This window comes from Podarcis erhardii (assembly GCF_964252035.2).
Source record: "Podarcis erhardii genome assembly, chromosome: 13".
NCBI classification, from domain to species: Eukaryota; Metazoa; Chordata; class Lepidosauria; order Squamata; family Lacertidae; genus Podarcis; species Podarcis erhardii.
In genome coordinates, this window is record NC_138502.1 from 14,112,080 (window position 1) to 14,341,129 (window position 229,050).

A 229,050-nucleotide genomic window follows, 5' to 3' on the forward strand; every position below is an offset into this window, starting at 1 on the left:
TTGCTCAGGATCTGAAGCCGGGAGGAGCACCCCACCCACAGAAAAGGAACCTGTGATTTTGTTCAGGGTGCTGGGATTTGTAGATCTCTCAGAGGTGAACTGTGGTTCCCAGGATTCTTCCTGGGCGTGGGCTTGAAATGCGTGCCTTCTGGCACTTGTGCTGCGCTCCCGGAGGCTAGTTTCTTTTGAGGAGGACTCAGCGCTCCCTTCCAACAAATGCAAAATACCCACCCCGCATGTCAGCCAAGTCATGCCCCACCTTGTAAGGGCTGCTGCTGAGGAGACTGGCACAGAAAAACCAAAGAGCCCACCGGAACATTTTCCAGACACACACACACACACACACACACAGCGTGGCAATCGAACGCACTGGAATAGAACAAAATTAGGCAGTGAATTATATTTTAACTGCATGAAGCGTAATCCTGCCACAGAAACTTTCATTTACTTGCAGCGTGGCAGCCAAGATATTAAACCTGGTGGGTGGGGGTCAGGAGTACCAACTTGAGAAACACATGGGGGGGCGGAGAAGCCCAGCCCTGCGATGCATACACTGTCAGTCAGCATTTCTTAGTGCAGAGAGTATTGATATGATGTGTAGAGATCCTTCCTATTCTACTGAATTCAAGAGTCATGGATTGAATGTCAATGACTGTCAACATTTTTGGGGGGCACTCATATTTTGTGGGGGAGGGCAAAGGGTCCTTGGCCACTGGGAGTTGGCTCCTATGACCTCCAATGAGGGAGCTCCCCACCCCAGGAATTGGCTCCATGAAACCATATGAGAAATTTCCAAATAAAACTCTTCCAGCAGTTTCATGCAAATGCTAAGCTGCATCAGAGACCAGATGGATCTCTGCAGGAGCCCACAAGCCCAGTGCTTATATATGGATTCATCCATGCCTGATCTTTTTCCACTTTGCTGCCTACAAGGAAGAGATCACTGGCCCAGCCTTTGTTTACAGTAACCTGCCTGAAATCCTCATGCTACCAGGAAACTTTATTAGCTGGGTTGGTAGGCATAAAACTAAAGTTCAAAGTACAATGTAGGGCAGGTGTGAATCATAGAAATATAGAGTCCTTGTGCCCTGGGAAGATGTTTGCAGAAACACTTTGGAGGTTCATACTCAAGATCTACTGATGCTGAGGAATCACCATGCTATTGTGGGATGTAAACACAGGAGCAGTCAATGACAACATTCCTAGAGTGTACATGTTAGAACATGGGGAGGGATGTCTGTCCAGCAAGCAGGTAAACTTCCTGGGGACGGACTTCCTCCGCATGTGACCAGAGGTGGGTGTGGCCTCACCTGTGCAGGTAATGATAAAAGCACAGGGCAGGCAGCCACTTTCCCTCTTGCCTCTTGTCTCTTGCCTCTTGCCTCTTGCCTCTCTCTCTGCCATCTTCCTTCGATGAGGAAACATCTAAGGATGCCCTCTTGGCTCTCAGCCAAGAGAGGACAGTACTATCTTGCTACAAGATAGATTCTAAGTGCATGTAACCTTTTTAAGCCTGCCTACCTTCTGGGATCATATTGTGAACAGAACGTGAGTAAACTCTTTTATACTTTTATAAAGACTGTGTCGTGTCTTGTATTTTAAGAGGGAACAAAGGGGAAATTACCAGAGTAATTATTATAGAGGTTCTAGCGAACCTGTGCAAGCGTTACCGTTGCGAACTTAAAGGGGAATGTCTATAAACTCTGCTGATATTTTGGGAACTTGTTAGCACAAGTTGGATAAGGATATAATTAGTCAATATATCCTCTCCTGCACCCCAGAACATTCCCACAAAGGGTTATTGGTCCCAGTATTGCATATTTCTGCGTATTTTTGAAGGATTGCATTGGATTGTGATTTTGAGTTGAGTAGTATTTTTCTGAGTTAACTTCCTGGTAAGCACATGGTCCTTTGTTCCATTGTGCAGTGGGGATTAAGCAACCCCCCCCTTCCCTCAGAGTTCACAGTGACCCAAGGCAGTGAAGAATTGTTTTGCATTTTTAGATTTTTGAGATTTTGATTTTAAAATTTTGAGAAATTTTGAAATTTTGAAGAATTTTCAAATTTTTGGATTTTAAGATGGCTAGAGCAGCTTTTGATAGTGATGCAAAGCTAGGAATGCCTGTGCTGAATGAACACAATTTCATACACTGGAAGCAGCGCTTGATAGCATGTTTAGATTATAAGCACATTTTGGAAGCTTTAAACCCTCAACCTACGGGATCGTCTGAGGAAGCTTTAGCCAAGATAAGTGCTTGGAAACGCATGAACAGCGAAGCTAGACACATAATTTTGAGTGGACTTCGTGATGAGCAGCTATCATTAATAAATAGTACAGATGATGCATCTCAAATCTTAAGAGATATTGAGCGCGTGTATGGAGAATCTAGCATAAACTGCTTCAGAAACTTGGTTTGTAAATTAACCAGAGTGAGGATGAATTCAAAAGAGGAATTCACAGAGCACATCAACAAGTTCACTGAGATTATTCAAAGAATTGATTTGACTCCCAAAGCTTTTGATGAAGATACAAAGATAGCATTTTTGTTGTCATCACTTGGACCACGCTTTAGCACATTTGTAAGTTTGATGGATCATAGACAAGGTCTGACTTTTAAAGACTTGATTGGTTATTTAAAAGAAGAATGCAGAGATAGAGCTGAATCTCCAGTGAGAAATGCTAGAAGCAAAGACAGTAGTTATGCATCTAGGCAATTTACAAAGTCCAAAGAGATGCCTAAGAAAGTGATTTGTTTCAATTGTAACAAAGAAGGACACATTGCAAAGAATTGCAGGGCTCCTAAAGCCAAGAAACCCCACCCCTTTGAGCCAAAAGGAGAAAAGAAGGGGAAATGTGAATGCACATGGCTACTGCAAGAAAGGAATTTAACTGTCCAGAATCGTGAGAATAGACGTAATAAATGGATAATTGATTCAGGTGCCAGCTCACATTTTTCGTATAAAAAGGACTATTTTAATGAGATAAATGATGAAGAAGGATCTGAAATTGAAATTGCAGATGGGAACATTGTTAAAGCAAAAGGTGCAGGTTCCATGAGTCTGAAATGCAATATAAACAATGAATGCATTGAGAACACAATCTCTAGAGTTTTGTATGTACCAGAGCTGAGCTGCAATTTAATCAGCGTGTCCACACTGGACAAGAAAGGTTTCCAGATCACATTTGGAAATGGAGAATGCAAGGTGACTAGAAATGGCAAAGTGTTTGCTCAAGCAGAGCTAATCAATGGTGTATATGAGCTTGATCTTTCAGAGAATCAGTCTGCAAAAGTGGCACATTCCAGCCAGAAGGATGAAGCAGATCTGGACCTGTGGCACAGAAGGCTTGGACATAGAGACACCAACGTCATTCTGGATCTACAGAAAAGAGATCTTGTAAGAGGTTTGCAGGTAAAGCAGAGCAACAAAGCTCCAGCAAAGTGCATAAGCTGTATTACTGAGAAGGCTGTAAAACCTTCATTTCCACGTTGTGCAGAACAAAGAAGCAACAAAGTGCTTGACATAGTGCACACTGACATATGTGGACCCATGAATGTTCCCTCACTGGGAAAGAATAGATACATTTTAATATTTCTGGATGACTTTTCAAGATTTTGTGTTGTGTATTTCCTCAAAGAGAAGAGTGAGACAGTGGACAAGCTCCAGGAATACATTGCCATGGTCAAGAATAAATTCCAGAGAGCTCCAGCTGTGCTAATGAGCGACAATGGAGGTGAGTACTGCTCAAATGAAATGCAGGCTCTCCTGGCCAAGGAAGGAATTGCACATGTAACCACAATTCCTTACACACCACAGCAGAATGCCATAGCTGAGAGAAAGTTTAGGTCCATTATGGACATGACAAGGTGCATGCTAAAGGATGCATGTTTGCCACAGAAGCTGTGGGCCGAAGGAGTGTACACATCGGTCTATTTGCAGAATAGACTGCCAACTAAAGGTGCAGAGCGCACACCATTTGAACTTTGGCATGGGAAAGCTCCCAATCTGTCGCACATACGTGTGTTTGGAAGTCCGTGTTACTTCCACGTGCCCAAGGAACACAGACACAAGCTTGACTCCAGGGCAAAAGCAGGTATCCTGGTGGGATACGCCTCTGGAGGCAAAGGATATAGAATTATGGACTTACAAACTGGTAAGACAAATGCATACCATGCGGTTTATGTTGATGAATATGGAAAGGTAGACACTAAGAACACTGTTGTGGATTCTTCAAATGAGTCAGAAAGGACTCAAGAGTTTGTATATTTCCCTTTTGAGACCCCACAAAGTACTAATCTGCCTTCGAGTGTTACAGCGCCCCCTACAGGCGACGCACCAGAAGACGCAGAGGACCAGAACCCTGGCGGCACCAGAGACGAAGATGAGGACTCAGATGGGGACATGCCTGCGTTGGAGGAGGATGAGGAAGCTGATGCGGTCGCAGAACCAGAGTTCAGGCGCTCGTCCAGAACCAACAAAGGTGTCCCACCATTACGGTTGTCCTACTTTGCAGGGTCGGCGTTTCCACAGGAACCTTCCACTTGGGAAGAGATACAGGAGATGCCAGCTGCAGAAGCCAGTCTCTGGAGGAAGGCCGCGCAGGAGGAGATGGATGCACTGCATCAGAACAAGACCTGGACACTCACTGAGCTGCCTCCCGGTAAGAAGGCCATTGGCAGTAAATGGGTTTTCAAGGTTAAGAAGGGGTCAGAAGGAGAAGTGCAGCGCTACAAAGCTAGACTTGTAGCACAGGGATTTTCACAGCGTTTTGGTGAAGACTATGATGAAGTTTTTGCACCAACCGTGAGGTACAGCAGCGTAAGAATGCTTTTAAGCATTGCAGCCTCCAAGAAAATGAGAGTGAAACACATAGACATTGCAACCGCTTTTCTACATGGGCAGATTTCTGAGGAAATTTATATGAAACAGCCTAAAGGTTTTGTGAAACCACATGAGGCACATTTAGTGTGCAAACTGCAGAAAGGACTTTATGGACTTAAACAGGCTGCTAGAGCCTGGAACCAGAAGTTGCATAAAATGCTGACGCAACTTGGGTACAAGCAAGGCGACGCTGACAAGTGCTTGTACAGTAAATCAAATAATGGACAATTCTCATATATCTTAGCATTTGTTGATGACCTGATTATTGCCACAGCAAGTGAGAAAGACTATACACAGATAGTAAAACACCTTAGCAAAGAGGTGGAGGTCAAGGAGCTAGGAGATGTCCAGTACTACCTCGGGATCCAGGTGGAAAGAGAAGAGGACGGCTCATTTCTTCTCAGCCAAAGACAGAAGATCCACGAGCTAATTGAGCACATGCAGATGCAAGACGCACATCCAGTCGCTACACCGATGGCTACTGACTTCCTGAAGAATCAGCAGGATTCGAAGCAGTTGCCAGACAACAATGACTACAGGTCGGCGATTGGGAAACTTTTGTATTTAGTTACCACATGTAGACCTGACTTAGCTAATGCTGTGGGGATTCTTAGCAGAAAAGTGAATTCTCCCACTGAGCATGATTGGGCAGGTGTAAAGAGGGTGGTGCGATATTTGAAGGGTACCATGAATTGTAAATTAAGGTTACCAGCCGTCAGAGATCCTAAGTTGGTTGGGTATACTGATGCGGATTGGGCTGGGGATAATGCTGATTATAAATCAACAAGTGGTCATGTTTTCATGTTTGGTGATGGACCTGTTTCATGGGGCAGTTATAAACAGAGCTGTGTAGCATTATCTTCCACAGAATCAGAATACGTTGCAGCAACAGAAGCCTGCAGAGAGATCGCCTGGCTTGATCAACTCATAAAGGACTTTGGGTTGGTGAGAAAAGGGCCTGTCAGCTTGCTAGAGGACAATCAAAGTTGCCTGAAGCTGACGCAGAGTGAGAAGTTCCTGGCCAGAACAAAACACATTGGGGTTAAATACCACTACATACGCCAGATGATCCAGGATGGACTTGTGGAACTATCCTACTGCAGCACCCAAGAGATGACTGCTGACATCCTGACGAAACCCCTACCAAGAGAGAGTTTCCAGAATCTACGTGTGAAGCTGGGACTCTGGGTGGTTGAATAAAGTTGTTTATGTTTTGTGTATGTTGTATTGCCTGAGAAGGGGTATGTGGGATGTAAACACAGGAGCAGTCAATGACAACATTCCTAGAGTGTACATGTTAGAACATGGGGAGGGATGTCTGTCCAGCAAGCAGGTAAACTTCCTGGGGACGGACTTCCTCCGCATGTGACCAGAGGTGGGTGTGGCCTCACCTGTGCAGGTAATGATAAAAGCACAGGGCAGGCAGCCACTCTCTTCTCTTGCCTCTTGCCTCTTGCCTCTCTGCCATCTTCATCTTCTGAAGGAGCAACATGCCCTCTTGGCTCCCAGCCAAGAGAGGACAGTACTATCTTGCTACAAGATAGATTCTAACTGCATGTAACCTTTTTAAGCCTGCCTACCTTCTGGGATCATATTGTGAACAGAACGTGAGTAAACTCTTTTATACTTTTATAAAGACTGTGTCGTGTCTTGTATTTTAAGAGGGAACAAAGGGGAAATTACCAGAGTAATTATTATAGAGGTTCTAGCGAACCTGTGCAAGCGTTACCGTTGCGAACTTAAAAGGGGAATGTCTATAAACTCTGCTGATATTTTGGGAACTTGTTAGCACAAGTTGGATAAGGATATAATTAGTCAATATATCCTCTCCTGCACCCCAGAACATTCCCACAGTTATGAGTTTGCTGAGTTAGACTCCCCTAAATCTCTGGATTCAGAAAAGGGTTAGCATTTAAGCAACCCCCTAAATCCCTGGATCTAGCAAGTGTTGGAAATAACACAAGACAGCTTATTCATGAGGCAGCCTGATAATGGTCAAGCAAACAAAGGCAGGGTGATGACAATCAAGAAAGCCACCAACCAGGCAAAGAATCTTCTGGATGCAGCCCACGCTGAGCCAGAGGGAGTTAGATGAACAAAGGCCATAGATTTGCCTGATGTGAACAGGAGGAAAAATCCTTTGGGTCTATTAGTGGTGACTAGCAAGAAGTGGAAGCAAAGAATCATGTGGGCTGACAGGCTGTAAACGGAGAGCAGATTTCTGTTTTGGATTCAAAGCTGCTGCACCTATGGGAGAGGCAAGGGACCCTCTTGGAATGTAATGCTTTGAACAGTAGGCTCAGGCTGTATATATGTGTAAATAAACCAAATATAAGAAAGACACCACAGTCTCCTCTGTGCCTCATGGTTTGAGCCCCGCTTTGGGTGAAAGCTTCCTGCATTGCAGGGAGTTGGACTAGAGGATCATCGTGGTCCCTTCCAACTCTACAAGTCTATGATTCTCTGACTCCTACCTGGAAAAGTCTAAAAGTGTCCATGGAACGCTGAGAGGTCATTTGATAAAACACTCAGAGAGAGGAGGTGGTACATTAATTGTCGTTTAATAAAGTGAGTGAACTTTGAGCAGCAGGGGGAAAATAGATTAGTATTGTAGGATGGTTATTGTAATGGGGGGAAAGGGCAAGTAGGAAAGCAGGGTGTGAAATGGAGTAGGAAAGCAGAGGGAGAAGAAAGAAAGCAGGAAAGCAAGGGGGACGAAATGGAGAAGGAAAATGGTGGGCAAGGAGGGAAAGCTTTCCTGCACTCCTGAAGAAACTGTCCCGGGGAGTAGGAAGCGACAGCGCCACAGGCAAGGTGGCAGAAAGTGGGCACAGCACCCAGATACAAATATACCACCCTTTCCAGAGTGGAGCTTGAGGCACCTGCCTCAGACAGACTGAGGATAGCGCCGGCCCAGAGAACTCACTCAAAATGCTCATAATTCCAAAAAGGCAAGTTAAAAATTGGTAAGTATGATCCAGGAAAGGTGAGGGGGAGAGCTTGTTGCTAGTTCCTGGAATGTGTAGAAATGACAAAGCAGGTTCAAATCAGGCCTGGCAATATATAGGTGTGGCATTTGCCTTCCTAGGTGTGTGACATCATACTGGGTTCATAGGGAAAGGGTTAACTAATTGTAAAATGACTAACCAAGGGGAACCCAAGGGGCAGAGTTAAGTGTATAAGGTTTAAGCACAGAGGGGTTTTTTTAGGAGTTAGAGTTGTTGAGAAGACAGTCTGGAGTTAGAAGAGACAGAGAAGATAAGTCTGTGGGTTGGGCTAGCCTGGTGTGAGAGAGTGAGAGAATTTGTTAAGAGAAGTCAGTCAAACAGTTGAGATAATCAGTCAGAAGGTATTAGGAAGGTATAGGCCGGTAAAGAAACTAAAGTTAACATACCAACAGGAATATTATCTGAGAAACCATAAACTTGTAAATGTTTGTAAAATAAACTTGTTTTGTTTTTGTTTTTTTGTTCACTTTTAATAACTGACTGGATTCAGTGTTTTACCAGAGTGTAACTGGTTGGTGGCAGCGGGGAAGCGAGCACAGTGGTGGCACAGGGATCATTAGACCGTTAAACGTCCCGGGACCCTGTGTGGTTGCCACAAGAGGTCATAGTTAGTTTGATTCAGGGTTCTGCTTTCTTTGTCCTTACAACAGTCAAGTGAGAAAAGAGATAATGGTTAATTTAGAGGTTTACAAAAGGACACAAAATAACATTAGAAGAGTTTGCTGGATCAGGCCAATGGCCCATATACTCCAGCATCCTGCTCTCACAGTGGCCGAACTGTTGCCTGTCAGGAACCAGCAAGCAGGATTTGAGCACAAGGGCCCACAACTCCCTCCTGTGGTTTCCTGCAACTGGTATTCAGAAGTATTGAGAGCCAGTGTGGTGTAGTGGTTAAGAGCGGTGGACTTGTAATCTGGGGAACCGGGTTCGCGTCTCCGCTCCTCCACATGCAGCTGCTGGGTGACCTTGGGCCAGTCACACTTCTCTGAAGTCTCTCAGCCTCACTCACCTCACAGATCCAGTTACAGATAGGTAGCCGTGTTGGTCTGCCATAGTCAAAACAAAACAAATTCCTTCCAGTAGCACCTTAAAGACCAACTAAGTCAGTTCTTGGTATGAGCTTTCGTGTGCATGCACACTTCTTCAGATACACACATATCTGAAGAAGTGTGTATCTGAAGAAGTGTGCATGCACACGAAAGCTCATACCAAGAACTGACTTAGTTGGTCTTTAAGGTGCTACTGGAAGGAATTTGTTTTGTTTCACCTCACAGAGTGTTTGTTGTGGGGGAGGAAGGGAAAGGAGATTGTTAGCCGCTTTGAGACTCCTTTGGGTAGTGATAAAGCGGGATATCAAATCCAAACTCTTCTTCTTCTATTTCTGCCTCCAACTGGAGACAGAGGGTGGCCATTGTGGCTAGCAGTCAACAACAGCTAACAGTCCACTAATTTGTCTAACCCTCTTTTAAAGGCATCCAGGTTGGTAGCCAGCACTGCCTCTTGTGGGAGCAAGTTCCATCGTTTAATTCTGCGTTGCATGGAGACGTAATTTCATTTTTCAGTCCTGAATCTTCCAACACTCAACTTCGTTGGATGCTACCAAATTCTCGTGATACGAGAGAGGGAGAAAAAAATTACTCCAACCACTGTCTCCATGCCGTATGAACTTCAGTCATGTCAGCTCTGACTCGCCCTTTCCCTGAACTAAAAAGTCCCAAATGTTGCAACCTGTCTTCTCAGCACAGTCACTCCATCCCCCTTGATCTTACATTGTAGGAGGATGTGAAGCTGCTCTTTGAACCTCAGTTTCATGCCTACCAATCCAGATCATAAAGTTTGCTGATAGCATGTTATTGTAAACAGAGCCAGACCCATTGCAAGATTAAGTATTGAAGAACTGCATGTTATGGGCAGTGATCTCTTCTTTGTAGGGTGGCACTGTGGTCTGAACCACTGAGTCTCTTGGGCTTGCGATCCAAGTGAGCTCCCATTGCCCTGTCCCAGCTTCTGTCAATTGAGCAGTTCGAAAGCACGCCAGTGCAAGTAGATAAATAGGTACCACTGTGATGGGAAGGTAGACAGCATTTCTGTGCGCTCTGTCTTCCATCACAGTGTTCCATTGCGCCAGAAGCGGTTTAGTCATCACCATCATCAAACCTTTTATTGGCATCACATACAACATCCAAAACAAATCAATACAGAATTACCACTTCCCCAGTGGCCACATGACCCGGAAAGCTGTCTGCGGACAAACACCAGCTCCCACAGCCTGAAGCAATATGAGTGCCACAACCCCATAGTCACCTTTGACTGAACTTAACCGTCCAAGGGTTAATTAACCTTTTATCTTCACCTGTTGGCAGGAAGGTGGAGAAAGAACTGATATGGATGAATCCATATATGACCTTTGGGTTTGTGGGTTCCTGCAGAGATCCATCTTGTCTCTGATGCAGCTTAACATTTGCATGAAACTGCTGGAAGAGTTCTGTCTGGAAATTTGTCATATGGAGTGCCTGGAGGCGGTTGGAGGATGGATGGTGGCTAATGGATTGAGGTTGAATCCTGACAAGACAGAAGTACTGTTTTGGGGGGACAGGGGGCGGGCAGGTGTGGAGGATTCCCTGGTCCTGAATGGGGTAACTGTGCCCCTGAAGGACCAGGTGCACAACCTGGGAGTCATTTTGGATTCACAGCTGTCCATGGAGGCACAGGTCAATTCTGTATCCAGGGCAGCTGTCTACCAACTCCACCTGGTATGGCCAGTTCCTGGGGTGAGGAGCTCCTTCATTTGGAGGTCTTCAGGCAGAGTCTTGACAGCCGCCTGCTGAACATGCTGTATGGCTAGATTTCCTGCATCAGGCCAGATGGCGTACAAAACTCCCTCCAGCTGTGTAGGATGCTGTGGATACGCCTCTCTCCCCTCCTCACATCATTTCAGAGAGGATGTGAAAGTCCTGCATTCTTGGCTGTCAGACAGGATGTGGGTGCAGAAATGGAATATGAATTACAGTGGTACCTCGGGTTACATACTTCAGGTTACATTTGCTTCAGGTTACAGGCTCCACTAACCCAGAAATAGTACCTCAGGTTAAGAACTTTGCTTCAGGATGAGAACAGAAATCGTGCTCCGGCGGCGCGGCGGCAGCAGGAGGCCCCATTAGCTAAAGTGGTGCTTCAGGTTAAGAACAGTTTCAGGTTAAGAACGGACCTCCGGAACGAATTAAGTACTTAACCCGAGGTACCACTGTACTGGCAAAAGTGGGTCCGTTACCTGTTGCAACCCTTTCGTATGCAAGATTTGGCTGGTGCATAGAGATTAGAGTTTACCTGTTGCAATCATACAGAAAGAGATGGTTCTGGGTAAGAAAATAATTGTTCATTGTAATACCTGGGTCCTGCAGGAACCCTTTCTGTGCTCCTCCTCGATGAGCAGCTGTTTGGCTGCTTCACACTCATCCAGCTCTCCCCCAAGCAACTTCAAGGATTGCTCTTTTTTGAGGGGGAGGGTTGTGTGTTTTTTAAATTCCCAAAGGAGGAGCAGGTTCTTCTCTCACGCTCACGCGTTTTCCTGCTCCAACTCCTTGCCGCTCCTCCCTCCTCAGAACCTGCTGGGAAAGAGAGCGAGAGCTCCCGGGAAAGACGCCTCTTGCGCTCGCCCCGCCCTCGAGTCTCCTGCCGCGGACGGAGGGAAGCATCTCAAAGGGTTTCCTCGCCAAAGGGAGCAGCAAGCGGCGGGTTTCCCGCTGCCCTCGGGCCAGGCATCTCTCCTCCGGGGCATCAGGCGCCGCGAGTTGGGCACCAGAGTCTGGCTCTCCTGCCTCTCGGCCTTGGCACAGTCTCCGGATCTGGGTCTTTCGCTGGCCGAGGATTTGGCTGGGCTGGGGCTGGCGGGGAAGGAGCGCGATGGCCAAGAAGACTCCCAGGGGACGCTTCGAGGAAGCCCAGGGAGAGGAGGAGTTCCGAAGGCTGGAGATGGGTAGCGAGGAGGACCACGACGGCAACCTGAGCGCGCGGCTGCCTCGTTGTGGCTTTGGCCTCGAGCAGTGCTCCCTGGTATGGTCACAGCGGTGCTGGAAATAGAAAAGAACGTCCCGTTTTCAGGTGGGAGAAGGATTCTGGCATCCTCATGCATGATTGTGGTTTTATTATAGGATCTTCCAGAAAGAATAAAAGCAGAGGTGTTTTGGGACTCAGAAAGTGGCCGTGAAGCTTACAGGTAAGTGATCTCTCTCCCCGATCTCTTGAAAATTTCTCCCTTCAGGGAATGGTTTCTACATTGAATTGTTCCTCGGAACGCATCTGGTTTCTGTGGGTCTCACAGTCATCAAATATGGTTGCTGTCTCCACCCATGTTCCTCTAAATACAATGAAGGAAATGCAATTTAAAACTTTTGTACTGTAGCGCATATAAGACCCGCTGGTGGACTTGACCACTGATCAGTTATAACATGCATTTTGTGTGTTTATTTGGAAAATAATCACTACAACTTTAACTCCATGTTACATTGGTAAGCATCGTTACAGAACTGAGGAATCATGTACAAATGGTTTTTCAGAACTGGATGAGGAGGTGGATTAGGCCCAGGATTAAAAACCTATGAGGAGGACCAGAGTTAAGCCTGTCATGTCAGTTCAATCTGCCCCAGGGATGGGGCCAGTGTCGCAGCCTGCCTGCCATTGACCAAATAGGCAGTCAAGCTGCGATCCACTTCCTGGGCCTGGGTGAAGCTAAAATGGATTCACCCAAACCCAGGAAAACCCTTCACCTCCAGCACAACCATAAGATCCAGGGGAGGCATTGTCACTCTCTCACAACAGTGCCCAGGTTGCAGTAAGCGTCATTACACAACATATGTTTTTTCAACGTTTTCTTCTTTTTTCTTCTTTATGCTTTCACCTCCCCCTTATTTTTATTCAATGCCCCCCAATTGCACCTGAAGCTCCTACTGCCCCCCTCAATCATTCCAGCACCCTGCAGGGGGTGGGATCACCCACTTTGAGAAACATTGGTTTAGAGCAAAATGGGTTCATGGCTTGTAGAACCCCTGGCCTGCTCAATGAATATGATAATTTCCCCTGAAGTTCTAGTATCATCAACACACCAGGAATCAGAAGATTAGTAGTTAATCCTACCACCTGGCTTTACTCTGCATGAACGCAGGCATTTTAAAGTCACCTTCTCAGTATCAGAAGAATACTTTTTTGGGCAGCCTCATAATAAACGTGCTTCTATGTGGCAAAATCCTGAGTGTGCAGAGTGGTGCCTGCCCAGGAATTTTCCTTCCATAATTTTTTTACCTCCTTACTCAGCGTGTGAAGCCCCTCCTGCAAAAATATCAATTAGACCAGCAGAGGAAGTTCTCCCAATTCATGTTCAACCTGATTCCCCTTTCATCTTCCCCTTTGTGCCATTCAGAGCGCGCTTCACAAAGGCTGGCTCCTTCCATTGCGGTGCTACTGGTCTCATATGGGAAGTGAGAGGAGCTGTGACCATAACATACCACTTTGATTCATGGCCTAAGCACCTGGAAGAACAAAACACCAAGGAGTGGCAGATCGCTGGCCCTCTGCTCAACATTAAAGTGGATGCAGTAGAAGCCATGGCAGCCATTTGCGTCCCTCACTCCTTGTCTCTTTCAGGTATCACATGGGGAAAACCTTACAGCATTATAACCATAATAGGAAGAATCTTAAACAGGAATAACTTCCATTGACATTTCCAGAATGTTTGGGGGGCAGTGGTGTGGGTTCTAGGGATCAGTAGTGCTGGCTAAATTGTCTTTTCTGATTTGTTTCAATTCTGCAAAATGTTCTGCTATTTTACTGTTTCTGTGATGCTTTGTATTTTGTTGTAAGACGTGTTGGAGCTGTTGTCTAAACCACAAAGCCTAGGGCTTGCCGATCAGAAGGTCGGTGGTTCGAATCCCCTCAATGGGGTGAGCTCCCGTTGCTCGGTCCCTGCTCCTGCCAACCTAGCAGTTCAAAAGCCCATCAAAGTGCAAGTAGATAAATAGGTACCGTTCTGGCGGGAAGGTAAATGGCATTTCTGTGTGCTGCTCTGGTTCGTCAGAAGCTGCTTAGTCATGCTGGCCACATGACCTGGAAGCTGTAAGCTGGCTCCCTCGGCCAGTAAAGTGAGATGAGCACTGCAACCCCAGAGTCGTCCACGACTGGACCTGACGGTCAGGGGTCCCTTTACCTTTACCATGAGAACATTCAGTACTGTGAAACAATGTTATAGACCTCTTAAATGATGATGAGAAAATAAATACCTGCATGATACAGAGAGGGTGAGGGTTAAGTGATGGTGATTTTTTTTCACTTTCCCACTTGTAACATGTTTGTCTATGTTTCCTTTGGGCTCCTTTTCAGGTAAAGATAGTTCCCATGTCTACGTGGCACATTTTGTCGAAGGGGGGATGAGGCTGGAGAAACCAGACAGAGTGGAGCCTCACCATGCTGTGTTGGAAAACCCCAAGTTCTCTTCTCTTGGAGTCATTTTCAAAAAGTGGTTTAAGCAAAAGATCAACACTGTTGTGCTGCTCTATCAGAGCCTTCGACTGGAAACACCAACGTTTCACCTGTACCTCCTACCCAATGACCTTTCGATAATAAAGGTAACCGGGAACCTCCAACTCTGGTATTCTGATTGCCTGGATCATTTACTTGATCATATTAATCCCAACTATGCACAATTGTTGGACTTGATCAGTTCTACCCAACATGCCAGTAGAGAGAAAATTAACAAGTTGCCCTCTGCTGGGTTACTTATCTTCTCACCAACACTGTTGCTTTAAAGTGATTTTTCCAAAATTGAAATACACCCTTTTCACTTCTTAAACAACCTGCTTGCTAAAGCCCAAATTCCCTGTCTGGTTCTCCAAACAACAGTGTTGTCACTGAATTGTGAAACAATTGTGAGTCCCAATGGATTTCTTCCGGAAGCATTCACTGAAATCAGGCTTCCTCCAGAATAAACGTATTTAGTGATGAGCAAATTCTGCTTAATTCATACAAGCTATCTAAATGAACTTTTGAGGAAGAACATCCTTCTTCATTTGCAGTGTTGGCACATGGGATTCATGGCTTCTGTGGTTTCCTGCATGGACTCATCAAGATGCAGGTGGACCCAGGATTGCTGTTACCTCTCGGCCACCATGATGACCAGTCCAAGAGCCCTGGCTTGAGTTCCCCATGAGGCCAAGGAATCTCCTCCTTACATTTTAGTTTCTGGTGCCATGTGCTTTAATTTTCTTCATATTGCAGATGGAGAATCTGTGTCTCTGCAGATGTTACTGGACTACAAAACCCATCAGCCCTGACTCTTGCTGACTGGAGGGCATCAGGTTCCCCATCCCTGCCTTAGCTGGTGTAACAATGCCAAGAAAGTTGTAGGGATCTAGTCTTGGCTTCCTCTCCCTGTATCTCAAATGTGACTTTATTTGTCTTTCCCAGGCGGTCAATGACAGTGAAGAAAATTCAAAGAGAATAGAGAAACCCCCTGTGACGCTGAGACCTCTGACAATTGGCTCTTGGGTCTCTTTGAAGTTTTCAAAGAATGTCACAGTCTGTCCTGAGGTGAGACAAATATGATGAAAGGTTTTGCAGAGAGCCCAGATGGTGAAGCCTGAGAATGGGAGAAATTCAACCAGAATCCCTCTTCACCCTTTTATTTGACTCCCTTGGAATGGTGGGTTGGGCTAAGCCAGATTCACACTTACAGAGGTTTCATTCTTTCCCACAGGAACTGGAGTTTCAATACCTGGATGCAGAGAAACTGCAGCAGTACGTAGAACTGTCTGCTGAGCAAATGCAAGAGAAGTTCTTCTTCTGCCTGATGAAGAAGGGCACACCTGAAATTGTCTGGAAGGCGCATTTGAAAAAAAGTGAGTTTTAATCAAGGGATGATCATGAGGTTGGGTCATATCTTAGGAGGCAGGACAGAAAAAGACCACCAGTCACGTTCCCTCTTTGACTGCCTCTTTCTTATTCTATTTCAGGAGAGTTCATTTCAGAGGAGATGGATTCTCCTATTCCACACCCAGCACAAGGTGAGCAGGTTTTAATTATTTCTCTGCATGTATTTGTATCCCACTTTCCTCCCAATAGGAGTACAGAGGGCTGATGAAACAGTAGCAGAACTGGTTTTGCTGACCTTGAACTCCTCACTCTAAGTTTTACAGTGTGAGCTTATCAGTTTTAAACTGAGTGTCAGTTCTTTTAAATATTAACTGTTACTTGCTTTTATTGTCATTTGTTATGAAGTGATACTGCAAGCATAATACATAAATCTGTGAGACAATGTTCCATAGGCTCGTCTTCTTCCAAGGACAGAGACCTTGTGGGCAAAGTTTTCATGGCTTTTGGATAGTGAGCAAAATGGTCTCTTCTCTCCCTGTGGGAGAAAGCTGGGTTCAGTAATTATAACAACAATAACAGAAGCATAGAATTTGGAGGGATTCCAAGTCTCATCTAGTCCAACCCACTACAATGAAGGAGCTATCAATTCCTGGGCTTTCAAGCAATAAAATATAAAGCTGAGTATAATACTATGTGAAATTAATTATCTGATAATGTGCTGTTGTTTCATGATACCCCAAATTATGATGCCACCTCACTCTCCCTAATGGTAGGGCTGGCCCCATCCCTGGCTCCCTTGCAACTGCTCTCACTTACTGTATTTCAGTTTTATACTTCCTCAACAGTTAAGGCTTTGCCTAAAGAATTCTGGGAACTGTAGGCAGATGAGCTACTAGTAATGCTCTGTTCACAATCCCTCCCCTCATGGAACTACAATTCCCAGGGCATGGGGGAGGAGGGAATGAGTTGGGCAACCAGTCTTAAGCCTGCACTGTGAACCTGTAGCAAGATTTCCGTTCTTTTTCTCTTTCCTGGCAGGGCCGCAGTTTCCAAATTCTTCCAACGTGCACTTCATCGAGCGGCACAGGGAGGCGCTAATCCAACGGACCACCCCAGTGGAACCGGTGCTGGATAGATTGTATGGCTCCGTCCTCAGTGAGGAGCAATATCAAAGAATCATTGCTCAGGAAACTAACCCAGACAAGATGCGAGAGCTCTACAGGCTTGTGCCAAGCTGGGACCTCCGGTGCAAGGATATGCTCTATGAGGCACTGAAGGCCAAAAATCCACATCTCGTGAAAGACCTGGAAGGGCAATTGAGGCCCCAAGGGAAGGCAGAAGGCGAGACCCCTTTCAAGGCATTTTATTTATAAAATAAAGTGCATATTAAAACACTTGTCAGCTTTAGCTCTCTGAGCAGGCCTGCCTCAACAAATAAGTTGTTTCACATTCTGAGGATATTTTCCCAGAGGCCAGAGAGATCCTGGTAGTGGGTGCTTCAATGACTGGCAACATGGACAGCTGGGTGTGAGCTGGGCACACAGACTGCTGGGTGAATTGCTTTCCTGGCTTCCTCACATTCAGAGTGTGCTCCACAGAGACTGACTCCTTACTTTGTGGCGATACTGATCTCCAATGTGAGATGAGAGGATCTGTGATCATAACATACCACTTTGATTCATGGTCTAAGCACCTACACCAGGCATAGGCAAACTTGGCCCTCCAGATGTTTGGGCACTACAGCTCTCATCATCCCTAGCCAACAGGACCAGTGGTCAGAGATGGTGGGAATTGTAGCCCCCAAACATCTGGAGGGCCAAGTTTGCCTATGCCTGCTCTACACGAATGGAAGACAATCCCTTGTTGCTGGTCCAAGGAGTTCCATACACTTTCCTCACTTCTTGTGTCTCTCATCTCCCAGTGGTTTTCAACCTTTTTGAGTCCATGGCTTCCTTGACTAGCCACTCATCTTTTCTGCAGCTCCCCTATGGGAGCCACTGACGCTGGGGTTCTGTTACAAGGCACGTTTACTAGGGAATCTCTCCATTCCATCCCACCCCTTTTCAGCGCTATTTTTTGTGGGATGTAAACACAGGAGCAGTCAATGACAACATTCCTAGAGTGTACATGTTAGAACATGGGGAGGGATGTCTGACCAGCAAGCAGGTAAACTTCCTGGGGACGGACTTCCTCCGCATGTGACCAGAGGTGGGTGTGGCCTCACCTGTGCAGGTAATGATAAAAGCACAGGGCAGGCAGCCACTCTCTCTCTTGCCTCTTGCCTCTTGCCTCTTGCCTCTCTGCCATCTTCATCTTCTGAAGGAGCAACATGCCCTCTTGGCTCCCAGCCAAGAGAGGACAGTACTATCTTGCTACAAGATAGATTCTAAGTGCATGTAACCTTTTTAAGCCTGCCTACCTTCTGGGATCATATTGTGAACAGAACGTGAGTAAACTCTTTTATACTTTTATAAAGACTGTGTCGTGTCTTGTATTTTAAGAGGGAACAAAGGGGAAATTACCAGAGTAATTATTATAGAGGTTCTAGCGAACCTGTGCAAGCGTTACCGTTGCGAACTTAAAGGGGAATGTCTATAAACTCTGCTGATATTTTGGGAACTTGTTAGTACAAGTTGGATAAGGATATAATTAGTCAATATATCCTCTCCTGCACCCCAGAACATTCCCACAAAGGGTTATTGGGCCCAGTATTGCATATTTCTGCGTATTTTTGAAGGATTGCGTTGGATTGTGATTTTGAGTTGAGTAGTATTTTTCTGAGTTAACTTCCTGGTAAGCACATGGTCCTTTGTTCCATTGTGCAGTGGGGATTAAGCACCCCCCCTTCCCTCAGAGTTCACAGTGACCCAAGGCAGTGAAGAATTGTTTTGAATTTTGAGATTTTTGAGATTTTGATTTTGAAATTTTGAGAAATTTTGAAATTTTGAAGAATTTTCAAATTTTTGGATTTTAAGATGGCTAGAGCAGCTTTTGATAGTGATGCAAAGCTAGGAATGCCTGTGCTGAATGAACACAATTTCATACACTGGAAGCAGCGCTTGATAGCATGTTTAGATTATAAGCACATTTTGGAAGCTTTAAACCCTCAACCTACGGGATCGTCTGAGGAAGCTTTAGCCAAGATAAGTGCTTGGAAACGCATGAACAGCGAAGCTAGACACATAATTTTGAGTGGACTTCGCGATGAGCAGCTATCATTAATAAATACTACAGATGATGCATCTCAAATCTTAAGAGATATTGAGCGCGTGTATGGAGAATCTAGCATAAACTGCTTCAGAAACTTGGTGTGTAAATTAACCAGAGTGAGGATGAATTCAAAAGAGGAATTCACAGAGCACATCAACAAGTTTACTGAGATTATTCAAAGAATTGATTTGACTCCCAAAGCTTTTGATGAAGATACAAAGATAGCATTTTTGTTATCATCACTTGGACCACGCTTTAGCGCATTTGTAAGTTTGATGGATCATAGACAAGGTCTGACTTTTAAAGACTTGATTGGTTATTTAAAAGAAGAATGCAGAGATAGAGCTGAATCTCCAGTGAGAAATGCTAGAAGCAAGGACAGCAGTTATGCATCTAGGCAATGTACAAAGTCCAAAGAGATGCCTAAGAAAGTGATTTGTTTCAATTGTAACAAAGAAGGACACATTGCAAAGAATTGCAAGGCTCCTAAAGCCAAGAAACCCCACCCCTTTCAGCCAAAAGGGGAAAAGAAGGGGAAATGTGAATGCACATGGCTACTGCAAGAAAGGAATTTAGCTGTCCAGAATCGTGAAAATAGACGTAATAAATGGATAATTGATTCAGGTGCCAGCTCACATTTTTCATATAAAAAGGACTATTTTAATGAGATAAATGATGAAGAAGGATCTGAAATTGAGATTGCAGATGGCAACATTGTTAAAGCAAAAGGTGCAGGTTCCATGAGTCTGAAATGCAATATAAACAATGAATGCATTGAGAACACAATCTCTAGAGTTTTGTATGTTCCAAAGCTGAGCTGCAATTTAATCAGCGTGTCCACTTTGGACAAGAAAGGTTTCCAGATCACATTTGGAAATGGAGAATGTAAAGTGACTAGAAATGGCAAAGTGTTTGCTCAAGCAAAGCTAATCAATGGTGTATATGAGCTTGATGTTTCAGAGAATCAGTCTGCAAAAGTGGCACATTCCAGCCAGAAGGATGAAGCAGATCTGGACCTATGGCACAGAAGGCTTGGACATAGAGACACCAACGTCATTCTGGATCTACAGAAAAGAGATCTTGTAAGAGGTTTGCAGGTAAAGCAGAGCGACAAAGCTCCAGCAAAGTGCATAAGCTGTATTACTGAGAAGGCTGTAAAACCTTCATTTCCACGTTGTGCAGAGCAAAGAAGCAACAAAGTGCTTGACATAGTGCACACTGACATATGTGGACCCATGAATGTTCCCTCACTGGGAAAGAATAGATATATTTTAATATTTCTGGATGACTTTTCAAGATTTTGTGTTGTATATTTCCTCAAAGAGAAGAGTGAGACAGTGGACAAGTTCCAAGAATACATTGCCATGGTCAAGAACAAATTCCAGAGAGCTCCAGCTGTGCTAATGAGCGACAATGGAGGTGAGTACTGCTCAAATGAAATGCAGGCTGTCCTGGCCAAGGAAGGAATTGCACACGTAACCACAATTCCTTACACACCACAGCAGAATGCCATTGCTGAGAGAAAGTTTAGGTCCATTATGGACATGGCAAGGTGCATGCTAAAGGATGCATGTTTGCCACAGAAGCTGTGGGCCGAAGGAGTATACACGTCGGTGTATTTGCAGAATAGACTGCCAACTAAAGGTGCAGAGCGCACACCATTTGAACTTTGGCATGGGAAAGCTCCCAATCTGTCGCACATACGTGTGTTTGGAAGTCCATGTTACTTCCACGTGCCCAAGGAACACAGACACAAGCTTGACTCCAGGGCAAAAGCAGGTATCCTGGTGGGATACGCCTCTGGAGGCAAAGGATACAGAATTATGGACTTACAAACTGGTAAGACAAATGCATACCATGCGGTTTATTTTGATGAATATGGAAAAGTAGACACTAAGAACACTGTTGTGGATTCTTCCGATGAGTCAGAAAGGACTCAAGAATTTGTATATTTCCCTTTTGAGACCCCACAAAGTAATAATCTGCCTTCAAGTGTTACAGCGCCCCCTACAGGCGACGCACCAGAAGACGCAGAGGACCAGAACCCTGGCGGCACCAGAGACGAAGATGAGGACTCAGATGGGGACATGCCTGCGTTGGAGGAGGATGAGGAAGCTGATGCGGTCGCAGAACCAGAGGTCAGGCGCTCGTCCAGAACCAACAAAGGTGTCCCACCATTACGGTTGTCCTACTTTGCAGGGTCGGCGTTTCCACAAGAACCTTCCACTTGGGAAGAGATACAGGAGATGCCAGCTGCAGAAGCCAGTCTCTGGAGGAAGGCCGCGCAGGAGGAGATGGATGCACTGCATCAGAACAAGACCTGGACACTCACTGAGCTGCCTCCCGGTAAGAAGGCCATTGGCAGTAAATGGGTTTTCAAGGTTAAGAAGGGGTCAGAAGGAGAAGTGCAGCGCTACAAAGCTAGACTTGTAGCACAGGGATTTTCACAGCATTTTGGTGAAGATTATGATGAAGTTTTTGCACCAACTGTGAGGTACAGCAGCGTAAGAATGCTTCTAAGCATTGCAGCCTCCAAGAAAATGAGAGTGAAACACATAGACATTGCTACCGCTTTTCTACATGGGCAGATTTCTGAAGAAATTTACATGAAGCAGCCTAAAGGTTTTGTGAAACCACATGAGGCACATTTAGTGTGCAAACTGCAGAAAGGACTTTATGGACTTAAACAGGCTGCTAGAGCCTGGAACCAGAAGTTGCATAAAATGCTGACGCAACTTGGGTACAAGCAAGGCGACGCTGACAAGTGCTTGTACAGTAAGTCAAATAATGGACAGTTCTCATATATCTTAGCATTTGTTGATGACCTGATTATTGCCACAGCAAGTGAGAAAGACTATACACAGATAGTAAAACACCTTAGCAAAGAGGTGGAGGTCAAGGAGCTAGGAGATGTCCAGTACTACCTCGGGATCCAGGTGGAAAGAGAAGAGGACGGCTCATTTCTTCTCAGCCAAAGACAGAAGATCCACGAGCTAATTGAGCACATGCAGATGCAAGACGCACATCCAGTTGCTACACCGATGGCTACTGACTTCCTGAAGAATCAGCAGGATTCGAAGCAGTTGCCAGACAACAATGACTACAGGTCGGCGATTGGTAAACTTTTGTATTTAGTTACCACATGTAGACCTGACTTAGCTAATGCTGTGGGGATTCTTAGCAGAAAAGTGAATTCTCCCACTGAGCATGATTGGGCAGGTGTAAAGAGGGTGGTGCGATATTTGAAGGGTACCATGAATTGTAAATTAAGGTTACCAGCCGTCAGAGACCCTAAGTTGGTTGGGTATACTGATGCGGATTGGGCTGGGGATAATGCTGATTATAAATCAACAAGTGGTCATGTTTTCATGTTTGGTGATGGACCTGTTTCATGGGGCAGTTATAAACAGAGCTGTGTAGCATTATCTTCCACAGAATCAGAATACGTTGCAGCAACAGAAGCCTGCAGAGAGATCGCCTGGCTTGATCAACTCATAAAGGACTTTGGGTTGGTGAGAAAAGGGCCTGTCAGCTTGCTAGAGGACAATCAAAGTTGCCTGAAGCTGACGCAGAGTGAGAAGTTCCTGGCCAGAACAAAACACATTGGGGTTAAATACCACTACATACGCCAGATGATCCAGGATGGACTTGTGGAACTATCCTACTGCAGCACCCAAGAGATGACTGCTGACATCCTGACGAAACCCCTACCAAGAGAGAGTTTCCAGAATCTACGTGTCAAGCTGGGACTCTGGGTGGTTGAATAAAGTTGTTTATGTTTTGTATAATGTTGTATTGCCTGAGAAGGGGTATGTGGGATGTAAACACAGGAGCAGTCAATGACAACATTCCTAGAGTGTACATGTTAGAACATGGGGAGGGATGTCTGTCCAGCAAGCAGGTAAACTTCCTGGGGACGGACTTCCTCCGCATGTGACCAGAGGTGGGTGTGGCCTCACCTGTGCAGGTAATGATAAAAGCACAGGGCAGGCAGCCACTCTCTCTCTTGCCTCTTGCCTCTTGCCTCTTGCCTCTCTGCCATCTTCATCTTCTGAAGGAGCAACATGCCCTCTTGGCTCCCAGCCAAGAGAGGACAGTACTATCTTGCTACAAGATAGATTCTAAGTGCATGTAACCTTTTTAAGCCTGCCTACCTTCTGGGATCATATTGTGAACAGAACGTGAGTAAACTCTTTTATACTTTTATAAAGACTGTGTCGTGTCTTGTATTTTAAGAGGGAACAAAGGGGAAATTACCAGAGTAATTATTATAGAGGTTCTAGCGAACCTGTGCAAGCGTTACCGTTGCGAACTTAAAGGGGAATGTCTATAAACTCTGCTGATATTTTGGGAACTTGTTAGTACAAGTTGGATAAGGATATAATTAGTCAATATATCCTCTCCTGCACCCCAGAACATTCCCACATTTTTGGCACACATGTAAGTGGGGAGGCATGTGTCGGTGGGAAGCCAAGAAACGTCACTGCGATGCAGGGCCAAATTGATGCACTCCACATGGCAGCCCAGCTTCCCTTTGGTTGGGTGGGGGCATGGAGAGGGCAAAACAATATTAGGATCAGAAGCAGAATTTTTTTTTTTTTTGGACTTCCGGTCGGCGCCAGCGTTTGATGGCGGTCCTAGCCTCGAGCTCCGAGGCAGGACTGCTCCGTAAGTTCGGGTCTTACCCGCTACGGCAAGCGGGGGACCCCTAAAATCACAGGCGCTGAAGCCTGTGAGCAAGGAGATTCGGTGGGCACCTTTGCGCCCCCCCGGCATCGTGAAAGAGCCTTTTTAAAGGCTCCGGAGCGGCATCGGGGTGAGCGCGGTGCTGAGGATCGCTACCCAGCTTACGGAGTGAAGCCGCGTCGCCATTAACGGAGAGCGCCGATTTCTTTCTGAAACTAACGATTGGCAACAACAATACCCGTGAGTAAGAACGCAAAATTAAAACGGGACTTAAAAATCCAGAAGATTTGGCTGAAAACGGGAAGGTAAAAATTAAGGAAGTCAGCCTCCCGGATCTGCATGATTAACGGAGCAATGAAAAGACCGAGCTGTGTTTAAATGGACCTTCTTTTTAACTTTTACTAGACCAGACATCGAAAGGATCTCCCCCCTGTAGTGCAGGGGAAGGGGGGGAGGAAACAGAATTAATTTAACCTGCAATAGAAAGGGATAAGGAATAAAAAACCTCTGCTGCCGACACTTCTGGTCAGGCTGCCGGAGCAGCGATCGCCTGAAAAAGGAACTGTCAAGTGAGCTGTCAAAGGACAGTGGTTATAAAATAAGACTTATTTGAAACATATTAACGGGACTTTGGTGGATTACAATTTTAACAGTAAAGTGCTACAAATTAAAGACTCTTAGTGGGACTTTTGCCTCTGGACTTTCTGTTTCTTTGTTGTGGGTGACTTTGGATGGTTACAATTTCCCCCTCTAGAGGGCTTTAGTTGCATTACGGTGTATCCAGCGGGACTTTCCACTTGCAACTTTCCTGTGTGAATGACCTTGAGTTATGAGCAACCCGCCAGAAGAGATTTCAACAAGAAGTAAAACAAAGCAGGCTCAAAAACAAGCTCAAAAAAGAGGCTCTTTATCAGGAGCAGCAGCTGCACAAGAAAAAATAACAGCAGCATCAATGGAGTCAATGACACAGGCTCTGCTCAAAATAAATCAGTCACTAGAAGTACTCACCAAGCAATCTGCAGAACTTACTAAACAGTCTACAGAGAACTCTAAGAAACTGACGGAGTTGACAACAAGATTAGACCTGAACACAACAACAATTTCATCTAACACAGATTCTATAAACCGTTTGGTTCAAGAGTCTACGGAAACAAGGAGAATAGCTGAGAGTGCTAGGTCTACTGCCGAAGAAACCAAAGGAAAGTTTGCGCCTATTGCAAAAAAAGTACATGAACATGATACAGCATTAGCCCTACTAGAACTGGAAAGGAAAAGCAAGAACCTGAAACTAAGACTGGTTCCAGAAGAGGAAGAGGACAAGCTTGGGGAATTCCTCACAGATAAATTTCAAGATTTTTGGAATGATGAGCTAGATGGAGAAGAAGATGAATTTGTGATAACCTCAGCCTTTCGGATTGGCAGGAAGCAAGGGAAGAAGCCAAGAGATTGTTTAATTACCCTGGGATCAAAGGAACAAAGAGACAAAATACTGAACCTACATTTCCAGAAGGCCTTGGTCATTAAAAATTCTCAGATCCAGATTTTCAAGGATATTCCTAAATATTTTTTGGAGGTTAGATCTCAATTTAAAGAATTAGTTGATCTACTTAAACAGAATAATATCCCATTCAGGTGGGAATTTCCACAAGGGCTGTCCTTTAACTTTAAAGGGAAGAAAATTAAAATAAAATCAAACCAGGATAAAGAACTCTTTTTGTAAAGAAATCAAGAGGATCTTCAGAAAGGAACTGTTAGTGAGGGGGAAGTACCGGACATTTCAAATCTATCATTTGGACTGAACCGAGCACCGACCGAGGAGGAACAACAACTTGGTGCAGTCGGTGGAAGAGCTACCCAATAACAAAAATGTCTCTGCAACTCTACAGCTGGAATTGTAATGGTTTGAACCACCCTCGAAAAAGGGGCCAAGTATTTCATCTATTAAAGAAAGAACATCTAGATGTAATCTGCCTACAAGAAACCCACATTGCCAGGATACATAGAAAACTTTTAATAAACAAGAGATTAGGACAAGAATTTATTTCATCAGATAGAGTTAAGAAAAGAGGAGTTGTGATTTATGTTAAGGAAAAATTTGAACCAAAACTGATTTTTAAGGATGACCAAGGAAGATACCTGGCAGTGGAAATTCAAATTTATGGAGAAAAGATGTTGATTGTTGGAGTTTATGCACCAAACGAGGGGAAGGCTGAATTTTTCAAGAAGTTGCACGAGATTTTAATGGACTTTTTGGATTTTAAAATCATAATGATGGGTGATATGAATGGAGTCGTCTCCACAAACATGGACAAGGCCCAAAGACAAACAATATCTAATGATGGAAGACTACCAAAGACTTTCTTTGAACTGACTGACACTATGGACCTGATTGACATTTGGAGAACTAGGAACCCTCTGGAAAGGGAGGGGACCTTTTTCTCTGAAGCAAAAATGACATGGACTAGAATTGATCAAATATGGACTTCTAGTAATCTGGCATCGAAGGTTAAAAAAATAGAAATCTGCCCAAAGACCTGTTCTGACCACAATGCTGTCAAGATGGAAATGAAACTGACAACAGCTGGAACCTTTAGATGGAGAATGAATGACACCCTCTTTGGAGATGAGGAAATTTGTAAAAAGGCCCAAAAAACACTTAAAGACTACTTCGAGATTAACATGAGATCAGACACCGAAAAAAGAGTTATTTGGGATGCAAGTAAAGCCGTGATGCGTGGCTTCCTAATACAACAGAATTCAATAAAGAGGAAAAAACAGAATGAGAAGAAAGAGAAAATTTGGAACCTAATAAAAGAAGGGGAGAAGAAATTGAGATCTAAGCCTAAATCTCATGAGATATTAAGAGAAATAAAATTCTATCAAACACAATATATGGAATTGATGAATCAGGAAATAGAATGGAAAATTAAACAAATGAGACAAAAGACTTTTGAGTCCGCAGATAAATGTGGGAAGCTACTGTCTTGGCAACTGAAAAAGAGGCAAAAATTGAATACAGTGACATCACTTGAAGTAGATGGGAAGTTTATTAATAAACCAAATGAGATAAGCAATTGTTTTCAAAGTTTCTTCAAGAAATTATACAAACAAGGGCCAAAAAACGAACAGGAGATAGAAGAATTTATCGGAAAATACGGCCTACCAAAAATCTCTGAAAATAATAGAAGGAGTTTGAATGAGAAAATTACAGATCAAGAAATAGAGAGCGCCATTCAGGATATGCAGCTGGGAAAATCACCAGGACCAGACGGACTAACCGCGAGATATTATAAAGTACTGAAGGATTGGTTAATACAACCATTGAAAGAAGTCTGCAATCAAATTTTGGAAGGGAAAAAGGCTCCCGAATCGTGGAAGGAAGCATTCATTTCACTTATACCGAAGACAGAAACTGAGAAACATCAAGTTAAGAATTATCGCCCTATATCACTTTTGAATGTGGATTATAAAATTTTTGCAGACATTTTAGCAAAAAGATTCAAAAAAGTGTTGTTAGAGGAGATTCACAGGGACCAAACAGGCTTTCTACCAGGCAGGCAATTGTCAGATAATGTGAGGAATATTATAGATATTCTAGAACTTCTGGAAACTGACATAAATAGAAAAGCTGTTTTGATTTTTGTGGATGCAGAGAAAGCCTTTGACAATATTTGTTGGAGCTTTATGAAGAGGAATCTCCAAGGGATGGGGGTAGGCAAGAACTTTGAAAATGGTATAAGTGCAATTTACTCTGAGCAAAAGGCCAAACTAATTGTAAATGGTATGGTTATGGACGAAATTCCAATAGAGAAAGGGACACGACAGGGATGCCCAATCTCTCCTCTATTGTTTATATCGGTACTGGAGGTTTTCCTAAATATGATTAGAAGAGACCAGCTGGTTAAAGGTATACAGGTCGGAACTAAACATTATAAGTTAAGAGCATTTGCAGATGATCTAGTTTTGACATTACAACAGCCAGAAACCAGTACAAAAAGAGTTTTGGAACTTATTGAAATATTTGGTCAGGTAGCAGGTTTTAAATTAAATAAACATAAGACAAAGGTGTTGGAAAAAAATCTTACGGTGGGGGAAAAAGACAGTTTTCAAAGAGAAACTGGTTTGGAAATTACTAAAAAGGTAAAATATCTGGGGGTGAATTTAACATCTAAGAATGTGAACCTATTTAAAGATAATTATGAGAAATGTTGGGCTGAAGTGAAGAAAGATTTTGATATATGGTCAAGATTGAGACTTTCCTTGTTAGGCCGAATTGCTGTTATCAAGATGAATGTATTGCCGAGATTGTTGTTTCTGTTCCAGACATTGCAAATCCTAGATAAGATGGACTGTTTCAAGAAGTGGCAGAAAGACATATCTAAATTTGTCTGGCAGGGCAAAAAACCCAGAATAAAATTTAAGATTCTAACTGATGCAAAGGATAGAGGGGGCTTTGCCCTGTCGGACTTAAAACTTTACTATGAAGCAGCTGCCTTCTGCTGGCTGAAACCATGGCTACTTCTTGAGAATACAGACATTCTAGACCTGGAAGGTTATGATAATAACTTTGGTTGGCATGCATATTTATGGTACGATAAGGTAAAGGTACATAGAAATTTTAAAAACCATATTGTTAGGAAAGCATTGTATAATGTATGGAATCGATATAAAGATTTGTTTGAAAGTAAAACCCCTAGGTGGTTGTCACCAATGGAAGCCAGGGCGGTAAAAAGACTGAACATGGATACAGATTGGCCAAAATATTGTGAAATTATAGAATATGATGGTGAAAAGTTGAAACTACAGAGTTTCGAGAAATTGAAACCTAAAGTCCGAGATTGGTTACATTATTTCCAGATCAATGAAACTTTTAAGCAGGACAGAAAACTAGGATTTCAGAAGGAGAGGTCAAAGTTAGAAACAGAATTGCTAGAACCCAATACTAAGAATTTGTCTAGAATGTATAATCTGCTGCTAAAATGGAATACACAGGATGAAACGGTTAAATCAGCTATGATTAAGTGGGCACAGGATATTGGTCATGATATTATGTTTGCTGACTGGGAGCAGTTATGGACCACAGGTATTAAATTTACGGCATGCAGTGCCCTGAAAGAGAACATAATGAAAATGATCTATAGGTGGTACATGACCCCAGTCAAGCTTGCAAAGATATATCATTTGCCCAATAACAATTGTTGGAAGTGTAATGAATGTGAAGGAACTTTTTATCACCTTTGGTGGACCTGCCCAAAGATTAAGGCCTACTGGGAAATGATCTATAACGAAATTAAGAAAATCCTTAAGTGGACATTTGTAAAGAAACCGGAGGCTTTTCTCCTGGGCATGGTCGGCCAATTGGTACCAAAGAAAGATAGGACCTTTTTTATGTATGCAACAACAGCAGCAAGAATCCTTTTGGCGAAGTATTGGAAGACTAAAGAATTACCTACTCTGGAAGAATGGCAGACCAAGGTGACTGAATTTATGGGACTGGCAGAGATGACCGGCAGAATCCGTGACCAGAGGAAAGAGACAGTGGAGGAGGACTGGAAAAAATTTAAAATCTATCTTAAAAATTGTTGTAAAATTTCGGAATGTTAAGATGTCAAGGGATTGGATACAAAGAATTACAGCTATAAATCGAAATTTATAAAATAGAATTTTTTTTTTTTTTTTAAAGAGAATTAAATATAAAAATGGGATGAAGAATTGCTAAAAATTTTAAAATATGGATGCAGTGAAGGGGAGGTTCGGGGAAGTCGTGTTATGTTTATTTGTTTTTTGTTTATGTTGTAAAATCAATAAAAATTATTTAAAAAAAAAAAAAACAGAAGCAGAATTTTTTTTGTTACCGTGGAGAAGGAAAACCAAGAAACACACAGCACTGGACACACATGCAGACACGATCCTTTCCTGCAACATTCTCCCTGTCCCCATAAAGCTGGCTGACTGTTAAGAAGGAGGGGGTTGCCTGGGGGGAGAGTGATGTTGAGGGTAGAAGGAGTGAGAAACACAAAACACTAACCCTAACCCTATCACCCATTCCCACCACCCTTCTGAGTAATACCCCTCCCCACCTTCTCACTATATAGAAGGGTCTGGTGACTTCTGTTTCAGTGTATCTGAAGAAGTGTGCATGCACACGAAAGCTCATACCTAGAACTAACTTAGTTGGTCTTTAAGGTGCTACTGAAAGGAATTTTTTTATTTTGTTTTGACAAAACACACTGCTCACTTTCAGGGTTACAGTGGTACCTCGGGTTACATACGCTTCAGGTTACAGACTCCACTAACCCAGAAATATTACCTCGGGTTAAGAACTTTGCTTCAGGATGAGAACATAAATCATGCAGCGGTGTATCAGCAGCAGCAGGAGGCCCCATTAACTAAAGTGGTGCTTCAGGTTAAGAACAGTTTCAGGATAAGAACAGACCTCCAGGATGGATTAAGTTCTTAACCTGAGGTACCACTGTATTTTTAAAACCCTCTTTATAGGGTGGACACCCACCCACCATCACCATCAAGCTACTTTGCTACCTTATTGTATTTCTCAAGCCCTCTATGTAGAGCTAATGAACTGTTAGTTACTGAAGCTGGGGAGGGTTTTTGTTTGGGGGAGGGAGATTTTCAGAATATAAACAGTCATGCAAAAGTGTTTCCCTCCTTTTTTGTCACTGTTTTATTTTTGGAAGATAATGTGTTGCAAGTTAAAGTTGCCAGCTCCCCTGAATGTTCCTCAGAATGAGAGAGAGAGAGAGAGAGAGAGAGAGAGAGAGAGAGAGAAAGAATATGCAGGAAGATCAGGGTTGCAAGTTAATGAAAGAAAGGCTCCCCTGAATGTTTCTCAGTGTGCCCTGGCACACTAGTTGGAAAACAATGTTATGACCATAACAACACGAATTCTAAGTTGAATTAAATATAATGTGGTGGAACACAGAAAGAGAAATAGGTGTGCTTGGTTTCTAAACCCAGGCTTGTATTTCCCCCTTTGTAGCATGTCTGTCCCTCTGAAATCAGCCTGACTGATTATAGCATGGTGATTCCTCAGCATCAGTAGATCTTGAGTATGAACCTCCAAAGTGTTTCTGCAAACATCTTCCCAGGGCACAAGGAGTCTATATTTCTATGATTTACACTTGCCCTACATTGTACTTTGAACTTTAGTTTTATGCCTACCAACCCAGCTAATAACGTTTCCTGGTAGCATGAGGATTTAAGGCAGGTTACTGTAAACAAAGGCTGGGCCAGTGATCTCTTCCTTGTAGGCAGCAAAGTGGAAAAAGATCAGGCATGGATGAATCCGTATATAAGCACTGGGCTTGTGGGCTCCTGCATAGATCCATCTGGTCTCTGATGCAGCTTAGCATTTGCATGAAACTGCTGGAAGAGTTTTGTCTGGCAATTTCTCATATGGATTCATGGAGCAAATTCCTGGGGTGGGGAGCTCCCTCACTGAAGGCCATAGGAGCCAACTCCTAGTGGCCAAGGACCCTTTGCCCCCTCATAAAATATGTGACCCCCCCCCAAGTTGACCGTCATTGACATTCAAAAGGTTTGTGTGTACCACATATTGTGATATATTCTTCTTCTTCTCTTATTCTATATGTTAAATCTGCAAGCTGTTCATATTTTTTCTAGTTGGCACCCCTGCTGGAGGTCTTCAGGCAGACTCTTGACAGCCACCTGTTGAAAATGCTGTAGGGCTGGATTTTCTGCATCAGGCCAGATGGCCTAGAAAATTTCCTCCAGCCCTAGAAGATGCTGATGATACTCCTCTCTTCCCTCCTCACATTATTTCAGGGAGAAGGTGGAGGTCCTGCATTCAGGTCTGAGACTTTGTCTGCAGACAAGTTGTGGGTGCAGAATCTGGATATTAATTACTGGGCCGGTTACCTGTTGCAACCCTTTTGTATGCAAAATCTGCAGCATTGGGTGGGTGAATCTGGTTAGAATCATAGAATCTTGGAGTTTAAGGGGCTCCAAGGGTAATCTAGTCCAACCCCCTGCAATGCAGGAATCTCAGCTGAAGTATCTCCTGACTAAAGATATTAGTTTAGTCACAGGAAACTGAGGTGATGCTCTAGAAACCTGCTAAAGGGCAAGAAACTGCAGGAAGCAAGCAGCTGCAGAGAACAACTCATGGTTTCATTTGTCTCTCCATAATGCACAAAGCATGGGACACAAACAAGATGAACTGGAGCTTTTTATCCAGGATCACAAATACGACCTGGTAGGTATTACTGAAACCAGGTGGGATGAGACTTATGACTGGACTGTAGGAATTGACCAGTCAGGAAGGGAGGAGGAGTAGCATTATATATGAAGGATGTGTAAATTTTTGGGGAAAAAACCATTACTTTAAGGATGAAAAGCAGATTGAGGGTTATGGGTAAAAATTGTAGGAGAAAGAAACAGCAGTGACCTTACCAATTTGAAGACTTGGATGAGCAGATAACCAAACGTTCAAAAAGGAGAGAAATAGTAATCATGGTGACTTCAACTTCTGCTTGTTTCTTTCACACAGAGAAGCTTCCAGAACCCTCTTGAATTAAGTAGAATAGGAAAGATCCCTACACATCATATCAATAGTCTCTGCACTAAGAAATGCAGACTGACAGTGTGTGCATCGCCTCATGTGATCGATTATGCAGGACTGGGCTTCTCCCGCTCCGCCCCCCCCCCAATATGTTTCTCAAGTTGGTACTCCTGACCCCCACCCACCAGGTTTAATATCTTGGCTGCCACGCTGCAAGTAAATGAAAGTTTCTGTGGCAGGATTATGCCTCATGCAGTTAAAAAATAATAGCATTCATTGCCTAGGTTTGTTATATTCCAGTGCGCTCGATTGCCACGCTGTCGTGGGGGGGGGGGGGAATGTTCCGGTGGGTTTTTCTGTGCCAGTCTCCTCAGCTGCGCCCTTAGAAACTAGCCTCCGAGAGCGCAGCACAAGTGCCAGAAGGCACGCATTTCAAGCCCACGCCCAGGAAGAATCCTGGGCTTCACCTCTGAGAGATCTACAAGTCCCAGCACCCTGAACAAAATCACAGATTCCTTTTCTGTGGGTGGGGTGCTCCTCCCGGCTTCAGATCCTGAGCAAAGGGAGAGCAAGAGCAGGTTCTCTTCACCCCCGTCTTGCAGCCCAAGCGCCCCTGCAAATCTTGCGAGGACTGCCTTCGGAGGTCTTCCCCCGAGAACCGCTCAGCCAAGTTCTTCCAACGCAGGGCTGGGCTGGGGAGCCCGAAAGGTGAGCTGCTGGAAAGACGCCCCTTCCGCCCTCCCCGCCCTCCAGTCTCCTGCTGCTGCCGGAGGGAAGGATCTCCAAGAGTTTCCTCGCCAAAGGGAAAAGAAGGCGACGCGAAGGGCAAGAGACGGGGCTCTCGGAGCGGGTTTCCTGCTGCCCACCCGCCAGGCCTCTCTCTTTCCCGGCGAGTTGGCCCGGGGATCGCGCCCACCTGCCTCTCTGCCTTGGCACAGTCTCCAGATCTTCTGAGTTTTTCTCTGGCCGAGGCTTTGGCTGGGCTGGTTCTGGTGGAGAATGAGCGCAATGGGGACTAAGTTCTTCTTTTCCACAAATCACATGCGTGGCCTCATTTTCTTAAATCCTGAGTACCCGAATCTGCAATCCGCCAGGTACCTCCTTCTGGACGTCTTGCAGGAGTTGAAGGAGGGGGAAGGGGAATGGGAGAAATTCCAGCGCGAACTGCTCAGATTCCCGGTCAAGGGAATAAGAATCTCCGAGGAGTTGCTCCAGGAAGCCATGCCTTTGCAGCTCGTAGAGCTGCTGTTCAGCTACTACGGTGAGGCTTATGCTGTGGAGGTGACGGCCCTGGTGCTGCAGGCAATGGACTACAATCCGCCGGTGGACGATCCCTCCGTTATCACCTGGCTAAGTAAGGGACTGGGAGCGGGGCGGGGGCTCGATCCGACTGATGGTGCTGACACCTCGCGGGTTCTCTCAGTACCGAGAGCTCAGCTCCTTCCCATGGTTGCCTTCGTCTTTGGGTGGGGAAACCTTTCGAGCAGGAGAGTCGCATATCCTCCTGGGCAACATTCCAAAGAATCATGGAATCTAAGAGTTGGAAGGGACCGCAATGGACACCTGCAATTTAGGGATTTCAGCTAAAGCATCCATGACAGACAGATAGCCATCCAACCTCTTCTTAAAAACCTCCAAGGAAGGAGAGTCTACCACCTCTCGTTCTGTTCTGTACCACCTCTCAGTCTGTTCCACTACTGAACGGCTCTTACTGTCAGAAGCTTTTTCCAAATGTTTAGCTGGAATCTCCTTTCTTGCAACTTGAAGCCATTGCCTCGAGTCCAGAGCAGGAGAAAAGTCCCAAATTCCGGGAGTGGGGTGGGGGGTGGAGGTCCAGGGTGAAAGTGAGTGGAATGATGGATATAAATCTTCCCTGTGTAAAGTGAGGTGGCGTCTTCCCTCTGCCCTCCATCTAAACCAGAATGAAGCCTTATTGGCACCAGGGCTGGCCCAGGACATGTTAGCACCTGAGGCCAAACACTTCACGGCATCTGCTCCCCACCGGGAAAGAAGGAACATCAGAAACAGGGTGTGGAATAATTGTAGAAGCCTCCAAAGTGTTAAGAAGAGGCCTGTAAGTTAAGAGAGTCTTCAAACCCTCCTGGATCAGTTTCTCTCTTCTGGGCCAGGCTGAGCTCCTTCAATCACCTGAGAGGCGAGAAGGATGGGGCCTTAGAACACATTGGGCCAGTGGGTCCATCTAGTTCGTTCCGGGATTTAGGCAGGAATCTTTCCAAGCCCTTTCTGGAGGATCCAGGGATTAAACCTGGGATCCTTTGCATGTATGTGATTTACTACAAATCCACAGCATTTCCCTACTTAGTGCAGTCTGAAAGTGTTCCAATAGGAAGAGAAGGGGGATGTAGGAATGCTGGATTTTTCTGTTCAATACTTCTACTAACATCAATAATCACCACAGTGCAGTTTACACAATTATGCCTGCTGGCCACACTGAATACATTGAAGGAGTCAGATCTGAAGAAGTTCAAGGTCAAACTCAGCAAGTTCCCCATCAAGGAAGGCTATGTCAGTATCCCCAGGGAGCTGCTGAAGAAGGCAAATGCTTGGGAGCTCACAGAACTGCTTCTTGCATACTGTGGTGAGGATTATGCTGTGGAAGTGGCTTCAGAGGTGCTGAAAGCCTTTGACCGTGAGCCCCTGCCAGAATGTCCCCCAAGTTTCACCAGGGAAGGTAAGGAACTTGGAAGGGAGAACGTTGGGTGAGTCTGATGGGACTGGCTGGAGAGGAGGCTTCTTGAACAGGGGTGTGTGTGTGTGAAACCTATGTGCCAATCTGAATATGTCTTTTTGACATTGTGGGAATGTTAAGGAAGGTTGGACATGATATATTGTTTTGATATTAACCCTCCTCACTCACGCTCGTGATAAATAGCAGAGCACATTCCCTTTGCAACTTATTGGAAGCAAGTTGATGATTCGTTAGAACCTCTGCTGATAAACCTCCAAGGAAGGAGAGTCTATAATGTCCCAAGGAAGTCAGTTGCACTGCTGAACAGCTCTTACTGTCAGAAAGTTCTTCCTGGTATTTAGCCATAATCTCCTTTCTTGTAACTTGAAGCCATTGGTTCGTGTCCTACCCTCAAGAGCAGGAGAAAACAAGCATGCTCCCTCCTGCATGTGACAGCCCATAAGATATTTGAAGATGGCTATCATATCTCCTCTCAGTCTCCTCTTTTCCAGGCTAAACACACCCAGCTACTTCAAGCGCTCCTCATAAGGCTTTGTTTCCAGACCCTTGATCATCTTGGTTGCCCCCCTCTGCACACGTTCCACCTTGTCAACATCCTTCTTAAGTTGTGGTGCCCAGAACAGGACACTGTATTCCAGACATAGTTTGACCAAGGCAAAATAAAGTCATACTATTATTTCCCTTGATCTGGACAATATAGTTCTGTTGATTCAGCCTAGAATAGCATTAGCTTTTTTATGCTGCTGTATCATACTGTTGACTTATGTCAAGCTTGTAGTCCACTAAGACCCCTAGATCCTTTTCACATATACTACGGGTTGTCAGGTCGATAGGCTCTCCCACACAAGACAAGCTCTCTGATTATTTTCTCCCCCCCCCCATTTTTTAAATTGTTTTTCCACATTTATGACAAAAAAGACATTACAAAACACACAACAAAGAAAAACACTTTACAATACAGTAAGCTAAACACACACAAAATATTTCTTCAGATATTTAATTCTCATAACATTATAACTGACTTCCTTGCATCCCCTCTAACTGAATTTCATTATATCACCTGTATGACAGTTCTCCAAATTCATATTTCTAATAATATTGACTCCTAACATTTACTAACCTCTTCTCCTTTATTAATATTCTAATCCTTAATATTTACTAACACATATTCTTATTCTACCCCTAAGCGTATTCGTTGCTTCCAAGAATTTTCTAGTTATCTTATATTACAATATTTAGCTAAATATTATTTAAATTTCTTCCAATCCTCTTGTGTCTCCTCTTCTTTCTGATCGCGGATTCTTCCAGTCAATAAATCCAACATCTTCATCTGCCAATCTTCTATTGTTGGTATTTTTTGCGATTTCCAATTTTTGGCTAATAAAAGTCTTGCCGCTGCAGTGGCATAAACAAACAGTCTAACATCTTTTTTGGGCAATTCCAATCCTATTATACCAAGTAGAAAGGCTTCTGGTTTCTTAATAAATGTATTTTTCAACATTTTTTTTCAACTCATTATAAATCTTTCCCCAGAAGTCTTTCACCTTAGGACACGTCCACCACATATGGTAAAAAGTACCTTCTTTTTCTTTACATTTCCAACAAAGATTTTCATTTGTATGGTAGATCTGTGCTAATTTTACTGGGGTTAAGTACCATCTATACATCATTTTCATAATATTTTATTTTAATACAGTACATGCAGTAAACTTAACCCCTTTCTTCCATAGCTTTTCCCAATCATCCAACATTATATTGTGTCCAACATCTCTTGCCCAATCAATCATCACAGATTTAACTTGTTCATCCTTTGTATGCCATTCCAACAGTAAATTATACATTTTAGAGAGATTTTTAACATTGGTATCTAACAATTCCGTTTCCAATTTGGATTTTTCTGTCGCAAAACCATTTTTCTTATCAAGTTTATACAATTCATTGATAACCATCCATCCAATTTATCTTTAATTTGGTCAAATGGTCTCAATTTAAATCCTTCATTATCTTCCAACAGTAAATCAGTGTATTTCAACCCTTTACTCTCCATATTTTACTTTTTGTGTGCCTTTGCTTCTATTGGTGAAATCCACCTGGGTGTTCTTCTTTCTAAGAGATCTTTATACCTTATCCAAACATGATACAATGATTTTCTAATTACATGATTTTGTAAAACCTTTATGAGCCGATATCTTATCATACCATAAATATGCATGCCATCCAAATACATTGTCAAATCCTTCCAAATCTAATACATCAGCATTGTCTAACTGAATCCAATCCTTGATCCAGCAGAAAGTCACAGCTTCAAAGTATATTTTCAAATCTAGCAGGGGAAATCCCCCTCTCACTTTTGTAACTCTTAGTATTTTATATTTAATTCTGGGTTTTTTCCCTTGCCAGGGAAAAAAACTTATTGACTCCTTCCCAGTCAAGGAGGAGTCAGTACATTCTGGAAATAATTTTGTTATTATTATTTAATAGTTCTTTTTCTAATTTTGAGGGCTCGTTATTAAATCCATTTTAAAAATCTTGTTTAAATGTCTCAAAGAGCTGATGGTATTCCAGCCATTCCGATAATTGATCATTTATTTCTTCGTACTTTTTCCATTCACAAGGTCATTCTAGACACAGCCAAATTTTTACATTAGAACCTTGTCTTTCTAAATAATCATTCAAGCACTTCCATTCCTTCTTGACTGTATTCATTGGCTTTAGTCTTATTATATCCAACAATTTGGCCAGTTCCAAATATTCACATAATTTACATAACCCATTCCTCTTTGGTCAGTACCTGGTTACCCTTCCAGTACTCAGCCACCAGGATTCTTGCCACAGATGTCGCATACAGGAAGAAGTTAGTATTTTCTTTAGAAATATCACTATTTAATACAGTGGTACCTCGGGTTACATACGCTTCAGGTTACAGACTCCGCTAACCCAGAAATAGTACCTCAGGTTAAGAACTTTGCTTCAGGATGAGAACAGAAGTTGTGCTCTGGCAGCGCAGTGGCAGCAGGCGGCCCCATTAGCTAAAGTGGTGGTTCAGGTTAAGAACAGTTTCAGGTTAAGAACGGACCTCCGGAACGAATTAAGTACTTAACCCGAGGTACCATTGTATATCCAAAATGTATGTTTCTGGTCTTTTGCCATGTGAAGTTTTTTTTTTTTTCCCCTTCATGGATCATGTCCCAGAACTTTCTGAACTCTGGACATGTCCACCACATATGGTAGAAGGTTCCAATCTGCTTTGTACATCTCCAGCACTTATTACTAAGCGATTTGTTCATTTTAGCCAATCTCTCCGGTGTTAAATACCACCTATGGTGCATTTTCAGGTATTCTTTTATTAAATAACATGCTGTAAAATTAATATTTTTTGTCCTGTCCACAGTTTTTTCCACTCTTTATATTCTATTACATAACCTAAGTCCTGCTCCCATCTTATTATGGCCTTTCCCTTTTCCTCTTTTTCTATTTGAGCATTCTTTAACAGCTTGTACTTTTTGGAGAGAGTCTTTTGGTTGTTCTGTAAAACCTCCTTCTCTATGATCGATGCTTTATTATCAAACCCTTTTAAAGTCTTATCTTTTTCAAAAGTCACCCTAAGCTGGTAATATTCTAGCCAATTTAGCCCTAGTTGCTTGAGTTCTTCAAACCTTTTCAGTTTGGGGCAATAATTTATCTCATTCACCAAGTCTCTGTAAGTTGGCCAGTTATTGTTCATGTTATTCTTATGAATGTCAGTTGACTCTATAGGTGATATCCACCAAGGGGTTTTTGTTATAACTTTGGATTTATTCCTCTCCCAAACCTCGAATAAGGCCTTCCTCATTAGGTGGTTCGTGAAGCCTTTATGTGCTTTTATGCCACCCGAAAACCTTGTCCCTGCCCTCTAAATCCAAGACTTCGGTATTCCTAAGCAACATCCAGTCTTTACACCAAGTCCACCATGCGGCCTCAAAGTACCTTCTGAGGTTCAGGACCGCGAACCCTCCTCTTTCTCTGGGTTCCGTCAACAATTTAAATTTCATTCTTGCTTTTTTGCCCTGCCAAATGAAATTGGCCAGGTCCCTCTGCCAATCTTTAAAACATTTTGTCCCAATAATTATTGGAATTGTCTGAAAGAGAAAGAGGATTTTTGGTAAGTATTGTCATTTTAATCACTGATATTCTGCCCCATAATGACAGCTTCAATTTACTCCAATTTTCTAAATTTCCTTTAATTTCCTTCTATTTTTTAATGTACAGTGGTGCCTCGGAAGACGAAATTAATCCGTTCCGTGAGGCTCTTCGTATAGCGGTTTTTTCGTCTTGCAAAGCAAGCCCATTGACATCTTAGCAGATTAGCGCTATTAGCGGTTTAGCGGCTTTTAGCGGATCAGCCGATAAGCAGCTTAGCGGCTTAGGAAAAGGGGGGAGGGGAAAAAACCCGCAGGAACTCGCAAGACATTTCGTCTTGTGAAGCAAGCCCATAGGGAAATTCGTTTTGCGAAGCGCCTCCAAAATGGAAAACCCTTTCGTCTAGCGGGTTTTCCGTCTTGCGAGGCGTTCATCTTGCAGGGCACCACTGTAATTGTCTTTAAATAAATTAGTGTTCTTATTTGTAATCCAGACCCCTAGATAGTTTACTTTATTTGTGGTCTTTAGACCCGTTATTCTTTCTAGGTCCTCTTGTTCCATCTCTTCCATATTTTTTGTTAATAATTTAGATTTATTTTTATTCAGTTTAAATCCCGAGACCTGGCCAAATTCATTCATTTTCACTAGTGCTTTTTGTATGCCTTCAATTGGGTTTTCAGAACAGTGGTACCTCTGGTTGCGAACAGGATGTCATTTTGCACTTGTGTGCATGCACGAGTGGCGAAACCCGGAGGTAACCCTTTACGGTACTTCCGGGTCACTGTGGGATGTAACCTGAAAGAATGTAACATAAAGCGGACGTAACATGAGGTATGACTATAGTAATAATCATATCATCAGCAAATGCCTTCACCTTGTAATATAGGCTACCTAAATTGATGCCACTTATTTCCTGGTCTTTCCTTATTGCTATTAAGAGAGTCTCCAACGTTGTGATAAATAAGAGTGGGGACAAGGGACAACTTTGTCTAGTCCCTCTTTCTATATTAAATTCTTCAGTGATTTCATTATAATTATTTTGGCTTTCTGGTTGTCATAAATTGCCTTAATTCCATTCATGATGTTGTTTCCTATTCTCAAGCTCTCAAAAGTTTTAATTAAGAAGTTCCACAATATGCTGTCGAAAGCCTTCTTCCAGTAGCATTGCTACCTTTTTGCTTGGTTTCATTTATGTATATTCCAGTAAGTCATTAATTATCCTTGTATTATTTCTTATTTGCCTCCCCGGTAAAAAGCCGGCTTGATCATTTCCTATTACCCTGTTTAAGAAATTTTTTAGCCTGTTAGCCAGGATACCTGTAAATATTTTATAATCCATGTTTAGTAGTGAAATTGGTCTATAATTCTTAATAAGTTTTCTTAGATGCCTCCCACTTTTCTTTCTTGTTGGTATTGTCTGCCTTTGTGTCTTCAGTATGTCACCCATGACATTAACAGCCAAAACTGTGTTGGAAAGAATTATGCATTCCACATTAAGCTTTAGGTCACCCAAAATGATACCTCCACATCACTGGCAGACTGACCTGTATGAGACGGGAGTGAATCCTTTCTATACCAATGCTGTCTTTCATGCAATACAATGCCAAATCTGTGTGTCAGTGCCAAATAATGGTTAAAAATGTGTAGAAAGGGGAAAGGACTCAGTAAAGCTGTTGACATGCACTCACTTTCTCAAAATCTAGCAGCAGAGCGACTTTGCAAAATGCATGTTTCAAGGCACCGGTCAGCTGAATTCTTGTCGTCAAAAATTAGTCAAGCTCTGGAGGAACTGGTTCCATCAGAAAAAGCCACCAAAGGGTAATTTCTGTACTTATATAATTGAAGGAAGCCACCATTTTAGCTACAATTATACCAATGTTTTCCCCTCTCAGCTAACCCTTCCAATCCAAAACAAACGTAAAATCCATTAATCTTAAAACAATACAAGCTTTCCTGCTTGAAACAAAAATGCTTTAGCACTAATTTAATAAATGTGTGTGTGCCCCTGCTTGGGAAAAAAATACTTTGAAAATTGCTATTTTGGACCTTTCCCACTTTCTGCGTCAACCATTGGGCAGGAAAACCAAAGTGTATATTTTCCACTGATGCTGGCAGGTTGCCAGATACTTTAAAGGCAGCTGGGGAGTGGAGGCAGGGCTCCACAGGCCTTGGAAGGCCCCAGGGAGCGCATCCGAGGTCTACCTGTGGTCCACTGGCTGCAGGTATCCTGCCTGTGTCATAGAATACCAGACCTGGAGGGAACTCGGTGGGCCATCTATTCTAGTCCAGCTGCTGCTTGAAGCAGAAAACCAAGAGCTAGAGCCTCCCCAGCAAATGACTCTTGGTATCTGAAAGACCTTTTGAACCCTCCAGCCCTGTATGTCACATTAAGCTGGTCTGAGGGCAGGGAACTTTCCAGTTGCTTGGGGGACAGTGGTCGTCAGCAAATGGCTCACAGTCAGGATAGCTTGGCTGGGATTATCATCTCACTCCCGCCCCGTGGAGGGACGAGTTGGGAGGGCACGGTAAGGACTGGAATTTGTTTTGGGGAAAATAACCCCTAGGGAGCAGGGAACCCAAAGATTGGGGGAAGGTTGAAGGAAAGGACCACAGCAAGGAGTGGTATGGTTCACATAAACTTGAGGCAACCCTCAAGTTTCAAACCAAGCCAATTTCAAACACTACAAAAGCAACTTCATAATAATATAACAAATGAGCATAGTTTCATCGTAACATGTTGATAATATGAATTTAGGTGGGCCAACAGTTTGATTCCGTGTGAGAGACAGTGGCGCCAACTTAAACAAAATATGGGTGGGGCAGGCCTGCCTACTTCCCCCGCCCCCGCCCCCTTGCTGCACTAAGTCTGGTGTCAGGCCAGTGTGCACCCAGGCAGCTGCATTGAGTGTAGGCAGTCGGTGTTGGTGTTTGCAGCACGGCCAGGGTGCTTGCTCTGCCTCCCTCTGTCCCTACGTCAGCTGCCTCCTCTCAGCCAGGCATCCGCCTTGCCCATGCCTGTCATCACCCACTGGCCAGGCATGCTCATCTTTGCTCAGGCTGCCACCATGGTAGGTTGGGTGGGGGCTGTCCCCACTGCAGGAGGGTGCCACACAGAGAGAGGAGCGAGGGAGCAATGGATGGAGGGATGGGAAGCCAGGTAGGAGACAGACACACACAAACCACACACTCACATCCACCACCCCCCGCCACTGCTGTTTCCCACTTTGCTCCTCCTGGAGGAAAGCCAGAAACAGAGAGTGATGCCTGGCTGGGGGGTAGACAGCAAACCAAGGGAGGGAGATGGGAAGGCAGGTGGGTGGGCAGTGGTGGGGAGAAAATATTGAGGGGTTGTGTCCCCAGAAGAAAATTATTAGGGGGTTGCCCTAAGGACCCTGGTTGGCATTTATGGTAAGGGAGCAGTCTGCACCCTAACTATGTTCTAATTCTCCTCTCCCCACCTTCTGTTGCCTAAATAAAATAAATGTTTCTGCCACAGGTCATTGGAAAGTTCCACAATCTCTAGTAATGAGATGATCTGCAATGGAAGAAAGCAATTAATGGAAATTCTTGAACAAGCTATTGAACATTTTGTTGACGTGCTATACTATTTCTATGTCATCACTCTGAAAGAATACAGAGACATTTGCGAAATGTTGAAAATTTTAAAAAGTGAAAAATTGCTGAGTATAATCCAGGAAAGAGGGGAGCAATCTTGTTGCAGGTTTCTGGAATGTGTAGAAATGGCACATCCAGGTACCATTCTGATTCTGCTATCTGCAATGCATGGTGAGTTTGACTTCGAGTTCTTAAACTTCAAGGGCAGTTCAACTAACTTCCTCCTTGCAACAGTCATCAGGCAAATAATTCTCTTCCTTTTACAGATTTGGATCAAACTCCACTCAAGGCAGGTGGCCCAATAGAGCCAGAGGTGGTTTGGGACTCAGAAAGGGGCAACGAAGCATACAGGTGAGTGACCTCTCCATCAGACATTTAAAAACCTTTTCCATTCAGGGAACGGTTTTTACATTTAATTGTTCCACAGAGCACATCTGGTTTCTGTGGGTCTCACAGTCATCATATATGGTGGTGCTCCCTAAAACATAAACAGAGTACATCTGCAGTATGTTCTGCACGTTGCAATGAACAGTTGGCCATTGTGGGCAAATTCTGTCTCAAGGAAGCTTACCCACCAATCCTGATCTCTTCACTGAGGAACTCCTGGGTCCCTCAAACACAGCTGGAAAATCATTACCTTGGAGCATTGTTGTTGCTTATTATTTCCAAGAGAGTGAAAAATATGGAACTCTGCATTTATTTATTTTTTGAGGAACTGTTGTTTCTCCTCCTTTATGTGGGATGTAAACACAGGAGCAGTCAATGACAACATTCCTAGAGTGTACATGTTAAAACATGGGGAGGGATGTCTGTCCAGCAAGCAGGTAAACTTCCTGGGGACGGTTTTCCTCCACATGTGACCAGAGGTGGGTGTGGGCTCACCTGTGCAGGTAAATGATAAAAGCACAGGGCAGGCAGCCATCTCTCTCTCTCATCTTCATCTTCTGAAGGAGCAACATGCCCTCTTGGCTCTCAGCCAAGAGAGGAGGATAGGACTATCTTGCTATAAGATAGATTCTGAATGTATGTAACCTTTTTAAGCCTGTCTGCCCTCTGGGATCATATTGTGAACAGAACGTGAGTAAACTCCTTTATACTTTTATAAAGACTGTGTTGTGTCTTGTATTTTAAGAGGGAACAAAAGGGGAAATTACCAGAGTAATTATTATAGAGGTTCTAGCGAACATGTGCAGACGTTACCGTTTCGAATTTAAAGGGGAATGTTATAAACTCTGCTGATATTTTGGGAACTTGTTAGCACAAATTGGATTAGGATATAATCTCACAATATACCATCTCCTGCACCCCTGAACATTCCCTCACTTAAAAAAAAATTATTGATATGATTTAAGTTATATCCCACCTTTCTCCCAAAGAGTTCAAGGTGGCCTGCATGGTTTCCCTCCCCATCACTTTAAAGCAGTGTGCTTTTTGGTCTGGTGTTTAGAGCTAAATGGGTACATGGGTTACAGAACTCTTGCTGTGGTTACCAAGTATGAGAAATTTCCCTGATGATCTCGTATCATCAACACACAGGTAAACAGAGGATGAGTAGTTCCTTTCACCAGCTTGCTTTGCTCTGCATGAAGGTACCATTTTAAAAACACCTTCTCTGTATAAGAAAAACCACCTTTTTTACTTTTTGGGTGGCCTCATAGCAGTTGTGCTTCAGTTGAGTGATGCTTGACCAGGAGATGTCCTTCTGTCAATATTTTACCTCCATAACTCAGTGTGCGAAGCATCTCCTGCAAAAGTATCAATTAGACCAGGTGTGGAAGTTCTTCCAATTCATGTTTGACATGTAGCGTAAATTAATAATGCAGAATCTTATTCAGTAAAAGAATAAAAGTTTTACTGAGTTAAAATAAATATCCTGCCTTTCACTCCCTTTAAGGAGTCTCAAAGTGGCTAACATTCTCCTTTCCCTTCCTCCCCCACAACAAACACCCTGTGGGGTGAGTGAGACTGAGAGACTTCAAAGTGTGACTAGCCCAAGGTCACCCAGAGAAGCGGGGACGCGAACCCGGTTCACCAGATTACGAGTCCATCGTTCTTACCACAACACCACACTCGCTCTCACAGCATAGTGAACAGAACATTAAGTTAGCTTTAGAGCATACAGAGTTACTGAGTCACACAGAGTCTTCAATGTGCACAGGCTTCACAAAGCTCAGATAGTCACTGCAGACAGAGACACCAGAGACACTGGGTCTGCCTGCAAACAGATACAATATTTATACAGAGAATGACTCATCCTCAGGATTCAGTGATTCTGCAGCTTTTCAGCATTTCACAACATTTCTAGACTCCTTCACTGCTTCTGCTCTCAAATACAATGTTCAACCTGATTCCCCCTTCATCTTTCCCTTTGTGCCATTCAGAGTGTGCACCACTGAGGCTGGCTCCTTCCGTTGTGGAGATACGGATCTCATATGTGACGCGAAAGAAGCTGTGACCATAACATACCACTTTGATTCATGGCCGAAGCACCTGGAAGAACAGACCGCTGAGGAGTGGCAGGCCGCTGGCCCTCTGCTCAACATTAAAGTAGATGCAGCAGAAGCTGTGGCCGCCATTCACGTCCCTCACTTCTTGTGTCTTGAAGGTATGGCAGGGGGAAAGTTCCCAGCATTATAACCATAATAGGAGGAATCCTAAACAGGAATAACTTCCATTGACGTTTCCAGAATGCTATGGGGCCTGCAGTGTGGAGTCTAGAAATCAGTAGTCCTGGCTTTCCAGTCTTTTGTAATTTTTCAAAATGTTCCAACTGTGCTGTTTTATTATTTTCTTTGATTTGCATTCTGTTGTAAGCTGCCATGTCAGCATATTGTCCTGTGGAACAACATTATAAACCTCTTAAAAGACAATAGGAAAATAAATGTTTGCGTGAAATAATAAGGTAAAGGACCCTTGACAATTAAGTCCAGTCGCAGACAACTCTGAGGTTGCAGCGCTCATCTCACTTTACTGGCTGAGGGAGCCGGCATTTGTCCACAGACAGTTTTTCTGGGTCATGTGGCCAACATGACTAAGCCGCTTCTGGAAAACCAGAGTAGCGCATGGAAGCGCTGTTTACCTTCCTGCTGGAGCAGTACCTATTTATCTACTTGACGTGTTTCGAACTGCTAGGTTGGCAGGAGCTGAAATGGGGGGGGGGGTTAAGTTTCACTTTCCCACTGCTAACATGCTTGTCTTTACAGGTGACGACAGTTCCCATGTCTTCATTGCACATTTTGTGGAAGGGGAGATGAGGCTGGAGAAGCCAGACAGAGTGGAGCCTCACCATGCTGTGTTGGAAAACCCCAAGTTCTCTTCCCTAGGAGTTGTTTTCAAAAAGTGGTTTAAGCAAAAGATCAACACTGTCGTACTGCTCTATCAGAGACTTCGACTGGAAACACCAACATTTCACCTGTACCTCCTGCCAAATGACCCTTCTATAGTAAAGGTAACTTGGAATCTCCAACTTTGATTGGTGTTGCAGATTACCTGGATCTTTTGCTTGATCACTCTAACCATGAGAGAATACCTATGCAAAATTATTCATTAGGGTGCATGAACTGTACTTATCTTTGTTGGACTTGATCTGTTTTAGCAAACTTCTAGCCAACATCAACATGCTACTAGAGAGAAGATTCACAGTTGCCCTCCACCGGGTGACTTAGCTTCTCACCAACACTCTTGTTTCAAAGTGAAGTTTGCAATATTGAAATACACATTTTTCCTTTGTTAGCCAGCCTGCTTGCTAGAGGCCAAATGTCCTGTCTGGTTCTGTAAACAAACGTTGTTGTCACTGACTTGTGAAAACAAAATTCTAAGCACATTTTCTTGGAAGCCTTCACTGAAATAAATAAGGCTTATTCCTTCAGATTTATTGATGAACAAATTCAGCTTGGTTTATTAAGGAATCAGCTTGATAATTATGAACTGTCTGTAAGAACTCTTGAGGAAAAACATTCTTCCTGATTTGCAGTGTTGGCACATGGGAGACAAAGCACATTATCATATTACCTTCTCAATCTGAACTTTTCTTAAAATTGCCTTCTGATGCTTCATTCAAATATTGAGGTTTTATTGCTTCTGTGGTTTCCTGCATGGTCTCATCAAGAGAAGATGAGATGGATGCAGGATTGCTGGTACCTCTCTGCCAACTTGCTCAGGCTTAGTTCAGGCTGCCCAGTTCAAGAGCTCTTGTAGTAGTGTAGTTTCTGGTGCCATAGTGGTTTAATTTTCTTCATACTGCAGATGTGGAATCTGAGTATCTGCCGATGCTCTTGGACTACAGCATCCATCATCCCTGACCCAAGCTGGTTGGGGTTGATTTGAGTCCAACAACATCTGGAGGCCATCAGGTTCCCCATTCCTGCCTTAGCTGGTGTTACGGTGTCAAGAAGGTCGTAGGGATCCGGTCTTCAAGAAGTTTGGTTCCCTCTTTGCATATCTAAAAAGTGAATTTATTTGCCATTCCCAGGCGGTCGAAAAGCGTGAAGTAAATTCAAAGAGAATAGAGAAACCCCCTGTGACCCTGAAACCGCTGATGATTGGTTCTCAGGTATCTTTGAAGGCTTCAGAGGACGTCACAGTCTATCCTGAGGTGAGACAAATATGATGGGGAAGAGTCAAACTGTGAAGTCTGAGAATGGGAGAAATTCAACCAGAATCCCTTTTCACCCTTTAATTTGTCTCCCTTGCAATGCCCGGTTGGGCTAAGCCAGATTCACACTTACAGAGGTTTCATTCTTTCCCACAGGAACTGAAGTTTCAATACCTGGATGCAGAGAAACTGCAGCAGTATGTAGAACTGTCTGCTGAGCAAATGCAAGACAAGTTCAACTTCTACCTGATGAAGAAGGGCACGACTGAAATTGTTTGGGAGGCACATCTGAAACGAAGTGAGTTTTAATCAAGGGAAGATCGTGAGGTTGGGTCATATCTTAGGAGGCAGGATGGAAAAGGACCACGGGTCAAGTTCCCTCTTTGACTGCCTCTTTCTTATTCTATTTCAGGAGAGTTAATTTCAGAGGAGATGGATTCTCCTATTCCACACCCAGCACAAGGTGAGCAGGTTTTAATTATTTCTTTGCATGTATGTGTATCCCACTTCCCTCCCAATAGGAGCACAGAGGGCTGATGAAACAGTAGCAGAACTGCTTTTGCTGACATTGAATTCCTCCCTTGAAGTTTTACAGTGTGAGCTTTTCCATTTTAAATTGAGTATCAGTTCTTAACATATCCAAGAGAAACTTGGATGTGATTTGGAAGTCTTGGGCTCATCTCCCACCATGCTCATTTTATTCGTTGTCCCTGCCTGCTTTGTATGTATTCCCTCCCTCTTCACCTTCCCAGGGGCTTGTGGCTGCACACCAACCAATGCATCTTTCAGCAGAACTAACCCTGGACATAATGTGGAAGGCAGGTAAGGCTTAACCCTTTCTCCCCCACTCCATTTCACCAAAAAAGACCCATCTTGCCATTAGGCACAGTGAAGCAGCTGCCTCAGGTGGGCAAGAGGTATTGGAGGATGGGAAGCAATGGGGAGGCTCTGAAAGTCGTTACTCAGAATTCAGATAAATTCTCGGGGAAACTGCATGTATGGTGAACACTTCTGAAGACAGATATGTGTGTTCCTGTAAAGAGAAAGAGAAAGAGAAAGAGAAAGAGAAAGAGAAAGAGAAAGAGAAAGAGAAAGAGAGATTCCAAATGGGGGGGGGGAGCACCAATTTCTTTATGGCTGGAGCTTTTATCTACCACTGCAGATTCACCTAACCCCAGCCAACATTTACCTGTACTCTGCTCTTTAACAATGCCTTGAACTGTATCCCACTAGTTATGGTAATTTTGATGTGGTACAAAGCCAGCCAGAAACTGTTTTAATGAAATAAATGTAACATTATATTCTTGATTTATTCTAATCTATAAAGGTATGATGGGATGAATGTGGGAATATTCAGGGATGCAGGAGAGGATATATTGTCTGATTATATCTTTATCTAACTTGTGTTAACAAGTTCCACAATTTCAGCAGAGTAACATTCCCCTTTATTTTAAGTTTGCAGCGGCTGCGTTTGCTCAGGCTCGCTAAAGCCTCTATAATAACTATTCTGGTAATTTCCCCTTATTCCCTCATAAAATAGAAGGGACGACACAGTCTTTTACAAAAGTATAAAAAGAGTTTACTCACATTCTGTTCACAATCAGATCCCAGAAGGCAGACTTAGGCTTAATGAAGTAATATACATTTGGAGTCTATCTCTTAAGAAGACAGTCCCTCTGTCCTCTCTTGGCTGGAAGCCAAGAGGGCATCTTTGGCTTAGTAGATAGATGCTGTTTCTTTGATGCATGTGGAGAAAGAGAGAGAGATGGCTGCCCTGCTCTGTGCTTTTGTCATTACCTGCACAGGTGAGGCCACACCCACCTCTAGTCACATGCAGAGGAAGTCTGTCCCAGCCCAGAAGGAAACAGGAAGTTTACCTGCTGGCTGGACAAACATCCCTCCCCATGTGTAAACATGTTCACTCTAGGAATGTTGTACTTGACTGCTCTTGTGTTTCACATCCCACAATGAATACTCTACTTTGTTTTGTTACTGTTTTTTAAGGCATACTTACATTTGCTTTCATAAATGTAGCTTACAATCCTTTATCACAGTATTTAAAGCAGGAGTCACCAACCTTTTTAGACGGGTGGTCCATTTTGAATCTTGAGAGCGTGTCTGTTTTTTCCTGCCTCTGGGGGGTGACAATGCAGATGGATGGAGAAGACCATCACAGACAGCCTGGTGTCCACCCTGGAGAACTTGCGAGAGAACGAACTCAAGAAGTTCAAGCTCAAGCTCCATGAGTTTCCTGTTAAGAAAGGCTGTGACAACATCCCCCGAGGGACATTGGAGAAGGCAGATGTGGTGGACCTGAGCCGGCTTCTGCTGAATTTCTATACAGGGGATTATGCCGTGCAGGTGACAGCTGATGTGCTCAGAACCATCAACTGCAGGGATGAGGCAGAGAGGCTCCTCGGGCATTGCAGGAAGTGGTAAGAAAAGAGGAATGCTGGCAGCCCACCCCCAACATGGACAGCAATTCAGATCATCCCTACTTGGAGGCTAAGGAGCCGGAAGGAGGAAAGTGATACATCAGGGATGGACAAACTATGGGAGATGGATTGAGGATTAAATCTGTAGATTTCGATCTAAACCTCCTCTTCTAAGTGTGTGGGAGAAATGCAAATGAAATCTAGCTGTGAAGCCTTTTTCGCAAGCACCTATGAGTTTTGCAGTTTATTCAAGTTTAGGAATTAAGCAAACCCACCATTCAATCCCTTACAATTGCAGTCTGCTTACCTTCCTCCTCTTCACCTCCATTGCAGAGAATGCACCACACATTTTAGTAAGATAATTGGAAAAGGCTTTCCTTACATTTCCATGCAAGCAGCATATACAGAAAAAGTAGTATAGTATGCAGAAAAATACTTCTAAGTTACAATAAAATTGCAGTAGTCTTAGCAAACATGACTGAAAGTAGAAGCCTCAGCCACACAGGTCTGCTCAGCTTGAAGGCGTGGTGGAAAGAGAGAGTCTTGTCACAGGCAGAAGGAAATGTAAATAATTGTCTACTTTTTTACAGAGTTCCTGCCCAGAGGAGCCAAAGGAAATGACCACACACACAGAGTCCTCTCTAGGAAGTTCAAGAACTCTGTGTATACTAGCCCTGTACTGTCTAGCAGAACATGTGTTCTTATGGCTGCAACCCCCACATGAATTAGTGCTCTTCAGCTGTAATTTTTTTAAAAATTGAATGTGTATACCACTTAGTTGTAAAAAAATCCCTTCACAATTTAATAAATATAACTTTATAAAAGTAAAGTGCATATTAAAACACTTGTCAGCTTTAGCTCTCTGAGCAGGCCTGCCTCAACAAAGAAGTTGTTTCACGTTCTGAGGATATTTTCCCAGAGGCCAGAGAGATCCTGGTAGTGGGTGCTTCAATGACTGGCAACATGCACAGCTGTGAGCTGGGCACACAAACAGCTGGGTGAATTGCTTTCCTGGCTTCCTCACTTTCAGCGTGTGCTCCACAGAGGCTGACTCCTTACTCTGTGGCGATACTGATCTCCTATGCGAGATGAGAGGATCTGTGATCATATCATACCACTTTGATTCATGGCCTAAGTATCTGCACGACTGGAAGACAATTCCTTGTTGCTGGTCCAAGCAGTTCCATACACTTTCCTCACTTCCTGTGTCTCACCTCGCCCAGTGGTTTTCAACCTTTTTGAGTCCATGGCTTCCTTGACTAGCCACTCATCCTTTCTGCAGCTCCCCTATGGGAGCCACTGACGCTGGGGTTCTGCTACAAGGCACACATTCTGGGGAATCCCTCCATTCCGTCCCACCCCTATTTTTGGCACGCATGTAAGTGGGAGTGTGTGTGTCAATGGGAAGCCAAGAAACGCCACTGCTCTGCAGGGCTAAGCTGATGCACTCCACATGGCAGCCCAGCTTCCCTTTGGTTGGGTGGGGGGCATGGAGAGGGCAAAACAAGATTAGGATCAGAAGCAGAATTTTTTTTGTTACCATGGGGAAGGAAAACCAAGAAACACACAGCACTTGACAAACATGCAGACACGATCCTTTCCTGCAACATTCTCCTGCACACCCCCCCCCCCATCAAGCTACTTTGTTAGTTTCTTGCATTTCTCAAGCCCTCTATGTAAAACTAAGGAACTGTTAGTTACTGAAGCTGGGGAGGATTTTTGTTTTGAGGAGAGAGATTTTCAGAATATAAACAGTCATGCAAAATTGTTTCCCTCTTTTTTTGTCACTGTTTTACTTTGGGAAGATAATGTGTTGCAAGTTAAAGCTGCCAGCTTCCCTGAATGTTCCTCAGAATGAGAGAGAGAGAGAGAGAGAGAGAGAGAGAGAGAGAGAGAGAGAGAGAATATGCAGGAAGATCAGGGTTGCAAGTTAATGAAAGGACGGCTCCCCTGAATGTTCCTCAAGTCACCCCAGGGTGCCATGACACACCATCTGAAAATACCCACAACAGCAGGAATTCTAAGCTGAATTAAATATAATGTGGTAGAACACAGAAAGAGAAATAGGGGTGCTTGGTTTCTAAACCCAGGCTTGTATGTCCCCCTTTGTAGCATGTCTGTCCCTCTGAAATCACCCTGACTGGTTATAGCTGTGGGAATGTTCTGGGGTGCAGGAGAGGATATATTGACTAATTATATCCTTATCCAACTTGTGCTAACAAGTTCCCAAAATATCAGCAGAGTTTATAGACATTCCCCTTTAAGTTCGCAACGGTAACGCTTGCACAGGTTCGCTAGAACCTCTATAATAATTACTCTGGTAATTTCCCCTTTGTTCCCTCTTAAAATACAAGACACGACACAGTCTTTATAAAAGTATAAAAGAGTTTACTCACGTTCTGTTCACAATATGATCCCAGAAGGTAGGCAGGCTTAAAAAGGTTACATGCAGTTAGAATCTATCTTGTAGCAAGATAGTACTGTCCTCTCTTGGCTGGGAGCCAAGAGGGCATGTTGCTCCTTCAGAAGATGAAGATGGCAAGAGGCAAGAGGCAAGAGGCAAGAGAAGAGAGTGGCTGCCTGCCCTGTGCTTTTATCATTACCTGCACAGGTGAGGCCACACCCACCTCTGGTCACATGCGGAGGAAGTCCGTCCCCAGGAAGTTTACCTGCTTGCTGGACAGACATCCCTCCCCATGTTCTAACATGTACACTCTAGGAATGTTGTCATTGACTGCTCCTGTGTTTACATCCCACATACCCCTTCTCAGGCAATACAACATACACAAAACATAAACAACTTTATTCAACCACCCAGAGTCCCAGCTTCACACGTAGATTCTGGAAACTCTCTCTTGGTAGGGGTTTCGTCAGGATGTCAGCAGTCATCTCTTGGGTGCTGCAGTAGGATAGTTCCACAAGTCCATCCTGGATCATCTGGCGTATGTAGTGGTATTTAACCCCAATGTGTTTTGTTCTGGCCAGGAACTTCTCACTCTGCGTCAGCTTCAGGCAACTTTGATTGTCCTCTAGCAAGCTGACAGGCCCTTTTCTCACCAACCCAAAGTCCTTTATGAGTTGATCAAGCCAGGCGATCTCTCTGCAGGCTTCTGTTGCTGCAACGTATTCTGATTCTGTGGAAGATAATGCTACACAGCTCTGTTTATAACTGCCCCATGAAACAGGTCCATCACCAAACATGAAAACATGACCACTTGTTGATTTATAATCAGCATTATCCCCAGCCCAATCCGCATCAGTATACCCAACCAACTTAGGATCTCTGACGGCTGGTAACCTTAATTTACAATTCATGGTACCCTTCAAATATCGCACCACCCTCTTTACACCTGCCCAATCATGCTCAGTGGGAGAATTCACTTTTCTGCTAAGAATCCCCACAGCATTAGCTAAGTCAGGTCTACATGTGGTAACTAAATACAAAAGTTTCCCAATCGCCGACCTGTAGTCATTGTTGTCTGGCAACTGCTTCGAATCCTGCTGATTCTTCAGGAAGTCAGTAGTCATCGGTGTAGCGACTGGATGTGCGTCTTGCATCTGCATGTGCTCAATCAGCTCGTGGATCTTCTGTCTTTGGCTGAGAAGAAATGAGCCGTCCTCTTCTCTTTCCACCTGGATCCCGAGGTAGTACTGGACATCTCCTAGCTCCTTGACCTCCACCTCTTTGCTAAGGTGTTTTACTATCTGTGTATAGTCTTTCTCACTTGCTGTGGCAATAATCAGGTCATCAACAAATGCTAAGATATATGAGAATTGTCCATTATTTGACTTACTGTACAAGCACTTGTCAGCGTCGCCTTGCTTGTACCCAAGTTGCGTCAGCATTTTATGCAACTTCTGGTTCCAGGCTCTAGCAGCCTGTTTAAGTCCATAAAGTCCTTTCTGCAGTTTGCACACTAAATGTGCCTCATGTGGTTTCACAAAACCTTTAGGCTGTTTCATATAAATTTCCTCAGAAATCTGCCCATGTAGAAAAGCGGTTGCAATGTCTATGTGTTTCACTCTCATTTTCTTGGAGGCTGCAATGCTTAAAAGCATTCTTACGCTGCTGTACCTCACGGTTGGTGCAAAAACTTCATCATAGTCTTCACCAAAACGCTGTGAAAATCCCTGTGCTACAAGTCTAGCTTTGTAGCGCTGCACTTCTCCTTCTGACCCCTTCTTAACCTTGAAAACCCATTTACTGCCAATGGCCTTCTTACCGGGAGGCAGCTCAGTGAGTGTCCAGGTCTTGTTCTGATGCAGTGCATCCATCTCCTCCTGCGCGGCCTTCCTCCAGAGACTGGCTTCTGCAGCTGGCATCTCCTGTATCTCTTCCCAAGTGGAAGGTTCCTGTGGAAACGCCGACCCTGCAAAGTAGGACAACCGTAATGGTGGGACACCTTTGTTGGTTCTGGACGAGCGCCTGAACTCTGGTTCTGCGACCGCATCAGCTTCCTCATCCTCCTCCAACGTAGGCATGTCCCCATCTGAGTCCTCATCTTCGTCTCTGGTGCCGCCAGGGTTCTGGTCCTCTGCGTCTTCTGGTGCGTCGCCTGTAGGGGGCGCTGTAACACTTGAAGGCAGATTATTACTTTGTGGGGTCTCAAAAGGGAAATATACAAATTCTTGAGTCCTTTCTGACTCATCTGAAGAATCCACAACAGTGTTCCTAGTGTCTACTTTTCCATATTCATCAAAATAAACCGCATGGTATGCATTTGTCTTACCAGTTTGTAAGTCCATAATTCTGTATCCTTTGCCTCCAGAGGCGTATCCCACAAGGATACCTGCTTTTGCCCTGGAGTCAAGCTTGTGTCTGTGTTCCTTGGGCACGTGGAAGTAACATGGACTTCCAAACACACGTATGTGCGACAGATTGGGAGCTTTCCCATGCCAAAGTTCAAATGGTGTGCGCTCTGCACCTTTAGTTGGCAGTCTATTCTGCAAATAGACCGACGTGTACACTCCTTCGGCCCACAGCTTCTGTGGCAAACATGCATCCTTTAGCATGCACCTTGTCATGTCCATAATGGACCTAAACTTTCTCTCAGCTATGGCATTCTGCTGTGGAGTGTAAGGAATTGTGGTTACGTGTGCAATTCCTTCCTTGGCCAGGAGAGCCTGCATTTCATTTGAGCAGTACTCACCTCCATTGTCGCTCATTAGCACAGCTGGAGCTCTTTGGAATTTATTCTTGACCATGGCAATGTATTCCTGGAGCTTGTCCACTGTCTCACTCTTCTCTTTGAGGAAATATACAACACAAAATCTTGAAAAGTCATCCAGAAATATTAAAATGTATCTATTCTTTCCCAGTGAGGGAACATTCATGGGTCCACATATGTCAGTGTGCACTATGTCAAGCACTTTGTTGCTTCTTTGTTCTGCACAACGTGGAAATGAAGGTTTTACAGCCTTCTCAGTAATACAGCTTATGCACTTTGCTGGAGCTTTGTTGCTCTGCTTTACCTGCAAACCTCTTACAAGATCTCTTTTCTGTAGATCCAGAATGACGTTGGTGTCTCTATGTCCAAGCCTTCTGTGCCATAGGTCCAGATCTGCTTCATCCTTCTGGCTGGAATGTGCCACTTTTGCAGACTGATTCTCTGAAAGATCAAGCTCATATACACCATTGATTAGCTCTGCTTGAGCAAACACTTTGCCATTTCTAGTCACCTTGCATTCTCCATTTCCAAATGTGATCTGGAAACCTTTCTTGTCCAGTGTGGACACGCTGATTAAATTGCAGCTCAGCTCTGGTACATACAAAACTCTAGAGATTGTGTTCTCAATGCATTCATTGTTTATATTGCATTTCAGACTCATGGAACCTGCACCTTTTGCTTTAACAATGTTGCCATCTGCAATTTCAATTTCAGATCCTTCTTCATCATTTATCTCATTAAAATAGTCCTTTTTATATGAAAAATGTGAGCTGGCACCTGAATCAATTATCCATTTATTACGTCTATTCTCACGATTCTGGACAGTTAAATTCCTTTCTTGCAGTAGCCATGTGCATTCGCATTTCCCCTTCTTTTCCCCTTTTGGCTGAAAGGGGTGGGGTTTCTTGGCTTTAGGAGCCTTGCAATTCTTTGCAATGTGTCCTTCTTTGTTACAATTGAAACAAATCACTTTCTTAGGCATCTCTTTGGACTTTGTACATTGCCTAGATGCATAACTGCTGTCCTTGCTTCTAGCATTTCTCACTGGAGATTCAGCTCTATCTCTGCATTCTTCTTTTAAATAACCAATCAAGTCTTTAAAAGTCAGACCTTGTCTATGATCCATCAAACTTACAAATGCGCTAAAGCGTGGTCCAAGTGATGATAACAAAAATGCTATCTTTGTATCTTCATCAAAAGCTTTGGGAGTCAAATCAATTCTTTGAATAATCTCAGTAAACTTGTTGATGTGCTCTGTGAATTCCTCTTTTGAATTCATCCTCACTCTGGTTAATTTACACACCAAGTTTCTGAAGCAGTTTATGCTAGATTCTCCATACACGCGCTCAATATCTCTTAAGATTTGAGATGCATCATCTGTACTATTTATTAATGATAGCTGCTCATCACGAAGTCCACTCAAAATTATGTGTCTAGCTTCGCTGTTCATGCGTTTCCAAGCACTTATCTTGGCTAAAGCTTCCTCAGACGATCCCGTAGGTTGAGGGTTTAAAGCTTCCAAAATGTGCTTATAATCTAAACATGCTATCAAGCGCTGCTTCCAGTGCATGAAATTGTGTTCATTCAGCACAGGCATTCCTAGCTTTGCATCACTATCAAAAGCTGCTCTAGCCATCTTAAAATCCAAAAATTTGAAAATTCTTCAAAATTTCAAAATTTCTCAAAAATTTTTTTTAAAATCAAAATCTCAAAAATCTCAAAATACAAAACAATTCTTCACTGCCTTGGGTCACTGTGAACTCTGAGGGAAGGGGGGGGGTTGCTTAATCCCCACTGCACAATGGAACAAAGGACCATGTGCTTACCAGGAAGTTAACTCAGAAAAATACTACTCAACTCAAAATCACAATCCAACGCAATCCTTCAAAAATACGCAGAAATATGCAATACTGGGCCCAATAACCCTTTGTGGGAATGTTCTGGGGTGCAGGAGAGGATATATTGACTAATTATATCCTTATCCAACTTGTGCTAACAAGTTCCCAAAATATCAGCAGAGTTTATAGACATTCCCCTTTTAAGTTCGCAACGGTAACGCTTGCACAGGTTCGCTAGAACCTCTATAATAATTACTCTGGTAATTTCCCCTTTGTTCCCTCTTAAAATACAAGACACGACACAGTCTTTATAAAAGTATAAAAGAGTTTACTCACGTTCTGTTCACAATATGATCCCAGAAGGTAGGCAGGCTTAAAAAGGTTACATGCAGTTAGAATCTATCTTGTAGCAAGATAGTACTGTCCTCTCTTGGCTGGGAGCCAAGAGGGCATGTTGCTCCTTCAGAAGATGAAGATGGCAGAGAGGCAAGAGGCAAGAGGCAAGAGAAGAGAGTGGCTGCCTGCCCTGTGCTTTTATCATTACCTGCACAGGTGAGGCCACACCCACCTCTGGTCACATGCGGAGGAAGTCCGTCCCCAGGAAGTTTACCTGCTTGCTGGACAGACATCCCTCCCCATGTTCTAACATGTACACTCTAGGAATGTTGTCATTGACTGCTCCTGTGTTTACATCCCACAATAACCATACATTGTGCTGCATTCATGGGCTTCCTTGAATGAGGGGCTTTGCTTACCATATACAAGAGAATTTTAGTGTGGAAGGCAGGCCTGGAAATCTACTGCAAAAGTCCTCTAGAAGAATGCTATACCAGGACTGCCAATTCTTATCTCTCTCTCTTATACACACACACACACACACACACACACACACAAACACACACACACAGCCTTTCTCTTTGTCTTACTGAGTCGTTTTTAGGAAGTACTTATATACTACTACTACTAATAATAATAATAAATTTATACCCCCCCCCCAATCTGGCTGGGTTTCCCAACAGAATTAAAAGCACAATAAAACATCAAACATTAAAAACCTCCCTAAACAGCGCTGCCTTCAGATATCTTCTAAAAGTCAGATAGTTGTTTATTTCCTTGACGGGAGGACGTTCCACAGGGCGGGTGCCACTACCAAGAAGGCCCTCTGCTTGGTTCCCTGCAACCTCACTTCTCATAGGGAGGGAACTACCAGAAGGCCCTCAGAGCTGGACCTCAGTGTTCGGGCTGAGCAATGGGGGTGGAGATGCTCCTTTAGGTATAACACATACTTAACACATAGAGTGAGTCCTTAAACTGTACAGCTTAGCACCAGCACATAGCCAAACAGGATCAGGTCCAAAAAGAGTGTGAGAATTTGCAGGGCTGATTTCTCTTTAGAAAAACAGCAAATTTTAAATGTGGTTAACAAAACAAACAAAAAACAAACTCTTGAGCTAACTTTCTGAAATTTGGCAGTTAATTCCCTCTGGAGGGACTACCATGTGTCCAAATTACAAATTATGGCCCTTTTGTTCCCCCATTCTGAGTGAATGAGAATACTGAAGATTCAAATATCTAGGTTTTGATTCAGATCCAGGGTCCTGATTGGTTCATATTGGGTCTCGGTTGCACCTGATCAGGACCAGGTCCCAAACTGATTGTACAATGCTTGCATCTGCATTTCCTGATAGTAAACACCACTCCCACCAATGCAGTCCATTGGACCAGCTGTTTCCAGTATCCCTTGATGAAAAGTGGCACTGATGCAACACGCTGGCTGGGGCTGATGGGAGTTGTAGTTTGGAACGTCTGGAGGGCAAGAGGCCAGCCAAAGCTGAAACTCTTCTATCAGTATGCATTTTCCTGGAGTGCTGGGAACTGTAGTTTCATTGGAAGCTTGGGCTGTTTTTGTTTCTGTTTGAGATAATTGTTAGCAGTTTGCTAGACTACAATTTCCAGGATTCTCTGAGGGAAGCCAATGCATTATAAAACGGGGAAAAGTTCATAGTACTGAAGTGTTGTAGAGGATTCTGGATGGCAGCCATGGCTGGGCTGAGACAAAACAATTTGACTTCCAGATATTTTTGGAGATTGGCAGGCTCAGGTAAGGCAGGAGAGGGGTCACCATTGTTCGCTGATAAAAAGCAGAGGTTTTAACAAAGAACTGCTAGTTCCTAGGAGAGAGAGGGAGAGAGAATGAATAAGTTTATATGGAAGTGCAGCAATTAAATACTGCCAGGAGAAGAAAGAGGGGAGACTTCACAGCCAAAACAAAGCCCCACTGAGCATTCGACCTCCTCAACCTCCTCTTTGGGCTCTGGGAAGGTTCTCCTCATGAGCCACGATGACTTTCCCGCTTCCCCCTCCATTCCCAGGTTTCTAGCACTACGCATACATGCAGCCGCACACCAATAGTTCACGTGCAAGAGGGGAGTTGCCTGTACATCATTTTATTTTATAAAGTGTATATCTTTAATGGCTGATGTTTTTTACATTTTGAATTTTTTAAACTCAACTCATCGTTAACTTCTGACCTTTATATATAAAAAACCAACATATAAACTGCTTAGAGGTCTTTACAGCTAAAATATATGCCAATCTGCAAAATACCACATTTTTCGCTCTATAAGACGCACCAGACCACAAGACGCACCTAGTTTTTGGAGGAGGAAAACAAGAAAAAAAATATTCTGAATCTCAGAAGCCAGAACAGCAAGAGGGATCGCTGCACAGTGAAAGCAGCAAATCCCTCTTGCTGTTCTGGCTTCTGGGATAGCTGTGCAGCCTGCATTCGCTCCATAAGATGCATACACATTTCCCCTTACTTTTCAGGGGGGAAAAAGTGAGTCTTATAGAGCAAAAAATACGGTAAGTAAAATAAACGAAGAGCTGATGGGCAGGCCGTGATATAAGACTTTCCTCCTTTCTCCCCCATGGAGACAGGATCAGAATCCATCACTCTCACCTCACAGTGGGTGGGGCGTCAGGGGCGACTGGCCCTCCATATGCCTTTCCTCCCAGCCAGTTTCATGAGCTGGCCCTCCTTCTTTCTTACCTCTCCCTGGTGAGGCTGAAGAGCCTCTGTGCCTCATCCCTGCAGTTGATAGCTCTGAGGACATCAGCCGTCACCTGCACAGCATAATTCTCCATGTAGAAACTCAGGAGGAGTTGGCTCAGGTCCATGACATCTGCCTTCTTCAGCAGCCCCAGGGGAATGTTGTCATGGCCTTCAATGACAGGGATCTCGTGGAGCTTGAGCTTGAATTTCTTGAGTTCATCTTCACCCAAGTTCTCTAGAGTAGACACCAGGCAGTCTCTGATGCTCCTCACTGTCGCTCTGCATTATCACCCCCAGACGCAGGGAAAAGCAGGCACAAAACAAGAGACACTCAGCAAAGGGACCTGGGAAGGAGCCACACCATCAGTAAGTGCTGCCAACTTCCATGCCTGGGATTGGCACAGAGGGAGCAGAAAGAAATGCAGGTTGCCGTGGTGCTTAAATTTATCCACAATAAGGGCCAAGCATCACAATGCTGAGATGGCAGCTAAACTCCTTCCTCCTGCTCTTTAAAGTTTAACAGGCAACATCTATCCACTTCAGGGTGTTTAGTCCTGTGTGCTGTGTGAGAGAGAGTGTTTCATTCCATTTCCATTTCAGTTAATGAATTGCTTCCTACGAAACCGCTGAATTTACTTACCAAAATACAAAACCATTCCAGATCCAATACTGCTGCTGACTGGGGGATAAAGATCTCCACCAGTTGAAAAAAACAAGGTCTTCAAAAGGAGCATGGAGACAGTGCTTAACTGATGCATAACAGGAGGCAGTTCTAAAGGGCAGCTGCTGCCAGAATAAAGACTCAATTTCAAAACGGACCTCCTGAAGAGATGGTTCCAGCAGGAGGTTTTGTCCTGAAAAGTGTGCAGTAATCCCTGGGGTATAATGGGATAAGTCTATCATTTTGGCATCCTGATCTCACACGGTGGAGTAGTAGTAGTAGTAGTAGTAGTAGTAGTAGTAGTAGTAGTATTATAATACTACTATAGTATTATATTATTATTATTATTATTATTATTATTATTATTATTATTATTATTATTAATTTTTTATCCCGCCCATCTAGCTGGGTTTCCCCAGCCACTCTAGCCAGCTCCCAACAGAACACTAGGAACAGAATAAAAATTCAATCATTAAAAATTTCCCTAAACAGGGCTGCTTTCAGATGTCTTCTAAAAGTCAGATAGTTCTTTATTTCCTTGACATCTGATGGGAGGGCATTCCACAGGGCGGGCGCCACTACCAAGAAGGCCTCTGCCTGCTTCCCTGTGAAACTCATTTCTCACAGGGAAGAAGCCGCCAGAAGGCCCTCGGCGCTGGACCTCAGTGTAGGGTTTTGTACGAGGAAGAGTTTGTGTGTATGTGTGAGGTGGAGATTTATGTGACATTGTGTGTCTGAGGTGTGTGCCTTATGCCTGGTGAGCCTGCATGCTCCATAGGTGTGCTTCTGTGCAATGCATGCGCAGTATTTGTATGCGTGATCTCTGTGTGTTGTGTGCACATACATTGGCCATGCCACCAGTGGCCTGTGACCCTCAAAGAGGTACCTGACCATCCTCAGGCCAAAAAGATTAGCTGCCCCTGTCCAAAAGAATTATGTCTCCCCCTCTTCTGCTGCCCCATTCCAAATTGTGCATGAAGCTAGGCTTATAATCTCTTGGCCATGGAATAAGAAAAAGCAGCCGTGTCTCTCTTCCCTGGAGGTAACCTTCTATGCAACTGATAGGTAGAGTGACCCAATTTAGCTTCTGTTAAATTTGCATGTTTGTATGTTTCTGCCCCTCCAGAGACTGCAGTGCAGCCAATGCATAAACAGCACCACCCCTTCAATATCTGCTGCCTGCCTGTGGCAGCTGCTTCATTGTCCCTAATAGCAGGACTGGCCTTTCATGAGGAACAGTTAAGCCCTACCTGCTTTCCACACTGTGTCCTGATGCAGCATGGGACATAGTGAAGCAATAAGCACCTGGAAAAATGAGAGAGAAGGTGTGTTTATGAAACATGCAGGGACTATGGGAAAATCATAATCACTGGAAGTGAACCCAGGATTTTCAAATCTCTCCAGCATTTTGCATCATGAACAACTGTGTTGATTGAGTTCACTACCAACAAGCAAATGGGAGCAGGGAAAGAAAGTCAGGAAACCAGAAGCATTCCCAGTTCAGTTTGCAAGGTTGCAGTCTTGACAATTGCTGGGCTGGACTGACTTATTTCTTTTTAAGAAAAAACAAAACCCAGAGAAAGTGTGTCTGGCACAGCAGGAAACCCTCTATTTCGAAAAATGTGATGGCTACTGTGTGGGTGATAGTGAGGGTGCTGGGGGTTGTTAGTAATAATAATAATAATAATTTATTATTTTTAATAATAATTAAATAGCCACTCTTGGTGGCTTCCAACAGAGATTAAAAATATATTAAAATGTCACACATTGAAAACATCCCTGAACAGGTGTCTTCTAAATGTCAGGTAGTTGTTTATCTCTTTGACATCTGATGGGAGGGCGTTCCACAGGGCGGGCCCCACTATTGAGAAGGCCCTCTGCCTGGTTCCCTGTAGCTTTGCTTCTCGCAGTGAGGGAACTGCCAGGCCATCTGTGCTAGACCTCAGTGTCTGGGCAGAATGATGGGGGTGGAGATGCTCCTTCAGGTATACTGGGCCGAGGCCGTTTAGGGCTTTAAAGGTCAACATCAACACTTTGAATTGTGCTTTAGGAGATGCTTAGCAAATTAAAGCTCCCAGGATTCCCCACCACTGCTGAAATGGTGTAAGAGGGCTTTTTAAAAAGTATGGTGTGGTGATACAAGCCAACTATGGTTTCCTGGCCCAAACTATGACTAATCAAATAAGACAGTCCTAATAGTCTAACAAATGTATTTCTTAAGGAACCAGTCACTCTCTGTCCCCAGTACTGGAATTACATGGCTGGAGAGGGGGAGGCGGCCTATAGGAAGGAAGTTGAGCAGTTGGGGGAGTGGTGCAGGAAAAACAACTTACTCCTTAACTTAAAGAAAACAAAAGAGATCATTGTGGACTTTAGGAAATGGAAATGGAATATTCAGCCACTAATTACTGAGGGGAAGTGTGTGGAACAGGACTCGGTGTTCTGATTTCTGGGAATGGAGTTGAGAGATGACCTAACCTGGGGAGAAAACAGTAAAACCTGATGAAGAGAGCACAGCAGAGGTTATATTTTCTGAGAATCCTCTGGAAAAATAATCTCTCAAAGGACCTGTTGATGGCATTTTACCATTGTGCTGTTGAGAGTGTATTAACTTATGGTCTGTGTGTGTGGTTTGCGAGCTGCATGGTCAGGGGAAAAACGATGGTGTCCAGGGTTGTAAAGACTGTGGAGAGAATAATTGGGTGCACTCTTCCCACCTTGGATCAAATCTATGCTGCCAGGTGTCATAAGAAAGCTGCAGAGATAGTGCTGGATAGTGCACACCCCGGAAATGATCTCTTTCAGCTTCTGCCTTCTGGAATAAGGTACAGGGTTATAAAGACTAGATCTAGCCACCTGAGAAACAGTTTCTATCCAAATGCAATTTTGGTTTTAAACACAGTGTAAGGTAGTCTCTATGGGAGTATATTGTATTTAATTATGGGGTATCAGAGTTTTTAGGGGGTGAACCAGGCTGGGATAGCTGGGATAGCAGGCTTGTTGGTTTTTGAATGTCTGATGTAGATTTTTTCAATTTCGTTGTTCTTTATGGGACAATGACAATAAAGATTATCGTATCGTATGAAAAATGATATTTTAACAACTGACATTCAGCTGAAAACTGGGAAGTCCAGGTGGTAAAACATACCAGGAGAAATTAAATGTCACCCTCTGTGACATTTCCTGCTTGCCAGACAGAGCTATCCCTCTCCAACAGCCAAGTACACACACTGCACCCTTTCCAGCTATTCTGAGGGTTCTCCTTGACCCTCCAAAGTGCATTTGAGGGAAGTGGCAGGTGAAGGGAGGAAAGCCCAATTGCAGTATCTTGAGCATTTGCACTGGATTCTGTTAGCACACCGGGTGTGCTGAATGAAAGCCAAAGCTGTTTCTACAAAATTTAGCTAAGTGGAAAGAACTTCATCTGGCACCAAAGGAGACTATAAAGCAATGGGCAACCTGCACCGGAAGGCGATTCCCTAACATTACAAAAGTGACTTTTCTATGATACTGTATCACCAGCCACTCTGTGCTGCCATTGGGAGGAAGGTGGGACTTAACTACGAGGAAATAAGCAATTAAAACCTGCAGACCTTGCTCTGAGCTTGAAGGAGAAGGCGTCATCTCAGGAGACTTTAACTCTTCTGAAACAGAACAGGAAAGAGGCAGTCGAAGAGGGAATGTGACTGTGATGTCCTTTATCATCCTGCCTCCCAAATTATGGTCCAACCTTCCCATTTTCTTCCAACTAAGCTCACCTTGTGTCACATGGGCTTCCCAGATGAGTTCATTTGTGCGCTTGTCCATCACACTGAAGTTGAACATGTCTTGCATTTGCTGAGCAAACAGTTCCACATACTGCTGCAGCTTGTCAGCATCCAAATATTGAAACTCCACTTCCTGTGGGGAAGCATGAAACCTCCTTATGTGCAAACAAGCTTTAGCCCAGTCGACCAGTCCAAGGGAGTCAAATTAAAGGGTGAGGGGGATCCTGGTGGAGTCCCTCTCGTTCTCATACTTCACAGCCATGGCTCTGCCCTAGCAAAGCCTTTCATCATCTTTGTGTCTCACCTTGGGACAGACTCTGACATCATTTGTCTCCACAAAGAAGTGGCAGCCAATCGTCAGAGGCCTCAGGGTCCAGGGGGGTTTGTCTATTCTTTGTGAAGGGCATTGTGCTTCGTGCTCATGAACCGCCTAGGAAAGGCAAAGGTCACTTTTGAGATATGCAAGAAAGGTAACAAACTTCTGGAAGACTGGATCCCTACGCCTTTCTTGGCTTTGTTGCAACATGCAAGGCAGGGATGGGGAAGCTGCAAGCTTCCAGATGTCATTGGATTCCTATCAGCCACAGCCAGTGTGGGTCAGGAATGATGGGTTTTGTAGTCCAAGAGCATCTGCAGAGACACAGATTCTCCATCTTCAATATAAAGAAAACTAAATCTCATCAGAAACCAAAATATGGACAGGCAATTTTCAGACTGCATGGGGAGCAGCTGACATTGCAAAGGCATTTATCTCTCATGTGCCAGCCTCGCACACCAGAAACAATGTTCTTGCAGAAAGCTTGTAACTACTCAATGAAGCAAGGAGAATTTGCTCATCACTAAATGCATTTACTTTGAAGGTAGCGCCACTGATTTCAGAGAAGGCTGAATGTACTTAGAACTATAGAGTAAACATATTTTGTTCGCATAATTGACTAACCATGCTGTCTATGGAACCAAGGAGGGCATTTGGAAAAGAGGTTGCCCAGCGAGTGAAAAATGCTTATTACAGTGTTGGAAAGATCACTTTTAAAAACCACTACTGGTGGCAACCAAAATAACTCAGTTGAAGAGCAACTGCAAATCTTCTCTCCAGCAGCAAGTTGATGTTGGCTAGCTGTTTGGTAAATTAGCTCAAGCCCAACAACGGGAGATACAGTTCATGAACCATGTCACACTCTGCTGCATAGTTTTGCATAGCTACTCTGTCAGGCTTACTATGGTCAGGCAAATGATCCAGGCTGTCTGGAATACCAATCAGAGTTGGAGAATCCCGATTACCTTTCTCAGAGAAGAGTCATTGGGTAGGAGATACAGGTGGAATTTTGGTGAGCTGAATTGAAGCATTTGATAGAGCAGTGCCACAGTGTGGACCTTTATCTTTCGCTTAAACAATGACCATGACGTTCTCAAAATGGCTCCACGGGGAGAGAGGTTTGGGTTTTCCAACACAACATGATACGGCCCCACTCTGTCTGGCTTCTCTAGACTCATCCCCCCTTCCACAAAATGTGCAACGTGGACTTGGGAATCACTTTTGCCTGGAAAGCAGCACAAAGGAAAAACAAACAAACGTGTCACAAGTGGGAAACTGTGGACCGTCTGTCACCCGGTGTCAGTGAAGTCAACTATTTATTCAAAGAAAGAAGGCAGGCCTAGTGAGCATAGCAACTCCTTCTGGTAGATCTAGTCCCCATGAGGCAGTTCCCTAAGGCTCCTTTCCCCCTGGGTCCTTTCCAAGCAATCTGAGACTCCGTTGCCATATCTGTATTTGCTCTGCTCTCTTCATACCTCTTTAGTGGCATGGGGTGACATTTTCTGTAGGTAACAGTCATGGTGTAGGCACCAGCTTGTGAAGGCAATTTGGGGGGTGGGGTGAAAACATTGTGATGTTGCATACATGAGTATAGCATCTCCCTCTCTAAGCCAGGCAGAAACTTCCTGGGCTTTGGGAAGGGGCACCAGGTCTCTGAAAGGATGCTGAAGCCCTGCTGCCTTCTTCCCAACGTCAGGCGGGCTTTGAGAAGGGGGCGGGAAGGCTCTTGCACCCATCAGAGTAATGTGCCTCTCTCCCTAAGGCAGGCAGGAGCTTCACAGGCTTTGAGAAGCAGGTGCCAGGAGAACACTTAGGAAACTAGCCTCTTCCCCCAAGTCCACTGACCACATGCCACTGTACCTCTTCTGGTTCTGGGAGACCAGTGGGGAAGGGAGCTTGTTGCAGAAGGAAGGAGAGACTCCCCAGGCTTCTTCAGCAGCCTGCCTCACATCTGTCTCCTGGCCCACCTCCTCTCCAGCCTCCACTTCTGCCTCCGATTCTGGACTGCTCTCGGCCACAGCCTCTCCCTGCTCAGTAAAGTACCGTATTTTTCGCTTCATAAGACGCACTTTTTTCCTCCTAAAAAGTAAGTGGAAATGTCTGTGCTTCTTATGGAGCGAATGCCTACGGATGGTGGGGCGATCCTGCTGCAGTCACGAGCTGAGCCGGGGAGGAGGGAGAGAAGGAGAGCCCGATCGCTTTAAAGGAGCAAAGTGGGAGAGGAAAGGAGCTGCTTACATGAGTGTAAGCGGCTCCTGTCCAGTTGGCTGCTTTAAAGCGAGCGTGCTCTCTTTCCCTCCTTCCTCCCCGGCTCACCTCACTGAAAAGCTCCTTCTCCACACACCCCACGCATGCTCCTTGTCCCTTCAGTGTTTTTCCTTCCCGCCCCACTTAAAACGTGGTTACAAAGCACGGATCCACATGGACCCTCAGGGTTTTTGCATTGGGTCACCCCAAATTCACCATCAGATCAGATCACATAGTATGTCCATGGCTACAGCCTGCACCAAAAAAAATCACACACTCACTGTTGCCAGGGGCACAAAAACGTGGTTACAAAGCACTGATCCACATGGATTCTCAGGATTTTTGCATTGGACTACCCCAAACTCACCGTCAAATCATATGTCTGCGGCCACAGCATGAAGCACAAAAATCATACATCCACTGTTTCATTCAGAATATTTTTTCTTCTTCTTTTCCTCCTCTAAAAACTAGGTGCGTCTTATGGTCCAGTGCATGTTATGGAGCGAAAAATACGGTGCCTCAGTTTTTGAACGTCCTTGTTGACAAACATTTTGGTTTTTGAACTGCATAAACCCAAAAGTAAATGCTTCGGTTTTCGAATACGCCTTCAAAGTCAAACAGGATACGCAGCTTCCACTGAGTGCAAGTTATTTGTTTCCCTATCTGCAAAGAGTACCTCAGTTTTTGAATGTTTCAGAACTCGAATGGTCTTCCGGAACAGATTACGTTCAAAAAGTGAGGTACTGTTGTATTTATTTTGTTGCAAGCTTTTTTACCTGCCATACCTGCGAGACACAAGAAGTGAGGGAAGTGAACAGCTGCCACAGCCTCTGCTGGATCTGCTTCAATGTTGATCAAAGGCCCAGTGACAACCCAGTCCTCCGTGTTCTGTTCGGCCAGGTGCTTAGACCACGAATCAAAGTGGTAGGTGATGGTCACAGCTCCTTTCACCTCAAATATGACATCAGTATAAAAGCAAAGGAAGGATCCGGCCTCCGTGAAGCATAGTCTGAATGGCACAAAGGGAAAAATGGAAAGGGAAGTGGATTGAACATGAGCCGAACACCCTCTGCATCTTCCTGATGGGAAGCAATCCCCACTCCAAACTTGCCCCCCTCCAAAAAAAACTTCCAGGGAGGAAGACGAGGAAGACAGTATGGGGGGGGGTCTTTGCTCTCCTACTTTTAAGGCTCGCTGGGTTCTGAAAGATGGAGGGTCTGGAATGCTTTCTAATGATAACGTGTTAGCTGTGCGTTGCTCTGGCTGTCCCATGATTTCCCAACTTTTCCTCTCATCTGACTCTGAGCTGTGACCTCCCTCAAACCGCTGTTCTAAATCTATACTGTCTTCCTCTTCTTTCTCCCTGGATGGTTCGGGGGGGCAGCGGTCTCCGCCACTCCTCCTCTGCCCAGTCCCTGACACAGATGTAGTTTGGGAACGTTTTAGGGAGCACCACCACATGTGATGATTGTGAGACCTTCATATACCAGATGTGTTCTGCGGAACACTTCTCTGAAACCTAAAAAGAAAATCAACTTTCCCTTAAAGGAGAAAGCTCTGTAATATCTGAGAGAGACATTGCTCACCTGTATCTTTCATGACTTGTTTCTGAGTCCAAAAACACCTCTGGTCTGATTGTTTCTGGAAGATCCTGTTACAAAATAATTTATCATTAATATGAGCGCCTGACCCCTTTTCCACCTGAAAGCAGGACATTCCTGTCTGTTTCTAACACCCAAACAACCACACCAAGGAGCACTTCTTGAGGTCAAGCCCACAAATCCAAATATAGCTACTTTGTTCTGCATTCATTTTGGCCATAGTAGTTCTCACTCAGGTCTTACAGTTTCTTATGAAAGGTTTTTTTCTTTCACCTCAGCAGTATTCCCCCTGTTCCTTACAGAGAACCCCTGCACAGGTTTCTCCCAATTTAGATTTAGGGATCTTTCTCTTTCTGTTTCATTTTTTTAAAAAAAAATTATGATTGAGTTTATTTACAACATACACACACATTTGTCAAACTGGGCATGAAAATAATAATACAGGTACAGAATCAAAAGAGAAACAAACAACAAATAGAAACAACAAAACAAAACAACACAAAACAAAAAAGTACAAATAAAACATGCTAACGTATGAAAACTTATAAAAAACAAATAGTCATACACACACACACCGTATTTCAGTTCTTTTTTTTCTTCCAATTGACTTCCTTCATCCTCAACACGGTTCTTTTATCGTTTTTGGTAAACTGTCTCCTTTTTAGTTCATTATTACCCCTTTTTCTTTCTGTTTTTAACTTAAGTACCATAAACTATTTTGCAGAAGTTAATCGAAACAAGTCAAAGTATTAATTTGAAGGCACTGCTTTTTAAGATATTCTCTGTATTTTACTCATTCTTTTTGGAATTTTTGCTTGGGTTGGTTTGACCCCTAATTGCCTCTGTCAATCTGGCCAATTCAATATAATCAAATAATTTGTCTTGCCATTCTTTTTTTGTTGGGATTATTTCTTTTTTCCAATTTTTGGCAATTAGTGTTCTTGCCACTCCCGTGGCATAAAAGAATATTTTATTATTTTCTCTGGCAATATCTGTGTCTAGTTTCCCCAATAAAAACACGTCTGTTTTCTTAACAAAGTTTTGTTTAAACCTTTTCTTTAACTCTTCATACGTGATATCTCAGAAGCCTTTGATTTTATCAAGCTCAACACATATGTATAACACATATGTATTTGTTACACCTCCAACACAGATTTGATTTTGTTTTATACATTTTACATATTTTAAAAAAGGCAAAGGACCTCTTACAGTTAAGTCCAGTTGCAAACTGGGGTTGCGGCGCTCATCTCACTTTACTGGCTGAGGGAACCGACATTTGTCCACAGACAGTTTTTCAGGCTCATGTGGCCAACATGACTAAGCCGCTTCTGGCGAAACTAGAGCAGCACATGGAAATGCCATTTACCTTCCCGCTGGAGCGGTACCTATTTATCTACTAGCACCTTGACATGCTTTCAAACTGCTGGGTTGGCAGGAGCTGGGACTAAGCAACGGGAGCTCACCCCGTCGTGGGGATTCGAACCGCCGACCTTCTGATCGGCGAGCCCTAGGCTCAGTGGTTTAGACCACAGCGCCACCCGTGTCCCTTTTACATATTTTGGTTGGTGTTAAATACTATCTGTAAAACATTTTTATTAAATTTTCCTTTATCGCTCCACAAGCCATAAATTTCCAACTCTCTTTCCATAATTTTCCCCATGATGATAATTCGATAGTTTTACCTATATCTATAGCCCATCTAATCATTACCTGTTCGTCCTTCTCCTCCCACTCCAGTAGCGTTTCATAAATTTTAGAAGTTACCTTGGTCTTATTTTGTAATAACTCTTTATCTAGTAGTGAGATTCCCTTTGTAAAGCCTTTTTTCTTGTCTGCGATGAACACTTCATTTAGTTGGTGATACTGAATCCACCCTGTTAGATCCACCTTATTTCCTTGTAACCTTTAATATCAGCTTATTCCCCCCCCCCCTTTTAATAAATCCTTATATGTAGCCCAATTTAGTTCCTTGTTTTTCTTTTTTACCGTTATCGCTTGTAAGGGTGAAATCCACCAGGGTGTCTTCGGTTTTAGTAGCTCTTTGTATTTTGCCCATACTCTGTATCTCGATTTTCTTATGATATGATTGGTAAATCCCCTGTGAACTTTCACCTTTTCGTATCCTAGATACAAATGCCACCCATAGCGGTTATTAAACCCTTCTAGATCCAATAAATCTCCATCCTGTAAGAATATCCACACACTATATATATATATATATATATATATATATGCTTTATTCTTCATACTTGCATCTGTACATCAAAGACATACCTTCCTTATTTTACATAAGTCAATTTTGTCAAAATGAAAATCCAACAAAAGAATATGTCCTCCTACAATACATTTAATACATAAGCTTGACGTCCCGTCCTTTCCCTGTTTTTCCACACTAATAAACCTATTGTCTCAATATATTACTCATGAAATAATAATTTTCATACATATTGTTCATACATATTGTTTCATACATGTTAGGATATTTCCAGTACTACCTCGGGAGGGTGGTGCGATATTTGAAGGGTACCATGAATTGTAAATTAAGGTTACCAGCCGTCAGAGACCCTAAGTTGGTTGGGTATACTGATGCGGATTGGGCTGGGGATAATGCTGATTATAAATCAACAAGTGGTCATGTTTTCATGTTTGGTGATGGACCTGTTTCATGGGGCAGTTATAAACAGAGCTGTGTAGCATTATCTTCCACAGAATCAGAATACGTTGCAGCAACAGAAGCCTGCAGAGAGATCGCCTGGCTTGATCAACTCATAAAGGACTTTGGGTTGGTGAGAAAAGGGCCTGTCAGCTTGCTAGAGGACAATCAAAGTTGCCTGAAGCTGACGCAGAGTGAGAAGTTCCTGGCCAGAACAAAACACATTGGGGTTAAATACCACTACATACGCCAGATGATCCAGGATGGACTTGTGGAACTATCCTACTGCAGCACCCAAGAGATGACTGCTGACATCCTGACGAAACCCCTACCAAGAGAGAGTTTCCAGAATCTACGTGTCAAGCTGGGACTCTGGGTGGTTGAATAAAGTTGTTTATGTTTTGTATAATGTTGTATTGCCTGAGAAGGGGTATGTGGGATGTAAACACAGGAGCAGTCAATGACAACATTCCTAGAGTGTACATGTTAGAACATGGGGAGGGATGTCTGTCCAGCAAGCAGGTAAACTTCCTGGGGACGGACTTCCTCCGCATGTGACCAGAGGTGGGTGTGGCCTCACCTGTGCAGGTAATGATAAAAGCACAGGGCAGGCAGCCACTCTCTCTCTTGCCTCTTGCCTCTTGCCATCTTCATCTTCTGAAGGAGCAACATGCCCTCTTGGCTCCCAGCCAAGAGAGGACAGTACTATCTTGCTACAAGATAGATTCTAACTGCATGTAACCTTTTTAAGCCTGCCTACCTTCTGGGATCATATTGTGAACAGAACGTGAGTAAACTCTTTTATACTTTTATAAAGACTGTGTCGTGTCTTGTATTTTAAGAGGGAACAAAGGGGAAATTACCAGAGTAATTATTATAGAGGTTCTAGCGAACCTGTGCAAGCGTTACCGTTGCGAACTTAAAGGGGAATGTCTATAAACTCTGCTGATATTTTGGGAACTTGTTAGCACAAGTTGGATAAGGATATAATTAGTCAATATATCCTCTCCTGCACCCCAGAACATTCCCACAAAGGGTTATGGGCCCCAGTATTGCATATTTCTGCGTATTTTTGAAGGATTGCGTTGGATTGTGATTTTGAGTTGAGTAGTATTTTTCTGAGTTAACTTCCTGGTAAGCACATGGTCCTTTGTTCCATTGTGCAGTGGGGATTAAGCACCCCCCCTTCCCTCAGAGTTCACAGTGACCCAAGGCAGTGAAGAATTGTTTTGAATTTTGAGATTTTTGAGATTTTGATTTTAAAATTTTGAGAAATTTTGAAATTTTGAAGAATTTTCAAATTTTTGGATTTTAAGATGGCTAGAGCAGCTTTTGATAGTGATGCAAAGCTAGGAATGCCTGTGCTGAATGAACACAATTTCATACACTGGAAGCAGCGCTTGATAGCATGTTTAGATTATAAGCACATTTTGGAAGCTTTAAACCCTCAACCTACGGGATCGTCTGAGGAAGCTTTAGCCAAGATAAGTGCTTGGAAACGCATGAACAGCGAAGCTAGACACATAATTTTGAGTGGACTTCGCGATGAGCAGCTATCATTAATAAATACTACAGATGATGCATCTCAAATCTTAAGAGATATTGAGCGCGTGTATGGAGAATCTAGCATAAACTGCTTCAGAAACTTGGTGTGTAAATTAACCAGAGTGAGGATGAATTCAAAAGAGGAATTCACAGAGCACATCAACAAGTTTACTGAGATTATTCAAAGAATTGATTTGACTCCCAAAGCTTTTGATGAAGATACAAAGATAGCATTTTTGTTATCATCACTTGGACCACGCTTTAGCGCATTTGTAAGTTTGATGGATCATAGACAAGGTCTGACTTTTAAAGACTTGATTGGTTATTTAAAAGAAGAATGCAGAGATAGAGCTGAATCTCCAGTGAGAAATGCTAGAAGCAAGGACAGCAGTTATGCATCTAGGCAATTTACAAAGTCCAAAGAGATGCCTAAGAAAGTGATTTGTTTCAATTGTAACAAAGAAGGACACATTGCAAAGAATTGCAGGGCTCCTAAAGCCAAGAAACCCCACCCCTTTCAGCCAAAAGGAGAAAAGAAGGGGAAATGTGAATGCACATGGCTACTGCAAGAAAGGAATTTAACTGTCCAGAATCGTGAAAATAGACGTAATAAATGGATTTTAGATTCAGGTGCCAGCTCACATTTTTCATATAAAAAGGACTATTTTAATGAGATAAATGATGAAGAAGGATCTGAAATTGAAATTGCAGATGGCAACATTGTTAAAGCAAAAGGTGCAGGTTCCATGAGTCTGAAATGCAATATAAACAATGAATGCATTGAGAACACAATCTCTAGAGTTTTGTATGTACCAGAGCTGAGCTGCAATTTAATCAGCGTGTCCACACTGGACAAGAAAGGTTTCCAGATCACATTTGGAAATGGAGAATGCAAGGTGACTAGAAATGGCAAAGTGTTTGCTCAAGCAGAGCTAATCAATGGTGTATATGAGCTTGATCTTTCAGAGAATCAGTCTGCAAAAGTGGCACATTCCAGCCAGAAGGATGAAGCAGATCTGGACCTGTGGCACAGAAGGCTTGGACATAGAGACACCAACGTCATTCTGGATCTACAGAAAAGAGATCTTGTAAGAGGTTTGCAGGTAAAGCAGAGCAACAAAGCTCCAGCAAAGTGCATAAGCTGTATTACTGAGAAGGCTGTAAAACCTTCATTTCCACGTTGTGCAGAACAAAGAAGCAACAAAGTGCTTGACATAGTGCACACTGACATATGTGGACCCATGAGTGTTCCCTCACTGGGAAAGAATAGATATATTTTAATATTTCTGGATGACTTTTCAAGATTTTGTGTTGTGTATTTCCTCAAAGAGAAGAGTGAGACAGTGGACAAGCTCCAGGAATACATTGCCATGGTCAAGAATAAATTCCAAAGAGCTCCAGCTGTGCTAATGAGCGACAATGGAGGTGAGTACTGCTCAAATGAAATGCAGGCTCTCCTGGCCAAGGAAGGAATTGCACACGTAACCACAATTCCTTACACACCACAGCAGAATGCCATAGCTGAGAGAAAGTTTAGGTCCATTATGGACATGACAAGGTGCATGCTAAAGGATGCATGTTTGCCACAGAAGCTGTGGGCCGAAGGAGTGTACACATCGGTCTATTTGCAGAATAGACTGCCAACTAAAGGTGCAGAGCGCACACCATTTGAACTTTGGCATGGGAAAGCTCCCAATCTGTCGCACATACGTGTGTTTGGAAGTCCGTGTTATTTCCACGTGCCCAAGGAACACAGACACAAGCTTGACTCCAGGGCAAAAGCAGGTATCCTGGTGGGATACGCCTCTGGAGGCAAAGGATATAGAATTATGGACTTACAAACTGGTAAGACAAATGCATACCATGCGGTTTATGTTGATGAATATGGAAAGGTAGACACTAAGAACACTGTTGTGGATTCTTCCGATAAGTCAGAAAGGACTCAAGAATTTGTATATTTCCCTTTTGAGACCCCACAAAGTACTAATCTGCCTTCGAGTGTTACAGCACCCCCTACAGGCGACACAGAGGACCAGAACCCTGGCAGCACCAGAGACGAAGATGAGGACTCAGATGGGGACATGCCTGCGTTGGAGGAGGATGAGGAAGCTGATGCGGTCGCAGAACCAGAGGTCAGGCGCTCGTCCAGAACCAACAAAGGTGTCCCACCATTACGGTTGTCCTACTTTGCAGGGTCGGCGTTTCCACAAGAACCTTCCACTTGGGAAGAGATACAGGAGATGCCAGCTGCAGAAGCCAGTCTCTGGAGGAAGGCCGCACAGGAGGAGATGGATGCACTGCATCAGAACAAGACGTGGACACTCACTGAGCTGCCTCCCGGTAAGAAGGCCATTGGCAGTAAATGGGTTTTCAAGGTTAAGAAGGGGTCAGAAGGAGAAGTGCAGCGCTACAAAGCTAGACTTGTAGCACAGGGATTTTCACAGCGTTTTGGTGAAGATTATGATGAAGTTTTTGCACCAACCGTGAGGTACAGCAGCGTAAGAATGCTTCTAAGCATTGCAGCCTCCAAGAAAATGAGAGTGAAACACATAGACATTGCTACCGCTTTTCTACATGGGCAGATTTCTGAAGAAATTTATATGAAACAGCCCAAAGGTTTTGTGAAACCACATGAGGCACATTTAGTGTGCAAACTGCAGAAAGGACTTTATGGACTTAAACAGGCTGCTAGAGCCTGGAACCAGAAGTTGCATAAAATGCTGACGCAACTTGGGTACAAGCAAGGCGACGCTGACAAGTGCTTGTACAGTAAGTCAAATAATGGACAATTCTCATATATCTTAGCTTTTGTCGATGACCTGATTATTGCCACAGCAAGTGAGAAAGACTATACACAGATAGTAAAACACCTTAGCAAAGAGGTGGAGGTCAAGGAGCTAGGAGATGTCCAGTACTACCTCGGGATCCAGGTGGAAAGAGAAGAGGACGGCTCATTTCTTCTCAGCCAAAGACAGAAGATCCACGAGCTGATTGAGCACATGCAGATGCAAGACGCACATCCAGTTGCTACACCGATGGCTACTGACTTCCTGAAGAATCAGCAGGATTCGAAGCAGTTGCCAGACAACAATGACTACAGGTCGGCGATTGGTAAACTTTTGTATTTAGTTACCACATGTAGACCTGACTTAGCAAATGCTGTGGGGATTCTTAGCAGAAAAGTGAATTCTCCCACTGAGCATGATTGGGCAGGTGTAAAGAGGGTGGTGCGATATTTGAAGGGTACCATGAATTGTAAATTAAGGTTACCAGCCGTCAGAGACCCTAAGTTGGTTGGGTATACTGATGCGGATTGGGCTGGGGATAATGCTGATTATAAATCAACAAGTGGTCATGTTTTCATGTTTGGTGATGGACCTGTTTCATGGGGCAGTTATAAACAGAGCTGTGTAGCATTATCTTCCACAGAATCAGAATACGTTGCAGCAACAGAAGCCTGCAGAGAGATCGCCTGGCTTGATCAACTCATAAAGGACTTTGGGTTGGTGAGAAAAGGGCCTGTCAGCTTGCTAGAGGACAATCAAAGTTGCCTGAAGCTGACGCAGAGTGAGAAGTTCCTGGCCAGAACAAAACACATTGGGGTTAAATACCACTACATACGCCAGATGATCCAGGATGGACTTGTGGAACTATCCTACTGCAGCACCCAAGAGATGACTGCTGACATCCTGACGAAACCCCTACCAAGAGAGAGTTTCCAGAATCTACGTGTCAAGCTGGGACTCTGGGTGGTTGAATAAAGTTGTTTATGTTTTGTATAATGTTGTATTGCCTGAGAAGGGGTATGTGGGATGTAAACACAGGAGCAGTCAATGACAACATTCCTAGAGTGTACATGTTAGAACATGGGGAGGGATGTCTGTCCAGCAAGCAGGTAAACTTCCTGGGGACGGACTTCCTCCGCATGTGACCAGAGGTGGGTGTGGCCTCACCTGTGCAGGTAATGATAAAAGCACAGGGCAGGCAGCCACTCTCTCTCTTGCCTCTTGCCTCTTGCCATCTTCATCTTCTGAAGGAGCAACATGCCCTCTTGGCTCCCAGCCAAGAGAGGACAGTACTATCTTGCTACAAGATAGATTCTAACTGCATGTAACCTTTTTAAGCCTGCCTACCTTCTGGGATCATATTGTGAACAGAACGTGAGTAAACTCTTTTATACTTTTATAAAGACTGTGTCGTGTCTTGTATTTTAAGAGGGAACAAAGGGGAAATTACCAGAGTAATTATTATAGAGGTTCTAGCGAACCTGTGCAAGCGTTACCGTTGCGAACTTAAAGGGGAATGTCTATAAACTCTGCTGATATTTTGGGAACTTGTTAGCACAAGTTGGATAAGGATATAATTAGTCAATATATCCTCTCCTGCACCCCAGAACATTCCCACAAAGGGTTATGGGCCCCAGTATTGCATATTTCTGCGTATTTTTGAAGGATTGCGTTGGATTGTGATTTTGAGTTGAGTAGTATTTTTCTGAGTTAACTTCCTGGTAAGCACATGGTCCTTTGTTCCATTGTGCAGTGGGGATTAAGCACCCCCCCTTCCCTCAGAGTTCACAGTGACCCAAGGCAGTGAAGAATTGTTTTGAATTTTGAGATTTTTGAGATTTTGATTTTAAAATTTTGAGAAATTTTGAAATTTTGAAGAATTTTCAAATTTTTGGATTTTAAGATGGCTAGAGCAGCTTTTGATAGTGATGCAAAGCTAGGAATGCCTGTGCTGAATGAACACAATTTCATACACTGGAAGCAGCGCTTGATAGCATGTTTAGATTATAAGCACATTTTGGAAGCTTTAAACCCTCAACCTACGGGATCGTCTGAGGAAGCTTTAGCCAAGATAAGTGCTTGGAAACGCATGAACAGCGAAGCTAGACACATAATTTTGAGTGGACTTCGCGATGAGCAGCTATCATTAATAAATACTACAGATGATGCATCTCAAATCTTAAGAGATATTGAGCGCGTGTATGGAGAATCTAGCATAAACTGCTTCAGAAACTTGGTGTGTAAATTAACCAGAGTGAGGATGAATTCAAAAGAGGAATTCACAGAGCACATCAACAAGTTTACTGAGATTATTCAAAGAATTGATTTGACTCCCAAAGCTTTTGATGAAGATACAAAGATAGCATTTTTGTTATCATCACTTGGACCACGCTTTAGCGCATTTGTAAGTTTGATGGATCATAGACAAGGTCTGACTTTTAAAGACTTGATTGGTTATTTAAAAGAAGAATGCAGAGATAGAGCTGAATCTCCAGTGAGAAATGCTAGAAGCAAGGACAGCAGTTATGCATCTAGGCAATTTACAAAGTCCAAAGAGATGCCTAAGAAAGTGATTTGTTTCAATTGTAACAAAGAAGGACACATTGCAAAGAATTGCAGGGCTCCTAAAGCCAAGAAACCCCACCCCTTTCAGCCAAAAGGAGAAAAGAAGGGGAAATGTGAATGCACATGGCTACTGCAAGAAAGGAATTTAACTGTCCAGAATCGTGAAAATAGACGTAATAAATGGATTTTAGATTCAGGTGCCAGCTCACATTTTTCATATAAAAAGGACTATTTTAATGAGATAAATGATGAAGAAGGATCTGAAATTGAAATTGCAGATGGCAACATTGTTAAAGCAAAAGGTGCAGGTTCCATGAGTCTGAAATGCAATATAAACAATGAATGCATTGAGAACACAATCTCTAGAGTTTTGTATGTACCAGAGCTGAGCTGCAATTTAATCAGCGTGTCCACACTGGACAAGAAAGGTTTCCAGATCACATTTGGAAATGGAGAATGCAAGGTGACTAGAAATGGCAAAGTGTTTGCTCAAGCAGAGCTAATCAATGGTGTATATGAGCTTGATCTTTCAGAGAATCAGTCTGCAAAAGTGGCACATTCCAGCCAGAAGGATGAAGCAGATCTGGACCTGTGGCACAGAAGGCTTGGACATAGAGACACCAACGTCATTCTGGATCTACAGAAAAGAGATCTTGTAAGAGGTTTGCAGGTAAAGCAGAGCAACAAAGCTCCAGCAAAGTGCATAAGCTGTATTACTGAGAAGGCTGTAAAACCTTCATTTCCACGTTGTGCAGAACAAAGAAGCAACAAAGTGCTTGACATAGTGCACACTGACATATGTGGACCCATGAGTGTTCCCTCACTGGGAAAGAATAGATATATTTTAATATTTCTGGATGACTTTTCAAGATTTTGTGTTGTGTATTTCCTCAAAGAGAAGAGTGAGACAGTGGACAAGCTCCAGGAATACATTGCCATGGTCAAGAATAAATTCCAAAGAGCTCCAGCTGTGCTAATGAGCGACAATGGAGGTGAGTACTGCTCAAATGAAATGCAGGCTCTCCTGGCCAAGGAAGGAATTGCACACGTAACCACAATTCCTTACACACCACAGCAGAATGCCATAGCTGAGAGAAAGTTTAGGTCCATTATGGACATGACAAGGTGCATGCTAAAGGATGCATGTTTGCCACAGAAGCTGTGGGCCGAAGGAGTGTACACATCGGTCTATTTGCAGAATAGACTGCCAACTAAAGGTGCAGAGCGCACACCATTTGAACTTTGGCATGGGAAAGCTCCCAATCTGTCGCACATACGTGTGTTTGGAAGTCCGTGTTATTTCCACGTGCCCAAGGAACACAGACACAAGCTTGACTCCAGGGCAAAAGCAGGTATCCTGGTGGGATACGCCTCTGGAGGCAAAGGATATAGAATTATGGACTTACAAACTGGTAAGACAAATGCATACCATGCGGTTTATGTTGATGAATATGGAAAGGTAGACACTAAGAACACTGTTGTGGATTCTTCCGATAAGTCAGAAAGGACTCAAGAATTTGTATATTTCCCTTTTGAGACCCCACAAAGTACTAATCTGCCTTCGAGTGTTACAGCACCCCCTACAGGCGACACAGAGGACCAGAACCCTGGCAGCACCAGAGACGAAGATGAGGACTCAGATGGGGACATGCCTGCGTTGGAGGAGGATGAGGAAGCTGATGCGGTCACAGAACCAGAGGTCAGGCGCTCGTCCAGAACCAACAAAGGTGTCCCACCATTACGGTTGTCCTACTTTGCAGGGTCGGCGTTTCCACAAGAACCTTCCACTTGGGAAGAGATACAGGAGATGCCAGCTGCAGAAGCCAGTCTCTGGAGGAAGGCCGCACAGGAGGAGATGGATGCACTGCATCAGAACAAGACGTGGACACTCACTGAGCTGCCTCCCGGTAAGAAGGCCATTGGCAGTAAATGGGTTTTCAAGGTTAAGAAGGGGTCAGAAGGAGAAGTGCAGCGCTACAAAGCTAGACTTGTAGCACAGGGATTTTCACAGCGTTTTGGTGAAGATTATGATGAAGTTTTTGCACCAACCGTGAGGTACAGCAGCGTAAGAATGCTTCTAAGCATTGCAGCCTCCAAGAAAATGAGAGTGAAACACATAGACATTGCTACCGCTTTTCTACATGGGCAGATTTCTGAAGAAATTTATATGAAACAGCCCAAAGGTTTTGTGAAACCACATGAGGCACATTTAGTGTGCAAACTGCAGAAAGGACTTTATGGACTTAAACAGGCTGCTAGAGCCTGGAACCAGAAGTTGCATAAAATGCTGACGCAACTTGGGTACAAGCAAGGCGACGCTGACAAGTGCTTGTACAGTAAGTCAAATAATGGACAATTCTCATATATCTTAGCTTTTGTCGATGACCTGATTATTGCCACAGCAAGTGAGAAAGACTATACACAGATAGTAAAACACCTTAGCAAAGAGGTGGAGGTCAAGGAGCTAGGAGATGTCCAGTACTACCTCGGGATCCAGGTGGAAAGAGAAGAGGACGGCTCATTTCTTCTCAGCCAAAGACAGAAGATCCACGAGCTGATTGAGCACATGCAGATGCAAGACGCACATCCAGTTGCTACACCGATGGCTACTGACTTCCTGAAGAATCAGCAGGATTCGAAGCAGTTGCCAGACAACAATGACTACAGGTCGGCGATTGGTAAACTTTTGTATTTAGTTACCACATGTAGACCTGACTTAGCAAATGCTGTGGGGATTCTTAGCAGAAAAGTGAATTCTCCCACTGAGCATGATTGGGCAGGTGTAAAGAGGGTGGTGCGATATTTGAAGGGTACCATGAATTGTAAATTAAGGTTACCAGCCGTCAGAGACCCTAAGTTGGTTGGGTATACTGATGCGGATTGGGCTGGGGATAATGCTGATTATAAATCAACAAGTGGTCATGTTTTCATGTTTGGTGATGGACCTGTTTCATGGGGCAGTTATAAACAGAGCTGTGTAGCATTATCTTCCACAGAATCAGAATACATTGCAGCAACAGAAGCCTGCAGAGAGATCGCCTGGCTTGATCAACTCATAAAGGACTTTGGGTTGGTGAGAAAAGGGCCTGTCAGCTTGCTAGAGGACAATCAAAGTTGCCTGAAGCTGACGCAGAGTGAGAAGTTCCTGGCCAGAACAAAACACATTGGGGTTAAATACCACTACATACGCCAGATGATCCAGGATGGACTTGTGGAACTATCCTACTGCAGCACCCAAGAGATGACTGCTGACATCCTGACGAAACCCCTACCAAGAGAGAGTTTCCAGAATCTACGTGTCAAGCTGGGACTCTGGGTGGTTGAATAAAGTTGTTTATGTTTTGTATAATGTTGTATTGCCTGAGAAGGGGTATGTGGGATGTAAACACAGGAGCAGTCAATGACAACATTCCTAGAGTGTACATGTTAGAACATGGGGAGGGATGTCTGTCCAGCAAGCAGGTAAACTTCCTGGGGACGGACTTCCTCCGCATGTGACCAGAGGTGGGTGTGGCCTCACCTGTGCAGGTAATGATAAAAGCACAGGGCAGGCAGCCACTCTCTCTCTTGCCTCTTGCCTCTTGCCATCTTCATCTTCTGAAGGAGCAACATGCCCTCTTGGCTCCCAGCCAAGAGAGGACAGTACTATCTTGCTACAAGATAGATTCTAACTGCATGTAACCTTTTTAAGCCTGCCTACCTTCTGGGATCATATTGTGAACAGAACGTGAGTAAACTCTTTTATACTTTTATAAAGACTGTGTCGTGTCTTGTATTTTAAGAGGGAACAAAGGGGAAATTACCAGAGTAATTATTATAGAGGTTCTAGCGAACCTGTGCAAGCGTTACCGTTGCGAACTTAAAGGGGAATGTCTATAAACTCTGCTGATATTTTGGGAACTTGTTAGCACAAGTTGGATAAGGATATAATTAGTCAATATATCCTCTCCTGCACCCCAGAACATTCCCACACCAGGTAGGCATGCCAGCCATTCCTGTTGTTATACCATTCCAGGTCTAACAATTCCGGGTTTTTGAGTGTGCACTACTCCTTTAGCCAGGTGAGACAGGCTTCCTCATAATACAATCTTAAAGGGGAAAGGGGAAAGGATTCCAACGAGAATGGAATGACAGATTAAACTACTAGAATATGAATAAATGGCACAATTGACTAATTGGTTGAGAGGTAATACAAAACAATCATTTGTTCAAAAATGGGACATGTTTAACAAAAATATAACAGTGGTGTGACACCTATGGCTGCATTTGAGTGACCCTTGTGTAAAATAATAACAAAGAAATAAGAGAAATTGGTACGATATGTTGTAAGAATGTATTAGAAAATATAAATAGATGAAAGTAATAAGTACACTCAATATTAGAAATGTTAAATGCACTGGGAGTTGACGGGAAGTCTATTATACTTTAGTAAGAATGTTGAACTAAAGAGATTGTATAAGATCGAATCTTTTTTATCTGTATATTTACATAAGATTAGTTACATAAGATCGTTTTTTGTTTTTTATGAAACTCAATAAAGCATTGAATTGGGAAAAAATAAAAATAAAAAATACTTTTTTTGACCCCAAGTGCTCAGAAAATTCTGTCAAAATCTTTCTACAATTTCTACTTTTAGTTAAGTATTTTTATTCATTTACTTGATTGGGTGGAGGCAGCTGCCCCACCCCCACCCTCAGTCTAGACCCATGTATTCAGCCACTTACCTCACAGGGACACAGCTTACACACAACACTTTCCCCACAAACTGCTGGGTTTTCCACCTTGCTGCTTCTTCCTTCCTCTGCAACTAGGGGAGATTCTGACTTCAGCCCTGAGGGGCCTGTTGCCTGGAACAATTTTTTACCCGAGCCTGAAAAAGACAATTCTTTACCTGACACGACTATTGCAAGGATGAGGAAGGTAGTTGAACTGTCCTTGAAGTTCAGAAAGTACTCTAAGTCAAACTCACCATGGACTGCAACTAGCAGAATCTGAATGGAGCCTGGATATTTCCTATCTACTTGTTCCAGGAACCAGCAACAAGTTGCCTCCCCCCTTTCCTGGATCATATCCAGCAATTTTTGACATTCCTCCTTGAAGTCTTTCTTTGCTTTCCACAAGTCCCTGTATTCTTTTTGTGTGATAATAAAGCCATAGTATAATTCATGTAAAAAGAATTCTAGGTCCTTTTCAATAATTTCAAGTAATTCTTTTCTTCCCTTGCAGACAATTTCATCACCAGTGATAATGACTCCTTCCAGTGACCTGTGGCAAAAACATTTATTTTATATTAGGCATTGTTGTGGGCAGAGAATTAGAGCTTGATTAGGATACAACTGGGGCTTAATTTTTCCACCCCTAGTCTACTGCTTTCACTCATCCTCTGAGAAAGTTGAGCTCTGCTTTTCCTTTGCAACCTGAAAAATATGTTGATTTACTCCACACTGCAAAGAAATCATGGTGTAATTTGCCACCCCTTTTTTAATGGCCAAGAATATACACAGTCTTCGTGATACATTTTGCACTCCTCTCTAGGTTTCATCCAAGGCAGGCGCCCCTGCTGACTTTGTTATTATACGTTCTACATGCAGACACAGCCAGGCTGCCCACGAAGAGGGGAGGGAAAGCTGTCGGGGGGGGGGGAGGCATACCTGGACCCTCCTAAGAGGGGTGTCAAATCTGCCTGCCACTGCCTCTGTGACCAGCTCTTCCATAGACCCTCTTGCTGCCTCTCTTTCTCCACCGACCGCTAACTCACCACTTCCTCCTCCTACTGCTCCTCCTCAACTGCACATCTGCCCTTCCTTGCAGGTCTCTATTTTGAAAATGGAAGTGTTACAACTTCATCCACACCCCTAAGGAACAAGGAGGGCAAAGTTGTAATAGAGCGATTTTCAAAATGGAGACCGGAAAGGAGGGTGTGTGGCAGGTGGTGGGTGGGGGTGAAGCTGCGCTGGTGGCCTGAATCTGCAGCAGGGACTCAAACCAGTCAGCTGCCTCTCTTGTCCATATTTTTCCATCTTCCTGAGAAAGGAAGATGCAGCAGCTGTGCCTCCCCCTCTTCCCTCTGGACTATGATATTATTATTATTATTATTATTAAGCTGATTGGTCTTGGCTGTCAGGTCCAGCTCTGCCTCCTCTTTCAGGTAAGGCAGCCTCCTTTCAACCAGTAGAAGGCAAAGCCACTTCTTGGGGCGGGGGGAGATGACAAACAGGCAACTCAAGGTTCGATTTTAGGTTTTTCTAAAGGTGAAAGTGGGAAAACCTTTTGCCCCAGGGCAGCTATAAATAATGGATTTTAGAAATATACTGGCAGGATAATGGAGCAGTCTTTCTAGCAGAAAGAAAATTTGGCTTGCTTATCTACCAAGTTAATAAGAGGCTTCAAAGAGACTCATTAGCTTGACTGCCCATCTTCCAGAGCCCACCACCCACAGATCTGGATTCTGTATACATTTAGGTGTTGAATTTGAAAAGGGGGGGGGTAGTGTCTGCATGTGTGTACATAACATGCATTGTGGAAAAAGATTGCCACCTCTGGTTAAAGAGCCCCTCTTAACTGCATGAGATTTCCCATTTCTTTTTTCTTCTCTATGAGAGGAGCAGAAGCTGATCTAGGAAGGATGCTGCTAAGCCAGGGTCCTCTCTCTCCTCAGCTCCCTCCTTCCGTCACAATGGCTGCTGCATCTTTGGTGGCTCTCAGGTCACCTTTTCCATCACAGCCTCCATCACAGCCTGGCTCAGACCCCTGGCCCCAGCGCTGCCCCACCCACAGCCGGGCAAGGGTCTTCCTGGCCACTGATGCTGCTCCTGCCACTGCTTATCACTGGTTGGGCTGCTGAGAAGGAAGGCAAGAGGGAAAGAAAGGAGACAAGTGTTTTCCCTGTGTTGTGTGTGTGTGTTTGTGTGTGTGTGTGTGTGTGTGTGTGTGTGTGTGTAGAAAGAGAAAGAGAGCAAACTACAATTCCAGGGGGAGAACCAATTTGATTTGCCTCAGGCACCAAAATGTCTGGGGCCAGCCCTGCATGCAAACCATGCTCCATAATAATAAGCAGAAGCTTGAAGTCAGAAATGGCTGAGAAGTTGCCCTCTGGACTCACACACAAACCTTTCTCCCAAGGCTGCTTCTCCCGTTCCCCCATCCATCAGGTTCCTGAGGACCACTGAACTACTTGTGTCTCTTTACTAGTACACCAGCATCACATAGCAACCCTGTTTCCTAGGAAGTGATACTTATCACTAAATCCCTTAGCACTGTCCATTCCAGTGACACATTTGCCCATCCTTTTTCCTGGATGAAGCTCCCTCCCAAGCTAAGATCTGATTCTCACACCATCCAATCAATGCTCTTCCACTGTAAGCTGCAAGCAGAATTGCAATAGGACTTACCACACATTTTTCTTTCGTACATTCCTCTGCATATAAGGGGGCATGACACTGTCAACTGTGGAAAGGTAAGGGAGAGGTCAAAACTGGCTGTTTTATCCCTGCCCCCAGCAGTCTTTTGCTATATTTAATTGGCACCAGTGCATTTCTTGCTGGGTAAGCACATTTTCCTTTAACTATTGATGTTTGTGTGACACTAGCCCTTTGGGATATCATACTGTAAAATGTATATGAGAAAGAGTAGGGGCGAATGGTCAGTTGACACTTGACAGCTCTAGTTCAGACAACAAATGGAGTAGAACAAGGGTGCTTATTGGCACCCCTACTGTTTAACATTTATGTAAATGATGTAATAACTAGAACTAAAACAACCAGAATTTTTTCCTGTTACACTTTTATCCCATAAGGTATCCATCTTGCTATATGCCAGCAATATGGTGCTATGAGAACAAACACGTGGGTATGAGGAGATTACTAAAGAACTTTAGTAGTTTGTCCTAACAAAGGTTTGAATATAAATTATTCCAAGACCAAAGCTGTAGTATTTGAGGCACAGCCTGTGAAGCATAAATGGTTCCTAAATGAACAAATAATTGAACAAGTAAGACATTTCAATTATTTGGAGATTTGTTCTCCGATAAAAGTACTTGGTACCATATAGCAGCACTTAGGCCGTGAAGACATCAAGATCTGCACAAGCAATTCTTAATTTTACCAGAAGCAAAGTCAGCACTGAGAATAAATAATGGTTTAGGTGCTCCCACAGTTAACGTATTGGGGAGAAATTAATTTCTAATAACACTACTCGGTTTATCCCCCCCCCCCAACTCCAGCAGCTAGTATTAGAGCAGAAACAGGAACTATGCCAGTACAGTCTCAAATTCCTGTGGTCTTATTTAGGTATTATTTTAAACTCTGTAATATGGAAGACTTTTTGTGGAGCAACAAAAATTACAACAGAAGATTTATTGGGAGAGATGTGTGGCTCGGGCACGCTGCAGGCTGATTTGAAGGAAGGTTAACCGAAAGTTTATTGTGGGGTGGAAACCCAGTTCCTGATTTATAATAATCATCTGACGCCATCCTGTAATAATGGGCATGCAGCATGTTCAGCAGACAGCCATTTGGAGACTGTGCTGTAGTGGCAGAATTGAACAGAAAATTGTGGGAACCTGCTTATACCATCATAAAGCATGGAAATTCCTCCTCCTCTTCCTAGAGGAAGCTATTTGCAGGACATTCAGCAGGCAGCACCTCCAGCTGGATGACCAGGGAAGAGCCATGGCTCAGTGGCAGAACACCTGCTTTGACTGCAGAAGGTCCCAGGTTCAATCCCTGGTGTCTCCAGGTAGGGCTGCGAAAGACTCCTGCCTGAAACCCGGGAGAGCCGCAGTCAGGCAAGATTAGCAATCCTGAGCTAGATGGACTATGAGGCCCATTTGGGACCTTCCTCTGTTCCTGGCCTGCAAACCTTTGAACTTACAGGCCTGATTTAATTTTTTTGCAGGGCTCAAGCAGGAAAGAAAAAGGACTTGCCCTTCTACAAAGGGACAAGCTCTACCGGAGTCCAAAAAACGGCCTGCCCTTGTACTTAAGGCTGATTCTTTGCCACTCTGTGTGTCCTAAGGGCGCTGAAGGTGTTTGTAATATTTTAAGCAATAGCAACCAGACTGTTGAAACATACCAAATTGTTCCATATGCGCTAAATGCCTGGCGCTAAAGTAAAGATACTTCCCACATTCCAAGCAGATGGTTGTTTTTCCTTCCCTTCTTCACGGCTGCAGCTCAGCGCGGGGCTGGCGCAACCAGGGGTGGAAGGATCTGCTGTCAGACTGAACGGCTGCGAAGGTCAGGATCCAGCAAAGACTTACCTTCCCTGACGGAGAAGAGGAGACTGTCCGCCTCGTACTTGCAGTCAATGGCCCTCAGCGCATCGGCCGCTACCTCTACTGCGTAACTTACGCCGTAGTAGCTGAGCAGCAGGTCTCGGAGGCGAGAGGCGCCTGCCTTGTGCATAGCCTCTTCGGGGATGCGGACGAAGCCCTCCTCGAGCGGGATCTCGCGCACTTTGCGGCGGAACCTCCGCCGCTCGTCCCGACTCAACGTCCACAGCGAGAGTTGCAAGGCGCGAACGACAGGGAGCAGAGCAAGAAAGAGATTCTCCCGCTCAGATAGAGACTGCGGGGCGACCGACTGCTGCAATCGCCACGTGTTGGGGTCCCTGTCGTCGTCGTCGTCGTCGCTGCTGCTACTCTGGAGCAAACCCTTGAGCCATAGGGACGTCTGCAACTTGAGGAGGGGATCCACCTCCCTCTCCCCCTTCTTCTCGGTGGACCGGCCGGCCTCTTTCGCCTTCAGCTTCTCGCCTCCTTCCTCCAGGGGCTCCTTCGCCCAGGGGTCTTCGGGGGTCGCCATGGCGCCCCGGCCCAGAGGAAAGTCTCGCCCCGCGGCAGAGCCGGAGAGGCGGCAGCGTCCGAAGGGGGAAGAAGGAAGCGGGCGACGCCCTCGGGGAAGCGGCTCCTCCGCGGGCGCTTGGCGGGGGCGGAGACTCCCGAGGTTTCCTCCCGTCGAGCAGAGAATCAGCGCCGGACCTGGGAAGGCGGGAACGTGGGAAGGGTCTTCCCGGCGCTCCCAGAAGAATGGCTGGCTGGCTGGCAGGGGGGGAAACGGCAAAAGGAAAACACGCCGCTTCCTTCCTAGTTTGGCTCAACTTCTAATCGTGTATCAGCCAGGAGCATCTCCCTCCCTCCTCTCCCCCCGCTGCCAAAAGGAGCACATCCGCCCTTGCTGAACTGCAGGACCCAGAAAGGCAAAAACGAAACCGCCAGGTGAGCCAAGAAAGAGGGTGGAGCGCGCCTCTTTCTCAGCGCGGAAGGGAAGCCCTTGGCCGCCGCCTCTTCCTCGGAGAAGCCAAAGTGGCTGCCCCCCTTCTGGCTGCGGGATCCCGAAGACCGTCGGCCGGTGCAGGGGCGCAACCAGGGGGGCCTAGATGAAGTAAAACAAGAGAAATACTTAACTGAACAATCACGTCGGTTCTGCCCCCCTAACAAAGGTCCACCCACCAAAATATATATATATAATAATCTTGGCAACGCCCACGCGCCGGTGCCTGAAGGACCCCTCGAGAACTTGGAGAAAGACGAGCTGCGGAAGTTCAGGGGGAAACTGAAGGCAATTCCCATCGATGGATGGCGCTGAAGGAGCGGGCGCCACAAACGCACATGGGCCTGCTCCGGCTTCGCTACTACACGGAGGAAGACGCCCCACACCTGACAGCCCAGATCTTCAATGAGATAAACTGCAGCATAGGAGCCAGGGCCCTTTGCACCCCCTAAAATATTTGAGAGGGCCAGATCCACCTCCGAGGTTGACGGTCATTGCCATTCAAAGGATGTGATCTTGTGATCAATTATGTGGGGCAAGGCTTACCTAAGCCCAGTGGTGTAGCGTGGGTTGTCAGCACCCGGGGCAAGGCAAGTAATTTGCGCCCCCTAACCCGTGGATTTGCGCCCCCTAACCTAACCCCCAGATGTTGCGCCCGGTGTGGCCGGCCCCCCCTGCACCCCCCACTACGCCACTGCCTAACGCCCCCCCCCCATATTTAATTCAAGTTGGCTCCCCTGAACTGCAGCGACCAGGCACAGGCTCCGGGAAGTGGATTGGACTAGGGATAGGCAGGAGAACTCCCCCAAGTTCTCTGGTAGGTCGGTCCTGATCAAATTATCTGGATCTGTAGGGAGCTGGTTAGAGGAGGGCTTTCTTCAGTATCTAGCGCAGGTGCCCAGAAATCTTGGGTGGGCTTCTGTGCATCCCAGACTATTCCTCTCATTTCTTTCAAATAACCAAATTCCCATGATGAAGTGTACCAAAAATTGAGAGAGACTTCTTGGACCAGTTTCCTTTGGATGAAAGAATATTGGAAGCTTATGCAGGCCTAATGAAAAGGACAGAATGTTATTGGTAAAATATCTTTATTACAAAGTACTTTTATTTACAATGTACAAACTGGAAAGGAGAAATGTATAAAGTATATTAATGTGGTAATAAGGACTTTGCTGAATTTAAGCTTAAATTGGAATACAAAAGGGGGAGGTGAGGGGAAGTCCGAGACATAAGGTAATGGAGATAAGATTTGGGAACTATACATGTTTTGTTCTGTTGTTAAATGTATATTTAAGTTTTCTGTTTGTGTTTATGTTTTTCTGTTGTGCTAATTGGATTGTTTTGGATTATAAAAATTGAAAAACGTTTAATAAATATTTATAAAACCAAACTGGAAAGGAGAAATGTTAGGAAGCCCTAAGGCAAACCAACTTGGAGTCCAGGAAGTTCGGAGGACAGGCTGGCTCTCTCTGGCTTCATCTCCTGGGATTGAAACCTGCTCCTCCTCCCAAGATGTACATCTCCCAGCAAGAGAAAAAGTCCTGTCAGGAAAGGAACATGCACTGAACTGCAGCCTCAGGAGGGACTTTGCTCACCAGAGGCACTGTGCTTAGTGAATGAGACAGCTCTGCTGTGGTATGTCAAACACAAGAGCAGTTAAGTACAACATTCCTAGAGTGAACGTTTACACATGGGGAGGAATGTTTGTCCAGTCAGCAGGTAAACTTCCTCTACATGTGACTAGAGGTGGTGTGGCCTCACCCGTGCAGGTAACAACAATAGCACAGGGCAGGGCAGCCATCTCTCTCTCTCTGACTACTTTAGTTGAAGAAGCAACATCTGCTTAGCCAAAGATGCTCTCTTGGCCTCCAGCCAAGAGAGGACAAAGGGACTGTCTCCTTATGAGTTAGCTTTGAAAAATAACATACACCTGAAAACTAAGGGAGAAAACAGAAAGGGAGCGAGTTTTGCACTTGCAGGTTTCCCACAGCCATCTGGCTGGCAGAGGTGAGAACAGGATGCTGGCCTGATCCAGCAGGCTCTTCTTAAGTTCTAAGGCACAGGTTTCAGAATGAACTGCTTCCTGGAGAAAGGAAAAAAGGGATCATTGAGTACATGTGTGAAGCAATTAAATACTGTCAGGAAATGAAGGGAAAAGAAGCCCCCAAATTTCTAAAGTGTGGGAAACCTTTGGCCCTCCAAATGTTGCTGAACTACAACTCCCATCATCCTGGGCTCCATTGGCCAAGCCGGGTGGGAGTGATGGGAGTTGGTTCAACAACTTCTGGAGCTTCAACGGTTACCTGCTCCTGCTCTAGAGAATGATCTTCAACTTTGGGCCCCCAGATGTTGTTGGTCTACAAGTTCCATCACCCCCAGCCAGCTTAACCTGACCTCAAAGAGGGTGGGAGTTGAAGTTCAGCAACATCAGGGGATCCAAAGTTGAAAAACAGCTCTAGAATGTTCCAAGTGGTGGCCTATGCAGGCAATCCTAAAGTATGGCGGTAGGTGCAGGCAAGGGGTTCAGGAAGTTACAAAGGGCAAGTTTTACCTAAAGTGAGAAACACATCCCTAAATTTGTGAGAAGCTTCACCGATGTACCTGTTCCCAGGCAGAGCAAGCTGTCCCCTGATCATGTTGTAGCAAAACTCCCCAAACTGGGGAACATGAGACCATGTGAATCAGGGGTAGTCAATATGGTGCTCTCCAGAAGATGCTGGACTACAACTCCCATCTTGCGTGACCATGTGAAGTGCTCTTCTGTAAGCCTCAAATCTGAGGGACACAAGACGAAGGGCTGATCAACACCATTTAAGTGCATAAATTCCTCCAAAGAATCCTGGGAACAGTATTTTATTTAGAGCATGGTGTATTTCAGCCCTGTGAAGGGCTAACCTACAGTTCCCAGGATGCTTTGGGGGAAGCCACATGCTCTAAATGTGCATTAAAAATGTGGTGTGGATGCACAACTAGATCCATGTCTTCATATCTCCAACAACATTGCCCCAGAGCAAACAGCTTTTGTATGTACAGCAGCGGTAGCCAACACAGTGCCCTAAGTAAACTGCAGGACTACAACTCCCATCATGCCTGATCTTTAGCAGTGCTGGCTGGGACTGATGGGAGCAGCAGTCCAACACCTCTAGGGAATCCATATTCTAGCAAGGCAGCACCTACACTCTGGAACGGTTTGCCCATTGACAGCTGTCTTCTTTGTACTATGCTCAGTGCCAGCTAAAAAAATATTTGTTTAGGCAAGCCTACCCAGATACCTAAAGTTGACACGTATTTTAAGAGGTGATTTTATTTTAAAAATTATATTTTAGCTGCTGATATTATTAACATTTTGAATTTTTTTAAGCTCAACTCATTTTAAACTTCTGAATTTTATTTTATTTAAAAATAATATTTTTTGTTTTATACAAATAGCTTAGAGATTTGTTTCTTATAACTGAGCATTACACACATTCTGTTAAATAAAAGAGATAAGCCAACTACTGAAGGGCACCAGGTTGGTTATCCCTGATGTAAGGTTTCTATCCTCTCATCCCCACTGCCCCCATGAAGAGATTATCAATCCACTGCTCTGCATTTGCCGGGGGGGGGGGGGGCTGGGGCAGGTGGCACTCCATTTGCCTTCCATCCTAGCAAGTTCTGTGAGCTGGAATTCCTTCTTTCTTACTCAGTCTCCGAGAGGGAGATGAGGCTCTCTGCCTCAGGTCTGCAGTTGATGGCTCTGAGCACCTCAGCCGCCACCTGCACAGCATCTTCCATGTAGTAACCAAGCAGCATCAGGCTCAGGTCCATGACATCCGCCTTCATTAGCCTCCCTCGAGGGATGTTGCCATAGCCACCCCAATCGCTGAGATTGAGCTTGAACCTCTTGAGTTCATCCTCATCCAGATTCTCCAGGACAGACACCAGACATTCTCTGATGGTCCTCACCTTCACTCTGCACTGGCGCCTCCAACAGCAGGGAAAAGCAGACACAAAACAAGAGAAGCTCAGCAAAGGGATATGGGAAGGAACTACATCATCAGGAGGTGCTCTCACCTTCCATGACTCTGACTGGCACTGAGGGAGGGGAAAGAGGGGTGGCCTGAAGTTGCTTTGAAGTTTAGAGAGCCATCTTTGATCAGTGATTCGAGGTCCGAGCAACACAATGCTGGGATTGGAGCTAAACCTCCTCCTGCTCTGAGGGGAGCCTTGCATGCAACCGATATGTAGAAAGATACCCAATTTAGCTTCTGTTGACTTTACATATTTGCATGTTCCTGCTCCTCCAGCAACAGCAGTGCAGCCAATGCCTAAGCACCCCCCCAAAAAAAACATCTGCTGTCTGCCTGTGGCAGCTGCTGCATTGTCCCTAATAGCAGGACTTGGCTTTGTGTGAGGAAAGGGAATGTCAAGCCCTACCTGCTTTCCACACCATGTCCTGAGTCAGTGCCACTTGATGCAGCATGAGACCGAGTGCAGCAACAAGCACCTGGAAAAGAGAGAGAGAAAGTTTATGGACAGGTAGGAAACAAGGAGGGATCACGGGGAAATGATAATCATGGAACGTGAACCAGTAGAGGACCTTCGGGTCACAAATTACAGCAGCGTTGTGTGTGACACCAAAATTTTGCACACTCACACGCTTCTCACCTTCCATTCTACATCATAGTTGTAGCAGGGGTATAGTGTGGGGGGCCCAGGGGGCCATCGCCCCAGGTGAACAATTTTTGGGGGGGCGCAAACCAGGACTGCCGGCAGGGGTCTGCTGTGATACTGTAGGGAGAGAGAGGCCATTCTGCCAGCATTTAAATCCACAAAAACTACCCACAAGGCCCCTGTTCTTGGAAGAATACCACCTTTTTGGACTCTGTGCCACATATGTTACTTGTTAAAGTCTTACACTTGCACTACCCCTTCATAACACAATTTCCAAAGTTGGCTCACAAGGAAAAACAGAGCAACAAACACACACATTAACATGCAATTAGAAAAATAGTTTAACAACTGACACTCAGCTGAAAACTAAGAAGTCCAGGCTGTAAAACATACAGGGAGAAATTAAATGTCGCCTTCTGTGACCTTTCCTGCTTGCCAAACAGAGCTATCCCTCCCCAACAGCCAAGTACACACACTGCACCCTTTCCGGCTGTTCTGAGGGTTCCCCTTGATCCTCCAAAGTGCATTTGAGGGAAGTGGCAGGTGAAGGGAGGAAAGCCCAATTGAAGTATCATGAGCATTTGCACTGGATTCCGTTAGCACACTGGGTGTGCCGAATCCAAGCCAAAGCTGTTTCTACAAAATTTAGCTGCGTTGAAAGAACTTCATCTGGCACCAAAGGAGACTATAAAGCAATGGGGAACCTGCACCGGAAGGCGATTCCCTAACATTACAAAAGTGACTTTTCTATGGTACTGTATCACCAGCCACTCTGTGCTGCCATTGGGAGGAAGGTGGGATTTAACTACGAGGAAGTAAGTAATTAAAACCTGCAGACCTTGCTCTGAGCTTGAAGGAGAAGGCGTCATCTCAGGAGACTTTAACTCTTCTGAAAGAGAACAGGAATGAGCAGCGGCGTAGCGTGGGTTATCAGCACCCGGGGCAAGGCAAGTAATTTGCGCCCCCCAACCCGGGGCAAGGCAAATAATTTGCGCCCCCTAACCCGGGGCAAGGCAAGTACAGTAATTTACTCTCCCAAGCAGCAGCAGCAGCAGCAGCGAGGCTTCTCTCCTTAATTGATTCCCCCTCCACACCGCGTCGTTTCCTGGCTGCTCCCCCCCCCTTCCCCTCTCTCTCCTCCTCGCTCTGCTTGCCTTGCCCTGCCCTGCCTGAGGGCACCCTGAGGAGACTCCGCTCTCCTTTTTGACCAGGCGAGGTGGGAAAAAGGGGGGAAAGTCTCTTCCCGCCCCCTCGCCAGACTCCCTGCTCCGCTCGGCTCACTACCCAGGCGGCCAGTGGAAAGAGAGACGCAATTACCTCTCCCTCCGCTTCGCCAAGCTGTCAAAGCCCGGCAGCAGCGGCAACGGCAGCAGCAGGCGCAGCCAGACCCCCGCGAGCCAGCCCGCCCGCCCGCCCGGCTTCCTCTCCTTTTTTTGCCAGCGGCAGAAGGCTTTGCTCTCCCCCTTCTGCGACCTCCTCGCCAAGCCGAGCGAGCGCGGGCTCCCTAACCAGTGGATTTTAGTAGGGGCAGAGAGCTGCTAGTGCGAGTGCGCCCCTGCCCAAGTTGCGCCCGGTGCGGCCGGCACCCCTGGCACCCCCCACGCTACGCCACTGGGAATGAGGCAGTCAAAGAGGGAATGTGACTGGGGTGTCATTTTCCATCCTGCCTCCCCAATTATGATCAAACCTTCTGATCTTCCTCCAATCCAACTCACTTTGTGTCACATGGGCTTCCCAGATGAGTTCATTTGTGCGCTTGTCCATCACACTGAAGTTGAACATGTCTTGCATTTGCTCAGCAGACAGTTCCACGTACTGCTGCATCTTGTCAGCATCCAAATATTGAAACTCCACTTCCTGTGGGGAAGCATAAAACCTCCTTATGTGCAAACAAGGCTTAGCCCAGTCAACCAGTCCAAGGGAGTCAAATTAAAGCGTGACAAGGGATCCTGGTGGAGTCCCTCTCGTTCTCATACTTTACAGCCTTGGCTCTGCCCTAGCAAAGCCTTTCATCATCTTTGTGTCTCACCTTGGGACAGACTCTGACATCATTTGTCTCCACAAAGAAGCGAGAGCCAATCGTCAGAGGCCTCAGGGTCCAGGGGGGTTTGTCTATTCTCTGTGAAGGGCACTGTACTTCATGCTCATGAACCGCCTGGGAAAGGAAAAGAAGGGCACTTCTGAGTTATGCAAGAAAAGTAACCAATTTCTGGAAGACTGGATCCCTACCCCTTTCTTGGGTTTGTTGCAGCATTTAAGGCAGGGATGGGGAACCTGCAACCTTCCAGATGTTATGGTTCAGTAATGATGGGTTTTTTAGTCCCAAAACATTTGAAGGGACACAGGATCTCCATCAGTGATATAAAAAAACTAAACCACTTTGGTAGCAGAGACCAAAATATGGGTAGGTAATATGATGTTGGCTAGCAGTCTGGTAAATTAGTTCAAGCCCAACAAAAGGAGATACAGTTCATAAACCATGACACACTCTGATGCATAATTTTGTATAGCTACTCTGTCAGGCTTCCTATGGTCAAGCAAAAGATCCAGGACGTCTGGAATACCAATCAGAGTTGCAGAATCCTGGTTACCTTTGTGATGGAATGGTCATTGGGCAGAAGGTACAGGTGGAATGTTGGTGGCTGGAATTGAAGCATTTGATAGAGCAGTGCCACAGTGTGCACTATTATCTTCCGCTTAAACCATGACCATGATGTTTTCAAAATGGCTCCACGTGGAGAGAAGTTTGGGTTTTCCAACACAACATGATATGGCCCCACTCTGTCTGGCTTCTCTAGACTCATGCCGCCTTCCACAAAATGTGCAATGAGGACTTGGGAACCATCTTTACCTGGAAAGGAGCAAAAGAAAAAACAAACAGACATGTTACAAGTGGGAAACTGGAGCCGTCCACCAGGAACTGGAGTCAAGAGCAGGTCAGCAATAAAACACCCAGTGTCAGCGAAGTCAACCCTTTATTCAAAGAAAGAAGGCCAGCCCAGGAAGCCAAGCGTACTGAGCACTGCAACTCATTCCGGTACATCTAGCCCCTATGAGGCTGTTCCCTAAGGCTCTTTCTCCCCCAGGTCCTTCCCAAAGCGATCTTAGATTACATCACCATGTCTGTATTTGCCCTGCCTTCTTCATACCACTTCTGATTCTGGGAGACGAATGGAGAAGAAAGCTGGTCACATCAGGAGGGGAGACTCCCTGGCTTCTCAGCGGCCTGCCTCACATCTGTCTCCTGGCCCTCTTCCTCTCCAGTCTCCACTTCTGCCCCCAATTCTGCACTGCTCTCGGTCACAGCCTCTTCCTGCTCACTAAACCCTGTTCCCTCTCCAACCTCCAACACCATCTCCTCCCAGTCTGCTCCCTCTGATCCCTCGTCATTGTCCCACCAGCACTCTCCTGGCTCTGAGCCTTCTTCCCCTGGGGGTTCCCTTGGGGGTTCCCCAACTGGTGCCTCCCACCACTCCTCTGCAGCCAGCCTGTGCATGACCTCCCATGAGTTTGGATGACAAAGCTAATCACTGCACCCTTCCTGTTACATGCAATATTTATTTTGTTGCAAGCTTTTTTACCTGCCATACCTGCAAGACACAAGAAGTGAGGGAAGTGAACAGCTGCCACAGCCTCTGCTGGATCTGCTTCAATGTTGATCAAAGGCCCAGAGACAACCCAGTCCTCTGTGTTCTGTTCGGCCAGGTGCTTAGACCATGAATCAAAGTGGTAGGTGATGGTCACAGCTCCTCTCACCTCAAATATGACATCAGTATAAAAGCAAAGGAAGGATCCAGCCTCCTTGAAGCACAGTCTGAATGCCACAAAGTAGAAAGTGGAAAGAGAAGTGGATTAAACACCAGCTGGACACCCTCTGCAGCCCCCATGATGGGAAGCAATCCCCACCCCAATAATATTTGACCATAAAATCTCAAAGAAACAATAAAATGGGTTAGAGCACGGTTCTGATCAGTGTTATTCTTCTAGAAAGAGATGCTGGAACTCACCATGAACGCTTCCCTTCTTCTCTTATAATGGCCATGGCGCCCACCTGAGAGGTGCTGGAACTCAGTTCTGGTGAGGTCCAGATGAAAAAAGCCCTGGAGCTGATAATGCCAAGGTTTCAAGTTTGATCCCTGCATGGGGCATCTGCATATTCTGGCATTGCAGAGGGTTGTACTATATGACCCTCAGGATACCTTCCAACAATCCTATGATTCTAGGAAGAGATCTACGCACACTTAAACCCCTATGGAAAGCAGGGTGTAAAAGAGTGAAATGGAGATGTGGAATATTAACCCCAAGATCACAACTGAAAAGTGGAAAACCATGAGCTCTTTGTGTGAGACATTTAAAATGCAGTCGAACCAACAATTTGTGTTTTGCTAGATAGGCGCATGAAAGGGTTTTCCCGTAAACTTGCTAGCAAGAGCTCTGTGAGAACATCCCCTTGTGCCCAGCCAGGAAGTGGGCAAAACTATATCTCCTCCTCTCTGCCTGGGCACACCTTCTTTCTGCTCTTCTCCATGTGCTTGCAATGTTGCAAGATCTGATAAGTCTGAGCTCCTTTATTTAAAGAGTAGAAAAACCTTTTCTCCAAACTTACAGACTTCACTTTCCTCATAATCTGCTTTGGCTTAGACATCATTTTGTGATGCTAAGCCCATTCCTCAGAGGATGGGGGATATAAACAATTGGATTTAAGCAACACCAATGTTGAATCGTAATGTTTTCCCAGCTCTGTTCCTGAGAACCCAAGAATGCAATGTGCAAGTGACAGATTGTCAGGATGCTGTCAGTAACACCCAGCTGTTGCCCAGAAAATTATCGCAACAAGGGAATATTTCTTACCATCTTTTTTATTCAGTATTTACAGAGAGAGGCTATACAACCCAGTCTCTTCAATAATGGAGTTGTCCCAAGTGAATCTCCACATATCCCGTCTCTCCCTCTTCCTCATTCATCACTTCTATTGGTGCTGTCTTTGACCTCTTAGCCCTCCTACTTTAAAGGCCCACTGGGTTCTGGAAGATGGAGCATCTGGAATGCTTTCTAATGACAACATGTTAGCTGTGTGTTGCTCTCCCATGATTTCCCAACTTTCCCTCTCATCTGACTCTGAGCTGTGACCTCCCTCAACCCCCTGTTGTAAATCTATACTGTCTTCCTCTTCCTCCTCCCTGGATGGTTCAGGGGGGGGAGAGACGTGCCCCCCCCACTCCTCCTCTGCCCAGTCCCTGACACAGATGTAGTTTGGGAACGTTTTAGAGAGAACCACCACATGTGATGATTGTGAGACCTTCATATACAAGATGTGCTCTGCTGAACACTTCTCTGAAACCCCAAAAGATATTCAATGTAGATAACTTTCCCTTAAAGGAGAAAGCTTTGAAAATCTGAGAGAGACATTGCTCACCTGTATCTTTCACGACTCATTTCTGAGTCCAAAAACACCTCTGGTCTGATTGTTTCTGGAAGATCCTGCTACAAAATAATTTATCATTAATATGACCGCCATACCCCTTTGCCACCTGAAAGCAGGACATTCCTGTCTGTTTCTAACACCCATATGACCACACCAAGGAGCACTGCTTGAGGTCAAACCCACAAATACAGACCACTAATGGCTCTTTTAGAGCTACTTTCTTCTACATTCATTTTGGCCATAGTAGTTCTCACTCAGGTCTGACAGTTTCTTATGAAAGGTTTTTTCTTTCACCTCAGTGGCATTCTCCCTGTTCCTTACAGAGAGCCCCTGCACAGGTTTCTCCCTATTAACGTTTAGGGATCTCCCTCTTTATGTTTCACTTTAGACAGATCACACTAACACACACGGCCCAAATGAGTATCCTGAGAACTCTCTCTTGGCAGCCATTCTCCCTCCTCTCATGCAGAGAGAGAAGCAGAAAGACAGTTGAAAATGATAGTTACTGGAATAACAGTTGGAACAGAATGGAATGCCTCTCTCATGTGACCCACACTCAACCAATCACATGAGAGATACAGTGAAAGGAAAAGAAAACGTAAGAAAACATTCCCATTCCAGGAAATGGGAATGCACTGCCACAGAATAAGTCTTCAAAGAGGCTCTAGTCTGTGTTCAGTCAGACTCATTCTGCCAACTTCCTTGTAGTCACCCTCTCACACGCTTATTCATTACCAGCTCCATAGAGAACCAGGCGGCTGGTCTGGCTCCAGTTTCTGAGCAGGGACACTCAGGAGTAATCTGTCTGGTTGTGTCTTGCAGATTTGGAATGAAATGTCTCAACAGCAGTTGTTTAAAATCACCGTATTTTTCACTCCATAAGACACACTTTTTTCCTCCTAAAAAGTAAGGGGAAATGTCTGTGCGTCTTATGGAGTGAATGCGTGGTCCCTGGAGCCGAATTGCCTAGGGGCAAAAAGCAATTTGTGCTTTTTTTAAAAAAAAAAAAAGAGGGAAGGGAGTGTTGAAACAAAGCAGATGAGCAGCTGATCAGCAAGCGATCGGGTGAGGAGATAAGGGACTCTAGTGATAAAGGAGGGAGGTAAAAGCACATGGATCCTCAGGATTTTTGCATTGGGTCACCCCAAATTCTCCATCAGATCACATAGCATGTCCATGGCTACAGCCTGCACCAAAAAAACCACACAGCCACTGTTTTGTGGGGCCGCAATGGCACAAAAATGTGGTTACAAAGCACGGATCCACATGGATCCTTAGGATTTTTGCATTGGGCTACCCCAAACTCACCGTCAAATCACATATCATGTCTGTGGCCACAGCATGAACCACAAAAATCATACATCCACTGTTTCGTTCAGAATATTTTTTTTCTTGTTTTCCTCCTCCTAGGTGCCTCTTATGGTCAGGTGCATCTTATGGAGCGAAAAATACGGTACTTTGTTTTTTATTTTTTTTACCCCAAGTGTCCAGAAAAATCTGTCAAAATCTTTCTACAATTCCTACTTTTAGTTAAGTATTTTTATTCATTTACTTGACTGGGGGGAGGCAGCTGCCCCCCCCCCCCAGTCTGGGCCCATCTGTTCAGCCACTTACCTCACAGGGACACAGATAGCACACAACACTTTCCCCACAAACTGCTGGGTTTTCCATCTTGCTTCTTCTTCCTTCCTCTACAAATAGGGGGGATTCTGACTTCAGCCCTGAGGGGCCTGTCTCCTGGACCAATTCTTTACCCAAGCCTGTAAAAGACAATTCTTTACCTGACATGACTGTTGCAAGGAGGAGGAAGGTAGTTGAACTGTCCTTGAAATTCAGAAAGTACTCTAAGTCAAACTCACCATGGACTGCCACTAGAAGAATCTTAATAGATCCTGGATGTTTCCTTTCTACTTGTTTCAGGAACCAGCAACAAGTTGCCTCCCCCCTTTCCTGGACCATATTCAGCAGTTTTTGACTTTTCTCTTTGGAGTCTTCCTCTGCTTTCTGAAAGTCCCAGTATTCTTTCGGTGTGATAATATAGCCATAGCTTAATTCACATAAGAAGAATTCTAGGTCCTTTTCAATAATTTCAAGTAATTCTTTTCTTCCCTTGCAGACTATTTCATCACCAGTGAAAACGACTCCTTTCATGGACCTGTGGCAAAAACATTGATTTTATTTTCGGCATTGTTGTGGGGAGAGAATAAGAACCTGATTAGGATACAAGCTGGGGCTGACGTTTTCCACCCCTGGTATACTGCCTTCTCTGATCCTCTGAGCATGCTGAGATCTGCTTTTCTATGCAACCTGGAAAACATGCTGATTTATTCCACACTGAAAAGAAAGCATGATGTGATTTGCCATCCTTTTTAATGGCCAAGAATATACTCAAACCAGCCAGCTGCCTCTCTTGTCCATACTTTTCCATCTTCCTGAGAGAGGAAGATGCAGCAACTGTGCCTCCCCCTCTCCCCTCTGGGCTAGGGTATTATTATTATCCAGCTGATTGGTCTTGGCTGTCAGGTCCAGCTCCTCCTCCTCTTTCAGGTAAGGCAGCCTCCTTTCCACCAGCAGAAGGCAACAGCCACTTCATCTCAGGTTGCCTCGTCCATCCCAGCCTAGCTCAGCCCCCCTGGTCCCAGCATCGCCCCCCCCCCCCCACAGCAGGGCAAAGTGTTTCCCTGCCACTGCTCCTGCTCCTGCCACTGCTCATTGCTGGTGCAGCTGCTGAGAAGGAATGAAGGCAGGAGGGAAAGAAAAGAGAGAAGTGACTTTCCCCTGTGTTTTCACACACACACCCTTAGCAAACTACAATTTCTGGGGAAACACCCATTTGACTTGCCTCAGTCCATAAAATGTCTGGGGCCAGCCCTGCATACAAAGCATGCTCTATGATAATACGCAGAAGTTTGAAGTCAGAGTATTATGGTTTGCATGTGATGTCATGTGGTGAGAGGAGGCCTGATGGGGTCTGTCACAACAGCAGGGAGGGCCTGAAGGGGTCCACCACAGCAGCCCATCGGGGCCAGTCAAAGCCTTGAGTGTGGCCAGGATTTATTGTAGGGGGCAGGCTTTATGTTGGGGGGCAGAACTGAGTTCTCTTGGACACAACTGATCAATTAGTTAAGGTTTTTTTTTTATTTACTTGATTGGGGGGGGCAGCTGGCCCTCTGCCTACTCCCATGGTCACGGGCACAGAATATTGAGGGGACCCAACCCACTCCTTGAAATGTGGGGGATTGTCAGTCCCCCGCCCCCCTTGCTTATCATCGAATCCCTTAGCACCACTCATTCTAGCAACACAGTTGCCCATCCAGCAAACAGAATTGTGTTGGGACTTACCACACTTTTCTCTTTCTTTTATTGGTCTGCATACCTGTAGGCAGGTAAGGGAGAGGTCAAAACTGGCTGCTTTATTCCCCCTCCCCCTGCCCCCCAAACAGTCTTTTTCTATATTTAATTGGTGCCAGTGCATTTCTTCCTGGGTAAGCATTTCTTTCCTTAACCAATGACTAGGGGTGTCACACTAGCTGTTTGGGGGGTATAGAATATTCTCCACAAACTGTAAATTCTAATGTAAGAACTAGTTTTACAACCCACATTTTAAAAATCTAATAAAATAATAATAATAATAATAATAATAATAATAATAATTTATTTATACCCCGCCCATCTGGCTGGGCTTCCCCAGCCACTCTGGGCAGTTTCCAAGAAATATTAAAATACTGTGATGCATCAAACATTAAAAGCCTCCCTAAACAGGGCTGCCTTCAGATGTCTTCTAATAGTCTGGTAGTTGTTGTTCTCTTTGACATCTGGTGGAGGGCGTTCCACAGGGCGGGTGCCACTACCAAGAAGGCCCTCTGCCTGGTTCCCTGTAACTTGGCTTCTCGCAGTGAGGGAACCGCCAGAAGGCCCTCGGAGCTGGACCTCAGGGTCCGGGTAGAATGATGGGGGTGGAGACTTCTCCTTCAGATATACTGGACCGAGGCCATTTAGGGCTTTAAAGGCCAGCACCAACACTTTGAATTGTGCTTGGAAACGTACTGGGAGCCAATGTAGGTCTTTCAAGACCAGTGTTATATGTTCTCGGCGGCCACTCCCAGTCACCAGTCTAGCTGCCACATTCTGGATTAGTTGTAGCTTTCGGGTCACCTTCAAAGGTAGCCCCACATAGAGCGCATTGCAGTAGTCCAAGCGGGAGATAACCAGAGCATGCACCACTCATGCGAGGCAGTCCACAGGCAGATAGGGTCTCAGCCTACGTACCAGATGGAGCTGGTAAACAGCTGCCCTGGACACAGATTTGACCTGTGCCTACATGGACAGCTGTGAGTCCAAAATGACTCCCAGGCTGCGCACCTGGTCCTTCAGGGGCACTGTTACCCCATTCAGGACCAGGGAATCCTCCACACCTTCCCGCCTCCTATCCCCCAAAAACAGTACTTCTGTCTTGTCAGGATTCAACCTCAATCTGTTAGCCGCCATCCATCCTCCAACCACCTCCAGACACTCACACAGGACCTTCACCGCCTTCATTGGTTCTGATTTGAAAGAGAGGTAGAGCTGGGTATCATCCGCATACTGATGAACACCCAGCCCAAACCCCCTGATGATCTCTCCCAGCGGCTGCATGTAGATGTTAAAAAGCATGGGGGAGAGGACAGAACCCTGAGGCACCCTACAAGTGAGAGCCCAGGGGTCTGAACACTCATCCCCCCCCCACTTTCTGAACACGGCCCAGGAGGAAGGAGCGGAACCACTGTATGACAGTGCCCCCAGCTCCCAGCCCCTCAAGATGGTCCAGAAGGATGTTATGGTCGATGGTATCAAACGCCGCTGAGAGATCCAGCAGAACTAGGAAACAGCTCTCACCTTTGTCCCTAGCCCGCTGGAGATCATCAACCAGTGCGACCAAGACAGTTTCAGTCCCATGATGAAGCCTGAATCCCGACTGGAAGGGATCAAAATGGTCCGCTTCTTCCAGGCGTGCCTGCAGTTGTTCAGCAACCACTCGCTCAATCACCTTGCCCAAGAAGGAAGATTTGAGACTGGGCAATAGTTGGCCATCATGGCCACATCTAAAGATGGTTTTTTAAGAAGCGGTTTAATAACCGCCTCTTTCAGCGGGTCTTCCCTCACGGAGAGAAGCATTCAGCACCCCACGAAGCCCATTGCCCAGCCCTTCCCGGTTAGCTTTTATAAGCCAGGATGGGCAAGGATCAAGGAGACAGGTGGTTGGTTTCACTCGTCCAAGCAGCCTGTCCACATCCTCGGAGGTAACAGATTGGAATTGATCCCACACAACTTGACTAGACAGGACTCTAGCACTCTCCCGTCCCAGCCCTGCCCCCACGGTGGAGTCTACCTCTTTCCGAATCTGAGCGACTTTATCTGCAAAAAATTTTGCAAAATCATTGCAGGAGATCATGTGGCCCGTACTGGGCCCCGATGGAGCAGGTGGTTCCGCTAAATTGCGAACCACCTGAAAAAGTCTCCTGCTGCTGTTTTCTGCAAATGCAATAGAGGCGGTGAAGAAAGTCTTCTTCGCCGTCGCTACCGCCACTTGGTAGGCTCAACATTGAGCTCTAACCCGTGTCTGGTCAGCTTCAGAATGAGTTTTCCACCACTGGCGCTCTAGCCATCTCAATGATTGTTTCATTGCCCTCAGATCCGTGGAAAACCACGGGGCTGTCCGGGCTCCATGCAATCAGAGAGGGCACTTCGGAGCCAAACAGTCAATAGCCCTGGTTAACTCCACATTCCAGCGGGCCACCAGGGAATCAGCTGAAAGGCCATCAACATGGGATAAAGCATCCCCTACCACTCTCTGGAAGCCATTTGGATCCATTAAGTGGCGGGGGCGGACCATCCAAATCGGTCCCACCTCCCTGCACAGGGGATGGGTCGCGGAGAAGTCCAGTTGCACCAGGAAGTGATCTGACCATGGCACTTCTTTCGTTTCGCTTTTACTTAGTGTCAGATCACCAACATCCATAGAGGTAAACACCAGGTCCAAGGCATGTCCGCGGCTATGGGTTGGGCCAGACTTATTCAGCGACAGCCTCATGGAGGCCACGCTTTCCACAAAGTCCCGAGCGGCCCCTTGTAAGGTTGTGTCGGCATGGATGTTAAAATCCCCTAAGACAACCAAACTAGATGTCTTCAGGAGAACATCCGCCACGACCTGAAGCAGCTCAGGCAGGGAATCCTTGGTGCAGCGGGGAGGTCGGTACACCAAAAGGAATCCTGTACTGCCCCTATTGCCCAACTTCCAGAACATGCACTCAGAGAACTGGGTCTTCCCAATAGGACGCCTGGTGCAAACTAATGACTTCCTAAAAATCACTGCAACCCCCCCCTCCCCGCCCACAAGGCCTGGGTTGCTGTGTGTAAGAGAAACCTGGTGGACAAGCAGCGGCAAGGACAGGCCCATCTGCTTCATCCAACCAAGTCTCTGTTACCCATGCCAGGTCAAGTCCTCCATCCATGATCAAGTCATGGATGGCAGTGGTCTTATGAATCATTGACCTGGCATTGCACAGCAGCACCTTCAGGTCATGTGGGTATCCCTTGCTGATTCTAGTATCCGTCCGGAGGCAGGGATAGTCCTCAAACGACGACTAAACCTGCCTCCTCTGTAAAGACATGGTCTGGTCTTAGCGTAACTCCTCCTCCTACCCGTGATCACTGAGATCGGTTGTCCCAGTGCATCCCCCTCTGTGGAACATGCCACAACCATTTTGTTGGCTGGGACCCACTCCCTGGCAGCCCTGACCCCTCCCCCTTAAGAACAAAATAAAAGCTTAAAAATAAAAAAAAACCCAATAAAACAATACAAACAAAAAAACTGTAAAAGTTACAAAACATCAAAATCAAACAAATTCCCAAGCCCAACCAAACATCCATCCCACCCCCACCCCCCCACATACAAAAAGATCAAAAGAAAATTTTAAAAACATTTTAAAAAGAACTCTGTGCCCCTCCGAGTCCTACTGGACAGCAGCAGCAGTAACAGCAACCGTCCTTGTGAGGCTTCAGGCCCCGCCCTGGGCTGGTGGAGAGTGGCAGGAGCAGGGCCCTCAGGCACTCACACAGTGGAGTCCTCCTGGGCAGCAAAGCAGTCCTTTTGAGGCTTCAGGCCCCGCCCTGGGCCAGGTGGTAAGTGGCAGGAGCAGGGCCCTCAGGCACTCACACAGGGGAGTTAAGCTGTGATATTGCCAGTGCAAGTAATGAATAATGAATTTTTTGATCCAGTTACATTACTGGGCAATGTGTCATTCACCATTGGCACTTCTGAAATGTGAGCTACAGGAAGCATTTTGTTTTGTTTTGTTTTAAAAATGCTATTCGTTTCAATTTGATGAACATTTGAATTTGTATGTATTTCAACTAATTTGTATGTATTTCAACTCTATTTTGGTGTGACCTTATTCTTAGCAATTGTATACCCTTGGCCATACAGTGTGATTTTTTTTTACAGAAAGTAGCTTTAATGCTTTATACACTTAAAGTACCTAGTCCTATACAATTATGTGTAATATCACGTGAGGTGGACTTATTTATTTAGCAAAAAGAAATAGGCAGAGACAGAGCAGAAAAGCTTGCATATGTAGCTCATAACTTAAAGCTCCTAGAAGAGAAGAAAACACAGCTTCTAACAAGCTCACTGAATTTTACACAACCATCAACTTCGTTCTATGATCTTGCAGATGATCAGTGTGGAACTGAAAGCTCAGCTATCACTGGAGACAAAGATGGTGACTTATCCTCTTAAGATGTTTGAGGAGTCAATATAAATTTATAAACATTTGAGACTTGTTACTTAAGAAATAAATTTATTTAAAAAATAGGCTTTGTCACAATTTCTCAGTTATAATTTTAATATGTTGTATGTTGCCTTACTTGTCTAAAGGTAAAGGGACCCCTGACCGTTAAGTCCAGTCGCAGATGACTCTAAGCAGATAGTAATTTGCATTTCTGATGTTATGTAACTTGTCATTACTGATTATTTGTGTTTTATTTTCCAGAAATAATAGCATTTATTTTAAACTTTATATTGATTTTATTAGTGTTGTACGGTACTGAAAATACTGTACCATGTAGATACGCTTATTAAAGAACCTACTCATATAGCGGACCTGAGGTTTCTTTTAATTTTCCCTTTACTTTAAAAGCTACATTTCATACCTACACAACATAATTAGAATTCAAAGTTGATGGTAAATATACGGTTAGTGGCAGGCTTAGTGATTTTTCAATTTCAAGTTTGGTGCAAAAAAATCAAAGAATGTGAATTCACTGCATTGCCCCATTGAATAAAAGCATGTGTACAGTTTTTGGTTGCCATCTGAACAAGTTTACCCGTGAATAAACATGCATATTAATTAATTATATCATTTTCAATGCATCAAAATTATACCATTTTCAATGCATTAAAATGAATATTCTCCTATTTTAAATGAAAATTCTCTAACATTCTCATTAATTGATAATATTCTCGAGAATATTCCCCAAAAGATTCTTCTCCAGAAGATTATTCACTAGATTTTAACATCACTAAACCATTTTATACCATCATAAAGCATGGAAATTCCTCCTCCTCTTCCTAGAGGAAGCTATTTGCAGGACATTCAACAGGCAGCACTTCCAGCTGGATGACCAGGGAAGAGCCATGGCTCAGTGGCAGAACACCTGCTTTGACTGCAGAAGGTCCCAGGTTCAATCCCTGGTGTCTCCAGGTAGGGCTGCAAAAGACTCCTGCCTGGAACCCTGGAGAGGCAAGATTAGCAATCCTGAGCTAGATGGACCCTGAGGCCCATTTGGGACCTTCCTCTGTTCCAGAGATGTCAGGATGGCCTGCAAACCTTCTGAACTTACAGGCCTGATTTAAATTTTTTGCAGGGCTCAAGCAGGAAAGAAAAAGGACTTGCCCTTCTACAAAGGGACAAGCTCAACCCCGAGTCCAAAGAACTGCCTGCCCTTGTACTTAGGCTGATTCTTTGCCACTCTGTGTGTCCTAAGGGCCCTGAAGGTATTTGTAATATTTTAAGCAATAGCAATCAGACGGTTGAAACATACCAAATTATTCCATATGCGCTAAATGCCTGGCGCTATGGTTGTTTTTCCTTCCCTCCTTCGCGGCTGCAGCTCAGCGCTGGGCTGGCGCAACCAGGGAAGGAAGGATCTGCTGTCAGACTGAACGGCTGGGAAGGTCAGGATCCAGCAAAGACTTACCTTTCGGGAAGGAGAGGAGATCGTCCGCCTGGTACTCGCAGTCAGCGGCCCTCAGCGCGTCAGCCGCCACCTCGGCGGCGTAAGTTCCGCCGTAGTAGCTGAGCAGCAGGTCTGGGAGGCGAGAGGCGTCTGCCTCCTGCAGCGCCTCCTCGGGGATGCGGACGAAGCCCTCCTTGAGCGGGATCTCGCGCAGTTTGCGGCGGAACCTCAGCAGCTCGTCCCGACCCAAAAGCCACAGGGAGAGATGCAAGGAGCGAGCGACACGGCGCAGAGCGAAAAAGAGATTCTCCCGCTCAGAGAAAAACTGCTGGGAGAAAGAGTACGGCAATCGCCAAGTGTTGGGGTCCCAGGCGTCGTTGTCGCTGCTGCTGCCGCCGCTACTCTGGCGCCCACCGCCCTCGAGCCATAGGGACGTCTGCAACTTGAGGAGGGGATCCACCTCCCTCTCCCCCTTCTTCTCGGTGGACCGGCCGGCCTCTTTCGCCTTCAGCTTCTCGCCTCCTTCCTCCAGGGGCTCCTTCGCCCAGGGGTCTTCGGGGGTCGCCATGGCGCCCCGGCCCAGAGGAAAGTCTCGCCCCGAGGCAGAGCCGGAGAGGCGGCAGCGTCTGAAGGGGGAAGAAGGAAGCGGGGGGGGGGGGCTCCCGAGGTTTCCTCCCGTCGAGCAGAGAATCAGCGCCGGACCTGGGAAGGCGAGAACGTGGGAAGGGTCTTCCCGGCGCTCCCAGAAGACTGGCTGGCTGGCAGGCAGGGGGGGAAACGGCAAAAGGAAAACACGCCGCTTCCTTCCTAGTTTGGCTCAACCTTTAAAAGCGTATCAGCCACCAGCCTCTCCTCTCTCCCCCCGCTGCCAAAAGGAGCACATCCGCCCTTGCTGAACTGCAGGACCCAGAAAGGCAAAAACGAAACCGCCAGGTGAGCCAAGAAAGAGGGTGGAGCGCGCCTCTTTCTCAGCGCGGAAGGGAAGCCCTTGGCCGCCGCCTCTTCCTCGGAGAAGCCAAAGTGGCTGCCCCCCTTCTGGCTGCGGGATCCCGAAGACCGTCGGCCGGTGCAGGACTGGAGCAACCAGGGGGGCCTAGATGAAGTAAAACAAGAGAAATACTGTTATGTACTGAGTTGAATAGGATCCAAACTGCAGCAGTCTGATTGGTCCTAGAACAATAGGCTCCAAAAGGCAGCAGTCTGATTGGTCCTAGAACAATAGGATTCAGAATGCAGCAGTCTGATTGGTCCTAGAACAATGCAGCAGTATGATTGGTTAGCAGGAACCACCCAATCATGCTCCAGATAGAAGTGAATCCACAACCTGATTGGCCTACAGTAGAATCCTGGAATTAGCCAATCATGTGCAGCCCATTGTGTAAATAATGTATATAAAGCAGATACTTTGAGGGGACATTCATTCATTCCTCCTCACCACTATGAGCTGAATAAAGAGCATGAAATCACTTTGCGACTCTGAGTATATTTCACTGGCGACGAAGGTGGGATCCCGCTGAGCTGACTGCCACACACAGCACCGCAGCACCGCCACCTGCCGCACCGCTGCCTCGCACCGTGTATCCAGGCTTCAGCTCCGGGACACAAGGAACTCAGAATGGCAACTGACAGCAGCTTCTCGCCATTCAACCCAGCATCTGGAGACTGGGAAGCGTACGCCTCCCGTTTCACCTTCCTCCTAGAAGCCAAAGGGGTCACCGATGAAGAAGACGCCAAGAAGAGGGCAATATTCTTCAGCGTCTGCGGAGAGGAGACATTTGAAATCGCCCGGGCTCTCCTTGCGCCTGAAGACGTCGCTACTGTTCCATACAAAACAATAATGGAACAGCTGAAGGGGCACTTTTCGCCACAGCCCTCAGTGGTGGCTCGTCGAAATGCCTTCTACGCAAAGCGGCAAGCCCCTGGGGAAACCATAACTGGGTTTGTGACCTCTCTCCGCCAAGCTGCCCGGTTCTGCAACTTCTCAGAGCTGGAGAACATGCTTCGTGACCGCCTCGTCGGTGGCCTGAAGGATGAGAAGCTGCAACGACGCCTCTACGCTAAGAAGAACCTAACGTTCCAGGTCGCTCTGGAGGAGGCCCTGGCAACGGAAGCTGCTGAGAGGTCGACGCAAGAGGCACGGCTGAGCCAGCCGTCCCAACCGAGGGTCCACCACGAAGACCTCACCAACGACTCGGGATCCGACAGGGAGGAGGTGCACCGAGTACAGCAGCGCACTCAAGCAGCCCACATACCACAGCTGCCTCGACGAGAAGGAGGGAACTGCGCAAGCTGTGGAGAAAGTCACGAGAGGAGGACCTGCCGTTTCCGCAACGCAGAGTGCAGGCAGTGCAGAAAATTGGGACACATCGCCCGGGTGTGTCGGGCTCGGCCCACCCGAAGCCAGGCATCAGATGACCAATCCAAGAGCCCCAGGTCCCGGGGCCCAACGCACCAAGGCAACTCGACGGAGCTCACAGACTTCCAGGTATACCAGTTGCCCCACCCCAACGTAGAGAAAATTTATGTAGAGGTACAGATAGAGGGGGCCCCATGCCGCATGGAGCTTGACACGGGTTCAACTCTATCCATAATCTCGGCAAGGACCTTAAGGAAACTGTGTCCTACTGGGGGTCCCAAACTCAGGCCGGCCCCATTCACCCTCCGGGACTTCCAGAAACGTAAGGTCCCCACAATGGGGGTGGGGACCTTCAGGGTGCAATACCGAGGGCGGACGCGGCAACTGGACTTGCTTGTGGTCAAGGGCCCCTACATTAGCTTACTGGGGTTGGCATGGTTTGGACCACTGGGACTAGCCATCACCGGGGTGAACCACATGAGCTTACAAGTGGACGTGGACGCCATATGCAAGGAGTTTCCGGGGGTTTTCGATGGGAAATTGGGACAGTATACGGGCCCCCCCATTGCTCTACAGCTTGACCCCGCAGTACGACCAGTCAGGCTCAAGGCCCGCCGGGTCCCATTCGCCCTGAAACCCCGTATAGACGAGGAATTGGACCGACTCGTGGAGCAAGGAGTGCTGGAGCCGGTGCCTAATGCCCCCTGGGAAACCCCAATCGTCACACCCGTCAAGCCTAATGGTTCGGTCCGCATCTGCGCAGACTACAAATGTACCATAAACAAGGCCCTCATGGCCCATGCATACCCAGTGCCAGTGGTCAGCCATGTCCTTGCCACCCTGGCTGGGTCGAAAATTTTTGGCAAGCTGGACTTGGCCCAAGCATATCAACAGCTGCCAGTAGATGAGGCCACAGCAGAGGCACAGACGATTGTGACGCACAGAGGAGCGTTCAGGGTAAAGCGGCTGCAATTCGGGGTCAGCGTGGCACCAGGCATATTCCAGAATCTAATGGACTCTCTCCTTAAAGGGATTCCTGGTGTCACCCCCTTCTTTGATGATGTGTTGATTGCCGGGCCCACACCAGAGGAGTTTGAGGACCGCCTCCGCACTGTTCTGCACCGTTTCCAGATGGCGGGTCTCAAGGTGAAGCGGGAAAAATGTCTACTAGGAGTGCCTCAAGTGGACTTTCTGGGATTTATGGTGGATGCAGAAGGGGTTCACCCGACTGGGGACAAGGTACGGGCCATTTGTGATGCCCCAGCGCCCAAGAACAAGACTGAACTTCAGGCCTTCTTGGGATTATTGAACTTTTACCATTCCTTCCTTCCCCACAAGGCGGCGGTAGCGGAGCCCCTACACAGACTCCTGGACAAGCGGGCCCCTTGGGTGTGGGGCCAGCGCCAGGAGGCCGCATTCCAGGCAGTCAAGGACTTGCTTGTCTCAAACTCGGTCTTGGCACACTTCGACGAGAGGCTGCCGGTGGTGCTAGCATGCGACGCCTCGCCCTATGGCATCGGCGCTGTCCTGGGACACCAACTCCCGGATGGAAGAGAGGTACCGGTAGCATACTTTTCCCAGACACTCAACGAAACCGAGCGGAACTACTCGCAAATCGACAAGGAGGGTCTGGCAATCGTGAAGGGAGTAAAAAAATTCCATGATTTCTTGTACGGGCGGCCCTTCACCGTGGTGACTGACCACAAGCCGTTGCTTGGCTTGTTTGCCCCCGAAAAGCAGACCCCCCAAGTGCTGTCTCCTCGCGTCCTCAGGTGGTCAATTTTCCTTGCCAGCTACCAGTATGCACTGATTCACCGCCCTGGAAAGGCGATGGGCCATGCAGACGCCCTCAGCAGGCTACCACTACCGGAAACAGGCCCCGACCCAGCACCTGCACAAGAGGTTATGAGCCTGGAGCTGCTTCCTGACCGCCCCATTCAGGCACAAGAAGTTGCACACCATTCCAAGAAAGATAGGGTCATCTCCCGGGTCCTGGACTGGGTGTGGAGGGGATGGCCCAGCCGCAGCCCCGGGCCAGAATTCGCCGGCTACACAACCCGCAAACATGAACTGTCAGCCCACAAGGGGTGCCTGTTATGGGGAAGCAGGGTCGTTGTTCCCCAGCCCCTCCACAAAAGGGTCCTCACAGCCCTACACGAGACACACCCAGGGGTAGTAAGAATGAAGGCCCTTGCCAGGAGTTATGTGTGGTGGCCGGGGATCGACGGAGAGATAGAGGCCTGGGTCAAACACTGCCAGGCCTGCCAGGAATCCCGCCCAGATCCCCCAAGGGCCCCAGTCCAGTCCTGGGAGTCCGCCCGAGCACCATGGTCACGCCTGCATGTGGACTTCGCTGGCCCCTTTCAGGGGAAAACATTCTTCATAGTGGTGGACTCCTACACCAAATGGCTGGAAGTCGCACTGGTACCGTCCACTTCTACGTCCGCAGCCATCCGGGTACTACGCAGGCTGTTTGCAACCCACGGGCTCCCTGACACTCTCGTCTCAGACAACGGGACTGCATTTACATCAGGAGAATTTCAAACCTTCACAGTGCAGAACGCCATCCGCCACATCCGTTCGGCGCCATTCCACCCTGCCACCAATGGCCAAGCAGAACGCATGGTGCGGACCACCAAGGACACCCTTCGCCGCATGACGCAAGGGGATTGGGAGTACCGCCTTGCCACATTCCTTCTAGCACAGCACAGCACCCCCAGCTCAACGACTGGCCGGAGCCCCGCTGAACTACTAATGGGTCGGCGCCTTGCAATCAGATTGGACCGCCTTCACCCCGATAGAGCTCAGGATGAGGTAGTGGTGGGGGAAGGCAGGAACCCCCGGACCTTCGAGGCCCAGGACCCAGTGTACGCAAAGAATTTTGGGGCAGGCCCTGCATGGGTACCTGCCACAGTCACCAGGGTCACGGGCCCCGTGTCGTACAAGGTGCTAACAGATGGGGGGCAATGCTGGCGCCGCCACTGCGACCAGATACGGCGACGATTCCCGGGAGAAAACCAGGAGGAGGAGGACAGGTCAGAGGAGTCCCAAGGGAACAGTGGGGCAGTGAGGCCCATAGAGCAGCAGGGGCAAGCAGGAGAGGCAGAATCAGTAAATACAGAGAGGACCCGCGAGGCCGAAAGGACACCGGAACCAGAACCACGACTGAGCGAGCCGGTTGCGCCAGACCAAACAGCCCCATCCTTGGAACACGAGCCAGAACCTGAACCCCGGACCAGGGAACACCCCAGGCCGCAACGCACACGTAGGCCACCGCCGTACCTTGAGGACTATGAATGCGACCTTCCGGGCAGGACTGGAAGAGGGGAGGGGTGTTATGTACTGAGTTGAATAGGATCCAAACTGCAGCAGTCTGATTGGTCCTAGAACAATAGGCTCCAAAAGGCAGCAGTCTGATTGGTCCTAGAACAATAGGATTCAGAATGCAGCAGTCTGATTGGTCCTAGAACAATGCAGCAGTATGATTGGTTAGCAGGAACCACCCAATCATGCTCCAGATAGAAGTGAATCCACAACCTGATTGGCCTACAGTAGAATCCTGGAATTAGCCAATCATGTGCAGCCCATTGTGTAAATAATGTATATAAAGCAGATACTTTGAGGGGACATTCATTCATTCCTCCTCACCACTATGAGCTGAATAAAGAGCATGAAATCACTTTGCGACTCTGAGTATATTTCAAATACTTAACTGAACAATCACGTCGGTTCTGCCCCCCTAACAAAGGTCCACCCACCAAAAAATATATATATAATAATCTTGGCAACGCCCACGCGCCGGTGCCTGAAGGACCCCCTCGAGAACTTGGAGAAAGACGAGCTGCGGAAGTTCAGGGGGAAACTGAAGGCAATTCCCATCGATGGATGGCGCTGAAGGAGCGGGTGCCACAAACGCACATGGGCCTGCTCCGGCTTCGCTACTACACGGAGGAAGACGCCCCACACCTGACATCCCAGATCTTCAATGGGATTAACTGCAGCATAGGAGCCAGGGCCCTTTGCCCCCCCTAAAATATTTGAGGGGGCCAGGTCCACCTCCAAGGTTGACGGTCACAGCCGTTCAAAGGGTGTGATCCTGTGATCCATTATGTGGGGCAAGGCTTACCTGCGCTCCCCAATAGCTTATTCAAGTTGGCTCCCCTGAACTGCAAGGGGCAGCCTCGGGAAAGTAGCGCCGAAGGTGCTTGGCAGGGCGGAGTCCGCGGGCGCTTGGGACTCCTGCAGCAAGTAGTGCCGACGCCGGAGGGGGCTTGTAGGAAAGCCTGCCTGCCTGCTCTTTCTTTCTTTCTTTCTTTCTTTCTTTCTTTCTTTCGGCAGACGATTGGGGGCTGGGGGCATTTTGGATTGCACTAAGAAAGATTTCGCCATCCCAGGGCAGAAGGAGCGGTTTTTCCTCCTTTCCCTCCTCTGCTTTGTCATTTGGCAGGGGAGGGGGAAACTCAATGCTTTCTCAAACGCTCTGGGTTCCATCAGTACCTTAGTTCTCTAACAACGGTTAAGGAAACATGATGCATCTCAAGGGTTTTCCCATCTGTCGGCGGCTGCTTCCTACTGCTACCCAAGCATTGCTCTTCTGCTGTAAATTACAAGTAAAATTTGAAATTGACTTTCCATGCGTGTGTTTTCTTTTCTGTGTGAAAGAAACGAATGCTGTGGTCATTTGAAGTGTGGGGAAAATCTGCAGCCAAAATGACAATTTCTGTTTACTGTGTATAAAGGGATTAAAGGTAAAGGGACCCCTGACCATTAGGTCCAATCATGACAGACTCTGGGGTTGCGGCGCTCATCTCGCTTTATTGGCCGAGGGAGCCGGCGTACAGCTTCCAGGTCATGGGGGCAGCATGACTAAGCCGCTTCTGGTGAACCAGAGCAGCGCACGGAAACACCATTTACCTTCCCACCAGAGCGGTACCTATTTATCTACTTGCACTTTGACCTGCTTTCGAACTGCTAGGTTGGCAGGAGCAGGGACTGGGCAACGGGAGCTCACCCCGTCACGGGGATTCGAACCGCCAACCTTCTGATCAGCAAGTCCTAGGCTCTGTGGTTTAATCCACAGTTCCACCCGCATCCCATAAACGGATTAAGACTTCATAAATTCCTCTGTGAACACCTCTATGCATTCTTTTCCACTGAACTTCTATGGAGGGAAACTTAGACAAAGGATTTCGCATTTCCTCCTTGCCTCAGACCATACTCTTTTTTTGTTTACCTGCTGACGGAAATATGTTGTTTGCTCTCTCTCTCTCTCCAGGGGAAGCACTGCAGAACAGCTAATAAAGTGGAACAATGGCTGAACTGGAAATAAATGACTGAGATAATTCCAGACAAATCCCCCAGATAGATCACTCCAGCCCACCTTTCACCAAATGAAGACACTTCAGGCGTGTGTAATAAATGTAAATCTGCCCTTATTCCCTTATGGGGGACACAAGAGCCCTTATAGAGTCCTTTGCAGTTTCTCCATTGGTCGGAGAAAATAACAGAGGCCAACCAGAGAATATTGAGTAGCAAAGCAGCTGTTAAAAGCCTTATCTTTATTGAACTGTTGCAACAGGGTGCCCCCTTCACACGCAGCAGGAGGAGGACACAGAACCAAGGTGTGTCTGCCCTTATATAGACATTTTAAATTGCCAGCCTTGGAGTCCAAGACCACCCCCAGAAACATCATACCTACATCACAGAAGAGGCGGTCTACAACAGAAATCTGAGTGCATTGTTTACCTCCTGTCTGGCAGGTTACCTGCTAATGCTTACTTGATTACCTGGGGAGCCTGGCCAGTCTTTTATAATGATAAATACTTAGTTCCTGAGCCCCAGGTCACAGGCTCAGCCTATTCATACACAGACATACCCTTAAGACAGGATTTGTGAAAGAAAAGACAATGGGGAGGCTTTTCCATTTCCTTGACCTTGCAGAGTTTAACAGCTGCTTTGCATTTCCTCCTTGCCTCAGACCATACTCTTTTTTGTTTACCTGCTGATGGAAATGTGTTGTTTGCTCTCTCTCTCTCTCCAGGGGAAGCACTGCAGAACAGCTAATAAAGTGGAACAATGGCTGAACTGGAAATAAATGACTGAGATAATTCCAGACAAATCCCCCAGATAGGTCACTCCAGCCCACCTTTCACCAAATGAAGACACTTCAGGCGTGTGTAATAAATGTAAATCTGCCCTTATTCCCTTATGGGGGACACAAGAGCCCTTATAGAGTGTTTGCTTGGTACATTTATGAACATTTACTATATATATTTTTTTTATTTCTCCTGGAACTGAAAACATAATCTGGGTTTATTTTAAAGAACCACCCTGAAGGCACAAATATACTTATTCAACAGACACTCTTATCTCATTTACACAACAACGTACTGAGTTGCGAAACTGTTTTCCCAACCCATCCACAAATACACAAACATATACACATTTTGCCTGCCAGTTTGGGGGAATTTGGACAAGGCAGTCTGATTATAAAATGGGAAACCAATTACGGGAATTTTGTGATATTGGACTAGGGACAAAGGAGGTCCACCATGCTGGATTGTCCTGCAACATAGAAAGTTGTCTTATACAGTGGGACCTTGGTTCTCAAATGCCTTGGTTTCCAAACACTGAAAACCCAGAAGTATTCCAGTTTTCGAACATTTTTTGGAAGCCAAATATCCAATGTGACTGTTGGCTATTGTTTCAGGGGTGCCTGCACCAATCAGAAGCTGTGGCTTAGTTTTCAAACATTTCAGAAGTCAAACGGACTTCCGGAACAGATGAAGTTCAAGAACCAAGGTACCACTGTATTTGGTGCTTTTGTTTTTGCTATTTATTTTGCGTTTTTGTTCTTGAAGCTTTTTCGGTTAATTTGTTTTTGTGTCTGTGTTGAAGCCAGTTCAGCTACTGATTGATTGCGTGACTGCGGAAATGGATAAAAGCCCCCTCCCCCCCCATCCAAACAATGACTATCATCAGTGAAGGTAAGAAAAAAATGTAATTTTAATTTTTCACATCTACAATACAGTACTGTCTTATTTATTTATAGTACAGTACATTAATTATTGCTTTCATTTTATAAATCAATGGTCTTGTTAGATAGTAAAATTCATGTTAAATTGGTGTTTTAGGGGTTGTTTTTTAAAAGTCTAGAATGGATTAATCCATTTTGCATTACTTTCTATGGGAAAGCGAGCCTTGGTTTTGGAACGCTTTGGTTTTGGAATGGACTTCTGGAACAGATTAAGTTTGAGAACCAAGATACCACTGTACTGAGTCAGATTATTTGGCCAATCTAGTTCAGTACTGTCTACACTGACAGGCAGCGATTTTCCAGAGTTTCAAAGAGGAGATTGAACACGGGACCATCTGCATGCAAAGCAATTTATCCCTTAAATTGTATGGCTGCTGCAGAGAAAGAGCTTGAGAGATCTGCGTCCATTAGCCCCCTCCTCCTCCTCCCTCTAAACTATCATCAGCCAGTAGCCACATGGCTGCAGTGGAGGAAGAGGTGGAGCAGAAAGCCTTCTCCCTCGGCTCAGCTAAGCAAACAGCTGCCATCCAGCTCCTCTCCTCCCTGAAATGTTTCATTCAAAACTCATCCTACCAAGAACCATGTAACTAAGAGCTAGTGCTGGAGGCTGCTTGTTTTCCTCTTCCCTCATCTTCTCTTTTTCCTTTTGCGTTCTGAATTTTAGATTGCAAGCCGGTGAGCTGGGCTTTTAATCTGCATACAAATCCTTAATCAATTTTAAGTATTTGAAAAATGATAAATATAGTATCAGTAACAAAATGTACTAGTTTATTCGCCACCTCTTCACTGGGTGGAAAGGTTAGAATCCAGGCAATATTGACAGCCCCTGCTTGTCTGTTCCTCATATAGGAGGTAGAATCGTTTTCTCTAGAGCAGATTTCCTAAACTTTTGGGGATCAGGGGTCCATTTGGGAATCTAAGAAACTGCCATGGGCATTACAAAATCCCAATTCACGGGGGGGGGGGGAGAATGGCAATGCTCAGAACCCACCCACTCAAAACACCTCAAACATCTCACAAAAGCAAAGAACAGGTTTCCAAACAAGGACCCCCCCCCCAAAAAATGACCTACCAACCACCAGTTTTTTAAAGAAAAAAATGAATCTGCGAGGGACAGGGGACCTTGGCAGGCGCCAGTGGGTTCTCTGAGGGCATCATGTGGGATGTGAAACACAAGAGCAGTCAAGTACAGTGGTACCTCAGGTTACATACGCTTCAGGTTACATACGCTTCAGGTTACAGATTCCGCTAACCCAGAAATAGTACCTCGGGTTAAGAACTTTGCTTCAGGATGAGAACAGAAATCACGCTCCAGCAGTGCGGCAGCAGCCGGAGACCCCATTAGCTAAAGTGGTGCTTCAGGTTAAGAACAGTTTCAGGTTAAGAACGGACCTCCAAAATGAATTAAGTACTTAACCCGAGGTACCACTGTACAACATTCCTAGAGTGAACATCTTTACACATGGGGAGAAATGTTTGTCCAGCCAGCAGCTAAACTTCCTGTTTCCTTCTGGGCTGGGACAGACTTCCTCTGCATGTGACTAGAGGTGGGTGTGGCCTCACCTGTGCAGGTAACAACAAAAGCACAGGGCGGGGCAGCCATCTCTCTCTCTTTGACTACATGCATCAAAGAAGCAACATCTGCTTAGCCAAAGATGCTCTCTTGGCTTCCAGCTTCCAGCCAAGAGAGGACAGAGGGACTGTCTCCTTATGGGATAGTTTCAAGGTATATGTTACTTTTCTAAGCTAAGTCTGCCTTCTGGGATACGATTGTGAACAGAATGTGAGTAAACTCTTTTTATACTTTTACAGAAGACTGTGTCGTGTCTTATCTTTTATGAGGGAATAAGGGGGAAATACCAGAACAGTTATTATAGAGGCTTTAGCGAGCCTGAGCAAACGCATCCACTGTAAGTTTAAAAAGGGGAATGTTACTCTGCTAAATTGTGAACTTGTTAACCCAAGTTGGAAAGGCTATAATCAAACAATGTATCCTCTCCTGCATCCCTGAACATTCCCACACATTATGGTTCCCACACAAACACCGAGGGGGCTAAACACAAAGAGAAAATAGAATTGGCCTTTTATCAAAGAGGACAGATTCATGTTCCTTCTCACTCCAGTGTCCCCGAGTCAAATGTGACGGCCTCCTCCAGGTTCTTCCCACTGTAGCTACCTGCATTTCCTTCCCCAAAGTATATTTCCTTGTTTTTCTTGCTCATACAAGATATTACATGGCTTCAAGGTAGTCCCCTGACATGCCGAGGTGGAATTCCTGTGCCCCAGAATGGGGTTGTGCTTTGGCTGCCTCCTTATCTTTCCAGGTTGTCAACGAGGAACCTGTTTTTCATCTTCAGGGCATTGTACAGCTTATCCTTGCAATCTTGGTTCCAGCTGGGCAGCAACCTGTAGAGCTCCCGCATTTTTTCCTGGCTGGTGCTTTTGGAGGAGATCTTTTGGTACTGCTCATCATCCAGGACATCACCAAGCAGCATGTCCAGGATCCCCTCCACGGTGGCCGTCCTCTGGATCAGGGCCTCCCGGTGCCGCTCAATGAAATGCTGCTCCGGTGGGGCTGGAGGCTGTGTCTCTGCCAAAGGAAGAACGAGAATCAAGGGATCCAGCCACACACCAGACATTTACACTTGTCGTCTCTGTGAGGGAAGACTATGGGTTCCTTAAGGGTGTCCACAGGCGGGGGAGGGGCCACAGCTCTGCGGTGGAGCATCTGCAGGGGATGCAGAAGGTCCCAGATTCATTCTCCAGCATATCCAGGTAGCAGTGGGAAAGCAAGTCAGTGTAGACAGTACTAAGCTAGATGGGTTGACTCTACACGAGGCAGATTCTTGTGTTGTTCCTGTGTACAGTGGTACCTCAGGTTACATATGCTTCAGGTTACATACATTTCAGGTTACAGACTCTGCTAACCCAGAAATATTACCTCGGGTTAAGAACTTTGCTTCAGGATGAGAACAGAAGTCGTACTCCGGCAGCGCAGCGGCAGCAGGAGGCCCCATTAGCTAAAGTGGTGCTTCAGGTTAAGAACAGTTTCAGGTTAAGAACAGACCTCCGGAACAAATTAAGTACTTAACCTGAGGTACCACTGTATGTGGAATCTGTGGGAATGTTGTGGCTAGTCGAAGACGATATATTGATTAAATATTATCCTTCCTCACTCACGCTAGTGAGTTAGCAGCAGAGTACATTCCTCTTTATATTTTATGTGCGTCTCTATGCAGTATCCTGGTGAGCTCTTCTCTTTTTCCTAAGGAAAGCTCTTGCCATTGGCTAAGTAAAGAATACAGGCACAGCTGCCTTTGCTTTTTCCGTGGCTAAGTATGGCTTACTGCAAACGACTATTCCCATTTTTGTGTGTGTGGGAAGCCTGGACAATTAAAGCAGCATGAAATTGACAGGCATTTGCTGTACAGTGGTACCTCGGGTTAAGAACTTAATTCGTTCTGGAGGTCTGTTCTTAACCTGAAACTGTTCTTAACCTGAAGCACTACTTTAGCTAGTGGGGCGTGCTGCCGCCGCTGCACAATTTCTGTTCTCATCCTGAAGCAAAGTTCTTAACCCGATGTAATATTTCTGGGTTAGCGGAGTCTGTAACCTGAAGCGTATGTAACCTGAGGTACCACTGTAGTGTGGATCTGGCTTAAGGGAGAAGATTACTGTAGGCTGGAGCGAAGGCCAACAGCTAGGAGGGACCTGGAGGTTAGCTTATGGATGTTGATGGGGGATGGACAATATTTAAGAAGATAGAGGCTGGAGCTCACCATTTCTTCCAGAGGTGGTACTGGTGGGAGGCACAGGGATCTGAGGGTTACAGCAAGCAGCTGGAACAGAAAAGAGAGTTGATGTTTTGAGTTTCCCATTCCACACAAACATCATTCATGATTATAGACAAAATTAAAAATGTTTTCTTTCTGATACCTCATTAGATTTTTACCCCAAAACTCTTGATGGCAGGGCAGTTCCACCAAAGGCACCTCTGGGCCCCCCAAACCAGCTCCAACAATAATCAGGAATGGGTGGAACTGGAAACATTTCCACCCATTTAACAGAAGCATAACACCATCTCTGCATTTCAATGGATGTGATTTTTAAATGCATGAAACAAGCAACCCTTTCATGATTATAAGGCCACTAAATATCAAGAAACTAATTTCTGGAAATGTAGAAAGGAGAAAAATACAACAGCTGAGAGGCAGCGATGTAAAATGAAGGTGATGTAAAGATGCACGGAGGATGCAACGGAAAACAGTAAGATATTTAAATACCTGCTATATGCATTTATTCTGTGGGAATTTTGAAATACTTCCAAATGGAGAAAAGTGGAAAGATCATAGCTTCTAGTCTGCAGGACAAGTATGTCAAGTCACGTGGCATGGGTGGATGTGTTTTGACAGTCCTGTGGTTTTAAGTTTTAATTTGTAACATTACTGAAAAGAAAAGCCCTCTGCGGACAGAATTGAGTGATTGAGAAATATATTGGGTACGATTTCCAAATAGGATTTAATTTCCATATTGGGGTGGTACTGCCTGCTCCGCAGTGGAACCCTCCCTGTGGAACGCCCTACCAAATGAGGTCAAGGAAATAAAGAACTACACAATTTTTAGAACGCATCTGAAGGCAGCCCTATATCAGGAAGTTTTTAATGTTTGACGTTATCTTACATTTTTATATGTGCTGGAAGCCACCCAGAGTGGCTGGGGAAACCCTACCAGATGGGCGGGGTATAAATAATAACATTATTATTATTATTATTATTATTATTATTATTATTATTATTAGGGTAGCGAGGAAGAAGGTACGTGGTGAGGATCTGCTGATTTCAAAATCACTCCTCCCCCTCTTTATGTGGCTTTCCTTGCAAAAGTGTACCTAATATTTCAGAGGCGCCTCACTTAGACCTTGAAGAAAGAGCTCCTCGGACCAACTCCTGATGAGTGGATCGGGACGGACCTGAAAGAGAACCTGGGAAAGTCCCCCCCCCCCGCCTCCCTTCCCCTCGTCCAATGAGATGATCCGGATCCACGCTTGTCTCCCGGCCAGCCTCCCCCTCCTCCCTTACTCTTCTCGCCGCCTCCGCGGAGCTTCTGCGCCTGGTCCTTGCAGTGGATCTCGTCCAAGACCTGCGCGGTGAGGCGCAGGGCGTAATCCTGCTTGTAGTAGCTGATCAGCAGACTGGACAGATCCACCGCGTCCGCCTTCTCCAGCCGCCCTCGGGGGATGTGCTCGTGGCTTTCCTCGAGCGGGATCTCGGCCAGCTTGGCCTTGAACTTGCGCAGCTCGCCGTCGTGCAAGTTCTCCAGGGCGTCCATCAGGCGCTGCCGGGGGCTCTTGGCCATCGCGCCCCTTCAGCCCGAGCGCGCGCCGGGGAGACCCAAGGAAGGAGGCCCAGGATCGCCCAGGATCCGTTTCCGTCCTCCGAGGAAGAGGGAGGAGCCGGACGAGGAGCTGCCGCCGCTTCCTTTCCGCGCTGAGAAAGAGGCGAGCGCTGAGCAAATGCAAGAAAATGCATCCGTGTCCGTTTGCTCACCCGGCGCTTTCGCTTCTGCCTTTCGCGATCCTGTTTTTTGTTTGCAACACGTGACTCCTGCTGGCTAAGTTGAGATGAGCTGTTCGATTAGGCGAGCTTGTTTTTCAATAGCCGCGGGAGGAGGCGGGCCGAACCCCCCCCCTGTTTAAAAATACCTAAGAAACTTTTGTGTACAGTGGTACCTTGGGTTACACTGACTCCACTTCAGGTTACAGACTCCACTAACCCAGAACTAGTACCTCGGGTTAAGAACTTTGCTTCAGGATAAGAACAGAAATCGGGCTCCAGCGGCGCGGCAGCAGCAGGAGGCCCCATTAGCTAAAGTGGTCTTCAGGTTAAGAACGGTTTCAGGTTAAGTAGGGACCTCCGGAACGAATTAAGTACTTAACCCGAGGTACCACTGTACTTGACTTAGGAAGTATGGGGTTCATTTGCCTCCCTGCAGCCTGCCTCGGCTATCAAGCAGGTAAACCATTTAAAAGCTGTTCCAGCTTAATTAAGTACTGTAAAGCATTTTGAATGCTTGTGTAGGAGAAAGGAGTCGTCAGAGGCTATAATTATTGGGCTTCTTTCAGAGGTTTTTAGATGGGGTAGATCTCACAAAAGATCGCATAGCTGGAGGGAGCTCCTCCAACCTGTCAGCAAGATTGCATAATCTCAAACCACGATCTCTTTGCTTAAACAGAAACCTGAAGGTCAAGCTGACTTTCTGATTTTTTCATGCATAAAATAAGGAAAATTCTTTCCTTTTCCACGCAAAACAACCTTTGGCATTCTAGGGTTTTGGTGCTTATCAGCAGGCGCAAAAGCGATTACTTATACTGTACAGGAGTGCCCTCGAGTGGCCAGATGGAGGTAGCGCAGTCCTAGCACGCTGCCTTTAGCCTCCTTTCCCAGTGCTACCAGGGCCGAATCCTGGCTAGTTTCCTAGCTGGAAGGAGCTGGAACCTCCCGCATAATGTGAGGTTGTCCAGGGAGCCTCTCCGCCTGTACAAAACATGGTGCAGATAGGGCCTAATATTCTCATGGGGGGGGGGCAGGAGCTCCCTTGAGATGGCAAAGGGTATCATTGCACAGACTTAAAAATGTGGCGAGCCAGGCCTCCTGCTTTTCACGTCCCTCCTGGTTATTCCGCTACGGCAGTGGCGTAGCGTGGGGGTGCAGGGGGGCCCGGCTGCACCGGGCACAACATCTGGGGGTTAGGGGGCGCAAATCCACGGGTTAGGGGGTGCAAATTACTTGCCTTGCCCCGGGTGCTGACAACCCACGCTAAGCCACTGCGCTACGGTGGGTTCCTGGGCATCTGCCTCAAAGTCCTACCTTGCTGGACTAAACAAACATACATCTGACAGTAGAAAAAAAATCAGAAATATTCACAAACCAGTAGAAGAACATTTCAGAACACGGTGACTTGAAAGCTGCCTTTCTCCAAGAGAGGAATTGTGAATGGTCACTGGCCTTATTCTTCATAGCACTGATTCAGGGATGGCAAACCCACCTCTGGTTGAATTGCTACAGGCTTTACTTTTTGCATTTCATTGGCACTTAATTCCACTTTTCTACCTGCATGCACATTGCACATGTACTCCTGCAAACTGAGGTTAATGCTTCATTCATAAGATGAAGTGGACCCATGAAAGCTTATGCCATAATGAATATGTTGCTCTTTAAGGTGATTCCAGATCCTTGTTGCTATTCCTGTAACGGCTTTCCCTATAGAAAATGCTGAACTAGGTGAGTGATTGGTCAGGCCCCTTTGAACAGATCTTTTGTTTATCTGAACCAAGTATACCACCCATTTGAGCAGAACCTTTGACTGTCTGCTACTAATATTTATTATTATTTATTGAATTTACATCCTGCCCTTCTTGCCCAGGACAGCAGGCACACATTTTAAAAACCAAAACCAAACCTTCTAAAACAGTTAAAGCATTCTAAAAGCAATTACAATTTTTTTAAAAATCAAAAACAGATAAAAGTTTTTTTTTTAAAAAAAAAAACATTCTAAAAGCAGTTGCAGTTAAAACCATTCTTCCATCCAGTGATCTCATGGTTTTTGCCCCTTTGAGCAGATGTTTTGTTTCTTCAAACCTAATATTTCACTGACACACCTCTTGGCTCTGCTCTGGAGTCATCTTTGTGCAAACGTTTCCTGGAAACCAGGCTAATAGGGGAATGCAGCCGACTCAGGCTGCTTCCAGACTGTTGCTATTTTCGGGCGGGATTCAATCACATATCAGCAATTTCAGGTTGTGCAATGACAGTTGACTGGGAGGTCCTGTGCAATCAATCTGCTTCCCCCAAAGACCAGACTTTTTGTGATAAGGAAAGTGAAGAAGAAATGCGCTGGAAAGTGTGGGATAGCACTTACTTGGATGCAAAGTCATCTCACCTCCCCACAAACAAATCAGAAGCCAATGCTCATTCAATAGTAGTAGTGCGACTCATGCAACACTCATGCAACACAGAACAATAATTAAACATACTTTATTAACCTTCTGAGAAAAATAGAAAACATTAAACCAAGCCACAGAGACTTGCGAACTTATAATGAACTTATAATGTTTGGTTTCAATAGATTTTTCAAATGCTTAACTCAGTCTTTTAGATAAGTTCATGAAGATACCAACCAAAGGTAAGTTCGGTGTTATTCACAATACCGAGAGATGCTAGTGGAGTTGTAGACAATAAAGTTGTAGACGACAGGGTGCCAGCTTTTTGCACCTGTTTCGCCCTGGCAATCCAAATAATCAAGAGGCCGCTGTTCGCCCCCAATGGGGCCCTTTTACTGGGGCTTGCAGGTAGCACACTCCCAAGATAGTTCTTCTTCAGTGGTCTAATCTCAAAGTCTTGATATGTATTTTGATACTCAATCTTATAGAGAATACTCTTTCTTGGCTTAAGCTTAAGAGACTGATTTGCTTAGCCTATTCAATGCTCATTCAATAGCCAGCACTGTCCAATCTCCCAGCAAACAGATCATTACACATTACAAACCCAGCCAGGAGGTGAGGAGGCACTGCAAGTCAGCCACTAGGTGCCTCTGTAGGGCTGCTTCAAGGGAACAGCTTGACAAAGTTTGCAGTTGGGTGACAGCATCGAAGGCTGCATAGCGTATGGCAGGGGTCAGCAACCTAAGGCCCATGGGCCAGAAATGGCCAGCAGAGGTCGTTTGAGCCGCCCCTCCCCACCCCCAAACCTAGTTGCCCACTTGTGCGCTGCGCTAAACCGGCACGCCGTGGGGACTCGCTTCCGCAGCACCGGAAATCTCACGATCCAGCCCACAGAGGGCTCTCTGTGGGACCGATCCGACCCAGGCAAGATAAACCTTGCTGACCCATGGCCTATGGTACCAAAAGGAGCTGGGGAGTTAATCACTCTGCACTTGCCCAGTTGAGAGGGAGTCGTGCTTTCAGATTTAAGGCTCAGGGTCACGGCCCCCATTCCTTCAAAGATTCCTCACTAGACCTGAAGCTTGAACTGCAACTACTAACACACCAGTCTTCCTAACTTTTCTCGCAGGGTCCTTGTAAGGTCCCTGGAGGAGGAGGGGATCATGTAAAATTGTGTCAGTGCTGTACCACTTCAGATTGCAGGCAGTGCTTCTAGAAAACAGAGATGCCAGGGTGATGCCTGGCCTGGAACCTTTTCTCCCTGGCAAACCTGGACCAGAACACACCTGGGCCTCCATTTTCAGTCTGAAGTGATGCAGCAGGGCAGGGAATCTCCAAACATGGTCCACCAGGCTGCTTTTGGGAAGCCACTCCCCCCCCCCCACTACACCTGATGTCCTATGTTATGTCAGGTGTGGGGAAGGCAAGGGCAGGGCTTCAAGGGAACAATCCAGACAAAGTGGCTGCCCAATTGACCCTTTGCTGGAGCAGGGCCCACTCCCAACTGCCTGTCAGCGGATGGTTGGTAGGAGGGCACCATTCTCAAGTTGGCAGGGAGCAGTTTCCATGCAGTGGAAGCAATTTCTCCTTCACAGAGCTTCTTTTTTTGAAGCCACCAGAATCAGAGGTTGAAAGCAACAGAAACTGGCTTGCTAACCGTCAGGTTGGCAAGGCCTCTTGTGCTGCCATTCCTAAGCATGGGAACTCCACGTCTGAGATTTTGACAGGTGGGTGGGACAACACAAAGTTGGTCCACTGGCAGGGCCGTATTTTGGTTTGATGAGGCCTTGAGCTACTGAAGGTAATGGGGCCCTTTATATGTCCAGCTGTCCTTTGTCAACAACAATTTGTCGCTGTTTTTCGTGTTGAATATATGCTATATGGTAATTTATGGACCTAATAGGTACCCATAGCCACTTGCACATAACAAAATATGTATTATATCAAAGCAATTGTTGAACTGAAATACAATTGAGAAGAAGTATCAAGGTTTTTTTCCTTTTAAATTTTTTTGGGGCCCCCAAGAGAGTGGGGCCCTAGGCTATAGCTTGTTTAGCTTATATGTAAATCCGGCACTGCCCACAGGGGCAGAAAAAACCCCCATCCTGATACACAGTTGTGGTGCAGGTTCACCATCTAATCACCTCCTGTACCCAGTGTTCACCCCAAATACCACCCAGTCCATGACTCACCCAGAAGATCGAGTTTCATCCCCCACCCATGTCTTATTCCACCCAGCTCAGTTCCCTCTGCCTGTTCCTGAAAATCCCCAAATGCCAAATGTAATGGTCAAGTTGCCTGTCAGTCTGCAATATCCTTTGCAAGGAAACTCTAGAGCTTCCACTTTCCCCAGCCCTCAGCTGCTCCATGCACTCAAGAATGCAACTAAGGGGCTGTCCCTTGCCCTCCCCCCATAGCAACAAGCAGGGAGTTACCGTATTTCTCACTCAATAAGACGCACCAGACCACAAGACGCACCTAGTTTTTGGAGGAGGAAAACAAGAAAAAAAATATTCTGAATCTCAGAAGCCAGAACAGCAAGAGGGATTGCTGTGCAGTGAAAGCAGCAATCCCTCTTGCTGTTCTGGCTTCTGGGATAGCTGCACAGCCTGCATTCGCTCCATGAGACGCACACACATTCCCCCTTACTTTTTAGGAGGGGAAAAGTGAGTCTTATAGGGCCAAAAATACGGTATGTATTTTATGCCACAATGTCAGGCATTTGCCTCTAGGAGGCGCCCTTGAATCTGCAGAGAAGGCTGCATCAAGGAATGAATATTTTTGGGCCAAGTCATTTGAGTGGCATCTTTGGTGAGGGGGAGGAATCCTCCCACGCACCAGCCGCCTTTTCCTCCAGGGCACCCCCCGCACCCCAGCCTTCCCAGAAGTACGGTGCCCTATAGAGCTATATATAGTTAGAACTGGGGCGGGACCAAGGGTCAGTCACTTGGCTTCTGTGCCCGTCCAGGGATGGTTGGTGTCTCCTTGCTGCCTTTCTGATCTCTGGCTGTTCCCTCTCTGGACGCTGCTGCCTCTCTTCAACGCTTGTCTGTCCTAGTAAGATCTTCCTTCCTTTCTTTTTCTTTCTTTCTCTTCCGCTTCTTACTTCATGCCTTTAACCATGTTCCAGATACATCCCCAAAAGCTAGAGGATTGGGCTGGCGCTTTATTTAAGGGTTGGTTAAGCAGATAATTTTTAATTAAAAAAAAATACCTGGTGGGTATTGCAGGTTCTTCAAATGTGGGAGGGAGTGACAGAGGGGAGAAACGTCCAAATGCTGCCCAGTTGAGTGCAGCAGATAAGACGAAAGTCTTGGGCAGCACAGTCCCTGTTCTTTGCAGCCAGCAAGCACCTATCTGGCATTTGCGCCCATTTTTGAATTTATTGCTGGGCCTCCACTGCAAGCATAAATTAAAGGTGAGGTGGATGCTGCAGGTTGTTCTGTAAAAGGTGATTAGATGAGCCAGGTGGTCCTAGGCAGAAAGGCACGATATGGAGAGTTACAAAATAATTTTGGAAGAACTCTGAAGCTGGGACGTCTATACCTTAAAGGTGGATCTGATGCTTGATCCTTGGGAAATCTACGTAAGGCTTTCAGAGGGCTTCTTGCATCCCTTGAAAGGCTAAGATAACACCCGAAAGGTGCCACTTTCAGGGATGTGATGGAGCAGGGGTTGCCAACACGGTGCACATGGGCACAGCGATGCCATTGAATTCTCCCCCTGGTGCCCACAAAGCCTCTGATCATATAACCCACTTACTGGCCCCTTTGTCATGAGGTGGTGAGGGCAGTTCCTTTTTCCTCCCTCAAAAAGTACACAGAGCTGCAGAAGGAAGAATGTCACTCTTCTCCACTTCCCCTTTCAGACCTCTCTGCTTTTCAAGGCTTAGGTTAATCCACTGAATCCAACTTTGCCCAAATTCCTTTGAAAAAGGAAACACATGTTTTCTCTATTGCCATCTAGAATTAGCTTATCATGAAAGTTCATCAGCATGTTTTTACTAAAATCCATTTACCCCTCATATAATGCATTTATAGGTGTTATTTTACCTAATATATGCATGTTTATGTACACCTTTCCCTATTAATACACCTTTCCCTATGCACCTGCAATGCAATGCAATGGTTGGAGACCTGCGTTGGAAAAGTTGGAGAAGTGCAGCATTCAATGCTTAGCTGTGTTCATGCTCTGTTTAAGGAAATGTGGGTTAGGCAGCCACGCATTAAATTGCCAACACAATTGCATTTCTCCTGCATCCATCATTGAGAGGCAGTGTGGAGAATCGAGCAGAGATCCAGGAAGCCTTCACTTCATATCCCTGCTTAATGCCCAAGGTCATCACTGGGTGACTTTGGCTTAATCAATGTCAATCTCTCAGCCTAACCCACAACACAGCTTGCTCTGATAAACCTGAGAAGGGGCAAAGAGAGAGAGAGAGAACAGTGTATGCTGTCCATGCTCCTTAGACGAAAGGCAGGATAAAAATAAAAACCGGTCACAGAGGCGATAAAATTGAAGACTGCAGATGTAAACTACATTGTCTAGATCCAAATTTACAGTGCCATGCAGCCCAGAGCAATACAACAACCAGCATCACAAACGCTAAGCCGTTTATCGGGAAATGCAAGAATATACCACAAGGCAGAGCAGGGCTCCAGTTACCATGCCAGTTTCCCCTTCTGAACTATTTATAGGGCATTTGTCAGCTTGGCCTGTAGATTATCCAGCAGCTGCTTTGCAGGCATCACATTCCTCTCCGGCTTGCAATAGTTCAGCCTGAGTCAGCCCTGAGTAGGACGGGGCCTGGGAGGAAGAGGTGGCGAAAGCAAGGAAATCACGGGTTGCTTGCTCAGAAGAACTGCACTAGTCTTCTGCAATTGAGCAACAAGCCTGGGATTCCCACTTTGAGAAAGGCACCAGCTTTGGGTGCCTTTATCATGCAGGACAGTTGCTAAGAGACTGAGCTGTGAATCATGGAGAGCCTGGGTTGAAATGGGTTTCTCCCACAAATTCACACCCTGCTTCTCAAAGTTGGGTCCCAGGCTGCTGTTGGACTACAACTCCCATCATCCCTCGCTAGAATGTCAGGAATGATGGGAGTTATAGTCCAACAGCAGCTGAGGACCCAAGCTTGAGAAACATTGACTAAGGTCACATCCACACCATGCATTTAAAGCATCATGATACCACTTTAAGGAGTTCCTCCAAAGGATCCTGGGAGTTGTGGTTTGTTAAGGGTGCTGAGAGTTAGGAGGTCCCTATTCCCCTCACAGAGCTACAATGCTCAGAGCGGTTTAACAATCAAATCCCTCTTCTCAGGGAACTCTGGGAAGCCTCTGGGAAGTAGAGGTCTCATACTCTGGCTGAGGAAGATGCACTGCTGTCTTCTCTGGATGATCCTTTATGATTTTCTCGCCACTATAATCTCCAGTGTGGTGTAGTGGTTAAGAGCGGTAGACTCATAATCTGGGGAATCAGGTTCGCTTCTCCGCTCCTCCACATGCAGTTGCTGGGTGACCTTGGGCCAGTCACACTTCTCTGAAGTCTCTCAGCCCCACTCACCTCACAGAGTGTTTATTGTGGGGGAGGAAGGGAAAGGAGAATGTTAGCCGCTTTGAGACTCCTTAAAGGGAGTGAAAGGCGGGATATCAAATCCAAACTCTTCTTCTTCTTCTGGCCTGTCACCAACTCTCACCAGAATCTCCTCTGTCTCTCCCTCAGTCTCCAACTCCCCTCAGAATCTGTACGGAAGCTTCTCCAGCCTAAAAGAACTGTGATGTTACAGTAACAATTCTAAATGAGTCAGTGCGGTACAGTGGTTAGAGCATTGGACTAGTACCTGGGAAAGACCAAGGTTCAAATTCCACACTCTGCCATGAAGCTCACAGGGTGTCCTTGGGCCAGAAAGTCACGGCATCTCAGCCTAAACTACCTCACAAGGTAGTCATGGGGATTCAATGAGGAAAGAGAGAACCATATATGCCACCTCGAGCGCAAAGCTGAGATATAAATGCAACAAATAAATAATAAATCGTGTTGGTGGTAGTTGTGGGATGTAAACACAGGAGCAGTCAATGACAACATTCCTAGAGTGTACATGTTAGAACATGGGGAGGGATGTCTGTCCAGCAAGCAGGTAAACTTCCTGGGGACGGACTTCCTCCACATGTGACCAGAGGTGGGTGTGGCCTCACCTGTGCAGGTAATGATAAAAGCACAGGGCAGGCAGCCACTCTCTTGTCTCTTGCCTCTTGCCTCTTGCCTCTTGCCTCTTGCCTCTTGCCTCTTGCCTCTCTGCCATCTTCATCTTCTGAAGGAGCAACATGCCCTCTTGGCTCCCAGCCAAGAGAGGACAGTAATATCTTGCTACAAGATAGATTCTAACTGCATGTAACCTTTTTAAGCCTGCCTACCTTCTGGGATCATATTGTGAACAGAACGTGAGTAAACTCTTTTATACTTTTATAAAGACTGTGTCGTGTCTTGTATTTTAAGAGGGAACAAAGGGGAAATTACCAGAGTAATTATTATAGAGGTTCTAGCGAACCTGTGCAAGCGTTACCGTTGCGAACTTAAAGGGGAATGTCTATAAACTCTGCTGATATTTTGGGAACTTGTTAGCACAAGTTGGATAAGGATATAATTAGTCAATATATCCTCTCCTGCACCCCAGAACATTCCCACAGTAGTAATAATAGTGTATTTCCAATTTCTGGTGGGTGCCTGCCCCAGTGAATAAGTAGGCACTGGCGGTCTGATATGTGTGTGGTTAAGCAAAATAAAAATAGAACATGGGTTCAAAATCTCAAGTGCAAGCTCTTTTGGCCCCCAGGTTCCTGCTCTTTCTGCTAACCATGTCGAAGAAGCCTCTCATTCAGGGCATGCACCAGGACCTCAGCTGCCCCATCTGCCTCAAGCTCTTCCAGTCTCCCGTGACGGCAGAATGCGGCCACACCTTCTGCCAGGATTGCTTGTCCAAGGTGCCCAAGGAAGAAGATGGCAAAAGCACAGGGTGCCCCACCTGCCAGGCCATCACCAAGGTGGAACAGCTGTGCATCAACCAACAGATGGAGCACCTGGTGGAGAGCTTCCGGCAGGTGCCCCGAGACCACTGCGAGGAGCACCTGGACCCCCTGAGTGTGTACTGCGAGCAGGACCGGCAGGTCATCTGTGGGGTGTGTGCTTCCCTGGGCAAACACAAAGGACACAACATCATCACTGCAGCTGAGGCCCACCAGAGGATGAAGGTAGGTATCAGTTTTTGAAGGTCTTCCTATCTGGCACCAGACTTACCTGGTCTTGTAAATCACTCCAGTGGACAAACCTCATATATTTACCTCAGATGACCACCCAGTTTAAACTGAGCAGTTTATCATGCATACCCTCCAACATTTCTCTGATGAAAATAGGGACGTCCCATTCCATAATGATAATTTTATTATTTGTACCCGACACATCTTACTGGGATGCCCCAGCCACTCTGGGCAGCTTCCAACATATAAAAAACAGAATAAAACATTAAACATAACAAAACCCTTCCCTATACAAGATTGCCTTCAGATGGCTTGGGGGGTCGGATAACTCCAGATCCTCCAACATTTCTCCAATGAAAATAGGGACATCCTAAGGAAAAGTGGGACATTCCAGGATCAAATCAGAAACCATGATGGCTTCTCTGAATCAGGGACGTTCCTGGAAACTAGGGACAATTGGAGAGTCTGTATCATGTGGCAAAATTCTCCTATGGTCTGCAGATGTTGGACTACAACACCCATCATCTTTGTGCATTGGTTAAGCTGTTTGAGGATTATGGGAATTGTAGACCAACACCTGGAGACCTACAGTTGAAAGCCCCTGAGCTAGCCAACATGGTGCCCTCCAGATGTCGCTAGACTCCAACTCACATCAGGCTCAGCCTGCATGGTCAGGGATGATGGGAGTTGTAGTTCAGCACCATCTAGAGAGCACCATATTGGCTATCCAACTGGACAGAAATCTTTCCCAGCCCTATTGGAGACGCCAGGGATTTGAGCTAGATATGCAAAGCATATTTTCTGTACCAAAACTAAGACCTGTATTTTTGTGTTTTTAATGGGAATTTTGCCCCAAATGTGGGGTTTGCATCTCATGCTAGGCCTGCTCAGAGCAGACCCAGTGAAATGAATAAATTGCAACCACACCCATTAACTTCAAAGGGTCTGAGTCAATGTAGCATTGGCCACAACCTGTGTGGTTTACCCACCAGATCCACCCTGAGTTCTCAGGTTTGCAACCAGGGTGGGAGAAAGAAATCCAGCTAAATAACTATGTGTTTTAAATTATAGATATAGTAGTGGTTTCCTCTCTGGATTAGACCCACATGCCTTATTCCCCTTTTCTTTTCTTGGCGTAATTTTAGAAGCAGCTTCCTCAGCAACAAGTCCAGTTGCAAGAGGCCCAGGTCCGCAAGGAGAAGACAATTGCCCTCCTGAATCGGCAAATAGCAGAAGTGGAGGTGAGTGACGTTATCTGCAAGGACACATTTAATCTACAAACATATCACAGGTTTGTTTTTTTACAGGGTTAACTAACATGGCTCCCCCACAAAGAATCTTGAGATTTGTATTTCTGTAGAAGTCCCAATAATTCTTTGTGGCCGGGGCCGGCCGTATCATTGGGCAGAGTGAGGCAAGTGCCTCAGGCAGCAGGTGCTTAGATTGAGATATGTGTACCTCATGGCATGTTCTACAGCCACTAATTCGCCTGCTGCCCTCACATGCTCTGGAAGGTGTTCTCCCATTGTCGGGGTTGGCGTAACATTCAGCTGACAGACCAGATCGTCTCTATGTAGAAGGGGTGGCCGCCATATTGTCCTTTGCCTCAGGCAGCAAAATGCCTTGTGCTGGCCTTGTCTGTCGGAGATTCCCATCTGCTCCTCACAGACAGGGCCAATCAGAGGAGGAGAGCAGGAGGGCCATTTGACCTGAGCTCCAAACTCAAAGGAGGCCTCAAATTTAGACACTTGCCAATGGGGGGCATTTGAAAAGGTTCACAACTTGCTTTTGTGACACACACTTTCAGCTAGAAGCTAGAAAAGTGTTTGTTACATTAAATATATATGTATTCCAATTATATTTCACTCTTCCTCAGTGCCTTGTTTTGCTTTTGTGTGTCATTGCTTTTCATTTTTATTATAGCTAAGCAAACAAAACCTGGAAGTGGTCCAGGCTTCCTGGGACTTCTCAGAGGCTCTACTCACAAAACTACAATTCCCAGTGGTCCCCTGGGAAGTAAGGAATGGCTATGAAGCCACTTTGTAGGGTTGATGTATGCCCAAAGTATATTTAATCAGAATATTTAGGAAGCCTTGTTTGATAAAATCCTGCCTATTTTTCCTAACTGCTCACTGGCGAAGGGATTGTTCAGTTCTGTGAGAGCCAGTTAACACTCAATTCCCAGCCTGAAAATTATGTTTCCTCATGTGGAGAGAAAGCCCTGAAGAAAAAATATTGGGAACCGTAGTTACCCTTCACAGAGCTACAATTCCCATCGCCCATAACAAACTACAGTTTCCAGAATTCTTGAGGGCAGATGTGCTTTAAGGCATATACACACCCTTAAATATCTTTATTAATTAAGTCATTTAAGTCTCCACAGCTCATTTTCCTCCTGAGTAAACTACCACCTCGACAGCTAACCTAAACACCACAGGATTTGCGAGGGAGGCTGAGTAGGGTTTCATTTCATGCCAAAGAGGATGCTGGGAAAGAATGACACAAAGCTGAGTGAGAACCCTAGATAAAACGATGGCTGCTATTTGGCAGGAAGAAAATGCCAAAGACTAGGGCATGAAGTGCAGAAGTGATCCCAGGAGCCCTCTTTCTCCTTTCCCAGGAGACAGTGTCTCGCTTCAAGCATCAAGTGTCCGAACAGCTGGGGGTGATGCGAGCCTTCCTGGGGGCGCTGGAGGCCTCTCTGGGCCGGGAGGCAGAGCGGGTGCAGCACCAGGCCACAGACGCCTTGCAAAACGAGAGCAAGACCATGAACCGCTACCTGGACCAGCTCAGGCAGATGGAGGTCGTGCTGAGAGAGGTGCAAGATGAACCACAGACCGAGTTTCTCAGGGTGAGGCTCTTCAGGGCCACAAAGGTCCTCATCCCTGACTTTTCCTCTTTTTTTTTGGTCATAGTGCTAATGAGTCACTACATATATGCAATTCCTACACTGCTTCTGCAATTGGACGTTCTTTTCCTTGTCCGCTTTTATTTGTTTTTTTATATAATTTTGTTATTAATTTTTTTGGGGGGGGAAACATTTTTTATACATATAAAACATAACAATTCAATCAACAAAATACAGAGTTCTTTCGAACTCTTAGACCCCTCTCCATCCCTCCATGGGTTCCATCTTTAATATTATGTTTACTGCATCTTTTACCCTTATCTAGCTATTATATATTTGATCCAATACTACAGATCATCAAAACTGTACTTTGTAGCGTTTGCAGAATCCTCTCCCCATTTCAGCCTAAGACTACAATTTAAAATGTTGGAATAGCAACGAAGCAGCACCTCATTCTGCCACTTCCCACAAGTCATCCAGAGTCTCCATCTGAAATCCTAGTCGGTATCATGTTTAGAAAAGGAAACTTGAAACATTGGGGCTTGTGGGGAAGGCATACATAATTGGGTTACATAATTCATAGTTCCAAAACACGGAACTCTCCACCCCCATCCTAGAACCCCCAGGTACCAATTTTATCTTTCCCCCTGTGACTTCTCCCTGAAATATACCCATCCTCACATGATCAAGGATTTTAAAGTTTTACTTTATATGGTGTATAAAAATTGTATTACATAAAAAAATGAAATTAAAACACTGCTGATTTTTCATTGTACTTTTATCGGTGCTTTCTTTTCTTTTCTTTTCTTTTCTTTTCTTTTCTTTTCTTTTCTTTTCTTTTCTTTTCTTTTCTTTTCTTTTCTTATATTTCCTTAATACAATAGTGAACAACGTAAGAAATGAAGCAGCAATAGAAAAATACAATTAAAAACCATACAGTGCCTAGCACAGCACATTGTGATTGCTACAGAAGGCAGAAAAATCATTTAATGCTCTGCCAAGACTTTTCAAGCAATTTTCAAGTGGTCCATGGGGGAAAGAAATTTGAGACCTACTGGAATAGGGCATAGCAGCTGCTTCTTATTATTCTAATCTAAGCTCTTTCTTTTCCCTGTATTTTCTCTGCAGAAATACTGTATGGTGGCCAGCAGGTGAGCAGCTGTCCATTTCTAAACCCTGAGCTCTGCCTAAGCTTGACCTGACCCTGTCCTGCCCTCACCCACCTCCTCATGAGCAGAACAAGACCTTCACTCCACATATATAACATTCCTCCAGACCTCCTGGGACCCTCTGTTCCTATGTTAGGATCAAACCATTCAGAAATATGCCGTCCATGAAATGCCAATGAGTGCTCTTGTGCAGAAAAGACACAGTGTTCATTAAGTGGCTTATTAATCTTTGTTAATAAGTGGTAGATAAATACAGTGGTACCTCGGGTTACATACGCTTCATGTTACATACATTTGAGGTTACACACTCCGCTAACCCAGAGATAGTGCTTCGGGTTAAGAACTTTGCTTCATGATAAGAACAGAAATTGGGCGTGCAGCGGCAGCAGGAGGCCCCATTAACTAAAGTGGTGCTTCAGGTTAAGAACAGTTTCAGATTAAGAATGGACCTCCGGAACAAATTAAGTACCTAACCCAAGGTACCACTGTAACACAGTGAGACAACCTAGCTTTGTATTAAGTCAGTCACCTTTCACCTTACCGCTCTTTACAACAGCAACAAAAACTCACCTTTTTTCTTCTAGAAAAAGAGGTGCCGGAACTCAGCATGAAAACTTCCCTTGTTCTCTGAGAATGGCAATGCTGCCCACCTGAGAGGTGCCGCAGGAAGAAAAAGCCCTGCTTTTTCTTGATGTAAGCACATTCAGGTGCTTTCCAATAATCTGAACACCATTCTAGTTCAATCTGATCCTCAATATGACAGGTTTTCTTTTGCATCACCCTTATTTTACTTGAATACTGTGTTGAAACCTGCATTATAATGGAATGCAGTGTGGAATGGGCTTGTTCAGGATGCCAGCCAATCCCCCAGCTCTGCTATCTTCAAACATGTTTCATTCTCCTTACCCTCAGTTTAAAACAAAACAAAACAAAACAAAACAAAACAAAACAAAACAAAACAAAACAAAACAAAACAAAACAAAACAAAACACACACACACAGAGAGAGAGAGAGAGAGAGAGAAAATAAAAAAAATTCCTTCCAGTAGCACCTTAAAGACCAACTGAGTTAGTTCTAGGTATGAGCTTTCGTGTGCATGCACACTTCTTCAGATACACTGAAAAGTATCTTTTCAGTGTATCTGAAGAAGTGTGCATGCACACGAAAGCTCATACCTAGAACTAACTCAGTTGGTCTTTAAGGTGCTACTGGAAGGAATTTTTTTTATTTTGTTTTGACCATGGCAGACCAACACGGCTACCTATCTGGAGAGAGAGAGAGAGAGAGAGAGAGAGAGAGAGAGAGAGAGAGAGAGAGAGACTCACTGCCAGGGACTTCTGTGCCCAGTGAGAATGCTTAGTCCTCATTTGGTTGTTTGGGTGGCTTTCCTCTCTTGGCTATTTCTTTACTTATATTTATTTGTACTTCTGCAAACCTTTGTCTGTCCTTGTCTGCATGGGGGGGGGGCTGTTTTGGCTACATAAGGACCAGCATTTTGGGATGCTCTTTCCACTGCTGAAAATCTTCAGAACTTGAACTGTGCAGAGCAGAGCAGGGTTCCCAAACCGTGGTCCATGGACAGCTTCATTCAGGTGGTCCTCAATGTGTGTGTGAAGTACACTTACAATTTGAATTCTATGGAATTCAAATGGCAACACAATACAAGAAATAAAATAAGCAATTAAGATACAATTAAAAACCGTGCAGCACTGAGCACAGCACATTACACTTGCTCCAGCAGGCAGATAAATAACTTAGTCCTCTGCCAAGACTCTCAGCAAGTTTCAAGTGGTCCGTGGCGGGGAGGGATTTGGGAACCACTGGTGCAGAGCTTTAAAATAGCAGTGTGAAAGTTTAGAGGAGAAACGATGCCCTTGAATTTCTGGAGGTGTGGGAGTGGCAATTTGGATTTCTATTCCCCCACCCACCCAACCCAACCCCAATGCACACCTTCTTTTCCTTTCTGTAGATTGCAGAAGATTCTTGGAGAGTCCCCTCCAATTGCTCGCATGGACATCCAACTCCCCATCATTTCAGATGAGTTCAAGTTCCAAGTCTGGAGGAAGATGTTCCGTGCACTCATGCCAGGTAGAGATCCAAGGAGGGAGGAGCTGTTGGACAAGGCTATGTGTACTTTTCTGAACAAGATTTTTTAAAAATTTCATCCAGGTAACCCATATTCCACACCTGGGGAAGCTGATACCTGCAGCTCAGATAAATTATGCAAATACAGGAAATCTGCATACATTCATTGATTTCTACATTAGCCAATCAGTGAAAGGAGAAAGGGACTCAGCAGGACAATACAGCTTTACCCTTGAAGCACCAGAAATCTTAGAAGTGAATCAAGAGTGCCATGACTGGACATCCTTTGACTTATTAATACTAAAAGCAGCTAAGGGAGTCTGAAGTTCTGCCTACAGCAGTGGTGTCCCATTCCCTGCTGTTTCCCTGTCCTACATTGCCTCCCCTCCTAGATGCTACTAGAAGGGGGAACAGGTATTTATTGTGCTCATCTCTCCCCCCCCCCCCACTCCATCAAACTGCACTAATAGCACCTTTGAGAGGGGTGATCTTGATCAGGAAAACTATGCAAAGGAAATGACATATCTTGCAGAATCTGTAAGACCAGTCAAATTCCCCTCACAACCGAAAAACCAACATCCCTTTGTGGTGCATTGTGCAACTTAGCACATTAAAATGAGCAATGATTCCAAGTATTTTTGTTCCAAAAATAAAGCATGGAAATCCCTTGCCTTAAGAAAAGTAAATGAAGGGAAGAGTCATGGCTCAGTGGTAGCACATCTGCTTGGCATGTAGAAGGTCCAGGTTCAATCTCTGGTAGCATCTCCCCAGAGAGCACCTGCTAGTCAGCTTCGGATGTCTATAGTCACACTTGTCCCCTGACCTCACCTTCTTCCTCCTCCCCAGCCTTGGAGAACCTCACCTTTGACCCAGACACGGCCCAAGCTAACCTGGTGGTGAACGAGAATGGCAAGCGAGTGGAGTGTGTGGATCACAAGCAAGCCGTGAGCACTGATGACCCACAGCGCTTCGATAAGTCCAACTGCCTGGTGTCGCACCAGAGCTTCTCTCAGGGCGAGCATTACTGGGAGGTGATCGTGAGCGACAAGCCCCGCTGGTCTCTGGGCCTCATCTCGGCCGAGGCAGGGCGCAAGGGCCGGCTCCATGCCACCCCCTCCAATGGCTTTTGGCTGGTGGGCTGCAAGGAAGGCAAGACATACGAGGCCCACGTGGAACACAAGGACCCACAGTCGCTGAAGCTGGAGGGGAAGCCCAGCCGCATCGGTGTCTACCTGAGCTTTGATGACGGCATCCTTGCCTTCTACGACGCCAGTGACGAAGACAACCTGGTTCCCATCTTTGCCTTCCACGAGCGCTTCACGGGCACTGTCTACCCCTTCTTTGATGTCTGCTGGCACGATAAGGGCAAGAACAGCCAACCCTTGGTCATCTACACTCCAGAACCAGAAGGGCCGTAGTCAACCCTGGGAAGAAGTTATCGGCACCACCAAACCTAGTCAGCTCTTACTTTATAGACACACCAAGCCATGGCCTCTCTTTAAATGTCCCCAAAGTGTGTGAGCCACATCCCTAGCCCATTCTAAAAGACACCCATATTGCCTTCGGGTATAAGCTTGCTGGAACAGAAGTGTCATAACTTCAGCATAAACACGGGATCTGGCACCAAGTCTGGAATCCTAGCTGCCTCATTGGTTTCCAAATGCAACTTCTCTGCTCTTGTAGTTCACCAAGTAAAACTGGGGGAAATGTGGGCAGTGTCTGCATGCTCAGAAATGAGTGAGAGCCTGGGCATGCCTCCCAGTGGCTGGGGGATGGGGGTCTGGCGGCCCTAGAGAACTCTATACCCCAGTCCAATGCCTGCTGTGCCCCTTCCTCTCTCCCAACACCAGCCATCTTAAGTCAAGCTCCTTGTCCTCTGTTCCATCCACCCATTGATATCTGCCATCACAATACAGAAGAGTCCCTTCTTTTCTTTTTTCTTTTTGAAAGCCTGAGTCTTGGAGACACAATAAATTGGTGTAAAGAAACAAGGAGGTCTGTGCCCATTTACCTTGCATGCTTCTTTTTCTACTTCTGAGCGCTCAATGTCATTTTTAATGGTCTCAAGCTTGGACCTTGATTGATACACTCAAGAACATAAGAGGAGCTCTGCTGGATCAGGCCAAGACATTCAGAAACATACAGCCTTCCACAGTAGAGATAGCATACAGTAATCATGGCTAGTAGCCATGATTTGCCTTCTCTTCAAATCCTCCTCTAAAGCCATCCAAGAGTATATCTTGTAGGAGCAAGTTCTGTAATTTCACTACACTCTGTGTTAAGACACACTTCAGTTTGCCTGTCGTGAATCTTCCAAACATTCTTTATTGGACGTCCACAAGTTCTAGTGTTATGAGAGAGGAAGAAGAGCTTTTCTCTATCCATTTCCTCCATTATTTTATAAACATCTACCAGGTCAGGTCCTCTCTTACTAACTAAGGTGTTTTGAGAGAAGAATTGCTTTGCCTTTCTATCAGCATGCACACAAACACACGTGATTTAAACACATTCCTTTTATCCCACTGTCACCTCTGTTCATCAAAGATTCCAAGAATGCTGCAAAAAACCAGCTTACGGAACATGAACATGGGTGACAGCCTTCAAGTGTCTTTAAAACAGCTATCTTGTCTTCGGAAGGTGAAGAAAGGGGCATGTTCTTTCTAAAAGAGAGGAACTCCTCAGACAATGAGTAGTTCATGATCTGTCTACTTGTTTCAAAACAACTATACTTTCTGTTCCTAATATGTACAAACAGGAACTCCAAAATATTTGTGGAATGAAGTCACCCACAATACCCTTTCTCTCTCTACTCAGCAGATACACATTGCAAAATGATGTTGTTCTGTATACCCTTTTAACTGCTATGGCTTCCCACAAAGTTTCCTGGGAGTCGTAGTTTGAATAATGAGCATGCAGTTAAAAATCCCTAGCAATTATAATTTCAATGGGAGGGTGAAGTGGTTTCCTCACAGTGGCTGACCAGATATTTATGGGGAGCCCACAAGTGGGACTTGAGCACAAGAGCAACTCTCCCCACTTGGGAGCGCCAGAAACAGGTGTTCAAAGGCACTCTGCCTTCAACAGTGGAGGGAGATTATAGCCATCGTGCTCCGTAGGCACTGACTAGTAGGAACTTATTTCCAAATAGACATACATGGGATTGCAAATTGCTCAGAATTGGAGTCCTGAGCCTCATGAAAACTCACCAGCATTTCTGTGCAAATTTCTCTGAGGATACAGATTTTTGCAAAGCATTTCCCCCTAATAAACATGTATTTCTGCATGTTCTTTTCTCTGCTATATGCATTAATATGCACATTTTACCCAGGTTATATGCATTTTTGTGCACATTGCGTGACGAGAACTGAACTGCAAACTTCAGAGAAACACAAATTTCAAAAGATGGCTGTGTTTTCATTTATTGCTTTGGAAATTAGGTGATTTCACCTTTAAGTGTCAACTGAATCAATTTTCTTCCACCCCCCACCCCTAATTTACATACATGTAAATTTCACATGCTGCATTTCACACACCAATTGATACACAGTGACTGGGTAAGGTCCAATTTGGACAGCAAATGACCAGCTCATCTCCCATAATGGCCCACAGCCAAGCTACTTTGACCCCAACTTTTGCTTGGGAAATTGCAGGCAAATATCCCCAAATGACTAGGAAACTGCTGGAGAGTCATCTGGAGTGTTCTGAATGAAGAATGATGGTAAGAGTTGTTCAACAGTGGGAGGAACTCCCTCAGAAGATGGTGGACTCACCTTCACTGGAGGTTTTTAAACAGAGATTGGATGGCCACCTATTAGGAATTCTTACCTGTGATTCCCGCATTGCAGGGGGTTGGACTAGAAAACCTTTGGGTTCCCTTCCAACTTTCCAATTCTGTGATTTTAAGAAAGGCATCGCTTTGTGATCATGACTGGAGGTTGGATGTTGTAAGATGTGTTTTGAGATGTAACTATTCTATAGTACCTTTGAATTATTTACCTAAGGAGTTTGGATGGCCATCTGTCATGGATGCCTTATTTGAGATTCCTGCATTGAAGGGGAGTTGGACTAGATGACCCTTGGGGTCCATTCCAACGCTTATGATTCTATGATTCCATGAATTGTAGCTCTGTGAAGGATTAAACTACAGTTTCCAAGATTCCTGGAGAGGGGCTTTAAATGTTGTGTACGCAGCAGCCATAATACCAAATCCATTAGAAGCTTCAATATTCTTTTTTTTATTCATTCGTTCATACATACATACATACTCCCCCATCACCACCATCTGGCTGGGTTTCCCCAGCCACTCTGGGCATCTTCCAACCGAATATTAAAAACAATACAGCATCAAACATTAAAAACTTCCCTAAACAGTTGTCTTTAAAAAGTAAAATAGTTGATTATTGCCTTGACATCTGCTGGGAGGGCGTTCCACAGGGCAAGTGCCACCACCGAAAAGGCCCTCTGCCTGGTTCCCTGTAACCTCACTTCTCACAGCGAGGGAACCGCCAGAAGGCCCACGGAGCTGGACCTCAGTGGGGCTGGACGATGGTGGTGGAGACGCTCCTTCAGGTATAAGCATTTAACCAATATAACACTCTTAAGCTGCTATAATCCATCTACTGATTACCGGTATAGCACTCCTGCTGTGGACATCAGCGCAAGATAAGATGCTGCAGATGAAACGCCTGCTGCAGCACACCAGAGAGCCAGACCAGCGCCAAGAGAGCCCGGATGCAAAGCTTGCTCAGCACAGAAAAAGGGGAAGTGGTTGAGGTGTAATAATTTATCTTCCTGATCTGCCTCCTTGCAACACTCTAGATCTTACTCCCTCTTTGAGACCATCTCCTGCAACGGAGCAAGAAGTTGCAAAACAAAAAGGCAGTCTGGTTTCCACCCCCCATTAGGCATCAGGACATCTCTCAAAATATTTCATCTTGAATCAAAAGTCAGAAGGATCGAATTGGTTGAGCCCATGTTATTCATATCCTCACCATACTGTATTGGCCCGAATATAAGCCTCACCCGAATATAAGGCACACCTTTAAAATTCAACGGGAGGAAAGAAAAAAAGACAATATCCGAATATAAGCTGCTCCCTTAAAGTTCTGCAGGCACTCACACCCCTAAATGGCAAATGTAGAAGAAAATCTTATGCGTACTAGAGAGGACCCACAAATGGGTTAAACACCTGTTTGTAAATGGAAATTAAATGCAAATAAAAAATCAATACTGCACTGTAAAGTGATGAATGACATTATAATTAACTGCACAACAGTCTCAAGCTTGCAAATCGGCAATAAAATGTTTTTATGTTCTGTTTTACCATATGTCTGTTTCATCAAAGCCAAATTTTTTAAGGTCACAAATTTAAGCCGCACTTTAACTTTTCATGGTTGGAATTTGGAAAAAAAAGTGTGGCTTATATTCGGGCCAATACAGTACATTCAAGCACATTTGAAGCACATTTAAAGCATAAGGGTTTCCTCAAAGAATCCAAGGGGGCTGTGGTTTACCCGCTACAGAGCTACATTTCCCAGCACGTTTAATACTTCCCAGGATTATTATTATTATTCACCATCCGCATATGTCCCAAGGCAATATATTTTGCACATCACCTTGGGATATATGTGGAAACTGACATTACTGTTACTATTATTACTATTACTGTTTAATCACCTTCCACATATATCCCAAGGTAATGCACAAAATAAACAGCTTGGGGCAGGGGACAGCTACAGAGCACATACAAAAAATAAAAATAACAAAAATTCAGTGGACTTTCAACAGGGGTGCTGTTCCTCAGACATTGGGGTCTCAAATTTCAGCGATGCCCTGTGCAACGCTCGAAATTTACCCCCTGCCTCTTGCCTTCCACTCTACCTCATAGTTGTGTGCCCCTGTGGTACCCCATGTCTTCTCACTCCCCTAAATCTGCCTCTGTCCTGAGGACCCTGGATGGTTGCTAGTCATGTAGTGACAGTATCACCTAGTTTGAGCCTTGCTGCAAGTTTGCAGGCAGGAAGTGTCTCATACCTCACCTATAAGCGAGTGAAGCACAGAAGGGAAAAGGCAGGAAGCACCCACACTCAGGCAGCACCCCCAACAATTGAATAATATTTTTTTTTAAACGGGAAAAGGAGGAGCCTTGGCAAGTACCAAGGGGAGTGCCTGAGGTCACCATGGTAGCCACAGGCACCATGGTGGGGACCTCATCCTGAGACAATCATAGAACTATAGATTTAGAAGGGACCATCAGAGTCATCTAATCCAATGCAGGAATGTGCACTGAGATGAGTCCATTAGGGCAAATGAGGTCCCTTCCCCACCAGCCTTTGTCTGTCCTCTATCTGCCTGTATATCCAGTCCAGGGTATACCTACCTGCATTTCAGCTTATTCCTTGTAGAACTCAGCAGGGAGGAGGACAAGGGCTAAGCTAGAATTAGCTGTCTCTGCCTGCCATTGGCTCTGGCTCCAACTACTACTGGCCTTCTGCCCTACCAGTCCCAATGGGCACCAGGAACCACTGGAGATGTTGAGACAGAGGCCAGACAGACCAAAGACTCTGAAACAGATACAGATACAACGGGCAAGTTTCCTGCCACATAATGAGCGCTCTTAGGGAACAGAACAAAATAAAAAAAATCCTTCCAGTAGCACCTTAAAGACCAACTGAGTTAGTTCCAGGTATGAGCTTTCGTGTGCATGCACACTTCTTCAGATACACACTTAGGGAACAGATACACACTTAGGGAACAGAGTTCAGGACAAGGTGTCCTAAGTCCATATCATATTGGGACTTGATTGCCTGAGGTATCCCTCTTCTCAATCCTATGAGGATAAGCAATCTCTTGTCAATGAGGACAGCCAGTCTCACCAAGGATCAGTTCCTCTGCTGTGCCTGTCTAGAGGAGAGCCAGTGTGGTGTAGTGGTTAAGAGCGGTAGACTCGTAATCTGGTGAACCGGGTTTGATTCCCCTCTCCTCCACATGCAGCTGCTGGGTGACCTTGGGCCAGTCATACTTCTCTGAAGTCTCTCAGCCCCACTCACCTCACAGAGTGTTTGTTGTGGGGGAGGAAGGGAAAGGAGAATGTTAGCCACTTTGAGACTCCTTCGGTTAGTGATAAAGCAGGATATCAAATCCAAACTCTCTCCAAACTCTCTCTAGAGGATGCACTCATTTCACTGTGACCTACGAATGAAATAAAAGGAGCCAGTTGTTCTTGGGTGTAGGTGGAGTGCCAGCTGAACCAAGCACCTCCTTTACTGAACCAAAGGACCTGACTTTACTATTAACAAATATCAAACAAATAGCTACATCTGCTGATAAAGTTGGTTTACAACAGAAGAGATGATAGAGTGCTACATATCCTGGGGACAGCAAAAAGCACATTTGATTGCAGACTTTGAATCAACCTGTTTTCTTTTGCATAACTGCTATAATTTCCTCATTTTCTTCAAATCCTTGCTCAGGAGATGCCTTTCATCCCCTACAGGAACAAAGCTAAAATAGGTGTCACTGAACTGAATGCCTTTATTCTATGTTTCCTCACTTGTCTCTGCTGTACCATAATTTTAACTTCATGCTGTCAAATGCCATACACACTGATGTATTACTACAGTGGTAGTAATAGTACGGGAAGTGCGGGAAGAATTTTAAAAAATTCCTGTTTGCCCAGGCATTTGGTGGCTGAAAGATATTGTTCTCTGTTCACAGCTGTGGATTAACAAGGTGTGAGGGTTTGGGCTGCTAGTTACAAATCTGTTGAATGGTCCCATTGTCCAGAGTGAAAGGCATTTGCCGTAAGTCAACATACTGAAGGTCATTCTTGTTCTGGCTCCAGCAGATTTCTCCTTATGCTGACTGCAGGACATTTTGGCCAGAATAAAAACGCAGACTTTTCTCTCAGCACACAGGTCTGCCAGGCAGGTGTATCTAATACGTCAGTGAGATGCCTCTGGTTTAACTCCAGTGACTTTTATATGGATAAAGAATGGTTGTCATAACTATCAAAAATCATCTCACAAGATGAATGTAGAAATGGAGAATATAATAGAAGAGGAAATGTATTGATGGAGTACTATATTTGGCCCCTTGCGGGTTAAACCTCACATCCCACATGCTTTCATCTACCACTGCTCTTGACACAGCTTCCCCTTCAATCCCTTGTTCCACATCCCTCTGTTTTGCAAAGGCCACTGAAGTTTGCTTCATCCGACCGCTTTTTTTCATACAGGGTCATAACTTTAACACCCACTTCTGGAGGGTGTGGTGATGCCTAATCTTTCTAATCACCGCCCAGCCTCCCCAAAGCTTCTGCACAGCCAACACTTAGCCAAGGATGGACTCTCTGCCGCTGCTCATCTATTTGTGTGCTACAGGTAAGTGCCTCCTTATTGTTATTTGGAAAAGCAGAGTCTCTGAGCTAGAACAGAAGTACTGGGCGAAGACCAGTTGATTTTCTTGTAAACAAAAACCCATCAGGGCAGAGCAAAGCAGAAGTACATGACAGAGGGCAAATCACTCAACCTTGAAAAAGAAAAGAATGCAAAGCAGTGGACACTTTTTAAAAACTACAGAATTGGATCTGCTAGCTTCAGCCAGCAGATTAAACAGCTAAAGCTGGGTTGATTAATCATTGGGGATATTTGTTACTATGGTTACTGTTGTTACTGCTGTAGGAAATAACAACGGTTGTATATTGAAATGAAGTGGTTTTAGCAATAAGGTTAGAAGGAATTTGCAAAAATGGATTGATAACAGATAAAAATATAAAGTTATAATGTGTTAAGATATTGGATTAAGATTAAAACAAAGAGGGGAAGGATTTGCTAAACTAAACATGTGAATTGGAATACAGAAAAGGGAGGCGAGAGGGGGTCAGGGAATTAAGTAAATGAAGTATAAGCTAAAAGATGGATTTGTTTTTTAACTGTTTGTTTTTTCTTTTTCTGTATTTTGTAACTTTCTTTTCTTTTGTACCTTTGTATTTTTGTAATTTTTTTATATTTTTCTTCTTTTTCTTTTTGTAACCTGTAAAACTTTAATAAATATCATTTTTTTAAAAAAAAACACCAACGGTTGTATAAAGGGGGCTTTCCTGATAATTCTATATAATAATAATAATAATAATAATAATAATAATAATAATAATAATTTATTTGTACCCTGCCCATCTGGCTGGGTTTCCCCAGCCACTCTAAAATATTGCACATTAAAAACTTCCCTGAACAGGGCTGCCTTAAGATGTCTTCTGAATATCAGGTTGTTGTTTATCGCTTTGACATCTGATTAAAACAGTGTAATACATCAAACATTAAAAGCTTCCCTAAACAGGGCTGCCTTCAGATGTCTTCTAAAAGTTTGGTAGTTGTTGTTTTCTTTGACATCTGGTGGGAGGGTGTTCCACAGGGCGGACGCCACTACCGAGAAGGCCCTCTGCCTGGTTCCCTGCAGCTTTGCTTCTTGCAATGAGGGAACCACCAGAAGGCCCTCGGCACTGGACCTCAGCATCCGGGCAGAACGATGGGGGTGGAGACGCTCCTTCAGGTATACTGGGCCGAGGCTGTTTAGGGCTTTAAAGGTCAACACCAGCACTTTGAATTGTGCCCGGAAACGTACTGGGAGCCAATGTAGGTCTTTCAAGACCAGTGTTATGTGGTCTCGGCGACCACCCCCAGTCACCAGTCTGGTTGCCGCATTCTGGATTAGTTATAGTTTCCGGGTCACCTTCAAAGGTAGCCCCACATAGAGCGCATTGCAGTAGTCCAAGCGGGAGATAACCAGAGCAATGTGGTAGCTTTTATTTATTAAATTGTAAGCGTTCTCACATTTCCTCTAGTATGTGAAAAGACCCATGTAATGAGGTTTGATAACATTCAAGTATTGAAATTCAAACAGTTCTCTAATATGCAGATAATTAATCAATAAAAAAATTAATAGTTTGACATCCCTAATTTTCTTGTACCAGACCTTCCTAGAGATATATTAACTGGGTTCTCACAAACATATCCTTTACTGTTAATCTGTGAAGAGGAAAACAGGCTTGTTTTACTGGTCCCACCCATTAGGACATGTATGCAGGTAAACTTCATTTGTGTGGCTGGGAAGGGAACCCGCCAGAATTTAGGGGCTCTTATTATGTCCTGATATCCTAGAAATGTGAGGGGGAATTCTGTATAGATCATATTTAAAAGTGGACTTGCCTAATTCACACTTCCCCAAACAATTTGCAAACTGAAACACAGTGGGGGAAATGACTTGCAAAAATGTCTATATTAGGCAAAAACTGCAAACAAAAATATTTATATTGAGAGAAATCCACTTTAAAATGCTGGTTAATTTTTGTGGGGGCTTTAGAAAAAGAAACAATTGAAGTGATGTGAAGTTGGAAGGATGGAAAAATGAGAAACTGAACAGGAACAGCTGGCAGGCAGGGAAAGAGGGCGATCCCCTGGCCGCATCCTGCCTTAAATAGGGCAGGCCATGACCCCAGAGCCAGCCGATTGGCTGGCCAGGGGATGACGAGGCCGGGAATCCCCCCAATCGCACAGAGCTGGGCTCCCCCCAATCGCACACGTGGTGGGGCTGTGAAGCCCACAACTCCACCTCCTTCAAAGGGTGGAAGTGGCTTTTTCAATCCTATGAGACCCTTATACATGTAGAAGCTGTTCCGACCTTCCAATGGAAACATGGAAGTCAGAGGTGGAACCAGTCAGTTCCATGCCATGCAGTCATGTCCATGAAAATGGTTGCATGTGAAATGCCTTTGAAAATGGAGGTTCCATTTAGCTCTTATATCCATATATCATGAAATTGTCCTCACCAGCCTTTCAGCTGGTACAGTGGTGGGTTTGGGGAAGCTAGGCATCAGAAAGCAGGTTTAATTTTGTTTGTATTTTAATGAGAAACTATCTAATTTGCACTTCTCAAAATGCAGCTATCCTTTGAAATACAATTGTGTGATGCAGTTCTGCAACCATTGTTTACAAAAATGCATGCATTAGGGGAATATACGTATACAAAAGGAATATATTAGTGAAAATGATGTTCAAAAATGCATTATACTAGGGAATATACTGACAATATGTGTATTTTTAGATTCAGAAAAAGCATTTGACTGGCTAGAGTTTGACAGGCTAGAAAGACCCTTTCTGAAAGAATGTATGATCAAATATGATTTTGAATCTGAATTATGTAAATGGATATAAATTATCTATAATGCTCCAATATCAAAACTAATGATTAATGGTCAAAGCTCCTCATTATAACAGATGTGCTGTTTATAATGACTTTAGAAATGTTAGCCGGGGATATCAGGTAAAAACAAAAAGATACATGACAGGGCACACCAAATATAAAATAAGTTTATACACAGGTAAGGTTGCCATATTTCAAGAAGTAAAAATCCAAAGGTTTTTGGGGGAAAGTTGTGCTTTTTGACAATATCAAAAAAATTCTGGATGCTACTTCAGCTCTGGACGTATGGCAACCCTATACACAGGTAATATGGTAATATTTCAGACAAATAGAGAAGAATTCTTGCAATAAAATTAAATAACATTTCAGGTATAAAGTTAATTTAGCCAAAAGTGAATTATTCTCCTTAAATGTCGATATTGGGTTGGTCAAAGAAGATAAATGGATCAACAATTAGAACATTTGTGAAAGTAAATATCACTTCAAAATGGCAAGATCTTTATGAGATGAATCGCCATCCTCTGCAGAAACAAGAACAAAAAGATCTAATGAACTGGGATGAGGCAAGCCATTCCTCATTGGTAAGGATATAATAAAAATGAATATATTTCCAAGAATTCTACTCTAGCTACAAAACAAGAAACCAAGAGTATCTAGGAAGGTTGCTAATGTGAATAAGAACTAAGGTAAGCTGAGAATTCCTGAGATAAGTTTTTATTAGGACTCTGCAGGATTGACATGGTTAATTTTATTATTTATTTATTTATTTATTTATTTATTTATTTATAATTAAATTTCTATACCACCCTTCATCTGAGTGTCACAGGGCAGTTTATAATATAAAAATACACAGCATAGCAGCAAACAGAAACAATATACTCTCTCTCACACACACAGTTTAAAGGGCCTGGGAGAAGAAGAGTATTTTTGCCTGATGTTTAAAGATATGTAAAGAAGGTGACAGGTGAGCTTCCCTGAGGAGAGCATCCCATAAATGAGGTGCAATGGTATAGCTCACAGGAAAGATGTAACAGGCCAATGGAAGAATAGTCAACAAAATCTAATATCAGAAATATTTTACAGGCAAGCGGGAAGGATAGAAAAATAGTGTATGGTAGAGAGTGTATTTTATACTCAATACTTAGTCAAAGTATGTATGTAGGGCTGGCATATGTCTGGAATTTCTGCCACCCCCCAAAAAAGCTCAACAACTTTTGTGTCTGGATTTTCACTTTTTGAAATATGGTAACCCTAAGGTATAGTACGTTTATGTGTGTTTTGGATTATGCAATAGAAGAAGAAGAAGAAGAAGAAGAAGAAGAAGAAGAAGAAGAAGAAGAAGAAGAAGAAGAACTGCTGCAGAAATTTGAAGTTAGCAACTGAGAGAACCAAACTTCACAGATTGGTCCATCCGTGACAGGAGCTTGGCACAATAAACTAAAATATTACAGTGGTACCTCGGGTTACATACACTTCAGGTTACATATGCTTTAGGTTACAGACTCCACTAACCCAGAAATAGTGCTTCAGGTTAAGAACTTTGCTTCAGGATGAGAACAGAAATTGTGCAGCGGCGGTGCGGCGGCAGCGGGAGGCCCCATTAGATAAAGCGGTGCTTCAGGTTAAGAACAGTTTCAGGTTAAGAATGGACCTCCAAAACAAATTAAGTACTTAACCCGAGGTACCACTGTATACAAGTGCATTTGACCTCACCGATCAGAGCTGGCCTGCCTGTGAGCTAGGCTGAGGCAGTAGCCTCAAGGCAGCATGGCTTCCCCCAAAGAATGCTGGGAATATATACCGTAGTTTTCGCTCCATAAGACACACTTTTTTCCTCCTAAAAAGTAAAGGGAAATGTCTGTGCGTCTTATGGAGTGAATGCCTACGGATGGCGGCAGGATCCCGCTGCAGTCGCAAGCAGAGGATCCATATATCCCTCAGTCATCAGACTCTTCTTCGTCCAGAACCATGCAACTTAGTCATTTCCTCCCTCCCCCAGCTTCCTGTCACCAAGGATCTCTCTTCTCTATTTGTTTCACAGGAGGGCCTATGTCCGAGGCCATAGCATGAAGAAAATGTGTTGCAAGTACTAGCTGCGTGGGTTTGCAGTGTGACCCAGCATAAACAAATTCAAAGGTCACAAAGCCAGTTAGTCTTGCAGAGATAACCAGATGGTTACTTCCTGAACTGCATTCTGAATAATTATGCTTTCAGCATCCTAATTTCCCCCCCTACATCAGCCATTCATTGCTGTCTCATGCCCTCCTTCACATACCCCCATTCCCCAGAAATTGTGATGTAAACCTCATGGGGCATCACCCTTTTTCTAATTAGAGCCTCTGTGATTTGGACAGTGTACTGATGGGCAGAAGTTCAACAGGCCTAGCTTTTCCCTTCTCATCACCATAACTCCATTGTGTTTAGGTAAAGGAACACCTGTTGGATTTACCTGCCATGCATTGTTAAAGGCACGGTATCTTCCTCAAGATCAGGATCCACTAGCAGAGAAAAAGTGGGGATGTTATGCTTGGAATGATCAAATATGTCTATTTTGCTCTCTCTCTCCGTTTCTCATTTTTCCAATCTTACGCTCACCCCCTCTTGCCTGACAATATCCATTGCCTGCTGCTCTAGGCACTGACCCAAAGACCTAGAGTGAGCAAAAAATTAAATATGAAAGGAAAGTGGGCCACATATAGAGATTTATTGATGGAAGTAGAGTGAGCAAGTGGGTTCTCCTTACAACTGCTCCTAACAAAATCCCAGTTCAGGGGAGACCCTCAGATGCCATTTGCCATCTAGCAGCAGCAGATCATGGCCAGCCCACTAGAATTCAAGACGCCTCCTTACAGGTGTCTCTTGATCACCCTCAACTATGGGTTGCCAGACCCAAAGTTTGATAATCATCAAGGACAGGGGTAGCCAATGCGGTGCCTTCCAGGTGTTGAACTACCACTCCCGTCACTTCTGACTATTGATTGGGGGGCTGGTGAGGAGTAGAGCAATATGTTGGCTACTCCTGCTCTAAGATTTAGCTGGTTAATCTAGCCCAGCAGTTACCAAACTATTTTGGCCTCTTTGGGGTCTCCTCCACCCTGGAAAGAGGCCTTATAAATGCTCAGAACGTGAGCAGAACTTCAATTACAGCATCAGCCTTCAAGCACACCAGGGAAGAGGCTCAGACTGTGATAGGAGGTGTCCTTCCCTGCCAGGTCTTATCGCACACCAGAAAGCCTATGAAGTGGAGAGGAGATAAAAATGCTCAGAGTGCAACAAGGGCTTTACTTCTCCATTCAATCGTATTAAACATAAAAGAATGCACACTGAAGACTTTACAAATGCTCAGAATGTGACGCTAGGCCTTTGAGTGATTAAAATTTGATGTCCTTTTAAATGGGTTTGTGGGATATCCTTTTAAACTGGTTTCCTTCGGCTTTCATTTTTATTGTACATTTTGTGTTTTTATTTTGTATTTTAATGTTGTCAACTGCCCTGTGATCTTCAGATGAAGGGCAGTATACCGATTTAATAAATAAATAAAACAAATAAATTCCCTCTTTCTGTATATATATAAAAAAAAAGCTTGAGGAAGTTCTTTGATCATCCCCTGCAGTGCTGATGCCATGCCATGGATTCAGTTTGGATACCGAACAGCCAACCGTCTTCCAGGAAGCAGCACTGGGCTTTGGGCAGAGTGTAGCGCAGTTCGGAAGCGGAAGAAATGGAGGGTATGCAACTGCTGGTTCTCTGGGTCCTTGGAGAGCTTTCTGTCTCATCATTCAGTCCCCAGGAGTGGCAGAAGAGACAGCCCTGAATTGTCTCCATGTGTTTTTGCTCCCACAGGCTGTTGGTTGGTGCCCCACTCCAGAAGGGGGGAGTGAATGAAACGGGTAAACTCTACAAATGTCAGCCGGGGCCAAGAAAATCAGGCAGATGCCAGGAGGTCCTTGTGCAAAGTGAGTATGTCACTGGGTGGAGTCTGTGTTCCTGTGGAGTTGCAAAAGAAGAAGAGAATTGGGAGCCAAGACTTGTGGCTTAAGTCTGGAGCAAACACCCAATGCTGCGTGCCTCTCTTCTGTGATTCGGCAATCACACTGCCCATTGAGCAAGAACAGAAATTGGCTCTGAGAATTGTGTTGAATCCAAAGGGGCCAGACTTAAACAATGCATTCAGTGTGTGATCACATTTCTGTACCTTTCACAATTTTTGTTAATAAAACAGCAGCCAGAGAATGCCTGACCTGGATCTAGATCAAGGTGCATGGGTGGTCAATCCTTTCCTTCTGTGCTCCCCCCCCCACAAAAATCTCCAGCTGCACCCCCACCCCACCTCCCCAGAAGCTGCTATTTGTCCCTGATATAAGAGCAAATGATTGATGATATGGGGGCCTGAAACATTGCAAGGCTAGCTTACCATAAGGTTGCCAGACGTCCCTGTTTCCTTGGGACAGTCCTTGGATTTACAAATCAGTCCCCATACAAAATCCATTGAAGTTGAAAAGTGTCCCCGGAGTCATTGAAAAAAATCTGGTAAACTTAGCTTACAACATTTGGAAGTGATTCTGGAGCCTTTCCAACAAGACTACCAAGTCCAGAGTCTAAGGCTGCGTACACACCACGTATTTAAAGCACCCCCCAAGAATCCTTGGAACTGTAGTTTGTTAAATGTGCTGGGAATTGTGGCTCTGTGGGGAGTAACAACAGCTCCCAGGATTCTTCGTGGGAAGTGCTTTAAAATGTATGGTGCATCTGCAGCCTCTACATATATCTAATGGCACTACCAGGTGCAAGAAACAGACTGAAGAAAATTTGGAGTAAAGCTTTGCATTCAGGCAATGGCATTGAAGAGTTTACATTGCAGTCTGTATCTGGTCTGAGGTCCCGCACTGCTGCTATTTTTAAAAGCAATTTTTAAAAAGTAATGGAAATGTTTTCAGGCATTACTGTATTTGACCACTGTTTAAAGTCAGAATGTCAGGAGAAGTCAGAATTCCTAAGATGCATACTTTTCAACATCCCCAGTTGCCCAGGAACTTAGGTTTTGTGGTACGCCCCCCCCCCCCATAGCAGAACAGTGTCCCTGTTTCGTCACCATTTTTGTGTGTCAGAGAGATGCTGAGGTATGCTTTTAGAGATGCACTAATGATAACAATGTGCAAGGGGGATTGTGAAAGTTCAAGAACACATTCTGGTCAAGCAAAACCATCCAGGCAAGGCCCTGAGCAGGACAGATGAGGAGTGTGGCCTGGGAACAGTCCCAAAGTTGAGATAGAGAGGTTTATAAGGCTGCATTCAGCCTCAGGGCTTGAGGTTCCCCATGCCTGCCTTAGCCCTGTGAGAACGTTGGCATATGGAGCTACTTTTGATTGACAGGAGCATTCCAAGGCAGTTAAAATCCGTTAAGTGTCAGTTAGAATTTGAAGAGGGGAGGGGCGATTAGAAGCTGTGAGGCTAGTTAGAGTTTCAGAGGGAAGAAAAGCCAGAGCAAAGGGAAGAAAGAAATAAAATAAAGATTTAGAAACTCAGGGATTAATAGTTGGCTATAACTACTTCATAGGGATTGCTGGCTAATGAAATAACATCTGTAGGTGCATTCATTTTTTTTTTTTAGAAAAAGCTATTGGCAGGTTTCTTAGACCACAATTGTCTGCCTTCTCCATGAGACTGAAATATATTTCTACTTAACACTTTTGCGCTGTGGCATAAAGATTATTTAAATATGTTTGCCAAGAGAAAACAAGCCAAGCCTATGCATATTTATTTACAGTACTCAAAGAGGTTTACTCCCAAGTAGTCAGTCAAACATTTATTTGTTTAAAACTAAAACAATGCAAGTAAATTTGCATAGAGTTTCAGCCTATGATGTAATATAAATGCTCTATTAATAACAAACAAGTGTTCTTGCATTGATAATAGTAATATTTTGTTAGCCTTATCACCTTAGTACACATTTCTCCTTTCAGGACCCATTGATGCCGTGAACATGTCTCTCGGTATGTCTGTCTCTGTCCAAGACTCCCAGTTGCTGGTAAGCAGCAAAGTCCATGTCAGGGATACAGGTTCCCTCAGAAGTACCTGTATAAACACAAGTTTAGGTATCTGTGCTTCTTTAATTTTCCTTTCAATAGCCTCCTAGCAACTGGGATGGTAAGCTTAGGCATGAGATGGACACTAACAGGATGATCTTTTAACAAATATTATTGGTTTATTAAGGGGATACTATATACATAAAGTGATAGTGACACATTAGGGACTTAAAGGTGCTTGTTGGCATTTTCCGAAGACTCTTTTACCTCAGGTCAATTTCCAAAAAACACCACAGACAAAGACTCCCACCACCCAGTGCAGCCACTGGGGACAATCTGTACCCCAAAGCTCCTCTGGTTGTACTCCAGGCTGTTTGGACAGTTTAGCCAACTTTTTAAAAAGCCACCTGTGTCACCTTCCTCTGATAAGACTTTTATGCAGGGCAGCTTCTTAAGACCAACTCAGTCATCACCTCCCTTCCCCTGATCTTCCCTAGAAAAGTATTGATAATACACTGGTCTCAGTATTCCCCATAGCTTTTCTCTGGTCTGTCTTCCCTTCAACTCCCTAACTGACTAAACTCTCAGATATGCCACTAAGCCATAATAATAACAATAATACTAATGTCAAAAAGCAGCTGCTGCTAATAAAAGGCCTGCAACTTCATAACACGACAAGCTGTCAAGATTTACCTCAGAACATTCTTTCTTTCTTTCTTTCTTTCTTTCTTTCTTTCTTTCTTTCTTTCTTTCTTTCTTTCTTTCTCTCTCTCTCTCTCTCTCTCTCTCTCTCTCTCTTCTTTCTTCTCTCTTCTCTCTTCTCTCTTCTCTCTTCTCTCTTCTCTCTTTCTCTTTCTTTCTGAAACACTGCTTCTTAATTCTGTACCACCCTACTTGTAGGTATATCATGGACTCATAATGTGAATACCAGTTGCTGGATATCACAAGTGGGGAGAATTGCTGTTTCATTCAGGTGATTCTTTCAGGCTTTCCACAGGCATCTAGTTGGTCAATGTGAGAACAAAATGCTTTACTACATGGGCCATTGGCCTGATCCAGAAAGGCTCTTCTTATATTTTTTAAGTGAGCGAAGGAACCCTCTCAGTTATTTCACAACCCTACATCCAACCTTAGGTTCCCTAAATAATTCCTTAATTTCCTTAGGAAGTTGCAAAAAACCCAACCAATATCACTTTAGACCTACTGTAGTCATAGCAACCTGATGACCCGTGGAAAGGAAGGTAGCAGCAGGGTGAAAAACCTTTGACTATAGTGACAGTGAAATGCTGCTGTGAGGAACATGTTCAACAGATCACTACATCAAGATAATTGGGTTTGGAATTTTCTTTCAAAGGTCTGCCTTGTCTGCCCCATGGCACAACCCCCTCCCCAACAACTGACACTTTACCATCGTGCCTTTCTGTCCCACTATGCCAGGGCTTGGGTTCAGCTCCCCCCTCAGAACCTCATCTAATGCCAGGGTTTCATTTAAGAAGGGCTTGCCTTTGAGCATGTCTAGAATGCCTTATTTATCCCAGCTGAGTTAACCAGTTGCCAGCTTAGTCTCCACACATCTGAGCATAACTGTACAAGATTTTCAAGTCTAGTAGTATGGTATCTGCACAGGTTTGAACTCCATCTCTATAAACTAGCTAACTAACTAACTAACTAACTAACTAACTAACTAACTAACTTATCCTTACCATCTCCTCACCATTACTGACGACTCTCTTGGTTCTACAGGTGTGTGGTCCCACAGTCCATCAGACCTGTGGGAAAAACATATACCTCAAGGGCTATTGCTTTCACCTGGATGAAAATTTGAGGGAGATACAACACTTTCCTAAGAACCAACCAGGTGAGATTGAGAAGCAAGGAAGGAATGAGCAAATATCAAAGTTAGATACCACTGATGGAATGGCAAGAGAAGGACTAGTGATTAAACAACTCACTGGCCTGAATGTCTAGAGGTTGGGGGAGGAAACAGAGATTGGGAACAGGATATCATGGTATCAGTTGTAGTAGTTATGTGCATTGGTGAATGTTGATCACAGGTTTTCTGGCAGTGGTTTTCTACTTTTAACATGTCGAAACTCAGCTAGATATGCTTTTTCAAGCATGGGAGTGCAGTGACAGGGAAGATTTGTCTGTTAAATTACTGCTTATCACCACACAGGACCACCTCTTTGGTAAAAAAGGTGGCAACACTTTGGTCAGACTTTGGATGGTATTCAAATAAATCGTGAACTCAATGAACTTAATGAACTAAAGTTAGTCATGTCCATTAACTTCAATGGGTCCACTCCGAGTAGAACTAGCATTAAATACGACATTTAAAAAAAAAGATTGGGTCAGCTGAACAGGTTAACTAGCTTGGAAATATCAGCAGGCGTTCCCACTACAACCACTAGTAGCCAGAGGTACCCCCACCTCAAAAAAAAATTGTGATTGTATAGCATGATGACACAAGTGTTATGTGAGTTTCTTGATTTTGTGCCCCTCTTTTACATGCCTCAATCTCACCTCTCCGCCATTTAACTGGTGTTTCCTCTCCTAGAATGTCCAAAACAGCTCTCTGACATAGTGTTTCTGATAGATGGTTCAGGAAGCATCAAGCGCCACGAGTTTCCACAAATGAAGACATTTATATCAGAGGTCATAAAGCGTTTTGAAAATACTGACACCCAGGTAACATTGGGATGTGGGGTAGTTTTCTTTTCAGTTTCTGGAATGGATTTTGCCTTTTTCACATCTTCTTCACATGGAGTCAACATTTACATTGAGCTATCTACTACAACTCCAAAGTATCATTCCTGGTCAGTCAGTGCCAGTTCAGACCCCATGATTGCGTATGTGAAATTAAGATGTTTTTGCCCAAACAGGCATCACTGTACACTTGTTTACATTGAATTGCATTTGCCATTTAACTGCCCTTTCACTCACAACCACATTTCCCCTATGTCATTGGTGCCAATATGCACCATGACCACTGATTCCTCCCTATCTACCAGGCTATCTAGGTAAAGGACAACATCTCTCTTTTGTGCCAGGCAGGCAATTTACCTTGTGGTGCTATGCCCATCACACACTTTCTAATAATTTAATCACCCACTACGGGATCCTTCCACCCCCAGAGAAATATCTTAGGATGAGAGGATAGCTATTTGTCCCACAAGGAATGGGTCCCTTCTAAGGGAATGTTTCCCTCTTCCACAAAATGACACTCTCCTTTCCCCAAGACCCTCATTTTCTCTGACAGCAGGGGAACTATCATTAAGGGAGTGGGGCACAGCTACTGAAGGTTTCATGCCTCTTTTAGCTTTTCCAGGTCTGCTACCTTGGCCTCAACAGAACAAATGTGTTTCTGGACTCATATGTCTGCTTAACTTGCCTTAGTGCTTTGTCAGCTGGAACTGAGACACTTCATCAGCAGGAGCTCCCTATAGTTCACTTTAAAATATTGTCCACCCATCTGGTCAGTCTCACATTCCAATTTCTATCTGCCAATATCACACAGTCCATCATGGCAACATTCAAAAAATGCTAATTATGTCAGAGTGGACACTATGAATGATGTATTTTAAAAACTAGTTTAATTCTCAACTCACAACTCCCCTCCAAAACTGAGCAATAATAGGACAGAACTACTCATTATTATTGGATAAAGTTTCATCTAGCTCTGCCCATCACTTGAATGCATATCATTAACACAGAATATCATGCGGTATCAGTGTATGTCAGTTCAAAGGTCCACTGTGAGTTGGGCAAATTCTCATTTCCAGAGATCCATCACCAGGCTGTATTCCATGATTCAGCAATTATGCCAAAGAAGCACATACATAGTAACATATCCTGGGAATTTTAGAGTTCTGTTTTCCTTTCTCTCTTCTCTTTATTTAAAGCTGGTTTCTATCCATTATGACTTCACTTAAAAATATGTGGGAAAGTCCTGTTGAAACCTGAGAAGTCAAACAGAGTCTTAGGCAATGTTCACATAAGTGGCTGAAAATGTAGCAAAGTCATTTTCCCCTACTGCATTTCAAAGCACATTTGCACAGTTTTGCTCATATCGGAGAAAGGGCAAGTATGTCTTCATCCAACACACATGGCTTTTCTGATTTCTCCACCCCTTCCACACACACACACACACACACAGAGAGAGAGAGAGAGAGAGAGAGAGAGAGAGAGAGAGAGAGAGAGACAAAGAACTCATATTCACAAAGCTGTCATCTGTGTGTATGCGCTCCTCTGCACATCCGTGAAGGGTGTCCCAAATATTCACACTACTGCTTACTCCGCACCTAGTTTTCTAGTCAAATTGAAGCTAGTTTGAGGGAAGACATGCATCAAACTGCTGTACTTGACAGGAAACTACAGGATCACCATGGATTGTGGCTAATATATTGTGAATGTGGCTTAGAAAACTTGCAGTGTGAGTGCACTGGATGTAGAGTAAGCAGTAACATGTCCATACTCTTGTTAGGGTTTCTAGTGGCCCACTGACTGAGCTGATTTATTGTGCCTTCAATAACTTTTTAAACCCTTCCCAGGTTTACTAGAAACTGAATTTAATATTGCAAATGGAGGCCACTTTGCTTAATGTGCAGAACTTATATAGGTTGCAGGCTTCAGATTTTCTTTCCCACAAAATTTGGATACCGCATCAACTTGGATACTGTATCAGATGACAGTTTATACAGCTTTGGTTGTAGCTCTCTGATCATTCCTCAAAACAGAGCCAAATGCATACACTTCATGTACATTATTTCCCTCAACCATGTATCCAAATCCTTTTCTCAGTTTCCACTCAGCTGCTGTATCTAACATCTTTCACTCCTATTTTAGTTTGCCTTGGCCCAGTATTCAAACGAATATCAAGAACACTTCAACTTTCTTCAGTTCAAGAACACTCGAAATCCCAATACACTTATTACACCAATTAGACAACTGTACGGGGCTACTCACACAGCTACATTTATACAGAAAGTGGTGTAAGTATCTCCTTTGTGTTCATCTGTTTCTGCATGAGATACTGTGTGCTTCCATTCAGTTTGGAATTATCATCTGTCAGGGTTCAGGGAATCCTTTCCCTCCCCCACAGGCGGCAAAAACAAAAAAAACCCCAAACAGGTAACAAGAATAGTGCTTACCACGTAATTTGTTCAGGATTTACACACACAGAGAAAGGAATGTACTCCCTAATTAATCAATAGCGTAGCTCTGAATAATCTCCCTCCTTTTACTCTACGTCATTTGCAGCGTCACCCCTTCTACGGTGGCTGCATGAGGCCCTTTGTCTGTTTGCTTTCTGCTCTTCCACTTTCACAGCCCTCCTGGTTCTAGGAGAAGTGGGGTTGGAAATGCTTTCTAATGATAACGTGTCAGCCAGCTGTTCTGGATCTGCTGCTTCCCCCTCCTCCCCTTCCATTATTTCCCAGCGCTGTCATGTCTCAGGGTCATGACCTTCTGCAAACTACCATTGTAGATCTATACTATCCTCCTCTTCTTGGCAAGGTTCAGGGGCGGGGGCGGGGGGCTCCACCATTCCTCTTCAGTCCAGTCCCTTACATCATCTTTTATTCAGTCACTTTTTAAGAAGGATCCGCATCATGTAATTTCTGAAACACTGTATTCCAGGGTTTTGTCCTGTGTTATTCTCTGATCTTTTTTTAGACCTGATTGGTGTTGATTCCACACACCCACACACCCCACACACTTAAAATCCTTAAGTTTTGTTTGCTACTTGGTTTGCTGTTTATTTATAACATTTCACTTTATTGCTTACTCAGCTTTGATTTGTATGTCACGTTTTTAGAACTCAATGAAGTATCTGAGAAAGAGTTTTGTTTATTGTTTCGCCTTCATACTCCTTCCCCACCACCAGGCGTGAGCTCTTTGTCCCATCAAAAGGATCCCGCAGTGGTGCCTCTAAGATTCTCATTGTGATAACAGATGGAGAGAAATTTGAAGACAAGCTGGAGTATAGTGACGTGATACCAGAGGCTGACAATGCTGGCATCATCCGTTTTGCCATTGGGGTAAGAAAACTAAGAAGCAAATCCACAAGACATTACAAGAAAGTCAGGTTAGAAGAGTGGAATAAGTAAAACCAACTCCCCCTCCCTGCCTCCTGTACCTGTTATGCCAGCATGCTGTACAGTTATTAGCAAGATGGACTATTTTAATTCTGAAAAAAGCTTTACCTCTTCATTTTGGCAAATCAAGCTGCTGCTAAAAGCAGGCTGCTCTATTTTCTTCTGGTCAGTTGGCAATGAATTGAAACAGTATGGACAGAGCAAATAGAGAGAAATCTATTCTCTCTCTCTCAAAAATTCCAAAAAAGGTATTTCTTCTAAATGCCTGTGATTAGAGCCTGCCTGCCCATAAGGGAAGGTGAAATGCCCACCTCAGGTGGCAGAAATGCAAGAAGCACCAACAAGAGAGAGGTGTTCCAGCATGTGGCGTTGCTGCTTGTCTTCCCTGCCCTAAGTGGAGAGGTCAAGTGAGCAGCAATGCTATGAGGAGTGCCCTGGCTCCTGACAAGTTTGGCAAGAGCTGGGGCATTCCTGCACACCACGTTTAGTTCCCCCTCCCCAATGGCAGAAGCAGAGTGGCAATACTTTGAGGAGCGCTCCAGCTCCCACTGAGTTCAGAGAGAGCCAGGGTGTGGTGGCAGCAGAAGCATGGGACTAGTGGAAAGACAGAAGGTGGCAACTGGGATAGCTCAGTTGGTAGAGCATGAGATGCTTAATCTCATGGGTTCAAAACCTACATTGGGCAAAAGATCCCTGTATTGCAGGGTTTGGACTAGATGATCCTTGTGGTCCCTTCCAACTCTACATTTCTATGGATTCCTCTTTTGCCCCCAATGGTGAAATGGGATTGGCCATCCCTGGCTGTGATGACACCATAATAAAAATAAAAAGCGGTATAGAAATAAATAAATAAATAAATAAATAAATAAATAAATAAATAAATGGCTTTATTCCAGCCACTAACAAGAGGCTGGAGTAAAACAGAGGGGGAGGAAGGAGTTGCAGAAGGATAAGGGCAAGAGAGAGACCTCCCTCTCCATAGGGGCCAGCCATATATTTGAGAGTGGAAGTTGAGAGTTCTTCTTAGCTCGGATTGCAATCGACAGTAGAGAAGAACCATGGAAGAAATAGACACAGTTCAAAGTTGAGATATGTATTACTGTATGCCAGATTTGTATTCTAAGCAAGGCAGTTACAAAGTTTGGTGGCATCATTACATTCAGTACATTTCATTCTCTACTTTGCCCCCTCCCCCTCCTCTCTGGCATGCTGTTAAAGGTTGGAGCAGCTTTTTCTCAAGGCAAACCAAGGCAAGAGCTCAACACAATTGCCTCTTACCCGCCCTCGGACCATGTTTTCTCTGTGAACAACTTTAATGCTCTCAAGGACATCCAGAACAAGCTTGAGGATAAAATTTTTGCCATTGAAGGTACCAAATGCAGCAGGTTGTTCTAGGGATCTAGAGATAATGCTAAGATCTGTAGCTTTTGACTTGTGGTTGGGAGATTCTAACTCAGTCCAAATCTGGACATGAATCTAGTCCATATTTTATTGACCATTACCCTGCCTAAATGAAATGGAGACAGCTCACATTCACATGACGACAAATAGGCTTGTTATGAGGTATATGTCTAGTTCTTTCTTACAAGAGGTAATAATTAAACATGGTTGGTAACACAAGATTAGTGTGCTGATCTTTATATTAAATATTAGGAGGTGAGGATATTTACTTGTAGCTTCCAGGTCACGTTCAAGAGAAGAACTAGTAACAAAGTTAAAATAGCTCCTAATGGAGGTTTCTTTTTACGTTAAGCTATGCCAACTGCACTGATGCCATGATCTGCAGGAATAAAGCATGGAAACAGTTCAGATTAGCATACTGTTACAGGCTCTGGATGCCAGCACTTCAACTACCTTTTATATCCCACCTTTTTCTCCAAAGAACTCAAAGTTCCTCCTCAATTAACCCTCACAACAACCCTGTGAGGTAGCAAAAGGCTGTGACTAACCCAATCTCCACTCAGCTTCATGGCTGAGTGGAGATTTGAACCTTGGCCTTTAGGTCCTAGTCTAACACTAACCACTACATAAAGCTGGCTATCTAGGGACCTCTCTTGAATACCATGTCACATAGTATCATTCCATTGTCTACTCCAGCCTTCACCAACATGGTGCCTTTCAGATGTTTTGGTGCGGACTGGTGGGAATTGTAGACCAAAACATTTGAAAGACACAAGGCTGGCAATCAGGAATCAAGGTGTATGAGGAGAAGAGGAGACATAAATCTTTCCGCTTGAATCTAATCTGATCTTATTTATGCAGTACCTATCTATTGATTTACATGTCCTGCCATTGCCATAATTTGGAGTAATATATAATTATATTGATATTGAAAAATCCAGATATTTTTGGCCAACTTTTGAGAATTGTCTATTAGGAAACTCTAAGGGATAACATTAGGTGAAAATTAGGCCCAGCAGGGTCCTAACTTGACCCAAAACAATGCTGTTTCCCCATAAACCACACCCAACTACCTCAAACCCTGATGTCAGGTGGGAGGCAGGAAAAAGCATGACTGCAGTTTGTTTAAAAGCAAATGGACTTTGAAGGTGATGCTGTCACCCGGCATAAAGTGACTGGTATGTGTAAACTAGGCTTGCAGGTCTGTGAGAGGATTAGGATTTGGCCTACTGGTTAGTTTCTCACCTGTATGCTAGAATATCTATGTGAGGGAGCAGACATTTTCCTGCTTGGTTTGAGAGGGTTTAACATTCCCTCTGCACTTTCCCTCCCCATTTAGGGTCTTGCTCTGATCAACCAGAGGCTACCCTCTGCCACACCAATAGGATGAGGTTTCACCTCTGCCTACAAGACTCCATCCTCAGTTAGCTAGATATTACCCCTTAGCTCTCAAGTTCTACCACCCTGCATCTCTTTCTTCCCATCTTTTGTCTACAGGTACACATTCCCAAGGTGGTACATCCCAAAGCTCCTTCCAGTATGAGATGTCCCAGGAGGGATTCAGTTCCTTGCTAACCCCGGTGAGTCACTTCAATCCAGTACCAATTCTTCTTTTTTGTAGGTTGATAAATCTCAGCTTTCTCATCCCAATCCTCCAAAACAAGCTAAATTTGGGCACATAGAGGACCAGCCTGATACACTGAAATTTAGATTTAGGTGGTTCAGGACTCCAGATTCAAATGCCCACTTGGTTATGAAGATATGGTAAATCACTGACAGAATGAACACCTGCTAACACAAAATGGAATATATACGGTTCCAACTTTTGAAGAGTTAGGTAAGTTTGTGGAGTTAAGTCCTCTTGGAAGCCTGACCTGATTGGGACATGAATTGGTCTGGCCAATCCAGTGTTGGGATGACTCATGGAGACCTGATTTGACCAAGCAAGGTCAGTGCAAGTGGAACTGTAGAACTGGCTCCTCAAAAAGTAAACATATTTTTTAAAAAATAATACTCTTGTGTAATAATAAGAGTGCTCATGCAGTCTACATTTTAGGATTATCCCCTCCTGCTGGTTAACACCATCTCTTCTTTGCTGATTTGGTATTATCTCTTCCACTCCTTGTGATGAATTAGGTTGGACCCATTTTGGGGGCAGTAGGAGCCAATGACTGGTCTGGAGGACTCTTCCTATATGGGGACCCTGATAAACCAGCCTTTATTGATGTGCCCAGCTCCACTAAGGATATGAAAGATGCTTATCTCGGTAACTGTCAAAAACAAATATTATTTCTTTTTTTGTGCTCTAAGGCTCTGCATGAAGTGCTGGATGTATTTGTCTAGTACGGTATCTAGTAGGAAGTTCAGAGAAGTCACCCCTTTATAGTAGAGGTGACTAATCTGTGACCCTCCAGATATTACTGGTAAAAGGTAAAGGTAAAGGGACCCCTGACCATTAGGTCCAGTCGTGGCTGACTCTGGGGTTGCAGCGCTCATCTTGCTTTATTGGCCGAGGGAGCCGGCGTACAGCTTCCGGGTCATGTGGCCAGCATGACTAAGCTGCTTCTGGCGAACCAGAGCAGCGCACGGAAATGCCGTTTACCTTCCCGCTGGAGCAGTACCTATTTATCTACTTGCACTTTGACGTGCTTTCGAACTGCTAGGTTGGCAGGAGCTGGGACCAAGCAACTGGAGCTCACCCCGTGGCAGGGATTCGAACCGCCGACCTTCTGATCGGCAAGTCCTAGGTTCTGTGGTTTAACCCACAGCACCACCTGGACTATAGTTCAAATCATCCCTGACCATTGACAACGCTGGCTGGGGCTGATAGGAGTTGGAATCCAACACCATCTGGAGGACCACAGGTTAGCTATCCCTGTTTATAGAATTGGGCACCTTTGACCTTTTAATTTTCTCCTACATACTTTTTAGGTCTGAACTTACACAAGATTTTTCATACTACAAGCCCCACTTTAGAGTACCACTTTAAGAGGCATGTGATACACAGTCCTAGTTATAAAGAGGAACATTTGCAATGCTGTACAATTGGGAGTGGGGAACCTCTGGCCCTCCACTTGTTCCTGAATAACTACCATCATCATAGTCAGGGAAGGGAATTGTTGCCCAGCATCTGAAGGGCCACAGGTTGCCCACTTCTGCTTTATGTGAAAATTAGGAGAAAGTTGCTTGTAATTATTCCAGTCTCAAAAGTAGCAACATGAACTAAGTCTAATATAGCTTCTCCTTTCAGTCAGCCTTCTCCAACTTCATGCCTTATTAATGTTATGGACAAATGTCATTAAATCCAGTAAACAGTCAAGGAAAATGAGATGCAGATCAAAATGTTTTGAGCATACCAATTTAGAGAATGCTGCTTTAAGGTTATCTTACCCTTCATGACATTACCACAGGCCTATACAGTGGTACCTTTGGTTAAGAACTTAGTTCGTTCTGGAGGTCCGTTCTTAACCTCAAACTGTTCTTAACCTGAAGCACCACTTTAGCTAATGGGGCCTCCCGCTGCCGCCGCGCCGCCGCTATCCGATTTCTGTTCTCATCCTGAAGCAAAATTCTTAACCTGAGGTACTATTTCTGGGTTAGCGGAGTCTGTAACCTGAAGCGTCTGTAACCCGAGGTGCCACTGTACTAGACTCTCCAGCTGTTTAAGCAAATTAACACTACAGCATAGTAACAAGAATAATGTACATAATTTTATTACAAAATTGTTAAAAATGTAATACAATGCAATAGTATGCAAGACAAGGTTGACTACCAATTTTACTACAATTTTTTAATAACTGCTCAAAATCAAGCTGTCACTGAATCCAAAGGACCATTAAATATGCCTGAACTTTTGACAATATCAGCTTTTAAAATTCTAACAGTAGTGGCATTTAGCTACTACTTACATTAGAATACAGGTCTCCCTACAATCACATTACCTATACACAATTCTGTACAGTTTCTTTACTGAATCTAACAATGAGCTGCACTCGACTTCACATTCTTAGCAAAATCATTGACTTTTTGAGCACAAAATCTTTACAGCAGCTTTATAACTTCACTCTTCATCTTCTTCCTCCTCCCCTTCCCCCTCATCTTCATCTTCTTTCTCCTTCTCCTCCTCTTCAGGTTCTACTTTCTTCTTGGAGCCTGCTGGCCTACCTGGACCTTTCTTTCCTACATCACCCTTCCCCTTGGCACATCCTTCTCACACTTCTCCTCTAGTTTTGCTGCCTTCTGCTCAAAGGGCTGTTTGTCTTTTGCTGTTTGCTCAGACCATATTTCTCCTAGTTTCTTTGCCAATAGACAAACCTGGGTGGTCACTTTATCTTTGGGTGATGCTCAGAACAAAAGAGGAAGAAAGCAGGTGGTGGTCTTTGGGGGCATTGGTGTCCTTTTTCTTCTTCTTCTCCCCTTTAGAAGGAATACAATATTTTCATCTCCATGTCATAACGAAGTTTGCCATGTCTTCAAACTTGTCCTTTTCTTTTGCTGACATTGTCTACCATCTCTTAGAGCATTTATTGGAGAAGTCAAAAAAGTTGATTGAAGTGTCCAGGTGCTTCTTCTTATGCTCCTCGCGGCACATTTGCATGAAATAAACGTACAAGGATGTCTTGCCCCGGGGCTTGTTTGGGTCGCCTTTGCCCATGGCTGGGGCAACGGTCCCTGATCAGTAGGGAAAGATGTCTGTGGTACTTAGCACCTTGCCTGGCAGAGCTGAGGAAGAGAAACAGTGGCCATTAGCGACGTGGGGGGGGGGGTGTCAAGTAAAGCACATGGATCAGCTTCCTTTGCTGCAATTGAATCATGTTTTATTGATGTTTTAATGTGCTGTAAACTGCTTTGAGATATTTCTTAAAAATATAAAGCAGTATAGAAATTAAATAAATAAATATAGAACTATAGAGGAGATTCTGCCATTGCCAGATGCAGCTATGTTTTCTCCTTGTACCTGTCTCACTGCCTTTGTGTCCCTACAAGGTTATGTGATGCAGATGGTTCAAGTGAACGGCCAGATCAGCTTTGTGGTAGGAGCCCCTCGCTACCAACATGCTGGCAAAGTCTTTTTGTTCAGCCGACAAAATTTGAAGTGGCAGAAGACATCAGAGTTGTCTCCAAAGGAGGTAAGAAGGCTTCGGGATGAACGGCGGGTTGTGTCAGTGCATATCTGAGCATGTTTCCTTTGCCTGTGGCAATTAAAGTTGACCATGCAGCCCACAAAACAGGATCTCCCATTGAAATGACTTCCCTTAATTCTGACAAACTGTTTTTAATTCTCACTGTACATTTGAATAACAGAACAGAGCCTCAGTCTTTATATTTTATGGAACCCCAGGCAGAGATGCACATGTATTCCTCCAGACCTCACTATCTGGCCCTCAAGACTCTCCCCGGGCCATACACTCTCATTAGCCTCACCCCTTACTTCATCTGCTTTGGCCCCTGCTTAAGTAATGTTGCATGCCATCCCCAATCTCTGAGTGGTGTGAGATTCCAAGGAGTTTCAGGCACGCTAACCCAGAGTTCATGTTTCCTTTCAGCAATGAGGCACAGTGGAGACTTTGGTGCCTTTATGATATAAGGTTTATTTACACATACAGTGGAACCTCTACTTATTAGCACCTCTGGTTACGTATCCTTCGGGATATGCATGCAGCAAACCTGGAAGTATTTTTCTGGGTTTAGCCATGCGCGCATGTGCAGAAGCGCTCTACCGAGCCACGCACATGTGCAGAATAGGCACCTCCGGTTGTGAAAACCTTGGGATCTGACCGGAGCTCCAGAATGGATCCCGTCCACAACCAGAGGTACCACTGTATACACTGAGCCTACGATGAAGGGACTCACAGCATCAAAGCCCCATGAGGCTCTTGCTTCTCCCATAGCTGCAGCTTTGGATTCAAACACAAGAGCTGTTTGGCACAGAATCTCCTTTCCTTGACATTTTTTAAATGGCCCATCACTTTCCTTTTGCTCTCCTTAGTGGCTCTTCTCCCAGACAATTTCCTGAACTTGGGAAGCTAACTGGTTTTAAATTTTAACTCTTGCTAAATCCCATGTCTGGCACCCAGGTTAACACCCCAAGCATTGATTAAATTCTAGCACCCTTTGGTCCCATGAATTTAGGGGAAGTCATAAATCCATAATATTTGTGCCTGACTTGAATGCGCCATTGAGCTATGATAAGGCTTCTTGCTTTCCTTGATGGAGGCTAGAGAGGGTGTGAAGAAACTAGCCTACTGTACAAAGGTAGCAGTCACATTTATTTTTCCACCCACTTTTGCCTCTGGTCCCACCTATTACTGGCAGGTGGCCCCCAGAAAGTTTCTCAGAAAGAAATGTGGCCCTCAGGCAGAAGAAGGTTCCCTGTTCCTGATTTATAAGTACCACAACAACAAAAGTAACTTTTGAAGTATCTAGAGACTTGGGCAAGGTGTTCAATCCTGGAAGTGTTGTAGTTGCAAACAATGAACTGGTTGCCATTTCAAACCATTTTAACTGTCATTACTCTCACCTAGGGAATTCTGGGCACTGTTAGCATATGAAACCTTTAGCATCATTATAAAACTTTAGTCTCCACTGTTCTTTGTGGGAAGCCATGACAGCTACATCTGTCTCAAAACGTTTGAAATGTGCTGCTGCACCATGTTTGCCTACGGTATAAATCTCCCTCTCTTTTAGCCCCAGGTAATGAATGGATGGATGGGAGAGTCCATTGGATGGGGAAAAGAAGAAGAGAAGGATGTGTAAATGCCTGGGGTCAGGGAGATCAAGAAATGGAAAAAGTATAACAATGGTGATTTTTAGTCCCCCCAGATTGGCTCCTACTTTGGTGCTACGCTTTGCTCCGTGGACCTTGATAGAGACAAAAACACAGATCTGGTTCTTATTGGTGCTCCCATGTACTATGACGGCGTGGCAGGAGGAGTGGTCTACATCTGCGAGAGGCAGGTAGGTGAAGGGGAATGCAGGCCTGCCCTTTTTACTTGGTGGCACAAGGCAACTACCAAGAGCAGTTATTTGAGGGCAGGGATGTAAGAAGGCATCCTTTCCCACTCCACCCTGTATTTATTGAATGCAGCACTGTTCTGTTCCACTGCACCCAAAACTATGCTATTTGTCTCACTGTCCAATGTGGCAAAATTCCATAACTTTCAGAGTGTACATATCTGTAACTAGAGTGTACATATGTAATTAAACACATAAACAACATAAGTTACATTACCATGAAGTTATTCCAGCCTATGCATTTCATTGCAAAAGAAATGTAATGCATAGGTGCGGGTGGGGGAGAGGGGAACATAGTGACATATCGTTTGTGGACTGAAAGCAACAACAACAGTGAATACTGATTGTATTCACTAGATTTGTTTCCATTCCAGAAATGGGATGAATACACGAACATCAGCAATTTCTTCTCCCATTTTTCTTTTCATCAGAATTTTCTATCATCCCTGTTTGAGCACAGCTCTTTTTGTAGCACTGGGACATCAAAAGTATTTTCCCTTCCTAGAGCACGTTTTGTGCTTTGGTTTCTTTTGCGAAAGCACAAGAGGTTTGAAGGAAGGCTGAGCAGTGCTAATTAAACAGCGGAACAGACCCCTTTATAGGGCATCACATTGTTCTGTATTTCTGTACTCCTGGCTGCTGACAGCTGGCAGCTAATGATGTAGAGTGAGGTCAGGGAAGGACACATGGAATGTTGTGATGTCACACAGCACAAGTTACAGCTCTTCCAAGTTGCTGGGTGGAGGAAGCAGGGAGATAGTGTTTGAATGTCATGTTTTTCAATACAAAACAAATTCCTTCCAGTAGCACCTTAAAGACCAACTAAGTCAGTTCTTGGTATGAGCTTTCGTGTGCATGCACACTTCTTCAGATGTTTTTCAATGACATTCATGGATTTTCCCAGCCCTGATAGCAGGGGAGAGGAGAACTGGGACATCCACCAAAGAACCAGATAGATAGCTGCTTTACTTATAGAAATGAAGAGATGGGAAAAGTAATTGGCGTCCACCAATGGGGATGGTCAGAGCCCAATGTGAGCTGGTCTTTTTTTCATCAAGGGCTCCAAAGTATCTTGCCAAATGGAAAAATGGGAAGTGCAGAATGAAAGTCAGAAGGGACTGCTTCCATAATTTCTATAAATTACAGGGCATTCACTGTCTTACTAGTTTGATTCCTTTGAGTCTGTCCCCTTTCTGGCACAAGGGGGTGCCATGGAACAAATAGTGCAGGAGATTGAAAATAGAAGGAACAACTTCATCAGAACTATTTTGGTTTCAACCCCTCAAGTGTCCCCTTTCATCATTTGCCAGGAGGATGGGTTTTTCTGCAGCCAGAAATTGCGGGGGGCAGCCAAACAGCCCTTGGGACGCTTTGGAGCCAGCATAGCAGAAATAGGCGAAATAACTGGGGACCGATGGACGGATGTGGCCATTGGGGCTCCAATGGAGGATGAGAACAGAGGAGCTGTGTACATATTCCATGGGAGCAGAAGATCCATCAACCCAACATATAGCCAGGTGAGCCCTCAGCCCCTCTACTCCATAGCAGGAAGCACAGGCAACTGTCATTTCACTGTCTGGTAGTCCAAGAAGGCTGAAGCTTGAAGAAGTTACTTTATCAATGAAGGAGCTCAGACTGGAAGTTTATATAGGAGCTTGAGGCTCCACCCCTTCCTGTCTAATGATCCAGGCAGGTACTTCCATTCATGTTCCCCTCCTCCTGAGTAGCCTCATGTGCAGCTAACTGGGCACTTCCAACAACCCTGAAGTTCCTGCCTGGCTCACTGTCACTTTAGCTCCTGTGCCCCTGGGGTAGAATGGGGTGGTGGGGGTAGTCCAAGAGCCAGCCAGGAACAAAACATCTGGGATGGGTGGCCCCCAGTCTTGGGACAAGGTCATCTAGATCCAAAGGCTCTTCAGGGTCACTGGTGGTATGAAGATCTGCTGGAGGGTCCTCCTCTAAGGAGACCTCAGGCACCAACCTCTCCTTCTTTCTCCTGCTCCTAGCGCATCCAAGGCTCTCTGCTTCCCAATAGGCTCCATTACTTTGGCCAGGCTATTGGTGCCGGGAGAGATCTGACTGGAGATGGACTCCCAGACATAGCAGTGGGGGCTCAAGGAAGAGTGCTGCTGCTAAGGTAAGGAGCTTCGGGACTCTTGGAGCCAACTTTTTTTTAAAAAAGTCTGCATGCACACTTCCTTTGTAGTACATTAGAGAGTAATCAGTCTCTCATTAATATTTTTAAAAAGGAATTCTAATAAATTAAAATAACCCTTTTAAATGGTTGAGCAAGTAGTAGTGTCAGTCACAAGCAGGAATGCCAAGAGCTCTCTGGACTGATCCAATGTATTTTGGTGGCTGAGGTGGGAGATGCAAATAGAACTCCTCCCCTAATTAATTATCATGGAACATAGCTCACACTGATAACAAAGAAGCCTATGTAGGAGAACCTCAGAGTTGTGTCTTCCATTCTGCTTCCCTTAATGGCAGAGTTGGCATCCACAGTCTAAGCGAGCTGTTGCTTCAAGTAGGGACACCTTTGAAGACCTCATCGAAAACCACAACTCTTGTACAGCTTAGTCCTGCTCAGTAAGCCAGGGCGGTGATGGCATTTCCCCTGTCATTTGAATGCTGAGAACATGCAATATCCCAGCAACAGAAATGTCCCACACAGCACAAGATAATGTGCAGACTGGACATGTGACAATTGTTTGGAATGCACTTCTTTTAAACACTTTGCAAATATAACCCATGGTTGGAATGTCCGGATGGCACTAGCCCTGTGCTCCCCAGTGGGCTACATAATGAACCTTTGTCTCCCTCCACCTCAAATTCCTACCCCATTCTGTCTGCAACAGGGCTCGGCCCGTGGTACGAGTAGTACCCACTATCACCTTCACCCCGAATGAGATCCCTATCGCTGCCTTTGAATGCCAGGACCAGGATGTTCTGAACAAGGAAGTCAGTAAGGCAACTGTCTGCCTCACTGTTATGATGGATCCTCGGTTTACACAAGGTAGGCCCAAAGCACTTTGAGGGAGTAAGCCGGGCTTGGGTGCTAGCTGACAGTGCACATAACATGCTGAGGACAGGAGGACCCCTCAGTACAAGAAGTGGGGCAACAGAGAAGCTGGCTTGCCACACAGTTTGATTACCCATCATTACCATATTCCTGTGGCTTTTCATACTGTGTTCCTAGAATCCTCTGGGTCCCTGAGAAACTTATCAGAAGTTCTTCCATGTTGCAATTACTAATGATGGACAGCTTCCCATCAAGATAGTTTGCTTACTGCTACTGACTTTCCCATGCAATGTACATCTGAAAAGGAATACTGGTACAATTGGACACACTCCGGGTGAACTTCTGCTTTGTGTGAGGTAACAGTGAAGTCCCAGAGGCTTACTCCACACCCACATGCACTGAATGTTTCACCCTGGAGCACAACTCTAATGCCTTGTTTGAAAGCTACTGCCAGATTCTGATGTGAGCCCTTCATTGAGTCCAGTGCCCCTAGAGAGCCCAGAAGGGAGGGTGTTAGCAAGGAGATGGCCCCCAGTTATAAGACCTAGTATTGTAAGCTTCCTCTTAACTTGGTAGGCATTTCATTCCTCAATACTGGATGCATAGCTTTAGCTGCGAGCATCAGAAGTTCACAAGGATTTTGTGCTAAAGGGCCTTTGCAGAGAATCTGCACAGCACACTGTATCCCTCAGCATCCTATTCTCTGTGTTGTCTTTTCAATTCCTCTCCCTCAGGCAGCAGCATTTTGAACACCATTCAGTACAAGTTGAACTTGGATCCTGGTCGAATGAGGGTTCGGGCCATTTTTAACGGAAACCCAGACTCTTCCACCATCACCAAGGAGATAAAAACGGGACTGAAGAGACACTGTGAGGAGTATCGCATAAAGTTGCCGGTGAGTTCAGAGATCCAGTGGATGTTTAAAAGCAAAGACAAATGTTGGCATTTGGGTCCGTGAAACAAGTGTTGTCACCACTAGGGATAGAAGGATCTGTCAATCTCAGTTTCTCATTTTTCCAGTCTTAAATTCACTTAAATTCACTTTGCAGCAATTTCAGATTTTTTAAAAAAGTTATGAAAATTAATCCATATTTTAATGCATTTTTCTTAATAAACACATTTTTATATGCAGTTCTAACATACACAATTTTACAAAAAGTTTTCCCTGATGTAATACATTTTGTGTGCTATTTTCACCAATGTGATGTACACTTCCCCTAACATATGCATTTTTGTAAACATTGGTTAGTTGGCAAACTGCATAGCAAAATTTGGATAAGTGCAAATTTCAAGGGATAGCTATATTTCTGTTTGCATGTTGTTTTGAAAAGTGCAAATTTGGTAGATTCAGCTTCAAATGAAACCTGGATCAAATTTCTTTCCCATCTCTAATCACAAAATAAAGCAGATCCTCACTTATTTTTATTTCTTCTCCCCCTCCATTACGCAAGACCTGCGTAGAAGACAGCTTCACACCCATAAACCTCCGGTTGAATTATACTCTCATTGGAGATCCCATTCCTGGTGTTGACAACCTGCAAGCCATCCTAAGCAAAGATAGCTCCCCTATATTTACAGCACCGGTGAGTCCATACACTCTCTGTTTCCTGTTTGGTTGATCAGTCTGTAAATGGAAGTGGCAGAGACAAAGGGCTTAATTTATATAGGGAAATGGTCTTTGATCATTTTCCTTTCTTACCACTTCCCATTTTTCACCGTTTCACACTGTAAGTGTCTTCCCTGAAACTCTCCTTTAGCAGCAAGAAGAACCTCCAATATAGAAGGGCCATTGGTTGCACATTCTAGCTAAAAAATTCTCAGCAGTTCAGTTGACTAAATGTACTTGCTCTTCTCCCACTGCTTTTCCCTAGAGAAAACTGCTCTTTAGCATTCATTCAGAGAAAATTCAATCAGAGCAGGGCAAGGGGGAAATTGCTTGAAAAACTTCTAGGTGGGGACTTCCGGGTTGGCGCCATCGCCAAATGGCGGGCTCCCTCCGTGCTCCGGAGGGAGCCGGCTCAGCAGGGGCTGGGTTCTACCGCGCCGGCGACGCGGGGACCCGCAAAAACCATGGGCACGGAGCCCCATGGACATGGTGACTCGGCTGGCACCTTTGAGCCCCCCCCCCGGCCCGCGAAAGAGCCTTTTTAAAGGCTGGAGAGCGGGCACCTGGGGGGGTGTGCTTTGAGTCCGCCGCTTCCCCTGCCGAGCGAAGCCGCATGCCATTCGGTGGAGAGCGCTGGCTTCTTCCATTGAAAATTTGGATCCAAAAGAACAACCCGTGAGTAATTGGAATATGGATTAAAAAGAGGGATAAATTTTTAAAATCCGGAGCGAGCGGGGGGGGGGGTATAAAAAGGAAGTCATCCCCCCCCCAATTGTAGAAGAGCCAAAACAAAGGACTTAACAACTAAGATTGAGAGTGACCTTATCTTGATGAATTAGTGACTTCGCGAGGGAAAAATATAAGATTGAGCTGGAGGAGAAAAGTGGAATTTGAATTAAAAAGCAACCCCCCCCCCCCGGAACCCCGGGAGCGACTGGTGAAAATGCCTGGGGAAGAGAAACGGAGGTTTTGACAGCTGTCAAAGAGCTGTCAAAACGGAAGAACAAAACAGAGACTTTGTTATGAGGACTTTGCCGGTTACATTGGTTATAAATTGGATATAAAATGTTTCAAATAAGGATCAACAAGCTACTTGGATTGGTGGATGTGATCTGGAAGGGAACTCAGTTACTGAAATCCATCTAGAGGAGCTGAGGGATATTGCAAGTGTTTTTGACTGGAAATTTGAACAGTTGAACAGAACTTTTTATCTCCTGGGAAACTGCAGAAATGGAACATTATTTTGTCTACAGAGGTCTACACACTATAGAAAACAATGGATGTAAATGAAAGGGACATGACGCAATGTTTTGCTCCTGAATAACAAGCCTCTGCAGAGAAACTAGAAACTTTTGGAAATAGAACATTTCGGCAGAAGAGCAGGGAAAAAGCAAAAAATAAAAAGGAGGAGTGTGATTAATAAGAATAATGAAATAACAAGATCTGGACAGAACTGGAAGTGGGAACATTTGGGACATTCAGATTTGACAAGCTTACAGAAATAAAATTGGAGTTTTTGCTCCTGGATATAAAAATCTGGATAGAAGAAATGGGCCCCTTTTTGAGATAGACTCCTTCTATGATTGGACACTCGAATTTAAAAATGACTGGTAAAGGACTAGAGAGGTCTGGGTTTAGTGAGATGTGGGAACCCCAGGAAGATATCAGATGTCGAGGGATATTGGGAACGCAACCGGGAAAGGGGGGAGGGAAATCTGGAATCCAAAGGGTGCAAAACTATTTTTTATCTTGTTTATTTTTATCTGCATTATACTTGAAGGGGGGGAACTCGTGGAAGGGAATTAGGTCGATCTTAGGGGATGGGAATTTTCGAAAAATTGGGTTATTGACGATAAGTGTAATTTGGGGATAAGAATTTGTTGAATTGATTTGTTAAACTGGAAGACAAGAGGGGGAGGGGAGGGGAAGTCCTGGTTATTGGAAAAAGATTATAAATTGGATTTAATTTGTTTTAAATTGGAAAACTTTAATAAAAATTATTTTTTTAAAAAAAAGAAAAACTTCTAGGTGGAAGTTTGGATGAACCCTAAGTTTCATAGACTGTTATTAAATGCAGCTGGCTGTCACTAGGGTGCAGGGAAGACTTGTACACCTAGGAAGACTTAGGTTCAGATTTCATGAAACTCATTGCGACCTTTGGCTGGTCTCTCTCTCAGCCTAACCTACCTTGACAGGGTTGTCACCTAGAGCGCCTTCAAGTGGAGATTCCCAAAGGTTTCCATTGCCCCTTTTCTGCTTCAGACATTGTTGCTTTAAGAAGTCCCATGCACCTTGAGGTAGCAGCTCCTGTTGCTGTCTTCCACCACCCATCTGCTCCCCCATTCTGTATGTTAACTGGTGGTGGGGAATTCCTCTTCAGTCTTCCCTTTTCTCAGTCACCTGAACAGTAGGAGTGGAAACCACAGGGAAGAGAGATAGTACATGAGGTTGTTGTATGAGAGTGTGTGGGGTGGCCCAGCCCATTTTGGTTTTGGCCCTGCCCACAGCTGGCAGGCAGTTTCCAGAAGGTTAGGAAAGTGGGAAATGTGAAAACATTTTCACATTTCAGCTCTAGACAACAAAATTTTACTAGCTTCACCTATCCTCAAACTCTGACAATGTTTATATCCATGGGCATAGCCAGGATTTTTGTTGTGAGGGGCAGGACTTTTGTTGGGGGGGGACAGGACTTTTGTTAGGGGGACAGAACCGATGTGATTGGTCAGTTATGTTAAGCAGTTCTATTGCTTTACTTGACCTAGGGGGCAGCTGCCCCTCACCCTCCCTTGACTATGCCCATGTCTGTACCCCACCCTTCTTCTCTTCACAGCTACATTTCCAAAAGAATTGTGGTGCAGATGGAGTCTGTAAAGACCAGCTAAAAACCTCCTTCAATTTCTCAGGGTAATGTATGTTTTTCTTCTTCATGTCACCCTACTCTGCTGCCCAGACTCACTGAACCTGGTGCCCAGAATCACTGAACCTGGTGCATTTCAGGTGCTTGTGACTTCAGTGTTAGAGCATTGCAGGGTAGAATGCTAGGTCTCATCTCTTAGCCTCCCCCCATAATTTCATCTCTTCATGGCTTAATTAGAGCCAAGATGCAGAATACACTTTGATTTCCAAGGCTCATCTCTGAAACACATAATAATAAATGTAGTAACAATAATGTAGTAACAAAGGAGGATGGGCATGTAGAGAGTGTTCCCTCCCCACCCCCCTGAGCTTCTGTGGGCCGGGTCAGGGTCTCCACAATGGAGGGAATGACTTCCAGGCAGGATTGAGCCCTAAGACATATTGTCTTAGGATAAGGCTATTAGCAGCTACTATCCCGGAAGGCTATGATCTGCTTCCACTGTCAAAGGTCATATGCTTCTCAATACCAGTTGCAGAGAATCACAGGTGTGAAGAGTCACTATTGCACTCAGGTCCTGCTTGTGGACTTCCTATAGGCATCTGGTTTGCCACTGTGAAAATTGGATTCTGGTCTGGATGCGCCCTTGGCCTAATTTAGCAGGGTCTTCTTACTTTCTTAAGCTTAGAAGAGACCCTCTTCTTTTTTTCCTTCAGCATGGACACGCTGGTGGTGGGCCTGACCCCTGAGCTCAATGCTACAGTCTTCATTCGGAATGATGGGGAGAATTCCTATGGCACCACTATAACCTTCTTCTACCCTTCCGCACTGTCCTACCGCAGGCTCTCGCTATTGAAGGTATAAGAGGCAAAAGGTGGCAGTTCGGCAACAGGAGATCGGGGCTGGCCTAAAAGTTTGTTGCTCACTATCTTAACCAATTCCCCAATCTGATCCCTCCCACAGCAGTCCAACAGGAGAAATGTGGCTATTAAATGTGCTTCTACCCCTTCGGCAGAGGATGACCCCATGAGGAACACCACCTGTAACATCAACCACCCCATCTTTCGGGCTGGGGCTGAGGTAAAGTCCTTCTGTAAGCAAGTGGACCAGAGAACTGTGGTCATCTGGTTAGGATCTCTACTCTAACAGAGTAGACTCCTCCTTTCTCCCCAAATAGCACCTGGCTGCCCTCTCACTCATTTATTGTGTCATCATCTGTTGCAGGCTATTTTCATTGCCACCTTTTCCGTCTCCCAGAATGCAGATCTAGGGAGAGAGATACAGATCAATGCCACAGCTGGCAGGTAAGGTTTGATGTGCCTGGCTTGGGAGATGTTCCTATTTGATCAGCTTGAATCAGTTTCACTTCAGTTGTCATGATGGCTAGGCCACATTCAAACTGGTTTGTAATGCAATCCCAATAAATTCTAATCAGAAGTAAGTCCCATTGAGTTACGGTAAATGAAACTTACGGTCACATAAGATTTGCAGCCTTAAATGTATAATGATGGGACTCAGAGAGTGTTCATTCATAAATAATTTATTATTTTTACCCCACCCATCTGGCTGGGTTTCCTCAGCCACTCTGGGCATCTTCCAACAGAAGGTTAAAAATGCATTCAAACATCAGTCATTAAAAACTTCCCTAAACACGGCTGCCTTCAGATGTCCTCTGAATGTCATATAGTTGTTTATTTCTTTGACATCTAATTCTTTTTCATTTCCATGTGATAAAAAATAACAACCATACAGTGATAAAAAATAACAACCATACAGCAACTTGCATTACTTGTATATGTATTTTTTTTCGCAGATGCACATACTGTATGCGTTTAGAAATGCAATTTTATATGCCACACTTTTGAGCTAAGAATTACATTGCAACATTCTGAGAAGCATGAAAACTAGAGGATAACTGCATCCCAATTTGCATATTAGTCTAGGAAATACAAATCAGGTCATGAGTATCCCAATACATTCTAACAGGCAGTGGGATGGGGGAGAAATTTGACCCACTTCACATTTGCAAGCAAATCTACCTGATTCACCACCATATTCCCCAAACAGTATGGAAACCAAAACACAGGCACCCTTTAAAATCTGTACTTTTCTGAATTTTGGAATGCAGTTCTCCAGTCATGGAATGCTGACAAAAATGCATATGCTAAGCTAAAGTGTGCATACAAATAGGCTAGTGAAAATAGCATACAAAAATGTATTAGATTAGGAAAAATATAAATATTAGGCAAAATACACTTTGCAAAAATGTGTCTATCATTCAGAATTACATATATAAATGTGAATAATAGAATTTTGGACCCAGATACTGGTGAATTTTCATGGGGACTCTTTAAAAAAACAAAGACTGATGTGGAGAGCTGAACTTCAGAATGAAAAAGAGATAAAATGAAAGCAAAGTGAACAGATTCACCAAGCCCTAATGTTGTAGAACCACAGTGCATGTAGCAGTGTATGATGGGGCAGTGGCATACGTGATAATTGTTCCAGTCTTCACTCTGCCTCTCTCTCTTTTTTCTAGTGACAACAATGGCCCTGTCACTCCGGACATGATTCACCAAGCGAAGCTGCTTGTCAAATATGCAGTATATGTCTTTGTTAATGCGTACGTGACTGCAAGTATTCTGGGAGCATCCCAGCCCACCACCCAGCTGCCCTTCTCAACTCACTATCGACTGTCAGAAGGCTTGTTTGCACAACCACTGTTTTTCTTAGGGCTAGTGCCCTAGAATAATGATCCTTCTGTACAAACAAGAAATTCCAGCCATATATCCTTTCCTAATTATCATGGGTCTGTGTTTCATGGCGGCTCTATAATTTCAGCCACTAAATGGAACCCACCCCCTTTTTGTTTCAGGGGTTGAAAGACCTAGATGAAACAGTATTTGCTGGTTTTCCAGGGCTTGATTGGCTTTCAAAAGATTTCAACTTCCGCAGACCTCATAAGCCTATAAAGCAGAGATAGTGAACCTATTACTATTACCACCACCACTACTATTACTACTATTACTCAGTCTGATAGCAACACTGACCTCATACACGCCTACTCCATCTCTCTCCCCAAGAAGCTGCACATTTTCTATACTGGTTTAGATACTTTGGTGGAGGATAAAATAGTGGTCTTCTTGCAATCCTTTTGTATTAATCCCTAACAAAGTAATTAGGATCCATCTGGTGATATTTCCACATATACCGTATTTAGAAATCAATTTCTATTCCAATGCCTATTGAATTTTCAGCTTCCTCATTTTCTTCTGTTTAATTAATTATTTTGGATGAATTCAAGTTTAATGAATTTGAATCTTTTGGAATTTGCCACTTCTGATTTATTGGATAACCCCCATTTTGCAAATAACTGGCCAATTTCTGTTTGCTGGCTATTGCCCTGCAGCGTGCTGTTTGTTGGCTATTGCCTTGCAGTGTAATACTAAGCATGTCTACTTGCAAGTCCCACTGAATTTAACAGGGCTTCCTTTCAGCTAGATGTGCATCATAATAATAATTTAAATATTTTTATTATTTATACCCCACCCAAATGGCTGGGTTTCCCCAGCCACTCTGATCAGCTTACAGCATATATTGAAACATAATAAAACATCAAACATTAAAGACTTCCCAATACAGGGCTGTAGTTCTTTATCTCCCTGACATCTGAAGGGAGGGTGTTCCACAGGAGGACGCCATTACTGAGAAGGCCCTCTGCCTGGTTCCCTGTAATTTCGCTTCTCACAGTGAGGGAACCAGCAGAAGTCTCTTGGAGGAGGACCTCAGTGTCCAGGCTGAATGATGGGGGTGGAGATGCTCCTTCAGGTATACTGGGCTGAGACCATTTAGGGCTTTAAAGATCAGCACCAACACTTTGAATTGTGCTCTGAAATGCACTGGGAGACAATGAAAATCCTTTAGGACTGGTGTTATATGATCCCGGCGGCCAGTCACCAGTCTAGCTGCCGCATTCTGGATTAGTTGTAGTTTCCGAGTCACCGTCAAGGTGATATCAGCATCAAGGTGATATCAATCACTTACTCACTTTTCTTGGTTCAATCAGAATATACTCATTTCAGGAGGACATGCTAAAATGAATGGCATTGGCTGCTAGAAAATATTGACCCCATCTAAATTGCCATAGCAATGCTATGCTTTGATCTTCCAAAAAGCCATTGGAATGCATTGGTCAAACCCAGATTGATTGCTTTATTACATAGTGATTTTTCTCAGACCCCCACCTCTTTTCTTCCAGTGTTGATGTGTCAACCAAGTATGTCAATTTTTCTGCTGGTCAGGAAGACGGAAATCAGACTGTGGAACATCGCTATGAGGTGAGGGGTTTGTGGAGCATTGTGGAATTAAGAATTTGAAAAAGGCAAAATTTCTGTGGACCAGGTTTAGGGAATAAATCCAGACCTTCAGCTAAGGGCTTCAGAGCAGCACAACACAATATGTCATACTGGAGCCACTCTGGGGAGTGTGGTTGGCTGCATCCCTCTTGCCGGACATCATCTTGTATTATGTTGCTCTGAAGCTGTTTTGGGAAATGTAGGCAGAAAGAAGAGGCATGGTGGGTGTGCGCAAGCAGCACAAAACAAGCTCCTTGGTTTAAAAGTTTTAAAAGAGGGAAAGATCCCTCAACCACCTTGTACATCTGCTATCCTGGCCCCAAGGCTGCCACTGCTTGAGCCATATAGTAGGCGAGAAGGGCTTGGCAGTACAACAATCATTTGTAGGATGGGGATGGGAAAATATGTCACATTTGGTTTCTATCAGTTTCTCAAATTTCCAGTCTTAAATTCAGTTCTCCACATTTCCACATCAGTTTGCTTAAAGAAAAAAAAGTTCTCATGAAAATTCACCAGTATTTTAGTGCAAATTTCTCCCAATATACATGTCGTATACAATTTTATCTAATTTACACATTTGTGCAAAGCAATTTTCCTGAATAAAATGCATTTTGGTATATGTGTGTGTGTGTGTGTGTGCGTACACACACACACACACACACACACACACACACACACACTCTACCCTAGTATTTGTATATGCATTTGGCTGGAGAACTGCATCTCAAAATTTGGAAAAGTGTGCATTTCAAAGGATGACTGTTTCATTTTGCACATTGCTTCAGAAAGTACAAATGTTTTTTTCATGTTTGAGGTTTTACTACTGTATGTTTTTATATGTACTGCAAGCTGCCCAGAGTTTCCCAAGCCAGATGGGCAAGGTATAAATAATAAAATTATTATTATTATTATTATTATTATTATTATTATTATTATTATTATTATCATCATCATCATCATCTTAGGTAGATTTGACTTTAAATGCATATTGAATTTAATTTCTCTTCCATCCTTATTGTGGAATGGGGAAAATATATCTTGGTTAGTGATAGCAATGGGCTGATTGTTGGGCTCCTGTCACATTTATACAGGTTCTTCTTCTTGTTTAGGTGAAGAACACATATACACGAAAGGTTCCTGTCTCAATCACATTTCAGTTCCCTGTGCAACTGAATGGGACATGGGTGTGGAATGCATCCGCGGACATCCTTCCTGAGGTATATCCTTCTGAGACCAAATATGATTTATTTTTGGTTAATAGGACTGAATTAAGTACTGGTGTAGCAATAGTAGACAACCAGAAATTTTTCAACCTTCATAATACTAGAACTTGGGTTACCCAATAAAATTGATTGGCTGGAAATTCAAGGGGGACAAAGAAAATACCCCTCCACATACCACATCAATTTATGGCTCTCTTTCAATAGAGGAGGGTATATCCAGAGTGGGCCATCTCCTTCTCTATGTTCTAGTGGCAGGGCTCATTCAGCAAGCTCCTTTTGTATGGATGAAGCCCCTCCCAGTTTCAATCTTGCCTATTCAATTCCTGTGCTAGATTTGAGTGAGATTTAACCGGAGAATCTTTTTAAAGCCATTTTGAGAGCCTCTCCAGGCTATTCTATAAGTAAATAGAGGCAAATTAGACAAAATTATGGAGGATAGCCCTATCAATGGCTGCTGGCCATGAGTGGAGAATGGATCCTCCAGGTTCAGAGGAAGTGTTGCTGACTAACAGGTGTTGGGACAAACAACAGTGGATGGCTGTTTCCATCACGGTCTACTTGTGAGTTTCCTAAAAGTACCTGACTGGCCATTGCTGGACCTGCTGTTCCTTTTATCTGATTCATGAGAGCAAGTTTTATGTTCTTCCCTACCTGCTGGTTCCATGGTCACAACAAAAGAATTAAAATCTGCCCTCTACCCAGAAGCATGAACAGTGCCAGACTTCCGTTGCTGCTTAGCACGCCTCTTCCCACTGTCATTCTCAGTACAGTTGAACCATGCTACCTAACCTGTGTTAAGAGATATTCTGCATGTGCCCTGAGCCTTGAACTAGCATACTTGTTTAGACAAACAGTGTGGAAATACATGAATTACAAGTGAAAGGCTTCTGTGATGGCTATTATTAGCCTCTTACATATATGAAATTTGCTTTCCCTTTCCCTAGATGAACCACCTAGCTCAGTGTGCCCCTGAAGCAGACACCCAAGGGGCCAAAGATTTTGTGGCAGAACTAAGAAAGAATTCCATTCTGGTGAGTACATCCCCACTGTAAAGTACATCCCCTTATTTCAGAAGCACCTGGACTGGGTGACTCTGGGGACCCCTTTAGGTTAAGGGGTAGCTATACTCAGCATCAGCACTTTATCTGAGGATATCCTTGCACCTCCTTCCAGGACTGCTCTGTGGCCACCTGTAAAACAATCCGGTGCAACATTCCATCCCTGGGGCAGAAGCAACCACTGGAGTTCAGCATCAAGGGGAAGATGGGATTCCAATGGGTCTCCCAGGTATGAAGGCCACTGCTGCAGCTCTATTGGTGCAGGGGTGGGAAGGTCATGTCAGATGTTAACAATCTTCTGTGCGGCACACCCAAACCAGCTGCATCTTTGGGTGCAGCCATTCTATGAACCCCAGGAACTCTTCTTCAGTGGTGACCAGACTTCTCAACAGAACCCTCACCAAATGACAGTTCCTATGATTCTTTGGGGGACCCTATGACAATACGTTATACAAATAATTTAAGTTGCTGTATAGTAGATATGCTCACAGTCAGTTACATCTCTATACCAACAAAGCAACTTTTTTTAAAAAAAAAGAGAGCCAGTTACTCCTTTTGGATCCCTTCTTGGTGAAATCTTTCAGGCAAGTACCTTTCCCACCTCTGAGAGGGTTTGTCTCTGTCTTTCAGACCCAGCAGAAGAAAGTGACCTTGGTGAGCTCAGCAAAGATTTCTTACGATGAGAAAATATATACTCAGAAAGAGGGCCTTCCACAGAATCAGGTAATGATAGGTCAAAAGGAGACACACTATCCATATGCCATAGCTAGGAGCCAGGACATCTCCAGATGTTGTCTAGAAGGAGCTGGGAAGAAGTTAGCATTCCAGGCTACCTTTTGTAGCTCTGGATGAGGCACTGTTCAAGTGAATTAACCCTAGTGCATGACGTCACCAGGTTCTCCCTCTCAGTTTTTCCCCTCTTACCCTGTAGGCAAATACTGTGGTGGAATTCCTGGAGCCTTACAACTACCTTCCTGTTATCATTGGTAGCAGTGTGGGGGGACTCATTCTTCTTGCCCTGATTGCTGCTGTTCTTTACAAGGTGAGGACTGACATTTAGAAGTATGCTTATAAGTGAGGGGAGGGCCTTTGGGAGTAACTTTGGCCCACATCAAACACACACAAGTAGGGAGATGGCTGGGGCAGAAAGCTTCCACACCTAAGTGCCCAGTGTACAAACGTGGTCTATACTTGTTTCATTGATTCTTCTGGTGCCATTTACCCATTACCCCAAGGATGAGCAAACCCTTCATCTGAATTTTCTCTCTGTGTGTGTTTGTCGCTCTCTTCCCTTCTTTCCAGGTTGGCTTCTTCAAACGACAGTACAAACAAATGATGGAGGCAGGAGATGGTGAGGTGGCGGGATCCCCACAACAAGACAGTGGTGCTGGCCCCAGTTCTGCTGCTACTAAAGGATAGCCAATCCCACAACCCATGCCTTCTATAGGGTATCTTATAGTATGCCCACAATAATCAAATGGACTGAACAAGATGAGATAATTGCTCCTGAACATAACTGAGGTCTGCTTCATAGATTGCAGTTTCCTTAAAAAGAAAGAAGTTGACGGTAGAAAATGACCGTCGCGTGTATCACAGTTGCTCACATGCTGAGTTATGTTGGGGGGTATGTATGTGTGCACACAGATAAATATGTACATGTGACATCATTACAGGTGATAACCTATGCAGGCGTCTCCCCACTTACATGGGGGTTACATTCCCAGGTACCGTGCATGTATATACAGTCATACCTCGGGTTACAGCTGCTTCAGGTTGCATTTTTTCAGGTTGCAGACCGCTGAAACCTGGAAGTACTGCAGACAGGCAGATGCGGGTTGTGAACACTGCGGGTTGCGAACGTGCATCCCGCATGGATCACGTTCGCAACCCGAGTGTCCACTGTACGTGAAATCATGTGTAGTGGGGAACAGCATCTAAAAAGTGGAACTCCACTAAAAAGCCATGAAAATTACTCCCTCCAAACCTCCTTTCTCAAACTCCAATTCTCTAAGGCCTCAAAGATCAGTGCAAGGGCTTATGGAATTACTAGCTATTTCCCCACTATTTTCGTGCCATTTTTGCAGTTTTTCTGTTCTTTTCAGGGACGCAGGTGGCGCTGTGGGTTAAAGCCTCAGCGCCTAGGACTTGCCGATCGAAAGGTCGGCGGTTCGAATCCCTGCGGCGGGGTGCGCTCCCGCTGCTCGGTCCCAGCGCCTGCCAACCTAGCAGTTCGAAAGCACCTCCGGGTGCAAGTAGATAAATAGGGACCGCTTACCAGCGGGAAGGTAAACGGCCTTTCCGTGTGCGGCTCTGGCTCACCAGAGCAGCGATGTCACACTGGCCACGTGACCCGGAAGTGTCTCCGGACAGCGCTGGCCCCTGGCCTCTTAAGTGAGATGGGCGCACAACCCCAGAGTCTGTCAAGACTGGCCCGTACGGGCAGGGGTACCTTTACCTTTACCTTTACCTGTTCTTTTCAGGCCATTTTTGCCCTGCTCACACATTTTTGCAGTTTAGATTAATTTATTTAATTGTTTCCCAAAACTTCACATGTTCATGCGCAAGTCAAACATGCATAAGTAGAGAAATGCCTGTACCAGGAATGGACAACTTGTGGTCCTCTAGCTGTTGCTGAATAGCTCCCTGATGGGAATTGGAGTGTAATGCCAGGTGGAGGACCACAGGTTCCCCACTCCTGACATACACACAGTCCTACAAAAAAGTGCTTTTTTATGCAGGAAAATATACCTATCATGGCTTTGAAAGCTAGGGATCATGGCTTCTAATCCCTATGTCTATGGGCTGGTGAATTTCAGTCATACGTTGCAGACGTGTGAGAAAGAGTGCCTTATGTTTGTAGCACATCCAGCAATACACCTGTGGTAAAATGTTATTGTCCTTATAAACGTAGCAGACTGAACAGCAGCATCTTAGCTGCTGGAAGGGAGACTGAACCAAATTTATGTGGTCAAGGGGTGAGGCATAAGTGTCTTGCACAGTTCCTTCTCAATCTTCCATAACAATTATTCATTGGTCCCTGCCCTTGTACTCCAGATATAACTATCTCTACCCCCAAATTCTCCCAGCTTTTGCAAAAAGAAAGGGGAGAGGTTTTGAATAAATGGATCATGGAAGGAAAAAAAGGTCAAATATCTGCAAATGCACTTATTACCCATAAATTAATCCTGGCCCTGGGTTTTAAGATCTCAGGCACAGCATTTAGATGAAATGCTTTTAGGTGAAATGCTGGGATTTTTCTGCCTGGGGACCATGTTCCCTTACTGGAGATAGATGTATCAGATTGTTCCTCCTGCAGCTTAATCTGCTGTGCAAACAGTTGCTGCCTGAAGAAGTCTCGTGGTTGGTTGTTTCTTTCATTCACAGTTATGCTGCATCTTGAACTTGGTATGTGGATATAAATTTATAACTATCAACATTAATAAAAAAAAGAATTACATGATGCAAATTTGAGCAAAATACACATGAAGTCATCCAGGTCTTTAGGAACTGTAAACATAGGAAGCACAGCAATGCAAGGAAGATCAGCTGCAATCCTGACAGATTTTTCACTGTTAATTGGCTATCAGGACTTCTTCAGGGGTGGGGTTGAACATCTCAAGGCTAACCTCAGCAGCCGTGGCTGAAAGCTATCATCTAAAGCACTAGGCATCAACTGTTTCCCAGCTGACCTCTTTTCCCTGAAAATTTGACAGAAGAACACTCCCCCCCTCACACACACACATTTCCCCAAACTGCCTCCAATACAATACAATTTGAAATACCAAGAAAGTGCTCCACCCATCAAAATGAGATTTTATTATCCCTGGAAACCTGTCTCAAAGCAGTAATAAAGTTATACAGGGGTATATGCCTCCCTGTCCCCCCGTAAGAAAGAATGGCAGTGGTTCAGTGGTGGCTGTCTCCTTCATAACCTGTGGGCAGTGGGTTGGTGTGAGGGTTATGAAATAAGGTGTGATTTCCATCACCCCAGGGGAAAGGCTGAAAAAGAAGGAGAGAGAAAGAGAACTGAGGGCTAGATTGCCAGTACCCCCCCTTCCATCTATTTATTTTTTAAATTGCATACCCCTTAATATAATGAAGACAATCATTACAATGATATTTTTAAAAGCAGCTAGCACAGTATGATGTAAAATAGCAGACAACTAAAACCATAGAATAAAAACCAAAGTCAGCTGACATTTTAAAAGACTAAACAATAATTCACATGGTGTCCTTTGAGTATCAATATCCCAAGCCACATAGCTTGACCTATCTGTTTTGGAAAATGATTCCCGCTAATCCATTATCAGAACTCTCCTGCTTAATTCTTACCTTTGATCGGAGGCGCAGGTGATGATATGGGATGAACTCAGGTGGTTCATGTGGGTGATTTGCTTGTTGCAGATAGACATTCAACATGCAGACACCCACTCCAGGAAGTGCCACCACAAAGGACAAGATTTTCCATGTTCGCACTGCATCACAAATAGGAAAAAGAAAGGATAATCCCAAATGCAAAGCATAAACTGCAGCAGATGGCATTGGTGTGGTGTTGTGGCATCCACTTCCTTGGAGCAACACAATGCCTCCTTGTGTTATCCTGAGCCACTGGCACATTTTGATTCTCAGGGGGCAAGTACCCTCTGCCCAGTACCTACTCTATGATCTGCTGTTGCACAGTGCCCTCTAACAGACAAATAAGGTCATTCTCAAGGTCCCTTTCTTTGCTGTCCTTTTTTGTGGAAAACAGATCAGATACCAAATCACCGGCATCTTTCCAAGAGTACAAACCCAGAGGGAAAGCAATGGGGTAGTACATTTCAGTTAATTGGCCGGGTGTGTGTGTAGAGAAAGGGGCACTTATAGAACTAGATAGTGGAAGATGCCGTCACTTTAATATGTACTTAGCTTCCTAGGACAGACACTTCTCCAAACCTAATAGGGACCCCATTCCAAAAGGCATATGCTAATACATAATACCTTGCATAGTGTCCCAATAACAGATTATTAAAGGAAGCAAAGGTCTTTTGAAACAAAAATTGGGCAAGTGGAAGCAAGTGGAAGCAAGGAGCAAATAAAATCTCAGGCATCATTTATGTCCCCCAAGTTAAAATAAAGTTTCTTAAAATTAATTTTTAAAAGTGTATACTTTCCCCTGAACCATTAAGGTAAAAGAAAGAATAAATAGATAACAATCATGACCTAAGAACAGTGGTGCTGCTCAACAATTTTTCAGTAATCATTTATGCTATTGGCCTTGTCTCTTACTGAATTCACTTACCACCTGACCCATCACCGTGGTGCCCACTAGCCGCTGCTGTGGCAAGCTTTCGTCCGTGGGCCACCAGTCGTGTGGCCCTCCACCAGGGAATCATGTGTGAAGCCAAGGACGTCCGAGGTTGTCAACAATAGAGGTCTCTCCTCGTCGGGCTGGTTGGTCTCTCTTCACTCTCCTGTGTTTAAGGCCTTCCTGCACACTCCCTACACCACAGCCCTCTCCTCCCCTTTGCCAGACCTGACAGTTATGCCCATCTGACCATGCTTGGCCAATCAATCTCAGAGACAAACATAGCCCAGCTTGAATATTATCCAGGAAGGCCATCGACTAACACTTGTTTAAAGACCAAGGTCTCATTACCCTTGGCTTGAGGCCCAGGAACCAACCAACCTCTTCTCCCCACCCTTGGATTCCTGGGGTCTATTTATAGCTATACTCAAAGCAAATGCAGAATGCCCAGTCTTCAGAGGGTGTCTAGCAGGGAATACTCTAGTTGCATTAATAAGATAAGAATGGGGCTACTAGGACACATTATAAGTAACATATGACAAAAAATGTGCTGAAATTTAACTTAAGTCTTATATCAAATTGAAATTTGGTTTTTGAGATAGTATGACATTTTTTGCAGAATTATGACATGTTTCCCTAAACACTGTTACTTCCATCTAGGCTGGTTGAGCATGGGCTTCCCCACTTTCATGCTTCTGCTCCTTTGACAGATTTATTTCCCTACCATGTTTTGCTTTTAGTTGTCCACTACAGCCTAGCTCTCCCTTTTTCTAAACTTTTAAGAACCCAGACTTATCCTATTCTTGCCTTCAGATCTCTCTTCACTGCCAACTATGTGACTTCTACATCAGTAAAGAGCATCAAGTATTGGCAGTCAGATTCAGTGCATATTACACAGCTATGTGACATCATGAAATGCAAATGTGCAACTTTATTCAAAGAAACCAAAACAGCTCAGACCCAGTGAACACAGGAACTCTTCCGAATGGCCTCCCACCACTCCTCTGCATCTAGCCAGTCCATGACAAACATGCAGTGACATCCCTGCATGATGGCAACTCATCCACAAACCCCCAGTTCCAAAGAATGCCCTCCTGCTACCAAGGCACCAGCTCACACACCCCACCGTACTCTACCACCCAAGCTCTGATGCCATCCTCACTCTTTAACAAGTGACACTCTTCTGGTAATGGTCACGAGAACACAACTACCATAAATCTAGATTCCACCATAAAACCACTGGATAATTCTTCTAAATAAATGAACATTTTAAAGTAACCAACCTTTTGCTTTAAATGTAACCTTTAAAAAAAGGAAAGAAGGAAGGAAGGAAGGAAGGTATTTGAGCCGAAACACATGGGCCAATAAAAAAAGCATCCTTTCTACCATCTTCAAAATATATTTCTCTACAACCCTGTAGCATAGTCCCATGGCAATATCCCTGTTGCAATATTCTGTTGCAACAGAAACAGTGTGTGGCATCTTAAAGACTAACACGTAACAACGTAAACTTCTGTGGGCTAGAGTTTAATAAAACTGGAAACAATGGGGAGGGGGTGCTTTTCCAAGTTTGTTTGTTGTTTTTTTAAATCAGTTTTTAATTACCTTATTTTAGCATTTTGAGATGTATTTCTCTTTTTCACACTGCTGAATGCTTCCGTTTTGTGTAAGGTTGTCTCTAGGGGTTGACAAATCTGTCAATTTTGATTTCTCTTCAGGTTCTTCTTTTTTACTTATAAAAATAATTTGATACTGCTATTTTTTTAAAATAGAGTTGTTTACAACAATTGTACACAAAAACAATACAATTCAAGTTGTTAAATTTGCCACACTTCCACGTCACTTTGCAGTAATTTTTTAAAAGACAGTCCTCATGGAAATTCATCAGCATTTTAATCCAAATTTCCCCATCTATATATTTTTGCAAGCTGTTTCCCCATATGTTTTACATATTATTTCATTAGTATATGCATTGTATACATGCTTTCCTATAATCCACACTTTTTTTAGTCAGAAGTCTGCATCACAAAGTTCGGGGAAGGGCAAATTTTGAAGGCTAGCTGTGCTGTGATTCATGCATTGTTTCAGAAACTGAATTAGTTAGGTTCACATGAAACAGCAAACCAAACCAAGTTTTTCCCTCAACTCTAGTTGTCCACACCACTATCTCTTACTGTACTTTTCCCCTCAAAAACCCACAGTACCAGCATAATATTTCTCAGCTTCAAATACAACCACTGCTTTCAATTCCCTTAATCATTGTACTGCCTAAATGAAAACGTGCTACCAAGGACACTGAAGACTCCATTACTCCCCTTTCAATAGGCTTTGGATCAAAAATTGTTTGAGAGAATCCTAGATTGACATCCTCAATGACATTTTTGCAGCACAATTGAAGTCGCCTTCCAATTCTATCAGCCCACAGAATTAGATGTAAATTTGTGCTAGAAATGTGGCACATTATGCTGGGGATAAACAGTAATACTGTGGTCCTTTTTTATATCCAGTCTGCTGAAGGGGTAAAAGGAGAATCTTTCTGGTTAAGGAGAAATGTCACAATACATGATGATGGTCAAGAGCTTAGATGTCTTTTAAAGGAGGGGGAGGATTCACAAAAAAATAAGGCTATCAAAGAGCTACAATGGATCCTCTGAATCCCAGTCACTAGGGAGCAACAATGGGGGGAAATCTATTGCCTCCAAGACCTGTTTGTCTCAGAAGCATCTGGTTGACCACTGTGGGAAACTAGACATTTGGTCAGGTCCTGCAAGGCTCTTCTTATGTCCTTAAAATGGGCTTTTGGGGGTTACCTTCCCCAGAGTATCGAAAAGCCGCAGAGGAACAGGAGATTTATTAGTAGACAGTGTCTTTGCTGGGAGGAGAGGTGTCTAGGTCCTGAGGGGTGGGTTGTGAGGCTGGATCTGCAGCTTCGTCACCAGCCCCAGCCTCAGTAAGCATCTGCTTATATTGGCGCTTGAAGAACCCAACCTAGAAGGAAAGAAAGGAGCACGGAGCAAGTGAAAGAGGAGGATAGTGTTACATTTCACTCTTCTAGAAATATAGTGCTTTATTTCTGAGATTCTGGCATGGAAATCATACCCTTTGATTGCAGCAGAAGCCATTTGCCTCCCACCCACCTAGGATTACCCCACTGAGGAGAGGAAAGCACTCTGAACATGCTCAAGAAGCACATGCTTTCTGTTGTCACTTCACAAACAAAAATGCAGGCATCACCAGCCTTTTGGGACCTTTGCAAATGAAAGAAACTGTAATGGGCTGCACACACACACACACACACACCACAATCTACTCTATTTGCTATACTAAACTGCTGCTTTTAAGCCTAATTTCAGTGAGGGGGGCAGGCATAGCAGACCATTTTGGAATTAGGGAAGGCTTTTGTAGATGCCATTGTGGGCTGCCACATTGTTGGTTGTCCCCCAAGCTGGTGAGGCTCACTTGATTCAGTGTTAAATTGAGTAGTGTCATCAGCCCAGCCCTGTGGAATGCACTTCCAGTAGAAATTTGACAGGCACCATCTATATTAACCTTTAAAGATTAGCTGAACACTTTTCTTTGCCACCAGGCTTATGCAGGCAATTAAGAAAAACATATTCTGTAAAAGTTAGTTGATGACCTGTGGTTTTCCTTTTTTAAAAGTGTGTGTACATACATACACACATTGTAAACCACCTCAATTTTTTTTAATGCAATTGCAGTATAAACAAATAAATATGACACATATGTGAACCTGACATCTTATGTCAGGTTGGTGTGGTTTGCCGAAAATGGCCTCACAGACCAAATTCAGAAGCCTTACAAACCTTCCCTACATCTGGATTAAGCCCTCCTTTGCTTCTCATTAGATTCCCCCTGCAACTCTGCCTCACCTTGTAGAGGACTGCAGCAATGACAGCAAGAAGGACAAGCCCCGCAATGGCACTGCCAATGATCGCAGGCAGGTAGTTGTAGAGCTCTATTCGTTCCACCATAGTCTGCACCTGGGTGGGAGGAAAGTGAACAGAACCAGACTAACCAAGACATCCTGATGTCATCCTCTAACTCAAGTGCTGGGACGAGTGGGAGGCCAGAGGTCCAGCTGCCAGTTTTCTGCTCTTGCTCCCCCCCTCCCTTAGTCCAACGGTAGACATCTCTGGCAGAAAAACCCAGGAGTTTAGACCCCAGCTATAAGCACTGGGTGAGGCTGCTGCTCCCCCTGCCCTGAAAGCAGCATCATATCCTTATAGTTCAGAGTCTAAGGGTGCCTAAAGACTGCCAGGATTTTGCAGGAGGGATTGAAACACATACCAAAATGTAAGGTTTGCACAACTGAAGTGGATTAAAGGGTTTTGCTGCCCTAGTGCAACAAATCCACTTCAAAAAAATACTGGACTTTTTGTGGTTTGGAAAGTGATGGGGAACTGCATTGGAAAGTGTTGGGCAAACAACTGATTACTGGGAAGATGCATAAACACTCCAAAAGCAAATCAGGATCAATGCAGAATGAATACTTGCCATATCACAAATGTTCAGTAAAACCACTGTCTAACTCTCAAATGTTCAGTGCCTAACCACTGCATAAGCTTTGTGCAAGCAAATCAGAATGAAGGATGAATAAGCAGGTTATCTGAGGGAGTCCTAAAATCAACTAAGTGCACCACTGCCCCTTCCCCCCATTACCTGGGCCTGTGCAAAGCCTTCCTTCTGTGTATATTTTTTCTCATCATAGGAAATCTGTGCCATGCTCACCAAGACAACTTTCTTCTGCTGGATCTGGGGGAAGAGAGAGCAATTCCTTCTGAGAGAGGGGAATCCCTTGTCAGGCACTGACAAGTTGCTGACCAGCAGAGCAAATTAACATTTTGCAGGTCACAAAAAGGTTTTGCTTTGTTGTTTTTTAAAAAAACCTCAATGTAATACCCATTAATGGCAATCTCTATACCTGAGATGCCCACTGGAAACTGGCATCCCCCTTGATCCTGAATTCCAGTGGCTCCCGTGTCTTCAGTGACAAAATGTCACAACGGATTATCTTGCAGGAGGCTACAGAGCAATCCTAAGAGAGGTGGAAAGATAAGCTGGGGTGAGCAAGGCCAAAGGGAAAACTCACTGCTGAGAAGATATCTTCAGTCAGCATACAGCATGGCAATTCAACATCCTGAAAACATCTACTTTCTTTTTATTAAAGAAGTTTCTAGCCGCCATAGTTCCGAGGATGGTCTCTGCTGTTATTATAATATGATTCTTTAATCCCATTCTTCCTCCAAGGAGTTGTCTCTTCACTCCTGTTATCATCCCAACAGTTCTGTGAGGCAGGTTAGACTGAAAGAGAGTAGCTAGCCCAAGATCATTCAGAAGGTTTCATGGCTGAGTGAGGATCTGAACCCAGACTTCCCTAGCCCTAGTTAAATGCATCTAAACACAACATCACGCTAGCTCTAGATAGCTAGGAGCTTCAAGTCCTGCTTTTGGGCTTACCACAGGCATTAGCTGGCTACTTTGAGAACAGGCATTAGCTGGATGGAAGGGGCCAGTGATCTGATCTGGCAGGGCTCTTCTTGTGTTCTTTTATATACAACAATCGACATAGGTGATCCTGGGGAAAGGCTGCAGTATGTTAAACTCACCAGAAGGGGGAGGTCCTTTGTCACTGGGAAATCTTTGGTGCCAGCACTTTCTCTCTCCAAGACACACTTGGCAAACTGAGACTGTGGGAAAAGAGACAGTTTAAATAACCAGCCTTCCTTCTTGTTTTTTTTTTTTTAAATAATTTTTATTAATTTTCATAAAACCAAAAAACACACAAATAAACAACACATGACTTCCCCACACCTCCCCTTCACTGCACCCCTGTTTCAAAAATTTTTAGCAATCCTTCATTCCTTTTCAATATTTCGTTTCCCTCAAAATTTTCTTAACTTAACTATTTACAGCTATAGTTCTTTATTTCTTGACCCTTAACATTTTATCAGTCCGAAATTTTGCAACAGTTCTTAAGATATAGTTTAAATTTTTTCCAGTCTTCTTCCACCGTCTCTCTCCTTTGATCACGGATTCTGCCGGTCATCTCTGCCAGTCCCATAAATTCAGTCACCTTCGTCTGCCATTCTTCCAGAGTAGGTAATTCTTGCATCTTCCAATACTTTGCCAGGAGAATTCTTGCTGCTGTGGTTGCGTACATAAAAAAGGTTTTATCTTTCTTTGGTACCAATTGGCCGACCATGCCCAAGAGAAAAAACCAGCCTTCCTTCTTGGAGGTCCTAGGTTCAAGCCAGCCCCACATCTGGCAGGCTGGGAGTGGGATATGGCATGCTTTTAATCTGCGGTTCCTATTTCCCCAACAAGATAAATAGGTGAGCAGAGGCACTTCATTAGAGATTAGGGTGATTATACATTGGGGTGGTTAGAGAATGAGCAGATAATTATACCTGGGAAGAGACAACCTGAGACACATTCCACACCTGGATCCCTTTCAGTTTTACAGGGATCTGAAATGTCACAGAGATGGGGACATTTCGTTGACGGAGATTTTTCACCTGAAAGTGAAATAGACACTTTTCAAGGCAGACAGAATGCACCATGGGTCCTGGATGTCTTCTTCCACCCCACTCAGTACCATTTGAAACCTGGACAGTGCCCAACTCCCTCCCATTCTCCCTGTGTCCCCATCAGGCACAGCCACCCTGGGTCAACCCATGAACCACACCAGATCCAGTCCCAAATTAGTTTGGGGGTAGGGTTAAAGCTTAATTAGCTGTCAGAAAACTAATTAAACATATGGCCGACAGGGGCTAGGACCCAGTGCCCTTTTCCAAGCAGCTTCTTCTGCAGGGAATTCTCAGTACCTCAACCAAAGTCATTTCCAGGTAGTCTGTTTATTTAGCATTCATCCTGGCTGGTTTGCACCAAGTCTGGTTTGCGGAAGAAGCAGGTTTGTTGCACAAGAACCCCAAATCAACTTTCATTAAGCAACTTGAATTTGCCAGTATATGACTGAATCTCACTAAAAAATAGTGACAGACCAGAAGCACCTCAAACTACAATGCCCTGGATTATTATGGCAAACTAAACGAATATAAAACTAATATAAGTCTACAGAAATCCTGGCTTCAAGTAACCTCACTTTTAAAGCTTTTGTTGAGATCTTATTCTTGCCCATCATTCTTTTATTATCCTCTCCTTGCCTGTACCATTTTCCTCTTCCTACCAACCACCAGCCACCCTTTGCCATCCCCTTTGCCCTTCACCTCATATCGATGTTCCACATTCTTGCTTACATCCTCTTGGCCAGCTGTGAAGTTAATGTACTTGGTTGACTCCTCAATGCTGTGAAGATGAAAGAGAAATGAACATCCGTGAGAAAGGGGACCAGGCTAGGATAGTGATGGGAAAGGGAGATCTCAGAAGTAATATTCATGTGAGTAGGAATCAGGGTTAGCTCTATTAGAGGGCATTCTACAAGCACCGCTTTACCCCTGAAACATCCATAATTACTTACGCTGTGACAATGATATACACAGCATATTTGACAGGCAACTCCGCTTCGTGAACCATATCCTTGGTGATGTTGCCACCGTTGTCACTGGGCAAGTGGAAGAGAACAGATATGTTAGTTTTTTTGTTTAAGGGCTTGAACATCATGCACTATTCCATCATGCTCTGCTTCATACATCAGTGTTTCCATCATGTACTACATCGAGCACCACTGCCCTGTCACAATGCAGCCAGATCTGTTTCACACTCCTCTCACTCCCCTCCAAACCCAATGCGCCCCTTACATTATAGGAAACATGGGGTCCATATTAGGCCACATAAAGCTGCAAAACTGTGAACATCACCTGTTGGCACTGGCCATGATCTGCAGAGTGTCGCCTAGATCAGCGTCTGGGGAGACGTCAAATGTGGCAATGAAGATAACCTGAAATACACCAACATATGATATGATTTCTTATTCCTACATGTGAAGGTTTATATGTACGGAGGGCTTTCCTTAGAGAAGGTAGTCTATACCTGGACTGCCCTTAACACATGAACCTGCAATACTTTGAGTGAGACCACCGACACATCTAAGCTAATCTTGCCTACTCTGGCTGGCAGCAGTTTCTGAGGGGGAGATTTATTCACCCTATCCTGCTGCCAGCATGGTGTAGTGGTTAAAGTGCTGGTCTAGGACTTGACAGACCAGGGGTCAAATCCCCACTCAGCCATGAAGCCCACTGGACAATCACTGCTCTTCCAGCCTAAACTACTTCGCAGGATTGTTGTGAGGATAAAATCAAGAAGGGGAGAAGTGTGCATGGCACCATGACCTCTTTGGAGACAAAAGGTGGAATATACTGATAACAACCACCACCACAAAAACAATAATAAAAATATATGCTGAAGATTGAACCTATGACTCAGCGTACCACTCGTGCTGTTCTATGGCCTTCATTTGCCTCTACCTTTTTGCAAAGCAGCAGTAAGTTTTATTTATTGGATCTGATTTGCAGGTTGGAGGGTTTGTCGGAGGAGTAGTAATATTGTGTTAAAAATACTTCTTTTTCCCTTTTGGGGGTGGGGACAATTATTAAAATCATCTTCAATGACATTTCAATCTCTCTTTTAAGAGAATCAGGCTGTTCTTTCCACACTGAACACAAAAACAACTCCCTGCACATAGACTAGTGCATCAGGTAAAGGTAAAGGACCCCTGGGCGGTTAAGCCCAGTCAGAGTTGACTATGAGGTGTGGCGCTCAACTCCGCTTTAAGGCTGAGGGAGTCAGCATTTGTCTGCTGACAACAAGGGTTAGGCAACAACCCTTTCCCTTAACATGCTAACTTTCCACAGGCAGTTGAGCCTAGACTTAGAGAGAGCATTTAATCATGCAATGTTCTCTGAAATGCTACAATTCCAGAAGGACACCTGTTTTGTTTTTGTTTGTTTCTCTCAATGTGACAGTTAGCCCTAAGGTAGCACTTATGAACACATCTTGTGGCAATGAATTCAAAGAATATAACATACCTTTGCTTTACTGTAGAAAATTGGGTGATTGACATTGCAGGTGGTATTCCTGCTGACATCTTCTTCAGACGCAGTAACTGAATGGCACTTAACACTCACGACCCTCCTGCTGAGCTGAGAGAGGGTGGGGCATTCATCGTTTATGAATGGATCCAGACAATAATTCCCAAGCAGCCCCCATCCCTCCACCTGCTCACTGTCCCTGCTCTTCCCCATGCCTGCATCCCTACTGCTCCACTCACCTGTGGTAAAGTGACCTTGCGGTAGGATAACCCTGCAGGGTAGAAAAAGCCCAGTGTGGTGCTGTAAGAGTCCTCTCCATGATTCTGGATGGAAGCTGTTACATTGAACTCACCAGTCAGACCTACAACTACAATGTCCAAGCTGTGTGTAGAAAAGAGGGATGTGTGCAGGATTAGAAGTCTCAGATACATAGAGATTTTCAAATATCCAAGAGATTTAGACTCCTCCTAATGACCCTGAAAACCCAGTGTTTGTAGGGAGGTTATACAACAATGAGCAATGATTCTGAATTCATCCCTGACTTGCTTGTGGGGTGTCTATCTGTCTTCCCACTAATAATTTGTTTTACCCACACTTTAATAGTGCATTTCCCCATCTCTTTCCTAACTGCATAGGGTTTTTTGGGGGGGAAGATGTTAAGTAGATTTGTTGCACCAGAGCATTTTAATCGACATTAATTGCACCAATCTCAATTTCTATCCGGTATGTGCTTGAACTCCTCCCACAAAATACTGACAGTCTGGAGGCAATTCTCCTATGTAGTCCACTCAATTTGAACAACAAAAATAAAACCAATACAGTAAGAGGGCATGCATTAATGTTTGCACACACCAAATATTGAGCAAACATACTAAATGCTTCATCTCACCCCACTTCATGGGCACTGATATATTTTCTTAGAATTTCTGAGCAATACTGGGTACATGGCCGCCAGTTACCAATGTGAAAGTGGGTGTGAAAGTTGTGTTAAAATCAACCTGGTAATGGTAAGGCAGAATATAAATCTAGTGACTGACTGGAGAAATAACTCACTCATAGGTGAGAAATGGCATATCTGTGTATCCTGGAACTATTGGGGGGAGGGAATATCCCTATAACAGTAACAAAACCATGAGACAGAGAAATTTATTTTTTGGAGTCCTGATGCCCAGAAAACTAGATATATTGAAGATAATGGAGAGGCAAAACAGAAATAGAGAGAGCAAATATTTTCCTACCCTGAGAAATTAAACGAAGCTTCTAAACGGTCTTCACATTTCCCATCCGTGCCACAATTTTTCTCAAAGTGGAGCTGTAAAAGCATGCAGGTCACAACATTTTACTTTTGTAGGCACAGAATTTTTTAGTGGAGAGAAGAATTAAGCACCAAATACTAATGATGGAACCCAGTTCCTTGGTGGATGACCTCTACTCAGGTCCAGCCAAGCCTTTCCCTCTCCTGTGTTTCACCCCCACAATTACCACCTCTTTTACATTGTTCATTTACACATGACAAACCATATGCTCCCCCACTGTGCTTACACAATAGCTCAAGGCCACAAGGTTGTCTAGATGAGGGTGTCAGTGGCACCTAGGAGCAGTAAGCAGAGGTAAGGCGCCATGAGGACCATAATATAGTGGGCTCACTCAACAAGGAGCAAGGATATGCAAATTGGCCTTTCAGTTTCTCATTTTTCCAGTCAAAAGTTCAATTCTTCAGATTTCCCCTTCAGTTTGCCTGTTTGTTTTTTTAAGTCCCTGTGAAAACTCATCAGCACTTAGTGTGAATTTATCCTAATACACAAATTAATGCAAACCATTTCCCCTAATATAACACAGGTTTGTATGATATTTTCACAAATGTATGAATTTTTATGCTTCCTTTACCCAAGTATTTGCATTTTTCGGGGGGGGGGGGACAAAACATGGCTGGAGAACTACATGGAAAATCTGGAGAAGTGTGGAATTTTGAAGGATGACTATGTTTCCATTCAGGAATTGTTTCAGAAAGTGTGAATTAGGCAGATTTGCCTTTCAATGCAAGCAGAACTGAATTTCTTCCCCATCCTTAACTAGGAATCCTGCTATAATGTTGCTGGCTCTCATTTTGTAATAAAAAGACTTGGGGCTGAATTACTCACCAGTGCTGTGTGGTTCTTTTCTGAGTCTTTGCTCAGGATGGGCTGTAGTGTGGGGGCTTTAGCGATGGGCTTCCCTACAAGGCTGAAATTGAGCCGCAAGGTGACAGGTGTCAGAGTATCCTCAATGCAGATCTAAAAGGTTGGAGCACAGAAAGAGACTTCCTTAGAATGCATACTAAATGTATACACTCTGCACAAAAATAGAGTTTCTGCATGCTAAAAGTGAGTTTCTCTTTTCACTGCATGATAATATCAGGGAAGGTCTACTTTACATATTGCTTCTGAGCCAAAAAGATGTATCTGAGATAGTCAAAGGGATGCTACAAATATTTCAATTTCCCCACCAGCCCTTTTGCCCTCTGAAAAAGGAACAGAACTGAAAATAGCTTGGTGGCTTCGGATTTCTCAAATCTTTACTTTTCTGTATGGCTTTCCTGCAAGCCAGCAGAACAATGCACCAGCAATGCACTTATAAAGTGTGTGCCTCCCTAGCAGAAAATAAACATGCAATTCCAGTACTGCACTGATATGTGCTTATATAGTAATGCATACAAGCCATCAGAGTCTGCCAAGAAATAAGGAATGACTGTATAGGATGCTCTTGGCCACATTTACAATGCTATGCTCTGTTCACCATCTAGTGGTGAAACAAATCAGAAGAACTGTTGTATCAGGCTCATCTAGTCCAACTTCTCACAGGGGCCAATCAAATGACTATGGGAAGCTCACAAGCAGGACCCATGTACAACAATGCTCTCCCTTCTCACAATCCCCATATAGATTGGAGATGAAAGACAGAGCCTCTCAAATTTAAGACACTTTCTCCAGACAACCTGTTTATTGAGCATTCATCCTCATTGGTTTGCACAAAGTCTGTGGTAAGATTAAATGACGTTGGCTGTTTATGGATAATCCATTCCAACTTGTTTGCAGGGAGATTGTATGAAGTCACATCAAACAACACTTTCCATCACATTTTCCCATTACTACCCCTTTTTAAACAAGCGGGTCTGCTGTGCAAGGGTGCCAAATCCACTTTAACTGTGCAACTTGAATTTGCCAGGGTGCACCTGAATTCCACCTGCAAAATAGCAAAATAGTGGATGGTCTGGAACCGCCCCCCCCCCCCAATATTGCACCTCAGATATTTAAGGGAATTAATGCTGTGCATAATGCCAAACTTACAGGCAACTCAATTGGGTGATTCTGGCATTTATTCTCAAGGCCTATCTGAATGTTTGTAGTCAGGACTGATTTAGAGCTGAAGGTGGCTCGAATCTTTGTTCTCTCGTGGTCTAGGGCCAAAGTGTAGTACAGGTCACTAGAGATTTCACCTGAGAAAGAGAAATAAGAGGGTAGGGATTGTGGTTGGCATGAGAAAAGAAGCTAGGAAGAAGTTGGGAGGGTAGGAACAGTGAAGCTCAGATCTGAGGGCAGAATGTGGCCCTCCACGCCTCTCTATCTGGCCCTTGGAATATCACAAGCTACAACCTCTCACTAGCAGTGGCGGAGGAAGCCGCTTGGGCACCTGGGGCGGCGTGTCCAGGGGCGGGGCGCACCACAGTGCCTCTAGAGTCTGCCTGCCTCCTCCCACTCAGCCACGGGATACAAGTCTCTTCCCATGTCAAGGAATCTGGGGAAGGGCAGATTACAGAGGAATGCAGCTCCCCCCCCTTTTTTTTTTGGACAGAGGTTCTGTATATTTAAAAAGCAGGTGGAAGTCAGCAGTAAAATTTTCCCCAGCACTAAAATTCCATGCTGGGAAAAGCTTCACTTACTGATTTTTGTCTTAAAGGCACAGATTCTGCCCATTGGGAGGAGAGGGCAAGAATTCCCATCCTGCCACTGGCAACCCTAGATCTTCATACAGATAAGGACATCCATGTAAGGATGGACTCAGCACCAACTGACTTGACTGTGAAGGCCAAGGAGCAGCTACCTTGAAAGTGGGGCTGGTGAGGAATACCTAGAGTTGGTGTCAGACTCTTTCTTGAATCTTTCCAGCAAGGGAAGATGAGACCTAGAATTCTACACTATGCCGAGACAGAGAAAAGGCACATCTGAGATGGGCATCTCTTAACCTTTTCAATGTGTAGAGAGGCATGTGGTACAGTCCTCTGGATGAATGTGGTGGGATGCTTGAATTCATCCCATGACAAAAACTCCTATCACACATAAGTACACGAGGGAGAGGACTTTACCAAAGATGGTTCAGGTTATGCAGAGAGAGCTATACTACTTCCCAACCCCACTCCATGTCCAGCACAGGCTTATGCCAGAGCAAGCATTGTGGCCTCACCTAGTTTATCCTGAATAGCTTTGGCAACGGTAAAGCACACTTTTGCCATGCTGGCTTCAGCCTTGAGAGATTCCTGTTCCTGACACTGGAAGTTTGAGGTGGGGATTAAAGGAGGGAAGAACTCAATGGAGACCGACACATGTAGAACAGGACGTGTCCTGTCAGTAGAGATAGGGGGGGGAGGGAATCAGTTTGGTTAGGGTTTTAATACCAACTTACTTAATTCATGCCTTCCAAAAACAAAACAGTACAGGAAGTAAAACATAGCTATCCTTCAAAATGCAGCACTTTTCTGAATTTTGTGATGCAGTTCTCCAACCAGACAATGTTGGGGAAAACTGTAACATTAGAGGAAAGTGTTAGACATGCCCATTAACCTCAATGGGTCTACTCTGAGTAGGACTAGCACTGGCAACAACCCTTTGAATTTTGCAGGTGTTGAATTTGGTACCCACTGCAATCACAGCATTCATCTAGCTGTATATAATATTTTTATAATTATTCCTACAGCCATTTGCACAGTTTTTGCACTGCTATTTGATAGCTTTTGTGTGTATTGAAAACTGTAAGCTGTGCTGAGCCACTTTATTAAGATAAGGACTAAATTTAAACAAGGAAATAAAGGAGAATATGTATTTCTACATATAACATTTACCTCTTTACTGGGGCATCCATGGAAATGATTTTTCTCCTGTTCAGAGGAAACAGAATAGAAACAGGGAGGGGAGAGAAAGGCTTTCCCCACTCCTCATTCTCACCTCAATAACAGGACCCTTCCTTTTTGTCCAACAGCAATATCCTTCAGGCCATCCCCTGTAAGGTCTGTTCCTCCGCTGACAGCTTGACCAAAGTACAAAAACCCTCCAGAAAACTGCAGCCCTTCAATGCGCTGCAAACAAAGAATGAAGGATGCAAAATGGAAGGAGGGTGGCCTCAAGGCCAGACAGAGAGACTCTGTGACCCTCACAAAACAAGGTTAACAACAAATGAGGCATCAAAAGATCTGTGCATATTCCCAACTGAAAGACAGCCCATCAAAATATTATACTATGCTTTTCTTTTTTTAAAAAAATCAAAACCTAGCAGCATTCTAGTATGGAATGGTGTAAAAACAGACGCAAACATTTCAAGTGAGTACAAATCGTCTTGAGAATTTCTCTTTTAGGTTGCTTTCACATTAGAGCCCTTGAATGATACTGAGGCATTGTTTCTCCAACTTAGCTGAAAGTGTGGAATTCAAGAGGTGCTCCACACAGTACTATATTATTCAGCAATGCCTTTCCCCCTGCTCAATAATCTTCTACAGTGTTTACTCTGGAGTAGTTCTCATTCTCTTAAATTCAAAGTCACATTAATCAAAACATTTTTTCCAGTTCAGTCCAGTTAATTTATTTCTAATGAAAGAAGGTGGAGGGCTAGTAATGAATAGCCTCTGAATAGCCCCTATGTCTTTTTCCATTCCTGAAAGGGATGTAGAATTACTAGTTTCTTTCATGTTATTTTTCACAATAAAATTATTTATTGAAAATATTTGCATATTACCCTCCATACCCAGGATGCTTCACAGTAAGAATTTATAATAAAATGCAATTACATAATTAGAAAGACATAAAAACTCAAATATAAAAAGCAGTTAAATAAATTAATTAATGCAATGATGAAAGAAAGAAAGAAAGAAAGAAAGAAAGAAAGAAAGAAAGAAAGAAAGAAAGAAAGAAAGAAAGAAAGATAATAGGCGTGCTCCAGATGCAGTCATTCTAAAAGTAGACCTACTGAAATTAATTAAACTTCACTGGGTCAGTTCTAAGTATGAATCAGCCTAGATCTAACTCATAGATAAATCAAAGCCTATATCCCATGGGAACAGAAACTGACCTAGGACCAACCCAAGTTGCTTTCAGATTACATGTTTATTAAGAAGTTATCCTAATTTGTTTGAGAGTAGGTTACATGACATCACAAGAAGTGGGCTTGCTTTGTTATAATGTCAAATCCTCTTTAATTACACAACCTGAATTTGTCAATATGTGATTGAACCTGACCTGCAAAACAGTTACCATCTGGAAGCACCCTAAGAGAAGCCATTCAAGTGGCAAATTTAAGAGGTTATCCTTTAACTGCAATCAGCATGAAGAAATAAAATAAACAGACCCTCCAAGAAGAAAAATTTAAATTAAAGTCAGAGGAACCATGAAAAGCCTCCATAGCACCTTTCCAACACTGGAAAGATTTGTGCTGCAAAATTATTTTATTCCCTCCCAAACCAATCCACCCAGTGCTAAACACTGGATTGCATCAAATAAACAAAACTGACTGGAATCTCTATAAAAATGATTTCAGAGAAATTTCAGAGAAAAGGACCAGTATAGCATCTCTAGATGTACCTCTAAGTGCACAAAGAATAGGAAAAATGAGGCATTCGCATTGAGCAAGGGCCTCATGGGAGGCAGCATAAGCAAGGTAGGTCCTTTATAGGCTGGAACTGGTATTGAGCTCACCTGGAGGTACTTGGGGTTGATAGATGTTCGTTTCCCCCCAAATATATATAAGGCTCCTACATTCTCGTTCTCCATGGGTGCCCCAATTGCCACATCCATCCATCCATCCCCGGTGATGTCACCTGTTTCTGCCATGCTGGCACCAAAGCGACTGAAAACGTGCCCTGCTTCTCCTTTCAAAGTCGTGGTGCAGTGAAGTGTTCCTTGCTATACAGAGTAGTCAAATAAAACACTTGAAACATTTCCAAGCAAGCAACCCCACCTCAAGGTCTCAATCTAATGTACTCTCCCCATCTTCTCCCTTACCTTAAAATGACAGACATAAACCCTTCCACCTGTAATAGCATCATAGTACATGGGGGATCCAACCAGCACCAAGTCCGTATCAGTGTTTTGATCAAGGTCCACAGAGCACAGCGCCGCTCCAAAATAGGAACCAACCTGTGGCATCAGACAAATGTCCCCTTGAGTTTCACTTCTACTTTCCATTCCCAGACCTGTCTGCCACTTATGACTACACAGCCAGCACATGGCCCTCAGCTGAGTAATCCAGCCCTTAACAGCAACAAAAAAAAGGTCCCCACTTCTGGCTTCTATCTTGGAGCCATTTTCATCATGTCTCATTGTTGTCACCATAGCTTCCTCACCTCCGTTCCAGGTTCAGAAGCTTTCTGCACAGTCTCTCCATTCCACCACCAGTCCCCTTTGCCCTAGCCCAGCTCAATTCATACCTGTTCTCCAACAGCCTCAGCTGTTACTTGCCACTTCCCACTCCTGGCTGCTTTCTCAAAGAGAACCACTTTGCCCACGTAGTCATAGCGGGGGGCTCCCACTACAAGGCCACTTCTCCCATTAAGCAGGACAGCTTGGGAAGAATAGCCTAGAGCAGGGGTGTGTAAAAAGGTTGATTGGGATCTCCTGGAACATCTCTGGCTGCTTTGCAAGGGTCTCTCCCTCTCAACTACCCAGTAGCAGATCAAAACAACTTTTCCCCACCTAGATAGCAAGTGGCCCGAGGTCACTTCATGGCTGACTGGGATTTCAGCCGCAATTTTCGCAGCCCTAGCATGATGCTTTAACCACTATACCACACTGTCTCTCAGTATAGCATACAGCTAGCGCAGTTGCTTACATAGAATTCTTATAATGAATTATTTGATGCAGGAATCTGAAGAGTGGAGACAGGGGAAAAATGTGTGGTGCTAAGAGTATCTAGATGGTAATTTCTATCTGTGCTCCTGAATGGAGAAAGGGTAGGATCTGCCAGGATGTAGCTGCCTCTGGGGTGGAAATGTACTGCAGTAAAACATGGTAAACTTGGGGTGGGGGGAAGGCAGCAGAAGCTGGTCCATTAGGGTGAATGGGGCACTGCCCTGCTAACCTCAGTCTTATCTCAGCCAGCCCCCAATCTGCCTGCTTTCTTATTTCCAACCAGTCAGGGGGTGGCTCTGCCTGTCACTGGGTCTGGCCCCACCTACTGCTGCTCTCCCTGCCTTCTGCCCCAACAGTCCCCCCCCCCCCCGCATGGGCACCAACCACGACTAGCTTACCAAGATAAGCATTCCTCATCTCCTCAGTGGTGCTGGAGGCATTAAGAAAGCTTGAGTCTCTGTTACTGTTCTGATACAGAAATAGGCCTCCAGACCAGTCAAATGCTCCTACTGCTCCCAAGACAGGACCATCCTAAATCACGGCAGGCAACACAGCAGGAAGAGTTGTCCACAAATCAACGTCAACAGGTGGGGAAAAGTAAAAAGGAGGATTAGGGGAAAATGAAAAACTGAAATATTTTTTTAAAAAAAATCCCTACAACTGCAATTGAGCATTACAGTAAGTAGCACTACCACTGCTGAGCCAGCCATCTTTTCTCCCTTTGGCTCACAGGATCATCCATCCAGAACCAGCATGGTTGTGTGATCCTAAAGCAGTACTGCAAATTTCAATCCTTTTTAAGCTTGTTGCTAACTGGGATTGAATTCAGCATCCTGTGAATATTCACTTTCAATTTTATAAGCAAGTTTCTGACTCTCAAGGTTGCAAGTAAGAGTATAGAAATATCTCTTGCGGCCATGTCCTCCCTCCGTTATTCTTTAAGACAAGAACATCAGGCTCTAAGATGAGCGCTGCTGGAACATCCCCATGGCCCATCTCATCCAGCATTCTGTTCTCACAGTAGCCAGCCAGGTGCCTATGGAAAGCATGTAAGCAAGACCTGAGCACCAGAGCACTCTCTGAATACCATCTCCAACTTTGTATTTCCTTTCACTGAGGAAAATAGGTCCATGCTGATGGAACAACTGAATACAGTAATAGAAATGGGATCATGCAGTTAATCTATGAATATATTCTTCATTAACAAAAATCATTCTGCTTGCAGGCATTTAGGAGTCTCCTGGATTCTTCCTGCAGGAAACTTTCTTCCTCCTGAGGTTGATGAAGTACAACTGCCACCATCCCTGGCCATTGGCCATGCTGACTGAGGCAGATGGAATCTGTAGTTCAGCAAGATCTGGAAGAACAAAGATTCCACACACCCTACTCTAGGGGCCAGACTCACCCGAGTCAGTAAAGCACTGAATCCTTCCTGGGACATTTCCATCTGGAAGGAACTGCTGCTCTGGAATTGGGTACCTGCAAGGAGGGGTGGGGACAGGACACAGACAAACAGGAAGAGCACATAGGAGAGGTTATAAGAAAACCCTGTATTTGAATTGCCAAATTCCACCCAGGTGGAATCTACATAGATATTTTAAAAACCTGTGAAAATGCTTAATTTTTTTAATTAAAAAAATACATTGAATTTGGCATAGCTCACTGTCATCATCTAGTGTCACATTTGTATATTGCACTTTCCAACACATTTAAAATGTTTTATTTGTAGCTGTATAGTTCAGTCCACAATCTCCAAACTGTGAGAGGTTTCAGGGGTGCCAGTGCACAACTCAGGTTTGGTTTCCCTAGAATGAAGCTCACTGGAATCATAGAAGTGTACAGTTGGTAGGGACCACGAGAGTCATCTAGTCCAACCCCCTGCAATGCAGGGATCTTTTGTAAATCTGTGCCTGTCAATAGTAATGACCCTCTATTGTTGGCTCAGGTTGCATATATGTGTAAATAAACCACATATCATAAAGAAACCACAGTCTTCACTGTGGAAGTGGTGATGTCTTGGTGACGTGGTTTTATTTATACTGCAAGCTAAGCATAAGGTAAATGAGCTAATGGCATTAACACTCCAGTGGATCTTGCTCCCCTATTAGATTTTTTTGGGCAAAGCCATGGCTTTGGATTCAACACAAAAAGAATTCAAGCCTCTGTAGCTCTTTCTCAGCCACTCGAATATGAGATTGTCCCCCAGGTTTATTGTTTCCCTACACCTAATGACAGCACCACCTCCAACCAGGGTGAGGGGAACTGCCCTCTTTAGCCCACTTTCTGAAAGCATCTCCAACTAGTAGTTTCTGTATCAACCAATCTCTTGGATTCCTTAGTTAAGCCAAGTGATACCTAAGAAACTTGGCTAGAATCATTAAGTTAACAAAGAGACTGGCTGGACCTTGTTGGAAGTCACTTTTCCTACATTTAAAATATATACAAACACCAGTCTTGGAGGGATGACTTTTAGACTAATCGCCCAATCCTATAACAATATATAGCATCCTACATAGTTAGAGGCCGAAGCTGTTCCCTGTTTTAGCAGCAGACACACCAGATGGTGCTATAGCAAGCATGAGGAACATGCGGACCTCCATATATGCTGTTGTATTCCAGGTCCTGCTTGTGGGCTTCCTCTAGGCCAGCCTTTCTGAGTCCCCAGATGTTGTTGATCTACAACTCCCATCACCCCTAGCTAGCAAGGCCAGAGCTCAGGGATGATGGGAGTTGTAGTCCAACAACATCTGGGGACCCACAGGTTGAGAACCACTGCTCTAGGCAAATGGTTAGGCACTATGAGAACAGAATATGGGACTATGGTATGATCCAGCAGGGCTCTTCTTGTGTTCTTAACTCCCATCAGCCCAGCCAGCAAGGCAAAGCGTCCAACAGCATCTGGAGAACCACAGGTTTCCCATCTGAAGCTTAGAGGACTTTCCTTTTGTACCACATATTGAGAGGTAGTATTCCAGGTGCAGGCTTTTAAGTCTAGAAGATCTATGTTCAAGTTATACCTCTACAGCAAATAGCTCATTTATCTCAATCACAGGTCTTCATCTGTAAAATGGGAATAATACTGACTCACCGTATAGAGTGATTGTGAGGCCATACAAAGTAAAGACCACAAACCCCTTTGCAAATTAGAAATGTCATATGATCATGGAATAAACCATTCTCAGTGATACACAGTCCTAGACAAGGACTGGTGAAAGGGACTTCAATGCCTCCTCTCAGTACTAAGGTTCCTGTTATTACCTTCTATGGCAAAGATCTTATCCTGTAGCTGATCCTGGATGCCTTTCAGGGCATCAAAATTGTGCACTGCAAATACATGCTCGTTGTCAGGTTCAGAAGCGATGGCATTCAGCTCTTCCCTGGCACGCTGAGTTGAGAAAGCATTGCCAACCTTCATCAGACAGAAGAGAGAAAAGATGTGAGCATTTGGTCCCTATGCAGGTGAGCAATCCACTTGGCAGGGGGGCAGGTAACTGAACTAGCACCCTCCATCTCTATGAATTTTATGTTCTAAGGGTGTATCTGTACTTCAGACTTAGGGTAGATCTACAACATACATTTAAAGTACATTCAAACACCATGGCTTCCACCAATGAATTCTGGTAAATGTAGTTTGTTATGGGTGCTGGAAGCTGTAGCTCTGTGAGAAGATAACCATAGTTCCCAGGATTCTTTGGCAGAGGTCATGAGCATTAAATAGACGTTGAATGTGCTGTAAACATATGGTGTGGATCTGCCCTTAGACCAATTTCACGAGGAAGTCCTAGAAGTCTGAACAAGTGGGTGGTGCCAAGTAGGGAGGAGCAGGGGGCCAGAGCTCCCCCAAAATTTTCAGTGAAAGTCTGGACATTGGCTTAATTTCCAAAGAAGGGTATCAGTCAGTCATTAATATGATTTGAGCTTCTTAGCTGCAATTTCTCTACTCCTACTTCAACAGGGGAGTAGGTGGGGTTGGTAAGCAATGTGAGCAGGGGCACAGCCACAACTATAAAGCATAATGAGCTAAATGCTCAGGAAATGTGAAATTAGCACTGCCAACAAGAAAGGCTATAAACATCCAAATAAAAGCAATTAAATAACTGATTTTGTGGAAATTCACATACAGTACTGTTTAGTAAACCTAGAAGACTCCTTGCAGAATCCTCACCCCAATAGCATAACGGATAATTCCTGCTCGTTCAGCCTCTGGCACCACATTCCAATACTGCAGTTGATCATTCTTTTGACCATCTGTTATCACAACAAGAATCTTGGTAGATCCATTTCTGGAGCCTTTCCTTGGGATAAAAATCTCCCTCCTTGGAAAGAGAAGAGAACTGGATAAGGACTTCGTTGTTTGCATTTCCCTAAAGCAGCCTAGAGGAGAAAACAAGAGGGGATAGAGTAAAGATGTAACGCTGGGGAGGAGAACCTGTTTCCCTCCAGATGTTGCTAGCCTATAGCTCTCCTCATTCATCACCATTGGCCAGGTTGGCTGGGGCTAATGTCCAGCAACATATGGAGGACCACAGAGTGCCCATCTCTGAGGGCAACCTCTTTAAAAACAGGCTTTATGCATTGAACTTAAAGGGGAGTCTTACTGTATCAAAAATTGCTTCCTAATACAAATGTGAAAGCCTAATTGATGATGTTCAAATGTTTCCTCAGTTTTCTCTCCCATGTGCACACTGATCAGGCATTAACTTACAATGCTTCCCCAGAAGACATATAGTGTGGAATTGCCATTCTTCATCCACTCACTTTTTGTGGTGCATCCACACATTGCCTAATCCAGTCATTGCCATCTAGTATTTTCCTCGCAATTCTTCCAATTTTCTATAGACAACAGAAAGTCTGACTTTTCCTAAAAGTAGATTTCCCAGAAGGGAAAAATAGCAGAATTTCCACAAGTGTAAATGCTATTCTTGCTATTAGTGCTATTCTTACTCCTCTCTAAAAAGGCAGAGTTTAGACATGGGCAGCGACATAGTGTGAAGAAGATCCTATGAGAGCTCAGCACACGTTCATTACATCAGAAGTGTGAAATCTTTTGCAGACTGAGGGCCAAATTGTTTTCTGAGAAACCTTCCAACATCCACATGCTAGTGGTGGATAGAGCCAGGAACAAAAGTGGGGGTGATAATGTAAACATTACAGTACAGTACACTACAGTAGGCTACGTTCTATGCACATCCACACACCCCTCTCTGTCCTCTACCCAGGCAAGCAAAAAGCACTTTTGCCTCTGGCCCTGTCCATCTCTAGTGTGTGGCCCCTAAAAGATTGCCCAGAAGGGATTGTGGCTGCTAGAGGGACCACAAAAGAGCCCCTCCCAATATTGGTTGGGGGCCTGAGCCACCATCCCAGGGATAATCAGGTAAAAGCAGATTGATAATGGGAGATGTACAGCTGGTTTACTAGGGCTTAGCAGCCAACTGCACAATCTTAAGAACATAAGAACAGCCTGCTGGATCTGGCCAGTGGCCCATCTAGTCCAGCATCCTGTTCTCACAGTGGTCACCCAGATGCCTATGGGAAGCCTGCAAGCAGGGCCTGAATGCAACAGTACACTCTCCACTTGTGATTCCCAGCAACTGGCCTTCAGAAGCATACTGTCTCTCACCATGGAAGCCAGGCATAGTCATTGTTGCTTGCATCGACTGAGCATGAATTTGTTTCTGTGGATCTAAGCTAAATGAACTGAACTGAGAGCTAAAGTCTGGACAGAGATAAAGATAGAGAGGGAGTGGGAGATAGTGATGAAGCTGAGAGTGAAGAGGATGAGCCCTAAACAGCAAGCTTCTAGTTCTTCTCCCTGTAATATTAATGAGCTGTTGGGACACCTTTTGAATTTATTTATTTTTGTTTGATATTGGACCACAATGATGTTGGAACATCTTAAAAACTCTTCACAAGTCTCTAACCTAGCAATTCATTCTGATAAGAGAACTGAACCATTACTCATGCCTAGTTTGTGCCTAAAAGGGGAAGAGATGGAGCAAGCTGTTTCTGCAGAGAAATAAGGTTCTTGAACATACACAACTTTTCTGATGGCAGTGGCTGTATAGGTCATGCCGCGACTTTGTGTGATACCCAAGACATTGTTAGAAGGATCAGGAGCATTGAAATCAAAGTGTTCTGTGAAGCCTGTGGAATACTGTGCCAGGGCAAACTAACAAGAGAAAGACAACAAAAAGGAGTTAATGAATAGGGCTACCTGGTCTCCAGAGGTCCAAGAAGCAATCCTATACCCTTTTACCTGGGAAGAAGCCCCACTGAACTCAACACTGTAAGAGACCCTTAGTGAGTGAAACCTGGGAGCTGGCTGAAGTAGCAGGCCAAGCTCCTCGGAGTGCGATAGGTTAAGGTCTCGTCCACATTTCCATTTATGCCACAGGTTCTAGGCATTTGTGCCACAGGTTCTAGGTCTGTGATTTGTAGGCACGAGTATGAGTGGTTTCCTTTTTTTTTTTTTTTTTTTTTTGTCCCACCAGTTTCCCACCAGAAAACCCGCTGTTTGCCACTGAATCTAAGGAAGTGTTTGGCCTTTAAACATTTGCTCTGATTCAGCAGTAAAACATGGGTTTCCCCAGGGAAGGTGCAGAGACACACAAAAAAGTGCTTGGACACAGACCTGGAAAGCTTGGACCTGTGCCTAGAAAGCACAGAGCACAGGTAAGTGTGGATGAGCTCTGAGGTTGACTCTTCAGGGGAGGTGTGGGAAACCTTTGACACTTCAGATGTTGCTAAACTACAACTCCAAACAGCACCAGCAAGCATAGCCAATTCCTAGGGATGGTGGGAGTTATAGTTCAGCAACATCTGGAGGACTAAAGGTCCCCACACCTCCAGGTCTTCAGGCAGCGCTCTGTCACATGATCTCATAACCAGTCCTTTTAACTGGAGAATAGAAGCTAGAAATTTCTGCATGCAAAGCCTGCTGCCCCACCACTGACAGAGGGCCTTGCGTTCGCCACAAGCAACACTTGCAGGATTGTCAAACTTTACAATTAACATGTGGTATTAGTGCAGTTTCCTGCACAGGGTTCACAGCTGGGCGGGAAACCAGTTACTTTCATCAACAGCAAAAACACCCCTTTCCCTCTTGCATTCACAAGTGACAGAGGGCTGGTTAACAGAGTGTCCTGCTAACTGACATTGTAGCCTATCCAAAAAGTGATTCTCTGTGGTGGCATTGCACCAGGGGTGGAGGAAGGGGGGTGAGATGGGTGCAGGCTGCCCTAGGTGCCACCATTGAGGGGGGTGACAAAATGCTGGGTGGCACTCACTGCGGGGCCTGCAGTGCGCCCGAGCCATGCATCTCTCCTGGGAGAGACGTGGTGGCTTGGGCGCATGCAGGCTCTGCACTGTCCAAACAGTCCGCCCACTGTGGGCAGCTGAGGAGGAGGAGGCAGGCAGACTATGGAGGCCCCACGGTGCCCGAACGGCTTCCTCCGCTGCTGCATTGCACAGAGAAACAGGTAATGTTGAGCTGGTTCTATACTTGGAAGTGGAATGAGGTGGCAAAATGGATTGTAACACTTTCAGGCTACAAATTTGGGGGTTCCACTTTTGATTGTGAACACAAACACAGAGCACCCAGCAAACAAAATATGAGCACAGCTGGAAGAAAGATTCTAGCCTAGCCCTTTGAATGCTATGCTGGCTTTCTGTTTGCAGGGAGGGAGTTTAATTTTAAAGTACAGTAGGTGTTGTTGGGTTCACATGGCCATCAGTCCTAGCTAGCATGGGATGATGAAAGTTGCAATCATGGATTTCCTCACTATGGCTTTAAAGGCTCCTTGCAGTTTTGTCCAATAACATACAGAGGGAGCTAGGCTTAGGAAAAATCCCACCTGTGGCTTCTGCTGTATCACAGAGGGTGTTCTTCACGCATGCAAGTTTTTCATAATATCTGTGCAACATGAAGTCCATATCCCCACCACCATTTAATCAGGATTTACTCTTTCCATAGAAAATAAATTAAATTAAGAGCAAACTTGTTGCTATCAATCCATCTGCAATATATTAACAATCTGTTTGCAATATTATGTCCCTATCTGGAAGAACCGTAACTTGAATGTACATGAACTTTGCCAAGGAAACTCTGGGATGTTTTGCCGCTGCAGACACATTTCAATGTCACATCAGGAAGCCAGTAATTCTGTATGCTGGTCCCATTCAATCTATCAAGATGGAAGAAACCCAAACATGAGAATTGTGGGGGTGAAGATGTGGCAGTGGCAGATCATCTGGCATGCCGCTCTAGCATGTATCAGCTTTCAATTCACTGATAACATATGACAGCCACATGAACATTAAAAAGAGAATGCAATGCAACGCCATGCATGCTACTTAGATCCTTTGATTTTAACGAGTCTACTCTGAGCATGACTAACTGGATCTCACCCAGAGTTCAAAGCACATTCTGAATTCTCTAAACCACTTTTTAAGTTACGTGTCTGCACACAGCAGGCACGTCCCAAACCTAGTTTGTTTTCTGTATAAAATTGGAGACACAGTTTCACTCTAACACCCCAAAAGGATTACATTTAGAGTAAGGAAACAAACAGTCTGCTCTCAAAAGAGCCCACTGCCAATATGTTTCTACATGTCACTATTCTGGCTACAACTCCTCAACCCACCTAAAAACCACCAACTCAAACTAGCAACTCATGCAGATATGCAAGAGACAGCCTTCTGCAATGAGAGAGATTTGCGGTGCCTCTGCACTGGGACTGACTGGTGGATGTAACTACAGCCAGCCAATGGTGCAACGGAAAAACCTTTGGAAGGAGGCAAGACTGAAATGAAGATTTATTCAAAGATGCAGCAGGCAGCCTTATCTGTGGGTGAGTGCTTTGCACTCACAAAAAAACTCTCATGCTTAAAATAATGCATTTAGTACACTTGCAAAAGCCCTCCTACTAGTTGGTGGAGCCAGGAATGTAGGTTTTATATGAGGAACTGAAGTGTTGCCAATACCCACAGCTAACAGAAGGTGCCTACCTGGGGCCAGTGCTGGTCTTCCTCCCCCCAGGAAAGGACTGACCTCCCAAAACACAATAAGATTGCATGATGGTGCCCTCCAGAACCCCCCTCGTGTCCATTACCCGCGTGTTCCTGCCAGACAACCTCTTGATGACCTCAGAGACAAACCACTTCATTCTTTCGAAGTCCTGGTTACTGACGCTGCCTGAGCCATCAATCAAGAACACAATATCTGTTGGGTGGGTAGTGCATTCTGGGGGATACATAAAGGAACATTTCAATCTACCTTATATCCAGTGGTGTGGTGGTAAATTCTGAAAGCTCATCATGACAGCCACCCACACCGCCAAAGAGAGTTTATGAAATCCCCAAAGGAGAGTCCAAAAATGCAGGCGCTGAGTTGATCCATTCTTATACACACACATGCGTACACCGAAGTTCAACAATACATAGCTTAATACCCAATTCATTAGGATCAGCACAACTTCAATCCTATGCACAGTTTCCTAGGAGTGATCACTATTAAGCAAACCAACTTAATTTTCACTTCCTGAAACAATTGCAAACCAAAACATGCCATCCTTCTAAACTTGCACTTCTCCAAATTTTGCGGTGCAGTTCTCCAACCAAGCAATGTGTACATAAATGTGTATATTAGGGGAAAGTGTGCATAAAAATACATATATGAATGAAAATAACATGTAAAATGCATTAAATAGGTAAAATTGTTTGCAAAAATGTGTACAGTGGTACCTCGGGTTACATACGCTTCAGGTTACATACGCTTCAGGTTACACACTCCACTAACTTAGAAATAGTGCTTCAGGTTAACAACTTTGCTTCAGGATAAGAACAGAAATCGGGCTCCGGCAGCGCGGCGGCAGCAGGAGGCCCCATTAGCTAAAGTGGTCTTCAAGTTAAGAACGGTTTCAGATTAAGTACGGGCCTCCAGAATGAATTAAGTACTTAACCCGAGGTACCACTGTATATTAGGAGAAATCCATGCTAAAATGCTGAAATTTTTTCATAAGGACTTTGAAACACGCAAACACACACACACACACACACACACACACACACACAGCGCACTATGGAAATAAGGAGAACTCAACTTGAAATTTGCAAATTGAGAGTCCAAGAGCAATTGACAGATTCACTCATCCCAAAGTCTCACCTGGTAAGATCTCTGGAAATTGCTGGAATTTTTGGAGCTTTTGATCCAGAAGAAAACAGTAGCCGTTCAGATACATGTTTGTTCCACAGGCCCTGTGTACTGTGGGGCCGCACACCTTTCAAGTGAACAAAGAGGGAGTTTTCATGATATGTTCAAATTTGCTGAGTATGCTATTTGACTAGGAGAGGATTTTAATCTGGGCCCATTCAAACTCAATTCTTTCCCTCCAACAATGCCAATTTCCTACCAGAGTGCCAGAGAGAGAGAGAGAGAGAGAGAGAGAGAGAGAAGAATTTACCAAGATTTGAGAATCCCTGGCAACCAAGGACAGACCAAGGGACATATTGACAGCATCTATAGGCCCTGAAAGAAATAATAGTAATCATGCTGAGATTATTAATCGTTAAGAAGGGAGAAGAACAACTATATTAACTCAGTGGCAGAGCATTTGCTTTGCACTCAGAAGGTATCAGATTCAATCCCCAGCATCTCCAGGTAGGGCTAGGAAAGAACCTTCTCTGAAACCCTGTACAGCAGCTACCAGGCAGTACTGAAGTAGATTGATAGGCCCTTGCCTTAAGGGGCTTACAGTCTAAAAGCAGGTGCAGGGAAACAACAGAGGGCATGGGGAAGTGGAAACAGAGATAAACAGGGGGAGACAACCTGGTACCTTCCGGATGCTGTTGGGCAGCAAGTCCTGTCATCCCTGGCCACTGACCATTCTGATTGGGACTGATGGGCATTGGAGTCCAACAACATCTGGTGGTCATCAGGTTGGCAAAGGCAGCTTTATAGCAATCTCAGATCTGTAGGGAAGCCTCGCTCTGACCTCAGGCTACTATAGCCTTACAATTTAGAAACTATTCTCACTTCCTCCTCTTTGTCGCTTCCCACTCACTTCTCTTGAACTGAAACTCAGACATCCTACCTCACTCAGACAATCCAGTCCCAAATTCTGTAAAAAAAACACCTTACTCACTCCTGCAACAGCGACCACAAGCCCAGGCTACCCTGACCCCATACCTCCCTCTCCCCTCTCTCTGAGAGAACCTGGACCACCATTTGGCTTTTCCCAGATAGGACCAGCTTCATTTGAAACTTAGAAGTTACCTACGTTGGATGCTAATCTCCGTACAGCCACTTGAACTGTAGGTGCACCGGTAAAGTTTACCAATTTCGTTCACTCGTCCATGCTGAAGTGGGGCACCGACAAGCACCCTGAGGTGAGGGAGGCAATAGGCAGGTGATTAGTATCTATACAGTGACACTTTATGATGTAACCTGAGCCAGGTGTGGGGAACCTTTGGCCCTTTAGATGTTTCTGCAACTCCCATCACCACTGAGCATTGGTCATGTTTGCTGGAGGCTGTTGAGAGTTATAGTTCAGCAGCATCTGGAAGGCCATGGGCTCCCCAGTCCTGCCCTAAGCAAAGAAAGAAAAGACAGTGCTCTGCCAAAAGGAGCTCACGAGACAACAAAGAGAGAAGGGAGAGAAGGGAGTGGCCAGCCAAGAAAACAAAGAATGAACTTGAGCCAAACCAGTTACTTCAGTTTTGCTTCAGCTGAGAAACAGCACTAAGGCATCAGGCCAAAAGCTGCTCAGACAAGGTGGGCTTGGGAGGGAGAGGGAAGTATGGGCGGGGGGGGGGGTCCATGCATACAGGTAGGGGTGGGAGAGAAGAAATTACATTCCATTTGCATTTTAATAAGAAATGACCTAATTCACATTTCTTGAACCAATACATGGACTGAAATACAGCTATCCTTCACAATTCACATGTCTCAAAATTTCACAATGCAGTCCTCCATTAAAGTAATGGGTAGAATTCAAAGTAGCACTAATTTCCTTAGTGCTCCATCAATGTGAGCATTATTGCTTGCCTGATGAAACAATCTCCCCTCTCCTCACTCCACACACTGTTCTGGGGGTTTTCCAACCCCATCTCTGAGCCAATGTGTGTGGGGCGGGTGTATGGAGGAAGAGAGGGGAAAGAACCATCACACTATCAGGAACTGTTGCACTGACTCCCATTTAGTTGAATCTATCTCAACATGCACAATAATGCATATAAAAGGGGGAAGTGTGCATAAAAAGCCACACAGTCATGAAAATGCAGTTCAAATGCACTACATGTTTCCTAGTATTAGTCAAAGCTGCATGGGAAAATGTGATTATTAGAACTTTGCACCAAAGTGTTGAAGATGGATAGATAGATGATAGATAGATATAGATAGATGATAGATAGATAGATAGATAGATAGATAGATAGATAGATAGATGATAGATAGCTAGATAGATATGTAGACTGCTACATAATTTAAGATTGGAGAAATGAGAAACAGAAATTGAAATGAACAGATTCATCCATCCCTATAGACAGAATAGCATGAAAGAATCTTAACAGTCATTCAGGAGAAAAGGAAAAACGTGAAGCAACTGTGGGTGGTGGAGCTGAAGAAATATAGGTTGCAAGTAAGGGAGGAAAGCCTAAGAAGTTAGGGGTCAGGTCAGGCCACTGAAAATGTCACAATGCATACAAAAAGTGTTGCCAATTAAGGGCCTTGCTGTTTTTGTTCCCCGGTGCCATTTGCCATTTTTTCATCTTCCTTCCGAGCCCTCCTCCTATGTTCCCAGTAACCCTGTCCCTGACACCGAATCAGCTTCCTCTTACTCATTCCTGGTCTGTGCCACGCTGCTCCCAAAGCTCTGAGTTCTTATCTGAAAGATGGTTGGTGTAGCCACATCCACGCTAAATCCGCAACACCATGACACCAGCACTGCAAGAGTTAAAGGGACTCTCAGTACACCACTTACACACACACACAACCCATTCCAGGTTGATTTTTTTAAAAAAAGTATTTTGTCTTTTCCAGATACAAGAAGAAAAGTGGGGACCCATACACCACAAGAGAGTACATCAAAGTTACTGCTGTAAGGTGTTTAGATAGGTCATCATTACACATACTAGTGGAAGGTTTATTTCTATAGATCTCCATGAGATGCTGGAGGCCTCTATTCATGCTCATTTTGAGATACTTAAGAAATAAAAATAAATCAAGTTGGATAAAAGGCATCTGTAACAAACGAACATTTGTCAATTTGCCCATGAAAATCAAGTTCCAAAGTTTTTCCAGCCAAGCCTCAAATCTGTATCCAAGGAATCCAAGTAGGTTACAGTATGCTGTGGTGCAACGGTCATGAGACGAATAATAAAGTCCTCATGGAAAAGTCTGAGGCATCTGAATCAACCCCTCCAGGTTAATTAACCCAGAACAATTACTATTGTTGCTCAGCATTGGAATTGAGTCAAGGCTCAGATCCAGACTTCAATCTAGTCTGAAGACAATGTGTTAAGGCAGGGCAGTTAACAGCATGGTTGGCCCTCCAGATTTTGCTGGACAACAACTCCCACCACCCATGGGATGATGCTACCTGGGACTGATGGGAGCTGGAGCCCAACAACATATGGAGGGCACCACATTGGTTATCCCTGGAGCATGTAATGAAATACTAAAGGCAAAGGCAAGTCCTCATGGAGCTGAAAGCAATTGGTCTGGGGAATGCATGCTGAAGGAAATTATTTACAGTAATTCAAATCTACATTCCTACAGGAATCTCAAAAGGGGCCAATTTTTGTTTTTTGATTTTTTTTAAAAAAAACCTTTCCAGTTCTCATCAAAATTGCCCAGTTTTCCTCACATTCTATTCATTTGATTGTACATAGCTTCTCTCTTGGATGGAGAGAACACACAAAGGACAGAGTTAAGGTCAGAGTTGCCACTACTCTGCAGCACGGTCATTGCATGAATTGTGTGTTTGGGGAGCAAGTGAGGCTAGAGCAAATTTATTTCAAACAATGAAGCCGTTTGAAGCAGGTGAAAAGAAGTAGCAGGAAGCTGCTTCTTTTTTTTAATGCTGCGTCCGTAGAATGCAAAGAGACAATAACTTTGACTATCATACAGGGCTGTTGTTTTGCAACTAGATTTCACAAGAAATAGATACACTTTGTTTGTTTTTTTCTTATCTCAATTTGGACCGAGCAGGTTGCTTTTTAAAAGATTTGGATGAGCACCCACCCACCCCAGTTCACACCCGCAGACTCCCTTGCTGTTATCACTTACCTGTGCCCAGGTAAAAAAGAAGTGCTGGGAGATCCATGCCTAGTATTATTTAGACTGGGATGAAATGACCAGTGGAGAAAAGAGTAGAAAAGCAGGGTGCCCAGCAGGCAATGGAGCTGCTTTGAAGGTAACTGGCAGCTAAACAGCTGAATACATAAAGTACAGAAGTGTAACTTTATCTGATACAGAGTCTGAGAAGAAAGCCCAGCCCTCAAGGGGAGGGGGGTGGACTAGAACAGATTGTGTGAGTCAGAAAGTGTGGCTACTGGAACGGGGTGGGAAAATAAGCAAAATGGAAAGCCAGCAAGATCAGAAGCCAAAGAAGAGAGGGCCCTGAACTGCCGTGTTAAAAAAAGGAGGCTTTTTAAAAACCCCGGCAGCTTACGCTGGGATGAGAAAAATTGGACCTGCTTGTTGAATTCTCTCACACACATGCAGCTAGTTGTTTTGTTTTATACAGGAAGTTTAACAACAAAATTGAAAAAGAAAACATCAAAAGCTCACATTAAAAATATAATGACATCCATCTCAGTTTAAACATATTAAGCCCCATTTGCACTGTACATTTAAAGCAGTAAGGTAAAGGTAAAGGGACCCCTGACCGTTAGGTCCAGTCGTGGACGACTCTAGGGTTGTGGAGCTCATCTCGCTTTTCTGGCTGAGGGTGCTGGCGTACAGCTTCCGGGTCATGTAGCTAGCATGACTAAGCCGCTTCTGGAGAACCAGAGCAGCGCACGGAAACGCCGTCTACCTTTTCGCCGGAGCAGTACCTATTTATCTACTTACACTGCGTACTTTCAAACTGTTAGGTTGGCAGGTGCAGGGACCGAGCAACGGGAGCTCACCCCGTTGTGGGGATTCAAACCACCAACCTTCTGATCAGCAAGCCCTAGATAGCATACCACTTTAAACACTTTATATCTTTCCCCAAGGAATCCTGGGAACAGTAGCTTTTTAAGGGTGCTGAGAATTGTTAGGAGACCCTTGTCCCCCCCCCCCAAAGAGTGGTTTAACAATCAACCCCTCTTTCTAGGGAACACTGCATGAGCAGATGGGCAGCTGGAGAACTTGTAAAGAATTGCAATCAGCAGTGCAGTAGAAAGAGCCTTTGATTGTTCAGAAGCCAGCCAGCGGGGGAGACATGGGAGAGCTTGAGGAGGAAAAAAGTGCCTCAGAGAAGGCTGAACTACAGGCTTGAGGTGAGAGGTGAGAGTTGCTGCTGATAGATTTCTTCACTCCATATGAGGAAAAAGGTCAAGAGGAAAAGTTGGAGGTGTGTGCCTCTGCAAGCAGCCAGCATCTGGACAAGTGGCTGTGTAAGAGAAAGGTCAAGAGGAGAAGTTGGAGGCATGTGCATGTGCAAGAGGTGACTGGGAAGAGGAGTTGCCTTCAAAAACCTTCTTTGAATTTCCAGCACTAGTAGAATCTGAGTTGTCAGTGCATCTTCAGCTCAGGGGGCTACATCCATGCCATACTTTTAAAGCACATGGCTTTTTTGCTAAAGAACCCTGAGAACTGTTGTTTGTGGAGGGAGTTGTAGTTCTGTGGTGAGTAAACTACGGTTCCCAGGAGTCTTTGGGGAAAGCCATCTGCTTTAATTGTGCACTGAATAGGTTTTAAGGTGTGGATGTGGCTAAGGTCTCACTGACTCAGAGGCCTCAGCAAAAGTACAGAACCCCCGGCCCGGCCATAGGAGCCAAATTCTAGAAGACAAGGTCCCTCCCCCCCCACAATAAAATACTTGAGAGGGCTGCCCCCCCCCAAGAGTTGGTGGGCATTGTCATTCAAATGGTCACATGCACTGCATCATGTGATTGACTGGGGGGGAGCTTACTTGGGCCCTCCAAGCTGGCACCCTTTCACCCCCAATGCCACTGGAGTCAATAGCTCCTGAAACTGGCTGGGCTCTTTTAAACATAGGCTTCACTTACATTCTGAGCTGTCCAGGATGTTACCTCCTTTGCTTCTTTTGCCTTCTCTAAATTTGATGTATTCCTTCCCTGGATTTTCTGTGAACTCTGCACTCTGACCATAGCTGTCAACTTTTCCCTTTTCTTGTGAGGAATCCTATTCAGAATAAGGGAATTTCCCTTTAAAAAGGGGAAAAGTTGACAGCTATGACTCTGACAGCCTGACCTTGTTCCATTGGACTTCTCTGCTTATTGACTTTGAACTCCTGGAACCTGACCCCCAGTTGGCCCAGTCTTACTTCCTAGACTAAACTTGGACTTCCAGGATATTATTTTGTATACTCATTATCTCTTTCACACCCACACCCACACACCACTGGGGCTGGAACTCCTCAGACCACGACCCCCTACCCAGAATGGAACATTGACCTGTCCTTAGGCCACATTTGCCTCACACATTTAAAGTAGTAAAGCAGCATTCTACATTAGCAGCTTCCTCCAAAGAATCTGGGGAACTGTCATTTGTTAAAGTTGCTAAGAGTAGCTAAAAGACCCTGTTGTGCCACCAGCCCCTATCTGTGCGATGAGATGCTCTGGCAGTCCCTGCAACCCTCTGCACCACCTTCCCTCTCTTAATAAGATGTACACCTATGAGCTGGCTTTTGGATGGGTAGTTCATGAATCCCCCTTTATTCCTTCTGCCACCACAGATCATATATATCTGAATACTCCACCCCTAGCCTAGCCAAATGAGAAGTACCGGTAGGTAGTGTCATGCAATTAATTTCTTAAACATAAATGATAAACAATGCTTATATAATCACTTGATGTACATAAGCATATGGTTTCAACTCCTCTTTCTCTTTTTCGTTGCTTTGTTTCGTATGCAGCACTGGCTTCTATATTACTGTTTCTGTCAGGGCCGGCACATCCCGTTTTGCCGCTTGAGGCGAAATGGGAAGTGCCGCCCTGCCCTGCCGCCGCACCACACAGCCTGCCCTGCCGCCTCTGGCATTGCTTCACCCCACCTCAGGGGTGGGCCCTGTCTGGTTCCTCTACTAACTAACCAGCCCTGCTTCACACCCACTGCTAACTCTCCTCCCACCCTCATTCTGCTCTTAACTGAACTCTCAACTGACTCTCAACTGCCAGCATTCAAATTCCTTTTCAAAACTCCCATCCAATCAGCATGCACCACCAACATTCCAAACTCACTCCCCCCCCCCCTTACTTCACCTTAATTCTTCCAACAGGCTTCCCTTTACATTTACCTCAGTTACACTACTGTTACACACAATATTATATACCAGAACCTCACAGACCTCTGTTGCTCTTGTACAGCTGCAATTCCCAGAATGGTTTAACAATCAATCCCTCTTTCCAGGGAACTCTGGGAATTGTACCTCTGTGAAGGGCAAAGTGCTCTCCCAGCAACCTGGCTTTATTCTCCATTGGCTTCTACCAATATAAGTGACTTCCTGTGTACATTTCTTCCCAGGTCAGCCATTTCATATAATGGTTCACGTCAATCAAACAAACCATACAGTAGTTGAGTTGCATCACTAAGTAGCAGGTCTGGGAAACCTATGGCCTTCCAGATGTTGCTCAACAGCAACTCCCATCACCCCTGGTCATTGGCCATGCAAGCTGGGGCTGATGGTGGTTGTGGTTCAGCAACAGCTAGAGGACCAAAGGTTCCCCAGACCTGCTATATTGTTTTAAATCACACTTAATCCTTCCTCTCTGAGAGTATGGTCCACAGAGAATGATGCCTTTGATTGTTTCCTATAAAGCTGTCCAATGTTGAAGCCTGCTGGTTGTTATCAAGGCTGTGGAACTGTTGCCAGTATTTCCTGGAAGCAAAATTAAAGTTTTGGCAACACAACATTTCTGAGGGTGTGGGTTGCAGATAACCATGATAGCTCCATATCAGCAGAGGTTCACCTACTAAATTTCTGTGGGTCACAGACTGCTGCTGAAAAGCATAGGAGGTGGGCAGTTGATAAGCAATTTATTTTTTTAAAGATCTGCTATCTATCTTAAACTGCCCACATTTAAAAACCACATTCATTTTCCCCCATTAATATTTTTATTCATTTTCAGTTCCACTATATCCACCTACTGCACACACCAACATATAGAGATAACAGCAACATGGAAAGAAATGCCAAATATATGGTGTTAACTACATGGTCTTAGACTTGCTGGTGGCTTCTCTTTCTGTCTTTTGTTAGGTTCATGACTTGGCCATTATTAGCTTGGTTCCCCTTGATGGTTCCTCTCTCCCAGGTGGTTCCCTGGACAGTGAAAGCTGAGGCCAGCTACTTAAGGTCAAATTTCAGTTTAACCTTCCAAACATTAATTCAAACTTTTATTTTACCCAAATATTTAAGGGGATCTGGTCCCCCACAAACTCATAACAGCATGTTTTAAAGTTTTGTAATTTTTGCTGATTTTATCATTTCAGCTTTTTATAAACTGATTTGAGGGGTTGTTTTTTCCCCAATCAAGTGGTATGTAAATTTTTATGAAATAAATAAATGGGTTTTGAATTTTTCAAAGAACATGGAGAGGGGCTATCAGCGGAGACTCTAGACACCCATTCCCTGCCCCCAGAAACACACACACTGAAATCCTACAAACACACATAAAAGCCTACAGGCATAATATGGAAATGATTGCAACTAATCCTAAAGCAGCAATCCTAACCTCTCTTATCTGGAAGTAAGCCCCATTGAACTCAGTGAGACTTAGCTCTGAGTAGACATTGCAGCATACACACACACACACACACACACACACACATAAACATAAACACAGGCCCCATATGCACTATACATTTAAAGCAGTGTTATACCACTTAAAACAGTTTTGGCTTCCCTCAAAGAACCCTACAATTCCTGAGAACTTTAGTTCTGTGAAGGGGATATGTGTCTTCTTATAACTCTCAGCAACATTAACAAACTTCATTTCCCATTATTCTTTGGGGGAAGCCATGACTGTTTAAAGCAGTATAACGCTGCTTTGAATGTACAGTGGTACCTCGGGTTAAGAACTTAATTCGTTCTGGATGTCCATTCTTAACCTGAAACTGTTCTTAACCTGAGGTACCACTTTAGCTAATGGGGCCTCCTGCTGCCACCGTGCCACCGCCGCATGATTTCTGTTCTCATCCTGAAGCAAAGTTCTTAACCCGAGGTACTATTTCTGGGTGAGTGGAGTCTGTAACCTGAAGCGTCTGTAACCTGAAGCGTATGTAACCCGAGGTACCACTGTATAGTGAAGAAAGTGTAGCACCCTGCTTGTGGTTAACGCTTAGCTGGAATGAAATATTCAACGCAGCAATAGAGAAATTAAAATAATAATTTATTTGTCAGACAAATAAATAAGAGGCACAGTGGTACATGGTTACCAAGCTCTGGCCTGGCCTCCTGCCATTCTGGCCAGCACTTATATTCCCTTAATCCAGCCCCCTTTGCTCCTCCTGTGGCTGCCTCTGTCCAATCAGCCTGGTTGAAATTCCTATTGGCTGTTTGGTAGAACCAATCACAAAAGATACACCCACAAAAGATACACCCACTTCCTTGCCCTTATAAGGGAGACAAAGAGCTATATATATGACATATAAGTAATAATATATCTTACATGGAATCTTAATTACCAGCTCACCTCTTGCCCTCCTTGCCCTATTGCCTTCTAAAACAAATGTTTAATCTTACATTTTTATGTTCAACAGATGTCAAGGATCTTGAGTTTCACATCAACATTGAAAGATTTCCTTCATTTAATGTTTCTAAACAAAATGCCTGACAACTATATATCAAGACTGCTTGGATGGCGTCTTCTGTCTGGCAGGGGGGCTAGGCTCATTTGCCCCTCTGGTCTCCTATTGCAATATGACTCTATGAAATAAGAATCTAGCATTTCTTAAATCCTTTGCATAATTACATTTAAGCCAATATATTTAAGCTAATATATTTCATACATTTATCATAGGTAGCCTCTTAAAAGAATAAAGCTTTTCAAAGTAAAAAGGAAGGAACTCAGTAAAACAGCTTTTAAAAGAAGCCTCTTCAGTTTGCACCCCTCCTTTCACAGCCAGCTAGATGCTTCTCCATTGCTCTTGGCCTTTCAACCTTAGGAAGAAGATATGGCTCATTTTACTGGGAGGCAAATGGTATTATTTTCCCCATTCCTAATGGTGTTTTTTCAGCCTTGGGGCAGCATATGTAATTCTCCCTTTTTATGACTTTGAGAATTGTTTTTCTACTATAAATCAATGGGGCCCCCTTGTCTTAGGAGAATGGCCAAGGTTTTCTCTGCCTGGCATGAAACATTTGAAAATCTAAGCCCATTTAATTTAGGAACCTGATCAAGATATAAGCCAATATAAGTCTTGATTAAAAATGCAGTCTATATTCAGATGCCACATTCCCCCCTTTCAAGCTCAAGGACCTTCATCCCAAGTGTCCTTGATAGCTTGACCTTCATCATATTCCTGAGGTAAAGCTCTGTATAGGGCCATGATATGAGGTAGAGTTTCATTTGAAACCATCTTGCTAATTGTACTTCTAAAACATGAAATGATACATGGCATCATACATAAAACCAATACTACTACTGTCAAGAAAAACAAGCAAGACAATAGTATCCCTTTGAGTCCTGTGACATTAGGTAACCAATTGGTGAGCCATCCCATATCCCATCCTTCCCATGTTTGTACTGGGACATGTGCTATATTCTCCATCTTTGTGGCCAACACACGGATTGCCTCACCATTATCAGAAATGTTAAAGCAACAGGCATTCCCTGTCAAGTTCAAGACTCCACATAGGCCTCCTTGCCTGGCAAGTACATAATCCATTCCCATTTTCAGCTGCAAAATGGCGGCTCTACTTTCATCCAACTGTTGTGCAATAAGTCTCAAACTCTGGGCCGTTGCATTGGTTACAAGTTCCACTACTGCTTGCAATCGAATTATTCTGTTTAGATTATAAATAGGATCCCGTGCCCCTTGTATGAGCTCACCAGGATTCCAGGAGGCAGGATCATAATAGGCTATAATGCGCTCTGGCGGCCAATCATCAGTACCGCTCCAACTTTGGGTACTTCCTCCTGCTATATGAGAAATATCAGCATTCCTTCGTGTTCGCCTGGCCGAACTAGTGGGCATAATCCACATTGGTGGTAATACCCAACCCAAGAAACAAGTCCCACTCCATTTGGAAGGGAGTTTCTTGTATGCCCATTCTCCACATATCCACCACAACCATCGGGTCTGAGGTTTTTGGTACGTGGAATACAGAAGGCGAAATACCAAAAGGGGTAGAGAGTTCACAGTGCAGTATGTTAGATTGCCTTTTTCTGTCACAGTTATGTTCCACACCACTTTCCATGCGTGAATAAAAGGAGGTGCACAGGGCAAGGTATTCCGAGTTCGATAGGTAGTACCGTGTGCCCAGGTATGACTATTCTTAATATAATCCCAAGTATAGTGACAATGAGAAGAGCCTATCATGGGAGAATCAGCTGCATCTGATGATTTATGTACACAGAATTCCCCTTGTACAGGTATAACTCGTAATGGTTTAGTTGAGTTCCATCCGGGGAAATTCTGTATTTCAGTTTGGTGTGGCATTTCGCTTACCATACCAATGGCATCTAATGGTATCGGTAATAAGGGCATACCTCCCTCTGAATCATCTGGCCCAAGAGAGCAAACAAGGCAATTGGTCCTATTTGCAACATTAGCTACCATTTCAGCTAAACCTACCCACATATTGTGGTCATGGCTGAATCCATATTTAGCCAATTTGGTCAGATTCAAGGACCCTTCCCCTTCCCAAGGGATCAGGATTAATAATAAAATCATGTTGATGTCTAGTATATGCATTCCTTCCACAAAAGATTACCTTATTGTGATAGCAAATAATTATTAGCCCCAATATAATTCCCCCAGTGACAGAAATGGGGAACCACCAAGACCAAAACATATATCCCGAGGATCCCCAATGAGTAATATCATTTATAATTGTTCCACAAGGGGGCAGTCAATCAATTGTATAAGAGAATCTTCCCGTTCACAGTCGCTGGTTCAGACGCTCCTCAAGCTTCAGGCGTGCGCAGGTCAGCCAGCTTCCAGGTTGTGGCTGCAGCAGGCCGGTCGTCAAATGTTGCCCGTGACCTAGCCTGTTCCCGGTAGGGCTAGATACAGGGGTTTTTGGAGAGAGTTAGTTTTAAAGGATTAGAGGGGTCACCTTTGCACGTCCAACTGCCTTCAGACTTCTTCAAACGAGAGTGATGAATCCAGGGGGTCACCTCAGCTACCTTCACCGCTGTTGGAGTAGAGAGCAAGACGGTGTAAGGTCCACGCCACTTAGGTGCAAGTGGATCGCGTTTCCACTCTTTCACCCATACGCTATCGCCAGCCTGGAACTGATGAATCGGCTCGGCAATGCTGCACGGCGTGCGCTCGAGGGCCCACCTGTTAAGAGAAACAAAAACA

At 44.6% G+C, this 229,050-nt stretch overlaps 8 protein-coding genes, 2 long non-coding RNA genes and 1 pseudogene across 34 annotated transcripts; 6 read left to right on the plus strand and 5 right to left on the minus strand.

Annotated features, from left to right (window-relative positions):
• Nucleotides 1–11,587: 11,587 nt before the first annotated feature.
• Nucleotides 11,588–17,143, plus strand: LOC309326478 (NACHT, LRR and PYD domains-containing protein 1a allele 5-like). Its single transcript, XM_081835269.1, has 8 exons — nucleotides 11,588–11,942; nucleotides 12,041–12,105; nucleotides 13,306–13,529; nucleotides 14,262–14,506; nucleotides 15,345–15,467; nucleotides 15,634–15,775; nucleotides 15,890–15,940; nucleotides 16,788–17,143. Exons 1-8 carry the CDS (start codon nucleotides 11,793–11,795, stop codon nucleotides 17,120–17,122), a joined length of 1,335 nt encoding a protein of 444 aa, XP_081691395.1. The 5' UTR covers nucleotides 11,588–11,792; the 3' UTR covers nucleotides 17,123–17,143.
• A 15,536-nt stretch (nucleotides 17,144–32,679) lies between these two features.
• Nucleotides 32,680–50,464, plus strand: LOC309326458 (uncharacterized protein). Of its 7 annotated transcripts, none has more exons than XM_081835216.1 (13): nucleotides 32,682–33,538; nucleotides 34,604–34,876; nucleotides 40,720–40,831; nucleotides 42,510–42,799; nucleotides 42,895–42,979; nucleotides 45,010–45,233; nucleotides 45,832–46,076; nucleotides 47,100–47,222; nucleotides 47,379–47,520; nucleotides 47,635–47,685; nucleotides 47,975–48,044; nucleotides 49,376–49,657; nucleotides 50,248–50,464. In XM_081835216.1, coding segments are annotated over exons 1-13 (2,253 nt in total). In that variant the 5' UTR covers nucleotides 32,682–33,183; the 3' UTR covers nucleotides 50,249–50,464. The 7 variants fall into 7 exon arrangements, 6 of the variants coding, with proteins under 6 accessions (XP_081691345.1, XP_081691342.1, XP_081691343.1 ...); XM_081835217.1 differs by having other exon boundaries at nucleotides 32,682–33,445; nucleotides 40,717–40,831; XM_081835215.1 differs by having other exon boundaries at nucleotides 32,683–33,538; nucleotides 40,717–40,831.
• A 7,519-nt stretch (nucleotides 50,465–57,983) lies between these two features.
• On the minus strand, nucleotides 57,984–108,072 carry LOC309326456 (uncharacterized protein). Of its 9 annotated transcripts, none has more exons than XM_081835207.1 (14): nucleotides 107,885–108,071; nucleotides 87,119–87,569; nucleotides 85,251–85,305; nucleotides 82,829–83,124; nucleotides 82,584–82,729; nucleotides 68,296–68,360; nucleotides 67,495–67,718; nucleotides 65,428–65,687; nucleotides 64,451–64,576; nucleotides 64,138–64,279; nucleotides 63,973–64,023; nucleotides 61,630–61,684; nucleotides 59,716–59,997; nucleotides 57,984–58,834 (listed from the first exon to the last, which is right to left on the minus strand). In XM_081835207.1, exons 1-14 carry the CDS (start codon nucleotides 107,990–107,992, stop codon nucleotides 58,828–58,830), a joined length of 2,268 nt encoding a protein of 755 aa, XP_081691333.1. In that variant the 5' UTR covers nucleotides 107,993–108,071; the 3' UTR covers nucleotides 57,984–58,827. The 9 variants fall into 9 exon arrangements, 8 of the variants coding, with proteins under 8 accessions (XP_081691333.1, XP_081691334.1, XP_081691335.1 ...); XM_081835205.1 differs by lacking the exons at nucleotides 57,984–58,834; nucleotides 59,716–59,997; nucleotides 61,630–61,684; ... (8 more) ...; nucleotides 85,251–85,305; nucleotides 87,119–87,569 and adding exons at nucleotides 90,079–90,213; nucleotides 91,813–92,094; nucleotides 92,547–92,616; ... (8 more) ...; nucleotides 101,551–101,584; nucleotides 103,084–103,188 and having other exon boundaries at nucleotides 107,446–108,064; XM_081835204.1 differs by lacking the exons at nucleotides 57,984–58,834; nucleotides 59,716–59,997; nucleotides 61,630–61,684; ... (8 more) ...; nucleotides 85,251–85,305; nucleotides 87,119–87,569 and adding exons at nucleotides 90,079–90,213; nucleotides 91,813–92,094; nucleotides 92,547–92,616; ... (8 more) ...; nucleotides 101,551–101,584; nucleotides 103,084–103,188 and having other exon boundaries at nucleotides 107,446–108,064.
• Nucleotides 89,523–118,823, plus strand: LOC309326535. The gene is made up of 2 exons (XR_014150323.1): nucleotides 89,523–89,876; nucleotides 118,364–118,823. It is a non-coding gene; the product is annotated as an uncharacterized lncRNA (long non-coding RNA).
• On the minus strand, nucleotides 116,762–122,510 carry LOC309326501 (apoptosis-associated speck-like protein containing a CARD). Of its 2 annotated transcripts, XM_081835308.1 has the most exons (3): nucleotides 121,895–122,495; nucleotides 120,596–120,655; nucleotides 116,762–119,406 (listed from the first exon to the last, which is right to left on the minus strand). In XM_081835308.1, exons 1-3 carry the CDS (start codon nucleotides 122,169–122,171, stop codon nucleotides 119,129–119,131), a joined length of 615 nt encoding a protein of 204 aa, XP_081691434.1. In that variant the 5' UTR covers nucleotides 122,172–122,495; the 3' UTR covers nucleotides 116,762–119,128. The 2 variants fall into 2 exon arrangements, with proteins under 2 accessions (XP_081691434.1, XP_081691435.1); XM_081835309.1 differs by lacking the exon at nucleotides 120,596–120,655 and having other exon boundaries at nucleotides 121,895–122,510.
• Nucleotides 122,511–131,590: 9,080 nt separating this feature from the next.
• TRIM72 (tripartite motif containing 72) lies at nucleotides 131,591–140,104 on the plus strand. The gene is made up of 6 exons (XM_081836404.1): nucleotides 131,591–132,005; nucleotides 133,157–133,252; nucleotides 134,632–134,862; nucleotides 135,988–136,010; nucleotides 137,998–138,116; nucleotides 138,960–140,104. Exons 1-6 carry the CDS (start codon nucleotides 131,613–131,615, stop codon nucleotides 139,529–139,531), a joined length of 1,434 nt encoding a protein of 477 aa, XP_081692530.1. The 5' UTR covers nucleotides 131,591–131,612; the 3' UTR covers nucleotides 139,532–140,104.
• Nucleotides 140,105–146,318: 6,214 nt separating this feature from the next.
• Nucleotides 146,319–185,646, plus strand: LOC309326444 (integrin alpha-X-like). 2 transcript variants are annotated; one of them, XM_081835167.1, is made up of 30 exons: nucleotides 146,319–146,494; nucleotides 152,926–153,040; nucleotides 153,156–153,268; nucleotides 155,276–155,340; nucleotides 157,082–157,196; nucleotides 157,896–158,026; nucleotides 160,184–160,329; nucleotides 161,223–161,376; nucleotides 162,652–162,802; nucleotides 164,332–164,414; nucleotides 164,971–165,100; nucleotides 167,821–167,963; nucleotides 169,648–169,791; nucleotides 171,159–171,365; nucleotides 171,855–171,985; nucleotides 172,707–172,864; nucleotides 173,605–173,765; nucleotides 174,322–174,453; nucleotides 177,307–177,380; nucleotides 178,047–178,188; nucleotides 178,297–178,410; nucleotides 178,555–178,634; nucleotides 179,870–179,953; nucleotides 181,589–181,667; nucleotides 182,795–182,902; nucleotides 183,853–183,939; nucleotides 184,082–184,195; nucleotides 184,597–184,689; nucleotides 184,898–185,008; nucleotides 185,269–185,646. In XM_081835167.1, the coding sequence occupies exons 1-30, from the start codon at nucleotides 146,455–146,457 to the stop codon at nucleotides 185,383–185,385; spliced, it is 3,522 nt and encodes a 1,173-aa protein (XP_081691293.1). In that variant the 5' UTR covers nucleotides 146,319–146,454; the 3' UTR covers nucleotides 185,386–185,646. The 2 variants fall into 2 exon arrangements, with proteins under 2 accessions (XP_081691293.1, XP_081691294.1); XM_081835168.1 differs by lacking the exons at nucleotides 146,319–146,494; nucleotides 152,926–153,040; nucleotides 153,156–153,268 and adding an exon at nucleotides 154,753–154,896.
• LOC309326502 (high mobility group protein B2 pseudogene) lies at nucleotides 166,599–182,338 on the minus strand (annotated as a pseudogene). The gene is made up of 3 exons (XR_014161586.1): nucleotides 181,982–182,338; nucleotides 176,664–176,876; nucleotides 166,599–167,556 (listed from the first exon to the last, which is right to left on the minus strand). The product of XR_014161586.1 is annotated as a high mobility group protein B2 pseudogene (transcript).
• Nucleotides 185,647–187,756: 2,110 nt separating the features above from the next.
• On the minus strand, nucleotides 187,757–189,467 carry COX6A2 (cytochrome c oxidase subunit 6A2). Its single transcript, XM_081835352.1, has 3 exons — nucleotides 189,248–189,467; nucleotides 188,299–188,441; nucleotides 187,757–187,965 (listed from the first exon to the last, which is right to left on the minus strand). The coding sequence occupies exons 1-3, from the start codon at nucleotides 189,339–189,341 to the stop codon at nucleotides 187,873–187,875; spliced, it is 330 nt and encodes a 109-aa protein (XP_081691478.1). The 5' UTR covers nucleotides 189,342–189,467; the 3' UTR covers nucleotides 187,757–187,872.
• Nucleotides 189,468–189,606: 139 nt separating this feature from the next.
• On the plus strand, nucleotides 189,607–191,014 carry LOC309326532. The gene is made up of 2 exons (XR_014150320.1): nucleotides 189,607–190,425; nucleotides 190,628–191,014. It is a non-coding gene; the product is annotated as an uncharacterized lncRNA (long non-coding RNA).
• LOC309326445 (integrin alpha-X-like) lies at nucleotides 190,765–222,659 on the minus strand. Of its 8 annotated transcripts, XM_081835170.1 has the most exons (31): nucleotides 220,636–220,802; nucleotides 219,186–219,291; nucleotides 217,628–217,731; nucleotides 216,812–216,876; nucleotides 216,514–216,628; nucleotides 215,462–215,592; nucleotides 212,387–212,520; nucleotides 210,517–210,667; nucleotides 209,610–209,760; nucleotides 207,757–207,830; nucleotides 206,750–206,882; nucleotides 205,931–206,079; nucleotides 205,506–205,640; nucleotides 205,200–205,406; nucleotides 203,460–203,590; nucleotides 202,702–202,859; nucleotides 201,588–201,736; nucleotides 200,403–200,534; nucleotides 199,500–199,573; nucleotides 198,501–198,642; nucleotides 198,259–198,372; nucleotides 197,092–197,171; nucleotides 196,752–196,835; nucleotides 196,501–196,579; nucleotides 195,682–195,789; nucleotides 194,881–194,961; nucleotides 194,196–194,309; nucleotides 193,934–194,026; nucleotides 193,144–193,254; nucleotides 192,064–192,241; nucleotides 190,765–191,008 (listed from the first exon to the last, which is right to left on the minus strand). In XM_081835170.1, exons 1-30 carry the CDS (start codon nucleotides 220,670–220,672, stop codon nucleotides 192,107–192,109), a joined length of 3,477 nt encoding a protein of 1,158 aa, XP_081691296.1. In that variant the 5' UTR covers nucleotides 220,673–220,802; the 3' UTR covers nucleotides 190,765–191,008; nucleotides 192,064–192,106. The 8 variants fall into 8 exon arrangements, with proteins under 8 accessions (XP_081691296.1, XP_081691295.1, XP_081691297.1 ...); XM_081835169.1 differs by having other exon boundaries at nucleotides 190,765–192,241; XM_081835171.1 differs by having other exon boundaries at nucleotides 190,765–192,241; nucleotides 194,881–194,955; nucleotides 220,636–220,801.
• Nucleotides 222,660–229,050: the final 6,391 nt, after the last annotated feature.

Excerpts from the sequence above, each read along its gene's own strand:
- LOC309326478 (XM_081835269.1), top strand. The coding sequence starts at position 11,793 with ATGGCCAAGAAGACTCCCAGGGGACGCTTCGAGGAAGCCCAGGGAGAG. Across the intron at positions 14,507-15,344 it reads ATGACCTTTCGATAATAAAG|GCGGTCAATGACAGTGAAGA; the intron begins GTAACCGGGAAC and ends TGTCTTTCCCAG. Across the intron at positions 15,776-15,889 it reads GAAGGCGCATTTGAAAAAAA|GAGAGTTCATTTCAGAGGAG; the intron begins GTGAGTTTTAAT and ends ATTCTATTTCAG.
- LOC309326458 (XM_081835215.1), top strand. The coding sequence starts at position 33,184 with ATGAGCGCAATGGGGACTAAGTTCTTCTTTTCCACAAATCACATGCGT. Across the intron at positions 46,077-47,099 it reads ATGACCCTTCTATAGTAAAG|GCGGTCGAAAAGCGTGAAGT; the intron begins GTAACTTGGAAT and ends TGCCATTCCCAG. Across the intron at positions 47,686-47,974 it reads TATTCCACACCCAGCACAAG|GGGCTTGTGGCTGCACACCA; the intron begins GTGAGCAGGTTT and ends TCACCTTCCCAG.
- LOC309326456 (XM_081835204.1), bottom strand. The coding sequence starts at position 107,992 with ATGGCGACCCCCGAAGACCCCTGGGCGAAGGAGCCCCTGGAGGAAGGA. Across the intron at positions 94,641-94,812 it reads ATGTCAGAGTCTGTCCCAAG|GAAGTGGAGTTTCAATATTT; the intron begins GTGAGACACAAA and ends GCTTCCCCACAG. Across the intron at positions 92,095-92,546 it reads GGACATGGTGTGGAAAGCAG|GCGCCAGTGCAGAGTGAAGG; the intron begins GTAGGGCTTGAC and ends CTGCTGTTGGAG.
- LOC309326501 (XM_081835308.1), bottom strand. The coding sequence starts at position 122,171 with ATGGCCAAGAGCCCCCGGCAGCGCCTGATGGACGCCCTGGAGAACTTG. Across the intron at positions 120,656-121,894 it reads CCGCGGAGGCGGCGAGAAGA|CTGCTTGCTGTAACCCTCAG; the intron begins GTAAGGGAGGAG and ends TTTCTGTTCCAG. Across the intron at positions 119,407-120,595 it reads TACCACCTCTGGAAGAAATG|AGACACAGCCTCCAGCCCCA; the intron begins GTGAGCTCCAGC and ends TTCCTTTGGCAG.
- TRIM72 (XM_081836404.1), top strand. The coding sequence starts at position 131,613 with ATGTCGAAGAAGCCTCTCATTCAGGGCATGCACCAGGACCTCAGCTGC. Across the intron at positions 132,006-133,156 it reads AGGCCCACCAGAGGATGAAG|AAGCAGCTTCCTCAGCAACA; the intron begins GTAGGTATCAGT and ends GCGTAATTTTAG. Across the intron at positions 133,253-134,631 it reads GGCAAATAGCAGAAGTGGAG|GAGACAGTGTCTCGCTTCAA; the intron begins GTGAGTGACGTT and ends CTCCTTTCCCAG.
- LOC309326444 (XM_081835167.1), top strand. The coding sequence starts at position 146,455 with ATGGACTCTCTGCCGCTGCTCATCTATTTGTGTGCTACAG. Across the intron at positions 162,803-164,331 it reads TAAAATTTTTGCCATTGAAG|GTACACATTCCCAAGGTGGT; the intron begins GTACCAAATGCA and ends TTTTGTCTACAG. Across the intron at positions 167,964-169,647 it reads CAGAGTTGTCTCCAAAGGAG|TCCCCCCAGATTGGCTCCTA; the intron begins GTAAGAAGGCTT and ends GGTGATTTTTAG.
- COX6A2 (XM_081835352.1), bottom strand. The coding sequence starts at position 189,341 with ATGATTCCCTGGTGGAGGGCCACACGACTGGTGGCCCACGGACGAAAG. Across the intron at positions 188,442-189,247 it reads CCACGGTGATGGGTCAGGTG|TGCGAACATGGAAAATCTTG; the intron begins GTAAGTGAATTC and ends TTTGTGATGCAG. Across the intron at positions 187,966-188,298 it reads ACCTGCGCCTCCGATCAAAG|CCTTTCCCCTGGGGTGATGG; the intron begins GTAAGAATTAAG and ends CTTCTTTTTCAG.
- LOC309326445 (XM_081835170.1), bottom strand. The coding sequence starts at position 220,672 with ATGGATCTCCCAGCACTTCTTTTTTACCTGGGCACAG. Across the intron at positions 198,643-199,499 it reads GCTTCGTTTAATTTCTCAGG|CTTGGACATTGTAGTTGTAG; the intron begins GTAGGAAAATAT and ends TTCTACACACAG. Across the intron at positions 194,027-194,195 it reads GTTTCCAGTGGGCATCTCAG|ATCCAGCAGAAGAAAGTTGT; the intron begins GTATAGAGATTG and ends CTCTTCCCCCAG.